Source organism: Vulpes lagopus, chromosome 6 (genome assembly GCF_018345385.1).
Source record: "Vulpes lagopus strain Blue_001 chromosome 6, ASM1834538v1, whole genome shotgun sequence".
NCBI lineage: Eukaryota > Metazoa > Chordata > Mammalia > Carnivora > Canidae > Vulpes > Vulpes lagopus.
In genome coordinates this window covers 8,159,551-8,447,908 of record NC_054829.1, presented here as the reverse complement: position 1 = coordinate 8,447,908, position 288,358 = coordinate 8,159,551, and the positions used below count along the sequence as shown (strand labels likewise).

Below are 288,358 nucleotides of genomic sequence, written 5' to 3'. Positions count from 1 at the left end.
GACAACTTGACAACGGTGCAGTGGGAAGATCACGGGCACAGTCACAGGGGGCCAGAGGACAAATGCTGGCCCACTCTTCAGATGAGGGACCTTATTTGTGGAGAAGACAATGTCCTCCTAACTCGTAAGGGCTGGCCAGAGCTTTCTGGCCACATAAAGGTGGGAAGAGGGCCTGAACAGAGCAAAGCAAGAGAGGCAGAAAACAATACAGCAGATCTGGGGGAGCCACGTCATTAGGGGGAAGGTAAAGACCAGCCTCCTGTGCTGGCCTCACACCTGTATCTGTCCTGGCTGCTGATGAGGGCAGGTCAGGTTGTATGAGTCTCTCTCTCTAGGATGGGGGTCAGTGGTGCACTGGACACCTGAGTCACCTCTGGGACACACAGGTGGAAGGACAGAGGCTCTGGGGGTCTGGGGCTGGTTCAATAGCACCCTTTCATCCAGGGGTGAGCCTGAGCACAAAGCTGGAAACATTTCTTCCCAGTGTACCTGAGGGTCCGTTGAGGTGGATACCGCAGGTGCTGTTTGCGCGGGGCACCTGGTTCTGGGGAAACCATCAGGCCACAAGTGTAGTTATCCTGGCTGTGGACAGCTGGATGGGAAGGAGGGAAGGAAGAAAGGGATGTTTCTGAGCACCTACCAGGGCCTGGCACTTTGCTAATTGCTTTCAGATGTACCAGCTGGCTTACTCCTAATAATTTAATAAGGCAGATATGATCGCCTTTGCTTCGAGGTTGGAAAACCAAGGCTCAGAGAGGTCAGGGAGCTTGCTTGAAGTCACACAGCTTGTAAACGGGAGAACCAGGCTGTCTACCTCTCCAGTCTGGACTTTCGCCACCACCCCACACTGCCTGGAGGTAGGGGACGGCATTCATAAGCCCCAAGGCTGCCAGAGCACCGAGCATGGAGTTTTCTTTACATGCAGGAACTGCCCCACAACTGAGCACTAATCCAGATTCCTCGGCCAGGCGCTTTGGCATCGAAAGTGCTGGGCATGACAGCTCTCTTTCTGGACAAACCATTTCCACTTTTATTTTTAATTTTTTTTCTTAAAGATTTTATTTATTTATTCATGAGAGACATACACAGAGAGAGAAGCAGAGACACAGGCAGAGGGAGAAGCAGGCTCCATGCAGGAAGCCCGATGTGGGACTCGATCCCGGGACTCCAGGATCACGCCCTGGGCCTAAGGCAGGTGCCAAACCGCTGAGCCACCCAGGGATCCCCATTTCCACTTTTAATTGCTCCTCCCAGGCCCCATCTTCTGAGGAGGGAAAGAATGGGGCAACATGATGAAAATTTGCCTGCATTGCTGATGTCAGACCCGTGACCCCTGGGACATCATCTCTCAGGCATGGCACAAAATTCCAGAAACCTCCATCTCTAGAAAGCCCCTTGTTCTTTCCTACAGTTTAGAGGTGAACTTCATGTGTTAGCAAAGCAACATTTAGCCCTTCTAAAGGACAAATGGTGGGGGAACAAGCCCCTGTGGGAGGCAGCCAGATATGATGGGTAAACCATGTGGCAGGTGGCCTTTTTTAAAAAAGATTTTATTTATTTATTTGAGAGACAGAGAAAGAGAGAGAGAGGGAGCAAGCATGAGTAGTGGGGGGCAGAGGCAGAGGGAGAAGCAGGCTCCCCGCTGAGCAGGGATCCCAGGACCCCGGGATCATGACCTGAGCTGAAGGCAGACGCTCAACTGACTGAGCCCCCCAGGTGTCCTGGCAGGTGGCCTTTAAATGGCCTATGGCTTTGGGCAAATTGTGGCCTCTTTGGGCCTTAAGGACTAGACCTGAATTGAGCTAAAGCTTTCGAGCTGGAGGGGAAGAAGTCATTCTGTGGCACTTGCTTAAACGTGCCGAGTCCCTGGCCCTCTCCAGAATGCACACTGCAGACTCTTCCTGGGATTCTCGGAGAGGCTGGCTCGCAGGGAATAGCTGCTCCTCTGCCCCGGACCTGCACACTTGTCCATGTGCAGAGTCCTGCACTTTTATTTTCGCCCCCACATCTCCCACTTGACACAGTGCACCGTCTACCCCCAGCCTCCCTCCCTCCCACGAGCGTTCCAGGAACCTAGAATCCACCGCTTTCCTTCCCTCACCTTCTCTGTCGCTCATTCTGGTTTCCATCCCCAGGACTAACACAATGACCTCATCCTCGTCTCCCAGATTCCACTCTTGTTCCCTGAAGTCCATCCGTCACACAGCAGCCAAGCTGGTTGCACCAGGTCAAGTCACTCCCCTGCTTGAAGCCTACCACCACCCCCACTCTGTGATTTCCCAGGGATGCAGTGGCTGGGTGATGTTAGGGCCTTCGTTTCTGTAACAATCTTGGCTTTTTCCTCATGGTTGCAAAAAGGTTACCTTATCCAGGAGGAAATGCTTCGGATTTGTGCTTTCCAGCTTCTAGGAATCTCCATACCCACAGGGACACTTCTGTGATCTACATGAGCCCAGTGAGGGGAAGGACCACCCTTCCAGCTCTCTGACGAGGCTGGGCACCTTCTGTGCACCAGCTACTCTTCCAGGCACTTGACATTAGCAGGATTCTAGGGATGGCCCCAGATTCCCATCCCAACCCCTGGTTATTCAATCACACTAACCGACGTACTGCTGTGGAGGGGCTTTGCAGGGGTCATCTGGGATGAGGTGGGAAGGAAGCCTGGCCCTGAGTGCTTTCGAGAGAGTTTTCTCTAGTTGGAGGCAAAAGAAGAAATCAGAGATGTGCGAAGCACAAGAAGGAGTCCCTGCAGCATTGCTCCTAAGAGAACGAGGGACATGTGCCAAGACATGTGGTGGCCCCTGGAAGCTGATGGTGGCCACTGGCTCCTAGCATGCAAGGCAATGGCGACCTTGGTCCCATAACTGCAGGGAACTTGGTTCAGCCAACAATGAGAATAAGTCTGGAAGCAAATTCTTCCCCAGAGCCTCCAGCCAAGAACCCAACCTGGCCAACACGTTGGTCCTAGTCTTAGGAGAACCAAAGCAGAGAGCCAGCTGGCCGGCCTGGGCTTCTGACCTACAGGACTTTGAGGTCACAAACAGGTTTTGCTTTGAGCCGCCACGTTTGGCATATTTTCTTATGTAACGATTGGAAACCGGTGCCCTTGTCCTTGCTCCACTAATCCTACTGGATGGACATTCTCATCCCATTACAGGGAGGCTGGGAGAGGCTCCTCACTCGCCAGGGTCCCCCAGAGGCCACAGGGCTACAGGCCCACCATCTAATACCACCCACACCTGCTGGATCTCTGGAGCTTTTGCTGGAGGCTGGCCCAAAGCTGGGTGCTCTAAACTTCGAGATGAGCCCTGCAAAGCTTCTGGCCCTGACGAGCCCTTGGATTTGTGAGGGACAATTAGAAATGAGATGGGACTAAGGAAGGAGGGAATTAGTTGGAGGGAGTCACTGAACTCAATCATGCAGCACAGTCTCCTTGTTTTGAGACCATAAAGGGGAGCTGGCTCAAACCCACCTCTCCTGACCCCTCGCGTCTCCTCCCTCAGTTCGAGGGGGCAATAGTGGGCCCTGCGTCCCTTGGGAAGCAAGGAAGGAATAAAGACCAGTTGCCATGTTACTGATTCCAGCTCTTCAAATCCACACCTTGTCCTTGGGGAAAAGCAGAAGGGACATCGCATGCATCCCCAAGGCCAAGAGGGACAGCAGGAAGGCAGGGCAGATTGCCAGCCATCTGCTTTCTCTGCTCTCCCTACCAGGGCCTCCTGCCTGCCCCCAGCGCCACCCCGGGGGCCAGGACAATTGTAGGGGTCAGCAGGGGTGCATGCTATGAGTGACAAAGGCTTCGGGACAGACTCATTCACTTCTCTGCCTGTGGGGACTCAAAGGCAGACTCCCAGGGGGATGGAAGCCTCCAGCATTTCCAAGCTCCCCCTCTGACCCGAGTGGTAAGCAACTGCCTGTCACAGGAAGGGAGAAGGAAATACAAGCCCAATCACAGGCCCTCTCGAGAAATGCCCTCTGACCGTGCAAAATTTTCCCTTTCACATCAAATCTGGCCACAAGAGAATAGTCCAAAACCCCTGACCACAGAGGCGACACAGACAAATCCCTTTGCACCTTGGACTGTAGGCCCAGGTGGGACAATCCGTAAGCATGAAGAGTTAAGTTTTGATTGAAAATGTTTAAAAAAATAAGTCATCCCAAGGCCATGAAAAGGCTAAGAAGCTCTTTCTAATAAAAATATTCTGAAGTTATGTTGACCTGGACATGTCCTGCTGAACAGTTACGGCAGAGAGGGGGAGCCTCCTAATGCAAATATCATTTCTCTTGATTTTTCTCAATTTAGAAAATATATTCAGTAGGCTGTGCAAATGTCTGAAATGAGCAAAAATATACACACACACACACACGCACAAACCCAAGCACACGATTTATTGGGCACTTAGTATGAGTCTGAGAAGCAAGTGCCCTCGTAGTCAACGACGGGAAGTGGCTAGCACAGAGAAACGCTGGCACAGAGCGAGGACGTGATGCCGGCCCAGCCCTCTGCTCAGGAAAGGACGGGACACGCTGGTTTTATGTGGCCCAGGGGACAGATGCTGCAATGCACGCCCACCCCTCCTCACAGAGCTTCAGGGGAGTCTCGCACCTGTGCTCGTGCACACGTGGCTCAAGCTTCGTGTCCGCTGACTCATCCGCAGAAACCGAGGGAGCCGGGGTCCACGTCAGGTTCAACACACAGGTGAGATGTGGGGCAGGGAGATAAGCCAGGAACCGAATATGATGGAATCAAGGACTTGGGGCCAGAGGCATCCATGGGATCCAATTGAATCCCCAAGAAATATTGGAAAAAGCTTTGAATTCCCCCAGGGTGAGAAGTGGGGGCTCCAGCCTATCCGATCCCGATGCTGAGAGTCAGAGAAATCTCTGCTAACCTCAGCCTCCACATGCTGCCCCCACTCACAATGCCAGGTGAGAGCACAGTGCCCCCTGCGGGAGTGCCTGTGCAGCAATTATACTGCACGACCCCCTTGGTGGCACCCATCGCACTATATTGCCGCCACCTGCTTGCCATCTTTCTCCCTCCCTAGATGCTGGGACCCTCAGGCCGGGGCTGGGATTTCTTCATCTCAGACCCTCTGGCTTAGCTCCGTTGAGCCTTAGTAAAGGCTGGTGTTGGGTGGAAGAGAATGGGATGGATGATTCTGGAGTCTGACACTGTGCCGGACTCTGAGGGTAAGAGATGGATAAGACCTGCACCCTGTTCCCAGGGTCCTGGGGAATGGGCGTCCTTGGGGAGGTGGGGTCCCCATCTCTGGGGGCATCGGGGCAGAGGTTGAACAACATCTTGGCAGAGAAGGGGCCAGGCACTCCACTCCAGTGGGCAGATGGCTTCCGGTGCCCCTCTGACCCTTGGATCCCCTGACCCCCTGAGATCGTGGTCCTGCAAGACCTTGGTGCTCAGACCTCTGCTGCCCACGGCCTTCCCGGGTCCAGCAAGCGGCCTGAGTGGAGGGGCTGAATGAGAGCTGAGTCACCCCATGGAATGCCTGAATAAGTGTCACCTCCCTCCCCAACAACTATTATAAACACATTGCTGGTCAGCTCCATGTGTTTGCTCCTTGGAGTTTATGTTGCTGCACGAAATGTGATATCAAAGATGAGCCCGCAAACATCTGACCACCCCATAGTTAGTCATCTCTGTGTCTGGTCTGTACGTCATTCTGCCCTCAGCATACTTGTGTTGGACAAGAGGAGGGGGCTTACCCCTCAGGAATCACACTGGCCTCACAGCTGGCTTGGGGTCATCCTCATCTGGTGAGAGGCTGAGAGGTGGTCCTCTAGGCTGGGACACACAGGCCAGAGTTCCCAGCGCCCTCCTTGTGCTGGCTTCTCTGATCTCGACTTTAAATCCCTAGCAAGGCTGGCATTCTCTTTCCCGACACCCCAAAAACAAATCCATAAGTTACTGGGAACCCAAAGCATGTATCAGATACCTTATATAATAGACCTGTTATTTCTGGTCTTCTTGATAAATTCAGCTTTAAAATCCCAATTCATAACTGGGGATCCAGGAGTTGAGCCAGATAAGAGATTCACCCTGGACCCCACTTGGCCACAGGCTGGCCTGGCTCTGGGTGGGGGGGCTCTTTTCCTAACACACTGATCCTTCCAAATCAGCTCTCAGTCATAGCTAATGACATCAATTCTCCACCTGGTTCTTCAAGTTTCCAAAGTCATTCCTAACATTAAGATTGGCTTGAGCCGGGGATCCGTGGGTGGCTCGGCGGGTTAGCGCCTGCCTTTGGCCCAGGGCACAGTCCTGGAGTCCCAGGATCGGGTCCCGCGTCGGGGTCCTCTCTCTCTATGTCTATCATGAATGAATGAATAAATAAATAAATAAATAAATAAATAAATAAATAAATAAATCTTTAAAAAAAAAAAAAAGATTGGCTTGAACCGTAATGTGTCATGATCCAAGTACAGTGACTTAATCAAAGAAGCATCTATTTGTGTCATGTAACATGAAATCTGGAGGCAGGCAGTGTGGGGCTGGTGCACCCACTCCCTGCCTGCTCTACCGGCCGGAAATGCCTCATTAAGCTGCAGCTCAAAGAAGTCATCAAGGATCCAGATTCCTAAAAAAGGGGGGGATAGCATGAGAAAACTTGGGAGGGTGATAGAATTGTTCTATATCCTAGGTTTGGCGGTTTACACAGACCTATGTACATGAACCTGTGCATGTGATAAAACTCGTGTACTTGTGCACAAAAAAATGAGAATTGTACTGTATATAACATTTTAAAAAGTAGCTTAAAATCAAGAGAAAAAGAATCCAGATTCCTGGTAGGCTCCTGCTCCACTGTTCTTACCCTGATGCTCTCATCCTCATGGTCGCAAGAGGGCTGCCCTACCTCCAAGCATTGCAACTACATCCCAAGCGGGAAGAATGGGGAAGATGCGGGGCAAAGGTTCATGTCACTGAGCGTGTTCCTCTTCTTCCAGGGAGCAATAGCTTCGCCTGTAGACTCCGTGTCCCCGGCATTGGCACAGCTGGGTCACATGACCACCTTTCCCCGCAAGGCATTGGTAAGGCGAGCAGTCCCTAGGGCATTGTGCTGCCCTGAACGAAACTCAATTTCTGTGGGCAAGAAAGAGGAGAATGGACGGATATTCGATAAGGACTCGGCTGCCCGCCACACGGCTCCCACATTTAGCCAGTCCCTGCGTCCTGCGGGGTCTAACTTCTTGGCTTCCTGGGCCAGCGTTTCCACCTGGGCTAACTCCGCCAACCGTGCTCTCTGCCAGGCCGCCCTCCACGCCTGTCTGCAATCCATGCTGCCTCGAGCAGACTTTCCAGAGCAGAGAACAAACACATCGTCTCCCTGTCCTCAAGCCTCCGGTTGCCCTGCATCGCTTAGAAGAGGAAGCCCAAGCAGACCCGACAGGCCTCGACAGTCCGGCCCCAGCTGATTTCTTCTCTTCCCTCCTAAGCCCCCTGATGCTCCAGCCACACGCTGGCTCCCAATCCCCATGCGGTGGGCCACCCCCACCCCCACCCCTCTGCCCCTTGGCTCGCACCACCCTGGGCTAGCACACCCCTCTCCCTGCCTGCTCTACCTGGCCGGAAACGCCCCATTAAGCTGCAGCTCAAACACTACCTTCCTGCGACCATTTGCTGACCGTGCAGGCAGAATCAATCTCTCCCTCCCCAACAGACTCTTGGGTGATATCTGCAATTAGGCTTGGAGTCCAGCTGACCGTTGCAGTTTCTTTGATGGCTTGCAGACACCTGGCACCCATTTTTCTCTTTCCAGTCACAGCTTCTTGGGGATCCACCCCTCCCCATAATAGTCCCCAAGGTCCTGGGGTTCTGGTGCCATCCTGTGAGCATCTCTCGAAGTGAGACATACCCCTGGACTCTGGTGACATCGGACCCTAAAATTCCTTCTCACTTGAATCTGAGTCTGCTGGATTTTCTGTTACTTATGCTCAAAAGAGTATTCCCAGGGAGCATTGTGCATCTCTTCCTGGCTGGGTTGAAACGCTTTCACGGGTAAGGTCTGTAGCTTCTTCCATTTTGTTCCCCTTGCCTGGCACAGAGCACCATCCCTGTGAGGAGCCGGTGGGCTAAGATACTGGTGACATGTGGGGTGCCTGCCTTACTTCATCCTGGATCCCTCGGGTCACTGCCTGGATCTGCCGAACTGCATTGGCCACATGTATCCTCAGCCTGTCCCTGACCCCTGGCATCTGCTTAGTAAAGTTATGGTTAATAATACCCATGAAATGAAGTTTCCCTGCCAGTAGCTCTGGTTCTGAGCCATGTGCTACTCAAGCTGGCAGTGGCTGGCACATAGTGGCATTTAATAAATGTCAGTTGTTTTCATCGCCAGATTCTGCGGGCGAGCTGATGGAATGCAAGCACCTGCTACACATCAGTCCAGTGGGCAGCTACTATCTTAGCTACGCTACGAGGCTGGCATGTACCATTGGCTGAGCTCAACTTTGGTTATCGCAAGCAATCCCTGTAGATCTGGTGACCTTCCACCTCAAGCCACCATCATCTCTCCCCTGAGTTGTGGCAAAATGTTCATAACTGTTCTCCGCCATTCGCACTTGGCTTACGTCCATCTGTTATTAACCCAGCAGCCAGAGTGATCCTTTGAGAGGATAGTTAGAGCTGCTGCTCCTCAGCGCTGAACCCTCCAGAGGTCTCCTTCTGTCCAGCCAAGAATAAAAGATTAAGTGTATCACTTGCCTGGCTACTCTGATCCTACCCCACTGCCTGCTGGGTGCTGAACATTCCAGGCCCTCCAGGAGAGGAGGTTCCCTCTCCTCCTCTAGGCGCTCCTCAAATGTCCCTCCCACCCTAAGACTCCCCATCTGCCCTAAACTCTCCTATTTTCTAGCCTGGCATGCTGTCACCAGGCACCTGGCAAAGCACAAATCCACCTGCTAATCGACTTAGCACAGGTGTAGACCACCCCCCTACCGTCTCCAGGACAAGCACTTTGTTCATAGCCGGATCTCCTAGCTGACGACCATGCACATGAGTTCCAGGGATGCAGAACACAGAGGATGTGGCTCTTGTCTTGAGAACAATGTCACAGAACCCCCAGGCAAGGAGTCAGCTTGGTGAAGTCTCTCTGGCTCACCCCCGAGAAGGTAGGACAGATGGGAAAGAGGGGCATTTATTGAGCACCTACTATGTGTCCGTCAAAGTGCTACAAGTTAGCCTTAAAATAAGCACAAGGGAGCGTAAGAAAGTCTCACCTGTCCCTGCTGGCTGTCTGCACCACTATTTGAAATATTAAAGTCTCTGCCCCCCTACTTGGCATGTTTGAATATCCCTGCTCTGCGGGTGCCTGAAGCCCGCAGCTTTGTCTGCCTGTCGGGCATTCTGAGAGTAGCTAACCCCACCTCACAGATGACAAAACTGAGGCTCACAGAGGTCCAGAAGCTTGCTCAGTGACCCAACTCGGGTCCGACCCCCGACCACTCTCCATCCGATTCTAGATGGGGCGTCTCCTGTGACATCCCCACGTGCCTGTCCTCAGACTCCCCTGTCCTTGCCTGATGGCCTGATGGCCTGACCCAGGAAGCCTGTGACCTGACTCCAGATAAGGCTCAGCGGGCCACGTCTGTGAGGCGATTCTGCTGGATTCGGGCCCAGCTCCTAACCCAGCCACTCCCATGTTGATCTCCAATTAGCTGCAGACACACACCGTGGGCACCCAGGAGTGTTGACTTCTTGGAGTCAGTTCGCTGCATCTAATGAAGAGCAGATTATCCAGACTATGCCTCACGGTACTGATCCTCCTTTTCTAGAATGTCATCAGACATAGTCCTGAATGCGAAGGTGGGTTAGTGTTTGCTCAAACATTTTAGCATCGGGGCGCCGCAGGAGACAGGCCCTTACAAATGCATTTCCTCCAGCTCTGAGTGGCTGCCCTCATTCTCGGCCCTGAAGGAAAGCACCTTGGCAGGGCCCAGAGACCTCTGGCAGCACTCCTGTCCCTTGTTAACCTCTGTGACCCCGTCCTGTGTCCTGTCCCGTCCTGTGCCAGCCCCCTACAACGTGCTCCGTGGGGTCTGTCCCAGCAGCCTCTTCCCTCCCGTGTGGACACAATCTGACTCATGGCTCGTAGCTCCAAAACAAACCCATTAACCCCTAATTTTTCTGCTCACCCTGTGAGGCTGGTCATCGCCTCTGGGCACCTCTCTGCTAGACAAGAAACCCTTCTTGAGATGTGCTGTGTGTGGGCACCTTCCTCCAAACTGGGCTTTGGCTGCAGACACCTCAGAGCTCTGTCCCCAAGGAGCTCACGTTCTTCTGGGGGCGCAGAGCCAAACGTTTAAGTAAGACCCTGCAAAGCAAACCAGATGTAGGTTCGTGGGGAGAGTGCCTGGCAGCCTGGGGAGTCAGGGTGGCTTTTGATGAGAAGGCAGCTACACCACCATCTCAGGAAGAACATTCCAGAACTTAAAGATGAAGGGTGTAAAGGTCCTGAGAGGCCCTGAGAGCATCACAGGATGAGGGGCAGAAAGAAGGTCTGTGTGTGATCCTGGGGTCCTAGGATCAAGTCCCGCATTGGGATCCCCTCAGGGAGCCTGCTTCTCCCTCTGCCTGTGTCTCTGCCTCTCTCTGTGTGTCTCTCATGAATAAGTAAATAAAATCTTTTTTTTTTAAAGAAGAAGTCTCGAGTGAAGAAGGGACTTCAAGGTCAGCACATGGGCTGCCTGAGTGTAGACGGGGGCAGCAGGACTGAGGGCTGGCCCTGGGCGCTCCGACCCTACGGCCTCTGCTGCAGGAGGAGGACCCCGTAAAGTGGCCACAGCCCTTGGACTGGGCAGCCTAGACAGAGGGTTCTAGAAGGACAACGTGACCAGTCACATCAAATGGCATTAGGAGGCTGAGGGAGGAGAGCATTAGTTTTGGTGCCATGGCAGGTCACCTAGAACCATCTCAGGGGGAATCGTGGGGACAGCAGCCCCATTGGGAAGGCTTAGAGGAGGAGGTGACAAAGTGGAGCTGACCAGTCAGGACAACTCTGTGGTGCTGGGAAGGGAGCAGAAGAGTGGGTGGTGGATGGACGAGGGCGTGGGGTCCAGGGAGTTTCCCAGGCCGCCACTGGGCGTCCCGTGGTGGCCGCAGAATGGGTGATGGGAGAGAGACAGGTGACAGTTTACTGAAGCCGTATCATCCCCGAGCAGGTGGGGGCAGGGGGTGAAATCCTGAGCCACGTAGACAGAAACCAGGGCATGGCTCCCATTGTGGGGCCTGCGGAGACCAACGTGGGGGCTGGGACCTGGCGACAGGGCGTTCTCATCTAGATACATCTACGGTCTCTATAAAATCTGAGATCAGATCATCAGCCAAGAGGGAGGGAAGGAAGCCACATGGAAGACGTAGGGAACGAAGGAGCGATAAACTAGGGAGGTTTCTGGGAAAGTGCACATGGATTTAATGCAACTGTCCATTGCTCCTGAATGTGAAAGGAGGACAGCCGCTCCGTCGTACGAGTCTGCGCAGCTCTGATCAGCTTCCAGGTGCAGGAAGAGGGGGGCAGACGGTGGAGGCAGAGAAGTTTCAGAAGGAGGTGAGCTGGAACAGGAGATGGTGGTCAGAGCCGGAGGCCTGAAGCCAAGATCAGAATGGGTGGCTGAGATGGGTGGCGGGATAGGTCACGGGCCGCCCCTTGAGATCAGACGACTGGGAGGTTCTCGGGGTGGAGGTGGGGAGGCTGCCCAGGCTCCAGTGCTCTGCAGATCTCAGCCTGTGGGAGACAGATGGCGGGCGCGGAGCCTGTGCCCCTGGAGCATGGAAGTAGCCTCCACGCAGCAAATGCCCCAGAGCTCCCCTGGGGTCGGGCTGACGCTGGTCTCCAGCAGAGATGGCCTTATCACTTCGCCTTTTTTCCCACCTGCCCGTCCTGCCTACCTCGCTCCCCTTTTCCTGGGAGTGCTCTCCAAGCAATCGGCTGAACAAGGGCCCAGTCTCAGGCTCTGCTTCTAGAACAGATGGGTAGTCACATGCCAAGAGCGCTGAAGGGCACAGGGCTGGGGAGTCAGTGAGCCACATACTGACATTGCTGGCAACTAAAGGGGCAATCGGAGAGTGGCGGCCACGAGGAGGAGCAAGTGTCCTGAAGACAGGTGGTGCGCTTGGAAGGACCTGGGGGCTCTGTGCAGGAAGGAGACCCTGAGATTGTGGCACGTGATAGGAAAAATCCACCTCTGGGGGCGCTTGGGTGGCTCACCTGGTTAAGCACAGGAAGGAGAGGCAGGTGCTGCCGGGGTGAGAGTAGGAGGTGGGCAGAGCGTCTGTGGAGGTGGCTGGTCCTGGGGGACCCAGGAGGCTCAGGTCCTGCCAGAGGCCGAGGGGATGGGGCATTGAGCGTTGGTGGGATTGGTCCCGGAACCCAGAGCTCAGGGAGCTGCGTCAGGGCAGGTGACGGCGAATTTCTCAGGGCTGTTTCTCCGGGTTTATGGAAAACCAACTAACTGCTTGAGACCCACAAAACGTAGTGGTCAACCAGGCCTCCTTGCCCTTCAGGGATTTGGGGAAATTTTACTGAAACCCTCAGTTTACAAGCTCAGAGTCTCCAGAAGCCCCTTCTGCCCCGAAACCCCAACCTCGCACCCCCAAGATGATTTTCATGGCATCTCAACAGCCTGCTTTCTAGCTCTATGCTCCTGGATCCTGGAGTGCTGGCTCCGTGCTGGCCTCCTCGTCCTGCTCGTGGGGACTGAGACCACTTTGGTTGCCACATCTTATGACTCTAGCAATTTAAGGTCCAGGTGGCCAAGGTCAGGGTCTCATTCTGGGTCCATCTCCCAGTTGCTTCTGCCCTCACGCAGGCCCCTGGGGGCCCGGCTTGTTCCCTATGGGCTTGCCCAGGGACCTCTGTCTCTCTGAGACATGTGACACTCCTGCCGAAAGGAGCTAGAGGTGCATCCTCTTTGTCCCTGTGCACAAATAGCGCATGTGGGGACACGGACTCCGGAGCCACACCGAGCAAGAAGCCCAAACTTTCTGAGCCTCGATTTCCTTATTTGGACATTGGGGCAATACTTGTAGAGTTAATGTTTTTCCAGCACTTTCTTTATTTTTTTGGCACTGGGCTGAGTACTTTATACTCATCATCTTATTTAATCCCAACATCAGCCTTATGAACTAGAGATCACCCGATATGTCAAAGGACAATACTAAGATTTGCCAATTTTAAATAACGTGCCCGCCGTCTGAGACGTTTAGTTGGCTGAACTGGATTCCCTGAAGGGGATGCACAGACACAAAGTCAGGAGTCCTGGGTCCTGCCACTGGCGCTGCCACTAGCCTGACCCTCCTACCCCCGCAGCCTGGGCCTCAGTTTCTCCATCTGTAAGAGGAAAGGTTGCTATGGCAGCGGAATCATGGGAAATGACTATGACGGACCTGGAAGAGTTAACACAGTCGCACGTAAACTCAAAATTCCCTTCTTACCAGGAGCTGCCCCAAGTTTTCAAACCAGCTTTGAAGATAAAAAGCACATCATGGCTTCAATTTGCTTTAAGGCAGGAATTAGGAAGCAGTGAGTGAGAACAGCCCCTGTGCTTCTCCTGGAAGGTTTCTAAATGATCCCCAAGCATCGTTTACGTTTTTGCAAACATGATATTTTATCCATAACGGGATTCCCCTGTGGAATCGCAACACTGGAAATGAACTCAGAGGGCCCTGGCCTTCCCAGTAGGGTAAGTGGCTGGCCACGAGAAGATCAGGGCACAGCCAGGACACAGAGCAGATCTTCGAGTCCAGTACGCATATGTGTGTGTGTGCGTGTATCTGCACGTGTGTCTGTATGTGCGTGAGTGTGTGCATGTATCCGTGTGTGTGTGTGTGTCTGTATGTGTGTGTCTGTATGTGTATGTGCATATATCTGTATGTGGGTGTGTACATATCTGTGTGAGTGTGTGTAGTGCGTGTGTGCATGTATCTGTGTGTGTCTGTGCATGTGTGAGTGTGTGCATGTATCTGTGTGTGTCTGTGCATGTGTGAGTGTGTGCATGTATCTGTATCATCTTATTTAATCCCAACATCAGTGTGTCTGTGCATGTGTGAGTGTGTGCATGTATCTGTGTGTGTCTGTATTGTGGGAATGTGTGTGTGTATCTGTATGAGTCTGTGTGTGTGCATGTGTCTGTGTGTGTGTACATGTACCTGTGTGTCCGTGTGCATGTATCTGTGTGTATGTGCGTGAGTGTGGGCATGTGTCTGTGTGTGTGCATACGTGCATGCACCCCACCTACTCACAGAAAGTCCCGCGTGGGCAGGCCAGTCACAGGACCTCTTGACTCACCCCTGAGAGGCGACCACAGCTGACAAACATGGCTTTGTTGATGTTTGAGATACACAAAGAAGAATCCGAAACACGTTTGCCTGCAGAGCTTCAGGGCTGCTTCCTGAAGGGTTGCATCGGGGGAGATCCCCAGCGCTTCTGAGGGCTTGAAGATGACACAGCAGGAACATCTGAACAGCCCAACCGACCGGAAGCTAAGGGATGAGGTTCTAGAAGGAGCCTTGGGTGGGCTCTTTGTCCCCAGGTCTCCCAGAACCCCCACGTCCGTGTTCACCCAGCTCCGACCAGCAGTCACAGCAGTGAGCTCCATAAGCAAGGCTGATGGCCATAGGCTGTTGCTTCGGTGCCCTGGGGCCGACAGGAGACCGGCCAAACCCCAAACCCCACCACATGGCACCTGAGGCCCTTTGTGATCTGGGGCGCCCCCGGAAAGGAACTCATTAAATTTATTCATGACTTTATTCCTGAACTTACTAATGCACATTCGAATGTCCAATCAACCCAACCGCCCCTGGGTGAATGGCTGCTCTCTGCCACCTAGAATCTTACCAGGACCCCATGGACAGTGGGTGGGACCAGAGTTTCCTGAGGGAGTAAGTGAAATGGGAACCAAAATATGCAAACTGTGAAACTGTAAAGAACTGGGATCACGAATGTGAGAAATTGTTTCTACTAATAAGAAGGCTGTTGTCAAGGGTCCCACTGGGTGGGCATCTTTTTTGTTATTGTGATATGTCTTAATGGAAATAAATCTAAGGAAAATCAATTAACTAATTTTTAAAAACACTGCCACTTATTTTCTCACTATAGAAAACATTGAAAGCGTACAGAAAAAAAGACACCGCATGTATAGTCCAAGCCACGGCCACCGGCTGAGTGCAAGGATCCAGGGGAGGCTCCCGGACACTAGGCTCTGGGGGCAGGCAGGTCACATGGCAGCCAGGGCCTGGTTCCTCAAAGACTGGGGGAGCAGGACCTCCCCTACCCCTGCATTGCGCTATTAAGTGAGCTAGAAGCAGACCCTCGTTGCATCAGGCCTGGGCTCTGAGAATGATTTGTTGCCACAGCTGACATTGCCTGACCCTGGCTCGTCAGACCCTGAGGATCACTCTTTCTAGTGTACACTTACCTTTTAAAAAAGAAGAAGAAGAAGAAGAAGAAGAAGAAGAAGAAGAAGAAGAAAGATTATTTATTTATTTATTTATTTATTTATTTATTTATTTATTTATTTTAGTGAAAAGGAGAGAAAGAGAGAACGAGCGAGGGCGGAGGGGCAGAGGGAGAGGGAGAAGCAGACTCCCCGCTGAACAGGGAGGCCGACTCGGGACTCGATCCCAGGTCCCTGAGATCAGGACCTGAGCCAAAGGCCCACACTTAACCCAGTGAGCCTCCAAGGCGTCCCCAGTGTGCCCTTAGCTTGTATTACTCTTATTTATTCTTAGCCTCGTCCCTGTGAAAGATAAACATCATGAGGTCAGGGGCTTGGCCTGTTTTGTTCACTGCAATCTCTCAGTGCTTTGAGCTTAGGTGCTTTTAAAACACCAGTTAGGAAAAACAACAACAACAACAACAACAACAACAACAAAAAACACCGGTTAGGGCAGCCCGGCGGCCCAGGGGTTTAGTGCCGTCTTTGGCCTGGGGTGGGATCCTGGAGACCCGGGATCGAGTCCCATGTCGGCCTCCCTGCAGGGAGCCTGCTTCTCCTTCTGCCTGTGTCTCTGCCTCTCTCTCTCTCTCTGTCTCTGTGTCTGCCATGAATAAATAAATAAAATCTTAAAATAAATAAATAAATAAATAAATAACACCAGTTAAATGAATGAGTAGGGAATGAAGGCATGAGCAAACCTCAGTCTCGTGACACTCAGGCTGAAACCCAGATAGTCACACCACATGATTCTCTGTCACCAGACATTATAGGGCAGAGGGATCTTTTTTTTCAGCAGTTTAACCCGAGAAGGGTGAGCCTGGTCTAAGTTCTTTTGTTTTGTTTTGTTTTGTTTTGTTTTGTTTTGTTTTGTTTTGTTTTTTCCTGGTCTAAGGCTTGAGTTTGGCTTGTCTATTGGGCCAATTAAAGAAAGTCTCACCTATGGCAGTAGCCCTCCTGAGCAGAGAGGTTTGCGCCCTTGGCTCTGCGGGCCCTGTGGCTGCTGGCGGCCACTGGCTTCGGCACGTGGTTCTGTAATAAGTCAGAAGTATAATTCGGTCCCACTGTGGGAGGTTGGAAAGGGCAACAGAAGAGCCCAGGCCAGCACCTGGGGAGTACAGCCAGTGGCCACTCAGGCTTGCCATGCCTCACAGAGACTGGCCTTCCAGAACTTTCTCCAGGGACAGCTCTGCCTTCACGCAAGGGCACAAAGAGCACAGGGCAAGTGGCCCTGCTTGCCGCCTCCCGGTGAGCATGCCGGGTCCTACGCAGCAGGCAGACAGGCATACTGAGGCCTTACGAGGTCAGGAAGGACTCACTGGCTTTTTCTCGAAGTTTCAGAGAAGCACGCAGCTTCTTCACCTGTCTGGCTCTCGGATTTCCCTCAGTAAAATGGAGAGCTGAGGTTTCACAAGCCTCACCCCGATCGTGAGGTGGGTGCTCACAGGATCGCCCCTTCCTTACAGATGAGTAAACTGAGGCACAAGCAGTTTAGATACGCAGCCACGTGGGGTGCAGAATTGGGGTTCGGACCCGGCAGCCCATGCCCTTGACCACTACGCTGCTCACAGTTTGATAATAGACTTCCTGGAACCAGCCTCACGGGACATTGGGGATCAAATGGGTGATGGATGCAGCCAGGGCTGCGCGGGTCCATGCAGAAGTAAAAGAGGAGAAAGTGGTCCTGGAAGGGGAATAAAGAGAGATCTGGATTGGTCGGGGTTCTTCAAAGAAATAGAATCAAGGGGTGCTTGGGTGGCTCAGTGGATTAAGTACCTGCTTTCGGCTCAGGTCATGATCTTAGGGTCCTGGGATCGAGCCCCACCTTGGGCTCCCTGCTCAGTGGGTGGGTCTACTTCTCCACCTTCCACTACCTCTCCCCCTGCTTGTTGTCTCTCTCTCTCTCTCTCTCTCTCTCTCTCTCTCTGTCAAATAAATTAATTAAAAATCTTTTTTAAAAAAGAAACAAAATCAATAAGATATATAGAAACTGACTAACACACACACACGTACACACCCATACACTGAACTGCTAGTGTCTTCCCTTGACCCGTGGACAAACTCCAAACCCCTTTCCATGGCCTACAAGGCCTTTCCCCACCTGTCCCCTTCATCGACCCCCAGAATCAGCCCTGAGGCCCTCCATCCCCCAAACACCCCGACGAGGCCCCATCAAGGTCACCTTCACTCCTCACAAAAAACCTTCTTCCTCCCGTCCTACCAGTGAGATACATTCTCTCAGCCCCCGGACCTTTGCACATGCTATTCCCAACACCTGGAATCTCTGCTGCCCACTCTCCCTGCCAAACCTCCTTCTCCCAGCAGCAGCTTACAACGTCACCTCCACGGGGACTGATTGTGACATGGGCGTGGCCGCCCATGTCACGTTTCCTTTGTTTCAGGCCGGGCTTTTTGGTTCTAAGCCACAGAAACCAGTTGTGGCATCTGTAAGGAGCAGAGGGAGGCCGAGGACAAGGAAAAGGAGAGATATTGGGAGAGCTCCCAGAATGCCAGCTGAGTCTGGGGAAGGACGCGCAGCAGCCAGGGGAGGCCTCCAGCACCAAGGACCGGCCAGGGCTCCCTCCAGAGTTCCCTAAGCAGGACAAGTCAGCCCACTGCTGCTGCTGCCTGGTTTTTGTGACCAAAAACATATGAAACGTGACATTTGTTTGCAACATATGTAAATCAAACCATTGGCCTGCATGCCTTAAGCCCCTACAGGGATGTTTATCAATTATTTCTCAATAAAGCTGGGAAGCGGAGATTACATTCCTAATATATCAGTATGGTGTCAGGAACATAATAGGGACACCTGGGTGGCTCAGTGGTTGAGCATCTGCCTTTGGCTCAGGTCATGATCCTGGGGTCCTGGGATGGAGCCCTGCATCAGGCTCCCTGCTCAGTGGGGAACCTGCTTCTCCCTCTCCCTCTGCCCCTGCCCCTGCTTGTCTCTCTCTCTGTGTCAAATAAATAAAATATATATTTTTTAAAAGAATATAATATAAACCAGCCTCCCATGAACCCACCATTTGGGTTAAGAAACAGAACATCACCAACAGGTTAGATGCCCTCACGTGCCCTTCAGCACCAGAGCACCCTGACCATGCTCCATCCTCACATCCACCCACTCAAAGGTCAAGTTCCTGGAAAGGATCCTCTGATCCTCCCAACTCAGCCACACACCTACTGCTTGATTTACAGACCCCTGGAAACTGCACATGCTGCGGACCATGGGAGCCCCTCAGAGGGAATCAGAGGGGCTGTTCTTGGAAGACGTGGGTGTGAGTGCTGGGCGGGAACAGCAAGACTGCGCCTCAGAGGGCTTGTTCCAAAGCTGCTCCCTTCTCCTGTGTCCAGGGGCGAGTCTTTAGGTTTTGACCCCCCTTGCCCTTGCACATCCTCTCTGGCTTGAGCGTGTTCTGCGGGTTGACTCTGAGGGACAGACAGCAGGCTGTGCCTAGAATTGCTCTGCCCCTTATCCTGGCTATTTTTGCCTTGAACCCAGTGAGAACAGATTCTTCCCATGGGGTGAGTGACTTCCCAAGGAGTTCCTGAGCCCTTCATACAAAGAAGCCACCGACTGGGGATCCCTGGGTGGTGCAGCGGTTTGGCGCCTGCCTTTGGCCCAGGGCGCGATCCTGGAGACCCGGGATCAAATCCCACGTAGGGCTCCTGGTGCATGGAGCCTGCTTCTCTCTCTGCCTGTGTCTCTGCCTCTCTCTCTCTCTGTGTGACTACCATAAATAAATACAAATTAAAAAAAAAAAAAAAAACAAAGAAGCCACCGACTGGACTAGCCTATGGCTGGAATCATGAGCTCCCCACCCCAGTAAAAAAGGCAGAGGATGGGGATGGAGTCAGAGCCATAGCTTCTCTGTTGTCCTGTGTGACCGAGATCACTAGCTCTCCACCTGGATCGATTCCTCTTATCTCTTAGTGATGGACAGGTGTCGCTGGGGCAAGATGCCTGGGTAGACTTCATTCCCCAGGCTGTCGTGGATGTGACGTATATGTTATATAGGATGTGATGTATGTTATTGGGTCTGGACTTTAAGTGGCAAGGAGTGCTTCCTCCACATTCTCTTTCCTCTTCCCATGAGATGGAACCCAGACTTGGCAGTGACCCAGCTCCAACCATGCAGGTGACAAATATGACCGAGCGAGTATGGGGTAGCTCGTACTAGGAACCCAGGTCCCTGAATGACTGTGTGGAGTACAGCCACTCCCTGCGGCGCTCCTCGGGACTATTCCCCGAGTGCATGACAGGTAGACTTCTATGTGCTCAGTCGCTCTCGGGGAGGGAGAGGCTCCTCTGCTCAGGTCAGTCCTCCCTCTAACCAACACACCTGCCACCTGGAAGGTGCCAACCTGGAAGGTTGTCATCTCAATCCCCAGAAGAGAAGACCCCTGAGGGCACACCATAGGCCCAGAAGAATCTCACTGCTCAGCAGGCCTCCACCCAGCTCACCTGCCAGGTGCTGTAGGACTTGGGCTTCGGGTGAAAACAGTGTTTCCCCCTCCCCCGGTGACGTACCTAAGAATCATGCAGGAGTCCTGAACGGAGCTATTAATTCCTAGCTAAGATTTGGGGCTCCAAGGGAATGAAACACAGCTCTGATGGGACTGGGGGGTGGGGGAGGAAGGTCAAGATAAAGATCTGAGATTGTCTGAGGATGGTTAAGAAGGGCAAGTGTGCTCCTCGGGATACGGGGATTGACTTCTAAGTTAGAACAGCGAGGAGCAAAATGAAAAGCAAAAGAAGGGGATGAGGAGGAGACAGTGAGACGTAGGGACAGACCAAACACGTGTGAAATCGAGTTGAAGGGGAGATCTCAGATTCAAAGGGGGAGAGAAAGACAGAGGAGAAAAGGAGGGAGGGAGGGAGAATAGGAACACAGGGTTAGTGGCAGGGATCATGGTTCCCATCAGAGCCTTGGGCTCCCATCTGCTCCCTGGTGTCCCAAGTTCCATCCTCACCAAGACGGAAACTGTCTGGCCACCCAGGCTGCCCTGCCGCGTGGGGATCCTGTGCAGAGAGGAGCTGCCAGCAGGGCCTCAGTCGTCTCCCCTGCTGGCCTCCTTTTCAGATGGAAGAGCTGGGCTCCCAGACCTTGGCGGGCCAGGGCCTCTTTCCAAAAGGTAACCTTGCCACCTGTGTGGCATTCGACCTTGACCAAATCCTCCCACAGCATAGTCCGTTTGAGCTCCGCGGTGGGATGATCGGGCCCTGGGTGAAGAGGGGAAGGGGCTCAGAACAGGGATGGGGGTAGTAAAGTGACCCGGCCCCCAAGAAGACTGGCCTCACACTCCGTCCAGGGTCCTGCCACATGCAAGATGCCATCCCCAACGGGGCATCCCTCCCACCCGGCTGTGGAGACGGCAGTGGGCATCAGACCTCGTCACTGACAACCAGCCGCCAGCCTCGCTTTCTGCTGCCAACCTGTGGGCACGGGGCTCTGCGGGTGCCCAGTGCACTGGCCCAGGCACGGAGAGCCACATTGGCGGGCTGCTCTGGTGGCTTCTATGCCTGACCTACAGGGACAAGCCAGCCCCAAGCTTGGCCGAGGCACGGTCAGGGGAGCTTGGCTCACCCCGGCCCCACAAAAGAAGAAGGCAGAGAGTGTCTCATTATCCTCCTCCTCCAGGGCCCCTGGCCCCTGGATCACCATCTTAATTCTCTTGCCTTTCCCAGATTCTAGAGGCTTCCCGCATCCCTGGGCTCGAAGCCCTTCCATCTCCAAGACCAGCAACGGCCGGTCGAGTCTTTCACACTGCATGCCCCTGACACAGACTCTTCCGCCCCCTTCTTCCACATGTAAGGACCCGGGGGCTTACACTGGGCCTAGAGAATCTAGGAAAACCTCTTTATTTTAAGGTCTTAAGGTCAATTGATGAGCAGCCTTAACTCCATCTGCAAGTCAGTTCGCCTTGCCATGTAATGTGACATAGGAGGTGGACACCTTTGAGGGAGGGGTGTCCTGTCTATATGGTCACCCTCAGGAGTGACGGGTCCAGTTGTTGGAGCACCCATGAGTTTGGGTCACTGCGAGCCCCACAACAGACTTCAGCCAAAGGCTTCCCCTCTCTTTCTCTTCTCGGATCAGAAAGCAGAAGAGAGGACTGAGCAGAAGGCCCAGTCCTCACCCCCTGGTGCACAACCCAATAGGATGGAGGAGCTGACACCTCGGGAAGCCCTCCACCCATGGGAGAGGTGCTTCTCCGTGGTGGAGATGCTTCTCCCTTTTGTCCCTGTGGCAGATACTTTGGAGACACAATCCAACTCTCGTTAGAAGGTCCTCCAGGTGACAGGCACCCGGTACCCGGTGGCCAGTTGAGCTCCACACACTCACACCGTCCTTCCTGCTTCCTTGTTTCCCTCCCGCCAGCTCCTCCTCCTGCTGCACGTGGTCCCCTCCCAAGTCAATGCCCTGCACAGAAGCCTTTGTCTCTGCCTCTACTCTGGAAGGGGTTTCTTCTAGCATCTGCCCAGAGCTGCAGTCAGACACCGGGTATCCTAGGCTAAGGACCAGCAGGGCATTGAGACCCCCGCCCCGGGTGCTTTGAAACTGGACCTGGCATCCGAGTGCTGAGCACACCCCCGTCTCTTAGTTCTGTGGCCAGGAGCACGTTACTGCTTCTCTCTGAGCCTAGTCCTGTCCAAAGAGAGGTTCCAAATAACAGCTTAGGATCATTTCTTATTTTTGGTGGGGGGTGGGAAGGTGAACACCTCCTGAATGGCTCGATGATTTTCTTCAAGGTGCATCACCTGGTCTGCGCCTTCAGGTGGGCCCTGGTCCAGGTGGAAACTTCCAGAGCAGATGGCCAAAGTCCCCGGGCTGTGCATGAGCTCCCACGACCTCGTACGGCAAAGAATGAGAGGCCTCGAGCTGTCCTGATGTTGCCCTCTCAAGTAAATGAGCATGTAATTAAATGAGCAATAAATCGAGGAAGCGAGCCCCAGAGTGACCCCAGGGAGGGAGTAGGGAAGGGAGCACGGCGACTGGACCCGGCCTCTCTGCACGGGGCACGGAGCTGCCTCCACTGGCTGAGCAAGCAGGATGCATCCCCCTACCACCCTCCCAACAGGTGCTGGAGGGCGCTTCCGGGAGCTGCCCGCTGCTGCTGTGGCCATGGAACATTTAATCTCGGACTTGGGATAATAGTAAATGACAGGAGTGTGCCAGGCGCAATGTGTGCAATAGCCTTTAGGTCCTTACCCAAGCCACCGGCTATTTCCATTTGCATCTGGCAGATAAGGAAGGGCTGCCAGGACAAGCAGGGCCTTGCTTGAGCCAGAACGTGGGCCAGGCAGCCCACCTCCTCTGCCACCACTCAGGGTGCCTGCCAGCACTGAGTCCCAGGGGGTTTGCCGAGACAGGCCCCAGGGCAGGAGCCCACCTCAAGTTTGGCCAACCCCCCCCGCAGGGGTCAGGGGGGCACCTCCTCCTCGGTTTGCAGCCTCTGAGATGGATGAGGTGGATGCTCAGTGCCTCTGAGACCACAGTGCAGATACCTGACCTTAGCACCCCTTGTGTCCGAGAGGGGAGCTGGGAAATCCATGCACACCGAGGGGGCTTCCCTGAACCTCTCAGGGCCTCCACTTGCAATGTAAGCCTTTTTTCTGAGCTGGGAGCAGACTGGTCCGTCTGTTATGAGAGATGCCAGGGCAGCAGTGAGCACAGTGGTGAAGTGTGGGGGGCAGGGGCTGCCCGGAGACCCCACCTCCCCTGGGGAGGCAGCCCAACCTCTCAGCAACTGTTAACTGAGCACCAACTACGTGCCTGTTGTAAGGGCTCAGCATCCACTGGTGAACAGGGCAAGAAATGTCCCTGATGCCCTGTAGCTCACATTCTAGAAGGGAGAGACTCGCAGCATGCTAGTAAACAATGGGTGTTCAGTAGAATGGCAGAGAGTAAGAGAGTCAGTCACAAGGAATATAAGGGAAAGTAAGGGACAGAGTGTGTTGTGTATGTGTGGTATGTGCACATGTGACACGAGTGTTGTGTGTCCATGTAAGTGTGCTGTGTGTATATGTAGTATGCAGGGGGGGTGTTGTGTGAGTGATATGTGTGTAGTAAGTATTAGGGGGTATGTATGGTGTGAAGCATGTGTAGTAAGTACTGGGGTGCACGTATGGTGTGATGTGTGTAGTATGTACTGGGGTGTGTGGTGTGATGTGAGTGCTGTGTGCTTGTGTGGGTGTGTGCCTATGTGTGTATTTGTGGCAGTGCATGTGTGTTGGTGTGATGAGTGTGTAGTGTGTACTGGGGTGTGTGTGTGCATGTGTGTTGGGGCTATTGCAGATGGAGTGTTCAGGCAGGTGTCTTGGAGAGGTGACATGTGAACCCGAGCGACAGGAGAGCTGGCATGGAAGACAACCAGTGTGACCACCTGTTACTTGGGGTGGCCCCTGGGGAGAGGACTGCCCCTGGGCAGGCGGCAAACAGGAATGGGCCCCCCAATTCCCTGATTCCCTAGAACCAGAACCATTAGCCAAGCCTCCAGAGGAGCCCAGAGCCCCTCTGGCCCCACGGGCTTTCCGGTCAAGCAAGCCATCGTCCTAGGCTGCCCTGCGGAGAGCGGCCCCCGGTCACGGCCCCAGCCCTCCCTGCTGCCCTCGGGACCTCCCCTTTGCCACCTGCTGAGGCCAGTCGCCCACACGGAGCTCTCGTTTCCTTCTCACTGAGGAGCACAGGAGGCCAGACTCGACTCTGCTTAGCAAAATGTCCCGACCCCCCAAATTTTCAAGCTGCACACCTGCTGGTCCGTGGGTTCCGTTTTGCCTATCAGCACAGACAGCAAAGCGAAGTCACTAACCCGGCCCGAGGCTGGTTGACCGGGTAAAGACCCACTGGTGAAAGCAGCCGTTCATCCATCTGCCCACAGCCCTGGAGCTGCCAATACATGAAAGTGTCCATGGCCGGGGAACAAAGATATGCAAAGAATCGTGGGGCACCTGCTTGCCTCCAGATGCCAAAGGAAGGGGAAGGATCTCTCTGGACAGGCGTAACCTACAGCAGGAGGCATGGGTGCCGCGGATTGATTGGGGTCTCCAAGAAAGATTTGCGGTCCTAACGCCCTGTACCTGGGAATGTGACCTTATTTGGAAATAGTGTCTTTGCAGGTGATGGAATGAGGATGAGAGTCTTTGCAGGTGACGGAATGAGGATGAGGTGGGCCTGGTCCAATATGTTTGGGTCCTTATAAAGGGGAGAACACCATATGAATATTGGAGTGAAAATGTCACAGCCAAGAGGCTGGGAGAGAGGGCTGGACCCTCTCATCCTTCCCCAGCGCCCTCAGTGGGCCCTGCGGACACCCAGTCTCAGACTTCAGCCCCCAGAGCTGAGACAAGAGGGGCCTGCTGTGGCCTTTCTGCCAGCCAGGCTTTAGGGTGCTTTGTGACAGTGGAGCCTTTGGACTACAGGGCAGAGACTGAGGAGGGAGGGGATCCCTGAACGGAGATCCAGGCAGGAGAGGATGGTGTGGGCCTGGGTGATGGGAAAGAAATGGGGAAGCCCCATCCAGTGGGTGACACGGCTTTTCTCTGTAAAGTGGCAGGGGGGTCATTTCGCTTGAGGTGAGAGGGAAGAGGGAAGTTTGGAAGTTGGAGGGAAAGTAGAAGGACCAGTGGATGGGACTGTGGGAGGCTCAGGACAGTGTCTGGAGCCCCGCTGGGACTGGCAATGCTGAGTTGACAGTGGCATCGGGGCACTGGGCTGTGGGGGACCCACTGGCCTGGTTGAGAGGAGACAAAAGGCAGTGAGGGAGAAGGGGTACGGGGAGGGACAACGGACAATGACTCCGGGCGGGTAGACAAGCAGCAGGAGCAGGCAAATAGGTCGTATGGAGAGAAGGGAGGTTATAGGGAAAAAGGGAAATATTGGCCCCTGGGTGGCTCAGAGGTTGAGCACCTGCCTTCGGCTCAGGGCACGACCCCGGCGTCCTGGGATCAAGTTCTTCATCGGGCTCCCCACAGGGAGCCTGCTTCCTCCTCTGCCTGTGTCTCTGCCTCTGTGTGTGTCTCAGGAATAAATAAATAAATAAGTCTAAAAAGAGAGAGAGAGAGAAGTATTGGTTTTAGTCATAGTGGCACTGGGCCATCCATGGGTCTCCTCCCTCTCCCAAACCCCTTTAAAATGTTAGTAGAAGTATTACCAAAAAAAAAAAAAAGATATTAACCTACAAAACCATAAAACCAGCAGAGGCTGCCATAGCAGCTGAGTTAGGAGATACTTAGTCAACAGAAAGCAGAAGAAAGATCTGGCAAAATGGAGGTGGTTCCCATCTAACGGCTTGAAAAGGGGAACCCAAGGAAAACACACCATGTGATCGCAGAACCCTCAGGGGCTCAGTAATTGAGGCGCCAGGTGCCATGGAAAGAAGGTGTTGGATTCACAAAAGAGGAGGGGTAGAGACAGGGAGAAAGCTTCTCTCCAAAACGGCCGGGGCGCCAGTCTCCTATGCGATGCCAGCATCAATGTCTCCTTCTTTCCTTCCATTGCTCTTCCAGCTCCAAGACATGAGGTTTATCCTCTGAAAAAAATAAAGTAAGAGAGGGTAGAGATGAGGCATGAAGCTGAACAGCATAGGATTCAGTGAAAATCTGCCCACTGAGCTCTGGCACCCATAGATCCCTCCCTGTCCTGTCCCCAGAAGGCCAGTGGCCAGGCTCTGGCCTCCCCAGGCAGGGGACCAAGGGTTCTGCTCTGGGAAGCTGAGTGGGTCTAAAGGAAATTGTGTAGCACTGACATTTCAAGGTTCCCCGGCAGCATTCCTGGCTTGCTGGTGGATAATTTCTCCATGAGGCACACTTGTCACTGAGGCCAACCCAGGTATGCAGAACCCAGGACCAGCTCACTCTTCAGTATAAAAAGACAGCCAGGGATCCCTGGGTGGCTCAGTGGTTTAGCGCCTGCCTTTGGCCCAGGGCATGATCCCTGGGGTCCTGGGATTGAATCCCGCATCGGGCTCCCTGCATGGAGCCTGCTTCTCCCTCTGCCTGTGTCTCTGCCTCTCTTTCTCTCTCTCTCTCATGAATAAATAAATAAAATCTTTAAAAAAAAAAAAAAAAGACAGCCAGGAGCACTGGCTCTTGGAGGAAACCTGCTAACCTAAAAGCAAAGAGGAAAAGATGCCAAGGATAAGCAGTGCAGAAAATAGAAGAGACAATGCAGAAATTTTTTAAGTTATAATTAATATTTTCACAAAAATAAAATATTGCATCCGCTAAACAAGAATAAAATATAAAAATTAATAAGAATATGTTAGAACTAAAAAAATTTAAAAATAGGATATGTTATATCCTCTTATAAGAACTCTTATACATTAAAAATGTCATAACTAAAAAAATAAAAAAAATAAAAAAAAATAAAAATGTCATAACTGAACTGGAAGAAAAATCTCTGCGAGGTACATATCTATCTGATAAAAGGCTTGCATCCAGAATATATAAAGAGCTATCCAAATCCAACAATAAAGAAATCTACAATCCAGTTAAAAAGCAAAGATTTGAACAGACGTTTCGCCAAAAAAGGTAATGTGATAACAAATAAGGAGATGAAAACCTGCTCGACATCGTTAGTCGCTGGTGAAATACAAATTAAACCATAATGAGGTACCACTACACACCTATTAGAGTGGCTAAAATTATGGAGCACCTGGGTAGCTCAGTAGGTGGGCATCTGACTCTTTACTTCAGCTCGGGTCATGATCTTGGGGTCATGAGATCGAGCCCCATGTCAGGCTCTGCATCGAGTGTGGAGTCTGCTTGAGATTCTCTCTCCCTCTGCTCCTGCCCCCACCCTGCACACACACTCTCTCACTCTCTAAAAAAATGAAGATTGAGGGCAGCCCAGGTGGCTCAGCGGTTTAGCGCCGCCTTCAGCCCAGGGCATGATCCTGGAGACCCTGGATCGAGTCCCGCATTGGGCTTCCTGCATGGAGCCTGCTTCTCCCTCTGCCTGTGTCTCTGCCTCTCTCTCTGTGTGTGTCTCTATGAATAAATAAATAAAATCTTTAAAAAAATAAAAATAAAAATAAAGATTGGCTGCAAGTAAGAAGACTGACCTTACCACCTGCCAATATAACTAGGTGCTAACTGGGACTGCCATACATCGCTGGTGGAAATGTAAAATGACGCATGCGGTTTGGAAAACAGGCAGTTTGCAAAACAAGTTGAACAGATACTTATCACAGAACCCAGCCATTCCACTCCCAGGTATTTATTTACCCAAGAGCAAAGGAAATCTATGTCCTAAAAAGCCTTGCACGTGAATCTTCATAGCAGCTTATTCATAATAGCCCTCGAGCCAGAAACAGCCCAGATGTGATCAACAGGTCCATGGATATGCAAATTGTGGACCGTCCATCTACACAACAGTAAAAAGTGATGAGCGATTGGTACGTGCACGATGTAGGTGAATTTTGAAATCATCATGTTGAGTAAAAGCCAGACAAAAAAAAAGAGGGCACCCTGCATGCTCTCATCTTTTTTTTTTTTGAAACTTATTTATAAATCTCCAATCTCTTTATAAATCTCCAAGTGATATAAACTAATCCGCATGACACAAGGTGGAGAAGGCAGCCGGCAAGGGAGGGATCCCTAAGGGGCTCCATGGCGGGACGTATGTGATTGTTGTTTTGACTGTGGTGATGGCTTCGAGCTGTATGTGTACGTAAAAACTTACCGAACTGCACACGCTAAATAGGCACGGTTTATTGTGTCCATTACACCTCCATGAAGCTGTTTCAAAATATAATAACTAATCTTCGAAAGAAGGGTTCAAAAATAACACCAAAGGAATTCCCAAAAAAAGAGGAACAATAATAAGTGTAGGGCCAGGGCATGATCCTGGAGACCAGGGATCGAGTCCCACATCAGCTCCCTGCATGGAGCCTGCTTCTGCCTCTGCCTGAGTCTCCGCCTCTCTCTCTCTCTGTGTCCCTCAAGAATAAGTAAATAAAAATCTTTAAAAAAAAAAAAAAAAGAAGAAGAAGCTGGTGAGCACCCGGGAAGCCATCCCAGGAAGGTGGCGGCAGCTGTGTCCAGTCCCCCGGTGCACCAGGGACAGCGAGGCGTCCGCCGCCAGCCTGGGCACGTCAGCAGCTCTGTGTGGGGGCAGCAGCAGTGTCTGCAGAAGCAGCAGCTCCGAGGGGCTCCCGGGGACCCTCCTGGGGTGGCTGCACGGCCCCCACCCCATCCCCAGAGACCTGAGTGTTAATCTCGGCCTTGCCCTGGTGCCTCTGTCTGGGTCTGAGGCTCTGCGTCCTCAGGGGCCAGGGCAGATCTGTCTCTCCAGCGAGGAGGTGCTGATTATGCACCCCCCTGTGCCGGCACCTTGGCATTCTGGGCAACTCTGCATAATCCGCTCCGGCTTCCCTTTGATTGCTGAAATGTCCTCCCTCTTCAAGTAAACCCTGCAAGCAAAAAAGTGACCCTCGGGGAAGGAAGAGGTCACCTCCTCACTTTCTGAATCATTCCGGTCTGGGAAGGGAATCCAGCTCAGTGCCCGGAAGGGTGGCCAGCCACCACCACCCACACAATCCCAGCCTCGTAGGGGGCCCCCTCGCCTATTTCTGGCAACAGGGAACGCTGGATCCTGCTTCCAGCTTAACCGACACCCTCAGGGTTCGTGACAGGGTGGCATTTAGGAAAGTGGTGCTTATTTATGGGGACAGGAACAACAGGACATGCTTGCTGTTGTCATGACGTCGGGGCTGGTTCCTTCCTCGGCCCCAGAGCACCCCTCCCCTGGACCCCTGGCGTCGCTCACATCACAGAGCTGCGACCAGGTGGCCAGGTGAGGAAATGGAGGGGAGGGTCCTCTCCCACCTCTGAAGTGCTTGGGGAGGGGGCTGTTCATCCAGACCCCGAGGAAGCAGGGACCAGTCTCACCGGGTTCTGTGAGCCCTGGGTGGGCACACGGGAACAAATCTGGCCCCGGGGCCCGGGGGTGTTTGATGGGTGGATGGATAGACAGATGGACAGATGTGTGAGAATTCTGGGGAGGCCACAGGGTATCGTGGAAAAGGTGCAGGTGGGAATCAGAAAGCAACTGGGTTCGCAGCATCTACAGCCTTCCTTAAGCAGGTATTGAGCACCTACTGTGTGCCTGCCTGTGGGTGGACTGGCGTATCGTGCAGGTTCGGCTCTTGCCCTCGTGGAGCTACGAGCTCATGGCAGGAATGGGACACACAGGCGAACAAGCTCACACCACTGCGCACGGCAGGTGTCCTGCAGACACACAGATGAGCCCCCGGTGACACAGAATAACAGGCAGGGGCGGAAGGCACCTTCTTAGCCTGGATGGCAGGGGAAGCTCCCTGGGGAAGAGCTGAGGAGGCCTGTCTTAAGACTCAGGAGAACAGAGCTCGGCCAGGGACATTCCCAGGGGATGGGCCTGCCAGCAGGTGTCCTAAACAGGAAAGTGCCTCCTGGACCATGGGGCCGGGGCTGGATTTTATTTTAAAAATATAAAAGGAGGGTGATTTACCTCCTCGCAAATCCTCCTGGACAGGACACACAGATGGCTGGTGGCCAGAGAGTGGGGGAGGCGTTTATACCCAGGGGCCCGCGTTAGGGGATTGCACTGTCCTGGAGGCGCCGGGGCACTGGGTGCATGAGTCTGCACTTGCCAAAACCCGCAGACCTAGACACTCCACAAAGAGTGAACTTTACTGCATGCACACTTCTTTTTTAAGTTTTTTAATTGCAAAACAACCCTCCAGCCGCTGTGAGGAGGAAGGGTGTGTGTGGGGGGGGGTGAGCTGAGAGACCAGCGGGGGGGCCCCTGCAGTGACCTTGGTGAGAGTGGCTGGGTCACATACCTGAGCTCAGCTTATTGACCTCTGGGAACCCTGGATTCCTCACTGAGGACGTGGTACAGAGATTCCCACCTGGAGACTGACCCTGTGGGTTGGAGGTGACACCCAGAACCCGCCTGGTGGGACCTGCTTAGAGCAAGGTGCTCAAGCACCTAAGGGCCTGGCTGACTATGCTTTGCCAGGGGGTGGCTGCAACTGACCTCAGGGCGCCCCTAGGTGATCCATCCAGCCGGGTAGCTGCCGGGGGCCGGGAAGGTGCGTTCAGAAAACAGACCTGAAGGTAAACCCAAGGGGAACTACTCAAGGGTGAAGGACACCCGGCTGCAGGCCCCAGCGTGTGGCTCAAGCCACCCTGGGCAGAGGAATGTGGCCCAGAATGTTATGTATTTAGCGTGTTTCTCTCCCAGGGAGGCTGGAGCATTGGTGTCGGGGTGGAAGGGCAGATAGCTCCCAGGGACAGCCTGGCTTGTGGGGCAACCCCCTGGGAAGTGGAGACTCTGAGCGGGCACCCCGCCTCGTGCAGACCGTGCAGACCGGGGCACCAGGGTCAGGAGGCCTGGATTCCTGCTCCACCTCAGCCTCTCTTGAGCTGGGCGACTTTGCGCCAAATACTCAACCTCTCTGCACCAACGTAAGACTCCAATGAGGAGCACATGGGAACTCACCTCAGTAAACTGAGGATGTTCTAACCAATACTGGGGGTGAAGAGGGTACAGACGATGGTAGGGACAACCTGTAGGTTGGCCATGAATCAGTAGGAACTTAGAGGCCCAGGTGGGTCAAAGCATCCCTCGCTCCCCAGTGGCATCAGAGGCGGAGCGTGTGGACTTGAGTGGGGAGCACAGGGGAGAGCACGGCTGGTGCAACTGCTATGGATAGCAGTCTGGCCATTCCTCAAAAAGGTAAACATAAGGGACGCCTGGGTGGCCCAGTGGTTGAGCGTCTGCCTTTGGCCCAGGGCATGATCCTGAAGACCTGGGATCGAGTCCCGCATCGGGCTCCCCGCAGGGAGCCTGCTTCTCCCTCTGCCTGTGTCTCTGCCTCCCTCTCTGGGTTTCTCATGAATAAACAAATAAAATCTTAAAAAAAAAAAAAAAAAGAGGTAAACATAGGGCTACCTCGTGACCCAGCAATTCCACTCCTGGCAGGTGCCCTAAAGAACTTAAAACAGAAACTTAAGATACTTTTACGTGGGTGTTCATAGCTTCATGGTTCACATCAGTCAAAACATCCATCAATGGTGAATGGACGAACAACATGGAATACTACTCGGCTGGAAACAGGATCGAAGCACAGACCCCTGCCACGTGTGTGAAGCTCAGAAACAGGAGGCGGAGTGAAAGGAGTCACCAAAAGGTCACAAATTGTGTGATTCTGCTCGTAGGAAAATACCCAGAATAAGTAAATCCCAACAACAGAGCAAATGGATGGCTGCCAGGGGTTGGGGAGCTGGGGGTGGGGTCCGGAGAGTGGCTTTCAGTGGGTGCAGGGTTTCCTTTGGGGGGAATGGAAATGTTTTGGACTAGACAGATGTGATGGTACCACATGGTGAATCTGCTCAATGACAATGAACTTTTTTTTTTAAGATTTTTTATTTATTTATTCATGAGACACAGAGAGAGAAGCAGAGACACAGGCAGAGGGAGAAGCAGGCTCCATGCAGGGAGCCCGATGCGGGACTCGATCCCAGGACCCCGGGATCATGACCTGAGCCGAAGGCAGACACTCCACCACTGAGCCACCCAGGGGCCCTGACAATGAACTTTTAAATGGCTAGTTTATGTTACGTTTTTTTGTCAAGGCAGGTAAGGGAGAGCGCTTGTGGTCCATCCTGCCGGGAAGAGAGGACTAATCCGGGGAGGGCCAGGCTACCCAGATCCCCACTCGGCTGCCAGCAGCCCTGCAGCAGACCTGACGTCCCTGTGTACCGTGAGCAGCCGGGGGACCCTGCCCAAGCTAGAGCACCTGTGAAGGTGCGGGGTTCAAGTCAGGTCTGCACCCGTTAGAGCCCCCTGCCTCCGCCTGCTGCTCTGCCGGTGCCACACACCCAGCGCCACCTCACCTGAGTCTCACGCCCCACCAGGCGGGAGTATGACCTCTGCGGTAAAAGGGGAAACGGATGCACAGAGCAGTTAGACTCTAAACTCATGTGCACGAGCCACCCCAGTGACAGGTGTCGGGGTTCGGGAGGCCCTGAGGGAAGGCGGGTCTGGGACATTGGAGAGCGCAGACAGAAAGTGAGGGGCTGCAGAGCCCCGAGCTCAGGGATAAGGAGGGTCCTGGAGCAGGTGCACGGCGCTGGCTAGAGAGGGATGGCCCAGGTGAGGGAGGGTCAGCTAGGGGGGTGCAGACTGAGCCCCTAGGCAGTGAAGGAGCCACTGGTAGGCACGTGGGACAGGAGTTGGCATCCTGGACAAGGAGCCCTCCCTACTAAGTCTCCCCTGAGCAGGGGCCCGCAGTGCCACCTCTGATGGCCAAGGAAGGGGGGATGGAACCCAAATTTCGAATTTGGGAAGGTAGATGGGGGTGGGGAGGGCAATACAATATCCCTCCACTCCCCACCCCCTGCACATCCCCAAAATTTTCAGCCAATCACCCCAGCCTTCCCCACCCCAGTCCCCTCACGTCCTTGGAGGAGAAGCTACAGCACATGCCACCAAAGCCCACCTCCACCCCTGGCTGGACTCCCCCTCCACATGTCAGTTTCCTGATGAAGGGGAGGAGGAGTGAGGGGGAGGGAGGGGGGAGTGGAGAGGACTCAGTACTGTGTCAGCCTAGGGGACTCCAGGGGGCTAACCAGCCAGGTGCCCCGGCGGGGGCTGTGCTAGGGGATCCCAGGTTTCATGGGACATAGAGGAGCCTGCACAGAGATGGCCCCCTGGGGATCATGGCTCAGCGGTCATCCCAGGAGAAGAGGGTCCGAGGGATGCCAGGAACCGGCCTCCCCTCGTCACCCTGAGGATTTCCCAGCCCCAGCAGCAGGAAGTGAGTAACCACCTCTCAAGACCTGCTGGCGACAGCTGCAGCGCCAAGGACAGAGTTAGGAAGTGCGGCCAGGCTGACAGGCAGACCGGGGGCTCCTTTCTACCAAACCTGGGGTGCTCGACAGTGTGCCAGGCCCAAGGGGACCAGGCCCCACCGCCCACCTCCCAGAGCAGCAAGGCGATGGACAGGGGGACGGAGGAGGGACTGGCCTCCTCACACTGCCTCCACCAACCCCTGGAACACCTCTCCCAGCCCACCTCCTAATGTCTGCATACCAGGAATAGCAGGGACCTCACTCACCCCCGCCCCAAATCTGGGGTGGGGAGATACTACGGGAAAGCCCAGTCAAACAGAAACTGTGGGGGGAAACTCCCATAGCCCAAAGTTAAACAAAAACAGATGAGTTTATATTCTGCAATGTTTCCCAGTGTCTGATAAGAATAAAACACGTATGCGCACACAAGCTATGAAGCATGAATTATGTCATTTTGGTGATTCCACCTATGACTTAAACGTACCGATATTCGTATTTAAAATCGGCATTGAGTAATATGAAGATAAATGGTAAAAGAGGAAAAATAATGGTAAAAGAGGCTAATAATTTAAACACTTAAACTTTCTTTCCTTAGAACGACGTTAAACAGCCAACGGCGTTATAATAGGAAGCGGGCGGCCACAGGGTCGGGAGCGGGGCCTATGCCCAAGGACAATGCCTCCAGCAGGGCCACGTAAGGGCCACTGGGAGTGGGGACCAGAGGCGGGATGGAAGTGCACAGGGCTGGGATGTGCCCTCTGGGGCTCACAGGTGTGCCTGCTGGTGCCAACCAGTCGAAATCACAGGCTTTGCATGTGTTTTGCCATGCATCAAAGTCAGAGCTTACCTTTCAGTTCTGCCTACCAGTTTTCCAGGACTGGTTTGTCTGGGGTGTGCGTGACAAGTCAGCCCTTCGCCCAGAGAACAGGGGTTGGCTTTCTGGCCAGGCCTGTGGGGTGCTGTAGAAAAGCACAGCTCACTCCTGGGGGCTAATGACAGGGGTCTTCCTAGGTAGGGGGGTGCGGAGTGGAAGTGACAACCCCAGCCTCACACACGGATGTTGGAGAGAATGTTCCAGAACACTGGCTGAAGGGGCAGACAATTAGAAACAAGTGTATGTACATACATGCTGTTCTATTTTGCATGATCTTTTCTCTACCCCCAAAGAGGTTGGATTTGGGGGCTTTTCCCCGTAGACTGGGTTGTGTATGAGCATGTATTCGTTGGGTGCCTGCTATGTGCTGGATGATAAATAGACAGGCAATAAGTGAAACAGGAGTCCCTGCCTCGTGGAGTTTACGTGCAGGGGTCACAGAGGAAACCCACAGGGCTGTGGTGGGAACGCGGTCAGGCTGCTGAGAGCAGATGGGCCCCAGACCAAACCAGACACATCAAGAAGAGCTCCTGAGGGGCCCCCTTAGGGAAGGGCAAGGCTTACCAAGTGAGGGCCAAGCCCCGGGCAGAGATCACAGCGTATGCAAAGGTCCAGAGTTAGGTATGATCCTGCTGCATTCAGAAAGTTTAGGTAATTTCACAGGGCTAAAGCTTGGGGGCAGGACTTGAGCCCGGAGAGGCCAGAGGCCCCAGGCACATTCTTACCATGCCTCACAAAGGAGCCCTGGCTTAATGGGGAGGCCACCAGGGTTATGTAGAAACAACTTGATTCCCCTCCTGCTTCTCTCTGAACGCAGGTGCACTGGCTGGAGCAGGACAGGGCCCCCCTGCGGGCCCCAGCCAGGCAGACCCGATGGGGAAGAAGCCAGGGGCTGTGGTCATTTGGCAGGAAAGGTTTAGCCAAATTTCCTCTTAGCAAAAAAGAGGGACAAAAAAACAAGCTAACACATAAAAATTAGAGAGGGTTGTTTCTGAGTCCACATGGAGCTCCTTTGGAAGTGGTTCCTCGTCTAGGTCCTGGCCCTAAGCAGGGAGCTGGCCTCAGTGGCAGGCTCCTCCCAGGCAAGGGTGCGTCTGATGCATTCACTGCTGTCTAACAATGCACAGCCTAGCTATGTGGATGTCTGATTTAGGAGTAGGTGAGTAGCTGGATAAGTGGGTGGGTGAGTGGATGGATGGATGGATGCATGCATGCATGCATGGGCTAGTGAATGAATGGGTGGATGGATGGATGGATGGATGGATGGATGGATGGATGGACTAGTGAATGAATGGGTGGGTGAATGGGTGGATGGATGGATGGATGGATGGATGGATGGATGGATGGATGGACTAGTGAATGAATGGGTGGGTGAATTGGATGGATGGATGGATGGATGGATGGATGGATGGATGGATGGATGGGCTAGTGTATGAATGGGTGGGTGAATTGGTGGATGGATGGATGGATGGATGGATGGATGGATGGATGGATGGATAGTTGGTTAAATGGGTAGATACAGCTGTAGGCAAAAGAAAGAGTGAAACAAATTTAAAGTTTGTTTGATGGCAAGACACAACACAATGCTAATTGTATGGATGAAAGACAGAACTTTTTGTTACTTTAGTTCCAAATGTGAGGAGGCTCCCAGGCAGGTCCACACAAGGGGTTGTCCCCAAGGACAGGGTAACAGCAAGCTGGAGCCACAGGGAGCAGCACGGCAGGGTTAACTAGGATTCCCAGGCTCCCTTGGACTGGGTAATAAGGTTTGAATAAGGTTTGGAGTTCCAGGATATGGGGGGTGTCCACAGTTACTGGGTATGTGGCCCCAGAGTGGTTAGATACACGGTAGCCCAGAGTGTGAGAACCCGGCAAGGCAAGTGTCAGTGTGAACCTAGAACTAACAAAAACTGACCAGCCTCCAAGCAGAACTTCAAAACTGGATCGAAACGTTATTGTTCAAATCCTACATTACCGCGGTGTATGGAACACTATGTAGATGGACGGATGCTTTTTTGGAACTCTCAGTCAACAGAAGCGTCCACATTGGATTCAGATCATTGAGGATTTTCATCTCATAGACATGGAACCCGAGAATGTACCAGCAGGGGACTTCCCGAGGGCTCTGTTCTGATGGAGCTCAACGTGCTTTGGTCTTCTGGAATTGAGGAAGGCAACGGATCCTCTCACCTGGACAAGGCATGCACGTACAATTCTGGAAACCATATTAGAGGGCTCAGGGGCTACGTGCAGCCTCTCCCTAGAGCCTTGTCCCCTCTTGGGAAGTCAAGGAGTCCTAATGTGGTAGGACAGGCCAGTACTCTGGGGAGTCACCCAAGGCATCCAGGCTGGGAAGAGACTTGACTCAAGTTTATGAAACCAGTCCACAGCCATACCAGGCCCAGATCCCGATACGCCTTTGTGGGACTCAGTTTCCCTACCTCTGTGATGACCGAGTGGAACTTGACCACTGTCTGTAGGCTTGCTTCAGAAGACAGGGAAAGAGGAGACAGCGGGGAGGGTTCTGACCCTCCTATTTATTCCCCAGCTCCCTGCACCCTCCCACCACCACCACCCCCGGCCCGCTTTATCTGGTCTTTTTGGAAGGAAAGGTTTTAAGACTTTAAAAACATGTACATTTGAAAGGCTCTGCACTTTCCAGCTTTGGATTGTCGGATTGCCTCTAAGTCTCCAGAGCAAAGCCAAGAAAACCAATCAGTGTTGAAGCAGGAGGAAACCGTTGCCAAACGTGCCCAGATGTGGCAGGGGCAGGAGGGGTGGAGCCCACAAACCTCACGTGGGGCCGGGAAACAAGACAGGGAAAGGTGCTCATTCTGCAAAGGTGTTTCCACATTTCTGCCACTTGGGAGGCAGCTCACTGTTTACACTGAACCTCAGACGTAAAAACAATCACGTGAGGGAAATAATGATAAGAGAGAAATGTTGTGTTAGACGAACTTACTCACTTACACTTACAGAGTGTGCCAGTCGCCTAGCACAATGCCAGGAGGGGGAATGCTAGTTTTTAGAGGTAACCTGCTACACACCTTCTTTTCAATCCCTGATTGCATTCCACTGGGGATTGCATTCTCCCCTGCTTGTGCTCGCTCTCTCTGCCAAATGAATAAATAAAAATCTTAAAAAAAAAAAAAAAAAAAACAGAACACAAATTTTGGAGCCAGGTTGCCTGGGTTCTTGAGAGGATTAGCTGAGTCCATCCATTTATGTGCTTAGAAAAGTGCCTGACACAGAGCACGAGTTATATATGTGATGTGTCAGGGCTGTTATTAATCCTCACCACACCCCTCTGACACTTGTCACGATCTCGGGTCCATCTCCCAGCCCAGAGAGGTTAAGCCACTCTCCAGAGGCCCTTAGGCAGGGAAGCGAGTGCAGGGATGGGGATCCGGGACCTGCTGATTTTGAGTCCTGGACACATTTGCCACCCTGTGGCTCTGAAAGGCAGCCAGGCTACACAATAGAACATTCCTTGGGCTCACTTGGAAATCTTCCATGTGGCTCATTGAGCTCTCAAGGCTCGCGGGGCAGACACAGCCTTGGGTTCCTGAAACAATCCCAGCCCGGGCTCCGCGGGCGGGCGTAGGTTCTGGAAACCAACCGTAGCAGGGCTGGCTGGGCCGCTGGGCAGGAGCGCTGGGCTGGGCTGGAGGTGGAGGGAGGAAGTGCCCAGGAGGGCGGTGACATCACCACCCAGCCCTTGAAAGATGAGCTGTTCCCTCCACCACTTCAGCTAGGCTCTGGCGGCTCCTAGGAGGACTGAGGACATCAGGCAGTCCTGCAGGACCGAGGGAGCTCTCGAGGTGCCCACGTGGCTTGCTCTGGGCAAGAGGGGTCCCAGGAGGACAGGAGGTCCCAGGACAAAGAGAGAGCCAGCAGGTGAGTGTCACAGGGACTGATTCCCCGGGGGTTGGGAGTAAAGTTCTCTTGGGTCCTGGGGCAAAGTTCCTTTCCTTTTCTAGCCCTGATGAGTAACAAGAAAGGCTCCCAGCAGCAGGAATTATTACCTTGTTTGTTCTAGGTTCGTCTTCTTCTTGAGCAGAGACAGGCATGTGTGTATCTGTGTGAACAGTTTAGCGATTTGATTTGTATAGACTCTGGGTAGCTGCCTTGGACTTCAGCTACAAGGAGCGAGGACGGATGGGTGTGGGGTTTAGACTCCGGAATCCGGCTTCTAACTCACAGCTGTGGTGCTCGTGGGCCCTGTACACAGACCCTGTGTCCCCAAGTTTCTTAACCTCTCCGAGCCTCAGTCTCTCTGTCTGCAAAGTGCCCTGCTTGCTGGCTCCTGGGGTGGCAGGAGTGAAATCAGAGGGCGGGTGGGAAGGGTCTGTAAGTGCTGCTGGTGTGCGCCGAGGGGTGGTAACTCAGCTGAAAGCCCCTCGGGTCGTGGTCCTGGCTGTCCAGGCCAGAGGGCTCAAACCAGACACCGGTTCAGAGCACAGGCTTTGCGTGGGTTGGAGTTCCAGCTCTGCTCTCCTTCCCCGGGTAACGTTTTTGAGCAAATTATGCCCACCCCCTTCTCCCCATTGCCTGAGCTGACTTGGCAGGGTGGTGACAAAGGTAGAAATGGGCTTGTGCCTGCCTGGGAAGGCCCACATATGCAGTCAGTGCCCCATGAGGGCCGCTGAGGGCAGGTCGTTGCACGAGCCTGGGCTGGGGTGGCCAGTGGGCGTCGCTCCGGCAGGGCAGGTTAGGATGCGCCTTCCTGAGTCACAGGCCCGCTGTGGCTCCCAGCAGCGTGGGTGCACAGGAAGCAGGAGCTCGGGCCCAGGTGTGGGGCAGCGGGGAGCCCCGAGCCAACCCTGCCTTTTATTCCTTCTAGAAAAGAGGGAAGGCCCGGGGCCGGGGCCAGGGTGAGCGACCCCAGAGGACGGTGCCTGCTCCCTCTTCTCTGGAGGAAATCCATTCCCTGTCCTGCTAGATGGTGGCAGCAGTGGGGTGATGGGGAGCCCCACGAGCCCGAGGAAAGAGTTTGCTGCTTCCCCTTGCGTGAGGTGGAAGGCAGGCAGATCTGGGCAACAGCCAGGGGGAGAGGTTTGGGAAAGCATGGGAAACAAGACGGCTCCCATGCCTTCCCCACAGGCGAAACCCTAGGGCCCCATTCCAGCCCTGCCCTACACTCACAGAATCCCTGCAATCCCGTGCTCCAAGCCTGGGAAGGAGGTGAAGAAGGAGTCTCAGAGCCGGGGGAGAACCAACCTGAGCCCTTCTCTGGGGGTTGGGGGTGGGGGCGGTGCCTCGGCCTCTTTGGGACCCTGGCTCTGTCGCAGATACACAGGGGAAGGTTCAGGTGATGGGCTGAGTCTACACTGGGGAATCTAAGGACTGTGGGTGAGAACAAACTTCAGAGACATTGGCCAAGTAGGGACGGAGCAGGGGAAAGAGCTGCCACGTGGTCCCTGCTAACCCAGTGAACGTGGCTGGCCCGCAAGGGCAGAGGGGGGCAGAGGGAGCGGTCCTCAGAATAAAAGCAGGGCTCCCCTGCCCCCCTCTCGCTGCTGCGTCCCCTGCACTGAGAACCCACTCTGCTTGACAGCACGCAGGCTCTGCTCACGATCAATGATCGGATGGGAGGGTGGGTGGGTGGGTGGGTGAAGTCCTGAGTGACGGACGCCCGGCTGCAAAGGCTACCTGCCCAGGTATTTTCAATTATGGGACATTCTGCAAAAGGCAAAACTATGGAGGTTGTAGAAAGATCAGTAGCCGCTGGGGGTCAGGGGGAGGGGGCGATGACTCTGCAGACCACAGAGGCTCTTTAGGGCAGCGCAACTGCTCTTGTGAGGCTGTCATGATGGACACGCGTCATTGTACATCTGTCCAAACCCCTGAAGGCACAAGGGAACGCCGTGGACTTTGCGTGACAATGACGTGTCATTGTAGGTATTCACTGTCGTAAACGCACCCTTCTGGTGGGTGCTGCTCATGGGGGAGGCTGGGTGTCTGTGGGGGCAGAAGCCATATGGGAAATCTCTGTACTTTCTACTCAATTTTTCTGTGAACCCAAAATTGCCCCCCAAAAAAAATCAAGCCTAAAAAAAAAAAAGCACAAAAAAGCAGATCTATATGTTGCTTTAAGGATTCAGAATGGAATTAGAGTATCAGAACTTACTAAGATTTGACACCCTGAGTGCATCACCTCCACCACCCCCCAGTCTAGGAATCTCCTGACCTGTGAGTATCTTTCTTAGTGCGCATGCTTCCAAGGACAGGGAGCTCACTACTTTGCCACCAGCCCACTCCATCTCAGGAAAGTTCTACTGTTTAAAAGTTCTTCCTTAGGGATCCCTGGGTGGCTCAGCGGTTTAGCACCTGCCTTTGGCCCAGGTCTTGATCCTGGAGTCCTGGGATCAAGTCCCACATCGGGCTCCCTGCATGGAGCCTGCTTCTCCCCCTGCCTGTGTCTCTGCCTCTCTCTCTCTCTCTCTGTGTCTCTCATGAATAGATAAATAAAATCTTTATAAAAAAAATAAAAGTTCTTCCTTAGACTGGAGCTAAACTCCTGTCCCACTGAGCAATGGTCCCCTTTCTAGCTCTTGGGGCTGGGGTGTACAATTCTAGTCCTCGTAGGTCCTCTCTGAGCTAAACATCCACAACTCCTTAATCACGACACACTTTCTACTGCAAACCCAAAGAGTCAGCTACCTCTTTGACTCTGTGGTGGAGCCTGTAGGGTATTAGAGGCTAGAAAAACATGAGCAAACTACCCCACCCCACCAAAATCATCATGCAGGGTGGAACACACATGAGCTCTGGGTTCAAATCCTGGCTCTTTACCGGTTAGGGATGCTCTCTGAGCCTGCTTTCTCAACTGTGCAATGGGGAGAATCGTTTCCTTTTCTGAGGGCCACGGGGAGGTGTAACACAGATGGTGTCGGGGTGGTGCTAGCAGGCACCAGGCTCACTGCAGGGCCCCACCTAGCGGAAGGATGGCCTCCAGGGGCAAGAACCGGGCCTGGGACTATCAGAGGTGCTGTCTTCACCGCACATGAGGCCACCACGTCTCGGGGATTCCCGGGAACAAGGGCCCCCCAGGACGCACAGGCTCGTGTTCCCAGGCAACACATTCCTGAGTGGTGACGCCAGGAGTCCTGTCCTACTTCCCTTCAGGGCTCAAACTTTAGGCCCCAATGCCTGTGGGCCTCCTGACCTCTGGGGCTTGTGGAGCACTTTCCCGCAAGGCACAGATAAGTGGTTCCAGATCCCAATCCAAACCCCCTAGAAGGCAGAGAGACCGCATGCAAGTCACTTCACCTCTCTGGGCCTCACGGGTCCACATTTGAAAATCAGCTCTATCTGTACCGGACATCTCACAGGATGTTGTAAACTGTAGAGCGCCTGCCACTTTGGTGGTGGTGGTTGTGCTGATTTGCACCCGTGACTCCACGACGCCTCTTCCCTAGGGGACCCCTGAGTGAGCGCGCTCCAGCGTGGGCATTGCCTGATGGGGAAAGACTAGCCATTTGCCAATGCGGCTCCCCCTCCCACCACCTGCGGACACCGAGCCCTCTCCTGGACTCACTCCTACCAGCTCCCAGGATTCTGATGCAAGTGGGCCGCTCTGTCCACATTTGAGAGATCAACTGCCTTAGCCAAAGGTTTTCTGAGGCAAACACACTTGAGGAGGAATCAGACCCTGTCCCTACCCTGGAGCCCAAAGCCATCCTCCCCAGTAGACGTTGTTAAATGCCAGTGAGGCAAGTAGGGGGTGGGAGAAGGGGCCTCTGGGCTCTCTTCTGACCAGAAATGTCCAGAAATGAATGGCCAGAATGAAAGAACAAGGTGGGGAGATGAAAAGCCGGAGGAGGCGGGAACGGGGGTGTCCACCTGGCACAGGTGTGCTCAGCAGTGGCAAAGGCCTGCGGACAAGGCGATCTGCACAGCTCATGGGTGGAAGCCAAGACAGTGGGAAGCAGGAGACTCAAACGAATTGGGGCCCACGGGGCAACAGACTCCCATGGCATCGAGGCCTCGCCCCCTCCCTGTTGCTGCCCTGCTCCTCCTGCTAAGCTCTGAAGCCAGCTCCAGGGGACTGAATCCCACCCCTGCTCCTCCCCAGCTCCCAGCCGTGTGACCTAGGACAACCACTTAGCCTCTCTAGGCCTTGGTCCCTCCATCTGCAGAGCATCATAGAACTGCGAGCCTCCTGAAAGGAACGGGGAACGGCCTGCAGTGTCTGGCGCCTTCCAAGTGGGTGGCTGGCTTGTTCAATGCAATGGGGCAACTGTGCATCCTGGATGCTCCCGTTCCCCTCCTCAAACCGTGGGTACAGACGCAGTGCTGACCCACTTAGGGGGTGCCTGGAAGGAGCTGGGGAAACCAGGGCGGGGAGCGCCTGCCTCCAGGAGGGTGCTGGGGATGGGACCAGAGGGGAGGCAGCCTTCCTTTGAATTTCCTTTGAAATTCTTATCATGATATGCCTTGGCAGAATTTCAATATATAAATTTAAAAAAAAAAAAAAAAGAAATTTAAGTGGAAATAAGGAGACAAAATTCTCCAAAACACCCACTCTCCACAGCCTGAGTCTGTCCTGCAGATGAAGGATTCACACATCTGTGCCCACACCCAGGAACCAGCACAGGGAAGAGGCAGTGAGGAAACAGTAGGGACTCCAGAGTGGGGGACGGTCCTGCCCTCGGGTGCATTCTGTGAGTTTTTGAGGAGGTGCTTTTGCTGAGCACCTACTATGTGTGGGCTCTGTGTTGGGCATGTAGGTGCTGCTGGGAACCCCAAAACTGCTCATCCCGGTCAGACTCTGGGGATGAGTTTTTTTTTTTTTTTTGAAAAAAATTTTTTTTACTTGTATGTACATTCCAGCCAAAAGAGAAATTAATCCCAACAAATAATCCCAAAAAGGGGAAGGTGTTATAGAAAAAAATTAGTGTGACTAATGAATTAGTGTGATCAATGAAATCCACTAAAGTCTAAGGTATGGCTAACAAATTTGGTCGTAATGTGATTTTGAAGCTTATTCGCTGTTTTGTTTTTTAAATTTTTCTTTTTCTTAAAGATTTTATTTATTTATTTATTCCTGAGAGACACAGAGGGAGAGGCAGAGACATAGGCAGAGGGAGAAGCAGGTTCCCAGTGGGGAGGCCAGTGCGGGACTCGATCCTAGGACCCCGGGAACGTGCCCTGAGCTGAAGGCAGACGCTCAGCCGCTGAGCCACCCAGGCGTCCATAATCACTATCTTAAAAGGATGCTTAAAATTTTTTAAATGATAATTATCGGCAGAACTGAGCTGGTCACATCTGGGAGAAGGAACTTTCTTAGGCCAGCACGGAGCAGGGCTGCAGGGTGCAAGGTGACCCAGTGCCAGCCCCCACACCCTACAGGTGGGGCACGGACCCCCCAGCCCTGAGCCTCAGACTCCGCTCGTCCCTGCCTTCCTGAGCCACTTACGGACACTGTGCTGGGCCCCCCAGCTCGAGACCTGCCCCCAAGGTACAGGGAGCCTGGTGGGAGAGACAGTCGAGAGCCCCAGAAACTCTCACACAGCACTTTGCCTCCGTGACCCCCGGTGTCAGCCCCAGAGGAGCCGGGACAGTCACAGGCATGGCTTGTTCCCAAGCATCCTGAATCCAGAGCCCCATGGCAGGGTCTCCGCCCTGTCCTTCCTGGGCTTCTGTCACCACCAGCAGATGCACAGACACACAGACACACAAACAGAAGCCTACAGACACACACACACAGGCATACACACACACTACACACACACACACCCCACATACACTACAAAACGTACACACACAACACCACACACAGACACACACAGCCCACCAGCATACATATCACACAGAGACCACACACACACCACAGACACAGCAAACACACACCTCCCATGTCACACCCAGATGCACACATCACACACACGTACTCACCACACACCACACACCACACACACATACTGCCTCTTTGCTGCCTACATGTCCCCACATCCAGCTGGTGACAGGTCTATAATGTCCGAATTGCCTTTGTGGGCAAGTTTCTTTTTTTTTTTTTTTAAGATTTTATTTATTTATTTGAATGAGAGAGTGAGAGAGCCCAAGTTGGGGGAGTGGGGCAGAGGGAGAGGGAGAAGCAGGCTCCCCGCTGAGCAGGGAGCCCGACACAGGGCTCCATCCCAGGTCCCTGAGATCCTGACCCGAGCCTAAGGCAGATGCTTCACCAACTGAGCCACCCAGGTGCCCCGTGGGCAGGTTTCAATCCTTTCCCATAAGGGTCCTAGACCCGAGTAAAGTGGAGGGGGCGCCTACACGGGGGAGAGACAAGGCACAGGAGACTGCCCGGCGTCACCTGAGGTGCATCTCAGCCCCACCTCTGGGCTCCCTTGCCGCTCAACACCATCACGAGTATTCCTTCTGATAAACCCACTCAGCAGGGATGCTAGCCCCACCTGAGAGTCGAGAAACGTCTCCAGAGCTAAAACGGAGCTAGGTTGGGACCTGGTCTGGTTCTTCCCATCATGCCTCCCTGGATAGGAAAGGGTATCAAGACAGGGACCCCTCAGCCTGGGGGCTTCCCACAGTGGGATGTAACCTGGAAGCCCCAGCTGGGCGCTAACAGCTCTGATGGGGACACCTCACATGTCCCTGGCCATGGACACACGTTTACAATAAGAATAAGTATCAGCCCCAGGGCTTTTCCTTGCAAATGGCCTGGGAACTCCTTCCAAGGGTCTATTTGGACTGTGGTAGCTGTAGCTGAGGGGGCAGAGGTGAGGCCCCCCGAGGGCAGTCACCACACATAATACCCTTGGATCTGGGGGACAAAGGAGGTGACTATTATTCCTAAGGCAGGAAAGGGAGCTGAGGCTTCATGAGGTCCCAGGTGCCAGGGGTGATCTGCTGGATCCTCGCCACAACTTGGACCCTGGAGATCAAGCTCCTTGTCCTACAAGAGGGGGGACCCAGGCTCAGAGAGGGGGCCCCTCATTTGATGTCACATCATTAATAAACGTCAGAGCAGAGAATCGAAGGCCACCAGTGAGACTCTATCGTCCAGAGTCTTCCGTTACACGGTAAATTTGCTTCACAGGTCACAGCTGACCTGACCTAGGGCAATGACTATGGGAGGCAGTTGAATAAACCAGGGACAGGGGGCCAGAGGGAAGGGGCAGGCAACACACAAAGGAAGGAAAACCAGGCTGGCCTCAGGTTTTCAGAGGCAACAAATACACCAGACCCCAACAGAAGAGCAGCTGCAGACTCAGGGGGCAAACAGGCTGTGACACTGAATGATCCTCCAGGAGCGCAGGCCGCAGAAGGACATGCTTGACTCTGAAAGGCTCCCAAAACACACCATCCCTGCAAGTGTCATGGAAAAAATCATACAAAGACCTAAGAGGCATGAGTCAAGATCTAGAACAGAGGTTGGGGAAGGCTTTGCTTTTGCTCTTTACTTTTGTTTCACGGGGACCCCAAACTCAGGAAATCAGAGCCCTCAGACGCTGCTCGATAAAAAAAAAAAAAAAAAAAAAAAAAAATCATCCCAGAACCTCCCACAAGCAGCAACTCATCTGGGTACTTTTCCCTGGGATTTAGAAGCCTGCTGAATCCACCTGCTCAGAACAAGCGGCTGGGCAAACAGGAAGCCACTAAAGAAAGGGTTCATAAATACTTTAGACATTTCAAGTTAAATGAAAACATGATTGCGTATTCATCAGTTTTTATGTAAGCCAGGCTTTTCCTTTGAACACAAGTTGGCTGATGATCTTCATTACATAGAGCTAACCCATAATGCATTCCCTGTGCTTTTAAAAATTGGAGAAAACACTTGGCTTACTTAAATCTCTCCGTTACAAAAGTAACACCTATCCTTCATAGAAAAATTGGAGGCTACTACAAAGAATAAAGAAAACTCGAAAGCAACTCAGGATCCCAGGCTGGAAGGCAAACACTGTCAGTTGATAATTTGGTATTTTGCCTACCATGCTCTATATACAATTTAGCCCCCTGCTTTTTTTTTTCTGCTTGATAAAATATCAGAAATACATATTTTTTTCACAAACAGCAGTTTTTAAAAAGATTTATTTATTTATTTTAGAGAGAGCGTGAGCAGAAGGAGCAGAGGGAGAGGGAGAGAGAGAATCTCAAGCAGACTCCGAGCTGACTGGGAACCTTGATGTAGGGCTCGATCTCGTGACCCTGAGATCACAACCTGAGCTGAAACCAAGAGTCAGACACTAAACCGACTAAGCCACCCAGGCATCTCTGAAACATCATTTTTATTTATTTATTTTTTTTTTTTTTTAAAAGGAGCTCTTCTTTATTTATTTATGATAGTCACAGAGAGAGAGAGGCAGAGACACAGGCAGAGGGAGAAGCAGGCTCCATGCACCGGGAGCCCGACGTGGGATTCGATCCCCGGTCTCCAGGATCGCGCCCTGAGCCAAAGGCAGGCGCTAAGCCGCTGCGCCACCCAGGGATCCCTGAAACATCACTTTTAATATATTTAACCGATTTCCTGGTCCTAAATATTTCGGGTTTTCCTATTTTCCTCTTCTAAATGCTGATCAACATTCCTATGCATAAAGCGTTTCCTGTCCTTTTGATTCATTTCAGAAATACCAAGCAGAAAGGAGAGGGAATTTTTCTAGGCTCTTGATTTTCTTCACTGAATTATCCAATTTGAATTTTCTGGAGACAAGTTTGGGAGCCACTCAACCCTCTCCTGCCCGCCTATATTCAGACACGCTATCCAAGCCGCATCCGCCTGTCTTTCTTAGTCTGAGACTGGCCCATTAAATGCTTGCAAATCAGATTGTTTTTAAGTTGTAGTGACCACGGTGGGTGCCTCCAGGAATTGGAGCCAGGCAGCCAGAGAGGAGATGGGGCATCTGGCATCTCAACAGATGCAAACTCTTACGAATAGCAATCCTTACTGAGAATCTATTCAAAACCAGTCCCACTTCCCCAGTAAGAAATTGAGGCTTGCAGAGGCCAAGGGGCCTGGCAGTAAGCAGGGACACAAGGCCAAGGCCCCCGTTTCCCCTGTGGCAAGCTTCAGGGCAGAGTGCGTGAGACGGTGAGCAAGTTGGAAACGGTATCTGCCTGGCACAGATTCGCAGTGGGCCAGGCGGGGCATCTCAGAGGCTTTGGTTCTTGCCTCCAAACTGGGAAACACAAGGGACGAGGCAAGTTTGTGCACGTGAGAAATTCTTCTCAATCCTGGCTCAGGAGGTGAGAATTTTCCACCTGCTTTAGCAACAGAAATGGTCCTGCGCCCCAACCCCCAGCAGGGTCCGCAAAGTTCTCAGAGCCCTGGGCATGGTTGCAAGACCCCTCGTGCCAGCTGAGTTGCACCATGGTTGCTGAGCTGGGTTTCATGAAGAGATGACAGTGCTCTTCTCTTCTCCAGCGCACCCCAGCGCACCCCCACAAGAAGAAGGCAGCCTGGTGGGGTACAGTAAGTGCAGACATTGGTCTAAGGCCGTACTCTGCACATCTTAGCTGGGTGGTTTCTGAAGTTCATTCTTGACCCAGAAATCAGATGGTGTCACACCCGGTGTAAATCCCTCCCAGCGTTGCTCTGAGAATTAAGGGAGGGCAGGTCTGTGAATCACCTGACAGAGAGTTGACAGCTCCAGTACCTTCCCATCATATGAATTTAATGCATGTCTCAACCCAGAAAGCCAAAGACTGACAGGGCCTTGGCGTGGGATTAGGCAGCTGTACGTAGTCATAGGGCTTCAACCTGAAGAGTTTAAGGAATCTTGGTCCAAATACACCAAAAACACTGCCCAGACTTTACTTGAACATCTCCAGTGACAGGAAACTCACTACTGCAGAAAGCAATGCAGCTTGGCAAAGATTCAGTCAGCTGTTACTGAATCCAGGACCAGGCACCCAGAGAAGCAAGGACCCTGCCCTATGCTCAAGGGACTGACAGTGTGGCAGTCAGGACGGGCGTAAAGTGAGAGAAGAGCATGTGTGTGTATGTGTGTGCCTGTGTGTAATCTGAGCCTATTTTGTTGTTTATTAAGATGAGGACAACACTAGGAGTCCCATGCTTCTTATAGGACCCAGGGAGTACACGGGAACACTTTGACACAGCGTCCCAGGCCTAGCTCTGCCCCTGAACCACTGAGGCTCAGTTTCCTCATCTGTAAAATGGGCCTATTATACCACTTAGAGCTGTTGTGAGGGTTAAATGAGTTATTATGTGTTACGTGCTCAGAGTAGGGTGGGCACCCGGCAGATGGCACATGCGTTATCCATCCTTCCAACAAATATGTCCTGAGCACCTGCTGTGGGCCAGGGTCAGTGCCAGGAGGTGGGGTCCAGTGGAGGGGGAAGTAGAGCCACCTCCTGTGTTTCCAGCCCCACTGCCCCCAGCCTGGCAAGGAGAGAGAGAGTTAAGGGAGCTGTGTACACAAAGTATGTTCAGACATAAAGGGAGGGAGCACAGGGGCTGGGAGCCTCTCTGCAGGGACAGCTCAGCCAGGTCCTGAAGGCCTCCTGGAGGAGGTGGCTTGAAGCTGGATCTGAAGGATGACTAGGGGTTGGAAGAGCTCCTTGTAGAGGGGAAAGCGGGCGGGAGGCAGAGAGGCAGCCCCCTGACCAAGGCATGCTGGGGCCCAGGAGGCCCAGAGCCAATGACCACCCTGTCAGGAACCCCGTGAGCTCACTGACATCACATCAGCTTGAAATCAGCCATAGCAGGAATATTTTCACCACGAAAATCTGCAAGGGCTACGGATTAGGCCTCCCCCACTCCTGCCTCCGAGAGAGAGCCCCTTGTTAGCATTCACTGGCTCGGCACACCACTGCCTCTGGCTCCTCGCAGTTGGCTCAACCAGCCCTCCACCCTCATGGGGACACCCCGACCCAAGGCCTGAGGACAGGGCAGCAGGACCCCTCGTCCTCCTGTGAGCGGTCCTGGACCAGAGGGAAGGGCCAGAGCATGGAAAAGTGCCACTGGGAGTCTACCCCGTGCCAGCGGGTGTCCCGTGAAGCGGTCCCTGGGGCAGCTCAGGATGCGTTGGGGGGGGTTGGTTCTCAGGCCCAAGCTTTCCTGGGCGAGACAGACGGACCCTGGACGGATGGCTGTGAATTGGCTACAGAAGGCAGACATGGCAGGAAGCTGATAGGACTCTTCATCAGGGGGAGCAGAGGCAGGAACAAAAGGAGCCATGAGGGTTTAGCTCACACCTGCCTTCTGAGCAGGTACGGGATCACCTGCGGGTGGCGGAGACCTGGCCTCCCCGCCAACCTCTACAGACCCCTTCAGGGCCACTGACCCACACTGCTCATCCACCCTTCACCCCCGCTTCCCCGGACTCCATCCCGTCCTCCTGCCTCTCCCTCTTCCTCTCCCGCCCCTGCATGGCCTCCTCCACCTCTGTTGCCACCTGTCTCTCTCCCACCTGGCTGCCTAGGTGGGAGGCCGCCTGCCTCCTAATTAAGGGAAGCCCTCAAGCCCTGCCACTCACACCCCGACCACACCGAGCTTTGACTACTCAGGCATCCTAGTGGAAACACCACGAAGACGAGATCTACACGTGAAAGCTATTTGGTGGAGGTCACCTGGTCAAGGCCTCAGACGACCATGGCCTCCTGGAAGCCTCCTGTGCTTCTCACCCTTAGGCCTCCCCAGCCACCTGCGAGATCCTGAGGGTACTGCTGGCTCCAGTTTACTGTGGTTTACCATGACAGTGACACTATAAAGTGAGACCGTGCAGTGAGGTGCCAGTGTTCGAATCCCAGCTCCACTAGCCATTCACTGTGTGACTCTGGCCTCTCTTTTCTCATCCATGAACGGGATTTCTTTTTTTTCCTCCCTCCCTCCTTCCTTCCTGCCTTCCTTCCTTCCTTCCTTCCTTCCTTCCTTCCTTCCTGCCTTCCTTCCTTTCTTTCTTCCTTTCTTCGTTTCTTCCTTCTTCGTCTTCGTCATCGTCTTTTCTTTTCTTTTCTTTTTGTAAATGTGGCTGCTAAAAAATTTAAAATTACTTTGTGGCTCACATTAGATCTCTACTTGACAGCGCTGCTCTGGGCTGTGGGAAGCCATAGAACCAACACCCAGGATTCATGCACAAGTGAATTGAAAGGAAGAGAAAACAGAGTGAGAGATGTCAGGAAAACCTATAAATTAAAAGAAACATAACAGACATATCAACCAATCCGATATGTAAAGTAGTTTGGGTTCTGATTTAGAAAATAACTACGGGACACCAGCCTGGTTCAGTGGGTAAAATGTGTGACTCTTGATCTCAGGGTGGTGAGTTTGAACTCCACGTTGGGGCTGAGCCCACAGAAAAGAAAAGAAAAGGAAAGAAAAGAAAAGAAAAGAAAAGAAAAGGAAAAGGAAAAGGAAAAGGAAAAGGAAAAGGAAAGGAAAGGGAAAAAATAATTTGGAAAAAATATGAAATCATGAGACCATCAGAAATCGTAACACCACCTAGAGAGTTGATGCTAGTAAAATATTGTTGATTTCTTGTAGACGTGATAATGGGTAAGCAGTTACGCTTCTTGAAAAGAGTCCTTATCTATTAGTGATGCACCCTAAAACATTTATAGAATAAAGGGTAGGCATGTGAAATTTGCTTTAAATCTTACAGGAGAGGTGGGACGGGTTTTGGTGTGAAAAAAACAAGATTGTGAGTTGGCGCTCACGGAAGCTGGGTGATAGGTACCTAGACTTCCGTGATGGTAGCCTGTCAGCTTGTGTATATTTTCAGACCTTTCCATAACAACAAGCTAAAAAACAAAAAGACAAATCTGGGGCTCTGGCGGGCTTCAAATCTCAGCTCTACGCTACTGGTTATGCCTCAATTTGCTCATCCATGAGACAGGGAAGTAACAATACTCCCTACACTGCAGAGGATTTTCTGTAACGTGCTTCGAAATGTGCAAAGAAAATAAATTTATTTTGCAGGTGCTTTACACATTGTCACCAGTCTTCACAACAGCCTTTGTATGGGAGGTTATCCCCATTTACTCGATGGGCTAGGACTGCTGCCCAACTCGCGTCCCTGGTTTGACTGTCTCCTGAGTCCCAGTCTGGGATCAATACCTGTGTTGGGGACTCAGGGTCAACTTTTCCCCATCTTCTCTGCTTCTCTGGCTTTGGGAGACTCCAGGCCCATTCCTTAGCAGGTTAATAGGAAGAAACATGCTCCCCTTCCACTCCCTTCTAGAAAAGGTATAACAGAGGCAGAACCTGGAACTCTGGAATTTTAATTCTAAAAGAGAATTTTCATTGCCTGTAATGGAACCAGGCAGAGGGCCATAGTCCTAGCACTGGGGCCAGGCTTGGGCTGGACTGTGGCTTTGTCTTGGGCAGGCCTGGCAGGTAGAGCCGGGTCCTGGGATCCTCAGAGGCAGACAGGCAGGCTCCTGGTGAACGGGAGCATGCTAAGCTGACTCATTCCATCTGTCTCCATGAAAGTCTTCGGATGCCCCCAAGTGAAAGATGGGCCCCTGACAGTGCACTGTGGCTGATCCCCCTGCCTCTGCTTATATGTGTCCCCGCGGCAGCTTGTTTCCTCTTTAGGGACGTGGTTGTGTCGAGGTCTCCAGAATTATCTATTATAACAGCTAATAGGTGGAAATGAGGTCCCAGAGGTAGCAAGGCATTTATCCACGGTCACAGAGCGACAGAGTACTGGTACTCAGCGACAGAGACAAGAGACGGTCCTTGAAGGATGGCACCAGGATGTGGCTTGATGTCCAAGTTCTTTTAGGCCCGCCCATCATGTCTGCACTCTTCCCCACCATATCTCACACTGAACATGATAAGCAAATAGAGCATAGGAGTTTGTTGAATGAATAAATGAGCAGGAGGTGTAATGTGCAATAGAATAGGTCCCTTCAGAGCCAAGTTCTCAAGCCTTACCGTGCGCGGGAAGGCACAAAACTCCACCTGCCTTAAAGTGTTCCTCTTGCACGCACCTTCAGCAGGACTTGAACCACTTCGTGCCATGAAGGGTTGTTTTCGCTCTCCAGCAGGCTCCAAATCTCTGTTTATTATGTCTTCCTCCTCCTAATTTTGTAAACCAGCTGCGTACACATTTGCGTGTGGTAGAGGACCCAGGCCAGCAGCCAATTTGGCAAAGGCCCCTGGCCACCTGCCCTCTCCTCCCCCCTCCCCCAGCAGGGTTACTGCCACCCTTGGGCCCCCAGGACCCTCAGGGAGCTAGACTGTCTGCAGGAGGAATGAGCACTCTTCAGCACACCCAAACCTGAGCCTCGCCTGAGGAATTGCTTTTCTAGAAAATACACTCCCTCTGGACCCACAGCCTTCCTTTCTTGCAAGGCTCTCTTACAAAGATTTCTTTTTCCTCCCATTATAAATTATTTACTTGCTCATGACAGAAATCCTGGAATATATGAGAGAGTGGAAATTACATCATTATAATCACACAAAGGCAGCTGCTGTTAGGTTTGGTGCATGCCCGCCACACCACTGCACAGGCTAGGGGTATGAGGTTGGGGTTTTTAAACTTGTTCACAATCAGACAAATTAGCACCCAGTGATTTCTTCCACGTGGGCTGGGGTCAGCTGTGGGATGATAAAAAAGAACATGGGGTCTAGGTACCAGGATTCCAGGACGTGGCTTCAAGTTGACTCTGCCACTAGCTGCCTGTGTGTCCTAGGAGAATGTCCACCATCTCTGGGCCTCCATGTGCACTTCAGTGACATGAGGGAGTCTGATGAAATGCTTGAAAGCCCTTCCCACCCTAATTTTCTGGGATCCTGTTAGGTTAATTGAGGAAGAGCTTCCAGGGGTGGATGGAAGAAGGAAGGAGGAATAGGCTTGGCACCAGAATCCCATGTTTCAATTAAGACAGGTCCTCGGACTCTGTCCCCAATGGCCCCAGTCCTGTGAGGGGCTCCAGACCCCTGATCGCCTCTGGCCTGCACCACACCCCTAAAACGCCACTGTAGCAGGAGACAGGCAAGGCCTCAGTTCTTGTCACAGTCTGGCACTTACATGCTGTGTGGCTTTAGACAACTCATCACCTCTCTGGGCCTTGTTTTCCCTTCTGTAAAAGAAGGTGGGGGTAGATTGAACATTTTCTTTTAAGGAAAATTCTTTCCTCCAATAAAATTGTTTGCAGTAGCCTGATACAGGCAGAGAGGAAGGGGATGCTGACATTTATGGAGCGTTGAACATATATCAAGCATTGTTCTAAGCGCTTTGCAATCATTAACCTCCTTATACTCCCAGCAACCCTACACAGTAGGTGCTATTAGCATCCCCTCTTGACAGATGAAAAAACTGAGGCCTGGAAGGGGTTCCGCTGCTTGTCCAAGGTTATACACAGCTAGTACGTGCTGCAGCTGGGATTCTGGCCTGGTTCAATCTCAGTCATGAAACTCCCAAGCCTTGGGGACATCTCCAGATATGCAGCCCATGCTCTTCCATATTTACATGTGTGCATGGGTGCGCAGACCCATACATACACACACTATGGCTGTTCCTCTGTAGCCCACCCACCAAGCTTGCTACTCAAGCCCCAAACCAAAGGCCCAGAGACTGCCAATCCCCCAGTCCCCATACAGCCAGCTGGGCTGCCCTTGTCATCTGCACAGGCTGCAGCCACCCGCATAGGGCATTGAGACGGAGGAGCAAAAGCAAAGAGGTAGGAGCATAGGGAATGTCCTTGGGGAACAGGCGAAGGGCAACCTGTCTGGGGCAGGTGCATCTTAAAAATAACAGTGTCTCTGGCTTTACCCGCAAAATGGTTTATTTGAGAATAGCAGAGAATTGCAATTTGGGACACACAAGATACATCAAAACCCTGGACAAGTCACGAGACCAGAGAAAAGAAATGCCCCCCCCCTTTTTAAGATTTTATTTATTCATTCTTGAGAGAGAGAAGGAGAGAGAGAGTCAGAGACACAGGCAGAGGGAGAAGCAGGCTCCACGCTGGAAGCCTGACATGGGTCCCGATCTGCAGAGAGAAGAGCCAACTGGGGGGGAGGGGGGCGCTGTTCTAAACAAAAAGCCTTTTAGACTAAATTGGGAGATGGAAGCATGATTGGTTCTCATTGGCTGAGCTGTGACTGTCTCTCATTGGCTGGGCTGTTGCTGGGCGGGAAAACAATCTTCCTGCTTTCTGCTGGGGTCCTAAAGCAAAATCCCCCACCCTTTTTTTTTGGTATATTTTTTTATTGGAGTTCGATTTGCCGATATATAGTATAACACCCAGTGCTCATCCCGTCAAGTGCCCTAAAACAAAATATTTCTGCTCAGTGTTCTTATTTACTGCAGTGGGGCTGGGAGGAGAGGCCTGATGTGAGTGCTCCCCCTGCTGGCCTCCCGACCCCATTTTATTTTATTTTTATTTTTTTATTTTCTTTTATTTGAGAAAATATTTATTTTCTTTTTTTTCCAAGTTTTTATCTAAATTCTAGTTCATTAACATATATGGAAAATGGGTTTCAGGTGTAGAATTTGATGATCCATCACTTCCGTATAATACCCAGGGCTAATCCTAACAAGTGCCCTCCTTACTGCCCATCCCCTATCTAACCATCCCCCATCCCCTTCCCCTCTAGCAACACTCATTTTATTCTCTATTGTTAAAAAAAGTCTCTTATGATTTCCTTCTCTCTCTCTCTTTTTACCTTCCCATATGTTCATATTTTTTATTTCCTAAATTCCACAAATGAGTGAAATTATACAGTATTTGTCTCTGACTTATTTTGCTTAGCATAATACCCTCTGATTCCATATACTAGAATGCAAATGGCAAGATATCCTTCTTTTGATGGCTGAGTAATATTCCATTATATATATGTCATATATATGTCATATATGTGCTATATATCATAAATATATATCATCATCATACCACATCTTCTTCACCCATTCATCAGTCAATGGACATTTGGGCTCTTTCCATAGTTTGGTTATAATTGATAATGCTGCTATAAACATCAGGGTGCATGCACACCTTCGAATCTGTATTTTTGTATCCTTTTGGTAAATCCGTCCCATTCTATGTTTTTATTTTTTATTTTTTTACAGAGGGAGGTGGAGAGGGGCAGAGGGAGAGGGAGAAAGTGAATCTTAAGTAGGCTCCACCCTAGCATGGAGCTGGATGCAGGGGTCAATCTCACAACCCTGAGATCATGGCCTGAGACAAAAGCCAGAGTCAGATGCTTAACCGACTCAGCCACCCAGGTACCCCAAACCAATCTCATTTTTTTTTAAAGATTTTATTTATCTGACGGAGAGAGAACACAAGCAGGGGGAGCAGCAGAGGGAGAAGGAGAAGCAGGCTCCCCACTGAGCAAGGATTCCCCAGGAGGAACTCCATCCCAGGACTCTGGGATCATGACCTGAGCCAAAGGCAGATGCTTAGCCGACTAAGCAGATGGCCCTAAACCGACCCCATTTTAAATGAGGTTTGTCTTTATTCAGTTGCACAGGCACTAGGAAAATGTATTATATGAAGATGGATGGGGGTAAGGGATGGCTTCATAAACAGCAATAAAAAACTGCAATGCTTTTCTTAAAGGTATCATTATGACAACCATGGAACAACACAGGAAAAATTTCCTTCTGCGTAAAACCCCAGGGGATGAAAGGACGCTGCATGCAGATATGTGCAGGGCTAGAACTCTGGGAGATTTGAGCGTGTTTAAATGCTATGGTTATATTATCTTATAAAACAAAACGAGTGGGTTTTTTGTTTCTTTGTTTGTTTGCTTGCTTTAGAGGAAGGCTTGGTGATAGGATGTCAGACGAGGTTGCCCAATCATTAAAACTTCAAAACCCAGTGTGGGAGAAAGAAGTAAAACATGCTGAACAGCAGAACCTGCCATAATAAGCAGGAAAAAGACAAAGGCCGAGCCGGGCTCCGGGGGCATCTGAGGGCGAGCAGAGTCCAGTAAGTGCGCGCCACCCTCTGCTGCAGAGAGCAGTGTGGGAGAGGGCCTCTGCTTCTCTTGCCTTCTCTGCAAATGTTTCCAGAACATTCCAGGCCCATAAAGTATCCAAATGCCAGAAGGGCCCATGTGATTGGGTTGGAGCTTCTAATTCTGCTCTCTAGGAGTTCCTAGAGTGGGGGTTGACTTCCCGGAACCCCACCCTTCCCCAGAGACGGCTCTGACATTTTTTTCAGAGAAAGGGAGGAAAATGTCCCTTGGAAACTGTGTGCCTGGGCCACGCTTCTTCCTGCTGCTGAGGCCAGTGAGGCTCAGGAGCCTATCTGCTCCCTCTGCGCCCCCGGTGTTTACGCGGCCTGAAGTCCTCCTTGGTGACCAGCTGTAAACAGCATCCTCACTGGTACTCAGGGCCACCAGATTTTAGAGGAAGGCATCCGTTCTGGGGAGGCGTCCAGGAGAGGGTCTGCGAGGTGATGCAAGCGACCTCGGTTCTCTCTGGGCCGGGCCTTGACTCCAAGTGGCTGGGTGGTCTGAGAGGCTCCACTTACTGGATGGAACGAGTGTTTCAGGAGATTGGGGAATGCACACCAGTGCGGGCACAGGGGGGACCGGAAAGCTGAAGGGGGCAGGGCTCTTCCCTGTGGGGCTACTGAATATAGTGGGAGAGACAGCCACACAATCGCACCACACACACACACCACACCCCCTCATACACACACCACACACACAACACACTCACACCATACACATGCCATGCACACACACCATACACATACACCCCATACACACAGCACATCACACACATACCACACACACATATCACATACACACATCACACACATATCATACACACACCACACCCGTACACATACACACCATACACATGTGTATACACATACACATCACATACACATCACACACATATACATCATACACACACAAAAAAGGCAAGAGAACACCCACAATCACAGGGAAGCTAGACCTGAAGTCTCAAGGTCTCCCTGGAGCCACAGACCAGTCACATCCCAACGACACACTCATCTTCCATCCAGCTGAGGAATCGGTGTCTGAAAGCCGAGTCTGGGTCTGTGCCGGGGAGAGCAGGCCACGGGCAAGGGTCCCCTCCTCCACCCTACGCCCCGGGGTGTGGCTGAAGCAGACCAGCCTGTTGCTGGGGCAGGACGGTCAGCTCACCTTCTCCACACGTTGCCCGCAGGCTGTGTGCATTTATCTACACGTATTGACTCATGCAGGCGTCACCACGGCTCTAGGAGATAAGGCTGTAGTTATGCTAACCCCCAAATGACAAGCCCAGCAGAGGAGGACCTGCTTCTGATCCTGCCAGCCTAGCTGCCAGGCCGGGGTCCCCAGTTGGTGCCACAAGTCTCTAACGAAGTGCTTTCGGGTTGTTTGCCTGGTTCGGTCATTCTGCATGCAGTCTCCGTCACAGCTATGCCACCTCCACAGCTGCTTCTTTAATAGACTTACTTTTGAACTGTGACTTCCTATCACCGACTATTTTTTTTTAAGATTTTATTTATTTATTCATGAGACACAGAGAGAGAAAGGCAGAGACACAGGCAGAGGGAGAAGCAGGCTCCCTGCAGGGAGCCCAATGCAGGACTGGATCCTGGGACCCCGGGGTCACGCCCTGAGCCGAAGGCAGATGCTCCACCTCTGAGCCACCCAGGTGCCCCCTAATACCAACCAAGTGGCAACCGAGTATCATCCGTCATAAAAAACCACTGAGGGGGGCACTTGATGGGATGAGCAATGGGTGTCATTCTATATGTTGGCAAATTGAACACCAATAAAAAATAAATTTACAAAAAAAGAAAAAAAAACACCTGTAGAAACGAAATACGATGGGCTGTCTACACTGCCATTCGGGTCTGGCTAGATTCGGGCACTGGGCCTGCCGTCTTTGTTGAAAGCAGGGTACGAATCCCAGACAGGTGTGGATGACACCCCAGCACCGCTGGGACTGTCCTCGGCCCCGCGGGGAGGAGTGACCGCGTGCTACCTGGTTACTTACCAGCCTGTCCACACCGCCTGCTGCGGGGAAATACCCCCCACCGGCTCTAGCTGTCCGGCCGGCTCCGGGGTAGGAGGCTCCACACAGGGGGGAGGCTGGCCCTCGAGAAAGTGACCCTGTGCGTTTTGTGGCGGCCGCAGCCCCGGAGCCCCGCCGACACGGATTCCTGGGAAACCAGAATCGGCTCCCCCTGAGGCCTCAAGAGGCCTTTTGCTCTTGGCGGCGTGGACGGCCAGTGTTTATGGGATTCGGCGGAGGGGAATATTTTTAAAGCGAGTCTTCTTGGTCAGGATTCGGAGGCCGATGGAGAACAAGTGGATCAGGATGTTGGGTGTTCCTGCTGAAGCATCAGTTCGAGGCACGAGGGGGAAGCCCAGCTGCAGAGGAGTCACCCCCTCTCCCGGGGGCCCCGCTCCAAGCCCCGAGGCTCAGGGTCTGCGGGGGACTGACCCAGGGGGATGAGGAGGCTCGTTCAGGGTGACGCCGAGGGTGCCACACTCCGGGCCACCACCTCCCCTCCCCGCCCTGTGCCACTGTGTCCCCCCATGCTCCCTCCCACATTCCTCCCAATCCCTCTCCGACATGGGATGTTATAATCCCAGGATGTATTCCACAGGGTCCCGGGAGCAAAGAGGAGAGACATTCACATGGGGGAATATGGAGGGATCTTTTGACAGAGGATCTATTTACAGAGTGTGCACAGCATGTGGGGGCACCCCGGGGGCCTCAGGGCTAGCACAGCTGAGGCTCAAAGTGGAGGTTCCCCTCCCTGCCGCCGCTGCTCCCTCCCTGAGAACTGACCAAGACGAGGCAGCTGTCTCCAGAATCCTGGCCAGGAAGGTGGAAAGGGCCCCTGGCAGGAGCTGTGAACTCGGCCCCTGGAGGCCCCGAGGCAGGGAAATGGGAGCTGGTGCCCCATCTTCACCGTCTCCATCGCCCTGTGCCCTGCTGGTCCTCCGGCTGGCCAAGTCCATGGGAAGCCAGTGTGCAGAGCTCCTGGCGAGGTCCCCCGGGGGGCTGCAGGGAGAGTGGCTCACACACACACACACACACACACACACACACACACACAGTCCTCCCCAGGGCGCCTCCAAAGCATAGCCGGAGAAGCACCACCGCTCACACCACTCCCTCCACCCCATCAACTTCTCTGGACTTGAAACCTCTGTCTCAGGATTGCCAGGGAGAGAGAAGCCCTTGGCCTTGTTTGGGAAATGAGAGCAATGTTTACAGGCCTTGGCCAGCAGTTAGGATCAGCCGGCCAGATCCGGGAACACCCGCGCAGGTAGGTCCCTAAGGGAGGGCAGTGAGGCAAGGCCCGGGCACTCCCCAGGGTGACAGAGGCCGAGCCACCTGTGCACCTGGTAAAGGGAGGCCTATGAGCAGGAGAGGTGGCCCCACGGGGCGGAGGAAGCTCCCCCTGCTGTTCCCCCTGAGTCTCAATAAGCAGCATGGAGGAATGAAGGATTCAAACCCACGATCTCTGACCTCCGGCTGAATTTTCTTTCTGGGGCCGGGGAAGGCCTCCCAAAAAGGCAATCGACTAGATCTTTCTTCCATTCCCCAGCCCCCCCCTCCTTTCTGAAGGATCAGCTGGGCTTTGCTGCCTTTGCTCCTCTGGCAAGTCTCAAATCCTGACCTCAGCTCCACTGAGGGGTTCAGCTAAACCTTTTCCAGATGTTAAGTAAATATCTTCTGCTTCTGCTTCACGTCCTGCTTACCGACTCAGTCTCTTCTTTTTCTAATGCGCTTGTAATTTCTAAACTGCCCACTGCCTTACCCCCACCCCCACAACTGAATTCAGACAGCTGGCTTCTGGAAGCCCATGTGCCCGCTGTTTGCACAGGCTGCTTTAGCTGAGAAGTGGCTGGAGCCTGCGGCAGGGCGGATGGCTACACGCGTCCACACGCACGTGCACCCAGGCACCCGGAGATTCACACTCTTCCTGGACAGGAGCAAGAGGTCCCGTGAGATCGGGGAGCAAGCTGGGGTCCTAAGCCCCACCCCCAGGTCTCATCAGCAATGGCACGTGGACGAGTCACCCCATGTCTCTACACCCCACCTGCTCTGCAAGGCAAGCCTACAGCTGGTGCCTGCCTCTCTGGATGGGAAAACAGAAGATCCTTGAACAAAGTGGGGGGGTTAGGGGTGCCGACACCCCTCCCTGTCAAAAATCTGCATCTACTTGTCGACTTCCCCAAAACTGAACTGCCTGATAGTCTGCTGTTGACCAGAAGCTTCACCGATAACGTGAACAGCCGATTAATTATGTAGTATCTCCTTACAACAAAGTGAGCTAGAGAAAAGCAAAGGTTATTAAGAAAAGTGTAAGGAAGAGGAACTAGTGTCACAGGCTGTACCGTATTTACTGGAAAACACCCTCCACCGTGGACCCTCACAGTTGGAAGCTGTGCTGTGCATGGGTGGGCCGTGCACTGAAGTGCAAAGAGGGTTAGAGAGAGGCTCTGCCTGCAGAAGCCCCGCTGGGCAGAGAGGGTCACATCTCTCAGAACCTGAGGGCACCCTGGAGGAGCCGCCCCCACGATGGGCTGGACCTGCTCCCCCTACCTGCCTTTCTCATTACCCAATTTCCTCCTGTTTATCCTCAGGTCTCAAAATAAATATCCACTCGCCCCCCCCCACAGCAGGCTGGTGTAGGACTCCGTGTTAGATGCTGTCATGGGACCTTTATTTCCTAGCACTTATGCCAGTTTTCAATTAATTAGTGACTGTTTCAGTAACATCTAGCTTCTCCACTGGACTGTACGCTCCTGGAGGACACGACATGGTGCCATTGTGTCCCTAGCACCTGGTATGCAGTAGCTGCTTAATAAACATTTACTGAGTGAAGGACTCTGTTTCCCTCTCCTGGTGGAGATTATGTGTGTTTTATGGTCCCCAGCCTCCCCCATCTAACTGTCTTTTCTCCGCCCCAGTCAGCCCAGGAGCCTCACTTACATCCCACCCTGAGTCCAAATGTTCTCTGCCTGGAAGAGACCCATGTTCCTGTCTTTTCATGAGGACCCTGTGCCCACTACAGCCTCTCTCAGGTAAGTCAAGAGAGTTCTGGGATTTACAATTTATATGGGAAGGGAAGATAGCCAGAAATCCTGGAGATCATGACCCTCATCTCCTGGACAACAGTTGAAGCAACAGGTGTTGTTGACTCCACAGACAAAAGCTGATGGGGCTGGAGTTCAAATCCCCATGGGCCTGGTGGGAGCAGAGGGAGAGGAGTATTCTGTGGGGTTCAGTGGGATTCGGGGACATAGGAGGAGGACACAGTACCGGTGGTCATGTGCAAGCTGTCCCAAATGAACTTGGAAATGAACAGAGTCAACACCCAAGGAACCAGCTAGAGACGTGCCAGGTCACCACCAACACTTGTCTGGCGTCTGGTAGAAGGCCAAGTCACTCTAAAGAGAGATCGTGGGGAGAATGATCCTGAGTGGAAGCAAAGGGGAGAGAAGGTTGGTCCTGAGGGGGTAGTGTTGGCACAAGAAAGGGGAGAGGGCCCAGCCTGGCCTCTCAGCCCTGTGCGGGGTGCAGCCTACTATGCAGAGGACCGGACCACCTTGGGGTACGTAACGCCCAGTTACACACTCCACAGGCCACCTCGGACCATCCCCTGGCTTCTCAGGACCCCGGGGCCAGGGCCATCCCACTGGCAAGGGGCCGTATTGCTGGGAAATCACCAAGCAGCACCTGGTGCCATACTTCAGTCTGGAGAGAGCCACACTCTGAGAGACACAAATCTCCATGCCCAGGGCACTGAGGAAGGGGCTTTTCTGTAGCTGCAGAAATGGAGCCAAAGGCTGGACCAAGGAGGCTGCCCTGGTGGGCCTTACTTCAGTGCCTGCCAGGTTGCACAGGTCAGAAAGTTAGGGCCTCATGGGGACGGCTCGCCTCTGTGCCATGGTGTCTGGGGCCTCCACTGGAATCCTCAAAGGCTAGGGTGCCAGGATCAACCAGAGGCTTACCTGGGACCAGGGGATCCACTTCCAAGGGACCAGTTGGCTCCACGAGCACCCTCATAACATGGAGCCAGCCTCCCCCACAGCCAGCAACCCTAAGTCTGGTCACATTCACTGTTAGCTGGTCACATTCACCTACCTTTTGAAGGGAAGGGTAGCACAGAATTGCTGGACATGCTAAAACCACCACTCCACCAGCAGGATCTTTCTAGAGTGTTTTTCCTATTCCATTGCTCCTTCCTTAAAGCCCTCGAGGACAAAGCCTCAGGTTCTCAGCAGCCAGCGTCCTTTTTCCCTTATGCATCCCATCTCTAACCACTTCCTGTCTCCCTGTCCAACATCTAGTCTGCCTTCCACAACATGCCAGAGGCTTCCCCACTTCTTCAGCTCCGCTCAAGCTGCTCCCTCTGCCCGGTCTGTCCCATCTCCTCTGTTGTTTGTTTTGTTTTTCAGTTTTCTTATTTGAGTACAGGTGACCCACAATGCTACCTTGGTTGCAGTGCACAACACAGTGATCCAACTTCTCTATACATTACGTGGCTCACCACAAGCGCGTCCACCATCTGTCACCACACAACGCTAGCCCTTCTTACTCTCCATTGACATGTCCCTCATCCTTTGAGACCCAGCTCCAGAGCCACCTCTAACCTTCCCCACCCACGCCCCAGTTCTGTGCCCCCAGGCCCTTCCTTCCACCCCACGGCACTCACCACACCTGGGAGCTTGGGCAGGGCAGGGGACACGTGGTCCTCACCTCTGGGTCCTTACAGCCAGGGCAGGAGTTCAGCTCAGAGAAGATGCTCAAGGCACATTTAAAGGATAAATGCACTGATGAATAAGTTAGTCACCGGTGCCCAGTCTGGCCGCTGAAAGCCAGCCAGCTGCTCCTGGAAGTAGAGGAGCTTTACCTAGGAAATCCCAGAGATGAACAGCAGACTCTTTCCCATAAGTTGTGGCTCTCCTCCTCCCCCATGAGCCTGCCCAGGAAGGAATCACCTCCCTTCCCCAGGAAGAGCCCCTCTACCGCCATCGTCCCTCACCCACCCCACAGGATGTTGAAAATGTCCACTTGGTCCTGCCCTCTGGGCTGTGCTCTCCGCTTTCAATGTGTTTTCAGACCCACTCTTAGATTCGAACCTTGCAACAGCCATGCAAAGCAAGTCAAGAAGACAGTAATACTCTACCCCAAAAGAAACTAAAAGGAAGGTCAGAGAAGTCAAGCAATTTGCCCAAGACCACACAGCTAGGATTGGAGCCCATATCTGTCCAAGCCCCATGCCTCTTTGCTGAAGGTAGAGATGAATTAGCCTTAACAGCGACGCTTCTAGAAAATGAACTGCTCCATGACCTCAGTCTCGCCCAAGAGTGAAAGAGGAGCCAGTGGGTTAATGATAAAGTCACTAACATGGGAGCAAGCACTGCGAAGAGAGGTGCTGGTTGTAGTTGCTTAATAGGTGCACAAAAATACTTATTCAGGCTTATTGAATCAGGTGCAGAGGTTGGGGCTTTTTGCGCATTGTCATGGTTTCCCACCACAACCCCAAGAAGTAGATTTTGTTATTCCCATTTTACGAGGTAGGTCATCGAGGTTCAGAGAGGCTCATTAATTTACCCAATGTCACACAGCTAATGAATGAGCCAGGACTTTGAACCCAGGAGGACTGCCTGATTCCAAAGCCCCTGCCCCTCCCCGTCCATCATGCGACCTCTGATTATCATCAACACTTTGCTGATGCAGGTTCTGGAAGCACAATGCTGCCCTCTGCCAGAAGGAGACAGGGTGTGGGTAGATAGACTGTGGTCTCAGAGCCAGGCTGGAACCTCCCTGTCTGGCATGATACCATTTTTCTCCTCTAATCAATTAGTCACCACGACCAGGCCATGAGAGGCTGAAAGATGACCAGCTCCCTTGGGAGGTGCCCGTGTGATAAGGAAGGAATGTGCCGTGGATCCTCCCATCGTGGGAGCTTCGAGGGTCCAAGACTCAGATTGTTAGTGCTGATGATGGACGCTGGCCAAGGAGACGTCCCAGTGGAGCCACGAGGTGAAGACCACGAGCTCTCCACCTAGCCCAAGGAGACGGGGTACCTCTCAAAGACCCCGGGGAGTCAGGGGTGCCCGAACCCGAGTCTCTGAGTGTGCAGCAGAAAGGGCCTGAGTGCCATCCCGACCTCGCTTCTGGAAGCTGCTTGCAGATCCCCAACTCCTTCCGCGTCAGCTGTTTCTCTTCCTTCTTGTGACCCGAGGTGTAAACAGCCTCTTTTCCACTTTCTTTCAGCACTGAAATGTTCAACAGCACCTCGCAAGACCTCATGCCCACTCTCAATGGGACCCTGCCCAGTCCCTGCGTCTACCCCGAGTGGTGGAACTGGCTTAACACCATCCAGGCCCCCTTCCTCTGGGTCCTGTTCATACTGGCGGCCCTCGAGAACCTCTTCGTCCTCAGCATCTTCTGCCTCCACAAGAGCAGCTGCACGGTGGCTGAGATCTACCTGGGCAACCTGGCCCTGGCAGACCTGATCCTGGCCTTCGGGCTGCCCTTCTGGGCCATCACCATCGCCAACAACTTCGACTGGCTCTTCGGGGAGGTGCTGTGCCGCGTGGTGAACACCATGCTCTACATGAACCTCTACAGCAGCATCTGCTTCCTGATGCTGGTGAGCATCGACCGCTACCTGGCCCTGGTGAAAACCATGTCCATGGGCCGGATGCGCGGGGTACGCTGGGCCAAGCTCTACAGCCTGGTGATCTGGGGGTGCACGCTGCTCCTGAGCTCGCCCATGCTGGCCTTCCGGACCATGAAGGAGTACAGAGACGAGGGCTACAACGTCACCGCCTGCATCATCATCTACCCGTCCCGCATCTGGGAAGTGTTCACCAACGTCCTCCTGAACTTCGTGGGCTTCCTGCTGCCCCTGACCGTCATCACCTTCTGCACGGTGCAGATTATGCAGGTGCTGCGGAACAACGAGATGCAGAAGTTCAAGGAGATCCAGACGGAGAGGAAGGCCACGGTGCTGGTCCTGGCCGTGCTGCTGCTCTTCGTCATCTGCTGGCTGCCCTTCCAGATCAGCACCTTCCTGGACACGCTGCTGCGCCTCGACATCCTGTCCGGCTGCCGGGATGAGCACCTGGTGGATGTCTTCACGCAGATCGCCTCCTACGTGGCCTACAGCAACAGCTGCCTCAACCCGCTGGTGTACGTGATCGTGGGCAAGCGCTTCCGCAAGAAGTCCCGGGAGGTGTTCCGGGGACTGTGCCAGAAAGGGGGCTGCGTCCTGGAGTCCAACAAGATGGACAACTCCATGGGCACCCTGCGGACCTCCGTCTCGGTGGAGCGCCAGATTCACAAACTGCCCGAGTGGGCAGAGAACAGCCAGTGAGGGGCCGCGGCCACCAGGACCACAGTTCGTGTGTGCGAGGACCAAGGGACAGCAGAGCCTGACAAGGAATGGCAGGCAGGCCACATGTGTGGCCTCGGCCAATAAGTCAATGTCTCTGGTAAAACCCAGGAGCTTGGCTCCTGTCCCACGCAAGCTGCAGGGGGGCCAGGCCGGGAGGGTGGGGTGGCCTCACACCCAGCCAAGGGGCCCCATAAACACGACAGTATTATTGTCCTCATTTGCCACTGCCTCTGGGCCAGTCTGCATCTTTCCAGGAGTGGAAGGGGCCTGGGGACAGGGATAGGAGTGACTGAGCTTCCCTCCCACGTGCTGTCCCACCCTGCCCCAGCGGGTCAGCTCAGACCTCCAGAAGTGCCACCCCCGACTTCGGAGCTGCGGCTGAGTAAACAGACCAGGCCTGGCTGGCGTTTGGCCTCAGGTCTCTTCGATCTACTCAGCTGGGACTGTGGAGGATGGTTTCTCAGATTACTGAAGGTTTAACTCTGAGGGATCCCTGGTAAGAACCCAGAGGCCAGGATTCCATCACTTCCCCCGCCCGTGGACCAGACAGCAGGTGCCAAGGAACTTGGTAAGCACCTACCTGGCACCTGCTGCTCATGCAGCATCAAGCACCACAGGCATGAGGGAAGGAAAACAGATTATAATCCCTGTCTTGAAGGAACCTGAAAACTCCAACGGGGATGATGGGGATCTTACAACCACCAGAAGGCTGTTCTGTGACCGACTCGGTCAAGCAAGGCACTGCGGGCGGTGCAGAGGAGAGGGGAGAGGAGCCTGATGCCTGCAGCCCATAACTAGGGGCGCCTCGCTTTGTCCCCGCCTGTTTCGTCCTCTGTACCTCCAGGGTGTTGTGAGGATTGAGAGAGGTAATAACAGACAAAGCGGTACTTTGAAGGAAGGAGAGGTGCTCTATAAATGTGTGGCTTTATTACACAGAACGGAGGTAAACTGTAAAGCCACAGCTTTGTAGCTAATGGTTGTGTAAAGCACCCATCCGTGTCTGCCATATAATAGGTGCTCAATAACTGCCTCCCACCCTCCCTTCCCACACTGTCTCCCCCCGCCCCGCCCCCACATACACACGCAAGCAATCTGGGGGCAGGCCACCCCTTCAGTGTTTGCTTTGTGATGACCCGGAGAGACTTCTGATGGAGCTTATCCAGGGATCACCTGCTCAGACCCTCACTGGGGGTGGAAGGGAATCAGAAGGAGGCCTGCCTGCGCACCATTGTTCCTATGTCACCAGTCAAGGGCACCAACCAATGGTTTGTTTGAAGGTGGCTCAGTGGGGGCCACTTGAGGGCAGCAGGCAGATGATTTGGCCCCAAGGTCACTGACCCCAAAGCACTGGGCCTGGGGACCCACCTCCCCTAGGGGGCTGAACACCCCATGGGTGTCGGCGGCAGCCCTGGCTCAGGAAGGCAGCCTGGGTGCAGGCAGGTGTGGCAGTGAGGAAGCTCTGGGGAGGGCCCCACATCCTGAACAACAGAACTGACAGGTACAAAGCTGAACAAAGGGAGAATGCGGTCCCCAGGGGGCCAGCAGCCAGCACTGCGGGGGGCGGGGCTTTGTCAGCTGTGGGCGGGGCGATGGGGGCGGAGCGGCTGCCAGGTGTCAGGCAGCAGGAAGGGACCCTCATCCTGGCCCAGAGCTCTAAGAGACAGCCCTATGCCCCACCCCCAGTTCCTCCAGGGAGGATTCATTTCTTTTTTCCTACCTGTTTCACAATCAGTCTCCTGGGCCAGCCCCAAGCCCCAAGCCCCAAGGGGAGAATGGAGAAGGCACCAGCCAGGCTCCGGCATCAGGTGGTGTAGAGGCAAGGCAGGGAGCTCAGTAGCAGAGGAGTTCAGCAGCTCCCAGGCTGGTAAGGTAGGCAGCACCCAGCTGCTCATTCGCTCAATAAAAAAATAAAATAAATAAAAAGGTTATTTCCTAGCAGACTGTCCCTGGAGAAGACGGAAACCCAAAGGACCAGGAAATTTTGGATGGCAAACAGCCTAGAAATCCTCATCAAGCCAGCTCTAGGTTTTAAAACAAAAAGGATTCCCAGCTTTTGTAACCCCCCCCCACCCTCACCCCACCACACACCCCTCTAGGTCCCAGTAAACATCCATACTCGTAGCTGGAGGAAGAAAACAGTTGAGTACGAAGTAGCAATGGTTTAGTACTTGAAGTCACCCGAAGTTACTCGCGCCCATACTGCCAGGGTGGAATAAAAAGGAGGCTGCGCTTTGCCCCTTTGCAAATGTGTGGCGCTCATCCACCAGCTGGTGTGTGGCCGCGTGTAAAGGCCTTCCCAGAGCAGAGCTGCCTCACAGCTCTGGGCACCTAGTGGTCCCCTAGGGGTCCTCTCGGGGTCTGCAGGAGGGCAGCCGCCCTGTGGGTTGTGTTGACACTGTGATAAAGAACATCCGTCCTGTGAGAAAACTCGGAGAGCCGTTACATTGTAAAGAGGGAGCATTTCGCAAACAGTGAGAAATGGGTGAAATGTGGAAACGTGTCTTTGCCATACAGCTTAATAAATGGATGAGGAGTTTTTTGCAGAGCTTTTTCATTTGTTGTAACTCTGGAAACCCTGAGTTTTGTGAGGACACTGCAATAGGCAGTCAGGAGCCTTGGTAGGGGGTGGGGGTGGTCATTATTTCCACTCTACCTATCTTGGGGCTTCTGTCCTGCAGAACAGTGGTGCCCAAGCTCCTGTGATTGTGCATCCTTATAAGTAAAGGAATTTTGATCATTTATACCCAATATGTAAACTTCCTAATATGTATTAAGATGTAGACTCTAAGATACACTGAAGTAGAAATGTAAGAAAATTTAATAGAGTTTGATACCTTCCCCTTCCTATATCCCCGCAGGAGTAACCCATCACCAAGCTCCCGTCAGGTGCCAGTGGGGCCCCATGAGGACCTAGAATCATAGGGTTGGCAGCGATTCAATCACTCATGCATGCAATATATTTATTGAGTACTTTGCGTTTGATCTCCCCTTCAAATCAGGAGTGTCTTCTACAATGTCTAGATTAAACAGTTGTCTACCCACTACTTGCATAATCTCAGCGATGGGGAACTCATTATCCACTTCATTTTGGGGGGACCTCTTCATTATTCATGTATTCATTCATTCCCTCATCCATTAAAGAAAATTTGTATTCTGTGTCAATAAAAAGGGCCCTGCTCCATCTACACCTCCGCCCGGATGCCCGTGCCAGAAACCAGGCTCACCGGTAAAAGTACCCTCTCCCTCATTCCTTCCGCCTAACGGATCAGCACCTCTTTTTAGATTCCACCTAAGTGTTTCCTGGACCTATCTACTTCGTTCCGTGTCTAACCGCCATCTCGTCACTCTCGCCATCTCTGATTCTGATCCCACCATCTGCTAATTCTGATTCTTTGCTCTGCACCCAATGACATGTGTTGATGCAGATATGATTGTAGAGGGGCTATAAACCCACAGACCAGTGTTTGGGAGCCAAAGCTTTAAAATCAGGTAGACCTGGATTCTAGTTCTTGTTCTGGTCAGGACTCTTTTTCTTATATGATTTTAATTTTAAAGATTTTATATATTTATTCATGAGAGACACAGAGAGAGGCAGAGACACAGGCAGAGGGAGAAGCAGGCTCCCCATAGGGAGCCCAATACAGGACTCAATCCCAGGACCCCGGGATCACACCCTGAGCCAAAGGCAGGTGCTCAACCACTGAGCCACCCAGGGGCCCCTATTACATGATCTTGAACATCTCACCTATCCTTTTGAGTCTCATCTGGGGAAATGGAGATAACGATGGCATCCACCTTGTAGACCTGTTAACAGGATTCACTTAGAAAGTGTTTAGCACAGTGCTCTGGACACATGTGAGCCTCCATGATGATAATGATGACCGTGAGAGAGATTGGGGAGGGGGGGGGCGTGATGAACACAGTCTCTAATGAGAAATCCTGCAATAGTGTCCCACCACTCTTGGGATAAAGTTCCACATCCATAATGTGGTCTGCAAGACCCATCATGAGCTGGCTCTGCCTTGTTTCTTTCCCCCTCTCTACCTCCTGGCTCATTCTTTACCCTCTGATCCTAGTGTCCACAGCTGGACAGAGTCCGGCACATTTTCCAGTCCCTCCAGTACCTACCCTTCCCACTGAGCCTGCACCCCTCCCCAGCAGCTCTCAGCTTGGGGAAAGTGGCCCACAGTTGCCTGAGGGAGCTCACTCACCCAAGGGACTTTGTTCCCAGATAGGAGCCTGACTCAAGGAAGTCTGCACACCAGAGGAAGCCAACTGGCTGGAACAGGGAGAAGGCCTCTTGGCAGGTGGAAACAGGCTAGCAGAGCCTCTCTTCCACCTCCCCCCACCCAGCCAGGCAACCTGAGCGGCCTCTCCCCTCCCAACTCTCCGTGCCCCCAACAAGCTGGCATGATGGGGAGAAGCCCAGGGTGGGCTGCTCACCCCCTGAGTCCGCCCCAGGGCCGAGTGGGTGAGGACCTGGTGCAGAGGTGCAAAGTGATTGCCAGTGAGCCGAGGGCTAGTGATGGTGGCTACCATGGATTTAGGAAGCCGCTAACGCAGTCTTCGTTATTTGGAAGGTGAAGCCCCAAGGACTTTGGATTTGCAGCCCCAAGGACTGTGCTCTGCTGTCTCCTTGTCACTCAGCTCCTGAGCCCATTAGAGAGCCTCACCTAGTTCTGACCTCTCGCCAGGCCCTGGGGGAGATGGGGGTCAAGGCTGAGCAAGGAGGTCACCATGGGGCAATGGCACTAGCTGGAGCCTAGTGGTCTATTGTTGGTTTTTGGCTGAGGTCGGATGGCCCCATGATAACATGTCCCACTCTCTGCTGACCCCGATTCAGACTTAATCCTCAGGACCACTCAGGGAGGCAGGTGCTTGTGTTGTCACCAGCCTCTGATGTGGAACTGAGACCCAGAGAGGGAAGGCCACACAGTTCCTCAGGAGGGGGTTCTGGAAGCCCACCAGGCCTTGGCATGCTTGGGCCTTAACAGGGCTTAGGAATCTTGTCCCTGGGAAAGCCCTCAAGGTGCCTCCCTGGGTGAAGAGCTTCTGAGCCAGCGCTGGGGCCGTGTCTGCCCTCGTAAACACACTTTGCATCTTATCGGCCTCGTGAGTCCTTGTCTTCTGCAGAACCGCCTCCCCGGGGGCTGGTGGCTGACGCCTCACCCCGAGATATTCTCAGCAGCTTTACTGAGGTAGGATTCACATGCCAGACAACTCGCCCATTCCAGTGGCTTTTACTACATTCCCAGCATTGTGCGATGGCCAGGGTTCTCTGATTCCAGAACACACTCATCACTGCAAAGTGAAATCCCCCATCTCACCCTCCCTGCAGCCTTGGGAGCCACTAACCTTTCTGTCTCCAGACTTGCATCTTCTGGACATTTCATATGGATGGAATCCTACACCGTGTGCCTCTTGTGGCTGCTCCTTTCATCAGGCTTACACTGAGATATAATATTTCATTGTAGGGGAAGGACTCTGGAGGCCAAGGCTGAGTCCCTCTCATGCCACTTGCTCACTATGTGATCTCAGCAAACCACTCGACTCATTCCCCAGCCTCCCCCATGGCCTTTGGCCTCCATTTCCTCATCTGTAAAATGAGCAGATAACACAAGAAGAACGCCTATCTCACCCAGAGCTAATGACTCTGATAAGGGGGCTCCGTAAACCATAAAGGGCCTCATAACATGACAGGGACTGCCCTGGGCTTGGAGCCAGGATCCTGGTTCACATCCCAGCTCTGCCCCTCTGGGCTTTGGGAATTCGGACGAAGCCAGTTAAGTTCTCCGAGTTTCTGTTTTCTTGCCTATAAAATGAGGATCCAGGTGCTGTGAGGAGCAAGACAGATCAAAGTGTTTTCGTGGGCTAAATAGGTTCTCTCCCCCCTCAAACTCCTATCCACACGGGACCTCAGAACAAGATCTTTCCTGGGACTAGGTCTTCACAGAAGTCATTACGTTAGGATAATGTTCACGCTGGATTACGGTGGGCCCTGTGTCCAATGAGTGGGGTCCTCCTAAGAAGAGGAGAGACGCACAGGGACACAGAGGCCATAAGGGGATGAAGACAGAGTTTGGAGTGATGCTTCCACAAGCCAGGGAACACCAATTCCCTGGAACCGCCAGGAGCCAGGAAAGAGGCACAGAGGAGACTCTCCCTCAGACCCAGCAGGAGGACCCAACCCTGCTGATACCGTGGCCTTAGACTTCTGGCCTCCTGTACTGGGAAAGAATAAATTTCCATGATTTTAAGTTACCCTGTCTGTGGTGCTCTGCTGCGGCAGCCCAAGTTGATGGATAGGGGTGTTTTAAGAGTTCTGAGGTGGGGGATCCCTGGGTGGCTCAGCGGTTTAGCACCTGATTTTGGCCCAGGACGTGGTCTTGGAGTCCTGGGATCGAGTCCTGCATCAGGCTCCCTGCGTGGAGCCTGCTTCTCCCTCTACCTGTCTCTCTCTTTCTCTCTCTCTCTCTCTCTCTCTCTCTGCATCTCTCATGAATAAATAAAGAAATTTTTTTTTATTTAAAAAAAAAAAAGAGTTCTGAGGGTGTGCTCCCTCACCCTTGCCCATCATAGTCCACACAGACCCCATCCCCAGCAATGCAGGAGTCAACCACATGCTTTCTTCAGGTCTCCTGAGGCCTGGTGATGCTAGTTGGTGACAGAAGTTTCCTAAAGAGGGCAGCTCGGGTGGCCCAGTGGTTTAGCTCCACCTTTAGCCCAGGGTGTGATCCTGGAGACCCGGGATCAAGTCCCACGTCGGGCTCCCTGCTTGGAGCCTGCTTCCCCCTCTGCCTGTGTCTTTGCCTCTCTCTCTCTCTCTCTCTCTATCTCTGCCCCTCATGAATAAATAAATTTTAAAAATTAGAAAGGAAAGAAATAAGAAAGAAAGAAAGAAAGAAAGAAAGAAAGAAGAAAGAAAGAAAGAAAGAAAGAAAGAAAAGAACAGGATGTACCATCGTACAGAGTTTAGAGAATTAGAGAATTTAGAATTAGTTTAGAGAATTTAGAGAAGTTTAGAATTAGTTTAGAGAATTTTTCAAAAGGAGGATCCTGAGGCTTTTCCCAAGATCCCAAGATGTCAAGGGCCAACCCGGACCCCCAGAGGGTGTGCACCACAGATCTGCTGGTGCTGGGCTTAAACACCCCAGTCCTCAGTCTCCTGACCCAGAACCAGGACTGCTCTCTTCTCCTCTTCCTTCCCTGGGGCCCAAAAGCAGGCTCATTCGGGGCATCTCAAGCCAGGCAAAGGAGAGGCCCCAGGTCCTGGCTCCCGGCTTCCGGGCAGCCGGGCCACCAAGCCCACACTGGTGAGAGGTTGTTTTTGGACAATCCCACAAGATGACCCATGACAGGGCTCCGCGGCTCCTCTGGACGCCCCCTCCACGCTGAGTCATCTTCAGAGCCCACCCTGTGGGCCAGTCATGTCTGTCTGCCTGTTTACTCTCTGGGGTCCTGGCCAAGACGGAGGCCAGCTTACGTAACCTCTCCTTGTGCAAGCGCAAAGCCGTGAGCCAGGACAGCTCCCACTGGTGGCTGAGCAATGGCCAGCTGCGTCACCAAGGTGGCTCACCTGACCCCACACCCTGAGAAAGTGCCCACCTCACAGACCAAGAAACTGAGGCTTCAGAAGCTGACCTAGAAACTAGTCCAAGGGGCGCCTGGCTGGACAGTGATGGAGGCAGGATTCAAACCCTGAGGCCCAACCCAGGCCGCCCTGAATTCCAGATCAGACCCAAAGACCCAGGCCTTGCTTCTGAATCAGACTTTTCCCCAAAGCCCCTTTCTACCTGGAGGAAGCCAAAGGAGGGAGACCCTAGACTCCTGACTGCTGATTGGCTTTTCGGGACAGTCTGATCCCCATCCTCAGGGTCCACCAGGAAGAAGAGCTCTGGTCACTGTGACAACTAGTTGTCTCCCCTCGGCACCCCCACCCCATCTGCTGCCTGAATTCTTTCTCTTCAATTTAGTTCTAATATCAGTTTCTCCTAGAATGATAGGGCTCACCTTCTAAGCAGGAAGCTATTTCCATGCCATTATTTACTTTTACAGATTTTCCCCAAAGTTTCTCAAACAAAACAAGAAAAACAAACCCAAACCCAAAACCAAAACCTAGCTCCTGATTGGTCAAAAAAGTTTGAGAACTGCAACTTCTATACCTTCCTCATGAGGCTTCCCATTGCATGGATCTGTATTAAAGGTCCCTTAGGGGATCCCTGGGTGGCGCAGCGGTTTGGCGCCTGCCTTTGGCCCAGGGCGCGATCCTGGAGACCCGGGATCGAATCCCATGTCGGGCTCCCGGTGCATGGAGCCTGCTTCTCCCTCTGCCTGTGTCTCTGCCTCTCTCTCTCTCTCTCTGTGACTATCATAAATAAATAAAGATTTAAAAAAAAAAAAAAAAAAAAGATCCCTTAGAGGGACACCTGAGAGGGTCACCTGGGGGGCTCAGCGGTTGAGTATCTGCCTTCAGCTCAGGCCGTGATCCCCGGGTCCTGGGTTCGAGTCTCACATTGGGCTCTCCACAGGGAGCCTACTTCTCTGCCTTCTCTTCTTCTGCCTCTCTCTACTTCTTCTGCCTATGTCTCTGCCTTCTCTCTGTGTCTCTTGTGAGTAAATAAGTAAAAATATTTTTTAAAAAAAGAGATTCTGAGAAGTCTTGCAGGAAAGAGGAACACTCCTCTCTGCTTGGTCTAAGCCAGGGCTCCCAGACTTGATCGGCACAGAACCTGTCTTCCACTGGCTGCTCTTCCTACTGTCCTTGCCCCACACCTCCTTCTTCACCTGCTGTTGAAATGTTAGAGCTCCTCATGCTACAACTCTAAGGCCTCCTTCCATCTCTCTACATGGGCCCCTTTACTAGTCCCAGTCAGGATCCTGGCTCTAAATGCCATCTGTGATACGGGAGGCGGGGGGGTCTTACCTGTCAGCAGGGCTGGGCTCCAGCACACGCTTAGTTATTCAGACATGAATCCGGGTTGCTGCTGCAAGGGTCTCTTGTACATGTGATGAACATCCACCATAAGACTTTAAGTAAAGGAGATGGCCTTCTACAACGTCGGTGGGCCTTGTCTGAGCAGTTGAAGGCCTTAAGAACAAAAACCGAGGCTTCCAGAGAAGAAATTCTGTCTCAAGACTGCAGTACAAGCTCCTGCTTGAGTTTCTAGTCCTCTGGTCTGTCCTAAGGGTTTTGACTAGGCAGCCCCTGTAAGCACATGAACTAACTTCTTAAAATAAGTATTTTGATAGATGATGATGGTGATGAAGATAGATAGATAGATGATAGATACATGATGATGAAGATAGATAGATGATGATAGATAGATAGATAGATAGATAGATAGATAGATAGATAGATGATGATAGATGGATGATTGATAGACAGATGATGATGATAAATAGATGATAGATGATCGATCGATCAATAGATAGATGATGCTGATAGATGATAGATAGAAGATAGATGATAGATAATGATGATAGATGATAGATGATCGATCAATCGATAGAGATGATAAATGATGATGATAGATGATAGATTAGATAGATAGATAGATAGATAGATAGATAGATAGATAGATAGAAATAGGTAGAAATTCTATTGGTTCAGTTTCTCTGGAGAGCCCTAAGACACATCTATACCAACAAGTCTCAAATGTTAGCTGTCTTCTGAGGCATCGTTTCTGATCCCAGTGCCCAGTGGAAAGCCCCATTTAGGTCTTTCACATGGACCTTGAACTTCTATGTCTCTGTCACATGTGTGTAGCCATCATGAGGACTGGGACAGTCAAGGGTGGCCCCAAGGGGCACCTGGATGGCTCAGTGGTTGAGCGTCTGCCTTCAGCTCAGGGCGTGATCCCGCAGTCCTGGGATCGAGTTCTGCACTGGGCTCCCTGTGGGGAAGCCTGCTTCTCCCTCTGCCTGTGTCTCTCTCTCTCTCTCTCTCTCTCTGTCTCTCATGAATAAATGGATAAAATCTTTCAAAGAAAAAAAGGAAGGGTGACCCCAAGTCTTCAAAAAGAGGTGAAAGTCACCTTCAGCACGTCAGTTCCCTGGTACCAGGACACGGAAGCATTTCCGATCAGAGGACAGGCCTGATTTATGTGAAAGATACGTGCCTACAGCATCAAGCCCGTCTGTCTTAAAGACATATGAGCATTACGGGTTCCCCAGGAAAACTGATTTGATTTCATGCCCCCATTTTTGGCCGTACACATGGGCCCTTTAGGCATCAGGGTTGATTGGAAAACAATCGAAGAGGTTATTCCATATGGGCAGTTTCTGCCAGATAACCCAGAGAAAGATCATAAAACTGGGAAAATACATACACACCTCTGTCTTCCCTGTGAGCATCCATATGGCCCAATATCAATATTTTCCATGGATCTATTTGATCTTCACAACAGCTCACAAAGTAGGCAAGGCACGTTGACTCCCAGATGAAAGAAACTGGGTCAGAGGCTTCCCAGGCCGGCCAGGGTCCCGCAGCTCTCCCCCCCTCAACGGGGCTAGGTGGGGGAAGAGGGGGTCTGTCTCTCAGAGAACTCCTCATTCTGATTGGAACTGTTTTATCCTCTTTGCTGCACCAAAACAAGAGTGTTGGGGGGCAAACCCGCATTGGGCCTGCCCACGGGTAGGGGCTGAGTCGTACTCAGAGAGAATGAGTAAATGCTTTCTGAGGCTTGGGCCTGGGCTTTCCCACTCCAAGTTCCAAGCTAGCCTGCCGCAGACACGTCTGTGCACTTATGCATGCTGAGCCTTCCCCCTACAATGCCTTTCTCAGCTTGCCTGCCTTCCAAACTCCTATTCATCTCTCAAAACCCAGCTCAGATAGCCCTCTGCCATGATTCTTCCCAGACTCGGTCACAAGCACAATTAAATTCTTTAGGTCTTCACACTTGGACAGACCCCTGACTCTTCACTGCCACTCTGCATTCCACAGCGTATAGTCACCATATGTCTTTGTCCTCAGCTGGGCCTAGAGCCTCATGAGGGGACGGGAAATGGGCTTTGTTCATCTCTATCTTCCCAGCACCCACAAGGGACCCAGTACCCTCAAGGGCTTCAGGACTATGTGTTGACATAGAGACAAACGATTGATATTCTGATATATAAATAAATAGGGTTATGAATTCATTCAGCAAATATTTGTTGAGCATGTGAACTCTGCGGTAGGAGTTTGGAATAAGACTGTTATCAAAAGAGATAAACCCCTTGCCTGGGGGAGCTCGTGCTCTCCTGGGAGAGACAGGAAGTAAAAACTAAACCATGTATCCAAGTGATGATATCGGTTATGACCAATGATGAGGCTGGGCGAGGGGAGGCGAGGCTATTTCAGGGAATGGCCAGTGCAAAGGTCCTGAGGTGAGAGAGGATGTGGCATGTTCAAAACAGAGCAAGGAGGCCACGAGAGCCAATGGATGAGCAGGTGGGGACCATAAAGACACTCAGAAGGCAGCAGGGTGTGTCACGGTCAAGTCAGTGTTCTCCTGTGGCCGAGACAGGGGCAGTGGAGGGTTTCCAGCAGAGACACGACATGGTCAGACTTGGGCTCTAGAACACAGAGGAAGGTGGCTGAGCATCCCTGGTCACAGGTCCTTTCCCAGTGGTACCCCTGGAGAGGCTTCCAGAACACCAGTGTGTTAGCTCACGGGATTCTCTGACTCCCCTCCAAGGAGGTCTGCTGAGAGCCCTTGTCCAGGTGAGACAGCAAGGCAAACACGGAGACAGAGATATGAGAGAGCACGAGTGGAGAGAGGAGGGAGAAGCAGGCTCCCCACTCAGCAGCAAACCCAACTCGGGGCTTGACCCCAGGGCTCCGGGATCATGACCTGAACCAAAGGCAGATGCTCAGCTGTCTGAGCCACCCAGGCACCCCGAGCCCTTCACTTTTAAACGGCCATCAGGGGATCCCTGGGTGGCTCAGCGGTTTGGCACCTGCCTTTGGCCCAGGGCATGATCCTGGAGTCCCGGGATCGAGTCCCGCGTCAGGCTCCCGGCATGGAGCCTGCTTCTCCCTCCTCCTGTATCTCTGCCTCTCTTTCTCTCTATGTCTATCACAAATAAATAAATAAATCTTTAAAAAAATAAATAAACAGCCATCAGTTCAGGCCAGGGCAGTGCGTATAGCTGCCTGAATGTCCGGGACACACTCAAGCCGGCAATCGTCACCCTGTCCATGTCCAGGTGTTTGCTATTTGTTAAATCTACAAAGCTTAGGATTTGGTTTTTACTCCCCCCCTTCCATCTTGACACCTTACTCTGGCCCCATCTGTTCCCGCCCACCTCGTGCAGCACGCTGGGTGCTCTTGCACAGTGGCATTTGCACACCTGGCTGCAAACGCTGGCTTGATCGCCTGCCGGGTCCACCAGGACATGAGCAGTCCCAGGGGGACACCAAGGCTTCTTCTCTCTGCCCGAGGGCACCCAGCACTCACCCAGCACCATGCAGGGGCTCCGCTCATATTTGCAGGACAGGACGATGAGCACTCAGGCCTGCGCTCACACAGGTGCAAAGGGTCACAATGGGCCTTGAAGGATGGAGGGACATTAAGCAGAAAGGGAGGGGAGGGGAGGCTGTTTCCAGCAAATGTTCACGGGAAGACAAGTCCAGGTGCATTAGGAGCCGGAGATCGCCCCTCAGCCAGAACAGAAGACTCAGGGTGGTGGGTGGCTCTGGGTGGTGCTACAGCAGGACCGTGGAGGCGCTGGGTGTTGTCCTGTGAAATGGCAAAACCGGCGCTCTAGAATATTAATCTAGCACAAGCATAGGCAGAAGGACAAGAACCAGAAAGCAAGGAGGTTTGTGCGGAGTTCTTTGCCGTAGACGTGTCTGCTGCCCGAGTGTCTGGCAGCTACGACAGGAAGGGACGCCTGGGCAGAGCGGTGGGCGCGCTAGCTGGGCCCTCAGTTCGGGCCACAGGGCGCCCAGCCTGTTTCTTTCCTGTGTCTACGAGCAAAGTTAATAGTAGGGACAGTGCGTGTAATTGTGGGGCCTGAGCAAGAGCCCTGAAGGTGCTTGGAGTCCAGACGTTGCCTGTACAGAACCTGCTGGACATGACTAGGAGAGGACACAGGGGTGGCTCCGGGGTTTAGCGACTGAAGAACTGTGTACGTCACTGTGGGGACTGTGGCCCGCGTGTCCCCAACCCCTCAGACTCCAGCCCACCTTCCCTGAATGGCATAAGCAGAGCCAGAGCCCACCCGCAGCTCAGAGACCCAGCTGCCCAGAGGCTCCGGCATTAGTCTCGGGGACAACCCCACGGAAGGCTGACCTGTCCCACCGGGCTGACAGGCTGTCCTCTGTTTGTAGATGCCAGTCCTGGGGTCACTGCTAGCTGCCTTTCATGCCTCTTTGCTGCCCTGTTCTCCCTACACACACACCCCACATGCCTGGGGACCCAGAGGACCCTCATTCCACTCCCAGTCTCCCCCCAGATGTGGGGTTCCATCATCCTGCCCTCAGCCCCCCAAATTCAGGCCTCCTCCCCCCACAGACTTGGGATTCCCTCATCCTGTCCTCAATGCCCCCCCCCCCAGAATTCAGGCCTTCGTCTCCCCACAGCCCTAGAAGCAGAGAGAGACTCCCTCCTCCCTGGAACCAAGGCCTGCTTCCCATTTCCCACCCCAAGTGAGCAACAGTGGGAACATTCATTTTCTTCAAAGAACTTTCCATCTCACCCACGGGTGGGGCCCCACGGCTTTGGCAAGGCTGCCATGGGGTCATCTCCCAGCTCCCTCGGCCAGCCCATGGCAAGTGGGCCGTCCCCCACCCCCTGTGAGCAGGGCCAGGATCAGACCCGCAGACCCCACCTCCCCCAGCATCCCCCCAGAACCGGTCTCAGGGCCTGGGCAGGAAGGGATCCCATAAGAACAGATACTCGTGAGAAGCAGTCCAAGTCTAAACTCACATGGAAGGGAGAAAAGCTGCTTTCTGGAAACGGTTTCCTCTGGCGAGACCCCAGTCTTCATTACTAATTAGGAAGGACTGAGACTTGGAGCCTCTCTCTGATGAACAACTACCCCAGGGGCGCCTGGGTGGCTCAGCGGTTGAGCGTCTGCCTTCAGCTCAGGGAGTGATCCCAGGGTCCTGGGATCGAGTCCCGCATTGGGCTCCCCGCAGGGGGCCTGCTTCTCCCTCTGCCTGTGTCTCTGCCTCTCTCTGTGTCTCTCATGAATAAATAAATAAAATCTTAAAAAAAAAAAAAATCTACCCCAAACCATGCCTGACACCTAACATCTGTGTTTACTAAAAATTTCTCAGCTCTCCCTTGATGGGAAAGGAACCTTCCCAAAGACAAATTCTAGTTCCTCTCCTTAAAACATTCATGAGCTACTGAGTCTTGGAGTCTTCTTTTCTGCTCCCATAGTTTTAATATGTCTAGCAAGGAGAAAATTGCTAGAAAATTCTAAAGCGCAGTTTGTCCTCACCAAGGTGTCCCTACAGAGAGAGGAAATAGAGAAGACCAGATTCTGAAGCTAAAGGGGACGTTGTCTGATCCAGACATGTTGGGTTCGAGGCGACGTCCAGAGGGGACATGGAGCATCCAAGGGGCAGACGAAGCTGTGGGGAGGGCTGGGGCCTTGAGATTTGGGGATCACCTTTCCAGAAACCAGAATTCAAGCCCTGGCCTGGATGCGTTCTCCTGCATCTAGGGAGGGAGTTTGAAACCCTTAACTTTCTAAGAGGGAGGATAAGGAGCGTTTCAGGTAAAGGACCTTGAGGCTTGACTCTCAGAGCAAGCTAGAAATTTCTGTCTGAACACAAGGTCTTGAGTAGTTCAACTTGATATTTGCAGATGAACATTGAATAATGGGCTTTGGCACTTCCAGGGAAGATTAGGAAAAGTGCATCTAATCTTACTCAACTCTGGACATTGCATGAGTCAAATTTTTCCTAGCTCACTGTTTATTTAGTCGGGGTCCATGCTGATGGATTGTTGGCCATGGACCCTTCAGTGCCAAGACTCTAGGGAGGCATTTCAGCCAGCTCCCATGAAAGCTACTGCAAAATCTTAGGCATGAGGACCCCGTGGCAAGTGGGGCTGTCATCATTCAGTGTCCTCGGAGGCTCCTGGGGCCTCAGAAGGAAGTGGAATGCATTTTAAGCACATGTTGGCCAACATCTGGTTCTTGGGCAGAGTCGCGGGCCTCTGGAGATGTCACCAAAGTAAGGAGGGGGTTGGGAGGTGAATAATCTCTCGCCAGCCCCAAAATGCAGAGCATTTTAAACCCCATCTTGCTTCTTCCATCGGAAGACTCACTTTTTCGGCAATCCCCCCAGTGACCTCATCGGAGAGGCGGTTGTGTAATCCAGGGCCACAGCATTTCACGGGGCGCCCAGCGCAGAACACACCTCCGAAGGCCGCTCTCGCCATCCGAAAACGCTCTGAGGTTGTGAGCTCTTTACCGTCCCAAGTAAGTATACGATCATCCTTTTTTTTTTTTCCCTCTTGTGAGAGTGAGATATAAGAGGAGATTCACATCTCTTAGGAAAAAACAAACAAAGCTCCCTTTTACAGCTAACTATTGGCAGACTTTTCAGTTTTCTTTAAGTGCATGTTTTTTCTGAAACAGAATTCTCAATCAGTTTAAGAGACTATATTCCGTGCCTGCTTTGGGGTTTACTTGTTTTTCCAGAAAAGGAGGAAAGTCACTTGATGGGATGAGCACTGGGTGTTATTCTGTATGTTGGTAAATTGAACACCAATAAAAAATTAATTTATTAAAATAAAAAAAAAAAAGAAAAGGAGGAAAGTGTCTAGACTAGCCTGTGAAGTTTCCAGAAGCTCTTTCTTTATATCAAGGCTATAAGAGACATGTAGAGGCTGCTACTGTCTCTCATGGGCTCCATGTGGACTCTAACCAGTTTCCATCTACAAATTCTGATTCTGATTTTAAAAAACCAGACTGGGGCACCCAGGTGGCTAAGGTCATGATCCTGGGGTCCTGGGATCGAGTCCCACATTGGGCTCCCCACATGGAGCCTGCTTCTCCCTCTGCTTATGTCTCTGCCTCTCTGGGTCTCTCATAAATAAATGAATAAAATCTTATATATAACAGACTTATCTCCCCAAGACGCCTTACCAGATTTCAGAAGGCCAATAACCAGTTGGGTTATTTGTGGCTTGACAACAGCTTCTTATGATTGGACTGAGTTGAGATTCTTTTGTCTCCGTGTCTGTATTTCAAATGCTTTTATCATCACCTCACTGTCGGAATTGGAATGAATTCGAAGAAGCCCTTCTTGTTGAAGGAAGTTTTAACATAGCAATGCCAATGGTAAAAAGCGCAGAACTCAGAAAATATCACATGGAAATTACAGACTCACCTTCTCTAGTAGATCTGCCCGACGTCGCCTCTGAGTTTTTAATAAATGAGATCAAGTATTACTAAAAATTCCAATAGTGCTGTTTATTGAGCACCTGCTATGTACCGGGCATGTATCAGAGCTAACACAAAGAGCTGGTGAAGGAAGGCTTCTCCTTTCTGTTCAATTTTATATAAACACAGACAGCGGCTGGTAAAGGCAACCCCTTTAAAAATAAGCCCAGCTTGGGGCGAGCCTGGGTGGTGCAGTTGGTTTAGCCTCTGACTCCTGGCTGAGGTTGTGGTCGTGATCTCAGGGTCGTGAGATTGAGCCCCGCCTGTGAGATTCTCTCTCTCCCTCTGCCCTCTGCCCCTCCCGCTTATGCTCTCAAATAAGTAAGTAAATCTTTTTTAAAAAAATAAACAAATAAGCCCAGCTTGAGCAGACCCACGCCGTGGGATGGAGGCCCGTGTGTGCTGAACCAATCAGATTGGAGCTAAAGTCAGAGGTCTCTCTGGGTGGCTTGGGAAGCAGTCCCCGATTTTCTGGGTAGGGTGAAGCCTGGATGAGGTTCCTATGACCGCTTAATAAATAAGCACAAATCTACCAACACAATTTTATTGTCGTACAGTTGTATGAGAGAAGTCGGATGTTCAAAATCAATCCCACCGGGCTAAAATCAGGTTGTCCGCAGGGCTGTGTTCCTTCTGGGGGCTCCAGAGGAGAGTCCATTCCTTGCTTTCTACCCTCGTCTGGAGGCTGCTGTGCCTCTTGGCTCACGGCCCCTTCCTCTGTCTTCAAAGGGCCCAGTGTCGTATCTTTGCCTCAGTTTGTTCATCTGTACCACGGGCACGGCTCCATGACTGCTCCTGCAGCCAGTTGTCAGGATCAAATGTCCCGGAGCCCAGTGGAGTCTCGGACCCTCTGCAGATGACAGGTGTGGCTGATGCTGAAAGCTCAGACCTGGGCATCCAGGTGTCCCTCCACCCCCGGCATCGGGAAGGACAGGGGCCGAGACAAAGCTAACGTGCGGCTTTTCCTTGGTGGCTAGAACTTGGTCAGCATGTGCAGAGAAGGGCACAGGAAGGCCTGGCGTGAGGCCCCCTTGGTCTCAGGACGCAGCTCTGCAGACAGGTATGCAGTACAGCAGGGTGCTGGGGGGCCCCCCACCATGCATCCGAGATCAGGTTTACTGGGTGCACCTGCTACCTGCGGCTGCTGAAACGAATGCCCACAAACCAGGTAGCTTTAAACCAACTGACCATATTTTAGCGGTGGAGAGATAAAGCAGTTCTCGTCCAAAGCTGTTTTCCAAAAAAATGGTGTATTTATTAACTCTATGTACACACCCCAACAGAGTGGCCATAGTGTAGTGATGGAGTCATAGTGAAGTAGCTCCAGTTAAAAGATTGTTTTCAGGGAGGCCAGGGGGGCTCAGTGGTTGAGCATCTGCCTTTGGCTCACGGTGTGATCCCGGGGTCCTGGGATCGAGTCCCCCATCGGGCTCCTGCATGGAGCCTGCTTCTCCCTCTGCCTGTGTCTCTGCCTCTCTCTGTGCGTCTCATGGATAAATAAATAAAATCTTTTTTAAAAATTGTTTTCAAAAAGCTACGACTTTAAGTACACATATACACTTACATACATTAAGGCAAAATAATACAGTTTTTGTGTTACCGAGCTGAACATTGAAAAAAGAACGTAAGTGAAATAAACTGGTTTGGGTACATATCCACGTGCTATGTAATCTGTGCCTGACTCAGTTATGTCCTTGGCATTTTCTTGGAGAAAGAATTTTTCTTTCCGCGGGGTCTATTTTTCATTGTCCCGTGTAACTGCTGAATTCTTTCCCTTTCAATTTTACAGTTGATAAATTGAAATTAGCACCTTCAGTTGACCCTTCTCTTAGACTAGAACGTATTTAATTAAGAAAATGTGTCCGGGACAGGTGCTCAGGTGCCTAACACACTCCGAGCAAGTTCTGAAAAAGTGGGGGACTATTCTCAAGTCCAAGTCTCTGCATATAAAATGATGTAAACATTTTAGCCCAGATATTTTCAAAGGTGGTGCTTTCATGCCTTTGAAAGTTCAGAGTGGCTTTTTTTCAACAAATATTTTTACGAGATTCAACTCTACAAATAAGTCGTAGTTACTTAAAATTTGTTAACACCGTGTCAAACTTAGCTGCTGTGAATCATAGATTTTTCTCAACTTCATCGCATTTCTGTGCAGAATATGAATTTGTCCCATTGAAAAGATTCTTCCCATAAACTGAGGTATTCTAAAGCTCACTACAGAATCTCAAAATTAGGTCTTGTGAGCCACGGAGCTCTTATTCTTTGATTTAATCATTTCTTCCCTTTCCCAACAGATTTCTTTATTTTCTGCATAATAGCTTCGTTCTCTAGAATTACAATCTGCTAGACATGCAAAAGCAGATGTTTTGGCGCTCTGTTCTTTGAATATCTTGATTAAAGATTTCCAATTGCTTTCGAACAAAATTCAAAAACAGAGCTCTGCTTCAACAAACAGCTTAGTAATATTTTCGGGCATTTAGGATTAGTTGTAAAACTGGTGACAGGCAGCAAAGAAAAGAAATACGTGCTGAAGGTTTTTTTTGTTTGTTTTTTTAAAAAATTTGTTTATTTATTTGACAGAGAGAGAGAAAGCACAAGCAGGGGCAATAGCAGGCAGAGGAGAGGGAGAAGCAGGCTCCCCACTGAGCAGGGAACGCCCCCCCCATACAGGACTTGATCCCAAGACCCCAAGATCATGACCCGAGCTGAAGGCAGGCGCTTAACCAACTGAGCCACCCAGGCACCCAGGGTTTTTTTTTTTTAATTCACTGTTAACCTCAATATAAAAAGCTTGTGGCTTGGTAACTCTGTGTCTGTGTGTGTCTTTAGATTTTCTAAATTTTGTCAGCTATAATCTCCCTTTCAATTGGTATAACATTGATACTTATTTGTGTGGCATTATGAACTGTGCGCGCACCATGGCCGGTTCTAAGCACATTTCTGCTTCATTGGTCTTTTATTTAGTAAGATCCTAGCTGTTCCCATGACGCTGTGCCCCAGTAAACTCTGTATCTGCATTACCATCACAAAAATATAACACCATTTCCAATGGAAACAATTTAAACCGAATTTAAAATAGCATTCCCCAGAAATCTGTTGTTCCGTTCAGCCGGACTGAACTTCCAGAAGCTTCGCTTCGAGTCCATGCGTTGGACGATGATTGGAACGGACTGATTTTTCTAGTGGAAGGATTGCAGATTTGATAGCAAACTGGCACCCAGAACTCCCTGTCTGTGGAGTTCTTAGAAGCTGACCCAGAATCAGCCACCGCTTCCCCTGGTGTATGTGCAGGAGAAAGACTAGCACCCAAAGTGAGCTGGATTAATTTGCAGAGCGGTTGCTTGGTGGGAGCTGAAAAGCCGGGCTTCCAGAACAACCTACGGCAGCATCTTTCTGCCGCCATATGGGTGAGATCAGTGTCTCGGGGCAGATCTCTTAAAAGTACTAACTGCTGAAGTGGCTTTTGTGTCTTAGGTATTCCTATGGTCAGTGTAAACATCACTGCGCAACTTGCACGTCCGTCATCGACTTCCTTGAGAAACAGAAGCTCGCTACTTACATTTTCATTAAGCTTTCAATTTTTATTTTAGCTCATCACTGCCAGAAGGGCGTATTGCAGAATTTAAAAGTATTTGCGGGGAATGAGGCACTTGGCTGGCTCAGTCCGTAGAGTATGCAACTCTTGATCTCGGGGTCGTGAGTTCCAGCCCCATGTTGGGTGTGGAGCCTACTTAACAAAGAATTTTTGAGAAAAAAAAGTATTTCCAAATAACCCAATAAATATTTACTTGTGGATTTATGCCCTGCAAGACTTGATAATGCAAGAATTTCCGGACTCTTCCACACACTCCGGGTCAGAGCTCTACATGCCACAGATACTCCACGGCCTCCCAACTCATAATTCCCTGTGTTCCCAACTGGCCTGCCCACTGTCTACACTCTACCTGAGTGATTTCATCCAGTCTCGTGGCTTTAAACACCATCTAGGTAATCATAATTCCCATTTACGTATCACTATGTCAGACCTCGCCACTGAATACCAAACTTGAATATCTAGGTGCCCCTTGGAAATCCCCACTTGACGTTCAACAGACATCTCAACCTTGGCATGTCCAAGAGTGAACTCCTGATCCCCCCCATTCAAAAAAACCCTTCCCCATCTTCACTCTGTGACATCTGTGTCTCAGTTGATGGCAACTTCCTGTCTCCAGGTGCTCAGGCCAAAAATCTTGGCAACATCCAATCCTTCCTTTCTCACAACCTGTATCAGATTGAAAATCATGGCGGTACTACGTTCAGCATAAATCTAGAAACTGATCCCATCTTACCATCCCCACTGCCACCACTCCTCAGCTAACACAGTTATTCAGTATGTCCATTGTTGTGGGCTCTCTCCTCCCACTAGGCTAGAAGCCCCCTGAGGGTATGGGGTTTTCACCAGTTTGATTCACGGCTCTGTCCCAAATACCTAGAACAGCACCAGGTACACAGTGGGTGCTCAATAAATACTAGCTCCGAAGATAAATGCTTGGAGGAACTGGTGAATTATACCTCGGTGTGAATGGCGCAGTGTGTGAGCTACCAACAGTGTCAAAACCTGACGGTCATCGTGTCCTCAGATACGGAAGGTCAGGCTCAGAGACACCAAGCGATCACGCAAGGTCACGCAGCCAAATAGGCTCTTCCGAGATTGGTTCTCTCGTACACGGTATCTTCTGTTAGATACCGTGCGGCCGTGCCCCGTTGAAGGAATCTCAAGCATCACTAAGTAATAACAATAATGATAACAAGAGTTAACATTTATCGAGCGCTTATGAGAAGCCAGGAACCATGTTAAGCACTCGGCATTTATCAAGTCATCCAGGTGGGGGTAAGACTTTTAGGTGGGAAGCTCCAGAAATCCCAGTGCCGACAGCTGCTCACTGAGTGAATGGAACCACGTGGGTCCCCTGAGCCGGCTGCGGCCCACTCTGCTGGCGGGTGCCCACAAACCCCAACTCCAGGATGTGGTCCCTTCTTTCCATGGGGCTCCAGAGGGCTGGGAGGCACGATCCGCTCCCTTCCCACCACATCCCCCTCCCCTAGAAACTCCGAGTGGGCTCGTGGGAGGCAGGCCAGCTGTGGCCTTCAGGGTCAGCACAGACCGAGGTCTCCCAGGACAGGTCGTTAACTTCCGAGCCTGGCTTCCTCGTCTACCAAGTGGGGACAAAATGCGCAGCAGAATCAAGTACACAGAGACCGGGGCCCTGGTATCAGGACGTCCAGGTCTGTGTGACTGCGGAGGAGTGGTCGGGGCGTCGGCAAGGTTTTCTGAGCAGCCCAGTGGAGATGACAATGCCCCTCCCCGCACAGAGCTGTTGAGAAAATTACATGAAAAAATATTTCAATGTGAAAGTCTTAGATGGTAAAAAAAAAGAAAAAAAAAAAAGAAAGTCTTAGATGGTGCCTGGAGACTGTGATGATCTCATCAGCGTGAGCTGCTTATTCTTTTACTACTTGTGTTTTCCTTTTTTTTTTTTTTAGTATTTTATTTATTTATTCATCAGAGAGAAAGAGTCAGAGACACAGGCAGAGGGAGAAGCAGGCTCCATGCAGGGAGCCCGACGTGGGACTCGATCCTGGGTCTCCAGGATCACGCCCTGGGCCAAAGGCGGCGCCAAACTGCCGAGCCGCCCAGGGATACCCACTACTTGTGTTTTTCAAGCCCAGCTTGTGAACCCGCTTGTTCTGGAAACCTCTCACCAGTGCCCCCACTCCGTCCCCCTCTTCTGGTCTCGGGCCCCAAGGGACAGGCATCCCCGCTGGCTGTACCGCTTCCTAGCTCTCCTGGACTCTTTCTTAGGTCATCGGCCACTGTCTCCGTGTCTGCATCCCCCCTAGGCAGGCGGTGAGCACCTGTGGGGTGGGGGCAGGGTCCTGGTGTCTCTCTAGCACCTGGCAAAGTGCCGGCACAGAGTGGGTGATTGTGACATGTTTGCCAAGACTGATAACAATAATAGTGTGGTTGTTAATAAGACTAATCAGCACCTTCCACTGAGCGCTTCCTCCACACCAGGCCACCACAGCAAGCAAGCCATGGATCCCAGCCCCAGTCCTCACCACAAACCCACAAGGAATAGGATTAGCTCCCACTTCCTTTTTTTTTCTTTTTTTTTTTTTTAAGATCTTACTTATTTATTCATGAGAGACACAGAGAGAGAGAGAGAGAGAGGCAGAGACACAGGCAGAGGGAGAAGCAGGCTCCATGCAGGGAGCCCGACGGGGACTCGATCCCGGGTCTCCAGGATCACACCCCAGGCTGAAGGTGGCGCAAGCTCCCACTTTCAAAAAGGAAAATGAGTTAGTGGGTCTAAGTGGCCCACACTCCAAGTGGTCGCCCCAGGATTTGGACTCGGCTTTCAGAGCCCCCAACTTGTCCTTTATGCCAGGGGTCGGCAAACGTATCCTCAAAGGGAACGGATGGCAAATCTTTTCGGCTCCACAAGCCACACAGTGTTTGTCGCTGCCCATCCACTCCCGACCGCTGTGACACAAAAGCAGCCTTGGACAAGATGTAAATGAATAGGTGTGGCCGTGTGCCCATAAAACCTTATTTTCCCGAACTGGGAGCGGGCTGGAGGCGGCCGGCGGGTCGTAGTTGGCTGCCTCCCGCGTCACGCTGCGTGCTGTTCGATGCAGGTCCCGTGGATGGCATCGCGGGCCCCCCTGGAGCTCCTGCCCCTGAACTGGAGCCAGCTGTCGCCTCCAAACGCCACGAGCTGTGACGATGCTCCAGAAGCCTGGGACCTGCTGCACAGAGTCTTACCATCAGTCATCATCATCATCTGCGTCTGCGGGCTGCTGGGAAACCTTCTGGTGCTGGCGGTCTTGCTCCGGCCCCGGCGGCGTCTGAACGTGGCCCAAATGTACCTGGCCAACCTGGCTGCCTCCGACCTGGTGTTTGTCCTGGGCTTGCCCTTCTGGGCGGCGAACATCTCGAACCAGTTCCGCTGGCCCTTCGGGGGCCTCCTCTGCCGCCTCGTCAACGGAGTCATCAAGGCCAATTTGTTCATCAGCATCTTCCTGGTGGTGGCCATCAGCCGGGACCGCTACCGCGCGCTGGTGCACCCCATGGCCACCCGGCGGCGGCGACAGGCCCGGGCCACCTGCGTGCTCATCTGGGTGGCGGGCAGCCTCCTGAGCGTCCCCACCTTCCTGTTCCGCTCCATCGAAGCTGTGCCCGAGCTGAACAACGACAGCGCCTGCGTCCTGCTGCACCCCCCCGGGGCCTGGCACGTCGCGCGGATGGTGGAGCTGAACGTGCTGGGGTTCCTGCTGCCGCTGGCTGCCATCGTCTTCTTCAACTGCCACATCCTGGCCTCCCTGCGCGGGCGGCCCGAGGTGCGCGGGGCGCGGTGCGGGGGGCCCCCCGACGGCAGGACCACCGCGCTCATCCTCACCTTCGTGGCCGCCTTCCTGGTGTGCTGGACCCCCTACCACTTCTTCGCCTTCCTGGAATTCCTGACGCAGGTGCAGGTCGTCCGCGGCTGCTTCTGGGAGAATTTCAAAGACCTGGGCCTGCAGTACGCCAGCTTCTTCGCCTTCATCAACAGCTGCCTGAACCCCGTCATCTACGTCTTCGTGGGCCGGCTTTTCAGGACCAGGGTGTGGGACCTTTTTAAGCAGTGCGCCCCCAGAAGGCCGCCTGCCGTGTCCTGGTCCCACAGGAAACGGGTCCTCCAGCTCCTTTGGCAGAATTAAGACAGCCGTGGGTCCCGAAGCTCGGCTTCCTCATCGGTGATTTGGGACAGAAGAAATACTGCTGTGGTCGAGCCCCCCCTGCCCCCCGCCTCCTGCCCCCAGGGACCGGGATCCAGGCCCTGGAAACCGTGGGGGGGGTTTGGTTCTAGGACTTGGCAGGTGTGATCAAGCTAAGGATCTTGAGGTGGAGAGATGATCCCGGATTATCTGAGAGGGCCCAGCGTAATAATCCCAGAGGTTTTAGGAAAGACCAGCAGCCAAGTGGAGGCTGGAGAGACCTGGGGAGCCCCCAGCCAGGGGTTGCTGGTGCCCCCCAGAGGCTGGGAAGGGGACAGAGTCGGAGTGTCCCCTCAGGCCTCCAGAAGGAGTCAGCCCTGCAGACGTTTGGACTTTAGCTCACTGAGTCCAGCCTCCAGAAACATAAGACAATAAAGTCGTGTCGTTTAAAGTCACCACATTTGGGCTAATGCATTAGAGTAGCCACAGGACACTCCCGGCAAGGGTCTCTGAGCGCATTGCCACGTGCCCATCCAAAATGTTCTAGGCCAACTGCGAGGCATAGAGATGCTAGAGCTAGGGAGCCTACCTGCAAGGAACTGGCACAAATACTTAGAGTATTAAAGAGGAAAACAAGAAATCACAGAAGCAGGCCTCGGATCCAGCACCCCGAGCATTCCGAGGGAAGAGGATGGGTTCCTGGCAGGGGTGTCAGGAGAAGCCCTCGGAAGGGAGCCCGCCCTTCCAAAGTAGGGCGCCCAGAAACTGGGTGCCTGGGGAGCAGGAAGGAGGCCTGGTCGATGCGTAACCGGGACCCACAGGTGGAAATTGTGCACTCGCAGGAGAGGTGGTTATGGAACCATTAATGCTTCAGGATTCTTCTTGCGATGGGGGACCCAGTTGCCTTCAAGGAGCTCACAGGACAGGGACAGTAATTAGGAGAGTGTCACGGAGCAGGTAACGGCCCCCATCATGGGAGAGGAGGTGCTCTGAGCACAGAGAAGCAGTGCGCAGGGTGGGCGGCGGGGAACAGAGGGGTCTGGAGGCTTCCTGCAGGAAGGGACTCAACCGATGAGTGGAATCCAAACAAGCAGTTGGCCAAACCAGATAGGAGACAAGGTGTGTTCCAGATAGAGGAAGCAAGCTGGAGCCAGGCACAGGTGGGGAGGGAGAAGGATGAAGGAGGGTGAGGCACAAGGCAGTCCCAGGAGGGTTGGAGGCTTGAGGAAAAGACTAATATTTGGCAAGAATCTGCAGTGTGCACTGCTCTAGCGATGCTCCTCAGGCACCAAACAGGCAGGCAGTCAGGTTTCTCCAGGGTTGGGGTTTTGCCAGGTGACGGCTATCATTTAAGGTCTGAACTATGGAGAATGGTTGGATTAGGGAAGGAATGAACATAGGAGGTGAGGGAGAGAGTGACATCGATGTGGTTACAGAGCAGGGGTAGTGGGATCATCTAGGTGATGGAGCGGAAGCACCGGAGGTGTGGCCGCCCAGGAAGGGGGTCTGCATGGAATATTCCATCTCCCGTGTGGCCGTGGCATCGGGTGGCTGGAACAGAGGGAAGGAGAAGGTCATTGGAGACAAAGCAGTCAAGGAATGGAGAGGCAGGGGATGGACAGCCCCACGGGGGTCCCTGCAGGCAGGCAGGTGCTGGGGGGCCTGGGGAGGAGACAGCCCGTAGGCCAGGTGCCAAGGCCAGTGTCCACGCATGGGTGGGAATGCAGGGCAGGACAGCCTCCACTGCTGCCCCAGAAGGGCCAGACCTCACGGGGCATCAGCAAAGACCCAAATGCATTCAAAAAAGGGAAAGAAAGCCCGTGCTCCTGGAGCCCGGTGATGCGCTCTCAGAGGCCGGCAGAGGCTGGGCCACCAGGCCCTCGTGGGCATTGGGGGTCACCCCACAGTCCGTGCTCCAGCCCCCGGAGGTTTCCTGGAGAGCAGAGATTGAAGTCAGCAAGCAAGGATCCAGCTGGTACATGTGTTTAATGTAAATCACATGGTGTTTAAATATATATTTTTGAGTTAACTGCCAATATATAAATTCTACGTAAGAATCCAGATTCCGAGGGCATGTGGGTGGCTCAGTGGTTGCGGCCCAGGGCGTGATTCCGGGGTCCCGGGATCGAGTCCCACATCGGGCTCCACACATGGAGCCTGCTTCTCCCTCTGCCTGTGCCTCTGCCTTTCTGTGTGTCTCTCATGAATGAATAAATAAAAATCTTAAAAAAAAAAAATCTAGAGTTCAGACTTCCCTTGAACAGTTGGCAGATCTAGCAACACGGAACCTGCATTCTTTCCTTGAGCTGATATGTGCCAGGCCTCTAGTTCATGCCAGATGCTGCCGAGAGAGAGAGGACCATGAGCAGGGTCCTCCTGGCGTGGACCTCCAGGGGGCCTCCCCGGGACACCAGTGCTCGGGGCACCCCTCCCTCTGCCGCGGCCCCTCCCCCGGAGCAGAGGCGGGAGTCGCCAGGGTGCTTGCCAGCACCAGCACGGTGTGTGAGGCCCCGGCAGCAGTCACGGGAGCAGAGGTCCTGTCTAAAGTGGCCAGAACGGGCAGAAGTTAGAGAGCTGGAAAGGAAAGATAACGCCCCGGTCTCTCCTCTGCTCTGAGCAAAGTGACCCGAGTGTGTCCTCCTTGCTGGTTTCTCGGCACCTGCATTAAAGTCGTGGCTTCTCAGAATGTTCTCTAGGGCTTGTCGAAGCAACCGCACAGCCCAGAAGAGCGTGCTGGCTTGTGACATCAGGACGTTGCTTGCAGGCCCATGTTCAGCAATAGACTCCCGGCAGGGTCCCTGATGAGCCAGACACCTGACTTCTGGAATGTGTGTATCATTCCCTGAAGCCTGGGCCACAGCCCCGCAGGCCGAGACACCGGCAGCCCCACAGTGAGGACTCTGCAGCCCTTTTCTTGTTGGAAAGGCCAAGTGTTTACCTGCAGAGGGAGGAATCCCTGCCTTGGTTAAAAGGATCGGTGCTAAAAAAAAAATAAAAAAGAAATTAAAAAGAAAGAAAGGATCGGTGCTGTGGGAGAAATTAGTATTTTTGGATTTGCACAGGTCCGGTCGCTGTGCTCCCCTGGAGGGTTTCCAACGTGGGTCCAGCCCCAAGCCTCCCCTTGTAGGGCTAACAACTGGCAAGGAGGGACGAGTGAGCACGTGGGCTCCTAGCGTCCCTGGCTCCGGCAGCCAGGTGGGCCCCCGCTGGGGGTGCGAGAAGGGCCCAGGACAGACGCAGAGCTTTGTCCACCCCCAGCGGCAGGCCTGTCCTGCAGGTCCACAGCCAACCCCGCACCCGTCCATCACCCCGTCCATCATGGGCACCGGATAGCACTAAGCACTCCCGAAGCCCAGCCTGGGGAGACTCCCGGGTGTTGCAATGGACTCAAGCAGGCTCTTGTCCTCCAGAGATGAGTCACGAGCTTGAGGAGGAGCAAGCAGGAAGTTTTCCCCTGCATGCCAGAAAAGGCTTTAAATTAAATTAAAAATGAGTGCATGTCAAACTGGTGCAATCTGGATAAAGTCTGGACATTTTCCTGCCTCTGACATTGTACCGTGCTGACACATGGCATCACCGTGGGGGAAACTGAGCAAAGAGTACAAGGGACCTCTCTGTGAATCTAGTAGAAAGTTTAAAAATATGTGTATCACCACGTTGAACCCTTCCATTTCACAGATAAGGAAGCTGAGGCCCAGACGTAGGCAGAGGCTTTCCCAAGGTTACCCGGTGAGCTGGACTCCTGGGGAAGGCTCTGACCAGCCCCAGGGATGCCCACCAGACTGTGAGGTCAGAAACGGGCCTGAGTTCTGGGGATCTCTGCTTTCCTGGTGGCAGACCGCCTGTGCCTGGCGCTGGATTTAGGACCATGAGCAGGAAGACAGGCCCACTTTTCAGGAGCTTCGGGAGACAACAAGGTATTAGAAGGGTCAGTTGGGGCTCAGCAAGTATGAGGGGAAGATACTTCAAAGTTTTCCTTGACAGAGAGCTTAGTGGCTGCTGAAATAGCTGCCAGCTCTTGAGCTATCATAATAGGAGTATAGCGTCTAATATGTGGGAGGTGATAGTCCATTTAGCTTAGCATTGGACAGAGTACATGAAGAGTGTTGTGTCCAGCTCCTGGAGAATTCAGAAGAAAGGGATCAGACTGGCAAAGGGACTCAATATCATAACACAGCAAGAGCCTGAGAGGGCTTTTTTTAAAGAAGCAAAGACCTGTGGAGAAAGGGGAACAAATGTATGTAGTGTGACCCCAGCAAGACCAAAGAGAAACAAATCTGAGAAACACATTCTGGCGTATTTTGAGGAAAGAGCTTTCTGATAGGCAGAGCTGTCCCATGATAGAACCTGGCTAGGGGTGGGTTCCCTGTTCCCAAGGCACACCCACCCTCCAGGAGCTCACTGCGAGCAGGGATAGGAAAAAAAAAAAAAAGTCGTTTCTCAGGATGAGATCTATAATCCCGGGGTGATAGAGTCCGTCTGGAAGGAATTCCAGAAACAAGCGGAGGGGGGGTGGGGGTGACAGGAGGTGAAAGGTCTTGAAGTTAAGTAGGACCAGCCTTTGCCTCGCCCAAGATGTCAGCCCGTGAGACCAAGGGCTGGAAGAATTATGATAAGGCTCAAAAGTCACAAGAGTCCACGGAGACTCTAAAAGGGGGGCATCACGGTCAGACCACACTTCAGAGCAATCACACCACTAGAACACGTGGGTATGGATGATGGCCTGCGGGTTGTATAAGCTATGTATTGCTGCATAACAAACCACTCCCCCCAAACCTACAGGTGTAGGACCACCCGAGCTCACAGTTCCGTAGTCGACCACGTGGGCTGGGTTCTGCTGATGGTTCTTCTGCTGGTCTTGGCTGCATTCACAGAAGCATCTGTGATCAGCAGCCACCCAGCCAGCTCTGCTCCTGGGGGTTGAGTGGGAGGGAGCAGCAGGCACAGAACGAGCCCCAGATAATTTAAGAATCACTGTAGATTAGGTGTAGGCCGGGGAGCACCCCAATTCTGATTTCCCCGATCTGAGACAGAATCAGAGCAACTGAATCGTCCACAGCTTTGACTGCACTTATTGCATGTTTGATACAGGAGAGGAATGGTGTGAGGCTCGGATGCAGAGCACAGTGAGGCCCCGTCCTCTCGGAGAGCTCACAGGGCATGGAAGAGATCACCTCATGCCGGCTGCCCAGTTTACAGATGGAAAACCTGAGGCCCTAAATGCTTGGCCCCGTCACGAAATGACACCACTGATGTGAAGTCTGGATGAGGCACCAGCTTTCCTACCCTGTCCAGCCCTCTCCCCCTGTACAGTGGCTCCCCAGAAAATGCTTCCTAAGATCACCTTGTCTTTCGTCTTTTTTTAAAAAGATTTATTTATTTATTTATTTATTTATTTATTTATTTATTTATTTATTTGAGAGAGAGAAAGAGAGAGAGAGAGAGTCTCAAGCAGACTCCCTGCTAAGCACAGAGCCCGATTCAGGGCTCGATCTCATGACTCTAAGATCACAACCTGAGCTGAAACCAAGAGTCTGACCCTTAAGTGACTGAGCCCCGCCGGGGGCCTTAAACACCAGGTCTTTCAAACAGAACAGCCCAGTGCTGACCAGGTGAGGGCAGGGGTGGGCCATTCTCATCCTTGGTCTGCTGTCCAGTGACAGTTCCAGTCCTCCCGTCCTTCTGGGAAGCAGGGATTGAACTACCTCATGCTGTGGAGGCCAAGAGCGGTTTTCTCAACTCCTTTGGCCAATGCAAGAGGATCTGGATTCACTTCTAGGCAGAAGCGATCCTCTCTTCCTCTGCTAGAGCAAACCCCAAAGGCTTGTATCGAGACGGTGGTGTCACTAAGATGTGGAGACCCAAGAGCCTGGGCCCCTCAGTTAGTAGAAGAGCAGACCTCTGACCCCAGCTGCATTAAGTCTGCAGTATGAGCAGGAAATCAACCTTGGAGGTTTCAGAGCTGCAGAGCATTGGGGGGTGTTTGTTACACAGCAGAACCCCTTCCATCCTGACTGATCCACCAGGCTTCGCTGGGGAGGGATAGCTCCCTACTCCCTACACCCCTTGCCCACCCCTTGCTTCTCTCTCTGACAGGTCTCAAAACAAGAACTGAGCCTATAGCGCTCACTGCCTTTCTCCCATTCTCCCTCTTTGGGAAGTGTCTGTCTGCAGAGTCGTGAGGTGAACTTAGCGCTAGAGGCTCTGCCTCAGTGGGGGAGGTTGCCGGCACTGCCAGGGCCTCCTGGGTAAGTGGGCCTGCCTCTGCGGTTCAGAGTTAAGAGGCTGTTTGATGCCACACATCTAAGTGACATCACCCAGCCAAGCCCTCCTTGGTCATGAAGGTGACATTGTGGCCCCCAGCTGCTGACCCCTGTCTGCCTCACTTAGTTCCAAACTCAGGCAGGCAAATCGTGTCCTCGAACCCCAGCTCCTATTATCTTGCCCATCTCTGAGTCCAAGGGACTCAAAATCCAAACGTCCGTCACTCGTAGGCAAAAACACGAAAGCCCAGTGGCAAAACGCAAACCTGATTCCCGAGAGACCTTTCACAAAACCCACAGTAATACCTTAGCCAGTTTTGATTCCGGGTTTCTTGGCACTGGGGACACTTTGGGCCACACGGCTCTGTGGCGTGGGGGGCTGTCTGCGGCATCCATCGTAGGACGTCCAGCAGCATCTCAGACCCCTCCCCGCTGCCACTAGATTCCAGAAGCCTCCCCACCCCCCCAGCACGACAACCCAAATGTCCTCCATCCTCCGGGAGCAAGATGACCCTCCACCCCCAAGTGAGAACCACATTTCAGCTCATGTGACCTAGTTATCCAGCCACGGCCTCTGGGAGAGGCTGGTGGTCTGGGGGGACTTCTTGGAGGTGGCGGGACGTCAGCCCTCGAAGGACTGAAGGGCCACGGAGAAGCCACGGTGCCAGGACGGCAGGACAGAGGGGGACATGGAGGCGGGCACCCCCGGGGATGGCAGCAGAGCGGCAAGTCTGCACAAAGGCGGGTCGGCAGGACCCAGGACCCGGTGGCCAAACAGGGTAGCGCACAGAACCACCGCGCAGCTAACGTTTGCTGCTGTCACTACCGCCCGTCCTCGCGCCCAGCCCAAATAGTGACAGTGTTTGCAGCAACTCGTCACTATTGATTTTGGCGTCATTCCCTGGCCTTTAACAAGAAATTGCTCCCGTCAGCAGCTGTGCCTTCTCCCAGTTAGATTCCCTCCATCATCCTGTTGCCAACCTTGGGGCGGGCGGAGGGGTGAGGCGCGGGAAGAGGGGGCGAAGGGAGGGCAGGATGAGACTCGGTCACAACGGCCAGATGTGCCCTTGTAAGTCAAGGCAGGGCCCAACGGGTGGCCAGCGGTGAGGTGTTAGGAGCTGGGGGGCAGGCTCAGGTCTTTACTCACAATGCTGAGGTTTGGGGCTCCGTCCGGAGGCGCCTGCCATCCGCTCAGGTCACGACCCGGGGTCCTGGGGTAGAGCCCCACATGGGGCTCCCTGCTCAGCGGGGAGTCTGCTCCTCCCTCCCACGTGTGATCTCTCAAATAAATAAAGAAAATCTTTTTTAAAAATGCTGATGTTTTTGGTGCCTGGGTCCGCTGCAGATGCTCTCTCTCCCTCTCCCTCTGCGCCCCCCACCATGCTCTCTCTCTCTCTCTTGCAAATGAATCTCCTTTTTTTAAATAAATCAATAAATAATAAATAAAATGCTACTGTTTTGGATGCTTGAGTGGCTCTGTCAGTGGAGGATGCAGCTCTTGGTCTCACGGTTACTGCCCATATTGGGCAGGAGCTTATTGTTAAAAAATTAAGGTATTACCTATTTTTAAAAAAATAAAAATAAAAATAGGGGCGCCTTAGGTGGCCAAGTGGGTTGAGCGACTGCCTTGGGCTCAGGTCATGACCCCAGCGTCACCCCCACCCCCACCCTCGCTCAGCGGGGAGTCCGGGGAGTCCGGGGAGTCCGCTCCTCTCTCTCCCTCTGTCCCTCCCCTGCTCATTCTTTGTCAAATAAATGGATAAAATTTCTAAAAACAAACAAAAGCAAAAAATGAAATGCGACGTTCTGTGCATCATGGATGTTTGTGTATTCATATGGGGTTAAATCAATGCTAATCTTGATTGCAGATGCGCTGGGCGGTGCGCCCCGAGGGCCCCCCCCCCCCCGCCCTCCCGCACCCTCCTGCCGGGGGGTTGTGGGGGGGTTGTGGGGGGGGGCGCCCACACCTGCTGCAGAGCAGCTACTGCAGCACAGAGGCCTACTGGGCTCGGGCTCAGGCTCACCTTCAGCGCCCCCTGCAAGAAAAGCCCCCCCCAGCCTTCCTCTGAATATAAAGCGCACTTCGATGACCTGATGCCCCAAACTGCCCCCTAGCCTGCAGCGACACCCCCCAGGGGACTCTGTGGGGCGAGGTCAGTCGTGAAGCTCAACGGACATCTCTGCAATTCGAGCAGAGCCGCCGACCTCGAGGGCACGGCCGGGGCACAGCCGGGCTCCCCTCGGACGCCACACACGTTCCCGGGGCCCCAGTAGGTTCCCAGCCACCCAGTTCCAGAGCTTCTTGGGATGTAGAAATGGGAAAAGGCAACAATTTCTCTGGAACACGGTTGTTTAAAGAGCTCTTCAAAATAAAATGTTTGAATGATTGGTTTTGGGTTTTTTTGGGGGGGGTTGTTAGTAGGTACCACTTGTGCAAGAGCAAAACGGTCAACAGACTCGCACATCTAAGCGGGTGTATCACGGACTCGATGTTTCCCCTGGGCAGGATCTATCGGGCAGGTGAATCACGGGGAAACCGGGATGCAGCAAAGGAAAGTGACTTACTCAGTCTTTGGGATGGAGAGTGGCTAAAACTCCAAAATAGGGCATAAAAGGCTAAGAAAAGCCTTTAGAACCAAAAAGCATTTTTTTTTAAGATTTTATTTATTTATTTATAGAGACACAGAGAGAGAGGCAGAGACACAGGCAGAGGGAGAAGCAGGCTCCCCGTGGGAACCCGATGCAGGACTCGATCCCAGTACCCCGGGATCACACCCTGGGCCCAAGGCAGATGTTCAACCACTGAGCCACACAGAGATCCTTAAAAGGGTTTTGAAGACAATAGTGTATTATAAAGGGGAAATTTTTTAAAATAAAACTTCAAGCTGAGATGGAGAAGAGAGGCGTTGATTTGGCGTTAGAGGAGTGTCCGTCATAAATGCAAGGGGGGATCGTATGGAACTGTGCCATCGGTACTGACGTTAAAAGCAGAGTGGAGCAGGGAGAGGGGCTGCACTTAACTTTTGCTAAGCGTTAAACGCATTTTGGAGGTAGAGCCTATAAATAACTGGGCCCCGTCTGGGTGGACAAATGCTCACATTAGGGTTTTGGAAGCGGAATTAGTACCTTGCACCAAGCAGCCATGCTTTCCTTTATTCCTCAGTGGAATCTGAATCTAATTTTTTTTTCTTTTTTTTTTTATGATAGTCACACAGAGAGAGAGAGAGAGGCAGAGACACAGGCAGAGGGAGAAGCAGGCTCCATGCACCGGGAGCCTGATGTGGGATTCGATCCCGGGTCTCCAGGATCGCGCCCTGGGCCAAAGGCAGGCGCCAAACCGCTGCGCCACCCAGGGATCCCTGGAATCTGAATCTAACAGATTGGTTTGCCCTCTGCAGATAGTCTAGAAATTGTTACGGTAAGGACATGGCAGGGTTGGTTCTCAGCCGCCCCTGAACCCAAACGACTGTGCCACCAGCACCTTCTTTGGCCTTCATTTCCAAATGCTACCCCAGATGGACCCTCCATGTCAAATTTCCCTGTAACCAGGGAATCCTGGACATCAGGTTGAAAGGGAGCCGGTTCCCCCCACAATCCCAAGGCTTCCCCAGATCTGTGTTTAATGCCAGGGAAGCAAGACTTCTGAATGGCTGGGGGAAAAGGGAGACCAGGTGGTGTCTTAGAAGCAGGAATTCCAAGTCTACAGCGCCCCTGTGTGGTTTCTGTCTCGGCTTTGCAAAATATCACTTGCTTTCTCATTTCCATTTTATAAGGGACAAATGGCTGGAATGATTAGCTGGGTCTAACTGATGTCCTCCCACTGGGTTCTGAGCTCCCCAAGAGCAAGGGGGCACCTTTCAACTCTAGGACATGGCACATAGTAGGCATTCAGCAAACAGTAACTCTAATGCTCACACGATACTTCAAGCATAGGAGACCCTATTCTAAGCACTTTGCACGTATTAAGTCACAGGATCCTCATGCCAATCGTATCATCTGTTTCATAGAAGAAACTGAAGCACAGAGAGTTTAAGCAACTTCCCCAAGGCCACACGGCTAACAAGTACTGAAGCCTGGGTTCAGCCCTAGACAGTCTCTAAAATCTGTATGTTTAGCCATTATACCAGTGGTACCCAAAGTTGCCTGTGCACAAATCACTTGGGGGACCTCTGAAAATAAGTCCCAGGTATTGTGATTTAATTGATCTCGGGTGTGGCCTGAATTTTGGAACTGTTAAAAGATCGCCCCGCGCCTCCAATATGCAGACAAGTTGTGAGGACTACTGCATTATACTCTCCTGCCTCACGACTCAGCAGATTTGTTTGCTGAATCTAATTTGCTCTATGTGGAACTGCTTTCAGGAATATAAACAAGTCCAGGAGGAAAAAAAAAAAAAATCCAACTCCAATAGTGGCAAATGATCTACAAGTGCAACTACTTATAATTCCAGTAGGGTACTGCTAAGTGTGGGGCTGCAGTCAGACATCCCCGGACTCAAATTTTCAATTACAAGCTACATGTTAGCAGTCAGGCCAGGTGCTCGTCAACCCCAATTTCCTTCCTTCCTAGACCAACGGGACCCAGCTGCCAGGTTCCCTTCATGCTGGGTGCCGTGACGTGCCAGGATTCTGACCAACAGTACGTGGGCATGGGATACCTGGGTGGCACAGTGGTTTAGCGCCTGCCTTTGGCCCAGGGTGTGATGCTGGAGACCTGGGATCGAGTCCCACGTCGGGCTCCCTGCATGGAGCCTGCTTCTGCCTCTGCCTATGTCTCTGCCTCTCTCTCTCTCTCTCTCTCTCTCTGACTATCATAAATAAATAAAAATTAAAAAAAAAAAACAGTACGTGGGCGGACGTCTCTAGCTTGGAGCTGCCTTCTCCCTCTCGCCAGCCCCCCCATCCTATTCCGGGGGAGGCAGAGCCACAAGGTAGGGGGAGCCTGGGCTCCCCCATCACCACCTGAGGAGAACTACCAGATACTTAGGAGCAGCGGCTGGACTTTACGTGAATGAAACGCGGCTGGGATTGGGGGGTTCCTCTGTCGTTAGTGACGAGGGTTCCTTGGCTGGTAGACTGTGTGGCTTTGGGCAGGTCACTTGCAGGATGAATAGCACAGACACAAGATGATGCCCGAGTGCTGGGAGGCTCTGATCTGCTGCTCCCGAGGCTCCAGCGGCAGATGGGAGGGTAGGAGCCTGAGGGTGGCATTTATTCCTTTGGCCCCTCTGGTTACTTCCCTGCATGCAAGGTCATCATTGCCACCAGACCACCCCTCCTTCAGCTGCAGGTTCTGGAGTCTCTCGCACTTTGTCCCTTCCAAGCCTGCCAGGAGGCTTTAGTGTTGCTCCACTTGCTTCTCGGGAGGAGAGAAATCACCTTGGACTCCTGGCTGAGGCCCAGGACAGACCCAGAGCTGAGAGTCAAAGAGGCTCCCAGGGGCCATGTCCACCTATGCTAGGCCAGCCAGTCCCTTACAGCCTCCTTATAGTTGTCCGTGTGGCCGCCTGCAAGGCCCTTGTTGACGCGGAGTGTGCAGGCCACACGGATGGATGCTGAGCACATCAGTCGCAGAGTCAATACTGAACACACGCAGAGTCGTCACCTACTTCGTCTATGCGTATTTGTACGAATTCTCATTGCTAAAGCCAAGGAACAGTAAAACTGCACTGAATAGAGGGCATCTTCGAGCACTAACCATGTGATCTTGGGCACATAACTTTGCCTCTCTGGACTTCATCCTCGACTGCAAAGTGACCGTGCAGGACTTAGGACCGCTAAGTTCATTCGTTCCTTCATTCACTCACTAGGCCCCGAAGCCTTGATTCTGGGCAAGGCCCTGTGCCAGGTGTGTGCCCTGCCCTCCCGGAGGGTGTCAGACAATAAACCCTGAGGCAAGTCAGTGTGGCCTGATGAGAGGAGGGCCACAAAGGTTTGTTATGTTTAAAGGAACATGTGCTACAATGGAGAATAAAGAGGTAGGGTGGCTGGCCCTGTCTGAAAAGGACGAGGAAGCAGGCAGAGGGAGCATTCTAGAAAGGAATGTTAGGAAGGCTCTCAGGCAAGGTTCTAGCTCCAGGAGGCACATTATTCCCCCCAGAGGAGGCACTGTGAGCCCAGTGGTTGCTCCAGGTGGATTTTGCACCCAGGGAATGTTTGGCCCTATCCGTGGACATTTTGGTTTTCACAGTTGGGGAGGGGTGCTACTTGCACCTACTGGGTAAGGCCAAGGGTGCACCTAGACATCCTGCAGTGCACAACATGTCCCCCCTCCCTGATGGAGGATTATCCAGCCCCAACGTCAAGATTGCTAAGGTGGAGAGACCATGACTTAGCCCTGTCTGTAGATTATTTAACTGATGCTGAGTGGGGCCTGAGAAGAGAGAAAAGGAAGAAAGAGAAAAAAGAAAAAGAAAGAAAGAAAAAACCTCCAAGTGGCTCTAATCCCTTCATACAGGAATGTGGGCAGAACCAGCAACTAGAGCAGCTGGTCCAAGCCAGGAGAGCGGAGCAGGGCTGGAGATGCAGGTGAGAGATGGAGAAACAAGTTTGTTGTTGCCTTTGGCTCGAGTGTTCTAGGAATCGTGAATCTTAATCTTCTAGCAAAATTCCTTTCTCAGTTTCCTAATTAGTGAGGAGTTTTCACTAATTCAGACAACTGTGCAGGCTCCCCTTAAATGAAGTCCTAGGAGGAGCGTGGGGTTTGGGGGTCACACCACGTGACCACAGCAAGGTTCCTGACCTCTCTGAACCGGCCTCCTCCTCTGGAAAACAGTGACTACACCAACTGCCCCTCAGAGGGGCCCTGAGGTTACGGAAGGAGCCCGGGCACAACACCCACAGAGGTCCCCATCCCACCTTCAGGAGCCACGTGTGAAGCGGTGTTTCCCTGATAGCTCAGAGCGGTTTTACATAGTGACACCTGTCCTATCAAAACCTGTCTTAAAGCACTGCCTTTGTAAGTATTTAAAATTTCTCTTTTACAAGTAAGAACATTCCCCCATATAGAATGGATTAATCAAGTATTTACCTAGGTCCCTCAGATCAACACTACAAGGTACGTCTGCCCTGCGTCCACCCTGTAGGGCTGAGATAACAGAGTGATTAATACGTGGCGTGGGGTGGCGAACTTTAACACCACATGCCCTAGGTATCGCAGAAACGGGCAGCAGGACACATGATTTGCCATCACAAGCACCGGGGTCATAGGAACAGTTTCTCAGTAACAGGATCTGACACAGACCTACGTCCCGCCCCGAGAAGGGTTTCACACAGGCTCTGGGAACAGTTCTTGGCGAAAGACAATAGTGTGTAAACCAAACTCCAAAGAGTAAATATTTTAATTTTCTTCCAAGGTACTCATTTCATAATATTTCCAATAGTCACACTGACAAGTTACATTTCCACAAAAATACTCGTACAGCAGCAGTATTCTTAAATTCTCACATCCAAAATTATCTTAAGCAGGGAAATTAGGAAACTTAGCAACGAGGATACAACACCGTGGAGAGGTTAAGTTCAGTCTCTAAAGTAACTCAGGATGGATTCGCAGAAGAGCCGAACTCGGGGCCCCTCCCAAATTCCACAGTGAAAGAGCGACCAGTCCCGTGTGACCGGCGACCTCTACAATGTAAGACCAATCCAACTGGAAGCTGGAAGCTGCCATATGTCATACATACGGAATACATGTGAAACGGCAAAGTAAACATATTTCTTAAAGGAGGGGCCGCTATTTCCACCGCCCGCAGCACTAGAGGGGTCACGGGGCCCGCCGACGACACATCTGCCAATCTCGTGACACACAGCGGCGAGCACTCTGGCACCTGCTACAAAGTCACCCGCTTGGGACCACAGTGCCCACGGTTGGTACGGGAGGCAAAAATCCCTAACACCGTGTTTTTTGAAAACCACCGACATCTCAAAGTGTGAATTGTTGAAACTCAAATTTCCCACCCCCAAAGCAGCCCGTTCTGACGGTGCGTTAGAAAACCTTTTCTGTGTCTGACATACAGTAACAGGATCTAAGGAAGGTGTACTACCCAGGGAAGGTGGGGACTTACGGCAGCTCTGCTTTACGAGGTCTATTAAAGGGGGTGGTGTGCCATCAAGGTCCTGGAAATATGGAGATAAAATTAAATTGGCATTAAAGCACTCAACTAGGCTTCTCTGGAAAGACTGACTATACCTTCCAGTAAACAGAAGTAAGATTGCTTGATAAAAGATTCCCCCCCAACCCCACGTGAACTATACGCTATACGAATAACCTTCCTAGTTAAACCTAAGATTCACAAATTTCTAATTGATTTATTCTACTTGACACTAACTGGTACATCCAATGGATGCATCTGCAGGTACAAAAGAGTATCACTTTGTTTTTGATGGTCCCTTACTCTCAAGCTCAAAGAACTTTATGGACACCGGCCCTAATGTCTTAGGTAGGTCAAGACGACGTGAGGGGACACAGACTAACTGCTCACCATGAACACCAGCCCTGCCACACGCCTCCCCATCTCTCTCTGAGGGATACGATCCGATGCAAGTATAAGACAATGGAAGCAAAGGCCACTGATTTCTCTGAAGTCACGATGCTTTTCACATCTACAGAATTTAATGTTACGACAGTTGTTAACCCTGAAACCACGAAGTGGAGGGTGCTCATTTACAACTGCTGGAAGTCAGCACTGCCTGCTGACTGTCCTCTCTGGCCCGGGTACACACAGTGCCCAGAACCCAATCCCAAACCCACCCGTGGGACGCAGTACACCTCTGGACCAGCGGCCCCTGCACCAGAGCAGGCACAGTGGTCTAGGCGGTTCTGAAACTGAACAAAGGAACCGACCCTACAGAACACCCTTTTTTAAATGAGAGGACTAGAAATATTCCTCCTGGAAATATTTAATACCATTTAAAAGTGACACAGGAAACACTGGTTTTTAATATTTATGCTATTCTAGGCACACTGCGACTTGGCAAGATTTCCTAAAGTGAGTCTTGCATTATAAAAATATTGATGCTAAATACATGTGCTTAAAGTGGGAATCCAAAGTGGACCCAAACTTCACTAAAATGAAAGTTTATTGCTACGCCCAGAAGAAATGCTGTATTATGTCTATCCTAAAAGGCAAGTATTACAAGATGTTCTACTCATAATAGCGATCTGGGGACAGACAGGAAGGGACACTGGGGGTGCACGCCATTCAAGAGGAGGGACTGCCAGGGCCTTCACTGCCTTTATAAAGTGGTCTTCACAAGTCTCTGTAACACTGTGCTGTTCTAAACCTCGCTTCACCTGGACTCCTGGGGGAGACACCTGTACGGCCTCCATGCAGTGACAAGTGGACACACGCAGTCTACTCCATGCAGAAGAGCACATCAAAAGTCAACCACACAGGTACTGTGGGCACTCAGACACGCAGTACTCTGGGAGATCCAAGAGCTCTTTGGGGCCGTGGCAATCGTGTGTGGTGTGACCTCAGTGCTCCCCTTCAGCGCCACCGCCTGAGGTGTCACCAGTCTGGGACACTCTACTGAGCACTACATCTCACACCATCATTCTCTCTCTCTCTCTCTCTCTCTCTCTCTCTCACACACACACACACACACACACACACACACACACACACGCACGCACACACCCTGAACATCCAAAACCCTCTGCTGGGCCTTATCATACAAAACCCCTTAGTTTACAGACAGACCCTAAGGCATAGAGAAATGTAACGTCTTGGCCAAATTATCTACTGAGTGAGTGCCGACCTGGCAGCCCAAGGGTCCTCCCTGACCCTCTTCTTACTATGTCACTGTGACATAAAGTTGGAAAAGACATTTTTAAAAAAGAAAAAAAACTGAGGATACTTAATAATGCAGAAGTGTTCAAACATAGTCTACATCAACACCTCAAAACAAGAGCATCTTGGTTAAACTGGCAACACACGGAGCCTTGATACTGAGCCTTTCTGAGGCAGGTTTCTGGTTCCCAAACCCAGATTCTGTGGCTAGCAGGTACAGGAGCACAGACAGCGAAAGGACCGTGGAGATTACATTGTGAAGATATATGTTAAAATAGGATTTATAAACCGAATCTGTCAAAAGACAGGTCTGTTTGCAACTCCAAGTGCAAAGATGAGGAGGGCTCTTTCCCCCTGTGCTATATCTAACTGAACTTAAATAACTAGTAAAACTATAGAAAATACATTTAAAAATCAAAGAGATTTTGTACTTTAAGTTTGATCAAGGGCTGTTCAGTTTGATATCTCTGAACCATCAGAGATAACATACCTACTATGCTGTTTTATGGAAACATGGAGAATCACGGGGTCAGTGAGCAAGGTGGTCAAAACATGCCCCCAAGCAGGCTGAGCCTTCGTGATAGTGAACAGGCGTGGCTACTGTTTACTCAGGATCACATTCTACATGGGTTCCATTTAATTGGAGAGTACTAGATGGTTCCATGACACCTGAACACATGGTTGTCTGAGCAATCCCTTTTTAAAGTTTTTCAGCAGTAAAAAGGAAACAAAAATTAAATGCTGTTTAACGCAATTTTTATAAATTTTAAATGTCCAGATGTCTGCTTTACATTGCTTTCTTATTCAGAAAAATCTAGAGAATGGAATCGATTCTGGATCATTTTTTAAACTCCAAACTGAAATGTAGTTTTGAAATCCAAACTGATGTTGATGGCATTCTCCCCACTTCAGAAAATGAGAATTCACATCATTCAACTTTAAACAGTGGATGAACACAAAGCCTTGCACTTCTTTCTGCTAGATTAACCTAAAGCAAAAAGTGAGTTCTTAACAATTTCCCTCTCGCTCCTAGGTAATGATTTACTTGATATTAGCCAAAATCAGTTCGGAGAAAGTATTCCCAAGTGTCTTGGGAGGGGTCCTAGTATTGCATCTATGAATATGCTCTAAGAGAAGCAAAATATTCATGGAAGCATAAAACAATTTTACCTTTAAATAAAAATACTTTATTCATTCCTGACAGGTTATCAAAACGTACATTGTTAACCAAGTAAAAACGGTACTTTGAAATAGCTGACTAGGGCATATTTGGAGGATTTTTGGTTAATTTCAGAAAAGTAAAAATCATTTCCAATCTCCCTTTCCACACATTCCTAACAAGCTTGCACTCTATATGCTCAAAAGTGAACGCATAAACAATCATATGGGCCCCAGTTCATTATAGAACGCATATTTTCATTTACACTTAAAATAAACGGAAGTTACATTTGAGTTAGCTTCCTTTGCCAAAAACATTCAGTCTTACTCTATATTGTGAAGATTTGTAAATTACATAACGAATATATCACGACTTGTATTAATCTAAACGCGCACGCGTGCGCGCGCGCGCGCACACACACACACACACACACACACGATAAAGTGCAACACAACAGAACAAGTCTGCGACATTCACGTCCTCAAGTGCCCACAGAAAGATTTTCTGAGGGAATGGAAATAATGTTCTCAAGTGCACGGACACTAAATCCAGCAGACTAGGTTATTTATTCCTCAGTGATATTTATATTAAAATCCTATTTGCTGTGCTTTCCCTGTGGCTTCTGTCTCTCATTCTCAATGAGAGTTTTGAAGCTGTGATTCTTTTTTAAACCTTGAGAAATAAATCAACTCCTCAGGGCAACATAAATAGTGCTTTCAAAGTACGCAAATGTTTCTGAGCACTCTGTACTGTAACAGGCTTCCAATGATCTCTTATCTATACCAAGGAGAAGTACAGCCATTTTAATAAAAGCAAGGATTCCACTCACTTGGCAGCAAACACTGAAGGACTTTTGACACTAGCCACCAAACATTTCTCTAGGCAAGTACCAAACTAGCCCTAAAATGTCACAAGTTTTTGGTTGCATGTTGCTTTGATATTAAATTATTTAGCTAAGAAATGCTTTTGTTCCTGAGATGAGCACAATAAAGTTAAATGAATAACCTCTAAAGCTGCCAATGGGACACCACTCCTTATTTCCACCCTCATAATATCTTCATAAAGAATTGTGTCGGAAATATCAGTCTTCCCCATGGCGCCATTTCTGTGACTCGTCTTGCCGAACATCTGGTCTAATCTGGTTTCTCATGCCACCTAATACATTTGATGTCGCTTCTGTGGCCACAATCAGAGGTTTCACCACTGCGGGAGGAATCTGGCGCAGGACCTCGCCCACAGCACCAGTGACCCCTCTGCTCTCATGTTCTCGTGCTGCAGTTTCATAAATCGTCTGAGCTGTGTCTGTAAGTCCCTAAAGGGGGGAGAGGAAAGAAGGTCAGAAAAATCTCTAAATTATCTTATTGTATACAACTTTAGCAGAGTTCATCAACATTATGCTTGTAACAAGACAAAAAAAAACAAAAAAAAAAAAAACAAAACCCACTGTGCTTTTGAGATAACCCCGGATAATTATGACAAAATTATAATCATAAGGGAAGATAAGAGGCAATTATTATGACTTAGCATTTTGTTGTGACATGTGCATGTAGAAAATGTAGCTAAGCTACCAGTTCATGTAGGGAAGTGCAAAGAAATATTTAATGATCCAAGAGTAGCTTTCCTGGCACTATTAATCACTCTAGTTAAACTTAGCAAACAAAGCTTCTAGAATAAATATAATCACAAAAGGAACACGATGATAGTTCCTTTGATTCAACTGTAACAGAAAAATCGAATCCGAAGAAGCTCCAGAAAATTGTTTTTAAATTACTGGCTATGTACTAGAAAAAATTATTGTGGAATATTCAATTAAGATAAAAGGCTAAATAGAACATCTTAATAAATTAAATAGAAAAAATTCTAAGAACATAAAGCAGGGACATGTTTAAAAATTTAAAAGTTTCTGTAGCATTTTTCATTTTCTTATAACTGTGTAACGTTAAAATAATCATGACCGCTAAAATGCTTTAAAGCTGAATATATAAGTGTGTCAATCAAGCCAAAGTGGTAAAACTTCACGTGACTTTTGAATCTCCCATTGGTCTAACTCAATTCCTCAGGGTACACGAGGGACTTTGTGACCGTTTCAGTGAGTGGCACAAGGAACTCTGGGCTGTCCAGGGAAACCGAGGAACCCTGTCTGAACCCAGAGCCCAGCCATCGTTCCGACAAGCTAACAAGAGTATCATTTCTTCCTGACACGGCAGCAAAAATATGTAATACCAAGAAAAAGTACAGAACTAAAAACAAACAAACAAACAAAAAAAGAAACTGTTATTTTTAAAACTATCTACAATAAGAGAAACCAAAACAATAAAGAAAATGCTCATGGTTGGATCCACTCATCCCCATCATCATTCTCCCTCCTCTCTCAGCTCCCCTCCCTAGTCCACAAATAATAAACAGGTACTAGTTGATTATAATATAATGAGAGTGAGTACCATACTGAGTCTGGAGACAACACAAGTGAATTAATATCTCAGCTCCATCACTTAAGTGTGTTACCTTAGCAGAGTCCTTTCTTTCATTCTTTTGTTAGTCAAGTCCTTTCGATGGGGAATTAAAATTCTGTGGTAAGTGTCAGACTTCAATGACACAATGCAGCCAGAGACACTTGCACAACACAGCAGGCATGTAGTGCTCGGGAAGCATGCCTGGACCACTGCCACCCTCACCACAGCTACCTGTCTGCCACCAAGGGGAATGATGTAAAGCAGGGATCAGCCAACTTTCTCTGGAAAGGATGGCAAATATTTGTGGGCGTACAGTTTCTATCGTATATGCTTTTTCTTTCTTTTTTTACAATCCTTTAAAATTGTTAAGATAATTCTGAGCTAATAGGGCCACACAAAAACAAGTATGGGCCAGATGTGACCTATAATCTATTGGTGTGCCGAGCGCCCAGGTTTAAAGGACGAGAGTATCTGTGAAACATCTGGAATGTTTTCTCTCAATCTTTTGAATTACTAACATCTAGAAGGGAAAAGACAAATTATTGCCATGTAGGAAGCCTCTATTTTAAAAAGTTTTTAACACAGAAGTCAGATTCCATCTAATCAAGCACACCCTACTATCTCAATCCCGCTCACTGTTCTCACCTTCCGTTCTCACCCCATTCTTCACATTGACAGTTTTAGAGAAAGAACCACATGGCAGATCCGATTTCCCAGGGTCCAATCGTGGCCCAAGAGTGATTCACCCGACTACATTGGGGAGCCATTCCTGCTGAGCCGGTGTCCTCATGGGCAAGTGCGGAACACCACCTACCTTTAACAGTTGCTGTTACTTTGCTGGCACAAAGTAAGCGCATAAATATTTTTTTCAAATGAATGTAGATTAAATCAGGCAGGCATTGTGCTAACTTTAAAGTGCTAAAAGCCAGGAAGCAGGCCAGCTGGCTCTGGCCCGCCCACTCAGGTAAGCACTCACCTCTTTCACAACACTGTAGGCCTTGGCCACACCTTCTCGCAGGTCCACTGGCTGGTGGGCTAAGCGGTGATGAGGAAACCTTTTGATCTTCTTGGGCTCAATAGAAAGGGTCCCAGGAGATACCATGTCATAAGCAGTCTCTGCTGCTGCCTGGATCATTTTATCATAAAGTAAGAAACGAATCAGAAGGAAGTCTGCAGAGTTATGCTTCAATAATGCACTTCTCATCAGGAGTGAGAAAGAACAGAGGGACTTGCAGGCCCTAACACAGGCACTTCTGCAATATCAGGAGTTGTTCACAATAAAAACTTAGCACTTTTAGAACAAGAATATAGAAGTGCATGCTGAGAACTAGTACATGGATTGAGGGGCCTTTCTCAGTCGCTCCTCTGTCCTTCTGAGAACACTCTCCATGTTACCAGGTGAATCAGAATGCCCTGTCTGTGAACAACTGGATAAGGTCAACCAGAGCCTCATACTTAACATAAAAACCTTAATTCGTCTACTGTTTGATCTGTAATGCTTTCTTCACATTTGGCTATGATCTATTCATATAAATGAGGCAAGATCAATCCTCGACTAACTTAATGATTACAATTTAAGTGAAATACACAAATCTGACATCGTATTCCACTGCTGTATTCTACGAATTACTTAACACTGAACAGCTGAGCAATAAAACAAAAACATTAAATCATAAATAAAACCTCTATTCTCAACATTTGTATATTTAAAAATACTTTTTTAATCAAAATATCTTTTTATAAACAAACAAAAAAAAATCATTTTACAGTAGCTATTCCTCTCTGTACAGTAGTAAGGCAGTCTGTGGAGAATACCTGTATAGTCTGAACCATTCTGTTTGTGAGCTCGAGAGCAGCCATCGCTGTTGAGGTGCCAAAGGAGGCAGCGCCTCTCTGGAACCCTCTGACAATACGACCGTCCTTCCGGTATTGCTCTATCGGTAACCAGACCAAGTCCTTTAGGCCTTGCACTAGAACAACAGTCAATACAGAGAGATCAGCAGGAGTGCTGGAGATCAGAACCCTGCCATCATTTTAACTCTGGGGTTTTTAACCTCAAATGGGATGCCAAGTGCTCTTACATGTGTGGTCATGCACACATGTCCTCACAGAGACTATCCCAAAGGCACTCATAACTCCAAATGGGTTAAGAATCACAGATCAGGCAATAAATCATCTTTTGATTAAAAAAGAAAACTCACCTAATTGTACTAGTGAATGCATAGGCCCCACACCTCCCAAGATTCCTGGTAGCTGATTCTTCTTAATGTCAGTAAGCCATTCGGTGATTGCATATGAAAACAATTTGTCAACACCTAGCAAGCTAGAGCAAATGACTATTAGTATACAGAAAAAAGAAAGAAATTTGTAGTTTCAGGTAAGTTGGGGTTTTTTGTTTTTTGTTTTTTTTTTTAAGTTTCAGGGGTAGAACTTAGTGATTCATCACTGGCATGTAACACGCAGTGCTCCTTCTATCATGTGCCCTCCTTAATGCCCATCATCCAGTTACCCCATCCCCCCAGCCCCTGCCTCCCCTCCAAAGACCCTTAGTTTGTTTCCTGGAGTTGAGTCTCTTATGGTTTGTCTCCCTCTCTGTTATTTTATTTTTCCTTCTGTTCCCATATGTTCATCTTCATCACATGAGTGAAATCATACAGTATTTGTCTCTCTGACTGACTTATTTCGCTTAGCATAATAATATGTTGGGGGGAAAAATAATATGTTGGGGGGATTTTTTAACTTAAAATAAAATTTACCAGTTACAAAGACAAAATATTATAGATGTTTGACCTAAATATATATATACACACACACACACACACACACACACATATATGTACACATATATATAATCCAGCTTAATGTTATTAATTTCTACAAGGCTTCAGTAACATGTATAAATGTGTTCTTCCACTGTTCCTATTTCTTGAACATCTAAAGCTCTAGCATAGGGGGCACTTGGGTGGCTCAGTCGGTTGAGCAGCAGACTCTTGGTTTCAGCTCAGGTCATGATCCCAGAGTCCTAAGATCGAGCCCCATGTCAGGCTCCATACTCAATGCAAAGTCTGCTTGAGATTCTCTGTCTCCCTTCCTCCCCCCTCCGCCCTTCCCCCCACTTGCATGTACGCACGTGTGCACACTCACTCTCTCAAAACAATAAAATCTTTAAAGCTCTAGCACAGGATTAACTCAATGTCTACAAATTGCTACATGGTTCTCACCTATTAACAGTCATTATATTGTGAACTTCCAGCCTTTTCACTAAATGAATGAATTTTTATGACTCTGGGAAATTATTAAAAAATAACTATAGCTATTTTTGAAAAATACTACTCTGTTATTAGTAGCTCCTAATCAGTAAGCCTCCTCTGAAAACGAGCTCTCTGCACACAATACTGTAAAATAATGATTTATGTTTGCTAAGAAAAATCAATGTTTGATCTGTTGTAAACTAATTGTAGTCACTATACCGTAAAGCCTTATAGGATTTAAACTGACCTACCCATGCCGGTAGAAAAGCCTCTTTAGCTTCAGTTCTGAGCAGTTTAACTGGGCCAGACCAATCAGAATCCCAGCTAGTGTACCCTTAAAAATTTTAAAAAGCCATATTAATGTGTAATTAAGAGCTAACATTTAAAATAGTTATTTGGGCAAGTCAAAGTAATATTCATTCACTAATGCAGCTAAAACAAAATATTTACAGCAAAAAAAAATACATAATAATATACATAACCCAATTTATACTAAATTTTACTCACAGGTTAAGTAAATTATTACTTTAAAAAGTTAAAAGTTTTTCATTAGACTATTTAAAATAGCTTATGGATTTGTTTCTACTCTCGAAAGCTCCTAGAAGGCCTAGGATGCAGGAGTGGCAGTCAGTGGCAGTCAGAAAAATTTTTACTTTAAAAAGTTAAATTTTAAAATCTTGCATGTCATTTCAAACATATAAACCATGACAGAAAAGTTTAAAAATTAACTCCATTAGAGAAAACAAGGGAGATAATCTTATAGAGTATATTTATATAAAGTTTCCAAACCTGATCCATTGATACGTGTTTGCCATGATAATCAAGTCGAATAGGAACTTCTGATGTGAATCTAAATTCTCTGAAGATAAAAAAAAAAGGAGGAGAGTTATTTATATTCAAAAGTACTAACAGTTGAGATTAGATATAATTTGTTCAAATGGATAATAAAAACAAAGCCACAAGATTGATAATGTGAAGATCTCAAAGCCTAAACAAAGGGCAATGTCTTTTAGCTCTACTTTTTTCTTAAAGTAATATTACTAAACTAATGTTAATCATCTTATACGTTGTATTTATTTTATTTAAATCTTCTCACAAAAAACATCTAGCTTACTAGATGTTTACCCTAGAAGAATTTATTCTGGCAGATATTCTCAATTTATATGGAGAAATAATAAAAGCAACCTTCAAGATTAAACCAAATAATATAATTACCAAGAAGTTTAAAAAAAGGCGGGGGGGGATTTATTTCAGCTCCATCACGAAGCAGAAAGTGCTAGAAAAGCCAGCCACAAATCTCAGTTTTACCAGGTATATGTGATGTACCATGAGAAAGAACTTAAACTCTGAGCCTACCACACATCTTAGTAAATCTTTAATATGCCACCTATGTTGGTAAGTTTTAGTGAGCATTCTTGAAATTAATGTTTGACACTCAAACATCGGGAATTCTGTGAGAATGAAATCATAATTATATACCAATGGTATACAACAAACAAAAGGAGCTGGCTTCCCAAAACTGGACTGTTAAATTAGACTCAAAACACAATTTTTCTACAGAATTAATGTCTGCATTTATATCCTAAGCCATTCCACAGAAGTCTAATTTAGCCCACAGTAAAATGGAAGTGCTGTATTTAGACATTAGTCACTAAAGAAGCCTGAGACCCCAGGTAATTCATCTTCCAAATACCCATCTCCATTTGGTTCTCTGGGCATTTTGGTTCTCTTCCTTTCTTATTCTTTGTTTTCTTCATGGTACATAATATGACAGATCAGATAATTATTTGTAAGCTCAATAACATAGGGATTTTTCTTGATTTTGTTCACTGTGCCAAAACCTGGCATACACAGAGTAAGAAGGGCTCAAGGAATATTTGTGGAATGGTTGGACCATCACTTAGAAAATGCACTAGACTGGGGATTATGATCAATGTTTTGGTCCTGACTCGGCCACTAGCTGTGTGGTCTTGAGCAAGTCAACTTACTTCTCTGGAGATTAAAGTTCCTTGTCTGTGAAGTGAGTAATCTGGATTATACCACTGACTGCCACTCCTGCATCCTACGCCTTCTAGGAGCTTTCGAGAGTAGAAACAAATCCATAAGCTATTTTAAATAGTCTAATGAAAAAAAAAAAAAAAACCCACAACATTTACCTAAGACTACACCAACTGACAAAAAAGTGTCAAATTTCTTTGCTTTCAGGCCCCAACTGTTAACAATTCAATTTCCTTTGGACTGGTTATCCAGTGTTCACAAAAAACCAAACTAAGAGTTCAGGTGTGATTAATATAAAATGAGAATTCAAATTCCTACTTCTGATACACAATTTTTTGGTAGCAAAAAAACTTTTAAAGATCAATGTGGGAAAGTAATAAAAGAGATTCTTCTTTCCTGGTAAAAGGTTTAGAACTGCCAGAGACCCTCTATCCCAGGATCTTTCCAATTCTCATAGTTCTTTTTTTCTCTTTTCTACAGTATACAAGATATATAAAACATGAAAGCACTTTAAATAGTCAAATTGAGCTTTGGGCCATACCTAATGTCTAACCTAAAGTCGGCTTGAAAAGACAGAATTTGGGGCCCATGGAGAGTACAGGAAATGAGGGGAAGTAACTAACTGCCCCTCACAATACTGGTGGCATGGGTCTTCTTCCTTACTCCTTCCGACAGAGCCAAGACTCCATGCCGCCCATGAAAGGCCAGGAAAGAATGAAGATGGGAAACGTGAATGGGTCTGGGAATAAGAGTAAATGCCAGCATGCAAGCAGCTAGCTGAGTTGTGGGGCAATAGTGAGAGCACACAGCACCAGCACAGCAGACCTGTCTCTGCTAAGAGTGCCCACTGAGCCAGAGACTGAAGCGTCAGGAAAGACAACAGTGATGGGGAAGAACAGATGGAAAACCAGACAGAAAATTCCCACACGGGAGAAGGGGAGCCCAGGGAAGCCCAGGTGTGTAAAGGAAAAGAGGAAAGGACATCAGGAGCTACAAATAAGCTGTAACAGCAACTGGGAAGAGGGACAGGAGGGAAAATGAAGCAGCAAGAGGAAAAGAATATTTCTGCTCCAGAATCAAGAGAAAGGACTCCTGAACCAAGGTTACTATGTGCATCAAGGGGTGCATGATGCATGGAGCCCACACGTAGATACCAGTTACTGTTTGACAGCACAAAGAAAACCTGTTGTAACCTCATGATTAGTGGTACACGAACACATTAAATAACCAACTACAAAGCTCTAAAATACTCCATTTGTTATCAAAATCAAGTGACTTACCTAAAAAACACGGGCTGATCACTAAATGATGTTTCTTCAGCTGAGAAGTCCTTCTCTTCTTCCCCATTAACCACTTCCGCTGAATTGGCACTATCATCTTGGGAAGGCTGCTTTGGCCCAGGGAAAGACAGAACTAGATTTGGCTCCTTGGAGGCGCTTAAGTGCCTTGGCAAACTGCAGGTAACATCAGCTCCAGGAGACTTTTTAACTGAAAAAGTAATATGCATATTTGAAAAATGAGGAACCCTTCTACAGAGCAACTATTTAAAATTAATGTGGATTTAACTTGTTTTGCTACATTTCATTTAATAAACATAATTACTGCTACACAGAAAATTGACTTCTGCCTTTTAAATTATTACTCTGACATAAACTGCATTTGTAAAATATTAAAAAAAATAAATACAAAACATTTATATAAATGAGAATAAAGACTGTAAGTACACTCTCAAAAAGGCCTCATAACAATCAAAATCAATCCAAGTACTTGTTACAGACTTTATCAAACTATACACATTTAATACCTTCTGGATCTGGAGCCATTAGAAGCTCTACTTCCGTGGAAAGACTTGTGAAGAAATCCTTCAGGAAGAACAAGGCATCCTAAAATGAAAAGATGTAATTATAAGCAAAAGGCAGAGGTGGAGAGGGGAGACATTTCTAAAACTACAAAGTATCTTAAGGTCCCATATTTTACTCATTATTCATCCAGCACTATAATTTGTTGAGTTCTTACTCTGTGTGAGGCACTGTTCCTAGTCCCATCGCTCGCTTGCTCTCTCTCTCACACACACACACACACACACACACACACTTGTTAATTCTCACAACTCTGAGAAAATTATAGATGTGAAATTAAGACACAGAGAAATTAAAAATTACATAGCTATTTCTAAATCAAAGTACACTTCAGTTTTCTTAGAAATACAATGTTCTTCTTCTTTAACATCACTTCTCACTTGAACTGATAGTGGGGATATTACCAACACAAGTAATAGCAGCTGGCAGACTAGATACTTGCATGTACCTTGCAAGATCTATCTTATTTCCACCTTTACCACTGTTATATTGCGTTAATACATTTTCTTCATTGGATGTGATATTCAAAATTAAAATCAGTAAAAATCACCCAGTGTGTGGTCTCTTTTGAAATTATATAAGGACAAAACTGCATGGACTTGTCTTAATGTTGTCCAAGCAAGCCACATTGTCCCAATACTAGCAGCTTCATTTTATCTACCTCATTCATACTAACAAATCCCTCTTGGAAAATACAAAAATTAAATACCTGAGCCTCTTCTTATATTTCCCTTTCATTTAAAAAAATTCTCAATTAATATAAAACATTAATATTGTACCATAATGCAGTGTGGTGGGGAATTACAGGGTCATGTTATTTCACAGTATGCCATAAGTTTGGTAATTCCAAAGGATCTGATCAACTATCAATCACATTGGTCAGAAGCATAAATGATGAAAATCAGAAAGGTACTTTTCTAGCCACCATGGCATATGGGAGCCTGAGGGATGAAACTGAAAAACAAGCAAGTAGTTTCAACAGTACCAAAAATATTTTGGTTCTACAGTAAGGTAGTGAGTTCACAGAATTGCTCATTACATTATGCTTTACATGTATATATGTATATATTTTGCTATTCACATTACACACATATTACTATATAGATACATGTGTGTACATATACCTATACATTTTATATATATTTATATCAAATATTAGATGTTTACAAGGTTAGTACCTAAAATGTTACTCTTTGACCACTAGATGGTGATATTTTAATGCAATAAATGCTTTGACTGTAACTGCCTTCAAAAAAAAATTTTTTAAACCCACAAGAAAATTCCAAGTATAAATTGCTCTTGAAAAAAAGGAAGACTACAGAGACAGTGGCTTTGTGTGTGTGTGCGCGCGCACTTTCACTACAAATGCACAAAACAACAGAAGAGGAGATACTAATCATCAGCGTTTCAATATGCTCTCAGAAGTTTTGATCTGGTATTTCTGCTAAACTCTTTACAACTCAATAAAACAATCTAATTTTAAAACTAGCAAGACACAGACACTTTACAGAAGGGTATACAATTGTCAAGCATATAAAAAGATGCATATAGCATCACTAGTCATCAAGGAAATCCAAATTAAAACCACAATGAACACCAAATAAAATCATTAAAATTAAAAATATCAGGTTTGGTGAGAATGTGAAGTAGCAGCAGCTCTCATGGGGGGAATCCACAAGGGTATGACCACGGTGGGAAACTGGCAGTTTCTTACAATGCTCAAAACACCTATCTACCTTATGGCCTGGAAACTGTTTATAATACTGAAAACATAGGTCCATAAAAAACTTGTACACAAACTTCATAACAGCTTTATTTGTAACAGCCCCAAACAAGAAAACCACCCAAATGGATATACAAATTGGGGCACAGCCATACAATGAAATGTGTACTCAGCACAATGAACAGACTGAAAGAAATGAAGAGATACGCCTCAGATGATCACACAAAGATGAAGCTCCTGGCACAGGAAGCCAAATACATTTCCATTTAGCTAACCTATGGTGATAGGAAGGTCAATGGTGGCTTTAGGAGGTGTGGAGACCACCCACAATGGAGGGGGAGGGGATGACTCTGAGGGGACCAGAAGATGCTCTCTATTTTCAACTGATGCGTGGTTACTCAAGTGCGTGTACCTGTCAAGCTCAAACCTTACACCGAAAATCCTGGCACTTTATTATATGCAAATTACACCTCCATACAATCAACTTCTTAAAACTTTAAAAAATTTGATTTTTACAAACTTCAACTATAGCTATTTCTAGTTTATTTAAGGTCTATGATAGAAGATACTAACAGTACAGTAAGACTTAAAGTGTTAAAATAATTAAAATGCCATATTGAGGCAATCAAGTAATGATGCTTAAAAAAACCCACAAATGTGCAAACTAGTACTGCTACGTATTCACCATCTCCAGCCACAGCCAAGCACATAACTTACCAGAACAGCTTCACATCTCTTCTCACAACCTGAATTAGGCCTCAGTGCCTGTACAAAAATCTTAATGCAACTAACTCCACCACATTCCATAAGACTCACTTCGAGTGTCATCTCCTTCAGAAAGCCCTTCCTGATTACCCCTTTTTCTTCTGAATTCCCTGCCTGGCTTTGGAGCCCCCTCTACTGGGACATACTATAGACTATCTATCTTTATCACTGATCCTCACCACAGGGTGTTAAAGTAATCTGTTTTATGTCAGTATCTACCCCGTACATAGATATTTTAGGATGGGGATGTTCACTTATCTTTGTATCCTCAGCATCCTACTATAGGACCTGGAAAGAGGCTGGCATTCCACAAATCATTTGGTATTAACAAGCATATCTTCCCTACACATATTTCCAGACAGTACAACACTGAAATAGATACCAGACTAGAAGAGTCAGGAAAACTGGCCTCTTCACAGTTCAGATCTCAAACTGCCCAGTTACATGACCTTCATCATCTACTTGCCCTTCCCTAGATGAAAATCACTCCGTTTCTTATTTAAATAACAAGTCAACATTATGAATCTACACCACTTAAGCAAAGAGTGCTATCCCACATATACTCTACTTTTCACACCAACATAAGGTGCAACAGGGCAATTCTGTTATTTCAAAAGCAGGCTATTTTCCATTTATTTTCGTCAGTTACGTGCTTCAGTTAATAAGAACAACAGCTAACAACTTCTGATTTTTAACACTGTGTGCCAGGCACCAAGCTAAATATTTAATAAATGCTAGTCTCATTCGATCCTCATTTTTTTAAAAAAATGAAGCTGTATATACTGCTATTACTTTGATTTTGTCAGTGAAGAAAGTGAGGCTTAGAGAAGTAACTTCCCCAAAGCCACCTAACTAGGGAAAGACAACAGCGGGTATAAACCCCAGTCTGACTCCCCAGCCCATACGCCTCACTGCTATAGTACACGACAGCAGAGCATCACAGCAGAGCATCATGACCCTGAGTCATGTCTGCATAAGAGGCACCAACTAGGTTTTAAGCAGCTGAGTCAAAGCAAAACCCAGAATAATTTGATGGAATATTTGCTAGAACATGGCAAAGTGGATTTATGCCTTTCCACAAATCTCTGTTGTGACCTGTTTAAGTACCAAATTTACTCATTTGTCATCTTACCCAGGGCAGAAGGGCAGCCCTGGTGGCTCGGCGGTTTAGCGCCGCCTTCAGCCCAGGGTGTGATCTTGGAGACCTGGGATGGAGTCCCACGTCAGGCTCCCTGCATGGAGCCTGCTTCTCCCTCTGCCTGTGTTTTTGCCCCTCTCTGTGTGTTTCTCATGAATAAATAAATAAAATCTTAAAAAAAAAAAAAAAGAGAGAGAGAGAGAGAGAGAGAGAGAGACAAACCCTCTGATCTTTCCATCACAGATGTCAGGGAGTCATTTCCTACTCTCTGAAAATACCTGAGTACCTTCACGAGTGTGCATATGTGAGCATGGGAAAATGGGAAGTATGTAGTGAGTGCTAGGTCATGTAGAAAATGAGAAGACCGGAGCACAACACCTACTGTTTACTCTCCAACAGTTCAGATCCCAAACGCCTGATGAATTGGCCCTGTTTCTTACCAGCAGAACTCTGCTTTAATTATGTAACTTTCCTAACAGTTAAGTAACAATAAACATTTTAATTCAATGAAATTACACCTCTCCTTCTGAATCTGGGACATATAAGCGTAACTTCATAGACGATGCATGCAATACAAACCTGGTCAATATTGAGGCGAAGTGGCATTAGGGATACTCTCAAGCAGCATTCCTGTGGTGACCTGCCAGACTCCGGTCGCACATGTAATGCTTTCACTGTGAGCTACAAGATAAGAAGAATATTTTTTCCCCAATGAAATTACAACCTTGTTTTGAAGAAGAAGAAAGAAGAAGAAGGAAGAAGAAGGAAGAAGAAGGAAGAAGAAGGAAGAAGAAGGAAGAAGAAGGAAGAAGAAGGAAGAAGAAGGAAGAAGAAGGAAGAAGAAGGAAGAAGAAGAAGGAAGAGGAAGAAGGAAGAAGGAAGAAGAAGAAGAAGAAGAAGAAGAAGAAGAAGAAACAACAAACAAAAAAATCCCAATGTTACTCCTTAGAGGAGAACCAAAAGTGGAATGGTTTCCCCCCTTTTCCTTAAAAGCCTGAATCACACTTTTCTGGGTCACACACTCCCTGAAAAACCTCATGAGAGAGATGGATTCTCTTTAGTGGGAAAGATGCAAATGACAGTGCTGTACACATAGTGTCCTGGGAGCCCGCTGGGCCCCTGAAGCGAACCTGTAGAGCCACCCTCCAAAGATGGCTTTCTAGGACATTTTCTTCCAGCAATCCCGAATCATTCCTATTCCACTAAAATTGAGAAAGTGTTAGAAATCCGGAAAACTTCCAGCAATACTAAATATTTTGTGTAGATCACTATGGACTTCTGGTTTTCCTCATGTATCATCAGCAATAATAATTAATGGACCCTAAAAGTGACATGTAAAATAATTTTTAAATAAAACATTAAGTGGCATATTTAAAAGGGATTTTCATATTAGCATGAAAAAAAAAAAACCCTTCAATTTTCTCCAATCTAAATCTTCTGCAGTTAGATACAATAAACATACTTTTTGAAAAATACACAACAGAAAACATGAGGTCTTAAATCTTACCATGTTGGAATGAGCTTTTCGAGGCATTTCTTTACTACAATACAGGTACAAAAACTTATTCATTTGTGATGTTGCCAGACGATCTCGAATTTCAAGATCCTGCACAATGAACACCTGCCGGGAGACTGGGTGCTCTACGAGGCCAGAATCACACTCTGGCTTGCAAGGCGGGTAGACCTCGTGCTGAAACTTCACCTTCACGGACAAAAAAAAACACACAACAATTTTTACCTTTTATTTAAATTAGTTTTCCTCTTTAAAATGCAAAGTATCACCCATCATTTTCTTTGAATTCTCAGCTTCCACTCCACTTTCAGAGAACAGAACATTCCTTCATTTGTTCACTATATTGATCTACGTATGCCCCACCACATGAGGATAAGCTCAAATGACATTTCTTATTCAATCTTGGCAAAATCCTTATCCTTTTCAAGCAAAACCCTCCATAGGAATAATACACAAAATTATCATCTTGCATGCCTATGAAACCACTTGAGAAAGAACCAGTGGAGGCAGGGCTCAAGTTCCAAAGGGGGGCAAGGATACAAGCAAATGCATGGAATCTTCATCACTGCAATATCTCCATGTTAAGTACCCTAATATATATATATATATGACACTTGGCACAATCCCAGATAAGCTGGAAGAATTGAATGCATATAATGTCATTGGTGACCTGAACATACTGGTCTCTAGACATTCACGAAGGATCTGATCACACAGGTCTTATCCAATAGCAGGCCCTTCCAGACATATCCCAAGGCAGTGGTTTCCCAAGTGTAGTCCTGGGAAAGGTATTATCAGAATCACCTGGGAACTCATTAAAAATGCAAATTCATGAGCCCCACCTCAGACCTACTGATTCAGAAATTCTGGGGCCCAGCAACTTGTTTTAATAAGCCCTCAAGAGGATTCTGATGCTTGCTCAACTCTGAAAGACACTCCTCTAGGGACAGCCTGGGAAAACAAAAATGAAACAAAACCCCTCAAACTTCTCAGAACACCTGAGAAAGAAAAAGTAAAAGTTCTACAAACCCCCTGCACTTTTCCAATCCAAAGGGCTGGGACTTATGACTCAAAACCACAAGGTTGGGGAGTAACCAAAGAACCGCTATTAATGCTCTTACTTCAGTGGCTTTTTCCTTTCAAAATGCCATCTTACCTTGCTTAATTGTATTTCCATTAAAAAGTCATGGTTTCTTCCTTTTCCCCCACATACCATGTTGCGTCCATGCCTTGTGGGTGTGTGAGAAGGTGAGCTGTGAGGACTGCTATAAATGGAAAAATAAAAATAAAAAATAAGAATAAATAAACCTTTTGTTAAAGGAAATATTTAAAGAAAGGTAATGAATAACCTCAGGAAAAACAGCAAGATAAAAAGGGAAAATAAGATTATAGAACTATAAAACACATGGCCACAAACTGTATTTCTCTATATCAAATCTACATCTTTATGCTTTAGAGACACTGAGAATGTGAATTTTATTACTGCTGTTGTGGCAATCATCTGCCTGCTAAATATTTATGACTCTGGAAAAACTAACTATGGTGTTGGCATTCATATAACAGGACATGTAAAAATGAGAACTCTTGAGAAATTCTTTAGTACATCACAAACTTCTTACAGTCAGAGTACAAATACTAAATATCCCAATCAATACAGAAGAGAATTGAAGTTGTAAGTTCTTAAAAATCACTTTTAAATAGAAAGTCTATACACTGTTGTGCTAGAGGTTATCATTCCCTGAAGCCTTCTCTGATCCTCCCACCCTGATAAGAATGTTCACCCCACTGCACCTAGTCTCTGTAGACCTCTTCTAGACCCACCGAACAATGCACTCATTTAACAAGTACTTCAGGAGCATCGCCTCTTGCCTGGCAGTCTACTGGATGCAGGAGATTCAGGGCCAGGCGTGGTCCCTGCCTCTTGAGGCATACACTTCACTTCATTGCCCTCATCTGCTTACATAATGGTCCTTTTGAACAGAGGGCAGATTCTGAGTCTTACTCATTTTAGTGAATGTGCCTCTAACACAAGCTCTGGCACTTGGTAAATATCCAAAATATTTTGCTGAATGGCAATCACTTAAGTCACGTTTTAGTAAATATACAAACAATGCAACGATGTTTAGAAATGAAAAGCTTTAACATTAAAAGAGTAACATTTAAATTAGTTTTCTTTGTAAAGATTTTATTTATTTATTCATGAGAGAGAGGCAGAGACACAGGCAGAGGGAGAAGCAGGCTCCCCACATGTGGGACTCGATCCCAGGACCCCAGGATCACAACCTAAGCCAAAGGCAGAAGCTCCATCACTGAGCCACCAGGGTGCCCCTAAATTACAGTTTTCAATACTACTTTGTTAAAAAGTTTTGTAAAGATTTTATTTGAGAGAGAGAGCGCTCATGAGCAGAGGGAGTAGCAGACTCCCTGCTGAGCAGAGAGCCCAATGCAGGGATCCATCCCAGGACCCTAAGATCATGACCTGAGCCAGAGGCAGATGCTTAACCAATGAAGCCACCCAGGGGCCCCTTAATTCTCAAAATGACTAATTCTATGTATTTCTCTATGAAAAGAATATAGTGTCGCTAAAAAAATAAATAAGCTTCTGTAGAATTCAACTTACATGTAACTTTTAGCAGGAGAAGTAGGAGGGGCGGTTCCAAAATCCTTTCCTCCATAAAGATGCCAAACAAGAGAGACTTCTTTAACAACATAGCGGACGACAGGGACCGGAAAATGCAATGGGGCTTTGCTCGTATCAGTCTTCTTAACAGGCTGACTAAAGTAATTCTCTCTTATTACAATTGCATCATCAACCATTACTTTTACAACGGGCTCTTCTTCCTTCTCCTAAAATAAACATGGAACACACAGTCTTGTCTCAGTAGAAATTACTGATTATTATACTGCATAACTCAAATTTCTTGATTCTGGCATTCTTTCTAATATCAATATATGAATTGGGCAAGTACTGACATTAATACCACACTGCATACCCTGCATTATTCAGCATCAAATGGACTTACTGTTCTATGTAAATCACTCCACAAGGAGTCTTCATATCCTTCAATTTGGCCTTTACTATTTAATAAAAAGGCACAAATTTAGTGGGTGTGTATTGTGGATGTGTGTCTGTGTGTATAGTTCTTTAATTCAAAATCAGTACTACATTCCAAATTGAACATACTTCAATATACTGACCAAATTACCATGTTTAATTGCTTTTTATGTTTTTAATTTCCTAGGATGAAGTAAACAAATACATTCACCAAGTTATTAGTAAGCAGTTTAATATGTATATAGACTAAATGGTGACTCATGAAGTTCAACTCCAGCATTAATGCTTAACTATTCTAGTTGAACTCTGTATTCATTACATCTAGATCATACTTTTTAAATGTGAGCATGACTCTCACATGGCAATTACACTCATCAACCATCCATCAGTCATCACACAAACCACGTCTTACCTTTCCCAATTCTTGGACTAGCAACTCTGGATAGCACTCCTTTCGCCATTTCCTTGCCCTAAAAGCTATCTTAACTACATTCAACATCTGTAGTTTAATAATCTATGTAGAAAATTTTGCCCTCAAACTAATACACTATATGTTAACTAACTTGAAGTTAAATCTAAAAAAATTTTTAAATAAATTTTTTTTAAATTTTGCAAATATAGAGCATCTTGGAGTTTTGGAGCAATGTGTCACAGAAATAAATAGTGAAGTACAGCAAACATTTGCAAAGCCTCAATAATAAGTTACAAAATGAAGTCACTGTAAAGTGCCAAGAATTCTAAAAAAAAAAAAAAAATCTAGAGACTCCTTCTCAGGTACCCTTTGGTCAATTCAATTTGTAACACTACCTAAAGGCCTCAATTTTATTATCCATTTATTACCTGACTGTTTGCTCTTGGTGCAAAAAGAATGCAAAAGTCGTCATTCTCAGTAGGCACACCTGCCATTGCATCACTAATCAAGTGGGGTGTGAATGAGGTATAAGGAGGGCCAGGCTCCTGGGACACATTCCCACTCTCATCTGGAAACAGGAAGAGGTCTGAACAACAAGGCTCCTGAATTTGAGATTTTTCATCCAAAACACCTAGGTAAAAAAGAATACAACACTCAACTTGGCACATTCTGAAACATCAACAATAACACTTAAACATTTTAGCTACATGTCAGATACAGTTTTCACCTACATCTCATTTCTTATAATAACCTTCTGACTACTAATAAAAAGAGTGATAATAAGTTTGCAGTTCTCTATGAGAACAGTAAATGACGGTCTCAAAGTCATAGCAAGTCTTCTCTTCGTTATTTCGCACTAGAGCAGCTCAGAAATTGAGCAGCAGCTGGTTAGTGTTGACTAGAGTTTTGTTTAAACCAGAATTGCATACTGACAACTCTGTCCTGTGGGCAGAGATCTGGAAACCTCTGGAACAACACCGCAAGGGGAGGAACAACTGGTTACATTTGGCAGAGCCTCCCCTTAAACTATAGGAAATCTCTGCTTATAGAGGGGAGGTGGCAGAAACAGTGTCCAAGTGGGTCCTTGGCCAGGGAGTGGTGCCCTACAATAAACAGACTACTCAACAGGGCGCTTGATACCCAAACAGGCCACCTGTTCTCAGGGAGCTCTTAATGTGGTTCACAAAAGACTGCACATGTGCCAAAATCTGGAATGTGAATATACATTTTTATTACATATTAGAGGGATCCCTGGGTGGCACAGCGGTTTGGCGCCTGCCTTTGGCCCAGGGCGCGATCCTGGAGACCCGGGATCGAATCCCACATCGGGCTCCCAGTTCATGGAGCCTGCTTCTCCCTCTGCCTGTGTCTCTGCCTCTCTCTCTCTCTCTCTATCATAAATAAATAGAAATTAAAAAAAAATTATTACATATTAGATCCACTAATTCTTTCACCATTCGGTCATTCCAAACCACTGTAATATGGACTCGGAATGTGAAGATGAATAAAGTGATATCTTAGCCTCAAGAGGCTCATAGATCAGATTTTTAAATTCTTCTATGGCAGCACCTTGGAGTTACTCATCCTTTATAAGTGCCCAGTGCTGGGGGATCCCTGGGTGGCTCAGTGGTTTAGCACTTGCCTTTGGCCCAGAGTGTGATCCTGGAGTCCTAGGATCAAGTCCCACATCAGGATCCCTGCATGAAGCCTGCTTCTCCCTCTGCCTGTATCTCTACCCCTCCCCCCCCCTCTCTCTCTCTCTCTCTCTCTCTCTCTCTCTCTCGAATAAACAAATAAAATCTTTAAAAAAAAAAAAAAAAGTGCCCAGTGCACCTGAATTGAAGCTGCTCAGTAAATATTCATGAAATATTCTTTCCCACAGAAGTAGGTAGCTGCTAAAAGTTCCTATTTGTTCCTGAGTTCTAATTTATGCTAAATTAGAATGAAATCAACAATTTAACCATAAATTTTATGATACCAGGAGATAATTTTTAAAAATTACGATTTCATAACATATAGAAATGACTTTTCAACCAATTAGAAAAGAAATATTTTTAGATAGATGCTTCAAAGTACTTAGATGCTTCCAGTTGGTTTTGAAGGCTCTCCCACTGGCTGGTCCCCCCCTTTGCTGGCCAATTCTTTCCAATGAGAAGGGACTTGTTGTTCCAATAAGAGCCAAAGCTGTAAGATAAGGCTTCTGCGCCTCTTTCAACATTCATGACCTTGCCAAGACTACCTTCTCTCCCCACTTCCCCACTCCATATACTACTTTTTTTTTTTTTCCACATACCACTCTTTAAAAGCCAACTCCTCTCACTTTTACTGAAATCTAATGAGACAATTCCAATAGTTGAGATCGTTACCCACTCCCCCAAGCACTTTCTCATGTCATTTCTCAATCATTCTAAGTAAGAGCATCAGTCTGGCTTGGTGCCAATCTGTTTTACGAAACTCTAAGCTAACAGAAAAGATAAGCTTTGTCTTTCATTTAATCTGTATCCCCCACAACACCCTGGCCAGTGGTTATTTATCTACTAGTCGCTTGATCACACAAGTGGATTGACTAATAAATATCTACCAAAACTTGGACTTTTAATAAGTTGTTCACTGCAGAATTTATAAGCAGACAAATAACATAAGCTTCAAGTGTGGCCCCAGTGCTCCCAGGGAGGAAGACCTGGCCTGTCCTACCGTTAGCCTGGGCTTGTGTAGACGCAGCCGCCTGCTGCAGATCAACCTCTTCCATAGCGTCACTCATCAAATCACGTAACATCTGCTGGTCGGCTTCAGGAAGGACTGGACCTCGTGAGGATGAACGACCACTGGAATCTACCTACAGCCAAAACACCTAATTAAAAATAACTGAAAATGCTCTAAGAAGTAAACTACTTAGCATGATTTTGTCCTAGAAACACACTATAGTTTACAGCAGAAACAGAACACAGCTGTTGTTCTACCTTCTGCCTGGAAGCTATTACATTTTAAGCTGTTAGCATCATCACCACCCCAACAACTACTGGCAAACAAATAAATGTGCCATCGTCTCAAAGCCAGGATGGTAAGCTGGGATGGTGGAGAGAAAGCACCCTAGAAGATTCAGAAGCTAAGAACACTACAGTGAGGCCTGGGGAGAGGCAGTCTTTCTCTGCAGAGTAGGAACTGCTCAAATCTGGCAGCTACACCAACTACTTCATGGCACAAAGCAGCTGGAGGTCAGAGCCTTGTGGCTTGGAGTGAATAGACACCCAAGGACATCAGGGGCCATACACAGCAGGGGAAATCTACTAAGTGAAGATTGATGGGCTTCAACTCCAGCACTGGTGCTTAATCATTTTGGTGAACTGTGCATTCATGAAATCCAGACCATGCTTTTTAAATGGGAGCATGACTCTAACATGGAAAGATCCAATTTGAAAGGGATAATTCAAAATAACTTTTAATAAACCGGAGAATGTTTTTTAAAAGAGAATAAACAGTAGAGAGAGGGAGTCTCATAAATTGCCTTAACAGTGAGAAGACAACAGGAGCAAGAAGTCCAGACCTGAAGCATAACACGAATGAAGTGCCAGAGCATCTAAACCAGAGACAATGCATGACCAGTCAGACCCATACTAGAGGCTCTGTTACCTCAGAGACTGAATCCTGTTCACGGAGCAGTTCATGAAAGACAATGAAGTAGCACTAACAAGTTAAAAATGCTAAGCAAACCAGACATTGCTCAATCTATACGTAAGAAAGCACATGAGAGTATAAGAAAGCACTGACCCAGAAATCAAAGTATCTGAGTTTTGTTGCTGTTTTTGCTAATTTGGGCAAATCGCCTAATTCTCGGGGTTTTAACTTATTCATCTCTAAAACAGAAGTGACCCTCTTTAACCTATCACACAGAGCTAAAGAAAATCAGAAACGAGAAATATACCGAAAATCTAACAGAACCATATGTAAAAAAATGGTAGCATTAGTCGTCTGGTAATAATACCAACCCTTATATCTATCTTCTCAGAAGCATTTTTACATATAAGACTAGCAGAGAATAAGCTCTTGCTAAGTGTTTTCTTTCTTCCAGAGGGGAGATGAAAATAACTCAAGTCTGGAAGAAAGTACTGCATTGGCCCAGAAGACGAATGTTCCGAAACAAAGAATATCAAACAATAAAATGGTTTTCCAAAAAGGCCCATGGAGTCACCTTTCCGGACCCTATCACTCTGAAGGTAAATAACAACTAGGTGATTTCTCAAAGTTTCTTTTCTACCTCATGACTGTCATGAGGACCTCACTGGCACACACACATCACTCAGGTGGCTGCAAGGTGTCAGGGGTGAGTTAGCTCTAATGAACGATGCTGCCAGCTCTACCTTCATCTTTCGGTGAGGGGCTCCAGGCTTCATCTCTACCTTGCTCGCTGCATGTAAGTCCCCATAGCTTGCAATGTATTGAATGAGGTTCATTAACGCAGCACAAGAGTCTGAGCATGTTCGGATATGAACGATGTCACTAGAACAGTGTAGCTCAAAGCGTGGCTCAGTCTGGATGGACACAAGGGAAAAGGAATAAACAGGTTTTCCAAACAAGAGATAAAAATTTCCTGTTTTGCATAGGTTTACATTAAATAAAATAGAATTTTACTTGCCACAGGAAATGTATAACTAAATCTTAAAACATTTTATCTACTTTTAACCAAAATAATTTTACAGTAAATTCAATTCTTTAGTCACTCCTATAAAAAATAGGAGTTACATAAAAATTTCCATTTATTTTAATAGCTTACTTGCTCTCCATCAGAATCAGATTTCATTGCAGTTATGGTTAATTCCAAAAGCCCCATATCCATCACACGAACGTAATCTAGAATTTTTTTAATTAACAAAATAATCTGAGTAAAGGTTCCACAAAATACTTATCCAACCAACATGTAATAAAACTAGCATCTCTTTAAAATTCATGGCAGTTAGTGGTACAAATATTTAGAATGCAACAGAAATACAGCTTCACCTTATGAAAGTCCTATAATTCCTTTTATTTAGGAACAAAATTAATCTTATATTAAATAGAGTATATGTAACTTGATGCACTTAACTAACGTTCTAAGGACATTACAATTTCAAACTGGTATTTAATAAGATTCTTAGTTCAATGGCATTATTCCAGAGTTCAAACACTTTAAAATAGTCACATAAAAAAAAAGAGCATTCATCCATCCCAGACTTTGTTTTTTAACTCTTACCTCTACTCAAATTAATAGTGACAGTATTACATTTGTCAGACAGATGTAAAGCAGCTTCATCCAAGATTATCCTGAGGAAACAATATAAAAACAATATCCAAAATATTAACTTTGAATACATGACATGTGACCACAACATCTTTAGTTGTATCATTCTTCTGATTTACAAGCTATGAAAGTCACTGGTGATTTCTTACAAGTGGCATCTAACATCCCTAAAACTCATGATTTCTGAGTGCTAGAAATATTTAAATGGTGTTAAGGAGACTGAATTATTTGCTAAATTAATTTCAAATTTTCAGCATTTTTTAATAGATGCCCACATTCATAAATCTAAATTATGAAAATAAAGTGTTATCAGGTAGTATGGGAAGTTTAGATTTCTGTTTTTAAAAGTAAACTATCAATCTTAATAATTCATTTCCTCCCTAAAAGTGAGAAACAGTGATAAATGGAAGAGATGAGACAAATCCCATTTTTTCAAATGAAAAACTGAAAACCTAGATAAAGGGACAATGACTACAAGTAAAAGAATGCTGATTTTAGCAATGCCTGGGTGGCTCAGCAGTTGAGCATCTGCCTTCAGCTTAGGGTACGATCCCACAGGGAGCCTATTTCTCCCTCTGCCTGTGTCTCTGCCTCTCTGTCTCTCATAAATAATCTTAAAAAAAAAAAAAAAAAAAGAATGCTGATTTTAACAAAAGGTTGGGACTTTAGTCAAAGACTTCAGCTAAATATCAGTTAGCATGTTTAGAACAGCTGCATTTAGCAGACATTAAAGTTTACCCAGGCACCTGAGAGTAGACGAGGATTTGTCCAAGGCCACGCTACTTGAAACGCTGAAGGTTTCCACAGTGAGAAGAGATCGGATCGGCAAATAAAGAGGCCTGATATCAAAAGGAAACAAAGAATATCAGTCTGCTGCCAACAACAGAAACTCCCTTAAAAGATCATTTTGAACCTTAACCCTAAATTTGAATTATGTATTTTTTCAAAACTTAGTATATACTTCAAATAAAGCTTTATTTTGCTCCGTGAACTGACCTATAATCAAGTGCGCAGCTCCAGAGATGAACATGAAAAGTTGTAAACGAAGTTGGAGGATTATATCCCAGAACAGGTTCATCAGCAATATTCAAGAAGTATAAAATCTATAATCACAAAAATATAAAATGCCCTGCTTTAGAAGGAAAAAAAAAGTTTTGATATGATATCCCTAATACCAACATAAAACATCTCACAGAAAAAGCAACTGTTTATTGACAAAATTAATGCTAAAAGAAAAAAAAATCATTTTGAAGCAATTCATCTCAAAAAGTATTTGCAAAACTGGGGAGCCCCGGTGGCTCAGTGGTTTAGTGCCACCTTCAGCCCCGGGCATGATCCTGGAGACCCGGGATCGAGTCCCACGCTGGGCTCCCTGCATGGAGCCTGCTTCTCCCTCTGCCTGTGTCTCTGCCTTTATGTCTCTCATCAATAAATGAATAAAATCTTTTAAAAAAATGTTTAAAAAAAAAAGTATTTGCAAGACTACTTTTGAAGTATTTCTGAAATGAAGAGAGAGCCCCATTTGACAATTGCAGTGTTACAAAAGTCTTAGAAAAATCCTATCTTCTCAAAGATACAATTTATATGAAAATCATTATAAATTCCTTCTATTCCATCTGCTTTTCTATGTAATCCACTTTTGGGAAAAGTTACTTTTCCTTAAACTATACCTAGCTCAGTCTAAAACCAGATCCTCTTACAAACATCCACTCTCCTCTATTTCTATCTCTATGAGGTTAGACTAAATCTCCCCTTTACAGCAGAGCTCAGGGTTCGCACCAACCATCTCTCGACCCTCACTACACAGATCTAGGTCTTCTCAGGTTTCCTAAATGCTTTTATGAAAGCTCTCTGAAAACTTTAAGGTATAAAATATTTTATTATTTTCTCAACACAAAGAAAAAGTTCCTCTAAGGAAAATAAACAAGAATCACAGTGCATTAATTTTCACTCTCAATAGAAAAGAATTAACCAACTGCACTTCATTAATCAAAAACCAACTGCATTTCACTAATCCTTAGAAATGTCTCAAAGCATGTTACTGGCCTAGGGAATAACTCTGAAATTCTGGCACCTACAAGAGTAAGTGCAAGTCAATACATCATTTATTGTTCCTCTACACCAGGGACTCAATAGAATCCCTTCCCTTAAATGACATAAAAGATAACGGTTTTGAGATGTTCAGGGTCGAAACTTAAAGGTAAAAAAAAATCAATTTCATTCTGGAGTGGTGATAACGTTCTATTACTAACCTAAGAGGTGGCTAGTTATACAGGAGTGTTTACTTCAATGATAATTCAATGCACACTGATTATTTACGATTTGTGACTTTACAGTATTACATATCTGTATAAAGTAAAAAGTAAAATCAATATGTACCTAACAACTCTCTTACCTGCTCGTGCCAGCTAAGCCCAGAAGGAAGTATTCTGTGCTGGAGTGTGGCTCCTTTCAACCCCACAGCAATGAGAAATTCCTATACAGAATAACACAAAAAGTTACATTGATCACCTGTATATCACTAGGTGAAAACCTGAAAAGTTTTCCTAAGAAAATAAATGTGCTGCCTTTTACGCAATCACGTTTAGCTAGTAATCAAATGAACAGCAAGTATTTAATGGTATAAAAGTGTAAAAACACAAACCTTTGTATTGGACTCTGATTTATCAGAAAGTATTTTAACTGCAACAGAGAGCATATTCAAAGTGTCTCCTCCAACACCATCTGAAGAAGCTCTACTGAGGCCATCTTCTTCAGAGGAATAAATAGTAGGTTCCAACCAGTGTGGGCGGGTTGAACTGGGCAGTCGTGTTTCTGTAGGAAGGATCACTCCATCTACTACACCTACATTGACAAGGAGGTGACAATATAACAAAATGATAATCTGAATTAGTTCACAGATTTTGACAACTCAAAACAAAAATCTATAGGCTTCCACTGAATATAATTCTGGAGGCAAAATGATCAAAAACCAGCTTGACGTTATTAATCTGTATCCTCTCTGCTAATGTTGGTACAACTGACCATACCCTACCTAAAAAAAATTAAGATATGAAACGCTAGGAAATTAAATAGAAAATTGTGAAATACTAAGACTGTGCAAGTATTGTTTTCTAGACTTTGGGGGTAAAAAAAAGAACGTGTATCTTCCATTCACAAGATAATAGGGAATGTGCTCAAAAGATAGTAAATTCTGTTTTTTTTTACCAAAAGGAAATGCTGCTTAAGTAACAAATGTAAAGTCCTATCAATTCATCAGAGGATAATAAGATACAGTACATCCCATAAAATGGAATATTATCTGGCAATAAAAGGAATAAAATACTGTTACACTTGGATGACCCTTGAAAACATCATGCCAAACAAAAGATGCCAGTCACAAAAGACCATATATCATATGATTCCATAAATATCCAGAATACACAATCCACAGAGACAAAGTAGATTAGAGGTTATTTAGTGCTGGAGGGTGGGAGGTGGAAGGCCACGGCAGGGTTACACCTAAAAGGGTACATAGCTTCTTCTACGGGTGATAGAAAGGTTCTAATGTTGTGATGATGCCTCCAATTCTGTAAAATTTTGAAAACCAGTGAAATGTATAGTTTGAATGGGTGAATTATATGGAATACGAACTACTATATCTCAAAGTATAGAAGTTATTGCCCAGAAAAACCATAAAGTCTACTCCTAATTTACAGTATTATTTTGCCAATGAATCAGAACAACCCACAGAAAATAATTTCTATTATCAGAGTTTTGTTCTCAAAATAGATTTTCCTTATTAGGGGGCAGTTAAGTGTCTTCAGCTCAGATCATGATCTCGGAGTTTTGTTTTTTTTAAGATTTATTTATTTATTTATGATAGACACACAGAGTGAGAGTGAGAGAGAGAGAGAAAGAGAGAGAGAGAGAGAGGCAGAGACAAAGGCAGAGGGAGAAGCAGGCTCCATGCCGGGAGCCCAACACAGGACTCAATCCCAGGACTCCAGGATTGCGCCCCAGGCCAAAGGCAGGCACCAAACCACTGAACCATCCAGGGATCCCCTGATTCCGGAGTTCTGAGATCGAGCCCCACAACAGGCTCCCTGCTCAGCGGGGAGTCTTCTTTCTTTCCCTCTGCCGCTGTCTACACTTGTGAGCTGTTTCTCACTCTCTCTCAAATAAATGAATAATCTTTTTAAAAACTTTATTAAAATTTAAATGGGTCTAAACAGAGGTGAACAGAACACACATTCAACATGTGTCCTACCTTTGTGGTATAGACTGAGACTGCTGGCATGAAGGCAGATGTAGTGCTTGTCATCACAGCCTTCATACTTGGTCACACAAAACAAGGAACCACTGTTGAACTCTAACCAGAACTCGCCATGCTTATTTTCCAACAGCTCTCCATTATCTTGCTAATAAAAAGACCAAAAAACGCAGAAGTCATTACTTAAATGCGGAAAAGTCAAAATGCCTCTTGAATTGCTCCTTCCTGATTCAGCCAACAGGACTCGCCCATGTGGCAGCAAAGCACTTTGATTCTCAAACCACCCAACATGAGGTGGCATGAAATGCTGTGTAGGGTCTCCTCTGCCGAATGAACCCCTGCACTTCACTCTCCTTTATAATACGTAAATTGCTAGTGATCACCTCAGCAGCAGAACCAGTACATTTGCCAAAAGAAGGTCCATACTAGGTTTGTCTTCTGATCCACAGTGAAACGCTCTCGGAAGCTGCTGTCACTGCAGACCTTCCTCAGGCAGTGAAACAACCTCCCACTACCTCAATGACAGCATGTGTAAATCATGGCACATTTAAAATAAAATATACCTGAAACAATACTTTGGCTTTGCAAATCCTTACCCTGACATCTGTAAACACTGCCATTAATCCATGATTGATACTCAGAAGAACAGAAAGAAAACTCTGTGAGTTCTTGTTCTGAGAGTCTAATTTTTTTTTCCTACGGGAACGATAGTTGGGATCCACTGTAGAAAAATACTGCAACGTCTCCTCCTCAGATCCACTTTCCTCATCTGTGAGAAACAAAGGTCACAGGAAATATGGTGCTGACAGCTATGGAAATAAAATAGCAGCTAAAACAATATCACAAAAATATTTTACAAAAAAATTTTTAAAAATATTTTACAACCTGTTTTTTTTTTTTTTACCAAGAATCTGGCATGACAATAAAAATGTACTTTCTATTTATTTTCTCCTCCCCACTGAACTTAATATATATATACTACCACTATAAAGATAACATATATAATTGACAATATTCAATGTGTAGATAAAAGGGGGGAAATACTGTTATTAGAAGACATTATAAAATATAGTTACCAGGGGAAATACCCAAGAAACATTTTAAAATCAATTGAAAAGGTTACTACTCTGTTTATTGATAAACCCAGCATTTTAAAGTCAAAACAAAGTTAAATACATTACCATAGTGAACTGTGGATTTAAATGGACTAAAACTCTCTTTGTTGAAGGTGTTAATCAGCTGACTGGCTACAGAAAGACCAAGACCATAAGAAATATTTTCAAATGTCTCCACTGGTGAAGGAGCTGTTGGTTCCCACAGCAGCAAGTCATTAAAGATCCTACAGAAGACAGAAGTTGAAAAATACATAACTCCTACTTCAGCTAAAAGTAATCTCAAGAACATAACCTTTAAGAAGCCACATGAATAATAGTTTTTCTAAATGGAAAACAGAAATTAGATCCCACAAAGGATTTTTTTTTTAAAGCATCAAATACATTTCTTTCAATAGGAAAAGTACTGATACGGCTCAACTACAAGGCAATGAGAAAGGAATCTGTACAAATAGGTACTTAATGAGCTATCAGCCTAGTTTTAGCTGTGTTGTGTGCATCAATTACATACGCCTAAATGCACCTTAAAGGAGGAAGTTAAAAACTTATTTAAAAAAAAAAAATGAAACACTGTTCACATAGGAGAGCTCTCTGTAAACTGGAACACACCATGCACCCTCATCTGACCCACCCACCCACCCATGGGACAGCCCATGGAAGAATCATTACTCTCACTTCACAACTTGGGAGAAACTGCTTCATAAAGGTTAAGTGCCCTGCCCAAAGTCACAGAGCTAATTTGGGGGAGGACCAGACCATAGCCCAGATCTTGTCCAGCTCCCAGTTCAGCTCTCCTCATTACTCACTGTTCCTAGGGATAACTGCTTTTTGTCTCGCTCCCACAGAAAGCACAGCTTCCCTGGGAAATGTGCATGGGAGAAGAATGCATAAGAAACAGGGAATAAAGGCAGGAAATCCTCTAACTGGCTGCACGACCAAGTCAATACTCGTGATTAATGGGTGATACACATCAATCTAGGTTTCTAGCACATCCTACTCTGTCATGACTCAGATGTCTTGCTGCTCCTATGTTCCCCACTGCAATTAGCTCTGCTTCACATTTTCATAGAAATTCAGACTTTACAATGTCCTCTCTGAAGGCTGCTGTTAGATTTGGACCCACAGTGAATCCTTCATCACAAACCTAACTCAATCACGAGCCTGTAACAGTATTTTCTCGCTTCCCCTTCCTAGACCATAGCCTCTCAGAGAGACGGCCTTAGGTCTTGGTCATATTTATATGTGCCTAGCACAGTGGCTGTCATTAAGCAGGCATTTGATGATGAGACAACCAGTGGATGACTCACATGGCAGGACTGCCAAAGGCACAGCCTCGTCGTAAAGCCTAGTGTGAATACCAATCAAGGTGCCAAGCAATGAGGCAGGCTGGCCCTTCCTGTGAGAAGCCACTTGTCTAGGAACTTCCTGGGCCAATTCCTAAGCTTCTGAAGCCCTAGAAAGTATAAACCAGGACTGAGTGCCAAGACTCTCAGTAGACTGAAATACCCACTCCAAAAGCTCTCCATTTGGAACTATCAATAGGTGAAGAATACCAGAGATACAGGGCAGAAACAAGTCTCCTCTCAGAACCAATGACAACTATGCCCCCAAACTGTGTGATACTTATTGGGTCACTGCTTCTTGGGTATATTGCTCACAGGACAAAGAAACAAGAGTGTAAGCCCAGATCTTACTCTAAACTCCTTTGTAAATAAATAATGAAGATATAAAAATGAATTTTCTCAGGAAATGCCCTTCCTATACGTTATTCCCTATAACAATTCTCTTAACTTCACAGGTTAAAGAGAAACTACTACTTTATGTAAAATCTGACCTGTAAATATGTTTCATATGACTTTGCATTTTCCTTATTTACATTTTGATCTAAACATGGTCTTGATATCATTAATACTGTAAAATATTAGATGTTTCTAATACCAAGAAAACATTTGAGATATTTAAGGACAGAGCGGGTGCTTGGATGGCTCAATCAATTAAGCCGCCAACTCCTGATTTCGGCTCAGGTCAGGATCATGGAAGTGAGCCCTGTGTCAGGCTCCTCACTCAGCAGGGAGTCTGCTTGAGGATTCTTGCTCTCCCTCTCTATTTGCCCTTTCCCCTGCTCTTGCTCTCTCTAAAATATCTTTTAAAAGAAGATATTTAAGGACGTATCACCATGATTCTGTGGTTATGAGCCTGAAATATAACAGGTAATAAATACTCATTTAAGAAAGCTAGTAAAAATTCTTTTATATTCTAAAGAAATTTTGAAATAGAAAAAAGTTCTCCTGTACCTAAGACCATCTAAAAAGAGCCAGTTGACCAAGGCACTAAAGGAATAAACCAAGATCTTAAAGTATATGAAGTTAAGGCAGAGTGGTTATAACCCTGCTCAGAAAGTTACTTTCTTTAATGTATGAAAATAAAAATAAATAAAAATTATATGGATAAAGAGGCAACACTAAAACATTTAGCAAAACTCAAATGGGGTGTGATGATTAGGTAACAATATTAATTTTCTCATTTTGAGGGCTGAATTATGATTATGTAGAAGAATGTCTATGGGAAATACTCAAGTGCTCAGGAAGGGCATTAGGTCAGCAGCTCACTCTCAAATGGTTCAGGGTTTGGTTAAAAAAAAAAAAAAAAAAAAAAGCTCTTTGTGCTATACTTGCAACTTCTCTAAGTTTGAGAATATTCAAATACTTTAAAAAATATTAACTCCATAATACATATTCAAAGCCAAATAAGGGGCCAAGAATTGACACCAAGAACTTAGATACATCATTTATAAGATCCACAGGGTGAAGGAGAACTTCAGCCTTTATGTAAGTGTAGGCACCTGAGAGCCGGAGATACAGAGTAGAACAGTAACGCTTTCCAGCAACCACTATGTAACCAACTCCCCAAAAGAACACTTTCCTGTTCCCTCCTCTGAGCAATCAACAGCCCCACCAGCCATCCCAACTGACCTCCCCATGTGCTCTCCCCATGTGCTAACTGCTGGCTCCTTGGGACTGCTCTCTAGCACACCTAAGAAGTCAGCTCCCATAGCATGAGCTCTATGTTCTGTATATTCACCAAATGCCAATTGTATTTGGCCTCTACTATGCTCATCTCTATTGTTTTAAGTAGAGTTTTAATTCTAAATTGTACTAATAGGTGACTTTTAAATATATAGACTGAAAAAATTTTTTTAATTATATATATAAATATATATAAATAATAAATTATATATACACATATATAGAGAGACTGAAGTGGAAAAAATCTTAAAAATCGAAGATTTTGCACTCAAATTCCTTTGAAACTATTTTTTCAGGGACACCTGGGTGGCTCAGCGGTTGGGCATCTGCCTTTGGCTCAGGCAGGATCCCACGGTCCTGGGATCGAGTCCCATATTGGGCTCCCTGCATGGAGCCTGCTTCTCCCTCTGCCCTTGTCTCCGCCTCTGTGTCTTTCATGAGTAAATAAATAAAATCTTTAAAAAAACAAAAACACTTTTTTCAGAAACTGAAGATTGTAGAAAAAAGGAGATAAAATCAGACAGGGTGACAAAACATGAGACACCTAACTCTGGGAAATGAACAAGGGGTGCTAGTGGAAGGGGAGGTGGGCGGGGGGATGGGGTGACTGGGTGATGGGCACAGAGGGGAGCACTTGATGGGATGAGCACTGGGTGTTATGCTAGATGCTGGCAAATTGAACTCCAAAAAAAAACTATGCAAAAATAAATGTCTTTAAAAAATAAATAAGACTTTTCAAAAAGTTAAATAGAAGAACATTTTCTTCCTACACCTCAATGGACTATCCTGTAAATCTCATCATCAAGACAACTGAACCACCCCCCCCCCCCTGCAGCACCTGCTGGCCCTCCATACAGGCGTCTCTCAACTCTCTTCATGTCTCTGCACACACAGGAGACATATTTGCTCAGTACTCTATGGAAATGTGATGGAGAGCAACCAGTCACCAAAGGTGGATGGAATAAACATCTCACGTACAAGTAACTCAGTTACCAGACACACTGATTAGGAAATTCCACTATGACAACAGCCCCACATAACAGTTAACGGTTTTGTAATCAACACCACACAAAGTACCCAGGGGTTGTAGATACTATTAAAGCAAGGACAGAAAAAGGGGAAGTGGGGAAACAGGGAAGCAGTTAGGCAGAAAAGTACAATCCCAAAAACTCAACTAAATGTACTTAAACTCACCTATTATAAAGCTTCTCATAAAAACTTTTACTAGGTAGTGTTATGTGAATGTTGGGTAACGTAAGTTCCAGCACATAGTGAGAATTGCTGATTGCTTTATCCTGAAACTCTGTCATTTCTACAGGGTCTCCAGGCATCACCATCTAAAATAGAATAGTTTAGTGGGAAAAAAAAAAAAAAAAGCACCAAATAACCATTTCATGTTTAAAATAACAGTAGCACCTTCTGCCTTATCCATGGACTCGATATTGTAAACAGAGAAGAGTGTAACTTTTTTTTTTTTTTTTTTTTTTTTTTTTTTTTTTTATGATAGTCACAGAGAGAGAGAGAGAGAGAGACAGAGACAGAGAGACACAGGCAGAGAGACACAGGCAGAGGGAGAAGCAGGCTCCATGCACCGGGAGCCCGACATGGGATTCGATCCCGGGTCTCCAGGATCGCGCCCTGGGCCAAAGGCAGGCGCCAAACCGCTGCGCCACCCAGGGATCCCCGAAGAGTGTAACTTTTAAAGAAAGAAAAATACTATTCAGTCTTAGAGCTAAATGCCTAACAAAAACAGCAAAGTACTTCAAAAACAAAGAATGAAAACGACTGCTGTATGGAACAGGTAATTCTTTGGTTGCACGCTGGCATTTTACCTGCTCATTTTCAAACATGACTCTCCGAGAGGAGAAGGGAGATGGGGCCGGTCTTCGCAGATCACAAACATCCTTCAGGGAATGAGCACCCCCTTCCTCCTCTTCCTGGTAGCGGCCATCACTCTCTTCTTCCTCCGCAGCTATTCGCTCCAAAATGGAATGCACAGCTGGCGGATTTAATTTGAGTACAATTCTGACAGCAAAGACAATTTAAAAAAATCAAGGTCTCAGTGCAACCAGCACAGCTGTAACTTTTCCGCACTCTACTACAAAGACCACTGATGATAGGATTCAGCTTCTCCACAAAATCTAGTTATGTCTCATGTAACCACTTCTGAGTGTACTCCAAACTTGAAAATGTTGAATGGATGAAACAAATAAAGGAAGGGCATCACCACTGCATACTTGGCTAACTGAAAATCTGATCTTGTGACAAAAGGACAAAAGGTTATCTTTCAATTTCATTAACAGCTGGCAAATTTTGCCTAAGAATTCTATTTGTTTTCATGAAACCAAACCCTTCTGGGGTCTGTTCTGCTATTAAAGAAGATCTGCACACCTAAGAGACCTTGTATCATAGAAATTGTTCAAGTAGAAAAGACAGACGGATAAGAGATTAACTGCAACAACAAAGTAGCATTTTCCTTCAGGAATTTCAGTAACAAAAAGGCTTGTTGGTGCACTGAAGCTACAAACCACAAGTAAAGGAATTCTGGGCCCCTGCTATCCTACTACTACCCGCACATCAGGAGCAAAGGCTTTGCTGTCTCCTTCCCAACACCATTGTGAGAAGCCTGGTGCCCTCAAACCAAACAGCTGTGAGGCATCTGTAACGGGTTATTCCCCTAAGTAGACGGTACATAATGGTTCCCATTTTGAACGATCATGACTGCTTCCTGATTTATGGACACCCTAATGCAAACTGTGCTACAAAATTAACTCCAGTAGATCCATTTCTTATGATGAAAACCCATGTACTAAACCGCTCATTATCAGGCATGTACTGGTCACACCTAAGAGCCTGCTAGGTCTGATACACAGGGGTGGATGTAAAAAAGGCCGGAGGGAAAATAGCACCCCCCCCCCCAAAAAAAGTCACTTTAATTCTCAGTTGTCAAATATTGTTTTCAATGTACAAAAAAAAAAAAAAAAATCATTATTTCAAGTGAACAAAGTCCTTTTAAATATATCCAAGCCTACTATCAAGCTATTAGTTTAATTAATGTTTTAATATACAATGAGTAATTAAATATGTTAATGAACAATAATCTATAATGAATAATTACTTTATTAATTCTAAGAAATCCTGAAGCAGTGGTTCTTAACATCCACCTGCACATCAGATCACCTGGTGTAATTTTTAGACTATCCTGATGCCGGCTCTATCCCAAAATCTCAGGGTGGGGCCAGTAAATCAGAATTTTGTAAAAGCTCCCCACATCTGAAAAAGTGTCCTAAAGCAATCACAGACTATAAAATTCATTTGACAACTAATCAAATGGTGCCATATAACTCTTCCACTGTAGCACTGAACTATTTTTTTTTAAATGGTTAATGATCCTTTTGTCCCTCTAATTAAACAAGGTAACTTTGGACCAGGGAATACATTTTATACTTTCATCTCTCACAATATAGACAGACATCTTTCATATGTTAGTACACTTAATATGGATTTTTGAATTTAATTTGTCCATCTTTCTCTGCCTTCTCTCATCAGGGCTGAATATTTTTAGTTTAAATTAATAGCCAAAATGTCAAAAGTACTACAGCAGGGGCACTTGGGTGGTACAATCAGTTAAGCATGCTACTCTTGGTTTAGGCTCAGGTCATGACCTCAGGGTCCTGAGATGGAGCCCCATGTGGGGCTCCACACTCAGCTCAGAGTCTGCTTATGATTCGCTCTCCCCATCTCCTTCTGCACCTCCTCCCACCCACACGTTCTCTCTCAAAATTAATAAAAAAATAATAAAGTACCACAGCAATTTATTTTTGCAAGGATAATCTCATTAAAATCTATCATGTATACCTGCTTACTCACCGTGGCCAGTCAAAGTCATCGGATGATGCTGTATCTCCATCTACTCCACTAGACACATGGAAAAACTTAATAGATGGTTCTCCTCTATCTTCCTGGAATGATCCTAATAAAACAAGACTGGTTAACTAAACTACATTTCTTCTCAAGTGCTGAAAGAAAAGATAGTTTCCTCCTTACATAATAAGCAAAGATCTTCTACATCTGGGACACAGTGTAATAATACTAAGTTGTATAGCACTTATTCCTTTGTTCCTATTTCTTGGGTACATATGGGGAGATAGCATATAAAGATGATGTTTTCTGTTCAAACTCAAATTCTTAGGTACCAAGTTTAATCTATAAGGTACATCATCATAACATAAATAGAGCAGCTGTCACTTGCTGCCACTGAATAGTTATTCTACATAGAAGTTTATGCAGTTAATCTAGGAACACACAGATAATAACTCTATTTCTTAAATGTTTTGTACCAAGCACTGTAAAAATTACTTCCATTCACAAAAATTGAATGCATGGTTTTTCAGTCCATTTTACAAAGAATGACTTTCCTCCAGAATAATAGTTTTTTCCCCACTATAGATAAGATCAGAACCCTTAACGGCTCTTTCATGAAGTCCTAATCAGCAAGTCCATTGTAAATATCTCTGAAGATGTGTAAAACTCAGAACAAAGGAAAAAAAAATGTGCAGCCTATTTCCTGAGATGGAGGAGCAGGATATGGTGACAGGGGGAGGTGTGGTTAGAGGAGGTGTGGTGGCAGAGGTTATGTCGTTTAGGAACCACAGAATAAAGCATCAGAATCTTCTAGGGTTCCTCATAGACTTGGTTCACCCTACATTAATATATATTCTGTTATATGACAAAAGCAAATACAGAAAAACTGTTAAACAGGTTTTACAAAGAAAAGTCGCCAGAGATTAGTCTGATAAGTGACAGTTCAAGTGTGAGACTTAGGTTTGAATCTGATTCTGTCATTTACATGGTCTTAGAAGGTACCTCTTCTTAAGTCTGTGGATTCCCCACTTATAAATTATAAATGATACAAAGAATTGGAAATAATAAGCCTACTATAACCATGATGACGAAAGGAAACCAGGAGAACATAGGAGAAGTGCTCAGCACAGTACCTAACAGATTGGCACTCAAAAAATTCCAGTTACTTTTAGCTATACAAGTCAGTCATGTGGCATTAAAAACGTAAGCTAGAGTACTATAGTACCCCGTAGAAAAGAAGTATTTTAATAAAGTGAATAATCATGCTTAGTAATTTTTTAAAAGTTAATTATAATCACATATTCCTATACAATACTGGAAAAAGGCCATTACTCTTGTTTTCTAACAGTGTCTAATGTTACTATATTGGGGATTGCCGTATGCTTTTTCATGATGTTTGCTTGAGTAGTAGTTGGTGGTTTCTGGTCTAGCTCTTATAGGCATATTCAATCTTACCAACTAGTTCTCTAAAGGTAAGTTCCAATTTAATTTGCTCTGGGGTTGATCCTCCTATAAATTCAGTCTTAAATTCTAGGTCTGTGAATGCTAAATGAAGCATCTCCTTCTGAAGTGACTTCTTAAACCATGGTCCTCTTTCTTGATCTGACCGAAGATCAGGTATTGGGAAGCGAATAGAAAGGTTTAAAGCTGGTGTGGCAACTTGTACGGATATCCGACAATTTGCAGGATTATGTGAATCATCCAGAAATACTTCAGTGAAAGCCTTGTGCTAAAACACAAATCAAAAATATGCCAGAATATCAAAGTAAAGAAACATAAATGATATTAGTATTGAACATTACAATATATATAATCACTACTTCCTCATTCAGTATAATGTACTAAAATACAATTCAAATTACCTACTACCATATTAATTTAGTGTAATGAAATTTTATAATGCAGTAGCAGCTACTGACAAAACTTCAAATAACCGGCAAAAGTTAAACCAAATAAATCAAAATCAATCAAAACAAACACTGAACTAAAATGAAGACACAGGTGCTAGAGATGTATAAACATATTACTATAGACTAAAAGACAATAGCATGTACATTAGGTTATCAGTAAATCCAATAGAGTTAAAAATCAATTCAGCATTCAATTTGAAGGATTTATCTACCAATATGCTACTTTAAAGACTTGGTGTGAAATAAGATTATGCCAAATGCAAGGTCCATCTCTGACTTAACTTTGTATTTCCAGGACTAAGCCTAGAGCCTGGCACAGCATAAGTTCTAAATATTCACCAAATGACTCACTCTGAGCTCCCAAAGGCTATGAGTCCATCAAATGGCTCTTAAAAACCAAGACACATATGCACCCTCTGCTCAAAAGAACATGCCCTTCAGATAAAAGTCATTTATGTTTTGTTTTTCCCTAAAATGTGCTGAAGCTTATAAGGCTTTAGCCCAGAGAACACTGCAGGTATTAACACTCCTCCACTCTATGAATCAGCGTCTAACCTCCTGGATTTAGGAGTACCCCTCTTCCCCTAGACTGGGATTTTTAGCACTATTCTTTTTCTCCCCTATTGGACTCTGTAATACTAACCCCTACCTCAGCAAGAAATTAAACCATCATCCCAGTACATCAATGGCTAATAGCAAATATGCATACTAGTCCCAGAGAACTTGAAATAACTAGTAATTGGTGGCAACAAAAAATAAAGAATGCTGATTTAACGTAAATATCCACCACTAATTAAGGAACAAACAAGTAAGTAGAAAAACAGTGAATCTCCCTTTTCTTTTTAACCGAAGGGGTCAAAGAGCCCCCAAATTCCAGCCCAGAATTTCTAACAGATTTCTTGCAAATCTAACTTATTTGAAATGCTTAGAAAAAAAAAAAAAAAACACCATGCACCAGACAGAACTAAGTATAAGTTACCTAATGTGATGCTTGGTAACAATGCCATAAATTATGTTCCCACTTTCAAAAGTGTACTTTACATTATCTGGACTACATTTTATAGGCAGATCAGGTTGTTTACTAAATGTGTGAATAAATTTTGGGCAGATATTACAATTGCAGTTTATAAAATTCAGAAAACACAGAGAGGGAAAGGAAATCTCATTCTACACTTTAACATAATCAAAGCTACCAACTGGTGTATTTCTACCCATTCTTTTTCAATACTTCAATTTCTTTTTAAGATTTTATTGTTTAAGAGAGGGAGAGAGAGGAAGGGAGGGAGAGAGAGAGAGAAAGACAGAGAGAGCGAGCATGGGGGTGGAGGGGGGAGAAGCAGATGGAGAGGGAAAGGCAGACTTCCTACTAAGCAGGGAACCCAATGTGAAGCTCCAACCCAGGACCCTGGGATCATGACCTGAGCCAAAGGTATGCACTTAACCAACTGAACCAGCCAGGTGCCCCTATACCTCAATTTTATTTACACAGCTGTGATAAAAATTTAGAGTAGTATGTTTCACTTTTTCTCTTAATACTCCTTCATGAGCTTTCCTCATGTTGCTTCACCATTTTTATAACTATCATTTAAAATGGCCACATAAAATTTCACTTGATATATTAGCAAAACTTACTCAGCTAGTCTATGATCTAGACATAAGTTTCTCCATAACCTATTAAGAACACTTAAGCTCAGAAATGATTCCAATAAGCCCATTAGTTAGCTATAATTAGGATTAGTATTTGTAACATTCTGAATACTTACCAGACTAATATGTTTATTGTATGAAGTATACATGTGAGATGCCATCATCTCTACTGTGGTAAGCTTTTGTGGTTGGAGCAAGGAATTTAACCTGTCCACAATACTGATATCCAGCTCACAAAACACAGGATTCAACTTAATTTGTAATTCTGCCTTCTGAGGAACAGAACTAAGTCTTGCTTGATTGCCCTTTAAAAGCAAAAAAAAAAAAAAAAGGAAAACATTAACATGATCACTAAGAGTACTACAAAATTAAGTGAAAACTAGGAATATGACTAAATAAAAACTGTATAACTATGACAAAATACGTATCAAATGAAAATTTACAGGTGGTAATCACACAATATGGCTTCTTACCTGGGGTCCTTTATTCTCAGAATGCTTATAATGAAGCTGAAGACACACAGGTGGATGGGAATCAGTTCGTTCCTTGGAATGGAACATTAAAAGCTTACAAAGACAAAAATAAATGTAAGATTTTAAACTATAACTCATCACATGAATTAATAGAGGGGCTAATAGTCGAAAGACCTTTTCAAAGCCAGGAAAGCTGATTTTACATTTCATTTTGGTCACTTACAAACCATGTCAATCTTAAGTTAATTTCTGTGATTCTTAGTATCTCAACTGCAGAATGTGCATGAGAATTCAAGTAAATTAATGCCCAAGAAACTACTTTGAAAATAAAATAATGAACAAGGGCAAAGTAACAGCAATATAGGTTATCTTGATAACTTTGGAAAGTTTCTCTAGCACACACTTTTAGAATTGGAAAAAAAAAATTAGACTAATAAATGAACAAAAGACATTTTGCTTGTCTTAAACAGTGCAGTATTTAACAGACTTCTTCTAAAATTAATAGTGCTTGGAAAATCAGTGAAATGAAGTCATCTATTCCATAACCTATCTGCCACTCTAAAACAAGTCAACTCTAAAAATTCTACCAGACTCTTAGAATGACCTTGAATGCCACTTTAAAATGTTTCAACAAAATACAAATGTGTGTGCACGCATGTGAGCGTGCACGCACACACACTTCCTATGACTTTCTCTTTTTTTTTTTTTTTTAAGAAAAATCACTGCTGTTAATATAACTCTTTAAAAGCAAAGCCGAAAAAAAAATAAATAAATAAAATAAAATAAAAAAAAAGCAAAGCCGATTTAAAGAAAAATCCTAAAGGAAAAATATCTAGTATAATTTACCTCTGTGTAGTGAGGAGGAACAGAATGAAAATCCGTGGGAAATAGGCACTCCAAAAGTTCCATTTGCCCGATGGACATGTCAGTACTAAAATATCGGGAAGCTGATCTTTGTCTTTGTTCATAGGACACTTTGATGCCAGTACCTATAAATCTATTACAAAAAAATGAAGCATTTAAGAGAACTCATTTTTTCTAGGTTAACCAATGTCAAAGAATAGTACACAAGTGTTAATAGCACAATTGTCCACCTATTCTGACAAGTTCAAGTTGTTAGTAATAACTAATATTCCAAAGAGTATTAACCAGAAAGACTGCTTCAAATTTCCCACTCCCTGACATAAGACAGCAGCTCTGTTGATAAGAAATTATCCAGGATATATGTATTTCCCAATACTGCCCTCCCTTGACATTTTAAAATTTACACTGCAGTGGACAAAAATCTTTCAAATCTGTAAAATATATGTAATAGATTCTTAACATTTTAAAACCTTCAATCATTGGATCCCAAGTGAAGTTGTCCTCCTGTTTTTGCTGTTTTTGTTATATTTTCTACTAGCAGACATTTGAAACCTTGTCAAAAATGTTTTTACATTTTAATTATAAATACTACAGTCCACAGGACGCCTAGGTGGCTCAGTCCGTTAAGCATCTGCCTTTGGTTCAGGTCATGATCCCAGGGTCCTGGGATTGAGCACCAAGCACATTAGGCTGTTTGCTCAGCAGATTCCCTCTCCTCCCTCTACTTCTGCCTACCACTCCCCCTGCTTGTGTTCTCTCTCTCTAGGTCAAATAAATAAAATCTTTAAAAGAAAAAAATTTTTAATAAGGTAAATACTATGATCCTAACCTGTACAGTTTCTTTAGCTACATATAAAAACTACCCTGTATACTAATTTTAATACTTCAAAAAACAATAAAAGGCCAAAACTGTTTTATCAAAATATTAATTTACTTTTTATATTTTTTATATATGCCTAAACCACTGTATAAAATATGATCAATCACTTTCATGTTAAAATTAGCAATGTTTATTAAAAAAAAAAAATCTTAAAAAAATATTGTTAATTCATGAGAGACACACAGAGAAGGCAGACACATAGGCAGAGGAGAAGCAGACTCCCTGCAGGGAGCCTGATGTGGGACCTGACCCCAGAATTCCAGGATCATGCCCTGAGCTAAAGGCAGATGCTCAACCACCAAGCCACCCAAGCGTCCCTACTTATTAACAATATTATATCTTCAAATTTAATTATCTCCTCACCTACCAGGACTCAACTCATGAAAAAGTCTTTGGCTATCTGGACGACTTAACTTTTTTAATAAAATTTTGTTGTTGTTGTTAATTCACTCACAACAGTGAGAGCAAGACCTGAACTGAGATCAAGGGTTGGACATTTAATGGACTAGCCACCCAGGTGCCCCCGGACAGCTTTACTTTTTTAAAGCAGAAGTTGAAAGTACAGCATCCGTGCTTAGGATCAGCCTTGGTGCCGTTCCCCACCTCAAAGACCATGTCACAGGGTTCATGTTGTGCCCACGGCCCCTCTCATTAGCTCACTCCACTCTCCCCGCACCACTGTCATCTCTGCTGAGCAAGTAGTGATAGTAAGAACTATTTTTAGATAGTAAGAACTATTTTTATGATTGTAACGGTGTCAATATTTTAAACGGCAAGATGTGGTCAAAAACACTGGTCATGAGCAGAGAAAACTCCTGATTATCTCAGTGTCCTAGTTTCACGTGCCAACTAACCTAAATTCGAAATGGTAAGCATTTCTGTAGCATTGCAAGAAAACCTTGTTCATTTCCTCATTTACAAATAAAATGTGAATCAGAAAACCAGAGATAGGTAGATACAAAAGTCCACATCTGATTCTTTTTCAAGCATCATTAATAAACATGAGAGAATTTACCGAAGGTGATCGTGTTTGCAAGCTTCCGCAAATACTGCTCGGAGAGACTTAAAATCATCTGCTGAAAATCTTGCTGGGTCAATATTTTCTATGCAGGTAAAGAAAGCTATCGCCAAAGGTGTCAATGGATTGAGGTTGAGTGATGTTTCAGGTGGTGATAAAGGATCGATGTGAAGCACAGAGATGGACAAGGTTCCCACAGCTAGTCTAAAAATAAGTTCAGGCCTGGATTCATCCACTGAAACAGATCTAGATGGGAGAGCTGAAACACATGGGTTAAAATTATGCATATAATTTGATATTTAAAAACAATCCATTATATCAAAATTATAAGACATTTACTCGTACATTAGTTTTAAAAAGCAGGTGATCAATCACACAACAATTTGAAGGATATTTGATATTAGACAAGTAAGATAAACTGTTATCTTTCTACATCTGACATCCAGGATCCTTGATACTTGAAGCATCAAAAAGAAACATATGAACAAAAGTTTTGCATTAATGAAACTATATTGGAAAAGTAGCAGATTAACCAAAAGCTGCTCACCACATTTTCCTCTAAGCCTTGTGTCTATTTCAATTAAATTTTGCAGAGAAGAGACTGGAGGTTCTCTTTCAAGTAGTGTAAACAATGGGACAAACTGCAATAATATGAAACTTACAGTGTACTTTTTACTAAAATTATTTAAATATGTAAAGATTACAACAAATCGGCAACTATTTTAAATTACTTCAGTGAGCTATTAAACCTTGCTTCACATTTTCTTCCTAAACTTTTGTTAAATGGCCCAGATCAAAAAAAATATGGAGAGAAAAGCAGCAGTACAATGGCATTTTCTAGAAACCATTTGTTTTAATTTTTTATTTTCTTAAAATTCCAATGGGAAACTATCAAAAAACGTCTTACACTACTTACAAGTCTTCTGTAAATTTGGTGGGTGAACTAGGTTGGATGGCAAGGTGGACGCTCTTACTGGTTGTTCTTTATGATGATCAAGGAAATCTCCCCACGTTGGCTGAAGCTGTAAACAATTTTTTTAAATCACATGAATAAAGTGTAGAATTTCAGAAGCCACTTTAAAGAATCAAACAAAACTTAAATAATACTTTACCACAGTAGCACTTAATGGAGATCCTGCTGGAGTATTTGTGTATGTACTAGTTAATGATAACTCAAGGTCCATAGTTGGAGGGTCTCCCAGAGGTGGAAGAGAAGAGAGACTATGAGACATGTCCATATCAGCCATGGAGAAGAAAACTTCTTCTTCTAGAGAGAATTAACCTTGTCAATTGTATAATTCACATCTTTTTTTTTTGCACATCTTTAAAGTAAGTTAACATACATTAATATACTTCCTTCAAATTATCTGAAGTAGAGTGATGCCCTAAATTTTACATTACTTCTGAAGGGGTAATCTGTGAGGATCCAAGATATAAAAGGTATAGTAAAAACTCAACCAAATACAAGTTAACAAAAAAGGTTATGCTATCCTATTGGTGAACTTGTTTTTTTCCCTTAAATATAGGATCTGCAGGACTACATGGTGTATTTTTAAGTGTCATATGACAATTTAGAAGTTAAAATCCAATTTTAAAATAGTATAAAGATCTTGTAATCTCTGGTTTCATATGGATACAACTCTTTCTTTAAAAAAAAAAAAAAAAAAACCTGAATATATTATTTCGAATTCTATTTACATTTCACTTCTTTCTGGAGGTTGTTTTACCCTCAAGCAAATGAGGTTTATTATGGCCAAAATTTCTTATAGACTTTAATTTTTTAGTTCTTAATTTATTGAGTTCAACATTCTATACTTCATTATTATTTAAGGTATTAGTGCTTAAAGAGTTTTAGACACCTATAAATGCAAAGTAAACTGGGTAAAGACTGTATACAATTGACAGAAGAAAAGATTTATATTTAATGGCATCTAACCATATATTATACAAGCATGTAAGAATTTGACAAAAATGAATTAATTATCCCTATTTATCTTTTGTGTAAATCTGCATTTTTGTAAATTGTCCTTAGAATAAAATTTTTTTAAAAATCCTGATTTACAAAACATGAGATACATAATCAGAAAGATATTTGTGCCAGTGCCTCCCTGTAATGCTGTGGTTACATCAACTTAGAAATGTTCTTCTGAGAGCATGGAACTTGTTCTTTCATTACTAAACTCCATTTCGCAACAGCCAAATTAAGTTTACTTTGCTCTAGGATGACACTGTAGAAATCTAGTGTCAATTGTTTTAGTTGCTTACCACGGCTAGAAGGTGTACGAGCAGATTCTGTCTCATAAAAACTTTGCTCTGAAGACACACCCACCGAAAGGGAATCTTTTCTCAAATAATACCGGTTTAATTCCATCTGAATTCGATATTCGTCTTCCTGCTGCATCGGTCGGTTTTTTCTATCTTTATTAGCTAACCCTATTTTGCTAGAATTTTCTACAAGTATAGAAAGGAAAGCAAAACAGTAATTAAATTTGGAGTTAATCATCTCTCTCCCAAAACCCACTTGTCCAATACCAACAGCAACTTCGTGCCACAGTTAACGCAGAACTACCACTATTTAATATTAATAAGGGCTATGCAGTAGCTTTAAGCAGCTAGCTAGGAATCACAGAATCTAAAAAGTTTTAAATAATTAAAAACAATAACAATAGAGTTGCCTATTGCCATACTTGCCTGGTCCAGCAATAGCTGCTAACATATCCAAAAGCAAGTGCACCTGCCTTGGTGACAGGAATAGATGAATAGAGTCTATCTGTCCATCAATATCCAACTTCAAAAAAAAAAAAAAAAAAAAAAGCCATTCAGGATAAACACTCTTTAAAACCTCATCACCACAAATCCCAGTATACTTTAATGTACTGAGATGAATACTGATTAGTCTCGGATTCCTTCACCTAAGATTCCCTCCATTAATTCAATCTAAATGAAAAGACTTGAAGGTCACCAAACTGTTATTCTAAGAGGGAAAATCCTCCTGAGAAATTTCACGTTGGCAAGTCCAACGTCTTTTTGTCTGAGTTTTCTGAGTATTTCAGGTATTTGAGGAGGCCCTGTGTCAGTCAGTGGAAGACACTAAAGATAGTAGCACAGAATACATTCCCATCAGGATCTCAAGACCCAACTCATAATCCTCAAAGTGGGATTCAAACCAGAGCAAATAAAGTTGGCTTTCCCAAGTCTGCCCATGGATAAAACTCCCTAGCAGAACATGTGAGGCCCTCCCCTACCAACAGTGTGCCATTGCACATGCCCAGTGTCCCACAAAGCCTACTCTCTGCTGGGCAGGACAGTGCAGGCCACAGCAGAAATGCCCACGAAATGAGCGCCATGTGGACTTCCTTGCTCATTTCCAAATCGTTGTCCACTTATCCTCCTAGAAATAAAAGCTCCAGCAAGTCTCATATCTATTCCTATGGAGTATATATTCTGACAGAATTACTCTATTTTCTACATCACATTCTAACAAGTTGAGTATGCCTACCTTACTTTTCACTCTCCTCCTCTTAGTTCTAATGCTAACACTCCTATTATCCTTATGCTATTTTGCAATTTAAAAAGAATTAATACATTTATATTTGGAAAATGGTATCTTCCTGGTGGGGGGAGAGGGATTTCTTCTGATTGTAAAAACAAAATATTACATGATAATGCCAAGAAGCTTCCTTGACCTGAGAATATAATACATTTTCCAGTAATAATCATCACTATCACCTTTTTCTGAGTGTTGGGGCACTATGTTTTTATTACATTTCCATTTGTTCTAATAAAGTTCCTGTTCTATAGACAAGGACACAGGCTCACAAAGATTTACAACACAAGGCCATCTACAGACCCAGAGCCAGGATTTTAACCTCGGCTGACCCAGATGGGAAGTCCTCATCCTCTCAGGGTATGGCTATCTAGCTGCCCATGGAAGATTTCTTTTATGGGGCCCCTTACTGACGGCTGCCATCCCAGACCATGAATTAGCAAAGAGTTTAGTCTGAGGACAGTGGGAAAATCTCTTTCTGATTAACACACCAAATTTTTTTTTTTAAGATTTTATTTATCTATTCATGAAAGACAGAGAGGCAGAGACACAGGCAGAGGGAGAAGCAGGCTCCCCACAGGGAGCATGATGTGGGACTCGAACCCAGGAGCCCGGAATTATGACCTGAGCCCTATTATGCTCAACCACTGAGCCACCCAGGCATCCCTTAAATGCCAAATTTAAAATCTGATTTTTAATTTCTTAGTATTTAAAACATAATCTCTGACCTTTATTAGGATGAATGATCAAGAGTTTCACTTCTAATGTTCATGAATATTATTTGCACATTCTAAGTTTGGCATACAAAGAACAAAGTACCTATTACTTTCCTCTGGAAATAGAAAAGATAGGACATAACTAAAAAAATGAATTTCAAATTCAATATGACATAGTAACTAAACAAGAGGTCTATAAATTCAGTCCATACAGTTCCTCTATTTTCTTACATCATGCATTCCTGAAAGTATATGCTAAAACTGAACATGTGAACCATCAGGCTGACACATCATTTGGGATAGGTACCATCTCAGAGAACTAAAAAAAAAAAAAAAAATTTTTTTTAAAGATTGATTTATTGAAGAGGGAAAGAGTACATGTGCACACACATGCAAGGGGTGGGGAGGGAGAGGGAGAGAATCTCAAGCAGGCTCCATGCCAAGTGTAGAGCCTGACCCGGGGCTGGATCTCATGACCCTGAGATCATGACCTGGGCTGAGATCAAGAGTCCAACGCTTAACTGACTCAGTCACCCAGGAGCCACTCCCCAAATCTTTCATAACATTTTGATCCCACAGTTAAGATTTGTGGATCTAATGAACCCCAGAGAGACTAAAGATCTAACACCTGAGCATCCCTAACCAATGCCACCTTTAACTACACAGTATTTATGTGATTTACGTTTCTCAAAGCTAGTATCTAGAACTTTTATTTTTCTATTTAGCCTTCATTTTCCTTAAATAAGAACAAAAGGTACTCAAACTCAAGTTACTATACAAATGTTACCATGTAGGCAAAAAATGCCATGCTAGAATTCCAGATGTTCATTTGTCACCTAATACACATATGTCCAAAAGTAACATCTAAAAGGTACTTACACAAATCAACATATAATGTGCAAAAGTTCAGGTTTGTACAAAGATCAAACATACAAAATCTAAAACAGAACTATAAAAGTCACTGCTGTGGTTCTTCCTTCTTAGAGAAATAGCTAATGCATTCCCCAGAGACATGGGTGTGGTTAGGTTCCGAAGGATGTTATTAGCCCATCACGGGATTCCCTGTAGTGTTTAAACATACTTATATGGCTTTCATGTTATTCTATGAACAGGCTTAAGACCTGGTGAAAAGATTTCATACTGCCTGAGGTAGGAGACAGCAGTAAACAAAGGAGAGGGAGTCCTCAGCAAGAGGAAGGTTGGCATTCTGATCACCACCATCCTCTGACTCCAACTATAGCCAGGCATGCCAATCCAAGGATGGATGGCTGGAGATCCTCAATCCTCTGTACTCAGCTGCTCCCTCTTCCAGGTCCCCATAGCAATTTCTATACCCCTTACTATACATTGTGTTAAGGCAAAGATAGTATTCCACTCTTCTCTATATCAGAGCCTGGCATACAGTAGTCCCTCAAACACCTACAGCTAGTTAGCCCAGTGGGTAAACAAATGAAATCCTGATATTTTCTTAAACTACATTTTACAGAGATTATATAAAAAATTAGTTTTCAAAGTGTGAAAATAACACTTCACACAGTTTTAACAGACTAAATATAGGCTTCCTGATTCTCCAGCAGATTATTCAATACTTTTCTGTGAGAAATAAGTGCAGTTGTCTTTACAGTGTCTTCGAAAAGCCATTAAACATGAAAAAATAATACATCTCTTTTCATAAATATTATACAACTATAAAAACGGTCATTCTGCTCAAAACCCACCTAGGTGGGTGGGCATTTTTACATGCATACAAATTAAACACCTTCTATGGTCAACTTCTTACTTTCCAAATCTCTTCTCCTTTAAACTGAATGTTATGAAAGAGTCTTTAATAAATTCCTTATTAACTCACAAATGTTTCTGAACTGCTAGAATGGGGGAAAGTGAGTGCAGGACACAGTGCTAATAACACCTGAGCCTAAGCAGAAGTGTGAGAGATAGTCCTCACATGAGGTCCTAAGACCTAAGGTCAGAGACAGCAGAGAGTAAGAACACAGACTTCAGGACAGAGGGTGCCATAGTTACAGGACAACACACAGTAGTCAATCCGCGGGTCACTGCACACATTACAGAATACTTATACTTTTGTTTTTAACTATAGAAAATAAAACAAATACTGACCTTAGCTCCAGGAAGTACTTCATTCTGTTTCAATGTGAGACTCAACTCCAGCCTACCAATTAGCCCTCCAATCTGCACTGGGTCAGAGGGTGCTACCTCTGGTAAATTTCTAGTTAGTTGTGGGTGTGGCTCATAAACAATTTTGGGATTCCAGCTAGGTGACAGCTTTGGCTCAGTTTCCTACAATGAGGCAGTAAGAATAAAGCAATTCTTTAAAACACCTTAGTTTAAATATCCTGAAATGCAAAATACAAATGTCAAGAAGAGTAAAATACAGGACATGAAAAATGTTATTATGTGACAATGAATAAACCAGTGTCTTATAGCTAGCATGGAACATAGTAGTAATAAAGGAAAATCACGGAAAAGGATTTTATGAAAAAAAGCACAATATCTATTCAAATTACAACAATAAGAAAACAACATTCTATAATAATGAAAATCCGAAATAATGTAAAAGATAAATTATGGAAGGACTGATTTATAAAAGGACTCTCTACTCTTAGAAAGGATTAATAAAAAGTTCCTTAATTACAAAATTTTAAGATAGGATTCATAAGTTTTCAATAATACATTCATTCTGTAAGGTAAATATGAACATTGCTTTTGTTTTTATAATAAAAGAGTATTAGTTGTTAATATACCATTTCCCCTCAAGACACAGTACCCAATGTTATACCCAGCACTGGTAGGAAAGGCACTGATCATAAATATGAGTATTTTAAAAACTCTGAAATGTGGGTCTCCACTACTGAATATTTTAGTTAACTTCAGATCAGCCGGAAACTCACTAACACATATTTTATATCCTAACACAATTTAATAGTCCTCCTTTAAACATTTATTTATTTACTTTGTTTTCTTTGTTTTTTGAAGAGGGAGAAATAGACTCTTAAGCAGGCTCCATTCCCAGTGCAGAGCCTGATAACGGGCTTGATCTCACAACCCTGAGATCACGACCTAAGCCAAAATCAAGTCAGATGCTCAACTGACTGAGCCACCCAAATACCCCTAATTTTAAAGATTTATCATTTAGTGTTTGGTGTTTTTGTTTTTCTCACCACTGGTGCAGTTGAACACACTGGGGAAGATTTTGCTGACGCAGAAAACTCCTCCCAGAAGAGAGATACTCCGGAGAGCTGAAGTAACTTGTGAGCAAAGGCTGTGGGCTGATGCACATTAATTCCTGAGGACTCGTCAGCAGCTTCATCACAGTAGACAGTTCTAAAAGTTCAAGACAAAAAAGCACTGGCATAAAACTTTTCTTTTTTAAGATTGTATTTATTTATTCATGACGGGGGGTTGGGCAGAGACATGGGCAGAGGGAGAGGGAGAGGGAGAGGGAGAAGGAGAAGCAGGCTCCCCTCAGGGACCTGATGTGGGACTCGATCCCTGAACTCCAAGATCACATCCTGAGCCGAAAGCAGAGCTCGCTGAGCCATCCAGGCATCCCATAAACTCCTAAGAAAATCTACTTGCAAATATAAAGAAATACGTAACTTTTAAAGTAAGTTTTTTCAAGCGTTGGCACTCCTTAGAAATGTCTAGAATGTGGTCAGCATCACTGTGCTTTACTACAGGAAATGTTTTGACCAAGAGACCTCACCCTCAAGAAAGATAATTTTATGGGGCTCCTATTGGGGGAAAAAAATTAATAACTTCCTAAAGTTAGCCTCAAGGAAAACAATTCCTGTGCTCCCTTACGAATATCTCCTGGTAAAGTGAGACAGCATTTGGCTCTAAGTCATTAAGTCTGACATGAATGACATTTCTTGAATTCTTATGGCCACTCTGAGTTTTTATGACTACACTTCAGTTTCAACAAAAAACAGAATGTAGTTCTACAAGAAATTTTATATACTTTTTAATATACCATTTCAGGGAATGCAACCTAATTTTAAAAATCTGTTAACAATAACCATTTCACTAATAGGTAATTTTATGATGATAGAAAGACGGAAACCATAGCATATCTGTTTAAAATTTGGTAAAAGCCCCCAACAGATCCCTATACAGAGTGTCGTTAGTGCTCAGTACACACACTTCATTCCATGCATTTCTGTTGGCATTCATATCACATTAAGACACAGATGAACAGTGACTGCCTCAAGGGCAACCCTCTTGAGTCCCCTCCCACTCTGCGTGCTTAGTACTATCCGTATGTTACCGTACTCTAAATAAACTTTGGGCCCACCAAAAATGAAAACAAAAAAACAGTGACTACCTCAGATTGACACTCAGGAGCATGTATGTGAATCAATCTCTGTTTTGGAGATAACATAGGGTTCCAAGTGAGCATACACAAAAAACTAAGTGCTGGTTTCTTTTTAAGTAAATCACTATCATACATATTGACCTTAAGATACTCTCATAGAATCCTCTCAAAGAAAACCAGTCAGCCTTTCTCATGTAAGCAGCACTTAAATCAAGCACAGGAAAGCAAAGAAGCCCTTCGAGTTAATGAGACATGCCGAAACAGGGTGTCACTCATATGAAAAAAACTCCAACAGAAGTGCTTTAAATTTAGCAGTACTCATATATTCATGATTTTTACTTGATATTACTAAAAGAAAATCATATGCTCTGAATTCCACACAGTATTATATACTTCTACCCCGAATGGTACCTTAAGTTTTCAATTATAGGATTAAAATGTATCTTGGAAAGCCGCGCTTTACCCAGAAACCACACAACATGGTAACTGAATAGCATCATTTCTAATCTCTAAAAGCATCTGATGAAAGTCAGATCTTACTATTTATAAAAGGAAATAGGGCCACTTATTCTCAGATATAAGAAATCTTACCTTTCTATTCGAATCTCAAGTGCAGTTCCAGTTTTGGAATTGTCTGGCACGTGCTCAATTCTCAAGACTGTGTCTATAAAAGTGACTGTTACTCTTCTTAGTACTAGAACAAACAGGTAACTGTCAACATGATACCGCACATATACTCAATAAAAACTTCTAATGAAAGGAATAAATGCTACCTTACACAGAACTTAGAAAATACAAAAGTTGTATTTTTTTCCTTCAAAATTCCAAAATCTTAAGTTTGGTAAAAAAACATTGTGTCTTACTGAGCACCCACGCCAACACACCTCAACAGACACCTTGGCAAGGCCTAACACTGCTGAAATCTAAACCCTTCATTACACAAGTAAAATAAACAGTAGAAACTAAGGAACAAAAGAACATGAAATTAAATTGGATATATTTAAAATAACCTCAATCTCAAAGTTCTGGAGAACAGTAACTTCTTTAAAAAAAAAAAAAAAAGTCACTCCAATGGATTTTCCTTATACAAGGCTTATTAAATAACAGTACTAATTCACACACGCGCACGCACACACCTACACACACACACACACACACACTAAATTTTTGAAAATACTCAATAATGCCAAACCTGTTTCAATGGTTTCAGCAAACTTTTCAAGTCCTTCAAAAGGCTGAGATCCTTCTCCTTGTTCATCTGTTAATTTCTGGCTAAGACATTCTTTTGCCAATTGCATACTGCTGGTCATGAAACTTGACCAATACATAGGCTCAGAACCAGTTGCTGCAGAAAATATAGATTAATCCTAGATAACTTCTCATAGTTACAACAAAGTTATTTCTTAAAATGCCACATTTGAAATAAAACTCTTAACCCTCCAAGAGACATTTAACATCACAGTATTACCTAGGCATACGATACTCTAAAAATTATTCTTGAGATTTAAATATCACCTTATAATAACTGAGAAGAAACAACGAAAAAATCACAGGAATAAGTACAGAGACATGTGCTCTCATTAAATGATATGTATGTCTAATATTAATTCATGAATTCATTCAAGAAGTATTTAATGCATGCATGGTACTATTCAAAATACTATAGAATGGGGTCAACAGATTTTTTGGCGAGCATCAGATGGTCAACAGTTTAGACCCCGTGGTTCCTACAGTCTACTCTGACTACTCTCTCACTCTAGTGCAAAAGCAGGCAGAGAGAACAAGGAAATGAATGAGTACGGTAGTGTTCCAATACAAATTTATTTACAAAAAATGTCAGATCAAAGTTGGCCTGCAGGCCATTGTTAGCTGACCCTGCTGTAGGGACAGAAAAATCATTAATTCTGCCCTCTGAGAGCCTACAATATAGTGAAAGAAAGGAGATGTTTAAGAAGGATTAGTAAACAACTATGCAATGTCAACAGAAAATACTGGCAGCTAAATTAGGAGGTTAATTCTTCCCACAAACTGAAGTTAACAGGAAATCTGGTTAAGGTGGCATCTGACCTAGGCTGTAGAAGGTCAGTATAAATGTAGATAAAACAGAAGAACATCCTGGGAGGGATACATGAACTGGGAAAAATCCTTTCCAGATATTCCCTCATCAGAGAATTGAACTTACTTCCTTACATTATTCAAGACAAACAGATTGTTAGAATTACTGTCTTCCAAAATGGAATTTAAAACCCCTTCCTTTTCACAGAGTATTTTTCAAGTAAGGGAGAATATTTGATTTTCCATAAGAAAGTATTATTCTTTCTACTCATCATGGTTAAAAATAATAAAATATTCTTGTTAATTAAATGCCATTATCAAGGAGGATTTCCACGCACAGACTACCAATTTTCAAAGTACAGGGGCTATTAATTCGAGTAAGCATAATTTAAACTCTGGTGTTTCAGACAACACTTAGGATTATAATTCCTCAAGTATGTCTTGACCAATTTCACTTGCCACTCAAAGAATTTAAATTCAGAAGATGATTTACATCATGACTCTTACTGGCTTATAAAACACACACACACACACACACACACACACTCACTCACTCACATGTAGAAAATCTGAACTACAACAGGGCACAGTGGTTAAGAAGGGACTCCAGAACTAGACTGCCCGGGTTGAGATCCCAAATTTCCACTTAATGAGCAATGACTGTGGACAAGTTACTGAATCTACCCGTGCTTCAATGTCTGGCTCCATAAAATGGAGAGAATAGTATCCATTTCAAAGAGCTACGGTAAAATAATATTGGCAAAGCATTCACAACAGCATCTGGCATGCAAGAAGCACTGTATATGTGTTTGGTAAGTCAGAAAACAGCATATATGTGAGTAAAGCTACCACATGGATATACCTATAAATAATGACTTGCTACTACTTTAAAGCTTTTCCCTCCTAAACTGTCCTTCTAAATGTTTTCAATCCTAAGGAAGAGGTGAAAAAACAGTACAATGAACACCTGCATAGCTTTCACTTAGATTCGTCAAAACTATACACACACTCACAAATACACATCCATTCTCATTCTTTTGCTGAACTATCTGAAGGCAAACTGCAGGCATCCTAACACCCACTCACTCACTCCTAAATACTTCAGCAGCTAACTCCTAGGAATATGAACATTCCCCTGCAAATGCTCAATAACATGAACACACCCAACAAACCTAGCACTGACAAAATACTATTTGCTATACATTCCACATCCAAATTTCCCAGCTGCCCCAATAACATCCTTCATAACAAAAACACAGGATTATCTACTGCAGTTTCTCATGTCTTACTCTTCTTTAATCTGGCACAATTACTCTATTTTCTTGTCTTTCATGAACTGAAACTTCTAAAGAGTATCACCCAGTTAATCTAGAGAATTTCCCTTATTTTGGATTTGCTTGAAGTCTTATGATTTGATTCAGATTAAGCACTTTTAGCAAGAACAGTATATAATATGATGTGTCCTTTTCAGCCATCACATCAGGACATACTTCATGGCAGTTTGGCCCACTATTGATGAGATTAAGTTTGATCACTAGGTTGTTGTGGGGACTATCAATTTCCTCCACCGTCAAAGAAACATTTTTCTCTCTGTAAATAACACGTAATCAATGAAGTATGTTGATATATCTCAATATCAAGTTCCTCAACAACTTTTGACCAAATGAGATTAGCATTCATTGATGATTACCACCTGTACCAATTTTTTTTTTTTTTTTACCAAGGTGGCCAAAACATGGTGATGATCTATCAATTTTTCTACTCTAATAAGTAGATATTCTACTGCATACAGAGCTTTCCCTTCTTCCTGCCTCCCTTACATACAGATTACTTATTTGTAACAATATGGACTTAGAGTTGTTTTTTAATTTATAATCCACTTATTGTCATTCCAGATTTGGCCAACAAGAGCACCTATAAGCCCAATCCTCAGTCCTTTTAACATTTCTCCATTAATCTTTAAGCATTTCCCTTGTTTCTGGCATAATACTTTGAAATTTTAGAACACAGTCACTTTATATGATCGGTAACAAATAATTAAACCAAATCATCAGTATACTAAAGTTACCATGGGTAAGTAAGACAAGAAGTAACTCTAAATATAAAATCACACACCCCCAAGTCCTAATATTTTATCTGCTGAAAATCTCACAAATATAATGTTAAGTAATACCGGGTTTAATGCAATTAGGTTACTTTCCCAATCTGTGAAGAATACAAATAGAAACAGAACAGAAACACATAACACACCTACCTAGGCGGGGTCTAGGCCGGAAGACCATTTCTAGCCCTTTCACTTCCAGTGCACAATTATCCTGCAGCAAGGAGCCCCATGGAACTGACAGAGAAATTGACTGTATGAATCCTTCAGTGACTTCTAAAGGTGCATCTGCCGACTCCAGGATCTCATTGAGACACTAAAGAGAAAAACCAAATGCATTTTGAAATCACAGAAACAAGAACTCAAAATTGTTAACTTATTCAAAGATGCTGAATATGCTCATATGTAAGTCAGACACTAGGGATAAGGAAAGCAGAGTCCATAGTAAAGACTCCCCATCCTTATGAAGTTTACAAAATAGCTTTACTGTGACAGACACATGCATCAAGGTGTGATGAAGCTACATGAAAAAGGAAATACAATACTATTTGAGCATGTAAAAGAACCTAATCTAGAGATCCAAGATAGGCCACATTGAGGAAGTGCTATTTAAAGGTGAGACCAGAGAAGGCTGAGGAGTTAACCAAGCAAAGGAGTCCACACAGAGATAATAACATGTGGAGGATTCAAAGAAAGCAGAGGTCAGAGAGTGCAAGCCCACATATTTGAAACACAAAACTTTTTGAGAGGGAAATTAGGCTCTGGCTAGTGTGCTAGTGTTAGTGTTACGGTGATGAGCCAGAGATAAGACTACATAGATAAGGGACAATGAAATCCAAATGGCCTTATAATTCATGTTAAGAAGTCTGTCATTTACCTCAAGAGCAAAGTGAAGCCACTGAAAGATTTTAAGCAAGGGCACCATGATGAGATTAGAACTTTTGGTGAACCACTTCTGCAAACACACTGAGTTGCATGCATGGGAAGAAAGTAAAACTCAGGCACAAAACCGTTCTGAGCCAGGGAAGCCAGGAAAATTGGTTGGGTGAGGACAGTGACACTGAGGATAGTCAAAAGTGCACAGATTTTTGTAGAATATTAGGAAGTAGAATTAATTGGCGTCATGAGAAATAAAGGAGGAATGAAGAATGACTTCTGGGTTGGAGGCTTAGACAACAGGTTATTAGCTAGTAGTGCCATTTACTGGGGAAAAAACCTGGAGAAGCAGGTTAGGGGAAGCTCAAGAGCTCAGTTCCAAAGAGTACATGTGAGGAGACATTTGGGCGGAGATGTCCATAAGGCAGCCAGATATTCTGATCTAGATGTCAGGAGAGTCATCTGGGTTGATGATATGGAAGGGCATTATGAATCCAGGGGGTCAATGAAGCCCTAGGATGAGGAGAGACAACGTTTTTAGAATTAAGAGTCGGTTGGTCATCTGACTCTCTATTTCAGCTCAGGTCATGATCAGGTTGGGGGTAGAGCCTGCTTGGGGAACCTGCGAAATAAACTAGAAAAAAGCAAATGGAGAGCAAGAAGGAAAATCAAGAAAGTCTTACATCCCAGAAAATCATGGAAAGACAATTATAAAAAGAGTGGTCCAGTGCAATAAAAGGTAACAAGAGGCCAAAGATTTCTAAATGTCCACTGGATTTTGTGATATTTAGGGTATGGGTGATCCCACTGAGAGCAGTTTCCATGGCGTGGTAAGGCAAACCAGACTACAGCAGAAGACAGAATGGATGTAAATATAGTTAATAGAATAAATATATTTCTTGACAATGTATTTTTTTTTAAGATTTTAATTATTCATGAGACACGGAAAAAGAGGCAGAGACACAGGCTGAGGGAGGAGATGCAGGCTCCATGCAAGGAGCCCGATGTGGGACTTAATCCCGAGACTCCAGGATCACACCCTGAGCCAAAGGCAGACGCTCAACCGCCGAGCCACCCAGGTGTCCCAGACAAGGTACTTTTTAAAATTAAATAACAAATGTTTATTAAATGACAGTTTATATGTAAGGTACCTCCTGCATACTATGATGAATAGCAGTGTCAGAACTCTTGGCCTACAACTTAATGTTGAATGTTGACATTAAACCAACTCACATTTTATCACTGGAAGTTACTACTTTAAAAGGCTCTCTTCATGCTGGTGTTTGTGTAATCCTACACTTTCTGCAAAGCACACGGGCATGGGTGGTTTTAAGGTAACACATCCAGATCCTCAATCCAAAAATATATTCTGTTCTACAACTGACCTTCCTGAGAAGAGTATTTAACAATGGCACTATGTTGGATCTCCATTCCCATATTCCCTTGTACAATTTCCCATCTTCTACTTATCCAACAAGACCTATCATTTCCCTTCCCGAATCCTCCTTTGTGCACTGCCTAGGTATGAAAATCTCCAGGCAGCACAAGCAATACGTTTGCTAGAATGTATTTTGGTCAGAACACTACAAGTCAAAGAACTAAGTGAAGTTGCTACTACAAAATTCCTTCAATTCTCATCTACTTATTTATGCCTCAAGCTTATAGTTATTTAAAAAATTTAGAATGAAATTTATGGTAAGCCCTATCAAATTCTAGTAAGTATATTCATTTATGGGCACACGAACTAATCAGGAAAAGGCAGAAACCACCTACCTACATCATTTAAAAAAATGTATTTCCAATAGAAGTTTTTATGTTCAATTTTTCAAACATATATTTATATGGTTTTGATCAACGGCACACTTGTTACAACACAATCCAGAGAAAAAAAATGTTAACACTTAAAGCCTAATGATTATCTGAAGGAAACACTGATAAGATCAATATGGTAGGCCCTTAGAGGAATTAAGGAAATTACTTAAAAAACTTAAAAGACATCAAGTGAAGAAATCATTAAAGGAATTAAAATGAGAATTAAAAGGAATTAAATTTTAAAAGGGAATTAAAAGGAAATATTTACTTAAATACAAAATAAAGCTGGACACTAACAGTAAATTTTTAAATATGATCAATTTCAACTTAGTTACATGTTTTTATTGAAGAGAAATCATAGCATGATCAATAAAAGACTTAAGCATAAAATATATAAATTAAGATAAAGTTCTGCAAAGAAAGATGGACATAGGAGTTCAACGCGAAAAGTTACAATGTTGTCTCCAACTACTGATGAAGAGCTTGTTCAAGCATTTTTAAATTATAATAGTGGGTATTTAGATCCTACTGGGTGAAAGCATGTATTTTTTATATCAATATTTACAACACAATAAGAATTATTCTTTACAACTATTTAAACTGTTAAAAAGAAAACTAAAGGCCAAGGTAGAGTCACTTGTCCCCCAGGACAGCAAATCAAGATTTAATTGCAGTCTCAACCTCTCCAGGAGTGAAATTTTAAGCCAAACAAACTGGATTTTCTGGTTGGCACCAACAAGGTAACCTGGGGTCTCTCCCCCAAAGAAAAGATGAGGTAATCCACCTATGACTCCATGTTCTTCCCCCTAAGGAAAGAAGTCCAGGGCTGAAATAATCTTTTCTTTCAGTAATAACCTTTTGCCCTACTCTCCCTCCTTCCAATAAAAACCTTCCCTTTTGCACAACTTTGGAGCTCCCCTCTACCTGCTAGGTGGACGTTACCCAATTCACCCAATTAGATTTTCAAATGCTCTTGGGTGAATTTTCTTTTTTTAACAAAATTTCATTACGAAAAATTTTTAATTTTAAAATACACAAAGAATGCAGTAATTTTTTAAACATTTTAAGACTGGGCAAACATGTTTGAAGAACAATCCTTTAAAATATCATGTAGTCAGGTCCTAGCTCAGTCACTTTATTAGCTGAGTGGCTTTGGACAAGTTCTTGAGTCCCAATTTCCTCATCCATAAAATAGGATAGTATCTATTTCATAGGGTTATTGTGAGCGTAAATGAGATAATAACATGTAAAGATGCCAACATAGTTCCTGATACCAAGGATGCACTTTATAAATGCTGACTATTGTTCTTTATCTTGCACAGTGCCTACCTAGTGCAATGATGAGCACTATTAGGAATTCAAGGTGTGTCTGACATTATGAAGAAAAACATGAAGTTATGTTTCTCTTTAATATGTACCGTAAGAGTAACTAGGAAAATACAGCTTATTAGTTTAAACCAAGGCATCAGAATTCAAAAAGAGCTAAAACACAGCATAAAAATTAGCAAGACCAAACTTAAACCAATTAACATTTCATCAGCACTTAATACATACAGGACACTGCACTACACTATTTAAACCTATGTTACTACACTAAATCATCACAATAGCCCTCTGAACTAGGTATTTTTGTGCCCATTTTACAGATAAGGTAACTGAGTAAGCCTAAGTTACTTAATCTCATAAAATGGAAATGTAGCACCCAACTTAGAGCAAGAAAATGTATATAAAAGCACCCAGTACAGTATACAGAGATGGAACATGCTTAAAAAAAAAAAGATGCTATTATGCTCAAAAGCAAACTAAAATCCCTTACCTTGACTCTGTGTCCCCTCAAGTCATCAACCTCTTCTCTCATAGCCAAGGCAGAGATTCACTGGAACCACCAACTACTACCTGCCTTCTAACTGCAGCTCCTAAGACATTCCTCTTAACTTCCAAAAAGAACTACCAAACGCAAAGAACAATGTTCAGGGATCCCTGGGTGGCGCAGCGGTTTGGCGCCTGCCTTTGGCCCGGGGCGCGATCCTGGAGACCCGGGATCGAATCCCACGTCGGGCTCCCGGTGCATGGAGCCTGCTTCTCCCTCTGCCTATGTCTCTGCTTCTCTCTCACTGTGTGCCTATCATAAATAAATAAAATTAAAAAAAAGAACAATGTTCAGTCCTCACCTTCCTTGAATTTTCATCTCTAATTCCTATGGCAGCTTCCCTGTCTGAAATTCTAACTTCCTTCGGCTTCCATAACACTCTTCATGCTCTCACTCTCCCTTCCGGTCCTTTACCACTTAAATGGTGGTATTCACCTCAGCCCCATGCACATACTACCCATGAACTTTGTGCGGTTCTGGTTTCAGTCAGTACTGACACTGATAACTTCCAAATTTTATCTTCAGCTCTTCCTCAACTCCCATACTATGTATGTTGTGAGAATTAATACAAGGAAACCTCACCTATAATGGAGGGGTGGGGGTGGGCAATGGTGGCTTAGCTGACTGAGCATCTGAATCCTGATTTAGGCTCAGGTTGTGATCTTTAGGTCATGAGATAGGACTCCACACTCATCAGGGAGTCAGCTGGGATTCCATCTATCGCCCTCTGCCCCTCCTCCCACAGGCATTCTCACTAGTGGGCTCAGGCACTCTCTCACTCTCTTAAGTAAATAAAAAATAAATGTTAAAAAATAAAACGGGATCCCTGGTGGCTCAGTGGTTTAGCACCTGCCTTTGTCCCAGGGGGCGATCCTGGAGTCCCGAGATCGAGTCCCGCGTCAGGCTGCCTGCATGGAGCCTGCTTCTGCTTCTGCCTGTGTCTCTGCCTCTATCATGAATAAATATTTAAAAATAAAAAATAAAAAAAATAAAACAAAGTGGAGTCAGGAAGACAGCAGGGAGAGACCTCAGGCCCTACCACTGGCGGTCAATTGCAGACCTAACAAGGAGATACCTAACTTGCAAGTCCATCCTACTTCAGCTACTATCTTCCTATCCCAGCAAGAGGGAGGAAAGTTTCCTCCGCACCCGCCCCCACCCTGGACCCCACAACCACCCAGAGGGGGAAAGACAGTAACAGCTCAGCCAATGAAGAGCCACGCTACTGCAAACTCCCAGTTTACTCCAATGGACTTTTTGTCTCTAACAGCCCTTCCAACTTCTCCCTTTCCTCTATAAAAGAGCTTACTTCTTTGTTCTATGGGTTTTGCTGTAGCTTACTTGTCCCAGATTGCAATTCTCTGCTATTCCCAAATAAACCAATTTTTGCTAGGAAAGCAACCGGCAGTTTTATTTTTAAGGTTAACAATATATAGCTCTCACTGCCTCCTGAGCATCTCTGTCTGGAAGTTCCAAAGTCCCCTTAAAAAAAAAAAAATCCATGTTGAAACTTAAGCCGCCCCCCCCCCCCATCTCAATCCTCTCCTTTCCTCTCCTAGAGGGATGGGGAGGGAAACAACAAATACAACCTTCTCCATTTCTAGTATTTCATACTAAACCAACTAACTAGAACAAGTGCAGTAAGCTACAGCCATTCAAGATTCATCCCTCTACTCCTGTTTTTCATATTTTCAAGTCAATTTCAAAGGAAAAAATTAGAATGTTTGACTCTTAAAAAGGAAAGGATGCATCATATAAGAGGGGAAAAAAAGTTCAGAACAGTTTATTTCATGGGTTATTTCTTAAATTTTTGTACCATATTGATATCTTTGGAACAGAAGGGATTAAGGGCTATTACTTCATATTCAATACATTTCTTTTTATATGTTTGTGTGTGTATATTGTGTTTCCTCTTTACCATTTGAAATTTTTGCAATGAGTATGTTGATCATATAATAAAAGTAACTAAAACATACCAAAGTTTTAAACTGTATATAGGCAATGACAGCTTCTGTACCATGGGGATTGTCAATATTAGACAACTATCTAGGAAAATGGATTTGATAAAATTCCCTTCTCAATAAATATCAACTTTTCATTTGTCTCAATTTTGTGGCTACCTTAAACCTGTAACAGTTCAGAAAGTTTTATTATGGCATTGAAGAACAGTATTAAAAGAACTAATACAAAAAAAAAAGAAATAATATGGTAATGTTAAGGAAATAGTTCTGGAGAGAATCAACAGTTCGAGAATTTACACTGTGCCACTAAGGTACAAAATAATGGCTCTATATAAGATGTTTAAACACGTCATGCTTACATATAGTCCTATATGCACTTGGGTAAAATTCCCTATACCCAGTATCATAAAGTATTTAGAAATTCCCTTATTCTGAGAAATCCCAAGATCTACTACAGCCAGTATATGAATAGGACAAAATCTCAGCCTACTTGGCTAAATTGATACCCTGTTATCTACTTAGGCAACATTTTCCTCATTAGCCTGAAGTATATCCTTGTGATTGAGTACTTCTTAACCTAAAAGCAGAGCCACCTGAAGTGCTCAGCAAGTGTCCTATTTTAGATTACCTTAGAATTTTAATGTTGAAGGCCATTTTGCTTTCAGTTATCAATGAGTTTCACATATACACAGAAAAAGGTAACTCTAGTCTAATACACCATCTGGCAAAGAATTAGTAAGCAATATTCCTTAAACTGAAGATTTTTACTATATATACCAGTAAGCAAGAAAGCAGTAGAAAGATTATTAAGTAAAAATTAAAAGACTTCAATGTCTTAATGTCTATCCTCCTGGACATACTGAACCTCTGTGAGGAAAGGGTCTTCACCCATTGCTATATCCCCGCAGCCCCTCATAGTGGCACATGCTAAGAACTCAATAAATGTAACAAACCAACTGATGAAAAAACTTCAATTAAAAAAATAAGAATAAAGCCATAGTCTTAGAAAGCTAGAAAAGGTAAGTCATCAAATGCAACCTCCTACCCAGTAGAACTTCCTTCTTTCAACATTTTGCATTTTCAAACATTTCCTTGGGAAAAGAATTCATGAATGTATGAACCCACTACAGTTGTGGAATAGTTTCAAGCCCCTTGCTTCTATTCCTCCCACCCACTTCAAGCCCCTCAAGGTAGTAATCTCCAAAGTGAGGTGTATGCATCCCAGAGAGTTCTGGCAGATGATCTATAGGTATGTGAGAAGTTAGACATTCTATATTCAATTTTTCTCACTTTTAGCTTTAAAAGTTCTACTAACATTTAGAAGACAAATGGGCATTGGCACGGTCACTCAGGCCATGCATCAGATTAGAACAAAGGGAAGAACAGTAGTTCCACGTTGGGGAAATGTTAAGAGTTAAATATACTCGGATATTCCATTTCAGAATACTGAAACTTATTTGAGCACAGATTATAATAAAAATAGACCTTTAAACAGTAGAACCTTTGTAAAGAGACAGAATGTGACAATAACTTCCTGATTTCCTGGTTTTCTTATGGCCAAATATTTAAGAGTTGAATTTAAAGATAAACAGTTTTCTTCTACACACAGAGTTCCAAATATACTAATGATTTATGTGATGATCCAGGGCTATCAGTAGCATATGCTACCTAGCAGGGAGAGTCCAAAAAACATTTCACTTTTCTAAAGTAAAGATATCACTTTAGGGGCGCCTGGGTGGCTCAGCTGGTTAAATATCTGACTCTTGATATCAGGTCCTGATCTCAGGGTCATGAAATTGAGCCCTTTGTTGGACTCCACGCTCAGCATGGAGTCTCCCTGGGATGGTCCCTCTCCCTTTCCCTTTGCCCTCCCCTGACCTAGTTAAAGGTATCACTTTAATAATGAGAAAATAACTGCTTTTCAGTGCACCTGGCTGACTCAATCGGCAGAGCATCTGACTTTTGATCTCAGGGTTCTGAATTTGAACCCCATGTTGGGTGTAGAAAATACTTAAAAATAAAATCTTAAAAAAAAAAAAAAAAGGAAAAACTGTTTTCTAAAGGATATTTGCATTATAGAGTAGACATTTTGGAAAATTATATTTAGAAATGTTTCCATTCATACATGATTTTGTTACTGAAACATGTTAAAAATATTGTCTATTTTTTAAAGTCATCTACATACATTATAAAAGATCTGAAAACATGAAAAGATTATCCAAGTGAATCTAAAAGTCTTAGTTTTTTTAAAAAAGGTTTTATTTTTTTTTTAAACATTTTTTTTTAATTTTTTTTTTTTTTTTTAATTTATGATAGTCACAAAGAGAGAGAGAGAGAGGCAGAGACACAGGCTGAGGAAGAAGCAGGCTCCATGCACCGGGAGCCTGATGTGGGATTCGATCCCGGGTCTCCAGGATCGCGCCCTGGGCCAAAGGCAGGCACCAAACCGTTGCGCCACCCAGGGATCCCTAAAAAAGGTTTTAAAGTTAATTAATATATAAAAATGCAACAACTTCTAATTAAATAGCAAGAAAACTGAATGAGATCAAGGAAGAAGGGAATTTCAACACAATCTTGTGCATAACTGATGGCTGAGAATTGAACCGTTACTAACATCGCCAATGATGTGATTCTTCCATTTGGACCTATGAATCATCTTGAGGTATCTTTTTTTTCCCACTCATGAAAATCATTAAAATCAAGAGTCAAAAGCAACTGAATTTGGAATCAGAGCTTTGAAGAGTTATAGCTAAGTGTCACATCAAAATTTAGACTAGTTCAAACACAGCACACTATAATAGATAATCAGCAACAGCAAATATTTACTGAATGCTTTGACATTTGGTCATATTCTTTGCCTTCGAGGAACAGAACCATAATCTTCAGATTAGGTCTAACCATAAATTGTTTTCTTAACAATCCTGAAGTTGTAAATTCAATCACCACCACCTGAGGCACCTACGTGGCTCAGTCAGGCACCTGACTCTTGATTTCGGCTCAAGTTATGATCTCAGGGTCCTCAGATGGAGGTCGGGCTCCACATTAGGCTCTGTGCTGTGTGGAGTTCGCTTAAGTTTCTCTCTCCCCGTCTCCCTCTGCCCTTCCCCTCTCCTGCACACACATGTGTGCATACGCACGTGCTCGCTCTAAAAAAAAAAAAAAAAAAAAATTGAGAAAACAAAACAGAACATTAAAAAAAAAAATCGCTGCCTGATTTCCCATGAAGATTAAATTAAAAACACAAATAAGAATGCCTAGTGTGCACAGTACCTGAAATAGATGCCCAATAAACAGTAACAACCATTTCCCTGGCTTGCAGCCATGTGATTAATGAAGAAACAAGGGGCTTAAAAACTAGGTCTGATTTCTCACAGTACCATTTGCTGTGTGACTTGGGGCATATTTAACTTCAACTTTAAAAGAGAAATAGTAGTCGTTACAGGGTTAATGTGAAAAGTCATTTAGAAATAATGCGTAAGGGATCCCTGGGTGGCGCAGCAGTTTGGCGCCTGCCTTTGGTCCAGGGCGTGATCCTGGAGACCCGGGATCGAATCCCACATCAGGCTCCCGGTGCATGGAGCCTGCTTCTCCCTCTGCCTGTATCTCTGCCTCTCTCTCTCTCTGTGTGTGTGACTATCATAAATAAATAAAAATTAAAAAAAAAAACTTAAAAAAAAAAAGAAATAATGCATAAGATCATTCAACCCACAAAAGACAATGAATAGGTCTCCAATCCTCCTCCTCTAAGATCGCTTTTTCATACCTATACTAAAAGTATAGACTCATGGGACACTGAACTGAAAAATATCCATCAGAATCCTTATCTTCAGCAAAGAATTACAGCACACACTGTCCTGACACAGTGCCTGGCGTGGAATGTATACTCCATTAAGGTTTATTAATCTCAGGTGAATTACTATGCCTGCCCACTGTCACTTAGCTAACTGGCAGCCTGGGCTAGTGTGATCTAGCCTCATGTGGGACTGGATCTACTCAAACTACGGCTCTTTCCACTATGTGTACTCTCCCTAGTTAAGTCATCTACGTATTTAAAAAAAAAAAATGTTTACTCATACAAGTGCAATTAATTGAAGGGTCATAATAAGATGTTACCATAATTTGAGCTTTCCAGGTTTCTGTGGCTAAGAAGTCATTACTCTGTTAACAAACACTTTTATATATATATAAAAAAAAAAATAGTTTAGCTTTTCACACAGCACCTCCCCATGGTGCGTGGGGAGGTTTCCTTTTGTTTTGCTCAACTATCACTACCGGGAAAGTCACCTATGTTTATAACGTCCTAAACGTAACCTGTGTACGAATGCATTTAGGATAGTAAAACTCTAAAATGCCACAAACCAATCCAAACTGCCAGCAGCAAACTCCAGCGCAAAAACTGAAGGGTTGGGGGCAGGAGAAAAGCTGGTCGGGGGGGATCCCTGAGTGGCCCAGCGGTTTAGCGCTGCCTGCAGCCCACGATGTGGCCCTGGAGACCGGGGATCGAGTCCCACATCAGGCTCCCCGCATGGAGCCTGCTTCTCCCTCTGCCTGTGTCTCTCATGAATAAATAAAATCTTAAAAAATAAAAAAATAAAAAAAGGAAATGTCAAAAAAAAAAAAAAAAAAAAGCCGGTCGGTTCTTGTTCAACTCCCGGCTGAATACAGTTTAAGTGAAGCGCTCCGCGTCGCACCTACAAATGCAGGTACAACCGTCCGGGCCGAAGCACCTGTAAGACACCCCGAGGCCGCGCACAGCCTCCCGCTGACAAGTAGAAAGCAGGTTTTCCAACGCCGCAGCTTCAGTGCTTTTGCAACACCTGCTTTCACGCTCGGTCACGTGAGGCCAATAAGCAAAACCCAAGCGCCCTACTAGGGCCACACACAGGCGCTCACAGGTTGGCCTCGTAGGCGTCTCATTAAGCCAAAACAGGCAGAGCGGCCGGCGGCCTTCGCCTCCTTCCTTCCAGATGGCAGGCGCTGCACGGGCAGCCCCCCCAAACCAAGTGAGGGGATGACGAGGAAGCCTGACATCCCCAAACGTCCTCCCCCACCCTTAATCTTCCCGGACTGTCATGTCATGAAACAGGACGTGTTCGCCGCGGAACCCTGCGACCCTCGCTACCCAAGGGGCAGCCGGGTCACCTCCTCGCAGGCCCCCCCCAACCCCCGACGCAACCGCTCCCCGCAGTGTAGACTCCAACCCCTCCGTTAAGTTTCCGAAGCACGTGATGGGGGGGGGGGCGCAACACGCTAGAACAGACTATAAACACTAGAACACATTTCCGTGAGCCCTGCCACGCTGGGATCCAAACAATCCCCGGGGAGCGGGAGGCGGACGGGGACGGGGGGTGGACGTCACCCAGCGCGGGGGACGGGTGACACCCGCTCGCCGGCCCCCGAGGAGGGGGAGCGAGGCCCTCCCGGCCGGCCGCCGGCGGCTCTTACCCATTTGTCCAAGGGGACTTGGGCGAGGGAGCCGGTGCCCTGGTACAGGTCCAGGCTGAGCTGCTCCAGGCTGAGCTTCTCCTGCAGGAAGTGGCCCAGGTATCTCTGCAGGAGGTACCGACATGCCCTCTTCTTGATGGACTCCGAGAACGGCCACGGCATGGTGAGCGCCGGCCACGGGGCCCGCGGGGGCTGCAGGCGGCGACTCCGGCCCTGGGGCCCAGGCTCCGGCTCCGGCTCCGGCTCCAGGCCGCGGCGGCGGCGGCGGCAGCGGCGGATCGAGTCCTGGCGGCGGGGCCTAAGCCCGGGACGGCCCCTCCATGCCCACTGGGCGCCGGGAGTCCCTCAGGGCGACCCCATGGCCCGCGCCGCGCGGCTCGCGCTAGGCCCGGCGGGGACCCGTCGCCCCAGGCCCGGGGGGGTGTGAGGGCGTGGGGAGGCCTCCGCGGGGGCCCCAGTCGTCACGCAGGCAGGATGCACGGCCCGCGGCAGGTACCGAGGCGGACTCCTCCACCGCCGCCGCCGCGCGACGAATTTGTTGTCATCCGCGGGGCGCGCTCCCGACTCTGGGGCGCTCCCGGCGCGTGCGCGACGCCCACGCCCGCGGCGCGCGGCCGGGCGCTGGCGGAAGTGACGCCACACTAGGGGCCGGGGGGGCGGGGAGAAGCGCCCGGAAGCCCGCGGTTCCGGCTCCGAGGGGGCGGGGCGGGCGCGGGAGGCGGGACGGCGCCGCGGGTCGGCTCCAGACGCCTCCCGAGGGGGGAAGCGGAGGACGCCGGGCGCGCGCAGGTGAGCCGGCGGGGGCTGCCCGGGGGGCGGAGGGAGGGGGGGCTGCGGCGGGCGACGGCGGGAGGGGCCCGGGGCCCGGGCCGGCAGGGGTCGCGGGCGCGGCTGGCCTGGGCCGTGCGGCCACCTGGGACCCCGACCCCGGAAACGGGCTGTCGGAGCGCGCCGGCCGCGGGGGGGGGGGGGGGGCGCTGCAGCAGCGCCTGGCCCTTCCCGCCACCGCGCCCCCCCCACCCCCCACCCGGTCCCCCGGCAGCGGCCGGCGCCCGTTGCCGGCAAGTTCTTGCCCCCCCGCCTCCCGGAGGTATTGTTTCCGAAGCTCCGGTTTGCCCAGCGGCTTGGCAGTTTGCAGGGCGCTTTCTTCCTGCGGGGCGTGCTGCACCCCCCCCCACCCCGGCTCCGGGAAACTTGAGCCTTGGAGGCATCTGCGGGCAGAACTGCTTTCTGTGCTCAACGCCAGAGGCTCCGGACCCCGCGGAAACCTGAGCCAAGCGCTCGTGCCGCTCCGGGAAGCTGCGCGATCCTAGTGCTGCCTTTTTTTTGGGGGGGGGGGGGGGCGCATCTCCGGCGGAGGCCGAGCCGCCCTCTAGCTCCGCCAGCCCTGAGAGGCCTGCGAGCCGGGCTTCGGCGCCCCGAGACTTGCCGAGCTGCGGTGGGGGACGAAGCCAAACCGAGCCCCGAGCACAGACGGTTGCATCCAGGGATACACAGTGAAGACGGCGGGTTACTGGCAGGTCGGTAACTCGCACCAAGACCGCCCGGAAATGTTGACCCAGGAAGGCTCCGGGGTCCCCTTTCCACAGCCACACTCTTTTGAGAGCCAGTGCGCTCTCTCGCGCGTGTGTGTATGTAGTCGCTTGGACTGTTGTGTCCTCCCCCCTCTCCCCACCCCGCCCCCCCCCCCCCCCGTTCTTTGTAGGCTTGTCCGAAGCATTGTCGGTAACCTCAGTTCCCGTGCTCTTCGCTCATTCAGAAATATTCGTTAAGGGCCCGTGAAAGGAAAGCCTCCGCGGTTGGAGAGGTGGAAGAGGTAGAAAAGAACTCGGGAGTTTATGTTCTCTGGCGAAAGGGCTACGCCTTTATTCAGTAAGCATTTGTGTTGTTGCCTGCTGGGGTGCTGGGGATACAGCAGGGAGCAGAGTTAAGTTTCTGGCCTCATGGAGCTTACATCTTGTTGAAGGGAAGGGAAACCAACAGTAATTAAATATATCATAGGCCGTGGGCTGGTACGTGCTGTTGAAAAAAGTAAAGTGATATAAAGCGAATGGAGAGGGAAGTTACTTGCCGCTTGTATACAGAGGGGTAAGAGAAGGCCTCTCTCATTTAACAAGGTGATGTTTTTGCAGAGTCTTGGAGAAAGCCAGGGAGCAAGGCATGTTGACTTCCGTGGCAGGGGAACAGCAAGGGCAGGATTGATGAGTTGCAGAGTGAACTAAGGAGGAGGAGAAGCTGGGGGCTTGGGGGCACAGGCCCTGTAGGGCCCTGTGAGGACTTTGGGCTCTTACTTGGGTAGGTGACTGGGTTCGAGGAGAGGAGTGACATAATCTGGCCTGAGTTTCTACAGAATCATGCTAACTGCGGTGTGGAGGTGGGAGGACCAAAGGAGAAAAAGCCAGAACAGTTAGAGATTATTGTAGGAATCCAGGCGGCAGAAGGCAGTAGCTTGGACTTAGAGTAGTCGTGGTCGAGGAGGTGCGAAGCAGTTAGGTTCTGGATATATTTTGAAGATATAAGTAAGACATGTTTGTGAATAGTGATTACAGTTATCAATAAAAGGAATATAAACAAAGCGACGAAAAGGCGGAATTTCATCTGGGCGGGGAATTAGCATAGGCCTTGGAAGGTTCCAACTGGACTTTTGACAAATGGATACAGTCAACTTCTTTCAAGGGCAAATGTTGAATGATTTCCTTTGGAATAGAGAATTGCACAGGATGTCCACGAAATGCCTGAAATTTCAACCATCGGGAAAGGAAAATAAAAATCAGAAGATTTTGTTGTGATAACAGGCATGCTCCCTTCGAATGTTGCCTCGTATGTGTTATGCTTTCAGGCTTGGGACCTAGCATTTTTATACCTGGAGCTCGATTAGAATATGATACTCATTTTAACTCACAGTGCTATTTTTATGTTTTATCAAAGACAGAGTACTATCACAAAATGTTAACACCTAGTGTTAATTAAATGAGGAAGGTGAAGAAACATTGTCAACTTTTTAAGAATTCCGTAAAAGGCTTTGAAGTGACGGGTTAGAAGCTACATAGCAGAGCTGTATACATCCTTCAAAGAAATCCATGCTAATGTGTGAAACAAAAGAAAAGTGCGTGACATACTTTTGGCTTTTTAAGACTTGCACTCGTAACTGGAATATGATGTTAGGGCTCCCTTAGGGCTCCCGTATATCATGATTCTGGGAGCTGTAAAAGACAGCAGCAGCCACAGCACTTCACGTGATGTTAAAAGCACCAAACTCGAAGTTAAATGGCTTGAGTTTCAGGGTCAGCTCTTCCTTAACCATCTTTTCAGTATATAATAATAAACATACTATTTTCTGAGCTTAGCACCGTGCTGAGCACTTTCCATATGTATTGTGGTACCTTTATGTGATGCTATGGTTAGCTTCATTTTAAAGAAGAGGAATGTGTGACCAGAGAGATTCAAGTATCCTGCCCCAAGTCCCAGAATAGCTAGAGCAGAGATTCTTGCTGTGTTCAAGACCCTTTAACCAACTGCAGCCTACTGGCCATTTGTTCATCATATTGAGAGGATTTTTCAGGCTCTGAGATATGATACAAATAAAAAGTCATCCTGATTAAGATACCGTGTTCTAGCCCTCTGCTGACTGTTGGGATGTCACTTGTCAGATTCTCAAAGTGAAAATTGGAAATCTGTATACTGCTCTTGAAATCATTCTGCCTCTATTATTTTTTTTTAAGGGTTTATGTATTTGAGAGAGAGTGCGGGCAGGGGGAAGCAGAGAAAGAGGAAGAAGCAGACTCCGCGCTGAGCAGGAAGCTGGATGAGGGCTCAACCCAGAACCCTGAGATCATGACCTGAGCCAAAGGCAGACACTTAACCACTGAGCCACTGTGCTTCTATTATTTTGTCATGCTATATATATATATATATATATGACTGTTGTCATTAAGGACAAATCTACAGTCTTTTTTCAGCTCTTTGATGCTGTAAATCTGTGATGAAACTCAACAAAGTCCATTAAATTAAGTAGAGAATAAAGAACTTAGTGATAAATCCCTTGATAACCAGTTTATCAAGACTCCAGATCACTAACATAGCACAAAAATTATACCCACAGATGAAGTTAGAGCTGGTTCCTAAATAATTGATGTATGATGTTATAAGGAATCATTTTGGAAACTTTCTACCAGATGACACAGTCATCTGACCAGAATAACTAATAGCACCCGTAAGGTATTCCAGTTTTTTGAAGGTACTGGCAACGGAATATTACTCAGAACCTGGTAAGGAGCCAATTTAGAGTCAAAATGGAAAGCAGAGAGGTTTTCTATTTTGTATTCTTCAGATATTGATTTGTCTTATTTTGCTCGTAATGTACTTTATATTTAAATATAGTACCCAATCCTCTGTGTAACCTAGAGGATTACTTGGAAACAAAAAATTAATGCCTGGATGGTTTTTTTTAAGCATTCAAATTTTGAGTCTTTTCTTAAAATCTCATTTATAGTTTCTGGTTTTGAAGGAAAGGGTGTTTACAGGGATGTGGTGTTGCTGCTTATTTACAGTTTACAAGGCTTGTTAAATTAACACTATCTGTATATTTCCTCACTGTTAGCTCCCCCTATAATTGATTTGTTGTTAGTCATCTATATGTGTCTCTGTCATTGCAAGTAGGGTGCAGAATAATTTTATACATCAGTGTATAAACGGAAAAATTATGCAATTTTATTTGAATTACAAATACTGTAATATATGATGATTCTGATTTTAAATTTTAAAATTTGGGGTGACTCAGTTGGTTAAGCATCTGCCTTTGGCTCAGGTAATAACCTCCAGGTCTTGGGATGGAACCCTGAGTCAGGCTTCCTGCTCGGCAGGGAGCCTGCTTCTCCCTCTACCTCTGCCTCTGACTCTCCCCACCCCAGCTCATGCTCTCCCTCTCTTCTCTCTCTCTCAAATAAATAAAGTATTTTTTAAAAAATTTTTTTAATTTCAAAATTCATACTTCATAGAGCTATTGAAAACATTAAATGTTACGTGTTAACAGCAAATAAAGATTAAACTAGCTTTAGCTTTGGATAATTTCTAAATGTTGCTAATTATAATTAATCAACTTGATTCATCTTTACTTTCAAAACTCTTGTTTGAAATGCAGATAAATTCAAACCTCTCATTCCACTTGGAACTGAAGCTACCAGTTATTTTAACTATCTCAATAACTTGGCTTCTTTTAGAAGAACGTTTCTGCTTCTATCCCTCGTACTTTCTAATATATCACATTTCAAAAGACTTTTGTTTTCCTGCAAACAATACATTTTCTTTTTGCCATAGAAAAATTAGAAGATAAAAAATAAAGAGACAAGGAATAAAGGACTTAGTAATCAATATCTTGATAACCAGTTTCATGAATCTTCCAAAAACACTTACCACAGCCGCTAAATCATACCAACAGATGGAATAAGAGCTATTGAATTTCCTTAACTTTTTACAAAAAACAATACCCTAACTGAAGTGGGAAGAAGTATAAAGACTTAGTCTAACTCAGTATGAATCTGCCGCGCTTCTACTAGCTTCCACCTCTGCTCATTAACCTCATACCCCCAGGCCCAATGCCTAGAATTTTAAGCTTTCTGAGTTAAATTTCTTAGGTAAGTGCAGTACTCTTTTTACTTCTCACTCAAATTTTTTATTGGAGGCAAAGGAAATCCTAGGAGTGTAGAGGCATAACCTGAAGAAGGCATAGCTAAAGACCTCTATTTGTTTTTAAAAAGTTCTAGACAATTTTACATTTTACATCACACTTTCATAATATTGTTACTATAACAGTGATGTGTATTTGGGGGAGAATGTCTACAGTGTATATTCTTATTTATCCAGTTGTATGCCCATTGTCACAAGGCCAAGTATCACAGCTTGAGAAGCAGTGAGTTAGAATTTTTTCTTTGATTTATTCATTCAGAAAGTATTTGGTGAAGGAGCACCTGGCTGGCTCAGTCGGTAGAGCTCATGCGACTCTTGATCTCGTAGTGGAATTCTAGCTCCACATTGGGTGTATAGATTATAAACAAATAAACTTTAAAACATATATTCAGTGAAGACCTGCCTTAGGTGGGACCCTGTGCTGGTGATGTAGACATCACAGGCCCTGATTTCCAAAGAAGTATGAAAATCTACAGCAATACTAATGCAAAGGAAGAAGGATGTAGTGATTAACTCTTTCTTGAGATCAGATATCGAATCCAGAAATAAATGTGTCAAGCTGAATTTTGAAGAACTGAAAGTCTAAAATACAGCTGAGCTTTGGACATTCCAGTCACCAACTCCCGTGTAGTTGAAAATCCAAGTATAAATTTTGATTCCCCAAACTCTTAACTAATAGCCTACTGTTGACCAGAAGCCTTACCACTTATATAAACAGGTAATTAACAGATATTGTGTATATTATATGCATTATGTACTGTATTCTTAACAATAAAGAAAAGAAGATATTCGGAAAATTATAAGGAGGAGGGGCGCCAGGGTGTCACAGTCTGTTAAGCCTCCTGCTCTTGGTTTCAGCTCAGGGTGTGATCTCTGGGTTATGGGATTGGGAGCTATGTGGGGCTCTGCACTCAGGCTCTACTTAAGACTCTGCCTCTCCTCCCTTCCCCTGTCTATGCTGTCTCTAAGATAAATCTTTTTTTTTTTTTAAGAGAATCATAAGGAAGAGAAAATACATTTACAGTACAATACTGTATGTATTGAAAAAAATCTACATATAGGGATAGCTAGGTGGCTCAATGGTTGAACATCTGCCTTTGGCTCAGGTCGTGATCCCTGGGTCCTTGGATGGAGTCCCGCATTGGGCTCCCCATGAGGAGCCTGCTTCTCCCTCTGCCTGTGTCTCTGCCTCTCTCTCTCTCTGTGTCTCTCATGAATAAATGAAATCTTTAAAAAAAAAAAAAAATCTACATATAAATGGAACCATGCAGTTCAAACCCATGTTGTTCAAGGGTCACCTGTAATGTCAAAGTACAATTTTTTTTTTAAGTTAGAAACATAGGTCTTATACAAACATAGTAAGCATGTGTAAAAAATGTATTTAACTCTATGGAATGAATAAGTCATGAGAATAAAAGGCAGAGCCTAAGGAATGTAGTTAATGGTATTGTTTTAGTGGTGTAACAGGATAGATGGTAGCTACACTTGTGGTAAAAACAGCCTAGTGTATGAACTTGTCAAATCACTAATTTGTACACCTGAAACTAATTAAATTTTGTGTGTTGACTATACTCAACTTTTTAAGAAACGTATTTAACCCATTAATGAAGGAATTGGCAAGGTGGTAAAGTTTTTCCTAAGTAATATGTACTTTTTCTTTTTCCAAAAAAAGTACAGGACCAGGGATGTTCCTGTTCCTATCACCAAAAATGGAAAATCCTCATAATCCTTAGGATATCAGAATATTCAGAAAGGAGAGGGGCACCCTGGCTGGCTTGGCCAGTGGAATGTGTGACTCTTGATCTCAGGATTGTGAATTTGAGCCCCATGTTGGGCGTAGAGATTACTTAAAATCTTAAAAAAAAAAAAAAAAAAGTAATATGAGAGAGACCAAAATTTCTGAAAGACAAATTTATGAAATAAGATCACAAGGTTTGCTCAAAACTGGAATGCACTCGGTTGTGCATTCCTGGCAAAGACAGAGGGACAGGGCCCAGATTACCTTTCCACCTGAAACAATAAGGAAGTGGGCAAAAACATCTGGGGAGAAAAGGCTTTTAAAATGTTGGGGATTAGACAATGAAGGACGCTGATCACTGGGACGTTGAACGATCAGCGTTCTTCATTGTTTAATGCTGTGATATACAAATGAGGTGAGCCCGTTGCCCCAGTTTATTGCCTGGAGAGAATTTCTAGGCATGACACTGGGAAAAGAAACCCAGGTAGAGCCCAGTAGTCTCCCTGAATTAAGGATATGGAGCTTCAAGTTCAGAAAGGCCAAGTCAACTAGGACAGAGTACTAGAAATTAGAGAGCTTCACAGAAAGCAAGAGCTGTGGAAATGTACAGAGGATCCCCCTCCAGCCTGCAGCTGAATAAATACTGATCAACACATAGGTGTGAAGAAACTACCCAAAAAAAGTACAGGACCAGGGATGTTCCTGTTCCTATCACCAAAAATGGAAAATCCTCATAATCCTTAGGATATCAGAATATTCAGAAAGGTTATTGACTCCATAGTGGGTCAGAATTAACCAGAAACTAAATGGAGGTTTGATACTGCCTTAAAAAGTCTAAAAGCAAAACTCAAAAGGATCAGGTGGGGTGCCTGGGTAGCCCAGTGGTTGACCATTTGCCTTCAGCTCAGGTCCTGATCCTGGGGTCCTGGGATCAAGTCCTGTATCAGGCTTCCCACAGTGAGCCTGTTTTTCCCTCTGCATATGTCTCTGCCTCTCTCTGTGTATCTCTCATGAATAAATAGATAAATAAAACCTTTAAAAAATAAATAAACCAAAAGGATCAAGCTATTTCCAATAACTATATCCCAAAAGAATGCTCAATAATATTTATAGGCATATTAAAATAGGACTGTATAAGGTAAAATACACATTGTTTGGCATCCAATTAAAAATTACCATGCATACAAAGCAGCAGTATACAACCAATAGTAAGAAAAATCTGTAATTTGAAATTTACCCATAAATAACAGTGAAATTAGTAGACAAGGACATTAAAAACCCGTATGTTTAAAAAGCTAGAGGGGAAAAACTGAGCAAATTAAGTAGAGACATGGAAAATGTTTTTTAAAAAGACTAGAGATAAGACACTGCAGAAGAAAAGATTAGTGAATTCAAAGACAGCAATAGAAGCTATTCAAAGTGAAACAGAGAAGAAACTAAGAAGATGAAAAAAGAAGAGTAGGACAACTTCACTTAAACCTAATATTCATGAAATTGGAGTCCCCAAAAAGAAGAGGGACAAATTAATGTTTGAAAAGCCCCAAGCAAAAGAAATCAGGAAAACTACACCCAGAGGAACAAAGACAGCAATGACATTAGATTTTTCACAGGAAATAATGTAAGCAAAATAATAGTAGAGAGAGAGTTTTAAAATCTTAGAGTGGGGAGACTGTCAACCCAGGATTCTATACCCAGCAAAAATATCTTTCAAAACTGAAGGTGAAAAGAAGACTTGTTTAGATATACAGAAGCCAAAAGAGACACCTGAGTGGCTCAGTTGTTAAGCATATGCCTTTGACGCAGGTCCCGCATCAGGCTCCCTGCTGAGGAAGGAGCCTGCTTCTCCCTCTCCCTCTACCCCATCATGCGCACGTGCATTCTCTCTCTCATAAATAAAACTGAAAGAATTCATTAACAGCAGGTCTGCACTACAGGAAATGTTATAGGAAATCCATCAGGCAGAGGATGTGATACAGATCATAGATGTGAGTATAAGTAAACACAAAGGAACACAGAGCACCAGAAATAGTAATTATGTGGTTGAATATAAAACACTTTCTTATCTAAATTGCTGAAAAATTATACTGTTTAAAACAAAAGTAATGTATGTATTATGAAGTTTGTAGCACGTAGAAGTAAAATATGACAAAAATATTAAAAAGGCAATATAGTATACTCTTGTAAAGTTCTTATGCTCTACATGAAGTACATATCACTTCAAGGTTAAAGGTAGACTGTGATAATTACAGATGTATAGTGTAATTACAGATGTATCGTGTAAACTAACCACTAAAAACAGAGTTCGTAAGCCACCAAAGGATGTAAAATAGAATCCTAAAAAGTGGTCAGTCCAAAAGTAGGCAGAAAAATAAGGAAAAGCGAAGAGAATACAGATGGTACAAATAGATAATAGCAAAATAGATAGGAACCACATCAGTAATTATAGCAGTCATGTTAAATATAAAAGGCCTAAACACTACAATTAAAAAGGTAGAAATTGCCAGATTGCATATAAAAGCAGGACCAAACCATATGCTGCCTGAAAGAAACCCACTTGAAATGTAGACTGTTGCTGTTAACCATTCTCAAAGGGTTTAAAAGAGGCTATTATACCAAAATCAAATTCTTCTCTCTGGGTATCAGCACACTTTAAATTGGGCTATTACTCTCCTTTTAAAAAAAAAAAAATTATTAATTCATGAGAGACACAGAGACAGAAGCAGAGGGAGAAGCAGGCTCCCCACAGGGAGCCTGATAAGGGACCCAATCCCCATCGCAACCTGAGTTGAAAGCAGGCACTCAACCACTGAGCCACCCAGGCACCCCTCGATTACTCTCCTAACATTGTCCTTGTATTAGACTAGTTAGGCTAGTCTCCTTAGAATTCCTGCCACACCCCATGCAGGTTATTGCTTATGCTTTGTTCCCTGTGAAGAATTCTTTACAACTCTCAAGTCCTTTCTGCTTCATCCATAATTTCACCTGTGCTCATTCAAGACCAGTTTTGACTGACTTCTTCCATGAGTCAAAGTCAAGCCCCATCATAACTAACAATTATGTCATAGATCACAAAATATCAGAGCTCTCAAGAACAGTAAAGAGTTTCTTGTCTGTTCCCCTTATTTCATAGCTGAGAAAATCATGAGTCCAGTGAGGTTACGTGGCCAGCCCAGGCTCATACAACTTTAGTGGTAAGTTTGTAATAAGACCAAACATACCATTGCTTTCTCTAACTACCTGTCACCCAAAATTAAGTACACTTCTTAGGTTATAATTATGATGCATGTGTGTAGCATTAATATTTATGTACATATTTCATGAGCTTGTCTTCCCAAATTAAGCTATAATACCAATAGACACCTTTTTTTTTTTTTAAGATTCATTTATATTAGAGTGCCACCAAGGGTGGGGGAGAGAAAGAGAGCATCTCAAGCAGACTCCCCACTGGGTGCAGAACCCAACTCAGGACTCAGTCTCAGGCTCCCAAGATAATGACTTGAGCTGAATTCAAGAGTTGGACATCCAACCAGCTGAGCCACCCAGGCGCCCCACCAGTAGACCTCTTTAATTAGTATTCTGATGCTTAGAGAAATGCTGGATATGTAGATGTACAGTGGATTATTTTTAATAATTACAATATATGATAAACTTAGAGTATAAATTGACAAGATCACAAAACATAAGTAATTCATTACCTTTTGCCATTTGAAACAAGATGGTTAATTCCTCTCCATAGAGTACTGAGATTCAGATTTTTTTTTAACATGTATTTCCAAATCTTGCTACTCATATATAAAATAAGTTTAATTTAGTTCCTTTATATCTACTGATTTTTTTTCCAACTGTAATGTAAACGGAGTTGATTACCGTGTATCCAAAAGTATTCCCAAAGGTCTATACCCATGCTGATACAAGAGCCATTACCTATTTAAACTTAGATGAATGAAAATTAACTGAAATTTGAGATTGAGTTCCTCAGTCACTTTAACCAGTAGCTGTAGCTACTGTCTTTGACAGCGCTGATAAAGAATGTTTCTTTCATTGCACAAAGTTCTGTTGGTCTAGAATTTCCTGTACAATGATAAATTATTTTGCCTGCAGAAAGAGAGAAATCAAGGATTTTTACCAGATTCCTACTGATGAGAGAGTCATTCCAGTAACCAGACAGCAGCTCTAATGTGTGAGTAGTAATTTTAGTAATTTCTCTTCCCTGAAATGGGCACCCATCTCCTCCTCTGTGGTGCTGGCCTCCACACGCAAGTACATGAGATAATCCGTTGAGAAGTAAGAGAAAATAAGCTTATAGTTCATATTTTAGCTTCTCCTGTTTAAATTCATATTTATGTGTTTTTAATATTTTAATTATAGTAGAATGTGTATGTAAATACATATACATATAACAAGTATCTGTTTAAAGTATTTTTAGTTAATGAGATGCATAATCAGAAATGTAGATGCCACTTCTTTAGTGTCCCATTGATCAAGCCATCCTGACTGCCGTAGTTCTAGCACCATCACCACCAACTGCCTTCATGTTGGTGAGACCGTCATGGCTCTGTGTTCAGTCTCCTCAAGAGAGGATCTAATTGGATAGGCCAGTCACCATCTAGAATCAAGTAGCTGGGGATCCCTGGGTGGCGCAGCAGTTTAGCGCCTGCCTTTGGCCCAGGGCGTGATCCTGGAGACCGGGGATTGAATCCCACATCGGGCTTCTGGTGCATGGAGCCTGCTTCTCCCTCTGCCTGTGTCTCTGCCTCTCTCTCTCTCTCTCTCTCTCTCTCTCTGTGACTATCATAAATAAAAAAATAAAAATAAAAATAAAATTTAGAATCAAGTAGCTGGACAGAGCTCTTAATTCAGGATCCTTAATAAACCCCTTGTCAGCCTTGAGATGCTACCTTTAATTGAAACACTACCCCGGGTACATTTTGTGGTGATCATGGTACTGGAGTTACAGAATACAAAGCATGAAACTATTGTTAAGGAATCTTTGCAAAGAAGGCACTAAACTTGGCAAGTACTCTGGGCCTTCTTTTAAGAGAGCACTGTAAACTGTCTAGTACTTTACACTGCCCGTGCAATGTGTTTATTAAAAATAAACTACAGCTTCCTTAAAGCAAGGTCAGAAAACGAAGTCTCTTTGACTACCTTTGTATTCCTTATCTAATAGGCTACAGACACTGTGGTAGACAGAAGAGGCCCCCAAAGATGTCTGTATTTTAATCCCAGAAACTGAATGCATTACCTTATATGATAAAAGGAACTTTGCCTATTGATTAACTTTAGGACCTCAGACAGGGACATATCCCAATGTAAGCACGAGACTCCTTGTAAAAGGGGTGCCCGTGTCAAGATTCAGAAAAAGGAGGTGTTAACCACCGATCCAGAGGATGTAGTGATGTGTTTTGAAGGTGGCGGAGGGGACCATGAGGCAAGAAATGCAGTCAGTGTCTAGAAGCAGAAAAGGCAAGGAAACATCATCCACTGAAGGCTCCAGAAGTAATACATCCCTGCTGCTACCTGGATTTTAGATTTCTCACGTCTAGAATTAAAAGAAAATTCACTTGTGTTGTGGTAATTTGTTACAGCAGCAAGAGGAAACTAATACAGACACATACTGATAATTATTCACATTCTACAGAGCTTTTATTAAGCATTTTCTGAATGACCGGCACAAAAATACAATGAGTTCCATTTTTTAAAATCTCTTTACTTTTATAAAGCTGTTGAAGAGCTAGATCAATCACTGCTTTTCATTTTGAGTAGGCTTCTAAATCAATTGGGATGCTTTTAGTTGCCAGTCAAAGAATGGGAATTTGTTGGATTCAGTAACTGAAAAATGTGAAGATTGGTCAGGTGTCAAGACCGTGGCTCCATTTCCCTGTGAATCTCTCGGCTCTCTTCTTTCCCACCGTTAGCCGCATCCTTGGGCTAGTTTCCCCATCCGGAATGGCTACCAGGAACAACTGGGCTGTGTACTGAAGCTGCTCTGGATTGGAGCGACTGGGAGGAATTCATATGGTGATTATCAGCATAGTCTCTAGCCAGGATTGGAGTCAGTCTCCCTCACGTTGCTTGGTTGCTTTACTCAGTAAGGCAAGAAGGTGTTATGATTCCCCTAAGAAAATCAGGGTGCAATTAGGAATGGAAAAGGATATTGGTAATAATCAGGAGCTTGTTACAATGCATAAAAGATAAATTATAGTATCTTGAAGTAATACTAGTGTAAAATATTAGCTTACATAATGCTTCAGTACTAAAATGTATCATTTTCATGTATATGTATCATTACCTGAAGTTCTGAATGTGTCTTTTATATGCATCATGTAAAGTCATTTATTTGAGAGAGAGAGAGCAAGCGAGTGAGCATGGCAGCGGGCAGGAGGGGGTAAAGAGGGAGGAGGAGAGAGAGAATCCCAAGCAGCTCCCATGCCCAGCATAGAGCCTGACACAGTGCTCAATTTTATGACCCTGAGATCATAAAATCTAGAGTCAGACGCTCAACTAACTGTGCCATCCAGGGTGCCCCAAGACATTTTAGAAAAAATCTTCTAAAACTTTGCAGTTAGGAAAGTTGTCTCTCTTTTATGCCCGTTGGTGCTAATTATTACACAGCAGCAACTTGATGACATACTTCATGGACCTGTAAGGGTTTCTTCCATTTTGATGTTGGATTCTTCATCTTTCTCCATCATTAAGGTCCTAATTGCAGTGAATTAGACTCTTGCTTTAAAAGCTTGTCAAGCTTTCTCATCATCTTTTTAATGTAGTGATTATTATTCCTGACATCCATAATTGAGGTACTTGATCACTTAAGCAAAACAAAGATATTTGGTATTCATGATAGTAAGAGACAATAATGGACAGTTCCATTTCAAAATCTTCAACACTGACTCTGTAAAACAATAAAATGGATTATTTTCTTACACATGAAACCAATTATTATAATGAGTAGAATGATTATTTTTAGGATAAGGTAGAAAGTTTTAGAAAAACAAATGTTGGGCAGCCCCGGTGGCGCAGCGGTTTGGCGCCGCCTGCAGCCTGGGGTGTGATCCTGGGGACCCAGGATCGAGTCCCACATCGGGCTCCCTGCATGGAGCCTCCTTCTCCCTCTGCCTGTGTCTCTGCCTCTTTCTCTCTGTGTCTATGAATAAATAAATAAAATCTTTAAAAAAATAAAAGGAAAAGAAAAATGTTTTCACTTTCATATATATAAGTCAATATTAGATTCCAGTTATCTGACAAATTGCCCCAGCAATAATTGATAAAATTAACTTGCTAGGAATGAGGGACTAATTCTGTAGAGTGCTATAGGACTCAAGGTAAAGGAACCATAAACATCATTAGTTGGAACAGGATTGGAAGAATATGTTACTAGTACATTTGCTATGCAGTTTTTTAAATGGTTAGACATAGTTTGCCATAAACTGCCTTTAGCAACTAGTTTGCCTTTTATGATGGCAAACTATGTACAGCTACAGAAACTCTTTAACTCCTTAAGATTTTTGCGAATAATTTTAGAGCAGTGGCCATACAGTAGAATCTCTAAACTCTAAAAAATATGCAGAAAAATCTCCCAGAGATTTTTATTCAGTTTCTCTGAGGTAGGGTCAGTGGCCATGGTAAAAACCACTAACTTAGAGGATTTTGAAAATTACAAATAGGGCACAAGTCAGTACTATAGAAAAAGAGATGGAATTTTTAAGGTACTAAAAGAATTATATAAATGCTCATAACAAGTTGAAGGGTCCTACTACATTCAGGACAATGAATGCTTAATCCAGTTCAGAGAAATGAAATCTGAATTTACTTTTAAAGCCTGCAGCTAAAAAGAAAGCATGTTTTCTTCTGAAAATTCCTGCATTCCAGTGCATTTTGACATTCATTAACTTTTCTCATTCATACATTTTGAATTTTAACAATACTCACTGCTACCGCATCACAGAAGAGAAGCTAGAACTCCATAGCAACCTGGCAGTAGCGTTGGATTGAGTTAGCCTGAGAAATGATATTTTTCCAATTATAGTATTTGGATCAGTTCAAAGAAGTGGTGAAAACATGAGTCATTTAATAAATGGTGTTGGGACAGTAAGCCATCCATTTCAAAAACAAAGCTATACAAAATAAATTCTAGGTGGATCAGAAAGTTAACCATCCGTGTAGAGAATGGGAACTCAGAAGACAACCTAAGAGGTTTTTAAAATGTAATCATGGGGTGGAAAAGACCCTTGTATGCAAAACCTCAAATCCAGAAGTCCTAAAAAGAGCCATTGAGAAGTCGTGCACTATAGTAGGTGAAGATTTCAATTCTGATTTAACAATCTGAGTTCATTTCCATTTCTGCTTTTTACAGCTGTATGATCTTGGAACTAAGAATATCCTATAAATATCAAAAAGATGTTTAATCAAAGAAATACATATTCAGACAGTGAGGCATCATTCTTTGCCTCTCAGATTGACAAATATTAACAAGGATTGTAAAGAGGGTAATGAAAAAGAATATAGTCTCTCATTCTATTTGTGGAGGATAAATCAGTACAGCCCTTTTTTTGAAGGTGAATCAGCAGTATCTGTTGAAAGTTAAAATGAGCATACACTTTGACTCAGCAATTCCAATTTTAAATATCTACCCTAGAAAAATAATTACACATTAAAAAGAGTTATGTACCAGGATTTTTACTAACGCATTATTGGAAAAAAGTGAAAGCTAATATTCTGAATTATATCACTATGGGAATTAACCTTTAGGGGAAGAGTAGAAAACCTCTTTTTTTGAAAATCTATACATGTCTGTGAAAAACAACTTGGAAATGGTTTGGGGGTTTTTTGTTTTTTTGTTTTTTGTTTTTTAATTTATGATAGACATAGAGAGAGGCAGAGACACAGGCAGAGGAATAAGCAGGCTCCATGCCGGGAGCCCAGCACGGGACCTGATCCCAGGACTCCAGGATCGCGCCCTGGGCCAAAGGCAGGCGCCAAACTGCTGAGCCACCCAGGGATCCCCCTGGAAATGGTTTTAGACAGTATTTTCCTTAAAAGTTGTTAGCTAGTTAATGTTTTCTATTAAGGCATAGCTCCTCTTAATCAAACAACAGTATTTGGAATGTCTCTCTGTAAACATGTTTTATATCTACTCCTTTGCAGAATGGAAACAGACTGTAATCCCATGGAGCTGAGCAGCATGTCAGGGTTTGAAGAAGATGCGGAGCTTAATGGTTTTGAAGAAGCTGATATGAAAGACATGAAGCTAGAAGCTGAAGCAGTTGTAAATGACGTTCTCTTTGCTGTTAATAACATGTTTGTCTCCAAAAACCTGCGCTGTGCTGATGATGTTGCCTATATCAATGTGGAAACAAGAGAGAGGAACAGATACTGCCTCGAGCTCACTGAAGCAGGGCTAAGGGTAAGTCACTTTTATTTATAGAAAAAAAAACAAAAACTTTTTATTGTTATCTTTACCACTTTAGGGGGCAGGGGTCGGGGGGCAAGAAGATTATTAACTGAGAACACAACATCCAAAAAAGTTTTTTAAGATTTATTTATTTTTAAAGAGAGCAGAGGTTTGGGGGGAGAGGGAGAGAGAGAACATCTCAAGGAGACTCCCTGCTGAGCCTGGAGCCCAGCAGGGGAGCTCCATCTCACAACTCTGAGATCACAACCTGAGCCAAAACCAAGAAGGAGGCACTCAACCAACTGCACCACCCAAGTGCCTCAGGTCCAAGACCTTTGTAAGAAAAGCTCTTTTTCTCTAGTTATTCTTATTAATTCTAAAGTCTTTGGGTTTTTTGAAAAAGAAAAACATTTGATTTACAGTGTTACTTTGTTTTGAACATAACCCCCCAAATTAATTTATTTCTTGCCTATAGCTAAATATATCCACCAGAAGTAGGCATTCTGTGCTTAGGTGAGCTTTGCAATCATCATGTTGAGAGGATCTTTTCCCACTTTTTATAAAATGTCTCTTCTACTAAAACAACATACCTGATTGCTCTGTCCTCCAGCTGTTAGGTCAGAATTAAGTCACAGCAGAATATCTGCCTCCAGATTTGCAAGAGTGTCTTTTCCTGTGTGTGAGCTTTTCTAGACAGAGTGACACCTCTGCAACCTTTGAAACAGAATCTTGAATTTAGAAGAGTAGAAATCCCTGGCCAAGAGCAACTTATCATTTAAAACAACAAAACTCACTGGGGCACCTTGATCTCCTGGTTGTAGGTTGGAGCCCCACATTGGGTATAGTGATTGCTTGAGAATAAAATCCTTCAAAAATAGTAAATAAATAAATAAACAACCCAAAACTCGCTGTTAGGAAAATTTCTGACCTGAACAAAGGAATAGATATTAGAAATTCCAAAATTTAGTTTGACTTTAATAATTGTCAGCCTTAGCCAAAAGATCTCTGACTTTTGTTAGTATACCTAAGGGTAGTCCTACAAAGTTGCAGAGTATCCTTAGGTACAGGGCAAGGCCTGAGTAGGTAAAATGTCAGACAGTGTTAAGCACACAAATATCTTTTTATTTCACTAGATTCAGTTTGCTCAAACTATGTGTTCTATGTATCCATTGACTGGCAGTCACCTCCACTGAAATAAATTGCCAATCTGGCATCTTCACTACTTCCAGTTCCTCATAACTGCCGCACCGGTAGCTCCTTTGCTTTGGGAGTAGTACCTAGATTAACCAGTCTTTGTGCTCTCCCTCCTAAATCCCTGACCTTGTGCTAAAAGCAGGTAGTCTTAGAAGTGGGTACATCTTAAATAGAAATAGGCAAATCCAAAGTAGAGATCAATCATCCTGTGTATATTCATTCAGTCTTACACTGATTAGTTCTGAGGTGACTGTGGAAGGTAGGAAGCATTCTGATCAGAGTCAGAAGCCGAACATGTGAATTTGAGGGATCTTGGGTGAGTCATTCAACCTGTCTGCACCCTGCTTCTTTATCTATAGCCTAGAGATCAGGAAAAAAAACTAAAAAGGATTTGAAGGATGCTTATATGAATAGTTTGCAGAAAGGTCTAGAGCCCTTAGAAACCAGGCACGTAGATATTCCAATATTTGTCTTTGCAGTCTTACTCAGTTAGCTTTTACTGAGCAACTATCCTGTGTTGGAAATTAGAAATAGACTGTAGGCTAGCAGGGAAAGGAGGGGCAAACAGTGGTATGTGGTGTAGAAAGTGCTACAACACAGCATGGTTCCAAAGAGCTGTGATTCATCATCCTGACACATCTGCCTCTGCTTTCATTTAAAACAACAACAAAGCCACTTGTAACTTAAAGGTGAGTCTTCTTGGATAGATGTCTTAAAAAATTAGTTTATATAGGGAATTCACCAGCTTTGGTCAACAAAAGCTAAGTTGATTTTGCCCAACACTGCTGGTGAACCAAGATAGATCTTGTTTGGGACAAAAGCTTTCACGGTGTTTAGAGAAAACACACACAGAATAGCATTCCCTTTGATCTCACAGAGTTGAGCATTTGTTTCCCTGTCAGATAAGTGATGTGTTAGTAATGTTGAATTAGTAATGTAACTAATTGTAAAGCAGGATTCAAACTATCAGCAGTTTTTAGGACTCTATAAAAGAGTTTAAATAAATAGTAAAAATATGGACTGATAATACAGCATCTGTTCTGGTGCCTTTGTATGGTTGATCCTCAGTAGATGTGGGAATAAATAGAAGCACGTTTCAGTCTATGAAAATGAAATACCTGTTCTGTGTAGGCTTTTACATTCCTTCTGACATTTCTTCTACATCCCTTTTTAGGTTCAGGAGTAGATAAATTAAACCTTTTACATTTTGAGAAAAAGATGATAAAGAGGGCATTTTGTTTGTGATGTTCCTTTAAGTTTCAGACTGCGTAGAAATACACTTAGGGTGCCTGGGTGGCTCAGTGGGTTGAGCATCTGCCTTTGGCTCAGGTCATGAGCCCCACATCAGGCTTCCTGCTCAGATGGGGGCCTGCCTCTCCCTCTGCCACTCCCCCTGCTTGTGATAGCTCTCTCTCTTTCTCTCTCTCTATCAAATAAATAAATAAATAAATAAATCTTTTAAAAAATGAAAGAAATATGCATATTCTATTGATTGAGAAATTGAGTCATTGAAGAATGGCCCCAGTAAACACATTTTTGCTTTCTGTACCAAGTTAAATCTAGTTATTTGATCCACTGTTGCATTTCTCTTGTAGGTGGTAGGTTATGCTTTTGACCAAGTGGATGATCACTTACACACTCCCTATCATGAAACTGTCTACTCGTTGCTGGATACACTCAGCCCTGCCTACCGGGAAGCATTTGGAAACGCACTCCTTCAAAGACTGGAAGCTTTGAAGAGGGATGGATAGTCGTGACCAAGCTTTTTCCTTCTAGAGGGGGCTGCTGCTGGTACAAAATGTTGACATAAAGCTTGAAATACTTGCATATGGTCATAGTAGAAAACGCATTTTTGGTTTTATGTCCATTCCTTGCTTCAAATTTAGACTTCTGCCTCAGAACATTACTGACTAATGAATTGTCTTTCTGAGTTTTGGATTCGTTAAGGGAATCCTGAGGCCATTGCTGTGATACTGTCATTAAGACATTCAGATTTCTTCATATAGTAGCTCTGCCTTTCAAAACCTAATCAGTATTTCATTCTGTTATTACAGGATTTTGATGCTACCAGCACTCTCTTTTACATAGGAAATTCTAGATTTGCACAGTAATATACAGGAATTAAAATGACCTAACTTCAAACATGGATTCAGCTTGCTAAATCAGGGGTTTACTACTAGCTTGGACTGACTTTGTAGTAATTATTTTGCTACTAGCCTTATTGGAAACAAATTATCAACTAGTTTCCCCTGCACAAATTTTGAAATTCACTGCTTCACTTAATCTATTTATATTACTAATATGGACTGATAAAGATGAATTAATTATATATATTACTTAGCTAGTATTAAATGGAAAACAGGTACTGAAATAATAGTTCTGTATTCCTTGTTTGCAACAGCCAGCCAACTAAGAGGACAAACCGTTAGCAAATGAATGTAATAATTGTTTCCAAGATATTTAAGCACATAAGCAAATATAGGAACAGGCTCCATTTTTCTTAACAAAAATCATCTTCAGTGTGTGTGTGTGATTCAAAAGGAAGAAGATTCTGAATTCCCAGAAAACAATATTTTGGCCTGTGTTGATTCTTATTATGAATGTTTGTTTACATGATGTACAGTATATATTCAGAAAGTATTTTTGCTTCAATGTTTCCTTTCTATACTGTAGTGCTTTGGTATTCCCTAGCACCCCTCCCTCCCCAACAGATGCACAGTATTCTTTCTCAAAGCTAAATCTACAATGTAATATGCCTGCATTGTATGGGTTTGAAACCAAAGGATGAATGAAGCATTCAGAGACTTGATATTTGAAAAAGGGAGACTCTCTTTTTATATTTTATTACAGGTACTAATATTTATAAAAATGAATCGTACCATGCTGCTACATGTTTTCAAGTACATATTGAATACTAAGGATTGGGGAGTCGATTTTTTAGTAGTACTACTAAAGCAGCAGCTGTAGAAATGTTGAAGTAAAATTCTGCATTGGGACACACCTTCATAATTTGTCATTTGCAGACTTTTTTTTTTTTTAATCATTATTTAGTAATAGACACTTTTGGGCTCCGAAGATCATGTAGAACCACACTGAAGTTCGGTTTGGGTCAGTATTCATTGTCAGAGTCCATCAGGATGTTTTATTTGTGTTTGGTAAATGCATGTCCATTTGCAGCTTTATTTTCAGATGCTAACTGTTTGGGCAGTGATATCTAACTGCAGGTCAGATTTTCTCACGCTTAATCTCAGGCTAAATAAATGTAAAGGATATTTGTAAAGTTCGAATAAAATTCTGTTTACTCATTTCGAGTTAAGTATGAAGAAAAGTGATTGTACATTCAAAAATTGACTTTGTTCATTTTGTGATAAATGACTGGTTCCAGGAGCTTCCATGTCCATTTTTGAATTCTGTATGGTTACATTTTGCTGTGAAGTGATTTGCTCTTTTTATCGTTATGAAAGAGGAACAGAGTGAAAAGACATTAATAAAACTATACAGATACTGAAACTTCCATTTCATCTAGCTTGTTTAAAGAATTTAATCAGATAAATTAATCCTTGATGTCACTTCCAAAAGGGGAAAAAAAGAAAAAGCCTCTAAATAAGTAACTCTTACAAGTCAACAAGAAAACAAGAACAGTGGGCATGTAGTATAATCAAACAACTTGAAAAAAAATGTATGGATGTCCAGTAACCACTTGAAAGATATTCAACCTGACCAGTAATTCAAGAAAGGAAAAGAGTTTAGCTCTGTATTTGACCTAATAACTTAATAATCTCCATTATTTAAATATAATGATATCAATAAGGATTTAGTGAGGGGCATTCAATGAAACCTTTCCAGAAAATATTAGTAATAGAGCCTTTACAAAGCTTGTAACTTCTGTACTGGTAATATCCTAGCAATCTAGCATGGAGAAAAGATTCAGCAGAAGATACACTACAAGAATATTCATTTTCTCTAATGGAAAGTTGGAAAGGCTCTAAAAAAGCACATCATGTGCTTTTGATGGAAAAATATGCAGCCATTAAAAAATGAAAAAATGGCAATAGGAAAATACACTGCATGATTTAGAAAAGGATATAAAACTATTATCTATTCCTGGAAAATCTACAATGTTGGTAGTAGCTCTCATTAGGTGATGAGATCCCAAAGGTCATTTTCATCCCCTTCATACTCTCAATTTCTGCGTTAGCCTGTATGCACTAATTGAAGGGGAAATACAACAGATCCAGGGTTTCAACCAGCTAAAGAACCTTTCTCTAGCAAAAGCACCAAGCTGGGTTGAGTGCTCACTCCCAGGATCCTTGAAGAGACAAAGAATGCCCACCTCCTTTCCCACGACGACACCCTCTCCACCTTTACTCCAGGTCACCAACAGCAAATCAGCCACCAATGGTGTCCTGATGGTTAGCTTCCTCCCCTCGCTCACTGCAGTTCTGTACAGGGTTCAGAAACAATGTACTGTTTGGCTGTCGAGGGGAGCAGGATAGAAATACAGTTTCTGACGTGTGCGCGTCGACTTCAGAACTCTACCTTCAACCCGTTTATCTTGTGGATGACAGCTGACTCTTGGACAGACCGCAGTTGGGTCAGAACCCAGTCTTCTGTCTCCACCAACTATATAACCATCGTGTGTGTGTGTGTGTGTGTGTGTGTGTGTGTGTGTGTGTGTGTTGATAAAAGCATCACCTGAACTTTGTGGTTATAGGCACACCTCATTTTACTGCACTTTACAGATAATGCAGGATTTTTTGTCACAAAGGTCTATTTGCTACATTAATCAGTATCTTTGATGTTGCTATAATTTTAGGCAGTGTCACAAACCACGCCCATAAAGGGTAATGAACCTAACTGATAAATTGCGTCCTGGTGCTCCACCAATGGGCCATTGTCCTCTTTCTTTCTCTCTTTGCACCTCTGTATTCCCTGAGAGACAACAATATTGAAATTAGGCCAATTAATAACCCTACAGTGGCCTCTTAAGTATTCAAGTGAGAGGAAGGATTGCACATCTCTCCCTTTATATCACAAGCTAAAAATGATTAAATTTAGTGAAGGAAAAGTGGGAAGCCAAGAAAGGCTGAAAGTTCTGCCTCTTGCACCAGTTAGCCCATATGTGAATGCAAAGGAAAAGTTTTTTTTTTAATAATAAATTTATTTTTTATTGGTGTTCAATTTGCCAACATACAGAATAACACCCAGTGCTCATCCGGTCAAGTGCCCCCCTCAGTGCCTGTCACCCAGTCACCCCCACCCCCCACCCTCCTCCCCTTCCACCACCCCTAGTTTGTTTCCCAGAGTTAGGAGTCTTCCATGTTCTGTCTCCCTTTCTGATATTTCCTACCCATTTCTTCTCCCTTCCCCTCTATTCCCTTTCACTATTATATTCCCCAAATGAATGAGACCATATAATGTTTGTCCTTCTCCGATTGACTTACTTCACTCAGCATAATACCCTCCAGTTCCATCCACATCGAAGCAAATGGTGGGTATTTGTCATTTCTAATGGCTGAGGAATATCCCATTGTATACATAGACCACATCTTCTTTATCCATTCATCTTTCGATGGACACCGAGGCTCCTCCACAGTTTAGCTATTGTGGACATTGCTGCTAGAAACATCGGGGTGCAGGTGTCCCGGCGTTTCACTGCATCTGTATCTTTGGGGTAATCCCCAGCAGTGCAATTGCTGGGTCGTAGGGCAGGTCTATTTTTAACTCTTTGAGGAACCTCCACACAGTTTTCCAGAGTGGCTGCACCAGTTCACATTCCCACCAACAGTGTAAGAGGGTTCCCTTTTCTCCACATCCTTTCCAACATTTGTGGTTTCCTGCCTTGCTAATTTTCCCCATTCTCACCGGTGTGAGGTGGGATCTCGTTGTGGTTTTGATTTGTATTTCCCTGATGGCAAGGGAAGCAGAACATTTTCTCATGTGCATGTTGGCCATGTCCATGTCTTCCTCTGTGAGATTTCTCTTCATGTCTTTTGCCCATTTCATGATTGGATTGTTTGTTTCTTTGCTGTTGAGTTTAATAAGTTCTTTATAGATCTTGGAAACTAGCCCTTTATCTGATACGTCATTTGCAAATACCTTCTCCCATTCTGTAGGTTGTCTTGTAGTTTTGTTGACTGTATCCTTTAGGAAAAGTTCTTGAAGGAAAAAATGCTACTCCAGTGAATACACAAGGATAAAGCAAAACAGCCTGATTGCTGTTGGGGAGAAAGTGTTAGTGTTAGTGTAGACAGAGGACCAACCAACCACATTACCTTATGCTAAAACCTAATCCAGAGCAAAGCCTTAACTCTTCAATTCTATGAAGATTGAAAGAGGTGAAGAAGCTGCAGAAGAAAAGTTCAGAGCTGGTAGAGGTTGGCCAGGAGCTTTAAGGAAAGACAATGTCTCCATAACATAAAGTACAAATCAAAGCAGCCAGCTATCCAGAAGACCTAGCTAAGATGATGAATGAAGGTGGCTACACTAAATATTTTCAATGTAGATGAAACAGCCTTCTATTGGAAGAAGATACCTTCTAGGACTATGATAGCTAGAGAGAAGTCAATCTCTGGCTTCAAAGAACGGGCTGACTAGTCAGGAGCTAATGCTCCAGTGACTTTAAGAGGAAGCCAATACTCATTTTCATTCCAACATCATAGGGCACTAAAGAATTATGCTAGAGACGCCTAGGTGGCTCAGGTCATGATCCCGGGGTCCTGGGATTGAGCTCTGCATGGGGCTCCGGGCTCACCACGGAGTCTGCTTATCCCTCTGCCCCTCCTCATGCTCACTTGTTCTCTTTCAAATAAATAAAAATCTTTTTAAAAAAGAATTACACTGTCTGCTCTATAAATGGAACAACTAAGCCTGAGTGGCAGCACATCTGTTTACAGCATGGTTTGCTAAGTATTTTAAGCCCCTGTTGAGACCTACTGTTCAGAAAAGCACAATTCATTTCAAAATATTACTGCTCATTGACAATGTACGTGGTCACCCAAGAATTCGGATGGAGATCTGCAGTCAGATGAATGTTACTCTCGTGCCTGCTACCGTATCTCTTCTGCAGCCCTTGGATCAAGAAGTCATTTCGACTTTCAAATCTTACTTAAGAAACATTTCAAAAAGGTGTAGCTGCCTTATGATACCTCTGATGGATCTGGACAAAGTAAACTGAAAACCTAAAAAGGATTCACCATTCTAGATGCCATGAAAAACATCCGTGACTCACGAGAAGAGGTCAAAAGGCCAACATTAATAGGAGTTTGGAAGAAGTTCATTCTAACCCTCATGGAGGACTGAGGGGTTCAAGACTTCAGGAGAGGAAGAAACTGCAGATGGGGGTGGAAACAGCAAGGAGCATGAAGATGGGACTGAATTGCTTCAGTCTCACAACAAAACTTGAACAAATGTGTTGCTTCTTATGGATGAGCTAAGAAAGTGGGTTTCTTCAGATGGAATCTACTGGTGAAGATTGTTGAAATGACAACAAAAGGTTTAGTATATTTCATAAACTTAGTTGATAGAGCAGCAGCAGGGTTTGAGAGGATTGACTCCAATTTTGAAAGAAGTTCTACTGTGGGCAAAACACTATATCAAATGGCATCACATGCTAGAGAAATCATTCTGGAAGTGTCCATTGAGCTGCAAACTTAATTGTCTTATTTTAAGATATCGCCCCAGCCTCCCCAGCCTTCAGCACCCACCATCCGGATCAGTCAACAGCCATCAACATTGAGGCAAGACCCTTGCTGAGAGCTCAAATGGTAGCATTTTTTTTTAGAAATAAAGTATTATTTAATTATGGTATGGACATTAGTTTTTTAGACATACTCCTACAGAACACTTAACTACAGTGTAAGGCAAACATAATTTTTATATGCACTAGAAAACCAAAAAATTCATTTCCCTAGCTTTGTTGCAATATTCACTTTATTGTGGTGGTCTGGAAACCAAAATTCTCCAAGGTATGCCTGTATATGAAAGCTGGCTTTGAAAAAAGAAGGGAGTAATAGTAAAAGAAAGGTACATTACTTGTTGATATAATTGAATCTCCTTTTTTCACCTACCAATATGATAGATGTAAAATTCGTTCGAAGCCATCCACTTAAAAAACTATGGTGCTAGCTCTTTTAGCTGTTACTAGGAGTAAAAACAAGAATGAAACAAGGTGGGATCCCAGGGTGGCGCAGCGGTTTGGCGCCTGCCTTTGGCCCAGGGCACGATCCTGGAGACCCGGGATCGAATCCCACATCGGGCTCCCGGTGCATGGAGCCTGCTTCTCCCTCTGCCTGTGTCTCTGCCTCTCTCTCTCTCTCTCTCTGTGACTATCATAAATAAATAAAAATTTTAAAAAAAAGAATGAAACAAGGTGAAGTATTTTCTAGTAACGCATACAGTTGAAGAGCTTTCAGAATACTTACCTGTTGAGCCGCATATCAACAAGGACAAACTAAAAATCAAAAGGAAGCATCCAGTGAATTCTAGAGAATTTGAACTAACAAGTTATTTGAAAGAATGTTAAACAATACCCACTCCATCAAGTTTTGCACAGGTCCTGCATGAATATTTTTACATCTTGTTGATGATTTTAAAAATAGAATGTTGCTATGAGCAAGCTGTTCCCAGATTGAATGCAAAATTTCAAAGTGTTAATTATTTTACCAAAACAAGTTTTATGAGACCTGTATAAAAAAGAAGGAGGGGGGGTGCCTGGGTGGCTCAGTCAGTTAAGCATCCAACTCTTGATTTTGGCTCAAGTCATGATCTCAGGGTTGTGATCCAGCCCAGCATCAGGCTCTGTACTGGATCCTCTGTGGATCCTGCCTAAGATTCTCTCTCCCTCTCCTCCACCATTAATTAATGAACTAATAATAAATTAATAACCAATTAATTGAAAAGGGGTGGAGACAAAAAAAAAAAAAAGCATGAAAGTCTCCCATTTGCAGAAACAGGCCTTAGTGTTGCAGGAAAAAGAAAGGCAAGTTCGCCTTTGGACACCCCTTCAGCAAAGGCTGTCATGTATTTCTTATTTAATCCTAATAGGCCTGTGAGGCTGGTGATTTCACTCCTGTTTTACAGCCGATTTATCCCAACCTCCCACAAATGGCTGCAGAGCTGGAATTCAAGGCCAGATCTGCTGAACGCCCAGAGCCTCCAAGCTGGCTGGAACTCCTGGGGCACATTTTTTTTTTTTTGAGGCAATCAGTTAAAGAAAAAAAATTTTTTTTTCTAATTGGCATATGTGTTAAATATTTACATTTAACAAGTTATTGTTCAGAGCACGAAGTATTTCAATAGAACCTGACTATTCCGAGCCACGGGCAGGAGGATGTGCACCAGGACGCCTGTGGCCCGGTGACAGGACAAACGACGTCATCTTTTAATGTGTCGCTTAGCCGAGCACCTGCGTGTATAATCTCACCGGGAAAGGTCAAAAGCCTAGATCCCAGCCGGTCGTGAACGTGGGTGACCCTCTGGCCGCCCCCCCGCCCCCCGCCCCGCCCCCCCGCGCACCCCGAGGTCTCCGGAGCGGCCCCAGCGCCCGCGGGGTCGCAGCCCCAGGACAGGCGCGGGGGGCGGCGCACGCAGTCCCTCGGGCATCCTGCACCCGCGAGGCGGCGCCGCAGCTGCTCCCGCGGGGGGACGGAGGACGCGCCCCCCTCCGGTCGGGCTCCCCTCGTTCAGCAGAGTCGGCAGCATTTTCGGTCCTGCGGGTTCTGCCAGGGTCGGAACGAAAGCGATGAAAGGGGGTGGGGGTCACGTGGCCCCGTGGCCGGGCCCCAAGAGGCTCGGAAGGAGGACTCGGCGCGCGGGGGAGCAGCGGGCGGGAGCCAAGCCCGCGGGGAGCGGGGCGGGGAGACCCCCGCGCGGGAAACCGGAGGCCCCGCCCCTAGAGGCCCCGCCCCTAGAGGCCCCGCCCCTAGAGGCCCCGCCCCTAGAGGCCCCGCCCCTAGAGGCCCCGCCCCTAGAGGCCCCGCCCCTAGAGGCCCCGCCCCTAGAGGCCCCGCCCCTAGAGGCCCCGCCCCTAGAGGCCCCGCCCCTAGAGGCCCCGCCCCGCGCCTTGAGCCCGCCCTCGGAGGCCCCGCCCCGCGCCGAGGCCCCGCCCCTAGGCCCCGCCCCCTGAGGCCCCGCCCCGCGCCGAGGCCCCGCCCCTACAGGCCCCGCCCCCGCCCTGCCTCCTTGCCAACCAGACGGACGCTTCCTCCTTAGCAACCAGTGAGGCTCCGGCCATGGCTGAAGAGGAGGAAGTTACTGCAGCCACCGAGAAAGTTATCCGCGTCCAGAGGGTGTTTGTAAACCACCTGGATTCATACAGCAGCGGGAACATCGGGAAGGTGAGCGGCGGCGGGTCAGAGCCGAGCCCCAGCTCCCGAGCCCCCGTCCCCAGCCCCGGCCCCCAACACCCCCCCAGCTCCCGAGCCCCCCTCCCGCAGCCCCCAGCCCCAGCTCCCGAGCCCCCCTCCCGCAGCCCCCAGCCCCAGCTCCCGAGCCCCCCTCCCCCAGCACCCCCGCCCGCAGCTCCCGAGCCCCCCCTCCCGCAGCCCCCAGCCCTAGCTCCTGAGCCCCCCGTCCCAGCCCCCTGCCCCCAGCTCCAAGCCCCGAGCCCCCATCCTGCAGCCCCCCGCCCGCAGCTCCCGAGCCCCCGAACCCAGGGAGAGTCTGCGCCACAGCCTCCCCGAAAGGAGGGTCCCTCGTGGTCCCGGGTACCAGTCCTCACGCAGAGCCCCAGCTGGAAGCCCAGGAGTCTGGAGATGGCCAGTCCAGCGCTGGCTCCTCCCCCGTTAATGAAAGGAAACTGAGGCTCAGAGGGAGGAAGGAACTTGCCTCAGTTCACATAGGAAGTTGGGGGCCTGACCTGGACCCAGAGCCCAGGCCTCCGGTTCTCTTTCCCCACGCACCGCATCTAGGCAGGCAACCGGCAGGTAAGTCCAGTGGTTATGTGGTCCAACCAAGCGTATTCATTCGTCCATCCCCTCAACATACAGTTTGAGGGTCTATTATGTGCCAGACGCTGTTTGGGCCCTGAGTCCCACTAAACTCCCCACCCTTCATCTTTAGCCCTGAGAAGTGAGGATATTATTCTAGGAGAGGATCCGGAGGCCCTTCATCTTAAAAAAGTAATCAGAAGAAGCCATAATTTTATCACTTGCCTGCAGGACTCCTTCATCTCAACCCTACCCTCCAGAGCTACACAGCAGTGCAACTTCCCCGGGGCAGACTTCTCTGAGGCTAGTGATCGCATTTTCAGACAACATAGGCTTCCTAAAATAGGACGTGGCCACAGCCCATACCACCTGTACTGGTTTCCTAGGGCTGTGATCACAAATTACCTTACACTGGGTGACTTAAAACAACACACTTTATTCTGTCTTGGTTCTGGAGGCCAGAAGCCTGGAGTCAAAGTGTTGGCAAAGTGTTGGTTCCTTATAAAATCTGTGAGGAAGATTCAGGTGCTTGCCGGCGATTCTCACACCTCTTGGCTTGTAGACTCATCACTCCAACCTCGGCCTCTGCCTTCCATGGTGTTCTCCTCAAGGGTCTCTCTGGCCAAATTTCCCCCTTGTGTCATTAGATTAGAGCCCACTCTAATCCAATATGACCCCATTTTAACTTGATTACATCTGCAAAGACCCAATTTCCAAATGGGGGATGGGAAGGGAGTAGGGGACCACTATTCAACCCAGTACACCATCTAAAGTTGATCAGTCCAAAAAAAAATAGAGATTTAGGTAGATAATTTATATGTAAAAATAGGATATTGTATATATGGCATGCAATAGCATGTATTTATACGTGATGGTGATGTTTAAAGGGAAGCCACGAGGGCCCATGGTGGAGTCATTTGCCCTCAGGACAGCAAACCTAGACTCCACTGTAGTTTCAACCTCTCCAGGAGTGGAATTTTAACACAGTCTGGAATTCCCTGGTTGGCACCCAGGAGTTATCTGTCACAAGGCTCTCTCCATTCCCCGAAGGAAGATGAAGTGACCTGCGTTAGACTCCCCTCTTCCCTAAGGCAAGGTGACCTAGCTAAAACAATCCTTTCTTTTTGTGCTAATAACTCCTCACCCCACCCTCCTTCCTATAAAAACTTTCCATTTTGAGCAGCTTCTCAGAGCTCCCTAGCTTGCTAGATGGAATGGCTGCTCAATTCATGACTTAGTAAAGGCAATTATATCTTCAAGTGTTCTCAGTGGAATTTTGGTTTTTTAACAGTATGTCCATCGTATATAATATGTATCTACTACAAGAGACTAAAAATACATGCTCTATCTTCTACATTACTGGAAAAGTAAGGGGGGCTGAGAAAGAACCAGGAGACAAAATGAAAAAATACAGTAAAAAAAAAAAATTATTTAAAGAAAGGAAGCAAAAAATAAAGAAAGAAAGAAAGAAAGAAAGAAAGAAAGAAAGAAAGAAAGAAAAAATAAAGAAAGGAAGCATTAAAAAGACAGATGTAGTATGAAGTGATTCATGTCTTTCAAAAAGATAGATACAAATAGAATATAGGTAGGTAGATAGATAAATAAATAGAGATGATCAAAAAATAAAAATAAATAGAGATGATCTATACACAGAAAATGTCTCAAAATAGAGACACCTGGATGGCTCAGTAGATTGAGCTTCCAACCCTTGGTTTCAGCTCAGCTCATGATCTCAGGATAGTGAGCTCCACACCCTACGGGGAGTCTGTTTGAAGATTCTCTCTCTGCCCCTCCCTCCATTCTCTCTCTCTCAAATAAATAAATCTTTTTTAAAAACTAAAGTAAAAAAAAAAGTCTCAAAATATAGACAAGACACATCACTGTTACTGCCTCGTACCTTCATGACACCTGCTGAGTAGCAGGCATAGAGAACTACACAGTGGATAAGGAAGCAGGTGCTGCCTTTGATGACCTTGCCTCTGGAAGGAGTCACGATTTTTTGAGCAAATGCAGCATTTCTATTGTGATAGGTACTTTGAAAGAAAGGGAGAAGAAGATTGGCTGGTGCGAGAGGGCAGCTGCTTTCAAGTCTCAGAAAGGGCTCTCTTTAAAGCTGGCCTTAACCTCAACCCTTAGATGATGATCGAGCCAGAGGAGCCAGGGCTCAGGGCACAGCAGAGGCAGAGGTTCTGAGGTGGGAGTCGGAGGACAGGGAGGTGAGGGTGCAGGAAATCGGGGCCCCCGGCCAGCAGGCACAGTGCCCAGGGCCCACAAGACTTGGAGGCCCACAAAAATGTCTTAATATCTTTTAAAATCAGGGACGCCCTGGTGGCTCAGCAGTCAAGTGTCTGCGTTCAGCCCAGGGCGTGATCCTGGAGTCCCAGGATCGAGTCCTGCATTGGGCTCCCTGCAGGGAGCCTGCTTCTCCCTCTGCCTGTGTCTCTGCCTCTCTCTGTGTCTCTCATGAATAAATAAATAAAATCTTAAAAAAGAAGAAGGAGAAAGAAGAATGCTTTAAATTTTTTTTTCTTTTAAAATCAGGAGGAAGCAAATGAAATTTTAGAGCCAAAGATTATGGGTCTTCAGGGCAATACAGTCATGAAATACAATTTTTATTTATTTTTTAGATTTTTTATTTGTTTATTTGACAGAGAGAACACAAGTAGGGGACTGGGGGGGAGGAGCAGAGAAAGAGGGAGTGGGTGTGGAGGGCTCCCCGCTGAGCAGGGAGTCCAATGCAGGACTTGATCCCAGGATCCTAAGATCATGACCTGAGCCGAAGGCAGATGCTTAACCAACTGAGCTACCCAGATGCCCCAAAATAAAATTTTTAATATTTTTTTTCTTGGAGAAAAGGGCCCATGAAAGTCAGAAGGTGGCCCTGCCTAGCAGCTAACTGCTGCCCCACGTGTGATCAGAACTCCAGTGATTTCTGTTGCATAAATTAACAAAGCAGGATCCAGAATGGGGGTGAGGAGGAGGGTCAGGAGTTTGGTTTATATTCTAGATCCAATGAAAACTATTGGATTTTTTTAAAAAGGTTATATTTGTTTAAGGGGGTGGGGGGACTGGGAGGAGCAAAGGGAGAGGAACAAGCCAACACCGTGCAGAGCATAAGGCCCACGTGGGACTGGATCCCACGACTCTGAGATCATGACCTGAGCTGAAATCAAGAGTTGGGTGCTTAGTGCTTAACGGACTGAGCCACCCAGGTCCCCCCTGGATTATTTTAAAAAGGGAGGTGGCCTGATTGAGATTAGGAGGGTGGGAGGCAAGAGAATTTACCTTTTCCTTTACCCTCTTTTGAGCTCTGATTATTTTTTTACAACATAGTATTTTTAGAACAAACCATTTTCTTTTAGTTTGTAGAGATCTTGTCCAAAAGCTTATCAATAACAGAATTTTTCAGTTATTCCTTGACTAGTTCCAAAATTTTGGATCTCTAGTTCCAAAATTTTAGGGAATTGTTCTCCATAGCAAGCAACAGGGGAGTGGGGATATGGAGCATTTGAAAGAAATGGAGGCTGGGTCTCTAGTCTTCAGGCCCCCCACCCAGCTGTGCACCACCACCAGGTCCCCTGCCCCCGGTCCCTCTCCCCCACTCGTCCCTGGGAGAGAATAGGGTGGCAGTTGTGGCACACATGCTGCCTTGGGGATCAGAAGGTCTAGTTGCACCCCACCCTGCCCGTGCAATCTCTGGTAAGTTCCTTACAGCCGGACATCAGTGTCTTTGTCTGGGAAGTGGGATAATAAAATTGAATATGTATGTTTGAGCGAGAAATGAAAATATATGACATACTTGGAAGAAATATATTCCCATAAGTGGTCGAACCTGATAATCTTGCATTACGAATTCAAACTGATTTTTATCGAAATAAATGAGGTGGGACTTCTGGTTTGTTTGGTTTTGGTATTTTTTTTTCCTCCCAACATGTGATAATGTCATGATTACTTACATATGCTTAAATTGCAAATTAAAATGAAATCATTCTTTTTTATATATAAATAATGATATATGTATAAATATATATGCATATAATATATATGCACATATGTATATATGAAACTTTTAAATGTTACATGAATCATTCCCAAGGACAACTTTTGTAAATAAGAAACAGAACTGGGATCCCTGGGTGGTGCAGCGGTTTAGCGCCTGCCTTTGGCCCAGGGCGCGATCCTGGAGACCCGGGATCGAGTCCCACGTCGGGCTCCCAGTGCATGGAGCCTGCTTCTTCTCCCTCTGCCTGTGTCTCAGCCTCTCTCTCTCCCTCTCTCTCTCTGTGACTTTCATAAATAAATTTTAAAAAAATTTAAAAAAAAAGAAACAGAACTTTGCCAACTTGATTCTTTTTTTTTTTTTTCCTTTTGAGAGAGAGAAATCACATTTTAGCAAGGTGAGGGGGAAGGGGCAGAGGGGCAGAGAGAGAGAGAGAATCTTAAGCAGGCTCCATGTCCAGCACAGAGGCCAGTGGTGGAAGCTCGATTGATCTCATGATCCTGAGATCATGACCTGAGCTGAAATCAGGAGTCACACACTTAACTGACTGAACCACCCAGGCGCCCCTCTTTGGTTTTGGGGTTTTGTCTTTGTTTTTTGCCAGCTTGATTCTATTTCATTAGTCATTAAGGTAGGCCACTGAGGACCACATGTGGCTATTGAATCTTCCAATGTGGCAAGTCCAAAGGGAACCGTGCCTGAGCTCAGTGTAAAGTGCACACTGCATTTCAAAGACTTAGTATAGGGATCCCTGGGTGGCGCAGCGGTTTGGCGCCTGCCTTTGGCCCAGGCACAGTCCTGGAGACCCGGGATCAAATCCCACGTCGGGCTCACGGTGCATGGAGCCTGCTTCTCCCTCTGCCTATGTCTCTGCCTATGTCTCTGCCTTGTGTCTGCCTCTCTCTCTCTGTATGACTATCATAAATAAATAATATTAAAAAAAAAAAAACAAAGACTTAGTATAAACAAAAGGAACCTAAAGGTTCTCATTAATCATTTTTGTATCGATTACATGTCAAATTAGTAATATTTCAAATCTGTTGGGCTAAATGAAACATTATTTAAATTCATTTCACTGGTTTCTTTTTACTTCTGTTACTGTGGCTACGAGCCAATTTAATTGACCTGAGTGGATAGTATTTCCATTTCTACATTTCTATGAGACAAGACCAATATAGTGACTGCAGCCCTGCCCAGCCTGTTGCCAGAGCAGGGAATGTCCTTACCACATTCTTTTTTTTTTTTTTAAGACTCTATCCATCTATTCATGAGAGACAGAGAGAGAGGCAGAGACAGGCAGAGGAAGAAGCAGGCTCCATGCAGGGATCCAGATGCGGGACTCGATCCCGGGACCCTGAGATCACGACCTGAGCCAAAGGCAGACCCTCAACCACTGAGCCTCCCAGGTGCCCCCTTACCATATTCTTTAAGCTCTCTGAGCCTGGGTTCCTCATCCGTAAAAATAGAGCATCCTAACAGTACCCACTTCACCATGTCACTGTGGTTATTGTTAATTTTAGCAAGAGAACCACGTACAACACACTGGCTCTTGCTAACCCTCAAGAGAAGTCAGTTTTTAGAATCATTTCACCGACTGCCCTCACTTTAAGTTGTTCTTAGCATTTTCTTAGTCACTGTGTGTTTTCTTGCAGTTTCTGTCTAACTGTGTAGTTGGGGCTTCTCTCGAAGAAATTACAGAAGAGGAGGAGGAAGAAGATGAAAATAAGTCAACCATGCCTGAAGCCTCATCAGCCAAACTGAAGGAAGGCATGTTCCAGATCGTGGGCACGCTCTCCAAGCTCGAAAGCGTTCGGCCCGACTTTGCCGTGGAGACATACGATGTAAGTCCTGGTGGCTTTTGCTAAGAGGAGACCCAAGGGCAGAGTCACCCGGGCTCCTACACCTTCACACTGTGCTCTTATTCTTTGCTTCTCCCTCTCTCTTCCACAAACATGGGGGTGGGAGTGGGTGAGGGACAGGTGGAGACAGGTGTTTCTCCTCTGACGGAGGACCACCACCGTCTCTACTTTAAATGTTTGCCTTGCCTGGAGCAAAGAATTTAAATTAGATATTCTTGGAAGGGATGGATCTAATCTGGACTTTTAGACTCATAAAATTTCTAATCTTAGGGCGCCGGGGTGGCTCAGTCTGTTAAGCATCAGATTCTTAATTTCGGCTCAGGTCATGATCTCAGGGTTGAGAGATTGAGCCCTGTGTCAGGCTCTGTGCTGTGTGCAGAACCTGCTTAAGATTCTCTCTCTCCCTCTACTTCTTCCCAAAATTTCTAAACTGTGTTTAAAATGCATCTGACCCTTGGGACGCCTGGGCGGCCCAGTGATTGAGCATCTGCCTTCAACCCTGGGCATGATCCTGGGGTCCCGGGATCGAGTCCCACATCAGGCTCCCAGCATGGAGCCTGCTTCTCTCTCTGCCTGTGTCTCTGCCTCTCTCTCTCTCTCTCTCTCTCTCTCTCTGTGTGTGTGTCTCTTATGAATAAATAAATAAAGTCTTTAAAAAATAAAATAAAATGTATATGATTCTACATTACCCAACTACCCTGGGCCCAGTGGGTACTTTCTGTGAAAGAAAAGCCTCCTTCGGTAATAAACCACTCAATAGTAATAGATATTACTGGCTTATTGAGCAACAGTGCTACTGTTGTTGAAAACCTACCTCTGTGCTCTGGAGGTGAGATATAACATGAAGACAGAATTTGGGGATAAAGAGGAACAATAGCTTTATTACTTTGCCAGGCAAAGGAGGCTGCAGCAGGCTAATGCCTTCAAAACTGCAGACCCAGTTTAAAAACGAGAAGATGTGAACCGACGTCTTTCCAAAGACATCCAGATGGCTAACAGGCACATGAAAAGATGCTCAACATCGCTCATCATGAGGGCGATACAAGTCAAAACCACAATAAGATACCTCCAATAAAAAAAAAATTAAAAAAAAATTAAAAACAAAAAGATACCTCCGATATGTCTCCGATATGACTAAAATCCACAGCGCAGGAAATACCAGATGTTGGTGAGGATGCAGAGAAGAGGGAACCCTCATGCGCTGTTAGTGGGGATGCAAAGAGGTGCAGCCACTCTGGAAAACACTACAGAGTTTGCTCAAAAACTTAAAAATAGAATTACTCTACAAGCCAGCAAGTGCACTACTAGGCATTTACCCATAGGATGCAAAAATACAGATTCCAAGAGATATATGCATCCAGTGTTCATAGCAGCATTATCTACGAGAGCCAAATTATGGAGAGGGCCCAAATGTCCATCGACAGGTGAATGCATAAAGAAGATGTGGTATATAAATACCCTGGAATATTACTCAGTCATCAAAAAGAATGAAATCTTGCCATTTGCAACAACGTGGTTGGAGCTAGAGAGTATCATGCTAAGCGAAATAAGTCTGTCAGAGAAAAACAAATACCATATGAGCTCACTCACATGTGGAATTTAAGAAACAAAACGGATGAACCTGGGGTGGGGTGGAGAAAGAGAAGCAAACCAGAAAACAGACTGTTAACTACAGAAGAGAAACTGAGGGTTGCTGGAGGGGAGGTGGGTGGAGGGATGGGGCAACTGGGTGACGGGCGTTAAGGGGAGGCACTTGCCATGATGTGCACTGGGTGTCACACGTAAGTGATGAATCACGAAATCCTGCACCTGAAACTGATTTTACAGTGTATGTCAACCAACTGGAGTTTAAATAAAAACTTGAAAAATGGAAAAAACCCTGCAGACCCACTGGGGGCAAAAGGCTGAGAGGTTTTACAGGAAAACAGAGCATGTGAAGGGTCGGGTCGGGGCTGCCAGCCTGCCTCCTCCCGTCAAGGTGGCCTCCTGACAGCACTGGCGCCAGTCTCGGTGCTAAGTACACGTTGAGGTCAGCAGGTTATCAATATCGATACCAAGTTCCTGGAACAAAGGATTCTATAGAAAAGCAAGTAAAGAGGAGGGGGGGGCCTGCAAGAATGAAGAAGAGAAAAATGTTGTTCAGTCTAAAGCCAAGCCTTAAAAAAAAAAAAAAAAAAAAGGTCACCTGGGTGGCTCAGTGGTTGAGCATCTGCCTTCAGTCCAGGGCGTGACCCTGGAGTCCTGGGGTCGAGTCCCGCGTTGGGCTCCCTGCAAAGAGCCTGCTTCTCCCTCTGCCTGTGTCTCTGCCTCTCTCTCTGTGTGTGTCTCCCATGAATAAATAAATAAATAAATACATAAATAAATAAATAAATAAATAAATAAAATATTGAAAAAAAAAAAAAACAAGCCTTGCTGAAGCACTAGCATGTCCATCTAAATTTCGACCCATCTTTACATTTCTCCAGCAGTTTCACTGCTTCCCCGTGACAGATGCAACACAATCCTCCTCGTGAGACATTTAAATATCCCTGAGAGGATGAGAAGAGACACCTCTCATCACCCTGCCTGCCGCTCTTCAGACCCTACTGTCCGGCTTTGCACGCACCACATCCTGCAACAGCCTGTCCTCTTCCAATCCCACCCCAGGCCTATTCATCGAGATTGCATGCAGGATGTCACCTCCTCCAGGAAGCCCTCAGTGTTTCCTGCTTCTTCCCCATGCCTTGTTTGGCTACCGAGCTCTTTTCTTGTACCCCCATAGCAGCTTTACCCGCCTACATCATCACACGTGTCACCCTTCATGGTTATTGTCTATTGGGGTCGCACAGAGTATAACCATCAGCCCTTTGAGAATAGCATTTGGCCTCCCCGCTGGCTACAGGCCTCTTCCTCTGCCCCCGGCCCTTGCCACTGCTGCCCCGTTGCCAGGCTCACTCCTGCACGCCCCGGCCATTTGTCAGCCCAGTGCCATCAGGCTCTGTCCCTACCACATCACAGGAAACGCCCTGGCCAGTGTCACCAGTGAGCTCCTAATTCCCAAAGTCCTGTCTTCCCTGGCTTCCAGGAGAAAGTCTCCTTCCCCTTTCTGCTGCCTTCGCACCCTGACTTCCCTTGTGCATCTGAGGCTGCTTTAAAAAAAAAAAAAAGAAAGAAAGAAAAAGATTTTATTTATTCATGAGAGACACAGAGAAAGAGGCAGAGACCCAGGCAGAGGGAGAAGCAGGCTCCCTGCAGGGAGTCCAGTGCGGGACTTGATCCCAGGACCCTGGAATCACATCCTTAGTCAAAGGCTTACGCTCAACCACTGAGCCACCCAGGCATCCCAGGAGGCCCCCTTTAAATTCAGTTTTCCCCACAGCGCTCTCCTTTCTCCTAATGGACAACCCTCCTAAATCTTATCCAGTCCTATGGCTTCAGCGCCCCTATAGGAGGCAATGCCATTCAAATCTGTCGCCAGCCTGTTGACCTCCAAACCCAGCTGCCCTCTGGCGCCCTCCCCCAGGAGTCCTGCCGGCACTTCTGAATCAGCGTACCCCAAATTAAATTTATTATACTCCTCTGCAAGACCACTCTGTCTTTTAGCCTCCTTGTTCTTATTTAGTTTTTTAAAAAAGATTTTATTTATTTATTTGAGAGCATGAAAAACAGCATGAGCAGGGGCTAGGGACAGAAGGAGAAGCAGACTCTCCACTGGGCAGGGAGCCCAATGCAGGACTCGATCCCAGGACCTCAGGATCATGACCTGAGCCGAAGGCAGACGCTTAATCGACTGAGCCATGCGGGTGCCTTCCTCCTCATTTTTATTCAAGACCTTGTTCTCTGTAACAGTTTGGGCTGTTTGGGGTTGCAAATCCTAGTGGAAAAAGGCAACATAAACTGGCTTAGTAAATAAGGAAATTCTTCAGTTTATGTGGCTGGTGGTCTAAAGAAAGATACAGCTTCAGGGCTGGCATGATCCAGGGGCGGCTGCTGCTTTTCCTGCCCCATCCTGGGCTCTGCCTTCCTCTAAGGGTGACTTCATTCGCAGCCTGGCAGCAAGGCTGCAGCAGTCCGGAGCCTTACAATCACAAACAGCAACACTTGCAGCCTCCAGACTGTGGGACATGGATTTCTGTTGTTTAAGCCGCTCCGTTTGTGACACTACGTGCCAGCAGCCCTCAGGAGTGAGCACAGCTAGATGCAAAAGGCCTTAGGGAACCGGGCTGGGGAACCTGGCTGTCTGCAGCAGTGGGTTTAGCAGGGATGCATTAACCCTGCCAGGGTGGTCCTCCCTTTATATGGGAAGGCATTCACTTTGCTTTTGTTCTCTAACCAAGGTATGTGGTGAGAGACCACGTCTGATCTGAAATGTTCTGCTTTAATGCAACTGGTCAAGAAACTGTGGGGAATCTCTGATCCTCTCGGTATCTGAAATAATAGCAAATGCAAATCCTGATTTGGAAATGCAGGATCCTCTTAACGGTTCCGGTTCCGGTAATACCTGCCCATGGTGCAGGAGCCCTAGGGACCGTGCTGGCATCCACGGAGGAAGGAGTGACTACTCAAAACACAAATGATCACCAAAGTTACTTTTGCCTAATGTAAGAACTTTATATTTTTACCCATTAAAAGTTTCCATATTTTTAAAATATTCCCCACTGTCAACTGTCATAAGGCACCTTACCTCTACTAAGAGGGACGGATTAATTCCATCTTGAGGATTGTGCAACGATCCACATTAATCACTCATCAGCACTTCCGAATGATTCAGGATACATAACGGCTCAGCCCATCTTGCCTAGAGTTGGAGTTAGTTTGAAATGCCTCACACATTTTCTTCCAGTGTGTTGTAATCCTTCCCTTCGGAATTGGAGCTTCAACAGCCCGCAGAAATAGTACCTAAGATCGTCGTGCAATTTTTTTTAATCATCTGTTCCCAGCTATTTTCATAGACTTATTTGTTACTTGGAAACTACATACAGCAGAGAGCCAACATTTCATTTGAAATAGAAATCCTGCGAATGTTTCCTGTAGGACACTTCCATCTGCAGTGAATCTAATTTGAAAGTTGTCATTCTCACTAAATATTAAGATCGGCTCCTCGCGACAAACGACTGTCAATTCTCTTTTTCAGATCATCTCTCGGGAAGACCTCCTCATGCGCCTCCTGGAGTGTGACGTCATTGTGTATAACATCACTGAGAACCCACAGCAAGCCGAGGAGGCCATCTGGGCAGTCTCTGGTCAGTGAACCACTCCCTTCTGTCACCAGGGACCCTGCTTTGCGGCAACTTATTTAACCTAAGAGCCATCTAATGACCACGAGGCAAATTAGGAGCATGAGAAAACCGATCTGAGACTTATCTAAAATGTGAAATGAAATTAGGCTAATGAAGATGCCTTTGGATGGCGTAAAAAGAGAACCTCGGGATCCCTGGGTGGCTCAGCGGTTTGGCACCTGCCTTTGGCCCAGGGTGTGATCCTGGAGTCCCGGGATCGAGTCCCACATCAGGCTCCCTGCTGGGAGCCTGCTTCTCCCTCTGCCTGTGTCTCTGCCTCTCTCTGTGTGTCTCTCGTGAATAAATAAATAAAATATTTAGGAAAAAAAAAAGAGAAGCTGAGGCATATGAAAGTCTTCAATAGTTTATTTATTTGAGCACAAATCGATTCATGAGGGCACGTCCCTCTGGAAGTGGTTAGGAGCGCTCCAGCAGGAGCCGGGGGAAACACTGGCAGAGCAATGGCATTGCAAAGCAAGGGAATTATTTGGGTATAGCTTAAGCATTTGCCCCACCTGGAAGAGCCTAGTTGGCTATCATGGTTAGTGGTCCTCAAGTTTTGATTTTCTAACCTTGCAGCATTTACACTCTTGGGTTCTGGTTTGCTTACCCGGACTGCCACAGCCTCAGAGCCACCCGAGACTTCATGGCCCCTTGTTGAATTAATGAAACGATGCGTGCTTCCCAAGAACGGAATCATTTTGATCCTAAAAAAAAGAAATAGGGGATCCCTGGGTGGCTCAGCAGTTTGGCGCCTGCCTTTGGCCCAGGGCGCGATCCCGGAGTCCCGGGATCGAGTCCCACATCAGGCTCCCTGCATGGAACCTGCTTCTCTCTTTGCCTGTGTCTCTGCCTCTCTCTCTCTCTCTCTGTCTCAAATAAATAAATAAATAAATAAATAAATAAATAAATAAATAAATAAAATCTTAAAAAAATAAAATAAAATAAATTTAAATAAAAAGAAATGAAACCATAACTTTCAAAATTCACCCTTTGTTCATTCTGCGGCCCTTGCTTAAGGCGGTGGGGTTGAATGCATTGGGAAGACACCAGGACAAATGAGACAGCTTCCACCCTCCAAGTGCCTGCAGTCCCGTGGGAGAGCTGAGGCACACGCCACGGACTGTAATGCAGGACAGAGAACTGCAGGTTCTCGAGAAACAGATCCACGACGGATGTGCCTTTAACAAGACAGGATTTGATTCAATTCAGCGGGGGTCCCCTGGTAGCAAGGGCCAGGAGAGGGCCCAGGGCGAGTGTGTGCATTTCTAGAATGCTTTCAAAACTGTCATGACCTCTGAGGCCCGCAGGTCTAAGACAGCAAGGTGACATTTGGCCATTTGTTGCTGTGACGATTCATCTCCTGATTAAGTCGGGAGCAAAGGAGAAAGAAAGCAAAGTGGCTTATCTGGATCACCCTTCTAGACCGGCGGGCCAGCCAAAAAGACACAGGGCCACCTTACATTTCAGTGTTTTATGCACATCAGCATTTTTGTTCCAGGCGGATTAGATCAGAGATCAGCAAACGCTTTCTGTCAAGGGCCAGAGAGTAAATCAATATTTTCGGCCCTTCGAGCCAAGTACGGTGCCGTTGTAGCAACGCAGCCATCGAGGATATGCAGCTAGGTTCCAATAAAACTTTATATTATAAAAAGAGGCAGGACTTTGCCACCCCTTGAATGAGATCAACAGGGAAGCAATATTTTGGCTTAAATTCAAAGAAATGGAGGAGCCTCAGGAATACGTGTACTGCACTCAGGGAAATGATGGAAAAGTGCTGTCTTGTGGGTGCGGAGGTGTGGGATTCCTCAGGAGCTGAGAATGCTTGATGTCCCTTTTGTGACTTTGTGCCTAGATTTCATCCAGTGAGAAGCAAATCAAAAATGTGAGCATTGTATCATCTTTTGAAGCAGAGGGTTTTTTTTTGAAAGCCTACTTTCTGCATTTTGTCCCTTTGCAGATATTTACAGATGATTATAATTGCACCTTCTAAAAGAATTGCACCATTGAAAATCATAATCAGAGCTCACGTGTATTGAGTTCCGATGTTGTGTCAGGCTTCGAAAATTGATTTTTCCATATAATATATTCTTGCAATTAAAAAAATGTTTTTTTCTGGAATAAAAGCTGGACATGTTTTGAAAATTAAAAAGCACAGTAGGGCTGGGGTGCCTGGGTGGTGCAGTCAGTTAAGCATCTGAGTCTTAGTTTCAGCTCAGGTCGTGATCTCAGGGTTGTGAGATTGAGCCCCATGTGGGCTCCATGCTCAGGGAGAGAAGTCTGCTACAGATTCTCTCTCTCCCTCTCTCCTCCCTCTGCCCTTCCCACTCGTGCTCTTTCTCTGTGTCTCTCAAAAAAATATTTAAATAAAATAAAAATAAATAAAAAGCACAATAGGGCTTAGACTAAAAAGGTACGACTCCTTGTATTTCCCTTTCACCCCATCCCTATGCCCCAAAAGGAACCTCATTTAACCCACATGTACCTTTTAATGCATAAAAATGCCTGCACTGCTGTCCTCTGATTATGTATTTTAGACATTAGCCCCTGCCCTCCTGCTGTGACAGATGAGCCGCAGCTCCTCATAGGACCCCCACTGCTCCTCGAGGGAACATAATGGTTTCCCAGACTTTGACGCTGCATCTCCTTTCATGAGCTTTAAAATGGAGACTGTGTTTTACTGCCTCCTTCTTCATTCTAATAAAGAGCTTTAAATAATTAAGAAAATTTTGCTTCTCTATTTGGTGGAGAGGTTTTAACTGTCTTACCTCATTTCTGAGATACAGAGTGTTGGTGTCTCCAAGAAAGGACAGTCAGAGGCCTTCAGTCTGCCATCAGGGTCACCTGGGGGGTTGGGTTTGGTGGTGCTTTGGGAATTTTGTCGTTTGACCTAGTGTGCACATTCTTAGATTTGGGGTTTGTTTTTTGTTTGGGGTTTCTTTGTTTGTGTGTTGTGGGTTGTTGTTGCTGTTGTTGTTGTGGTTATTTGCAAAGGATATGTATTACTTCTTCATAATGTTTTATTAAGTAATTCTAAAATGTTTTAATATAAAAGGATTCTCCGACCTTGCCTTTCACCGATGCTATTAAAGGAAGACAAAATGACACGGGAGAAGGGAATAAAGTATTAGAAATAAGAGCAAACATTTGCATATAAGGATAAAATGTGCTTGCTCACAAGTGAACAAGGAGATTATTTTAGGCCCATTAAAATGATCATAAAGGAAAGGATAACCCATTTTGAGGACCTCTAAGTGTGCCAAGCAGTCACAAAATAGGCCAGGCTGGAGCACAGTAGAGCAGAAAGGGTAAAAGGGCAAAATGAAATTGAAGAGGCCATTTTGGTTAATGAGATGAAACTGGAACTAAAATTAACATTTGAGTCAGAGATGAATCTGTGGACGTGGTGTTCTCGCGCTTTAGCCAGTAACGTATTCTCAACTTAGGGTCAGCATCCACGTGCTTATTAGATTCAAGATATCAGCACTTTATTGTTTTGATTCTATAGGGAATCAGCTCATGAGAATACAATTGTGCCATGACAACCGTGTCCCTCAGCTCCTCTGACAATTTAATTAGACCTCCCTTTTAGATCTTTTCTTCTGGAAAATCATATGTCATAAAAAATATTGTAATGGAATCACATGCCGAAAGTATTTAAGGAGACTTAGTGGTTCCGTGTGTGGAGAGCCACCCCCAGCCCCACCCCTGGGAGGTGATAAACCTTCTAGAAATCAAGTGCTCGTCCTTCTGTCCACCACTGTTCTACAGAACACTGTTCTACAGAATGCTCATCATCACCCATCCCCATCCTACCAAAGGCCCTCCGGCCCCAGTCCACAGGGCCCGTTGATGGGCTCCCTTCCCCAGGCCAAGTGGAGTGGGAAGGCCAATTGTGGGCGCACCCACAATTCCTTCCTTCTGCAACATCACAAGCTACACAGGACTGCTTTCTGTGAAATCGTAAGGGAGGGGGTCTTATCTTCTGAGTTGGGGCCTTTGCATCCCCACGCCCCTAGAGCCTCCTGGTCCATTCTCCACGCAGCTGGCTGACTGTTGGGCTTAGTGGGGAGAGCACCGCCCTTGCCACCAGGCTGCCTGGACCAGACTGTGCCCCTACCTTTCCTCCATAGATCTGGGCAAACTGCACCCCAGGTCCCTCATCTGTAAAACAGACGTAATAGTAGCACCTATCTCATGACGGTAAGGATGCAGTCAAGCCCGAGAAGTGTTCCGGTCCACACCAGCTAGGATCCATACTCCCACTGGCACCCCGTAGAAGTAGAAGCACACTGCTACCGGCCAGGAGGCAGAAAGGAGGGCTACACGTGTGAGCTGGGTGCAGAAGAGTTCGGCTGGCCGGGAAGAGAATGCCGAGAACAGGAGGGCAGACGAGGACTTTGTAGATCCAAGTAACTGCTCCATTTTTTGGCCCTACAGCACTGAACGAAGAAGTCAACCACTTTGAGAAGCGGAAGGTGTTTATCTTAGTATCCACGGTGATGACCTGGGCACGATCCAAACCCCTGGACCCTGTAAGTAATGCCCCAGCTTTTCCTTTTTTTTTTTTTTTTTAAGATGTGTGTATTTATTTGAGAGAGAGAGAGAGAGAGTAAATGAGGAGAGGGGCAGAGGGAGAGGGAAAGAGCATCCCAAGTAGACTCCCCGCTGAGCTCGGATCCTGACACAGGGCTCCATCACAGGACCCCAAGATCATGACATGAGCTGAAATCAAGAGTGGGACGCTCAGGCAGCTGAGCCGTCCAGGCACCCATATGGTAGCTCTTCCTTTATACAATATTTCGCCCTTAATACCTTGTGATCTGTGTATGGAGAGAACTTTCGACAGTGCACCTGTATGCTTGCCCTCCTGAACCCCATCCCGTAATAAGCATTCAGCAGAAATCAGCGACTCTGAGCACACTCAATTCTAGGGGGCCTCACTGTGTTACGTGAGGAGAGGAAAGGAAAGGAAAAGATAAATGATGCCTTTTAAATCATAACCATCCTTACTTACCACTTATACTTCTTATCCAAAAAAGCTCTTCTTTAGATGTATTTAGACCTTGATTCCTGTCATACACTTTCTTGTGTAGAAATGAAAAGGGAAATGGAAGCCACATACAGTTGTCGTAGGAACCCTCTAACCCCTTCCTCTTCGGGGGCCAGGTGTCTGCTCCACACCTGCCTTCTGTCTTTGTCCACACAATAACACAGTCTGAAAGCTGCCTCGTGTCATTTGCTTCCTTTTCCATAAAGCACGTGGTTATTCCTCTGCAGGAAGATGTGGACTGACTTGCAGTCGGACTTCTGGGGTTGCTTATTATATGTACTGATGTCAGATTTCCATTTGCCGTTCTGCCCCAGGCCCTTTGTGCCCGGGAACCACCTTTTCACTCCAGTGCTGAATCACAGTGTAATCTTGCAAAAAGACATTTCGAAGGGCAGTTCCGTGAGCATGCCTGGTACCTAATTGCATTTGAAGGCATGGCAGTAGAGCAGCTGTGCTCAAGGTCACCCGGGGAACCGACAAGGACGGTCTCAATGCTTCCTGGCGGAGCACCACCTTAAGGAGCCACTGATGGCAAGGCATATTCGACCTTCAGAGATGTCAGAATGTGGGGAGGGAAATGCACACGTTAGAATCAAGGGAACGCGTTACTTAGAATGAGGAGATGTTTAGGGATTTATCACACATTGTGTCAAAGGCCATTTGTTTGTTTAATTGTCTCTCATCTTGGTGAACCGGGAGATCCTTGAGATCAGAGACCCGAGGCTTTCTGTCCTTTTCTTGCCAAATGCACTCACCTGCTCTATCTGGTTGCCATCACCTCAAGGACCAGGCCAGGCGTTTGACTCCCATTCTGGTTCCTTCCTTCAGACTGCCTAGCAAAGTGCCTGCTGGAAAACAATCCCTGGTCACTTGACTGGCTGCTGGCCTGACTGATTGTGCTCACTCCTTCAGTGATAAATTAACTCAGGCTGAATTAAGCAAAACGGGAATGTATGACTCATAACTGGTAATTCCAAAGGTGGACTTTAGGCACAGCTGGAGCTAGAAGCTTAAAACATGCCCTCAGAGCTCACTGCTCTCTTTCTCTCTTCTGTTGCTTCTTACGTCCTGAGTAGGCTTCATTCTCAGCTAGGCTCCCCCTCCTGCTGGCCCCCAGCAGCTCCTGGGCTTCCATCCCACAGCTTCAATTCCATTTTCCACTTTGGTCGTGTGTCATCCCAGGACTGGAACATGCTGTTTGTGTAAGTCTTGGACCTAAACTTGAGCCAATCACTGTGGCCAGGGAGCATGGAGCACAGGAGGTGTGGCCAGACCAGAGGTGGGATGATTAGCCCCTAACCTACATGGGCTGAGAGTGGAGAAGAGATGGGTCCCCCCTAAGGAAATACAGGGAAATGGCTGCCGAGTCAGCTCCTATGTCCTATGGCACGTCCATATCCTCTCACTGTGGTTTTAACTTCTTTTTCCTCATGATGGCTTGAAGTGAGGCTTATGAAGGTATAACTTACATGGAGTACGGGTCACCCTCTTTCTTGGACAGTTCTATGAGCTTTGACAAATGCACACAGTTGTGTAACCCACCACAGCAATCAAGATAGAGAACCAATTTTGGGGGGTTTTAATCACTCTGCCCCCAAAATTCTCTACCCCACACCACACAGGTACTCAGTTCCAGTGAGCTCTTCTATTAATTTTTTTAGAGAAAAATTAACAGAACTTATAGGGCTTTTAAACAGGATCTAGTAATGCTAAGACCCCAAAATGAATAAATCCAACTGCAGTGCAACGAATGAGGTATTTATGGATGAAATGATACTGTGTGAGATTTGCTCGGAAATCTCCCTGGGATGAGGAAATAGATGCGGGGCAGAGAGGAAACCAGGTTTGCTATGTCAGAATCTGAATCGAATCATGTGGAACCATCACACAACCCAAATCGAAGGATGTTCTGTTAAAGAGTTAGTTGGCCCATATGCTTTAAAAATGGCAATAATAAAATAAATAAATAAATAAATAAATAAAAATGGCAATAAAAAATGGCAATAAAAGACAGAAAACAGAAGTACTGCTCCAAATAAAGATGAACAAGACATGACATTCAGGGCCAGATGTGATCCTGGACTGGACCCTACGCTGGAGGAAAAGTGCTGTAAAGGGCATGATTGGGACAACTGACAAAATTGGAGCATGAACTGTAGATTAGATAAAAGTACTTATATCAATATTGAATTTCCTTAATTTTGTCAGGAAAATTCTATGGTTTCTTGGGAGAATGTTCTTAGGAGATATGCACTGAAAATTTAAGAGAAAGGGGGCATGGTGTATGCAGCTTGCTCTCAAATGGTTCAGAAAAAAGAAATAACGTGTCTGCTGCGGGGAAATATAATTAAAAACAAAATCTTCACCCAACCCAGAAAATCCCTACACATGGTAGTAGAGAAAGAAAACAGCTTTATTACTGAACAAGCATTAAAATGGAATGTCATGCATGTCATGGGCTATCCAGTAAGAGATTGCAGAGGTAGAAGGAAATCTCACCTTTTTCTATAGCCAAACAGATTCGGTCCATTACATACATGTTTCCTGATGAACAATAACTAGTTCTTGGGTAGGAGGACTTGACAGGGCCATCTGTCACAGATTCGTCCTCGATTCACCTCGTAATTCGGGTGGCCATCTGTATTAGCTAATTGTCTTTATCCAGAGGAAAAACAAATCTTTCATATCTTTATGGCAGGAGGTCGTTGTGTAGTTGAGAGCAAGGTGCGCAGCGAAGTTAGGCCCCTACATTCCTACAGAAACTGGAAGACAGAGGTGCTCTCTCCCTCAAGGTGTCCATTTATTTTTTTTTAAAGATTTTATTTATTTATTCATGAGAGACACATACACAGAGAGAGAGAAGAGAGAGAGAGAGAGAGAGAGAGGCAGAGACACAGCCAGAGGGAGAAGCAGGCCCCATGCAGGGAGCCCGACGTGGGACTCGATCCCGGGACTCCAGGATCACGCCCTGGGCCAAAGGCAGGCGCCAAACCACTGAGCCACTCAGGGATCCCCGATGTGTCCATTTCAAAGAGATATCTTCCAGTTCTTCGAGAAAAATGTTTATTGATAATAAAGCTGGCAAGAGGTTGATTTTGCTTCTAAAAAACTCATACTCTTGGTGCACCTGAGTAGCTCAGTCAGTTAAGCATCCAACCTGTGATTTTGGCTCAGGTCATGATCTCAAGGTCTTGGGATCCCACCCCACGAGGGGCTCCGAGGCCAGCGTCGAGTCTGCTTAAGATTTTATCTCTCGGGGCAGCCCAGGTGGCTCAGTGGTTTAGCGCCGCCTTCAGCCCAGGGCCTGATCCTGGAGACCCGGGATCGAGTCCCACGTCGGGCTCCCTGCATGGAGCCTGCTTCTCCCTCTGCCTGTGTCTCTGCCACTCTCTCTGTGTCTTTCATGAATAAATAAATAAAATCTTTAAAAAAAAAAAAAAAAAAGATTTTATCTCTCCTTCTCCCTCTGCTGCTCCCCATGCTTGTGCACTCTCTCTCTCTCTGGCTCTCTTTCTCAAATAAACAAAATCTTAAAAAAGAAAGACCTTACACACATTTCAAAGAGACAGAGAAACAACTTACAAACGTCTTAAAGCATAATGCTCTAAGAAAAAGGATGGGAGAGAAATCTCTTCCATTGCTGTCAACAGGGAAAATTAAGTTTCTTGTTTTTTATTTGTATTTGTCCTTAAAATATACATACAAGGGATGCCTGGGTGGCTCAGTAGTTGAGCATCGGCCTTCGGCTCAGGTTGTGATCCCAGGGTCCTGGAATTGGGTCCTGCATCGAGCTCCCTGCAGGGAGCCTGCCTCTCCCTCTGCCTATGTCTCTGCCTCTCTCTGTGTCTCTCAGGAATAAATAGAATCTTTAAAAAATATATACATACAAATAGGAAAAAACAATATGATAAAATTTTAAACATTAGTGGATCTGAGGGGGGAAAACGTATAGGAGTTCTCCATACTGCTTTTTGCAAACTTTCTGTAAATGTGAAATTATGTCAGTGTAGAAATTCACAAATAAGTAAAATGTAGTAGAAGCATTGTGGGAGCAGAAGAAAGCCCAGTGGGATTTCATTTTTCCCTGTTTTTCTTTTTTAAAGATTTATTTATTAGAGAGAGAGAGAGAGAGAGTGTGTGTGTGTGCGCACGCGTGTGCACACACAGCGGCAGGGGTTGGGGAGGGGCAGAGGGAGAGGGTTAGAGAAACTCAAGCAGACTCCTCACTGATCACAAAGCCCGATGCAGGGCTCGATCCCACGACCCTGAGATCAGGAACTGAGCTGAAACCAAGAGTCCGAAGCTCAGGGCCACCTGTGCCACCCAGGCGCCCCTGAGTTTTCCCTGTTTGAGGCACAGTTGCACTGATAGTCTAGGGGTCTATGCATGTCACAGGTGACTTGTAATTGTGCGTTGGGCTCAGCTAAATCGGTAAGGGCAGGACATCTGGCGGGTCTATTAGACGTGAGGCCCTGCAGATGTGCCTGTCTTTGTCGCCCGGCCCCGCACAAGCCTTGAATAAGACCATTTGAGTGCAACCACTTCTTGACTTCCCTTAAGGCCCGTGACTGCTTCCTTGCCCAGAGATGGTCACTATCCCAGTTACGGTTATGGTTGGAATAGGGATTTTGAGTATCTGTCCTCAGTGTCTGGCCATAGAGATTAGAAAAGTTTCCCCCTTTTCTAGGGAAAATGAAGCAATCTGAGCCCAAGCTGATCTGAAGGCCAGCTTGTCCCCCAAAAATCTAATTGAAGATGTGGGGCAGAGGAAGACTTCAGCATCCATGTTTGGTTGAGGAAGTCAGGGTGCGATTATGGAAATCCGAGCCTTTGGGTTGCAAGTATCGGAATCCAGCTAGAGCTAGCTGACACAGGAGGGCGTTGTTATAGAGATATAAGCAATGTCTTACAAAAATCCACAGACTGAGATGCCGTTGGGCGTCAGAGATTGGGGAGCTGGGCACGCCCTGTGCACCTGTCCCCCTGCTCTTCTCGGCTTGTCTTTTTGGCATCATCCCAGGAAATCTGAACAGCCAGTGGAACCAGGTCCAAGTGAAGTAGGGGTCTTTAACAAGATATGTTAAGTTAGAATAAATCATTGCCAACTCACGACTTCAAGGAAAACAGATCTTCAGCTCTGTCAGGAAAAAGGGCCCACCAGCAGCCCTCCTGGGCCTCTCTAAGACATAAATGTTCATCTCTAAAGCTGCTTTTTGGCAAAACTAGCTCCAGGACACCATAGAAGGTAGTGGATTCCATGTTTTGGGTGGGTAAAAACCTGGGTAGGCCTGGAACATATTTTTGGTGCTAGAAAGCTGAGACATTTTCAGAGATGCCACGGGCAGTGCCGAGAGGACATAGAGGGCTCCCCGTAGCCCCGTTGTGAAGGGTGGTGTCATGAAAATAGTCACGCGTGCTGAGCATTTCCCATCTGCATCTTCAGATCCAGTCTCCACTTTTCTCCACCCTGCTCTGGCCTCACGGGCTAGAACAGTGAGCAGCTTTACCCTCCTTTGCCCACTGGGTTTGTCCAATGGGAGCAGCGTGAGAGGATGAGAGAAAGGAGAAGAAAGAGGTCAGGGTATTTATTCTGCAAACTCCCTTCAATAGACATGCTGTTGGCAGGTCGAGCTCCTCAGTCGAAGTCACTGTGCCTGTATGGCAGCCTGTCCGCTCCTCTCTAGGCCCTAATTGTTGCTGTCTTCCTCTTGACTTAGGGACCTAGGAGTGGTCCAGAGCACCCCATTACTGACTCCAGGGTATCTGACTCCCCTACACCCTGTCCACATTTTTGTAAATAGTCTTGTTTTTAAACTCTCCTCAGATTGCCCACTTCGAGTGCGCTTTCTCTCCTGCTAAGACCCTGCCCAACATATTGTGGTTAACTAAAATCCACTGAGTTAATGAAAGTTAATGACTTTGTTATGCAACTCAAAAGGGAAAGGTGAACATGGATTGGTATAAACACTGCTGGTCCTCTGGCAGTCACCCCCCTGCCCCATCTTCCTTGCCAGCAGAGTCTTGATTTGTTCAGGTGGCCACACTGCCCATGAGATAGGGAAGGGAGATGCTATCCCCAGCTCCTGGGGGAAATCCTTATTAATCCAAATGAACCGTGATGGTCCCATTCCTCTTGCCAACGATGGGTCAAGGGCAGGCATACAATCTAATCCCAGGATGCCAGGGAGTAACAGCCAGACCCCAAACCCATAGAATGTCTTAGCCATGGGGAAGGTTTATTCCTCACTCATGTGAAACATATGACAGGTGTTCCTGATGAATGAGAAAGTATCCTTCCAACTCTGAATCCAGACCCAGGCTCCTTCCATTGGATGGCTTGACCATCTTCCAGATTGGCTTCCAGAGCCATTATGCAAATCTACTCCAAACCTAGGGACCCAAGGATAGAAGGCACAAAAGATCATGTGCAGTAAGCTTTCCAAGCCAGATGTGACAAGACATGTGCATCCCTTCTCTAAATCCCCTTGATGAATCGCCAGTCACATGACCACACCCACCTGAAGAGAGCCTGGGAGATGTCATCCAACTCTGTGCCCAGGAAATCAGTGTGGTCCAGGCTCTGGCACAGAGAGAAGTCTGCTGGGAGACCTCTGGGAAGGGTTCATCCCTGATTAAGAGAGACTTTGAGGAAGATGCAACCTTCTTCCCACTGGAGATATTGTCCACTCTGGATATGACACTCAGGACTGCCGCTGCCAGTCAGTCTTGCTATGCGTCTGAAGGGCACACCTGAAGGAGGTGGAGCTAAGAGGGCATCAGAAGAGCAGAGAAGCCCAGCATGTGGCACCTGGAGCCACCCTGGCTTTTGTGTTGTTTAGTTTTAAGTAGGCTCCACATCCAGCATTGGGAGCCCAATGTGGGACTTGAACTCACAACCATGAGATTGAGAATTGAGCCAAGATCAAGAATTAGATATTTATTTAACTGAGCCACCCAGGAACCCCTGGGGCCAACCCAGTTTTGAATGGTTTTTTTGGAAGATGATGAATCCCAGCAGTGTTGAGGCCACTTTGAATTTGGCTTTCTGTTCCTTGTAGCCAAAGCATCCAAATGGATACAAAACTGTGTACAGAGCATGTTTTAATACAAAAGAAGGGTAAATAGAATATTTTCGTTTGTATTTATTTCAATAAGTGAGAGAATCTTAATATTTATGGGGCTTTTTTTCTATAGATAGATAGTAACCTGTTTTCAAACTCTGTCTTAAAAGTTTATGTGTGAGTAAAGAGGGGTGACTGTTAATCAACCAAATAGCCCAAAGGAAAAAGGGCAGATGTGCTCTGATGTCACTTGGAATAACCAGGTAGGAAGCGTTCAACAGGTGATCCACACAAGCAGTCGAACACAATGACCAATCAAAAAGCAGGTCTAACACTATATTACAAGACAACGGATTTTACCCAATGTCCTAAACAAAAAGGAGGAGATCACTCTGCAGAGTTGGTTCTTCACCTCAGGAAGATTGAAGACTCTAAACAAGCTTATTGAGGGGCTCCTGAGTGGCTCAGTGGTGGAGCATCTGCCTTTGACTCAGGTTGTGATCCCAGAACCCTGGGATCGAGTCCCACATCAGGCTCCCTGAGAGGAGCCTGCTTCTCCCTCTGCCTGTGTCTCTGCCTCCCTCTCTGTGTCTCTCATGAATAAATAAATAAATCTTTTTTAAAAAAGCTTATTGATTGTACTGAGATGTTAACGAGACAGGCCAAGCTTCCAGGAATGCTACCAGAAACCACTGTGTAACAACCAAAGGATAATGGATATAATGCCAACAAAAAGTCGACTCATCACTTCTTGGAAAAGCAGAGATGCAAACAGTTGCAAGGAACCAAAACTTCTATGAAAGACCCAGAATTAAAATATACTTTATTTGTCATCTATTTGTAACAAGTGACTATTAAGGACAAGAGGGAACACAGTCCAATGAGCAGTGGCGAAGGTTCATGGTGTGCAAGGCAGGTCTCTGTCCCGACCAGGAATCTGGATGATAGCTCAGAAACTGCAGCCCAGCCTGGTGCACACTGATGGGCAACGGTGTAGCTGGCCAGGGAGACGGTGATCTTCTCACCCTCAGAATGCCACAGAAGAGGTTGACTGGTCATCAAAACCTGTGGCCAGAGAACCAGAGCACCGGGGATATAACTGCCTCTTCTGCAGCCAAGAGGACAGAAGCTGAAGCAAATCATAGAAGAAGAGTGCTAGGCACCCAGGGAGCCCAGGAGGGCCAGGCAGGCAGGCAGGCTGGCCACCCCGTCATGACAGCCAGGGCTCTGGAGATGCCAAGACTCAATTCCTCTTGAAGGCAAGGCTGATTCCACTGTTTCCAGACCCCACGTGAGTAGGATTGCCAGATTTAGCAAATGCAAATACAGGATGTCCAGTTAAATTAGAATTTTAGATAAACCACGAATAATGTTTAGCATAAGTACATCCTGTGGGGTATTTAAGACATACTTAACACTAAAAAATAATTTGTTTGTTTATCTGAAATTCAAGTTTAGCTAAGTATCCTGTATTTTTCTCTGGCAACCCTGTGTCTGAGCCACTGGACATACTCTAGAGGTCAGCTAATCAGGTAACATGGACTCATTGAGTGTCTACCATGGACCCAGAATTGAGTTGGGTTAGCTTGATCTTCCCCACCAACACTGGCTCTCTCCTGGTCTTCCTCCCCACGGCAATACCACCATTCCAGCTGCTCCAGCCTCACTCCCTTCCACCCACCAGCCAACCCATCGGTACATCTTGTTAACTCATCACCCAGAATGTGTCCTAATCCATCTTTCTCTCTTTGTATCCATGGCGACGTTCTAGCCTGAGCCTCAGCCTTTACCCCTCCTGCTACAAAAGCAGCCTGGTAACTGGTGCCTGCCATCACTTCCTTCCAATCCCATCTTCAAGGAACAGCCTAAGTGATCCTATTAAATTATAATTCAGATCATGCTTCTGTTCTGTTTAAAACACTCAGAATCCTTCAATACTTTTTTATGCTCCTAGAATAAATCTAAATTCCTCAACATGATCTACAAGCCCTGATCAACGGGCTGGTGACTGCCTCATCTTCTACCAATTCCCAGCTTGGCCCTGGAAATTTGGGCCATCCCTGCCAACAGTTGTGCCACCTCTGGGATCCTCACCCTTGTGTTTCTGCTGTCTCCCTGATTCACTCACGGAAACTAAGGACTCAAGTGCTTTGGATTGATTATCTAACTTGGATCACTGTGATGAGGTTGAAAGGCTCCTTATCGAAGGACAATCATTAAATGGTTTCACTCATATGGGGAATATAAGAAATAGTGAAACAGATTATAGGGGAAAGGAGGGAAAATGAGTGAGAAAAATCAGAGAGGGTGACAAACCATGAGAGACTCCTAACTCTGGGAAATGAACGAGGGGTAGTGGAAGGGGAGGTGGGCAGGGGGATGGGGTGATTGGGTGATGGGCACTGAGGAGGACACTTGACGGGATGAGCACTGGGTGTTATGCTATATGTTGGCAAATTGAACTCCAGTAAAAAAAAAATACACATATAAAAAAATGAAAGGCTCCTTATCTAAAACTGTTTTAAAAATCCTTCTCCAATTACTAGGACCTCTGCATCTACATGGATCTGGGGAAGTCACTCTATACCATGAGTTTCAGTTTCCTTCTTTGAGTTTCAGAAAGTTTTCATTTTATTGTTCTAGAAGGATCCTTCTAGGGGTCTGCACCGGAGGGTAGGCCATGAAAGGAATTAACATGATGGGCCACCAATGGGTTGTCAAGAAATATTTTTCATCCCTGATTCTCAAAGCAAGTTGATATTGCACTTTATCTTATAGAAATTTGTACGTGGACTGCTCTTATTTACATGAGGTTGATGGCAGGGGAAAGGGCAAAGTGACAGAGAAGAAGAACCCACCGGTGAGATTAAAACAGGAAACTCTAGCCCTGGGAGTTATACCATATGTTGCCAAATTGAATTTAGATAATTTTTTTTTTAAAAAAAGGAAACTCTAAGGGATGCCTGGGTGGCTCAGCGGTTGAGCATCTGCCTTCGGCTCAAGGCATGATCCTGGAGTCCCAGGATCGAGCCCCACATCGGGCTCCTTGCAGGGAGTCTGCTTCTCCCTCTGCCTGTGTCTCTGCCTCTCTCTCTCTCTCTCTCTCTCTCTGTGTCTCTCATGAAAGAAAAAAATCTTTAAAAAATAATAAATAAAAATAAATAAAGAAGCTCTATACATTGCAAGAACTATTGAGAAAGGGGTTACTTTATTTACCCAAAGAATACAAACATAGTGATCCGAAGGGGCACCTGCACCCCAATGTTCATAGCAGCAGTGTCCACAATAGCCAAACTGTGGTAAGAGCCTCGGTGTCCATTGACAGATGAATGGATAAAGATGATGTGGGGTGTATATACAATGGAATATTACTCAGCCATCAAAAAAAGAAATCTTACCATTTCCAACAATATGAATGGAACTAGAGAGTATGATGCTAAGCAAAGTAAGTCAATCAGAGAAAGACGATTATGATCTCACTTATATGTGGAATTTAAGAAGAAACATATGAACATGAGGGGAAGGAAAAATCAAATCAGATGAAAACAGAGAAGGAGGCAAACCGTAAGAGACTCTTAACTCTGGGAAACACACAGAGGGTCGCTGGAGGAGTGGAGGTGGGGGGATGGGGTAACTGAGTGATGGGCATGAAGGAGGGCATGGGATGTGATGAGCACAGGGTTATATGCACCTGATGAATCACTGATGTCTACCTCTGAAACTAATAATATACCATATGTTAATCAATTGAATTAAAACAAAATTTTGAAAAAGAAATGGGTTATTTAATGTCTTTAAAAGAAAGACATTTAAATTTTTTATTTTGCTTGAAGTCAGGATAAATAATAAAATTTGACCAGCTAAAACGTTTTCAAGGGAGGTGAATCACTGTAAAAGTAAGCAGTAGCTTTTCAAATGTTTTCTTTGAGCTCTCTGGAATGCAGGCGAGCCAGCCTGTGGGGCTTAGGGGTGTTATGTAACTCTAAGCTTTATGTATCCAGGTCTGGCTTTTTGTCTTTCATAGGATGATTCTGAGATTCCATTCACTGAAGAGGATTATCGAAGAAGAAAACACCATCCAAATTTTTTGGACCACATAAATGCTGAAAAAATGGTTCTCAAATTTGGAAAAAATGTAAGTACAGAGTAGTAAAGCATTTGGGGTAAGGGAAGTTCTTTCTTCTTTCTTTCTTCCTTTCTTTCTTATGATTTTATTTATTTTTTCATGAGAGACACAGAGAGAGAGGCAGAGACACAGGCAGAGGGAGAAGCAGGCTCCCTTCAGGGAGATTGAGGTGGAACTTGATCCCAGGACCCTGGGATCATGACCTGAGCCGAAGGCAGATTCTCAAGTGCTGAGCCCCCCAGGTGCCCTGGGAAGCTCTTTCGAAGGCAGCGCAGTGTGCACGGCCAGGGCAGCCGCGCATGTACGTTACATCATCTCAACTCATTACATGCCTCTGTGTCTAGTCCCCTCGTCCTCACCCACGGATCTTTGAGCTTCAGGCTCACCCCAAGATGCGCTGTCCTTAGGTTCTGGTCCTGATGCAGGTGTAGCTCACTCAGTTGAGAGCCTTGTGTTAGGTCCCAGCGGAGCTCAAGCCCTCACCCACTAAGGTATGGGTCCAAGAAGTCCCTTGGCTCAGAAGAAACAAATAACTCAGAGTTCGAGTGGGGAGGAGGGGGAGCCACATTTCTCCTTTTTCCAGAATCTCTCTCCTTTGTTTCTTATAGTGGAAAAGTGTGTATAACTAGCTCAAGGTCACATAACTAGGGATCTGCTGAGCACCTTTCTGAGCACTTCCTGGCCTTGTCTGATTCACTCTGTACAACAACGGTGTCATATATATGTACATAATTATCCCCATTTTACAGATGTGGGCATTGGGGGAAAGAGGTGTCAAGTGTTAGAGCTGTGGTTCTTTTTTTTTTTTTAATTTTTATTTATTTATGATAGTCACACAGAGAGAGAGAGAGGCAGAGACATAGGCAGAGGGAGAAGCAGGCTCCATGCACCAGGAGCCCGATGTGGGACTTGATCCCAGGTCTCCAGGATCACGCCCTGGGCCAAAGGCAGGCGCTAAACCACTGCGCCACCCAGGGATCCCTAGAGCTGTGGTTCTAACCCAAATCCACCAGACCACAAAGACGACAGGGCTTATTTTTATTTTTTCTTGATTCCAAAGCTCCATCATTCAATCGAGTTGATCTGGACACAGGCACAGTCACCAGTTATTAAGATACACCTACAGGGACACCTGGGTGACTCAGCATTGAGCATCTGCCTTTGACTCAGGTCATGATCCTGGGGTCCCAGGATCAAGTCCTACATTGGGCTCCCCATAGGGAGCCTGCTTCTCCCTCTGTGTGTCTCTGCCTCTCTCTGTGTGTCTCTCATGAATAAATAAGTAAATCTTAAAAAAAAAAAAAAGATATACCTACAGCTTGGGAACCTAGGTGGCTCAGTCAGTTAAGCATCTGCCTCGGTCTCAGATCATGATCCCTTGATCCCAGGGTCCTGGTATTGAGTCCCACATGAGACTCCCTACTCAGTGAGGAGTCTGCTTCTCCCCTCTCCCCGCCCCTCTTCTGCTCTGTCTCACTCGCACTCTCTCTCTCAAATACATAAAATAAAAATTTTAAAAGACATACCTACAGCTGAAAAACTTTTGTAAACACTAACAGCTTCTCAGCCTTCTGTTGCAGCAAAATTTATCATTTATATATATATAATGCCTCTATACATATATATACTATATATAGTATTTCCTATCTTTAGTCAAGATAGATGATAGGAATGCCCTGGTGATGATGAATAAGTGTATTACACCTAAGAATTATTGAGGGTTTGCTCACTACATGCCAGGCACTGCACTAAACGTTTTACTTATGGTAGTTCATGTAATCCTCGTGTATCTCCTATAAAACCATCAAAATTCTATCAAGGGTTATTATCATCATCCTCATTTAACTTCTGTAGAACTTACATAGAACACCCAAACCTCTAAAGGTTCCATCCACCAGGCTTTTCCCATGAGCAGAGAACCCACAGCGGTGATATGGAATAACGGCTTTAAGGTGACACCTACTGGTCTCAGAAGATATTACGGTAGGAACTTTGTCCCCACCTGTCCTATTAAAAACTTTCTCCTTTCTTTCTTTCTTTCTTTCTTTCTTTCTTTCTTTCTTTCTTTCTTTCTTCCTTCCTTCCTTCCTTCCTTCCTTCCTTCCTTCCTTCCTTCCTTTGGTGATACAAATACTGCAAATATAAAATATTTGAAGGACCAGTGGGATTCAGAGTTCTAGCCCCTTTTCTACTCATTAATTTATGACCTTTGCTAAGTCATTAAAATTTTGGAGTTAAAATAAATGAATAAAGGCTCTAGACTAGATAGGTCTAAATGTCTTCCAATGCCAAATCTTTTTTTTTTTAGATTTTTGATTTATTTATTTATTTATTCATGAGAGAGAGAGAGAGAGAGAGAGAGAGGGAGAAGCAGGCTTCATGCAGGGAGCCTGATGAGGGACTGGATCCTGGGACCCCGGGGTCACAACCTGAGAGGAAAGTAGATGCTCAACCTCCGAGCTACCCAGGCATCCCTAAAATCTTGTATTTAAAAATACAATTATATTGACTTTAGTATTTTGAATTAGCCGGAATTGCCTGTTTGTCTTGCAAGTTACTTAAATCATTAAGTGGGTCCCTGAGCACCTATTGTGTGCATCGCTGCTGGAAAAAGAAAAACTATCAAAACAGCAATGTATGAAATTTATTTTAATAATTTATTGTAAGAATGACCACACGGACTTGATCAACCCAAGTTGCTCGTGATAATTTTTTTTTTTAATACAAAACGTTTCTGGATTGGCTTTAATAATGTCATGTTGGGAGATTTTCGCACAACTATTCAAATCTACAAGTGAAAATGGCCTATAATCTGCCTTTGACATACTGTATTTTTCGGGGTTTAGTGTCCTGGTTTAACTATTCTCATACAACAATGGAATATTCCCCAGCCATTAGAAGCGACAAATACCCACCATTTGCTTCGAGGTGGATGGAGCTGGAGGGTATTATGCTGAGTGAAATAAGTCAATCGGAGAAGGACAAACATTATATGGTCTCATTCATTTGGGGAATATAAAAATTAGTGAAAGGGAATAAAGGGAAAGGAGAGAAAATGAGTGAAAACATCAGTGAGGGAGACAGAATATGAGAGACTCCTAACTCTGGGAAATGAACAAAGGGTGGTGGAAGGGGAGGTGGGTGGGGGGTGGGGGTGACTGGGTGATGGGCACTGGGGGGGCCTTGACGGGATGAGCACTGAGTGATATGCTATATGTTGGCAAATTAAACTCCAATAAAAAAAAAATTTTTTTAAAAACTATTCTCATACAACTAACTGAGAACAGAATCTGCCTGTAAAACGATCTTGGGGTGTATGAAAGCAGTGGGGGGCTTGGAGGGAGGGGGTGCCAAGAAATTAGCCCTTTAGGCTGTTTTCAAATTAACCGGCAAAAATTGCCCGTAAGACTTTCTTTAGACCTTTAACAAATTTCTCTTTGTGGTTAGGCTGCCCCTTTTCGGGGTCACTGTTTCCCAGGCGCCCCCCCTCCCCCGCCCGCCCCTCCGCGGTCCGGGAGGAGGAGCCCAGGTGTCCCTGCAGGCCGCGGCCCCCTCGCCGCACCTGTTGCCCCGCCTCCCTCCGCTCAAGCGAGCTCCGTGATTGGCGGCTGCGGCGGGGGGCGTGGCCCCCGCGCTGGCCCCGCCTCCCGGCCCCTGCGCGGGGCTCCCCGGGTCGAGGCGGTCCTGCCTTGGGCGGTGCCCTGGGTCGCGGGCGCAGGCCCCCCACGGGCGAGCCACCCCGTGGCTCTCGGGGGCTGCCTGTGGCTGGTTGGGCGAGCTTGTCTTGTTCTGGGGTTCAGGGACGGATGCCCCGCATCACCGCTCACTCGAGGCCTGTCCTGCAGCCGGAACCACGCCTTTAGCAAACCGGAGAGGCTTGGGGCTCCGCCTGCCTTCTTTGAATCTTGAGAACTCTTGACTCTTTTTGTAAATCTTCCAAACCCCAAAAAGGAAAAGAGTGTCCGTTTCAGCGCCTCAAATGCCAATGTTTAGGGCCGCTCCGGTAGCTCAGCGGTTTAGCAGTTACCTTCAGCTCAGGTCGTGACCCAGGGTCCTGGGATCGAGTCCTGCTCGGGCTCCCTGCAGGGAGCCTGCTTCTCTCTCTGCCTGTGTCTCTCATGAATAAATAAATAGGATATATTTTAAAATTCCAATGTTTTCTTGTGTCCCATCCCTTTTCTTCATCACTCTGAATCCTTTTTCCAGTTTTACTATTATTATTATTATTATTCCAGAAGTGGCTTTTGCTGTGTGTGTTCTCTCTGTATCTTTGTTTTCTAATAAACCAATGTCTCTGTCTTTATTCTTCTTCCTTCTAATTCGGGTTTATGCTGCTTGGGGTTAGACCCTAAGATCATTAATATTCAAGTCTTTGTTTTTCTGATATAACCACTTCATGCCACAAATTTGCCAAGTATGGTTTTGGCAGCATTCCCCAAGTTTTGAAGTGCCCTAAATGCTACTTGAGTTGTTATTAATTTCTACAAATTTTCTAGTGGCTCTTAGAATTTTTTTTTTTGGCCGCGAATTATTGAGAAATTTTTTTTTTTTAATTTCCAAACATCTGGAAAAGGTGTTACCTTTTTGTTCTTTTTTATATTTGTAATTGTTTTATATTTACCTAAAGTAATATAACTAAATTAAATTCCTATGAAAGTAGAAATCCAAAGCTCAGCTCTATACTAATTACTCTTTAGTGAGCTAATGGCTATAAGGTATGTCTATACTGTTTGGTTCTAGAGTGTTTATATTGTGTAAAACACAGAAAACCCTTATAAAGCAATTGTGATATTGTAGAAAGAGCATTGTATATGGTGTGGAGTGATCTGGGTTCAAGTCCACATTGAGCCACTTATGATTTTTTTTTTTTTTTACATTAGGCTGGTGATTTAACCATTCTAAGACTCCTTTTTCTAACCCATAAAGTGAAGATAGTAATGCCTTCTGCTTCTCTTTCTTCTTTTTGGTCTCAGGTGTAGAATTTAGTGATTCATCACTTAAATATAACACCCAGTGCTCATCACAAGTGCCTTCCTTTATTTCTTTTCTCCTCCTCCTCCTCCTCCTCCTCTTCCTCCTCCTCCTCCTCCTCCTCCTCCTCATACTCCTCCTCCTCCTCCTCCTCCTTCTTCTTCTTCTTTCTCAATACAGGACTTTATTTGAAATCTTTATCTGTTCCATGTCTACTAACATGAAAATTTGTTTTTTTTTCTTTTTTAAATTATTTTTTAATTTAAATTTTAGGTGATTAACATACAGTGCAATATTGGTTTCTGGAGTAGGATTCAGTGATTCTTCACTTACATACAACGGCCAGTGCTCATCATAACAAGTGCCCTCCTTAATACCCATCATGTCCATTGCACACCCACTTCCCTCCGTCAATCCTTGGTTTGTTCTCTGTCATTAAGAGTTTCTTGTGGCTTGTTTCCCTCTCTGCTTTTTCTCTTTTCCTTATTCCCATATGTTCATCTGTTTTGTTTCTTAAATTCCACATATGAGTGAAATCATATGGTACTTGTCTTTCTCTGACTTATTTCTCTGTTATTTCACTTAACATTTTACACTCTAGCCCCATCTATATCTTTGCAAAAGGCAAGATTTCATTCTTTTTGATGCCTGAGTAATATTCCATTATGTATATATATATATATACACATACATATATGTATATATATATATGTATATGTATATGTATATGTATATGTATATGTATATGTATATGTAGGTACCATGTCTTCTTTATCCATTCATCAGTCTGTGGAAATTTAGGCTTTCTATAATTTGGCTATTATTGATAATGCTGCTATACATATTGGGGTGCATTTGCCCCTTTGAATTAGTATTTTTGTATCCTTTCAGTAAATACCTAGCAGTGCAATTGCTGGGTCATAGGATAGTTCTATTTTTTTAGGGTAATTATATTTTTGACTTTTGAGGAACCTCCATGATGTTTTCTAGGGCGGCTGTACCAGTTGGCATTCCCACCAACAGTACAAGAGGGTTCCCCTTTCTCCACATCTTTGTCAACATCTGTTGTTTCCTGCGCTGTTCATTTTAGCCATTCTGACAAGTGTGAGGTGATAACCTCATTGTGGTTTTGATTTGTATTTCCCTGATGATGAGGGATGTTGAGCATCTTTTCACGTGTCTACTAGCCATATGTATGTCCTCTTTGGAAAAATGTCTGCTAATATCTTCTGCCCTTTTTTTTAACTGGATTACTTATTTTGGGGGTGTTGAATCTGATGAGTTCTTTATAGATCTTGGAGACTAGCCCTTAATCCAATGTGCCATTTGCAAATATCTTCTCCCATTCCATAGGCTGTCCTTTAGTTTTGTTGACTGTTTCCTTCACTGTGCAGCAGCTTTTTATCTATTATCCCAATAGTTCATTTTTGCTTCTGTTTCCCTTGCCTCCAGAGGTGTGTCTAATAAGAAGTTGCTACAGGCAAAGTCAAAGAGTTTGCTGCTTGTCTTCTCTACAATTTTGATGAATTCCTGTCTCACATTTAGGTCCTTTGTCCATTTTGAATTTATTTTTGTGGTGTAAGCATGTGGTCCAGTTTCCTTCTTCTGCATGTCCACTGTCCAGTTTTCCCAACACCATTTGTTGAAGAAACTGTCTTGTTTCCATTGGATATTCTCTCCTCCTTTGTTGAAGATTAGTTGACCATTTAGCAGTGGCTCCATTTCTGGGTTTTCTTTTCAATTTTATTAGTTTATGGTCTGTTTTTGTGCCAGTACCATGCTGTCTTGATGACTATGACTATAGCTTTATAATAGAGCTTGAAACCCAGAATTTGAAAAGCCAGAAAGCCTCCAGTTTTGCTTTCCTTTTTCAACATTCCTTTGGCTATTTGGGGTCTTTGTAGTTCCATACAAATTTTAGGATTGTTTGTTCCAGCTCTGTGAAAAGTGCTGGTGGTATTTTGGTAGAGATTGCATTAAATATATAGTTGCTTTGGGTAGTATGGACGCTTTAACAATATTTGTTGTTCTAATCCATGAGCATAAGATGTTTTTCCATTTCTTTGTGTCCTCCTCAATGTCTTTTATAAGCATTCTATACTTTTCAGAGTACAGATCTTTTACCTCTTTGGCTAAGTTTACTCCTAGGTAGCGTATGGTTTTTGATACAATTTGAGTGGGATCAATTCCTTGATTTCTCTTTCTACTGCTTCATTATTGGTGTATAGAAATGCAACAGGAGCTTCTGGGTGACTCAGTCATTTAAGCATCCAACTCTTGATTTTGTCTCATGTCATGATCTCGGGGTCATGAGATCAAGCCTGTGTCGGGCTTCATGCTCAGTGCAGAGTTGGCTTGTCCCTCTCTCTCTGCTTCTCTGCTCTCTCTCTCTCTCTCTCTCTCTCAAATAATAATAAAGGAATGCAACAGATTTTTGTACATTGACTTTATATTTTGCAACTTTGCTGAATTTGTCTATCTGTTCTAGTAATTTTTTGGTGGAGTCTTTCAGGTTTTCTGAAATGACATGATATTTTTTTTTTAAAGATTTTATTTATTTATTCTTGAGAGATAGAAGGAGAGACAGAGCCTAAAACACAGGCAGAGACAGAGCCAGAGACACAGGCAGAGGGAGAAGCAGGCTCCATGCACCGGGAGCCCGACGTGGGATTCGATCCCGGGTCTCCAGGATCACGCCCTGGGCCAAAGGCAGGCGCCAAACCGCTGCGCCACCCAGGGATCCCATGAAATGACATGATATTCATGTCATCTGTGAATAGCGAAAGTTTGACCCCTTCCTTGCTGATTGGGATGGCTTTTATTTCTTTTTGTTGTCTGATTGCTGAGGCTAAGACTTCCAGTACTATCCTACATAACTATGGTGAGAGTGAATATCCTTGTCTTGTTCCTGAGCAGAGAGGAAAAGTTCTCAGTTTTTCCCCGTTGACGATATTTGCTGTGGGTCTTTCTTATATAGGCTTTATGATGTTGAAGTATGTTCCTTCTATCCCTACTTTGTCCAGAGTTTTTATCAAGAATGGATGCTGTATTTTGTCAAATGCTTTTTCTGTATCTATTAAGAGGATCATATAATTCTTATCCTTTCTTTTATTGATGTGGTGTGTCACGCTGATTGATTTGCAAATACTGAATTGCCTCTGCAGCCCAGGAATAAATCCCGCTTGATCATGGTGAATAATTCTTTTGGTGTACTGTTGGATTTTATTTGCTGGTATATTGTTGAGACTTTTTGCATCCATGTTCATCAGGGATATTGGCCTTTAATTCTTTTTAATGGAGTCTTTGGCTTTGGAATCAAGGTAATACTGGCTTTGTAGAATGGGTTTGGAAGTTTTCCTTCCATTTCTATTTTTCGGAACAGTTTGAGAAGAATTAGTATCATCTCTTCTTTAAATGCTTGGTAAAATTCCCCTGGGAAGCCATCTGGCCCTGGACTTTTGTTTGTTGGGAGATTTTTGATTACTGATTCAATTTCTTTGCTGATTATGGGTCTATTCAAATTTTCTATTTCTCCCTGTTTCAGTTGTAGTAGTTTTCATGTTTCTAGGAATTTATCCATTTCTTCCAGACTGCTTAGTTTGTTGGCATATAATTTTTCACAATATTCTCATAATCGGGGATGCCTGGATGGCTCAGTGCTTGAGCATCTGCTTTCAGCTCAGGGCGTGATCCCAGGGTCCTGGGATGGAGTCCTGCATTGGGCTCCCTGCAGGGAGCCTGCTTCTCCCACTTCCTGTGTCTTTGCTTCTCTCTCTATGTCTCTCATGAATAAATAAATAAACTCTTTTAAAAAATAATATTCTCATAATTGCATTTCTGTGATGTTGGTTGTGATCTATTTATTTGAGAGAGAGTGAGTGAGCAAGAGAGAGAGAGCACAGAGGTAGAGGGAGAAACAGACTTCCTGCTGAGCAGGGAGCCTGACTTGGGGCTCGATCCCAGGACCTGGGATCATGACCTGAGCCGAAGGCAGACGCTTAACTGACTGAGCCACCCAGGCACCCCACAATCTCTCTTTTTTCACTCATGATTTTATTTATTTGGGTCCTTTCTCTTTTCTTTTTGATAAATCTGGCTAGGGGTTTATCAATTTTAGTAATTCTTTCAAAGCTCTTAGTTTTGTCGATCTGTTCTACTGGTTTTGTTTCTATTTCATTTATTTCTGCTCTAATTTTTATTTCCCTTCTAATGCTGGCTCCAGGCTTTATTTGCAGTTTCATTTCTAGTTCCCTTAGGTGTAAAGTTAGGTTGTATATTTGAGACGTTTTGTGCTTCTTGAGGTAGACCTATATTGCTATATACTTCCCTCTTAGGACTGCCTTTGCTGCATCACAAAGGTTTTGGACTGTTATGTTTTCGTTTTCATTTGATTCCATGTATTTTTTAAATTTCTTTTTTGATTTGATGGTTAACCCATTCATTTTTTAATTTTTTTTGTTTATTTTTAAAAGATTTGGTTTATTAATTCATGAAAGACACACAGAGAGAGGCAGAGACACATGCAGAGGGAGAAGCAGGCTTCTTGCAGGGAGCCCAATGTGGGACTCGATCCTGGGACCTCAGGATCATACCCTGTGCCAAGGGCAGATGCTCAACCACCGAGCCACCCAGGCATCCCAAATTTTTTGTTTATTTGAGAGAGAGTGAGAGAGGGAGAGAGAGAGAGAGAGAGAGTGCATGAACAGGGAGGAGGAACAGAGGGAGAGGGGGAAGCAAATTCTCTGCTGAGCAGGCAGCTGGACATGGAATCCTAGGATCCTGGGATCTCAGAGATCATGACCTGAGCTGAAAGCAGATGCTTAACTGACTGAGCCAGGTCCCCTAACCCATTTATTCTTTAGTTGGATGTCCTTTACCCTCCATGTATTTGTGGTCTTTCCAAATTTTTTCTTGTGATTGACTTCAAATTTCATAGCATTGTGGTTTGAAAATATGCATGGTATAAGCTCAGTCTTTTTGTGCTTGTTGAGGGCTGATTTGTGACCCAGAATGTGATCTATTCTGGAGAATGTTCCATATGCACTCAAAAAGAATGTGTATTCTGCTGCTTTAGGATGAAATGCTTTGAATATATCTGTTAAGTCCATCTGCTCCAGTGTATCATTCAAAGCCATTGTTCCCTTGTTAATTTTCTTCTTCCATGATCTGTCTTTTGCTGTGAGTGGGGTAAAGTCCCCTACTACTATGGTATTATTATCAATGAGTTCTTTATGTTTGTTATTAGTTGATTTGTAATTTTGACTGCTTCCAAGCTGAGGGCATAAATATTTACAATTGTTAGATCTTCTTGTTGGATAGACCCCTTAATGATGATATAGTGTCCTTCTTCATCTCTCATTACAATCTTTGATTTATTTTTTTTAAGATTTTATTTATTAAAAAAAAGATTTTATTTATTTATTCATCAGAGACACAACGAGAGAGAGGCAGAGACACAGGCAGAGAGAGAAGCAGGCTCCCTGTGGAAAGCCCAATGTGGGACTCGATCCCAGGACCCCGGGATCACGCCCTGAGCTGAAGGCAGACACACAACCACTGAGCCACCCAGGTGCCCCTCTCCTTGAAATCATGTTAGATTTTTGCCTTGTTCATCTGGAGGCACAGTCCTGTAACCCCTTCACAGTGTTAGACATTGCTAGAATGAAACTAGAAAATCTTTTTTTTTTTTTTTTTTTTAATAATTGAAAGCAGGACCATACCTGTAAGCCAAGTCCAGAGCTTTACAGACCATTCCCAGGGATTAACAGAGTCTTATCTAGTTCTTAAGGCTCAGACAAGTTTAATACTAAAGCCACTAGTCTTTCATTTAATTTTCAACTTCTCTCCAGCCAGCCCAGCCTGACTCAGGCTCAAATGAATGCAGGATGGAAGAAGGCTAAGATGTGGTCAGCTCTCCTTCTTCTGCCACCTTTAGTCAGGTCCCTTCTCTCCTGTTCTCTATCCCATGCTCTACCACCTGCCTGTTCTTCATCATCATCACCATCCTGATCATCTTGTTCTTTTTCTTCGTTTCCTATTTCTTAATTTTTCATTATTATAAACCTATTCATTTCATAATCTCTACTATCTTTTTCTTCTGAAGGTAATGTGAGTCTGATTTCACTCACGGCAGCTTGTGCCCTCAAAAATTTTGTAATTTTGGTTTGTGAGCTCATCTGTAGTAAGGTCTTTTGGTACAGTTTCTATGAGTGTGCATATTTTCTTGTGATTTCTGGAACTCCACTTGTAAAAATAATCCTGTAATTTGACATGGATTTTTAAAAATAGCATCTCTTTAAATTTTCAATATCCATTTCTTTACACTCATCACCCCTAAAAACCTCACGTAAATGAATTCTCAGGGAAAAATGAGCTAGTGCAATGTGTATCTTCCAAAAGGGCTGCTATAAGAGTCTCAAGTGTATTCATGAATCGGTTGCCTTCAAAATTCATGATGGTCAGTGTGAAATGGGAATTCACAATGAGAATATGTCTTACAGGGCCACCTGGGTGGCTCAGTGGTTGAACAAACAGTGCTTTTGGCTCAGGTTGTGAACCCTGGGTTTTGGGACCTAGTCCTGCATCAGGCTCCCCACAGGAAGCCTGCTTCTCCCTCTGCCTGTGTCTCTGCCTCTCTCTGTGTCTCTCATGAATAAATAAATAAAATCTTAAAAAAAAAAAAAAAAACATTCCTTACAGTTTGTAATTGGCTTAACAGCCCATGCTGTACCCTCAGACCAGCACCCCATCTGCTGCTGCAATGAGGTCACCATCCTTGCCCCAGCTGTCATCCCTTTACTGGGGCTTTTAAGGAAAGGGGAGGTCCCTAGGTGGGGGGACAGGGGGCTTTGTATTTGCCTCCCTGAAATGCCCCAAGAATCTCACTGCCTGAAATGCTTTTAATGTTAATTTTTGGTTCTGGAATCCCTGGACTAAGCAGGTAATTTCAATGTGAAAGACAAACCATTGAGCAGTACAAGGCCAAGGATAAAATTCTTAAGGAAGCCTTGGCTAGGTTTGACACAATTCCTTGCCACCTTCTTCCGCCACAGGGTGGACTTCTTTCTAGTTCAAGCTTTTGTGGTAGATGAATCCTTTCATATAGTGACCCAACTCCTCATCTCACCAGACGGAGTGCTTTGTCTCCTCTACTCACATGGATTTTAAAATGCATACTCCTAAAAAAAAAATAAAATAAATAAAATAAAATAAAATGCATACTCCTAGATTGAGACCCTCAACCTCCCAGGGTGCCCACACTGTCCACTCTCACCACTCTTGTTTTCACTTCTGTTTCTGGCCCCTAAGGATAGCTCTTATGCCCTTGAGAATTATGCCATCCTAGAAGGACATTAATGATGTTTTATTTGGAATTTCTAAGTATTTACACTAGGTTTTGGATTTTTTTAATCCGCCATGGATTACCTGGAGCAGAAGAGAGACTCACATTCCTGATAAAGGCTTTGGACCCAATTCCATCATGTGTGCGCATCTACTCTGGGAGGGGTTTCCCATAACACCAAGCAATTCTTGGGCACCTGCCCGGTGTCCTACATTTCAAGTCAATTCTGACACTATCTTCTTAGAAAGAAGATTTAACCCATTAAATCCCATGGGTTTAAGACTCAGTCCTACAAGACTGTCCCCTGCTTCAGACACATGTGGAGTTGCTGAGCACAACAGTCAAGAAAGAATTCTTGAGACATTGTATGATATAACTTAGTTTTTTTTTAAGTAGCATGAAGACAGGACTTATGGGAAGAAAGGGCTGCTTTTTTGCTGTATGAAGCTGGTAGTTATACACTTCGTGTTCAAGAGGAAGGGAATGTGCAGAGGGTATGAGATCATAAATGTTTCTTTGAATTTCTAATTGTAAAACTACTTTTGCAAGATTTCTCTGGTGTTTTTCATACAGTTCAATATTAACCATCAGTGAAATATATGAGCAGTCATGAGACCCCTTAAAAATGTAGCAACCAGGGGGCATCTGGGTGGCTCAATTGAATAAGCTCTCATGTCAGGCCTTGATCTCAGGATTGTAAATACAAGCCCCACCTTGAGCTTCATGTTGAACATGGAGCCTACTTAAAAAAAAAAAAAAAAAAAAAAGAATGTAGCAACCAGATCATATTTGATCTTTACCGAAACTATGCAGGCTAGGACAGCCTCTTGGGCTAAAGGTGGACATTTTTTTTTGCTTCTATCCTTCATCAGTTGCAAGCTCAGGCCATCACCTGTGGCTTCTGACCAACCCTTATAGATTGAAGGTTCCAATGACCCCTCCCACCTCCCTGAGCCTTAGGTTTAATTAGTTTGCTAAGAGTGACTCACAGAATTCAGAGAAACATTTTACTTATTAGATGACCAGTGTGTTATAAAAGAATATAGCTCATCAATAGCCAGATGGAAGCAATGCACAGGGCAAGGTTCAGAGAAAGGCATGGAGCTTCTCTGCTCTCCCCAAACCTCCACATGTTCACCAACCCAGAAGCTCTCCACACCTTCTCCTTTTGGGTTTTTATGGAGGCTTCATCATGTTTAAATAAATCATTGGCTGTTGGTGGTTGAACTCGATCTCCACCATCGCCCCCCACCCCCATCACTCCCTGGAGATAGTGGAGGGAACTGGAAACTGGCAATTAACCCACATCTTCAGGCTGGATCCAAAAATCACCTGGTTAACATAAAAGGCACCGTTATCACTCCATTTTCTTGGAAATTGCCATGGTTTTAGGATCTCAGTGCCAGATATGGAGATGAAGACCAAATATATATTTCTTATTATGAATCACAATATCACACCTCGTATTGAGGCCCATTACTAAAAACTCCCTATGTATGTCTGCCTCCCCTACTGGGTAAGTAAACGTCATCGTGAAAAGACTCATTTTTATATCTCATAGACACCAGTGTGGAGCACGCAGGTGTTAAGTCTTTACAAATTATTATCTCTGGCTTTCATTTAATTAAAAGTCCCAAATAAATTTTGGTAGTGGTCAGAGGCATTCATTCATTTTAACCACTAAATAATCTGGTTCAGTATGAGTAATAATATTATATTTAGCTTTTTTCCTCTACTTTGTCTAATAGGCCAAAAAACTCACGACTTATGTGGTTGCTGCTGGACTTCAATATGGAGTGGAAGAAGGCATCTTACATTATTTTTTTAAGGTATGACTTTTCAGTGACTATGAGGGTTTTTTAAAGTGTTTTTTTTTTTAATTTTTATTTATGATAGTCACACACAGAGAGAGAGAGAGAGAGAGAGAGAGAGAGGCAGAGACACAGGCAGAGGCAGAAGCAGGCTCCATGCACCGGGAACCGACGTCGGATTCGATCCCGGGTCTCCAGGATCGCGCCCTGGGCCAAAGGCAGGCGCCAAACCACTGCGCCACCCAGGGATCCCTTTTTTAAAGTGTTTTAGAGTAAGGTTATACAATTTGAAGATTTTTTTTCTTTTTCTATTTTTCTTTCTAATTATTAGCAACTTGTATATACTGCTCTCCGGATAATAAGGAGAAAGTTGGATTTCCTTTCATTCATGAGACAGACATTGATGCCCATCGTGTGCCAGAAAACATTGTAGATTCTGGGAATCGGATACCATAATAATAAAGTCCTCACATTTGTGAGGTTGCATTCCAGTGGCGTAGAGGAGGAGAGCCAGAGATAAGAACCCCATTAACCCGCACACATAGAGTATTTCAGATGTTGAAAAATAAGATGGAAAGCAACAAAACAGAGAAAGATAGAAACAGAGCCAGTAGTAGGCTCTCAAGTTGTATCTTGATTATGATGGTCAGGGAAGGCCTTTCCCATGATATGACATTTGAGCAGAAAGTTACAAGGGAGCTGGCTACTTTGCTTTCTAGAGGAAAGGTGGTAGGAACTATAAATGCAAAGACCTGAGGCAGAAATGTGTGAGTTGTGTTAAGGAACAGCAAATAGATGAGTGTAGCCAAATTACAGGAGACTGGTAGGTGATGAAGTCAATTTGTCCTTAACCATTCTCAGCTGCTCCTCACCTACCTGACCACTGAATGTTGGCTTTCTCAGGTTCCTGCCTGAGATCCTCTTGTCTTTTTTTTCCCTAAGATGTATTTATGTATTTGAGAGAGAGAGAGAGAGAGAGCACAAGTAGGAGGGACAGAAGAAGAGAGAGAATCTGAAGCAGATTCCCTGCCAAGAGGAGAGCAGGATGCGGGGCTCCATCTCACAATCCTAAGATCACCACCTGAGCTGAAATTAAGAGCTGGACACTCAACTGACTTCACCACACAGACACCTCTCTCCTGTCTTCTCTATCTACATACGCTCTTTCCTGGGTTGGTCTGTCCATTCCCATGACTGGTACCAATGACTCTCAAACATCAGTTTCTACAGCAGGGCTCTCTCCTGAATCCGAGCTCTGTGAATCTAGCTATCTAGTGCCTCACTTTGGATGTTCCATAAACCCAAATTCTACCTACAGTCATCCCCAAACCTGCTCCAGGACTCCATCTCAGAAAATGGGACCTTCTTCTATCCAGCTGCACCAACCAACTCCTCCTTCTTTCTCATCCAACACAAAATCCCCCAGAACTATACAGCCAACCTCCTCAGTATCTCCTCCTCTCCAACCCCACTCCCCCAACCCCCCAACCACAGGCTAGGTAGGGCAGACAACTCTTGTCCACACAACTATCCTGGCCTCCAGCTGCCCATTTAGATTCTTACTTCCCATCATTCCTTCACGAGGCAACAAAAGCAAATCTAATGATGTCACTTCACTGCTTAGAACCGTTCAATGCCCTATCAAAATACCATCAACTTATTTCACAGAGCTGGAACAAATAATCCTGAAGTTTGTATGGAACCCAAAAAGATCCCAAATAGCCAAAGGAATGTTTAAAAAGAAAACCAAAACTGGTAGCATCACGATTCTGGACTTAAGTTCTATTACAGAGCTGTAATCATCAAGACAGTATGGTACTGGACAAAAACAAACCTATAAACCAATAGAACAGAATAGAAAACCCAGAAATGGACCCACCACTAAATGGTTAACTGATCTTCAACAAAGCAGGAAGGAATATCCAATGGAAAAAAGACAATCTCTTCAACAAATTGTGTTAGGAGTCAGGCAGCCATAAGCAGAAGAATGAAACTGGACCGTTTCCTCACACCATTCACAGAAATAAACTCAAAATGGTTGAAACACCTAAATGTGAGATAGAAGTCCATCAAAATCCTAGAGGAGAACACAGGCAGCAACCCCGCAACAACTTCTTATTTAGACATGTCCCCAAAGGCAAGTGAAACAAAGGCAAAAATGAACTATTGGGACTTCATCAAGATAAAAACCTTTTGTATAACAAGGGAAAACCATTGACAAAACCAAAGGACAACCAACAGAATGGGAGAAGATATTTGCAAATGACACGTCAGATAAAGGATTAATATCCAAAATCTATAAAGAACTGATCAAACTCAACACCCAAAGAACAAATTATCCAACCAAGAAATGAGCAGAAGACAGGAACAGACATTTCTCCAAAGATGAGATACAAATGGCCAATAGACACATGAAAAAATGCTTGTCACTCAGCGTCAGGCAAATACAAGTCAAAACCACAATGAGATACCACCTCACACTGGTCAGTATGGCTAAAATTAACAAGTCAAGAAATGACAGATATTGGTGCAGAAAAAGGGGAACCCTCATATGCTATTGGTAGGTATGCAAGCTGGTGCAACCACTCTGGAAAACAGTGTGGAGGTTCCTCAAAAAGTTGAAAGTAGAGCTACCTTATGACCTAGCAATTGTATTACTGGGCATTTATGCCAAAGATACAAATGTAATGATCTGAAGGGGAACGTACACCCTGATGTTTATGGCAGCAATGTCCACATAGCCACACTATGGGAAGAGCCCAAATGTCCACTGACAGATGAACGGATAAAGATGTGCTGTATGTATACCATGGAATACTACTTTGCCATCAAAAAAATTTGAAATCTTGCCCGTTTGCGATGACATGTGTGGAAATAGAGGGTATTATGGTAAGTGAAATGTCAATCAGAGAAAGACTATTATGTGATTTCACTCACATGTGGAATTTAAGAAACACAACAGAAGATCGTAGGGGAAGAGGAAAAAATAAGACAAGATAAAATCAGAGAAGGAGACAAACTATAAGAGACTCTTAATCACAGACTCTTACACAAACTGAGGGTCGCTGGAGGGGAGGGGGGCTGGGGGATGGGTCATGGGCATTAAGGAGGGCACATGATGTGATGAGCACTGAGTGTTGTTATACACAACTGATAAATCACTGACCTCTACCTCTGAAACCAATAATACATTAAATGTTGATTAATTGATTGTATTTATTTTTTAAGATTTTATTTATTTATTCATGAGAGACACACAGAGAGAGGCAGAGACAGAGGGAGAAGCAGGTTTCTCACGGAGAGCCGAATACAGGACCCAATCCCCAGACCTGGGATCACGACCTGAGCGGAATGGAGACGCTCAACCACTGAGCCACCCAGGAATCCTAATTAATTGAATTTAAGTTAATAAAAACCCCTTAAATGGTTTCCCAAAATCCAAAATATCTTACAATATTCATCTGCTATGGCCCCCACTCCTACCTCTTTCGCTCTGGAAAAGCAATTTAAAATCATCTAGTACCTGACAGCTTAACAGTATCCAGACTGTTTCTTTACTGAAATACGTAAATGCAGGGAAAAGACAAGGATTTGGACTCTGAAGATCAGGGTTCAAATCCAGGCTCAGTGAATCATTATCTGTACAACCTCTTGCCTTTATCTACTAAGCATTTCATCTATGAACTGATAATAATTACCCCTGACCCGTGGAGTAATTTTAGACTATCAATCTCATTTTTTTTGTAATAATGGAACGTGTCATGCATTTGAAAGCATTTCATTTCTCTGTAGACACCATTCAGATGACCACTGGAGATCACCAATGAGATTGTAGATTTCTTGAAAAGTATTTCAGTCCTGAGGTTACACTATTTCTCTTAATAGGATTTTTTAAAATTTAAATTCAACTTGCCAACATACAGTATAACACGCAGTGTTCATCCCATCAAGTAACCTTCTAAGTGCCCGTCACCCAGTTACCCCATCCCCCAACCCACCTCCCCTTCCTCAACTCTTTTTTTTTCCTTCCTCAACTCTTAATAGGATTTGATCAGCAACGTAATCTCATCAGAACTGATTCTCAAAAATCCCCTTTAGGCGATGACTTCACAGACAGCTGGGTCTTTTGAACGCCCCTGACTATAGCTGTGTGTAAGGTGTAACAGACAATTAATATATAATTAACATACAACCAGAGAAAAATATGCTTTTGCTTTTCTTTCAGATAGCTTGGTTGGGTGAGGTCCCTGCATTACCAGTGTTTGGAGATGGAACAAATGTAATTCCAGCAATTCATGTTCTTGATCTAGCAGGGTAAGTGTTTTCCTAGAGCTAGGACTTCCCGGAAAGTAATTGACTGATCTGTTTGTGTTTAAGTGAACACTTAGAGAGCACCTACCAAGCTCCAAGACCCTTACGTGTGTCACTGTATTTGTTCTTCATGACAACCCTACGCACAATGTCTGGTTATTATCTCTGTTTTGCAGCTGGTGGAATAGTATCCACCATCTAAAAGTACCATGCTTCGGATGACAAGTTCAAGTTCATCTTTTAGAAAGTTTATCAGCAGAATAGCATGTCTTCCAATTTTGGAAAAGAAAGAATTTGTTACATGCATTCTGGGGGCCTTTGTCCTGGGTAAGCTTGGTGTATCCAGCCTACTGACTTAAATTCCAGAAATCAGACAGTGACCTCTATCTAAACCGAAGCGGTTTTTTGTTTGTTTGTTTGGCAATTGTGGGTGAACTTGAACTCCTGTTTTTTTACACTCAGAGTATCCCAGCAAAAGGCCCCAGGTAGGTCTGAAGACCCTCCTTCCTTGTAGACGTTGACTTGGACACTGTGTCAAAGAGAGGGTTTGCTATATTTGTGGTTTGTCAGTTCCACACTTCAGGTTCCAGGGACTTTATTCTAACACCCCCATGACTCCCCTGCAAGGAGTGAGCAGTATTGGCACTTCCCTCAGATTCTGGCTTCTAGATTCTGGTGCCTAGTAAATTAGTCATCCCCAGGTGGGTTTACAAATTTGCTGGGAAATAATAAAATTTAAGCTTCAAGACCCACCCCTGCATAAGTCTCTTCCAAGGCCCCAAATTGAATTTTTATGATTTTTCTTAAAGAAGCGTCCTCTAAATAATGTAAGCTTCAAACTTGGTTTAAAACCTGGATCCAGCCAGCATTTAACACCAGACATGGAGGAACTGAAATGTACCCTTCTTTCCCGCAGAGATTTTGCATTACCTTTTCAGGTTTTAAAGATGTAAAGAATCTTTTACATGAGTAAAACAAAATATTTAGCATTATTTCTTAACATCTTTCTTTCAAAGAGATAAATCAGAGTTCAGGGGTACCTGGCTGGCTCATTGGAAGAGCATGTGACTCTTGATCTTGGGGTGTCAGTTTGAGCCCCACGTTGAGTAGAGATTACTTACATAAATAAAACTTTTAAAAAACCAGAGTTCAATTGTTCCTATTACAGAGGGACCCAAGCTCCTTTCGGGCGGATTTTTTCTAATAGGTTGCTTTAAAAAAAATTATTTATCTCTACAGCCAACATGGGGGCTTGAACTTTCCCAGCTTCTCCATCAGCAGAGATCATTGTCCCAACCCTAACCGTGTTGGAAATGAAGTGAGATGCTGTCTGGCCCCTGGCAGTGGTGATCAGTGGATTGTACTTGACTCCGTCCCTTTTGCTTTTTCCCTCGGTGATGGTTTTTCCTGGTGGGCTGCAGAGTGATACAAAACATAATAGACCACGTGCCGAAGCTTCATTACCTGGTTGCCGTGGACGAGTCTGTACATACCCTGGAAGACTTGGTCAAGGTACTGCCGTTCCATCCCATATTTGATGGCTTTTCGTAAACTGTGTTCATCTCTAAAATATTGCTCTGGGATTGGGTGTGCTAACAAGACTGGGGACTCCCCAAATGGAATATTCTTAAAACCAAAGTCACTGTCTGCATTTGCAGTGCATGTGTTGGGATATTTACAATCAAGATGGCCTTTCTGCAGTCTGTGCCTGGAAGGGAACAGGAGGGACCGCTGTGGGACCAAGACACACGAATCACATGGAAGGGTTACTAAAATGTGTACTGGACACTTGCTCCAAAATCCTGATACGGTCAGGTTCCCCAAACCTACTGGCAGATTCCAGGGCCTCTAGGTCTGTGGGAGCTGTCTCTCCAATACAGGCCACTTGTTATCTTGTAGCCCTGCTGGTCCATCAAGTGTGGCCTTGCCCTGACTGCCCCCTACTCATCTTTAACATTCAGCTCAGATTTCATCCTCGGAAAACCTCCCTGCCTCCTTCCCACGTCCCGCACAGGCCAGGCGCCTCTCTTCCCAGGGTCCCCTCTGCAAACTGCGAGGGATCCAGCATAATCATCTGTGTACTCAGGCTGACTCCCTCCCTTTCAGACTGAGAGTCCCTTGAGGGCAGGGATCGCCCCTGACTCATCTCTGTTTCCAGTCCCTCCCTGACTCGTGGTGGTGAACTTGAATATTTGCAAAAGAAATGAATCAACATATACCCTCAGGGTATTCCTCCTCTGTTCAGCCAAAAGAAAAAAAAAAAGAAAAAAAAAAGATTATTTACTTATATTGTCATTCATTCGAGAAATTGTGTATCAAAATCTTACAGGCAAACTATAGTATTTCAATTTTTTCTCCAACAGTGCATCAGTAAAAACACTGGCCCTGGGAAAATCCAGAAAACACCCAAAGAAAATGCTTTCCTAACCAAGGACTTAACGGTAAGTAGATAAGAGATTCTTTTCCCTAATGTATTGGTTCTTGAGGGATTTGGAGTCAGAATATCTGGCTTCCAGGTTCATCTTTGCTCCTCCTGCACAGCTAAACATTTTCCCCCAAAGCAATTTCCCCTTCTCTTCTGAGAGCTTGTTTCTTTTCTGAAAAACCCTCAGAGGTGCTGGTCAGAAGATGTATTCGAAAACTGTTTGATACGTAAATGCTTTACAGACAGACACTGGTTGTCCTTCTCTTTGGCCTCTTTGTATAATTCACACAGGAACCTGGGATTTCTGATCCCGTTACAACAGAAACCTACGCAGCTTTTGTCAGCGGTGTGCCCTTTGAACTTGCTTTAGGACATAATTTTTTTTTTTCTTTCTAGAAATTGCATCAAAACACTACCTTTGAGCATGCTTCTGAAAGGACTAGTATCACTGGTTGCCTCCGGGGAGCAGAGCTGGGTGGGTGGTGATGGGGGTCACAGAGAATGCTTTCCTTTATATTTTTTTCTTTTGGATTTTGAGCCATGAGATTGCACTATTCAAAGAATAGATACAATTACAATTTGTTTAAAAAAAAAAAAAGAAGAAGAAGAAGAAGCCTTACACTGGGGCTTCCAGCATCTTCTAGCTCTTTGAACTGCTTGTCTGAGAGCCAAGATGCTGCCCATCCTGACACAGACGTGGGGTGAGTTTGGAAGTGTCACAGATGCCCACAGGGGGTGCTCGGTCAACACCATTGTGGGTGCCACCATTGACTGGCTTCCATGTTTTGTGAATGTATGTATTTTTCTTTAATAGCAGCGATTTGGGTCTGTTATAACCTTCAAGATGAAAGAAAATCTCAAGATGATTCTCCAATCTCTAATATTCCTTTATCTCTTAGCAAGAATGCCTTGACCATTTACTGGTCAACTTGAGAATGGAAGCAATTTTTGTGAAGGAGAATTTTAACATTCGCTGGGTTGCCCAAACAGGATTCGTGGAAAATATCAACAGTATCCTCAAAGAGTACAAGCAAAGCAGAAGATTATTGGTAACTATGACGATTTCCTGTTTCAATTCAACTTAACGATTTCGTTTCTTGTTTTAAATTCTGACTTAAGCAATGTGGATGAAACTTTTAGTATAACCACACCAATGAAAATATTTTCTTTTTCAAATGTGCCAATTTCTAAAATCAAGTTCTTTTTAAAATATGACCCACTTGTCCCTGTCTAACCATCTGTAAGTATATTATATTGATTCTGTCAATCAAAGATTAAACATTTTAAAGGTAACACAGATAATGACTGTTATGCTTGACACAAATTGAACATAATCGTAAGCTCAAGGCTGACTGCCACAGCACTGTCTATATACAGAAAAATAGCAGGTGCCTCCTGGCCTGTCTGTTTTAGCCTGGGTTACCTATGGGTCCCGGGATCGAGTCCCACATCGGGGTCCCCGCAGGGAGCCTGCTTCTCCCTCTGCCTATGTCTCTGCCTCTCTCTCCATGTCTCTCATGAATAAAATCTTTTTTTTTTTAAACATCAAACTCTTAGATGTGCTTATCTCCACATCAAAAGTAGATGTGCTTATCTCCACATTATAGATGACGAAACTGAGGCTCAGAGAGATTGAGCAATTTCTTCAAGGTCCCACAGCTAATCAGAGATTCAAACTGGCTGGCATGCAAACTTAGCTAGAAGAGCCTAACTGCAGCGTCTTCACACCTCCCTACCTGAAATCAGGTATATGTAGCCCTTGCCCAGGCCCATGATTTATCCCAGGGAAGTATCCCAAAGATAAGAGTGGTTCACACGTGAGAACATGTGTTGAAAACTAGGGGAGACCTTATGAGGAACAGATGCCATCCTAACCATAGCTACCACTGCGCATGGGAGGCTCCATATGAGCAAGAACAGTATCACCATTGTGTCCTAAGAACCATATTCTCCTGAAAAACATGCCTCGTTAAAAGTAAGTAGAAGATGTGCCTCTCAGCAAAAGAACAATGATTTCTTTAAGCATCTGAGATAGCCATGGTGGCTGTACCTGGAGCCTATCCTGAGACGCACAAGACCCAACTCAAATGGTGAAACTAGTGTTGTCTTCTGTGGGTCAAATGTAAATCAGCACAGTTAAAGTATAAGAACAAGACGCCTTAAAGAGATCTCATGGTTCCCAATTAACAAGACTGGGTAGACCATGATAGAGGGAATAAGCACATCTAAAAAAATTTTTTTAAAGATTTTATTTATTTATTTGAGACAGAGAGAGAGAAAGAATGTGAGGGAGAGAGAGATACCATAAGAGGGGGGTGGAGAGGGAGGGGCAAAGGGCGAGGGAGACTCCCCGCCAAGCAGGGAGCCTCATGCGAGGCTAGATCCCAGGAGCCTGGGATCATGACCTGAGCTGAAGGCAGACACAACCAACTGAGCCACCCTGGTGCCCCAAGCATCTCTGATAATTAAACAGTCTAACACCCCTGGGGGCATTGGTCATGTAAAAGCATAGGACAGGAATCTATACCATAGCGCATGGTAGACAGTGCCATACCAGTGACATCCCAAAACATGGAGCCTTAAGCCAAGGGCTTCCACGATTCCGGGCCCTTTAGCAAGGCAAGCTGGTCCCTGCTGAAGACTGATGATGCATCAAGCTAATGTGACTGGATGCCATTATGTAGCCTGTACGTCTAACTCTTCATGTTCCACATGATGCTCATCAACAACCCTCCATGCCTGTTTTCTCCGAGGGAGCATATGTACCAGACAAGTGCACTTGGAGTTCTGAGTTCAGTGGGAGTCATACTTCTATTTTTTAAAAGATTTTATTTATTTATTTGAGAGAAAGAAAGAGAGAGAAAGAAAGCATGAGCAAGGGAGAAGGGCAGAGGGAGAAGCAGATTCCCCCCTGAGCAGGGAGCCAGCCCCATGTGGGGCTCGATCCCAGGACCCTGCGATCATGACCTGAGCCAAATGCAAATGCTTAAGCAATTGAGCCACCCAGGTGCCCCAGTAGTTCTCACTATTAAGTGGATCCACTGTCATTCTGTTTTTTTACCTGGCTGAGGTGCGCCCATCCCAGGAGACAGATCTGCCATCGGTGTGTGGACAAAATGGTGCTAGTGAACATGTTCAGTAGACAGGGGACCTCAGGCTGTGGTGAACGCACCAGGTCCACCAAGGAGCACAGCCCTGCCTATTGGGACTCAAGTAGTTTGAGCTGCTTTCTCAGACACCTGCCCTCCCCTGCCCGCCATCTTGGTCATCATCATCACCCCAAAAGTGTCCCTCACCGGTTAAGATCAGTCATGTTCACCATTGTCATCCAGCACCACCTGCAGTGGTATTTCCTTCACAGCCTTGGTCCCTTCATCTGTCAAGTGGTGGTCATAATAACTACAACCAACTTTGTGGCTCAAATTAGATAACTTTTAAGTGCATGGACACTCTGCCAATGGGAATTCTTCCCATCAGCCTGATTTTTGTTATTAATTTCCCTTACAAAGTACGAGGCCTCAGTTCAACTATTGGGACCACACTGAAAGAAATGACCACTACCAATTTTTTAAATTCAGTATTATACATTTACTCCCTGGTTATGAATGTCACAGAGCTTCTGGAACATTCAAACAAGTTTCAGCAGAAGAAATGGTGGGGCTGTTTTTTTGTTTTGTTTTATTTTAATGAGTATATTTTTTTAAAACTAGAAAGAAAAATAACTGTGCTAAATAGTAAAGTATGATTAAAGATCCAGTTAGCCCAGAAACAAGATTCATGAGGCAATAATCTAAGCCGCCACACACTGGACCAGAAATTCTATGTCTTTGTTGTCTTTATGAGAGTACTATGACTCATATGTGGAATTTAAGAAACAAAACAGATGAACAGAGGAGGAAAGGAAAAATAAAATAAGATGAAATCAGAGAGGGAGACAAACCATAAGAGACTCTTAACTCTAGGAAACAAACTGAGGGTTGCTGGAGGGGAGGACGGTGGGGAGATGGGGTTACTGAGTGATGAGCATTAAGGAGGGCACGTGATGGAATGAACACTGGGTGTTATATAAGACTGATGGATAACTGACCTCCACCTCTGAAATGTTAACCTCTGTATGTTAATTAAACTGAATTTTAAATTAAACATTTTTTTAAAAGACTAATATGGTAGTATATAGCACTTGAGTACATTTTTTTAAAGAATATATTTATTTATTCATGAAAGACATAGAGAGAGAGGCAGAGACACAGGCAGAGGGAGAAGCAGGCTCCCGGCAGGGAGATTGATGCAGGACTCGATCCCTGGACCCCGGGATCACACCCTGAGCCGAAGGCAGATGCTCAACCCCTGAGCCACACAGGTATCCCTACACTTGAGTACTTTGTTTTTTAGTACTTTTGGGGCTGTTCCTAAGCACATCTTGTTGAGTGTTGTGTCCCCCATGGTTGGTCAGTGCACATAGTAGGTGCTCACTAAGTACCTGCTGAATGAATGGACATGAATAGCCACTCCCTGATGATGGGACAGCAGCGCTGTTGGGACAATGTGCCAGTGACCACAGAGGCTGGCAGTGGAAGAATGACTCTGGAGACTTGACAGAGGAGCATTAACCCACAGGATCCAGAGACATTCAGAAAAGACACCCCTTCCCCTGAAATAAAAAACACTATCGAGCCACAGATTGTTCATGACTCACTGTATGGTCCTTGTGCTCCTTCTGCAGCCGATCAAGATTTGCATTCTTGGTCCTCCTGCTGTGGGAAAATCCAGTATTGCTGAAGCCTTGTCAAAGCACTACAAGCTGCATCACATTAAATTGAAGGATGTTATTTCCGAAGCCATAGCAAAACTGGTAACGTTCCTAACTACTTCACTGGGAATTTTTGTATCTTAAAAATACTCTCCTTGGTCTTGTAATAAGGAAGCCACTAATTTTAAGTGGCATCCTGCAAAGAGATTTGTTATTTTAATTGGATTTTGTTCTTGGCCCCAGTTATGAAAAGAGAACATCCCACAGGACTTTCCTCTGGGAGATGGAAGCATCTTTCATGGGGTGCCCTTGAAATTTAGTCTGTCTCCAGCTGTTGCTAAAAAATACATCTAGTATTCTCTCTGTTGACTGCACATTTTTAGTTAGTTTTTTTTTTTAAGTAGGCTCCACACCCAGAGTGGAGTCCAACTTGGGGTCTGAATCCCCGGATCAACACCTGAGCTGAGATCAAGAGTAGGATGCTTAACCGACTGCACCACCCAGGCACCCCAATTTTTAGGTTTTTTTTTTAAATTCTTGATGTACATTTCTCAGAATATTATCAGACTATTTATTAACTACTTTTTAAAAAAGGAAACTATTGGGGCCCACCTGCATGGGTTAGGCGATTAAGCTTCTGACTGTTAATTTTGGCTCAGGTCATGATCTCGGGGGTCATGAGATTGAGCCTCAAGTTGGGCTCTGTGCTGGATGTGGAGCCTGCTTAAGTTTCTCTCTTTCTTTTCCTCTCACTCACTCGCTTGCTCTGGCCCATCCCCTGCCCATTGCATACACATGCACACTTTCTCTTAAAAAAGAGAAAGAGAGAGAGACTATTTTCTTAGAGAAGCTTTCGGTTCAGAGCAAGACTGAGAGGTAGGTACGGGGATTTTCCATATACCCCCTGCCGTTTGCATGCATAACCTTTTGTATTATCAACCTCCCCACCAGAGTGGTTACATTAGTTACAACTGATAGATCTACACTGACACTTGGTTATCATCCAAGCCCATTGTTTACTTTAGGGTTTTTTATTGGTGTTATACATTCCTCTGGGTTTGGACAAATGTATGACATGTATTTACCATTATAGTATCATACAGACTAGTTTCACTGCCCTAAAAATCCTCTGTGCTCTGCCTATTTATCCCCCTCTCCATCAACTAACTGCTTTTTATAATTTTATTGGAAACGGTAGCTACTCTGATACATTTCCTTCAATGGTTACTGATAGTCTTAATTTCTACAAAATGTGTTTTCTTCAAGTAAGATAAAACCTGCCAACTAGAAAAGTGTTGATTCTTAAGCAGTCCTGGTGTTAAAACAGAAATGGATTCTTCTAAAATAGAGTAAGAAAAACCTCGAGGCTCTCATCCATCTTTGTAGATACACGCATCCTGACAACTTGCGCAATGACTGGGTGAGCGTATTCCCTATTCAGGCACCAGCCTTTTTAGGATCACTGGCTAGGTAGTTTGCGAGTAGCAGATCCATGGAGGATTGGATCCATCATCTAATTTAAATATTCCTGGGGTATGTAGGAGGCGATTGTCACACCTAAGGATGAAGGGGAAGAAGAAGAGGAAGGTGAAGAGGAAGAAGAGGAGAATGTGGAAGATGCGCAGGAGCTCTTGGATGGCATCAAGGAAAACATGGAGCAGAACGCAGGTAGCACACATGGCACAGGCTCAGTGGTTGAGCATGTGCCTTTGGCTCAGGTCATGATCCTGGGGTCCTAGGATTGAGCCCTGCATGGGGCTCCCTGCTCAGCGGGGAGTCCGCTTCTCCCTCTCCCTCTGCTGCTCCCCCCTTTTACTCTCTCTTTCTGTCAAATAAATTAAAATATTTAAAGTCATAATAGTAAAAGATCAAATGTGTAGTCATAAATAGTTTATAAACATCAAAACTCATTAATTAAAAGGCAAAGGATAAACCAGGAAAAGATATTTGCCACTAATATGATAAAGATTTAATATCCTTCATATATAAAATGCTCAGGCAAGCTAATAAGAAAATCATTCAATCCTTAATAGAAAAAAAATGGGCGAATAATGTGGAGCCATAATTTCTGCAGGAAGAAATACAAATAAATGGAAAAATATCCTTATTCATTTGGTAACTTCAACCAGTTTGTTGAACAAACTCATCAGAGTGAGATGTCACTTTAAACACAAACCCTGGACTCATTCTTTCCCTACCCATGGACAGAGTTTCAGGCTGGTTCCATTGCAACTCCTAGATAATAAATAAGTAGTCTTTTTGTTTAGAAGAAGTCCATTCCAATCAAATAATTGCAAGCTGGGTTGTAAACTTAGATATTTCCAAGGGACCTTGCCACTTTGCAGAAAAACAGTCAGGAGCAATTATTCAGAAACTAAAACCATTTCATTCTGATAGTTAGACAGTTGAGATCCTCCATCAAACTGGTTTTACTGGTATCGTCTATAGAGTAGTCCAACATGTTACTTATCCAACGTAGTTTCTCCCCTTGCCACCCTCTCAAGCACATTCGGCTTCTTTCCTCTTACCTCCTCTTCTCATCTTTGCTGGTGGCTGTTTCTGATCTTCCAGGGATGGGCTGGGCAGGTGGGAATCAGGGAAGAAGGACAGAGGTATAAGCCAGCCCTGGGTGACAGAGGGCCCCTTCCTAGTGTTGTCTTTCACAGACCCTGCCCCAGAGGACCCCCCACTGCATTCCTTGGACCACAGCTCTTGACTGCCCTCCCCATCTCTGGTCTTCTGGCCTCAGCCCTTCGTTCCTACAGGTGTCCTCTCCCCAGCCACTCACCTTCGAGAATTCTAGTCCCTCTACACCTTCCTCTGAAGTCAGGGTACCTCTTCCCCTCTTCTTGCCCAGGACACTCTAGTCTGGTTTTTAGGGGTAGAGAACATAGGCTTGCATCACACCCTGGATGTCCACTTAAAGCAGGTGGCTGATTATCTGTGGCTTGGTTTCTGCTTTGGTAAGGGCTGGGCCGGGAGGAAATGGAGTTGAGAATCCCAGAAATGTCCCAGAGGAAAAGGAAGGTACTGAGAAAACCAAGTTTATCGTTTTAAATTTTTTTAATTAAAATTATTTATTCATTTATTTTAACTAAGTAGGCTCCACACCCAATGTAGGGCTTGAATTCATGGCCCTGAGATCGAGTGTTGCATGCTCTACTGACTGAATCAGCCAGGTGACCCTTTTGTTTTTTAATTTTTTAAATGTATCTTTTAAAGATTTTATTTATTTGACAGAGAGAGAGAGAGCACAAGTAGGCAGAGCAGCAGGCAGAGGGAGATGGAGAAGCGATTCCCTGCTAAGCAGAAAGCCCAGTGAGGGACTAGATCCCAGGGTCCTGAGATCATGATCTGAGCCAAAGGCAGATGCCCAACTGACTGAGCCACCCAGAAGCCCTTAATTTTTTTTTTTTAAAGTAATCTCCACATCTAACATGGAGCTTGAACTCACGAACTTGAGATCAAGAGTAGCATGTTCTACTGACTCTAGAAAACCCAGTTTATTTATTTTTTTTTTAATTTTTTTTTTATGATAGTCACAGAGAGAGAGAGAGAGAGAGAGGCAGAGACACAGGCAGAGGGAGAAGCAGGCTCCATGCACCAGGAGCCCGACGTGGGATTCGATCCCGGGTCTCCAGGATCGCGCCCTGGGCCAAAGGCAGGCGCCAAACCGCTGCGCCACCCAGGGATCCCCGAAAACCCAGTTTAATATTTTGAGATAAAACATTGCCTCTGCCTCACCTATGAGATACTTGGGAGCTGTTATGCTGGTTTTTTGTTTTGTTTTTAAAGATTTTACTTATTTATTCATGAGAGACACAGAGAGGCAGAGACACAGGCAGAGCCTCCCTGCAGGGAGCCTGATGTGGGACTTGACCCCAGGACCCCAGGGATCACGACCTGAGCCAAAGGCAGATGCTCAAGGTGGCTCAAGGGCTGAGCCACCCAGGTGCTGGGTGCTGGATTTTGAGATACTAACAGCATCCTGGGTCCCACCCCTCGGGGGAGGGGAAACAACCCGAGATAAGACATCCTGCTGTGGGGACACCCATGGAAGGAAATCTGACGAGGCCACATTAGAAGGCGGAAGGCTGGGGTTTTCAGAAATCTATAGGTATACACAGCCATGTGTGTATATACCACAGGCCTGAGGTGTAAGGCCAGAGCAGGGCCCTGGGAACCGTGAACAACGCCACCCCAAGGGAACAGCGGGGAACATCTAGGATCCAGACTAACGGGATGAGACAAACACTGGACAATATTTATTGGACCGAGACTTATGTAATTGGTCTTTGCAAGAACTGCAAAATTGTATGCAAAGTGTCCAAGTGTGGAACAGGACGGTGTGAAGTGCCAACGGGGCTTTCTGTGCCCACCCGACAAGGATTCCAGAGCCCAGCCGAGAAGGGCCTGTCCCTGGCAGGGGGACTCTGTTCTCCCCCACCCCCTCACCCCCCCACCCCCAATGTAAAGAGAGGCCCCTGGGTCAGAAGTGTCTGCCTCTAGGGGCCATGGAAGAAGGGCAGAGGAGGTGGCCTTTGGCCACCCACCTGCTTCCTATAACATTGGAAGAGTTCATTCCATTCCCTTTGACCTTAGGAAGGTCTTTCTTTCTTTCTTTCTTTCTTTCTTTCTTTCTTTCTTTCTTCTTTCTTTCTTTCTTTCTTTCTTTCTTTCTTTCTTTCTTTCTTTCTTTCTTTCTTTTCTTTCTTTCTTTCTTTCTTTCTTTCTTTCTTTCTTTCTTTCTTTCTTTCTTTCTTTCTTTCTTTCTTTCTTTCTTTTTCTTTCTTTCTTTCCTTCTTCCTCTTTCTTTCTTCCCCAAGTTTGTCCTCAAATCCTTCTCATTCATATTTACCTGAAACTAGAACATGGATCTTGATTATTGTGTTTGGACAAAACCAGACCTTTGAACTCACAGCACAGACCTCCATAGGAATGTCACCGCCCAAGCAAGGACACAGAGGGTAGCTCACTCTCCCCTCCCGTGACCCGATTTGTTACTAAACAACCCTAACAATTCCAGCGGGACACATTTCACAATCCCGCAGTGGGCACCTCCGTGCCCTGACAATCCACTCCGGCCCAGCCCCTGACCATGCAGCCAAAGCAGGGGCTCGCCTAACCTGGAACACACCGGTTGCAGGTTCCTTGTGCTCACTTTATGTGTTTCAGAAGCATTGTGGGATGAATGAAACTTGTTGGTTGGCTTCCGGGTGGTCATTGGACTGGTCTTTCAACCTTTCTGTGAGTTTGAAAATAAAAATCGGTGGGGAGAAGAGGGAGGATATATGTAAATGTGCCAAGTTCCTTGTGTTTATCCTGTGCATGGACTTTTTTTTTAAGATTTTATTTATTTGAGAGAGAGCAAGAGAGAGAGGATAGCAAGGGGAGCGGCAGAGGCAGAAGGAGAAGCAGGCTCCCCGCTGAGCAGGGAGCTCAAGATGTAGGGGTTTGACCCCAGGACTCTGGGATTAGCACCTGAGCCAAAGGCAGACACACATGACCTACCCAGCCACCCAGGTATCCCTCCTCTGCATGGATTCTTTTAAAACCTTGGATACACCTATCTATTTTTGAACCGTGTTTTCATAATTACGAATATGGATTAAGATGAGCATTTTAAATATTACTTGAATGTGAAAGATAGACTTAGAATAAAAAAAAAAAAGCAGGTGGTGTTTCAAAGGTTCTGTGTTCATTCATTTCAAAGCAGAAGTGACAGTTCCCTTCCAAGGAGCTCCACGGTACCAAGGTCATGGGTGCATGTCTCGGAGGTCACACTTCTCTAGAGAGAGCCACTTGGGCTAGGCCCTTTGTGTACTCACATTCCATAATTATCAGAAGCTGCTGCTAGAGGTCCCTTCTTGCATCCTGAACGCGTCAGCTCTGGAACAAACAGGAACAGATAGCAGAGCTCGCTGCCTGAAATAAACCGAGGGATGCATGGAGGTGCCTGAAGCTTGATTTCTGAGTATGTATGTGCCTTTGCCTCAGCAACAGAGCCTTGGAAAATCGGAAATAGACTGCTTAGATAACACTGGTCTTTGAATTTTGCTGAATCCGACTTTTTTTTTTTTTTTTTTTGCCTTTATTTCTTTGCACCACTGTGAACCCTACTGGGAAAGAATGTCAAATCATTTCGAGGAATTTCATGATGTGAGATAACCCCTTTGATTTTCTTTTCTTTTCTTTTCTTTTCTTTCTTTTTTTTTTTTTTGTCTCAGCCCTCACATTTAAATTTCTGGAAGACACAAATAGTTTTGAATCAGTGACTGTCTAACGAGTGGTGTGGCAATGAAAGGTAGAAGAAAGAAGGGGTGTTATAATTACATCATTTTATTGAATTAATACAGTGATTAAAAGACACCAAAAACCTGGGCTCCTGCTTGGGTGGCTCCGTCAGTTAAGCATCTGACTCTTGATTTCGACTCAGGTCATGATCTCAGGGTCAGGAGATCGAGCCCTGTGTTGGGCTGTGTGCTGGCTGTGGAGCCTGCTGGGGATTCTCTCCCTCTGCTTCTCTCTCTCTCTCTCTCAAAAAAAATTTTTTTTAGAAGAGACCAAAACTATTTTACATTGTAGACACACTGAAAAACTAAAGTATGTTATGAAACTAAAACGAAATTTGTAGCTCAATTACCCAAACTTGCTAAACTCACGTGCTGTAATGCATTTGTTAAACCATGTGAGGGCGGGCCGTGTCTCAGAAACTGTAGTTGTTTGATGATTATGATAGAACAATAAATGAGTATCGTAGTGAAGCTGCGTCCTATTGTCCTTTAGCCATTGTGCCAGTTTAAGAACAGACTCCTCCCTCCTCCATGATGTCACCCCATCGCAGAAACCCAGCATCCAAGGCTGGAGAGGGAACTATGTAGTAGGGCCAAGGTCGAGAATGCAGATTTGGAGAGATGGGGGTGGAGAGGGTGTTCTTTCCTGCAGCTTTAAAGAGAATAGTGCCTTCGACAGATCAAGCTTGACTTTTATTTTTACTTAATGTTTTAGATTTTTATTTTTAAGTCATCTCCACCCAACATGGAGCTTGAACTCACAACCCTGAGATCAAGAGTTGCATGCTCTACCCACTGAGCCAGTCAGGCACCCCAATTGTGATTTTTATTCCAATGCAGCAAATATTTATTGCTATTATTACACTATTAATAGGTCATGGGTTGACAACACATGAATACTATCTCACTTAAATCTTATAATAGAAACATTTATTGCTATGTATTGAGGCTATTATTACTCTGTCTTAAGGCTATAAGCCTATGTATTAAGCATAATATCAAAACAGAATTTAGTGAACCCTGCTGAGAAGTGGGAGCACTCGGATGTCTCCACTTGCTCCTTGTTCAGCCTCACCGGGAGGTTGTGACTGCAGAAGAACCTTCAGGAACTGCAGACATCAGTAATTGCTTCTGTTCTTTATTGCAGATGAGCTCATTGGATTCTCCTATTTTGCTGTCACATTAGAATTCACAGGTCTTGTTTAAAATACAAAACCACATATTTTTAACTTTAAGGGAAAATAAAGGATTTTCAGTAGTAACTTTGCACAACAATTTTCTTTTTAATTTTTTAAAAAACATTTTATTTATTTGACAGAGAAAGAGAGAGCCCAAGTTGGCGGGGGGGGGGGGGGGGGGGGGGGCAGCAGGCAGAGGCTTCTGTCTCTGCAGGGAGCCCAATGTGGGGCTTGATCCCAGGACTCTGAGATCATGACCTGAGCCAAAGGCAGAGGCTTAACTAACTGAGCCACCCAGGTGCCCCCCACAAAACAATTTTTGGGATGACTTTGAATGTAGCCCCCATGTAGAATGTGACTTCCTAATAATATATTTTTTTCTTTTTGCCAGGCCGACTAGAAGATCAATATATAATTAGATTTATTAAAGAAAAAGTGAAATCTATGCCTTGCAGAATCAAGGTTATATTTTGGATGGATTCCCAAAGACCTATGATCAAGCTAAAGACCTGTTCAATCGTAAGTTTAAGTGTTCTCTTTATTTTTATTTTTTAAGATTTTATTTATTTATTCACAATAGACATAGAGAGAGAGAGAGAGGCAGAGACACAGGCAGAGGGAGAAGCAGGCTCCATGCAGGGAGCCTGACGTAGGACTCGATCCCGGGACTTCAGGATCGCGCCCTGGGCCAAAGGCAGGCGCTAAACTGCTGAGCCACCCAGGGATCCCCCTGTTCTCTTTATTTTTGTTAAACTTTTCTTTCTTTCTTTGTGTAAACTCTACCCCCAACATGGGGCTTGAACTCACTACCCCAAGATTAAGAGCCGCATGCTCTGCGGACTGAGCCAACCAGGTGTCCCTCCTTCATTTGAGTGTTTACATTCAGATTAGTTGCAATGTATCATCGTAATACTCAGTTAAAAATTTAAAATCAGAGAGAGACTGTGTCTGAAATACATGCTTTTCTATTTATGGTTAGTTTTCATCAGTGACTTCTAGTTAAAATGTTTAAATTTTTTTGCCATGCTGTCTGTACTGATAACATGTAATAAACACAACGATGTAAATTTTGTTTTGTTAGAAGAAGATGAGGAAGAAGAAGAAGAAGTCAGAGGCAAAATGTTGCCCTTTGATAAATTAATCATACCTGGTAAGTTTAGAGTATTTCTTGAAGGTCATATTTAAAAGAATGCTATTGTATACCTGAACCATCTTTTAGCAGATCTCTCTCTCTTTTAAAGAAAAAAGGTACAGCGATACTCTTAAACAAAATTCTCAAACTAGAGAATGTATGGAGGGCACACATCAGGAATACCAAATTCTGAAACGGACAGAAGCCCCTTTGAGAATGTTCTTTTCTGCTGCTGCCTCCAGGAACAAAGCACAGGGTGGCCGGTCCCCTGCTATCTTGACTTCAGAGTCAGTTGGCAAGACCACCAGGGACTAGACCCTTCCTACCGTTTTAGGTGCTAGCCATGCCATCATCTGCCCCCTCTTTCCCAAATGCAGGATTGAGACTGGGCAGGTGCAGAGCTTCTAGGTTCACTATTCTCGTAAATAGACATTGCACAATGTCCTCTTGGAAGTAAAGTGTAAACAATTTATTCCATGAAAAAAGATTTGCTGAGTACCCGGCAGTCATTTCTTGTGACCTTGCCTTGAACTTTTAAAGTTTTTTTTTTTTTTTTAAGATTTTATTTATTTATTCATTAGCGACACAGAGAGAGAGAGAGAGAGGCAGAAGCAGGCTCCCTGCAGGGAGCCTGATGCAGGAGTCGATCCCAGGATCCTGGAATCACAACCTGAGCCAAAGGCAGACACATTCAACTACTGAGCCACCCAGGGACCCTAAAGGTTGTTTTTTTTTAATCTTTATTTTAATCTTTAAAAAATTTTTATTTTATTTTTAATCTTTATTTTAATCTTATTTATTTATTTATTTATTTATTTATTTATTTATTTATTTATTTATTGTTTTGGGAGAGAGAGAGAGCATGAGCAGGGGAGGAGCAGAGGGAGAGGGAGAAGCAGATTCCCTACTGAGCAGGGAGCTGGATACGGGGGCTCAATCCTGGGACTCTGGATCATGACCTGAGCTGAAGGCAGATGCCCAACTGACTGAGCCACCCAGGTGTCCCTAAAGTTGTTGGTTTGTTTTTTTTTTAATCAGTTTGCATGCAGTATCATCATAGGAAACACAAAAACAGTTTTTTTCAGCAACTGAGCCCAAGGTGATCACTTGGGCAGTGGGGATGACTGCTCACCTACGTCAGAGTCCCCACAGGAGTGAGTGTATGGCTGTTATCCTCTCCCCTTGGTCCAGGAACAGTTTTCCATGGAGCTTCTGGCAGCACTGGGGCCACCAGAAAGCAGTCATCCTCAGGGATGGACACTTAGGGTTTGCCTGGGGGCCCTGAAGCCTGGAGTGGGAACTTGCAATACCAAAGGGGTGGGTTGTTTGGGAGTTCCATTAATGTATGCATTGGGCTCAGAGAAAGTTAAAAAGTAAAATCGATTAAATAACACGGTCTGTCTAGTTTATAAGCATCTATCACTTCTGGGCAACATTCATTCATTGCAAATCCCGTCGTAAATCCTCACACCCTCACTGGGGCAGTGAACCTGACCATTCATTGGTCCTGTGCTGGGAATTGCACAAAATAGGAACTAGTTGAACCTTTGCATGGTCCTGCCAGGCCGGAGTTACTCCCATGGTTACCTGATCCAGAAGCCAAAGCCCAGAGACTTACCCAACGCCACTGCCCTGGTAAATGGATGGCTTAAATTCAAACTCGGTTTTCTCTTTGCACTGCCTCCAAAACACAGAATTAACGAAACCCCTCCAGGAAATGGAATCACAAGTGTGAAACGGTAAGATTCTTAACCTTGATCCACTGGGCTGCCCTCTCTCTGTTGGATGTGGTCCAAACGTGTTGAACGTGTCATCTGTTTGGAATGTTTAGTTTGTTCCTTTTAAATTATCCTCTTTCTGGAAATTGTCATTATTTTCTGTCTTCCTGGAAGAAATTAGAGGATTGCCTCATTTATAACTGTGGGATTTTAATATAGGGATGTGGCTAAGTGAGGACACAAGAGGTTAATGCCACTGAAAGGAGGGTTCCCAGAGCAGGGGGTGTCCACACCATGCTGTCGCGTGCGGGAAGTGCCAGGCTTGCTCAGGAGGCAGGAAGAAGCAGGAGGGAAGTCTAGGCCATTGCCTTAATTGGAGTTTCTGTGGGAAAGGCAAGGTGGGGGCCAAGTAAACACTGTTTTTTAGAGGATTGGCTAGTTTGGCCAAAAGCCAATTAGCTTTTGCTCTCTAGTTGTCTGGTACCTGGCTCTGGGATGATTTGAGGCAGGGTAAATATTGGCTTGGTATGTGCAAGTTATAAATATGGAGTGAAATCTTTAAAAAAAAAAAAAAAGAAAAAAGAAAGAAATATGGGGTAGTCGTCCTGTATATGAGGGGCATGATCCTGAGTAAGTAGTGGAGTATCTTTCGGAATTAGCCAGTCCTGAAAAGGGCAGTCTCCCTCCAGGTCTGTAAGGCTCCTCTGAAATCAGAACATCATTAGATATAGAAAATAACATAATTAATACAAGTCTCCATGCTTGACTTGAGTGACAAAACATTTGAATCTATGGTGATCCAGTTATAGGTGGTATTATCTCTCCTTGATAAACCATTGCATTTTACAACTGCTGCTAGCCTGCATCCAGCTCAGTTATTTTCAAATCTCCTCATTGAAGTAGACAAGATTAAAGTTATACCTGCTTGGGGTGCCTGGGTTGGGAGAGCACGCCACTCTTGATCTCAGGGTCATGAGTTGGATTTCCACATTGGAGATGGAGCCTACTTTAAGTAGAAATAAATAAATACATTTGTGCCTGCTTGATGAATATGGAAAAAATGTTTTAAAACACAGATTTTTGGGGCACCTGGGTTGCTCAGTTGCTGAGCATCCGCCTTCAACTCAGGTCGTGATCCCAGGGTCCTGGGATCGAGTTCCACATCAGGCTCCCTACAGGGAGCCTGCTTCTCCTTCTGCCTGTAACTCTGCCTCTCTCTGTATGTCTCTCATGAATAAATAAATAAAATATTTAAAAAACAAAAACAAAACCCCACCAATTTTCAGGGGCACCTGGGTGGCTCAGTTGGTTAAGTGTCCAAATCATAATTTTGGCTCAGGTCATTGATCTCATGGGTCATTAAGTCAAGCCCTGTGTCAAGCTCAGTGGGGAGTTTGCTTGAGATGCTTTCTCTTCCTTTCAAGTAAATAAATAAATCTTAAAAAAAAAAGTACAGATTTTCATATCACTCTAGATAGTCAAACACAGTGACCTCCTTGTTAAGTACAATCTTACCAAGCAAAAATCTGTTACTTGCTATTTGTAGTTAGCCAGTACAAAGACAATAGATGTTCCTATATTTTAAAGACTTATTTATTTATTTGTTTGAGAGAGAGAGCACATGAGCAGGGGGAGGGGCAGAGAGAAAAAGAGAATCCCAAGCACACTCTGAGCTAAGTGGGAAGTCTGACATGCGGTTCAGTCTCACAATCCTGAGATCATGACCTGAGTCAAAATCAAGAATTGGATGCTCAACTGACTGAGCCAGCCAGTCTCACCAGGATCGTAGATGTTCTGAATAATTATCTTGAGATACTGCAAAATCCTGAAGTTCTGTCTGAATCATAAGAGACAAAGGACTTGGGGATCCCTGGGTGGCGCAGCGGTTTGGCGCCTGCCTTTGGCCCAGGGCACGATCCTGGAGACCCGGGATCGAATCCCACATTGGGATCCCGGTGCATGGAGTCTGCTTCTCCCTCTGCCCGCGTCTCTGCCTCTCTCTCTCTCTCTCTGTGACTATCAAAAGTAAATAAAAATTAAAAAAAAAAAAGAGACAAAGGACTTTTAATATCATCTGGGGGCACCTGGCTGGCTCAGTCAGTACAGCACACAACTCTTGATCTTGGGGTCATGAGGTCAAGCCCCACCTTGGGTGTAGAGCTTATCAATCAATCAATCAATCATCCATTGGGAAATATATTTCATCAAGCTAAAATTCTCTGAAAGTTGGAAGCAAAGTACATCACTCAGTGTTCATAGTTATTTGATTATTTGGAATCTTCCAATCACTGGGGAAAAGAAATACAGCATTGTATTTTTTTTTTTTTTAAGATTTATTTGAGAGAGGACACAAGCACACAGAGGCAGAGGGAGAAGGAGAAGCAGACTCCCCACTGAGCAGGGAGGCCGACAAGGGGCTCAATTCCAGGACCCCAAGATCATGACCCAAACCGAAGGCAGATGCTTACCCTACTGAGCCACCCAGGGACCCCCAGCATCATATTTTAAAATTCTTAGATTACAAACAGAATTATTAATTTTTCTTTGTTAAAAAAAGATTTATTTATTTATTTATTTATTTATTCATGATAGAGAGAGAGAGAGAGGCAGAGACACAGGCAGAGGGAGAAGCAGGCTCCATGCCAGGAGCCCGATGTGGGACTCGATCCTGGGACTCCAGGATCGCGCCCCGGGCCGAAGGCAGGCGCTAAACCGCTGAGCCACCCAGGGATCCCCCAGAGTTATTAATTTTTCATCTAAATGCCTGGCATCAGGGAGCTTAACTACATTCAAATTCCAGTAATTTTATGAACATAATTTCTTCTTAAATATTTTTTTAGGGATCCCTGGGTGGCGCAGCGGTTTGGCGCCTGCCTTTGGCCCAGGGCGCGATCCTGGAGACCCGGGATCGAATCCCACGTCGGGCTCCCGGTGCATGGAGCCTGCTTCTTCCTCTGCCTGTGTCTCTGCCTCTCTCTCTCTCTCTGTGACTATCATAAATAAAAAAATAATAATAATAATAAAAAATAAAAAAAATATTTATTTATTTGAGAGAGAGAGACAGAGATCACGACAGAGATAGTGAGAGAAAGATTGAGTGGGGAGGAGCGGGAGAAGCAGGCTCACCGCTGAGCAGGGAGCAGGACTCTGGGTTCGATCCCAGGACCCTGGGATCATGGCCTGAGCCAAAGGCAGACGCTTAACCGACTGAGCCACCCTGGCATCCCCATTGACATAATTTCAATCTAAATACTATACCAGCATTTTGGAGGTCCAGCTATCTCCTCTCCTTTTAAAAATATAGCCATTCATGAAAATCAAATGATCAAAGACGAGCATCTAAACTAAATGAAAATAGGTCAGAATAGTGGCAGGATCAGACTACAATTATGAATTTATTGGATCTGTTTCCACCAGTTCTGTCCTCAACCTTTATTTTCATTGTTCACATGAAGCAGATGGTACCAAGGGGTGTCCACTTGCCCCACGGGCACATTCTACTCTGGGATCTGCTCAGTAATACACTTCTTTTCTCACTCAAAAAATCTTGTTAGAATGCATTTGAGTGAAAGTGGCATTTATTAGGTGGCAAACTAATACAATTTAATTTATTAACTTATTTATCTTTAAATGTTCCAATAAAACTTGATTAACAAAATCAGATGATGGGCCAGATTTGGCCCACGGGGAACCAATACAATTCTAGGATAAAAATGAAAACAGTCCCATGCTTTGCGACTCTTACAGGTAGCAAGTTATTTGGGATACACGTGGTCAATGATCGGGGCACCCACGTACTCTGACCATGTTGAGAACACCTGAGAATAGGAACTCACCTGGAAAGTCTTTCACTGATGTGCACTTTAATCATTCGTTCACTCAACAAATGTTCACTGAACTTATACTAGAAGCTGGAGGAACAGCTGCTTTCATAATTTATTTTTTTAATATTTTATTTATTTGTTCATGAGAGACATAGAGAGAGAGGCAGAGACACAGGCAGAGGGGGAGCAGGCTCCATGCAGGGAGCCCAACATGGGACTCGATCCCGGGTCTCCAGGATCATGCCCTGGGCTGAAGGCTGCGCTAAACCACTGAGCCACCGGGGCTCCCCTTTCGTAGTTTAAAAGAAAATCATAGGTGGGTGAAATGATCCCCATCATTAACCTGAGTCCCGCGTCAAACATCAGATAAGCGCTGTGTTAAATGGAAGGCAGGTGCTTCCTAGCCAATTGCAGAAAGTGAGAAGAGAGCTGGATCCTTGGGGGATTAAATTCCCAAGGGGAGTCCTTGTTTTTATGAATTTGCCAAATCGGCCATCAGTTCACCCAGCTGCTGGTCTCTGGGAGCCTCTGGTGCTGTGCTGGCAAAGAGGTGGGGTGGGTGTTGACGAGGAGGTGGTTGATGTCACAGGGTTATCAGAGATGCACTAATTCTGATTTCTGCTGCTTTTAGTTACTGGATTTGTTTGTATTCAATGATTAGATTTGCTACTAATTGTCATTAGATATTTGCTATTTCTAGTTTCTGCTGCTTTTGTTAAAAGGAGGGAAGGAAGGAAAGATAGAGGAAGGAAGAAAGGCGGGGAATAGAAAAATAACAGATCTCATAAAATACTATGGCCAATGGTTGGGCCTCATAGGGGATGGTGTCTGGAAATGTCAGTGATTTTTATCTATTTATCCTCCATGAAAGGCAGCAAGAAGGCCAATTTGTCATGAGGTCCAGGCTGGTTACCAGACATTTCGGGTACGCACTGGCCCAGCCATGAGCACCTGCTAGTCAGCCCCTTCATCTGTGGGTTAACTCAGGAGCCTCTCTCCCTTAGAGTTCGTTTGTGCGCTGGACGCCTCGGATGAGTTCCTGAAGGAGCGGGTGATGAACCTTCCCGAAAGCATCGTGGCGGGGACCCACTACAGCCAGGACCGCTTCCTCCGGGCTCTGAGCAACTATCGGGATCTCAATACTGAAGATGAGACGGTCTTGAACTATTTCGATGAAATTGAAATCCACCCGATACATATTGGTATGAAATGAACCCAAGACTAAGGTGAATGTGAAGAACCACTGCCGAGTGTCAGGACCCCCAGGCACCCCCTGGTGCATGCCTATCATAGGGCTGACAGGGTTGGGGGGTGATGGGGAAGCATAACTATGTCCCCAGGGCCAGGAGGTCACAGGATCAGCAGGGCATTCCTCCTGGAGAATCCTTCTCCTTGGGTGTGTGTGGAGGGGAGCAGGTATTGTTATATGAAAATGTATTGGATATGTTATGAAACCAAATGCCAAATTGGCATTTTTTTAAAAGGACACTTCAGAGATACGTGTATTTGCTGTTGACTGCTTTGGGGCAGCATTTTGTCCCCATAGCACTGTAGGGCACTGGTGTTCATCACAGAGTGCCTCCTGGCCTTTACACTGGCCATCTGATCCCCACAGCTACTCTGAACACAAATTGTTTTTCAGGGCATTCCTCTTTGTTTCCAGTAGACACTTAACTCAGATCTTAGCACCCAGCAGGCACTCAGTAAATAGGAGGACATGTCATCGACCTCATGGTGGTCATCATTGTTCCTAGCTCCAAATCTCAGCTGTCATAGGTGTTTCTATCCCCTTGGCTTGGTGAACCACTGAACTTCCTTTCTGGTTTCCTGGATCTTGACATTTCTTCCTCCCCTGGGTTTGGTAGGAAACCCCTAGCCTGGTGGAAGCCTAGTGGCCAGACTGATTCCTTGGGGCTCTCAGGGTCTCTCTTTACCCTCAAGAGCCAGATGGGACGGCATTTTGACCCTAGAGTACTGGGAGGTGTAAAGCCAAGGAGACAGGAGAGCTGATTTCAGATCTGGTTCTGCTTCAGTGTTCTTATCTGTGGAACAGGGAAATAATCCCTGGCCTGTAGAGTTGTTACAAATGTCGAGCTCAGAGATAGGAATTGTCTGGCACACCGGAAAATTCAACAATTCAAATTCACTGGTAACTAACTTTGTTATTTACTACCAACACTAAGGCATAAAATAATGTGCTATTTAAAAAAATATTTATTTATTCATGAGAGACACAGAAAGAGAGGCAGAGACACAGGCAGAGGGAGAAGCAGGCTCCCCACAAGGAACCCGATGTGGGACTCAATCCTGGGAATCCAGGATCAGGCCCTGAGCCAAAGGCAGATGCTCAACTGCTGAGCCACCCAGGCATCCCAAAATAATGTGCTATTAAGCAATGAAAAGATAACACAATTTATAAATCTGCTTCACACCTGTGGAAGTGAGTGGGTTTTGTCCTCATCTGGATGTGTCTGTGCACATTGGACATGTGTTTTATTTTTATTTTTTTAAGATTTTATTTATTTGAGATACAGTGAGCGAGAGAGAGCATGAGAGGAGGTGGTGGTGGGAGCAACGGAGAGGGAGAAGCAGGCTCCTCGCTGAGCAGGGAGCCTGATGGGCTCGATTCCAGGACCCCGAGTTGAAGGTGGATGCTTCAACCACTGAGGTGCCCCTGGACACACATTTTACACATAAAACCTTAGGATTTGAATCTACCAGTATGGAAAGTAGCTCACCTTGTTTGCTTAGAGAACTGGGAGAGAATGGTGAGCAAATTTTACAAAAACAGTGATTGCCATCTTTTCAGTAAAGCTCAAAAAGTTATTTACGGAGAATCAAGAGACTCCACCCACCCACCTCCCCACCCCCGCCCCCGGGAGAAATGTTGAGAAAGAACTGATGGGGAGGAATGGATGAGTGGTCATTATATTCCTGTCTCATTCTGTGCCTGTCACATTTGGCCTCGTCTCCACCCTGACACTCAGGAGAGGACATAAAAGGGGAGGGAGAAATGGATCTTAGGGATGGATGTGGGGGAAGGTGTCAAGGTCAGGAATGCAGACAAGCCTCAGAAGGATCAGGAACGGGGCTGGCATCTGCATTCTCCCTCTGCACCTCTGGACTCCTCTTCTCCCTTGGGAGTCTCTTTCCCTGCTCTTTGGACCAGCAACTACACTCACCCATGTAGTGGACGGGGGCCACCCCACAACCCAAGGGTTTCCACATCACCCTAGGAGCCAAGCCTAAAGCTTCCAGACTTTCTGCCCTAATAACACATCCCTAGAAGGACAAATCCGAGATCGTGGTTTGAGCAGATTCCCACCCCCAACCAGGGTCAGGGCAGAGGAAGTACTGGTTTGGGCAGCACTATTCTCCAAAAGTGAGCCTCTTCAAAAGTGTTTGAGAGCAATTTCAAGGACATCAAGTTGTATTACTCTGTTAGAGAAATCGGGAGAAACACACTTAAATGTCATAGTGCAGGAGACAGGTGTAATATGAGTTTTATTTTGTTTGCTTTTGGTGGCTTGCTTCCTCAAGCAACCACCTGATACACTGGCTCAGTTCTTCACCTCTTCCCCCACAGAAGCTTGAGGTGCCTCTAGTCTGGGTCAAGGTCCTACTGTAGGAACATAGGAAGGGGGCATGGCAGTAGGTGTGCCTGGGGGCAGGATGACAAGAAGGTCCTTTCCTGTAGGAAGGTCTGAGGTGCTGAAAACCAAAATCTTCCACCGCAAAACCTTCTTTGCAGGCACCTTCCAAGCAAACCCAAGAGGGTGATGTAGGATTTCCTGTACCTACTTGGTGGAGAAACTCATTGTTTACCAACAACTGCTTTCTTTTTCTTTTTTTTTTTTTGGTCTTGATATTGACATTACTCAGACATTCTGGAATTTGGACTTTTGCCTATTCAAGTAGGCTAACTGAAATGGCTTGTTTTTCTTATGAATTAAAAATGTGTCCCAGAATCATTGATTCTTAGAAACAAAAGAAACATGGGGGAAAGCCTGCTTGGCTTCCAGCAAGTACAGGACTTCCTCCTGTGGAAACCCCCACAGAAGCATCCCAATCTGTTTGGATGCTTCCAGGGATGGAGAAGTTTGTTTGTTTTGAGGAGGTCCATTCCCTCCCTGATCCCCATTCAAAATCAACACTGTCACAGCTCAGAGACTGAGCCTCAGCCTTCCCCCACCCCATGACTCCCAGACACAGGGCTGATATTCACCAGTAAGATAAGAAATTCTGAATTGTGCTGGCCACTGGGACAAGAAAGCCCAATGTGGTAATTTCCATAACTTACCATGGGATGTTTATATTAACAAAGAATTTTCCCGAATGTGGTCTCAGAGGATGTTGCAGAATCTAAGTATGTGGTGACCTCCTTCCTCTCTCCTGGTCTTTGAAGATGTAGGAAAACTTGAAGACTCTCAGAACAGACTTGCCATCAAACAGCTCATCAAAGAGATTGGGGAGCCTCGAAATTATGGTTTAACAGATGAAGAAAAGGCAGAAGAGGAGCGGAGGGCTGCTGAGGAACGGCTGGCCAGGGAGATGATGGAGGAAGCAGAGCGTGAGCACAAGGAAGCCATGGAAATGGCCGAGAAGATGGCTCGCTGGGAGGAGTGGGTGAGTGAGCGTGTGCGGGGGTCTGGGGTGGGGGCGCCCAGCCACTTAGGCCAGCTGCACTTGCCATCCTGCTCGTAGTGAAAGATCATGGAAATACCCCAACACATTTTGGTTTATTTTTGGTTTTGGTTTGTTTTGTGATATGACCATTTCCTAAAAGATGCCCATGGTCTTTTGCTTGGTGTGAGTGATCACAGTAATAGTAACTAGCCATCGCCGGGAATATTGATTTCCCAGATCCTAGTAAATGGGTCACATTGTGCTTCATGCCCACCTCAGGATTACATCTGATTTTCCTCCATTGACTCATCTCACCTGGGTGGTCAGCCTCATTGACCCTCTCGATTCACCCAATCACTGAGTCTTATCTATTCTGCTTCCAAAAATTGCACTCGGATCCACCCACAGCTCCTCACTTCTGATCAGGGGCAGGGGTTCTCACCAGAATTACGGTGCCTACTCATTGGTCTTCCCACGGCGCCACTCGTGCTCCTGTCCCTCCCCAGCCTGTTCCCAGCAGTCCTTCTAACATACAGATCCACGCGGGCCATGCCCTGTTGAAAACACTTTATAGGCTTCCATCACCGTGAAACCAAAGTCCAAACTCATCATCACGGCTCTCAAGGTTCTTGGTGACCTGGCTGCTTCTAACGTTTCACAATGCGTTTGAACAATACACCATCTGCCTAACTTGCTTACTTGCTTTAAGTCTTTGGTACAGTCACCTTTCCAATGAAGCCTTTCCTGGACACCATATTTAAGATTTCAACCCCTGCCACTCCCCACAGTACGTTATACTTCCTTTTATACTCTGCAGTTTCCCTCTTAGCACGTATTCTAAAGGACTAAATATTTTATATATTTATCTTGTCGTCTTTTCTCTGCACAGAATTTAAATTACATGAGGACAAGGACTTTTGTCTATGTTGTTCGTGGCTGTATTTCCAATGCCAAGGACGGTACCTGGCACATAAACAGACACTCAACAAATATTTGTGGAAGGAAGGGGAGATGAAGGAAAGATGTCCTTATGCACACATCTTGGGGTGCCTTGTTATCTCCTTAGCATGGATTCCTAAATTTTGTTAGATCAGACTATACATGGCTTAATTTTTGATACCTATTTCAAAAGTCCCTTCCAGCAAGGGTAAAGCAGTTCACACCTTGTCTACCAGTGGCTCTCTCTACTCCTCCTCCAACCCTGCTTGGTCAGTTGTGCTCATGAATATCAACCTGATAAAGAAAACCCCATCCCACTGCTTTAATGTTCATCTCTCTGGTCAGGACGTTCAACTCTTCCTATGTTAGTTGGCATTTATACTTCCTCTGTTGCAAGTTTTCTCTGCTCACTTTGGGCTGGGTCTCCTTTCCTTAGTATTTGGCAAGAACAGCTTCTGATCAGGCAAAGTAATAGAAACAGGAATGGCCTAGGGAGATAACAGTTTCCCAAGCTGTGCTGCTTGGACTCCAAGTCCCACTCCTCCTCCTTGTCAGTTATTCTCTCTCAGTTTTGCCATTTGTAAAATGAAGCTGATAGCACCTGCCTCATACAGCAACAGGGGTGGTGAGTCAGTCTGTGCAGAAGTATGTGATCAATGCCTGGCAAATTGTGTGTATCTCGTAATAGCCTCGCTTCTTATAATATGTTGCAAAGAGTGTTTCTCGGCTCACCACTTATCTTTTGACAGCATTTATGGTGTCTCTTCTGGACATAAAGAAGTTTTATGTTTGTATGTAGTCAAATCCATCAATCTTTCTCCCATGTTGATTTCTGGATTTGCTGTCTTTGTATGTAGTCAAATCTATCAATCTTTCTCCCATGTTGATTTCTGGGTTTGCTGTCTTGCTGGAAGACTCTTTCTGAACAAATAATATTGGTTAGGACTCTTTATCTTGCAAGTGACAGAAAGGCAAGCTCAAAATGGCATAGAAATAAAGAAAACTTACGGATTTACATTGAAGTCCAGTGGGTAGGGCTGGCTTCAGGCAAGGCTTGATATAGTGGCTCAAATGTCACCAAGACCTGGGGTCCCTGTCTCTGCTCTGCCCTCCACGTTGGCATCATCCTTAGGTTCCACCTGATGTGCTTATCCTTTACTAACATCCACAGTTGGGAGGCAGGCTGGACTGTTGGGCTTAAGTCCCACCTAAACCACCAGACTAAAAAGGGAGACTGCTCCAAGGAAACCTGGAATTACTATTTCCAAGAGAGAAGGGACCATATGCTGAGCAAGGAATAACATATCCACCAGAAAAATACCTTCTTAACTTTTTATTAGCACTTCTGTGATTCTTTCCTTCCTTCCCATCTTCTCACTCTTTCTTCATCTGGGCAGCTAGAAATTATCTTGATTTAAGAAATGAGTTAGGGATCCAGTTTATTATTTTCCAGATTACTGAGTTGTTTTTTTTAACACCATTTACATCTTTTCTCCACTGTTTGAAATGCCATCTTTACCATAATGTGAACACACACATCGATATCTGGTTCTAATGCACTGTGGGATGAATCAGGTGAAAGTGTTCTCCCCTTTCTATCTGTTTACCCTAACCCCTAAATGTTCTGTTTGTAGAATAAGCGGCTAGAGGAAGTAAAAAGAGAAGAAAGAGAATTACTAGAGGTCCAGTCTATTCCCCTGAGAAACTATTTGATGACCCACGTTATGCCAACACTGATGCAGGGTTTGAACGAGTGTTGTAAGGTCAGACCGGATGATCCTGTTGATTTTCTGGTAAGAGATAATTTTTTTTTTATCTTTATTTATGATAGGCACACAGTGAGAGAGAGAGGCAGAGACACAGGCAGAGGGAGAAGCAGGCTCCATGCACCGGGAGCCCGACATGGGATTCGATCCCGGGTCTCCAGGATCGCGCCCTGGGCCAAAGGCAGGCGCCAAACCGCTGTGCCACCCAGGGATCCCAAGAGATAATTTTTAAAAAAATATCAATTTGAAGGGCACCTGGGTGGCTCAGTGGTTGAATGTCTGCCTTCGTCTCAGGGTGTGACACCAGGCTCCCGGGATCGAGTCCTACATCGGCTCCTTGCAGGGAGCCTGCTTCTCCCTCAGCTTGTGTCTCTGCCTCTCTCATGAATAAGTAAATAAAATCTTAAAAAAGAAAAATCAATTTGAAACGATGCCTGAATCTAAACAAAAAGCTAGTTGAGAGAGAGAAAATGTGTGTCTGGTTATTTGGGAAATAGCCTCTAAAACCTTTACAGTCTATAGTAAAATTTTATTACTCATTTAAAAGTAAAAATTTATGTACTTTTGTTTTTAAATTGTAAACATTGGTAGTAGTGTTTTCTAAATTGATTGGTCTTTTTTTCTTTCTTTCGATTATAGGCAGAGTATCTCTTCAAGAACAATCCTGAAATGCAGTGAAACTTTAAAGATCGTGTGTGATATACCTTTACAGAGTTAAAGATGAGATTAACACCGTAATTTGAAATTTTGCTTGAAAAAAAATGTTTTTCCAGTTTTTGGAAAATTCTTTGTTTTCCCCACAAGCAAATGCTTTATTATTAATTTTGCAAATATTTTATTAAGTAGAATCATTATAAAAAGCTGTATGGCAACAAGTGACTTTGTTACAGAACTTTATTTGAAAAGTAAATTGATAAAAGTATGCATAGCTCATGGGACAAATACTGATTTAATATTCTTAGTCAAAGTGTTCTATACACTTGGATTTACAGTAATTTATAGCATGAAGAAAGTCAGACTATATATTATTTGAACACATAGGCTAATGACTTTACACAATTTGCGATGGCTCCAATGCCAACGGGGTCAGGAAGAAATGAAAATGGTTTATGCTTTGTTGACTCACACTTAATCAAATGTCATTTGTTTCTGCTAGGTTAATTTTTGAGTTCAGAGTCAGTATCAAAACAATGACTCAGAGAGAGAATTGTAAACCTCTTGGTAGAAGAGTTCCAATAACAGAATGAGTCCTAATATTTGTGATAATTAAAAGTTGCTGAATATTTTCAATAAACTACAATACAGGCATAAGCCATTAATCCCTATGGTCTTTTTCAGCTTGAAAAAATCCCATAATTTCCAGAATTACACTGAATGAGAAATATATTAAAATATATTTCATCTCTTTAAATAATGTCATCTGAATATAACAGAACTTTTTTTTTATTATGGTAATATATATATAACATAAAACTTACCTTGGTGACCATTTTAAAAGTGTATAAATCAGTGGTGCAAATACATTCGCTGTTTGTTCCATGAAAGGGGGTTTATGCAAAATGACCTCTGAAGGCTGAGAAAGCAGGAAGACCGAAGAAAAAGGCTGACAAGTCCAGCTTAACAAGTAATGGTTTATTAAGAAGACTTACAGACAGAAGTGTATCCCAGGGTTGCCCCAAGACCAGTAGATCTCCCAAACCCCACCTCCCTTAAGACCTGCTTTTACTAGTCGTAGGGGCCGGGAGTCCACCCAGTGGAAGAATGGTTAAGAATAAGTGTGTGCTGGGACGCCCAGGTGGCTCAGTCAGTTGAGCATCTAACTCTTGATTTCAGCTCAGGTCATCACCTCAGGGTTGTGAGATAGAGCTCTGCACTGGGCGTGGAGCCTGCTTGAGATTCTCTCTCCCTCTCTCTCTCTGCCCCCTTCTCCCTTAAAACAACAACAACAAAAAGAATAGGTGTGTGTCATAGTCCTATTTCTAGGACAGATCACTTAAAGGCCTGGTTAAACAAAAGGAAAGAATGTGTGTGTGTGTGTGTGGGGGGCTGTGCTCAAGAAAGCTTAGGTCACACAGCTGCATCAATGGCACATTCACCCAAGATGGCACTAGTCTGCTTCACACAGTCTTGGACACTCATCATCACTACCTAGTTTTAGAACCTTTCCATCACCCAAACGGAAATCCTTACCCTGTACTATGCCTTCAACACAGATCCTGGCAACCACTAATCTGCTTCCAGTCTCTATGGGTTGGTTTGTTCTGGATATTTATATAAATAGAATCACAATACATGGCCTTTTGTGTCTCCTTTCACTGGCATATTTTCAAGGCTCATGCCATAGCATGTATCAGGGCTTCATTCCTTTGTGTGGCTGAATAATATTCTACTGTACAGATGTACCACATGCTGTTTAACCATTCGTTCATTGCTGGACAATTTGGGTCATTTTCACCTTTTAGATATTGTGAATAATGCTGCTATGAACATTTGTGTACAAGCTCTTGTTTGAACACCTGGTGTCAATTTTGGGGGGTGGATACCTAGGCGTGGAATTGCTATCACACAGTAAGTCTATGTTTAACTTGCTGAGGAATCAACAAACTTTCTCTGCGTCATTTTCCACTCCCATCAGCAATGCATGAGGATTCCAATTTCTCTGCATCCTTACTAACACTTGTTATTGTGTGCGTGTGTGTGTGTGTGCCAGTGATGCTAAATGGGTCTGATGTGGGTCGCAGTTAACTAAGCACATGCTTGCTGGCCATCTGTGTATCTTCTTTGGAGAAATGTATATTCCTGTCCTTTGCTTTGTATTTGGGTTGTTTTTTTGCTATTGAACTGAAGAGTTCTTTATATTTTCTGGATATGAACCCTTATCAGATACATGATTTGCAAATATTTTCCCCTATTCTGTGGCTTGTCTTTTCACTCTCCTGATGGGTGCCCTTGAATGCAAAAAAAGCTCTTAATTTTGATGATGTTGGATTTACCTATTTTTTCTTTTGCTCCACTGCACTATTTTGGACCTTTATACTTTAATCGAAAACACTAATGGAGAGAACACCTCCTCAGGTTTGAAGTCATTGGCCTTTATAATAGTTACCTTTCAGGCCTTCATGATGGTTACATTTCATGACCTTACTTCTTAGTTTACCAAGAAAACCTAGCAATCAAAAGAGCTGTTCTATCCTCCTACTGCAAACTAGCTCTGTTTCCTTCCTGTGCTCCCACCTGAGACCAGCCCCTGACTTCTGTCCTGGATGACATCCCGTCTCACATCATCAGATGCTGCTCCTAGAATTGTCTCTCCTTTCTCATAGTCTGCTCTCTTCCTCTCTTCTCAATTATCACCCTTTCCTTCCAACTTAATGTACTAGCTTCTAAACTTCAAAACGAAACAGGACAAAAATGATTAAAATGCAAAAATCTTCCTAGACCTCTGTATCCTCCTCCAGCCATGTTCCTCTTTGGAGGATCAAGGTTACCAGTGACCTCCGAATCCAACTGTCAAATCTTGGCCTTTGACAAGTTGACTTCTCTGAGCATTTACTTGACCTCTCCGAGCATTTTATCATTTCCTCCTTACAACCTTCTCTTCCCTCCACCTGAATGTCTAAAGCATAGCCAATCTAATTTCTAATCACTCACCCCTTCCCTCCACTGCTGCTCCCCAGGTCCCCACCTCAGGGATTGGCAATTTCATCCTTCCAGTTGCTCAGGCCTCCCACTTGGCGTCACCTTTAACTTTTTTTTTTTTTTTTAATCCATACTCAGTTCACTAGCGCATTGTACTGGCTTAATTTTGCAACATAACTCCAATCAGCCTGCTTCTCACCCCTCTAGTGCTACTGTCCTGGCCAAGTCTCCCACCTGGATTGCTGCTGTCACCTGTTACTAGGTTGCTCTTCCTGTGACAGCTCTCAACATATCAGCACGGGGATCTTTTTCAAACATGTCAGATCCCCTCAAAGCCCTCCAAGGCCTTGCCATCTCATGTAGGGTAGGAGGCAAAGTCCTGACCTAGCCTACGAGGCCCTATAGTCTGGCCCCTCATGGCTTCACTGCCCCTTCACTTCACTCTTCATTGCCAAGTGCAGGCTGCTTTGGGGCCTTTGCCTGGAGTCCTCAGCCCACATATAACCCTGTGGCTCACTCTTACTTCATCCTTGGCTTGGATCAAATATCATGCCCCAGAGGGGCCTCCTCATACCATCCTCTCAATGACATCTCACTCTGTTCCTTTTCTCTGCTTACACTGACATCATTTTATAAACCTATTAGCTCTTTCTTCCACTAAAATGTAAGCTCCACAGAAGTGGGGATTTTGTATTTTTCTGTATCTCGAGAGATGAAAAAGGTACATAGCACATAGTAGAGATGTAATAAATATTAGTGAGTGAAAGCTATTTAGCTGAAATTTATTTATTTTTTATATAACTAATTCAAATCTCCAGTCTTTTGATGAAGTCCATTATACACATTTCCATAGGCTGGGATGGGATACTTGAGTAACTCTGAGGGTCACTAAGAGGCTTCATGAAGTGGCACTGATTTTGGCAAATTCATGCTAGAGTCTAGCCTCAGCCATGTCTTAGGTCAGGTAGGACCCCGAGATGCTGATTTGTCTTAATTAATCTCCTAGGAAACCAGGAGAGAAGACGGTACCAACTGAACTTACAATGAGACACTTACAATGAGACACGTAACTGTTGAGTGGGTGGATACTTGCACCCGTTTCACCAGTACTTTCTTTTCCTAGAAGCAGGGTAAGTAGCCAGATGATCCCGAGTGCTTGGCCAGTGCAAAACCAGGACAAGGCAGTGGCTTCCACTAGCTTGATCCACCACTCCCCACCATACCTGTCCTGTGTGTTCGGGCTCTCCTGACAAGGTGCACTCACCTGGCCTTTGGATGAGCAGTGAGTTTTTATCTCCATGACTCCTCTTGACACACTGTCTCTTCGGAGATATTAATATATTCATTCTTCCAGGTCTTAGGTTAGGAGGCGTTGTCTTTAAGGTGACTTTTCATTTTTCTGGTTTAATTCATGAAGTGTCACTTTACAGTTAAGGTCTCTGAAGGCAATTTTCCTCCTAAAATCTGAGCCATCCAGCTTGTCACTGCTAAGCATCCTCTTGATAGAACTATAATTTGGATGAATGTATTATATATCCTGTAGTTTTACTATACTTATATTTGTATTATACTATATATAACATAGTTTGTTATATTATTTAAAAGACTGGTATCATTTCCAAAAAAAGATGTGTAAAGCCTCTACATTGAAAATTATAACACACTGCTGATAATGGTTAAAAATGAAAGAAATGGAGGGATAAACTATATTAATGGCTTGTAAAACTCAATATTGTTAATACTTCAATTCCTCCCCAAATAACGATCTGTAGAGTCAATGCAATCCTAAGCAAAACCCCAGTGTGTTTCCTTTCTCTCTCTTTTCTTTTTTTGCTGGGAAGTGATCATCTGATTCAGAAATGTATATGGTAATACAACAGAACTTAGGATAATCTTAGGGAACAACAAAAACCTGAAGGACTTCATTGTCCAGATAGCAAGACTTATTATAAAGCTACAGTAGTTAAGATCAATGGAAAAATAAGGAGTCTAGAAACAGATCTACACATTAACAAATCACCTGATTTACAACAAAGACACCTTTAAAATTTTTTTGACAATCCAATTTAGAAATATGAACAAGGGACGTCTGGGTGGCTCAGTGGTTGAGTGTCTGCCTTTGGCTCAGGGCATGATCCCCAGGTTTTGGGATCTAGTCCCGCATCAGGCTTCTCTCAGGGAGCCTGCTTCTCCCTCTGCCTATGTCTCTGCCTCTCTATGTCTCTCATGAACAAATAAATAAAATCCTTAAAAAAAAAAAAAGGAATAAGACTTGAGAAACTACTTCATAAAGAGGGATATCCAAATGAACAATTAGCATATTAACAGGCGCTCAAAGGCATTAAGCAGGAGAGAAATGCAAATGAAAACTGTAGGGGGATTTGGGCACAATGCTGCCAGATGGCTTAAATGGACTGTTTACATCAAGTGTTGGGGAGGATGTAGAGCAACTAGAACACACGTATGTTGCTGGTGGGACTACAGATTGGCCCTATCCCTGTGATAACCTTTGGAAGTATTACTAAAGCTAAGTATGGGTATACACATGATCCAGCAATTCCACTCTTGGGTATATACCCAAGAAGGATGAGTGCTTATGTCTACAAAAAGGCATGTACAAGAATATTCAAGTAATATTACTCATAAAAGCCCCAAACTGGAAAAAAACCTTAACGTCCCTTAATAGGAGAAAGATATACTGTGATATTTATAACAGGAGAAAGATAGTGTGACAGTAGAGAATAGTACACAGCAATGAAAAAGAATCAATCGTCACTCCCACAACGTCTCACAGACGTACCGCTGAGTGAAAGAAGTTACATACAAGGGTGAATAGCATATGATGCCATATATATGAAGTTGAGAAACAGATATAATTAGTCCATAGTGATAGAGGTAAAAATAGGGGTTACATGGCAATGGTGGTGGTGGTAATGAGTAACGAGAGTACAGGAGAGTGTACACAGGATAAAATTCATACAGGTCAATAGGCAGTGTTATGAGGCACAAGCACAAAGGACTTAATACTTGTACACATTACCATATAACTATACTTTAATAATCTTTTAAAAAAGAATTAGTGCTCTACCTTAAAAGAATGAAATATACCATGTGTCCTAAACTAAAAAAAAGACAAAACAATCCCTTAAAATGTGGACCTGTTCATACCCATACAGTTCCTTAGATACACTGCAGGAAAGAAAAATACCATTTGAATTCCCACTTTAAAACATTAGTCTTTTGTTAAAAAAATTGAAATTATAATCAATACCATTCAAATTCATTACATAGAGTGTTTTTGTGTATGACACTGTATTAGGTGTTATTTACAAAGTCAGTTTAGTTGAGAAGGAAGGCAGATTCTAAGATGGCCCTCCATGATCCCTGCCTGATGGAATTCATGCCTTTCTGGACTCTCTGAGTGTGGTGGAACCCATGATTTCCTTCTATGCCATGGAATTCAGCAAATCTTAGGTTACATAAGACTATGAAATCATGCTAGCAGAATCTTTTGCTTTTTGAGCTAATGTGTTTTGATGAAGCAAGCTGCGCTGTTGGAGACCCACATGGCTAAGAACTGAGAGGGCCCTTAGCAAGCAGCCAGCAAGACACTGACATCCTGACGCCGACATCCTCAATCCAACAGCTCCAAAGGCTGGAATTGTGCCAACAGATGCGTGTGGAAGTCAGTCCTTCCACAGTTGAGCCGTCAGATGAGACTCCCCAGCCCACCACAAAAGCAGCCTCGTTCAAGACCCTGAATCAGAGGACACAGCTAAGTCATAGCCAAATTCCTGACTCCCAGAAAATGTTCAGTAATAAATGTGTTTTTCTGTTTTTTTGAAATGTTTTAAATAGTTTGAAATTTGTGGCAAATTGTTACGAGCACTAAACTAGTATCACTGAATAGGCATCATTACTTTCTAGGAGTTAGGACACTGAGGTGATCATTGTTATGAACTTTTGAATGTCCCCAAATTCATATGTTGAAGTACTACCCCCGTTCCCCCCATTGCAGCCATGAGACTGTATTTGGAGATGGGGCCTCTAAGAAAGTAAGGTTAAATGGAGCCGTAAGGGTGGGGCCATGATCCAGTAGGATATTCTTAAAAGAGACTCCAGAGAGCTTATTCTCCCTCTCTCTTCCTTTCCCTCCCATCACCTCTCCCTGGGTCCCTCTCCCCACCATGTGAGCACAGTGAGAAAGCTGTCACCTATGAGTCAGGAAGAGTGTCCTTACCAGAAACTGGCCATGCTGGCACCTTAACCTTGGACTTCCCAGCCTCCAGAACTGTGGGAGATAAATTTCTATTGTTTAAACTACCAATTCTGTGGTATTTTTCTTATGGCAGCTCATGCTAAGATAATTACCAACTGTTTTTGTTTGTTCTAGCCAGATTAATTACAGAATTGAAAAGAACTAAATGGAAAAAAATAGAAAATAATTGAATGGAAATACCGCGCAAATCTAAGTTGTTTTTAAAGAATCAGAAACAACTTAATTCTTAAGTACCAATATGTGCCAGGCACGGTTCTGTGCTTTGGGCTTAGAATAATTTGAACAATACAGTCGGTTCATTTCTTCATAGAGCTTAGATTTTAGTGAGGATAACAGAATAAATTTTAAAAAATAGTGAGGAAGTTCTGGTTATGTGATAACGATTTTAATGCAAGTAAACAGTTTAGATATGGTGGTCTGGGATGGCATCTGGGAGGCACTGACATCTGAGCTTCGAGAGGCTGAGAACAAGCCAGCCACGGGAGGGGCTAGGACAGAAGTGCAACGGGGGTGAAGCATGGAGGCTCTGAGGCAGCAAGGAGCTGAACATGGTTAAGGAAAAGAATAAAGGCCAGTAGGGTTGAAGCACAGCGAGGAAGGGGCAGAGTTTGAGAAGAGGTTAGAGGGAAAATGAAGAGCCAAGTCACGCAAGACTTTGTAAGCCAGTCAAGTTTGGCTTTATTCTAAGAGCAATGGGAAGTCATTAAACTGCATTTTATGGGAGCGTGATAAAATCTGAGTTACGTTTTCAAAGTCCAGCTGCTGTATGGGGGGATGAGTGGAAGGAAAGCACAAGCAGAAGCAGGGGAAGGACACCGAGGCTACCCCACACTAGACAACACAGTGGCTGAGACGAGGGTGGTGGCAGAGGAGATGGAGAAGGGGGTGACTTCTGATGGATTTTGGAGGTGCAATTGACAGGAGTTGGCGACGGGTTGGCTACAGGTATCGAGAGATAGTTAGGAATCATAGGAAGGAATCGAGGAGACTGACTTGCCCTTTTGGCTTCAGTCTGGAATACTTTTTTGCCACTGACCTAAAGGCAGAGACTAGAGGAGGCAAAGGTTCGGGCTAGTTCTTATCAATGTGCTATTGCTGTTCTTCCTTTCATGCAAATGGCAGGAGACACATTCTTCATAAATAAACATCCAAGGGGAATTTAAAAAGGTACAGTACTCATTAGATGAAAATGCTACTATTTTTACTCGAGTAACTCATAGATCTAGTTAACCTTGGTTAAAAAAATTTTCCCCAAATTTTTATTTATATTCTAGTTAGTTAGCATACAGTGCTAACATTGGCTTCAGTGATTCATCACTTACATATAATACCCAGCACTCAACACAAATGCCCTCCCCTTAATGCCCATCACTCATTTAGTGCACCCCCCCCACCTCCCCTCCAGCAACCCTCTGTTCTCTAGAGTTAAGAGTCTCTAATGCTGGTTAAAAAATTTTTAAACAGATGCATCATTAGTTGCCAAACAAATCACTGTAGTTTATTATCGGGGTAAAAATCTCCATATTAACGTAGTATCTCTAATTAGCACCTCCTAAATGACACTGAAACACAATCTTGCTAGTTCCAATATATGAAGATGTTCTGTTCTCAGAAACATTTCTGTGCATTTCTTAAATCTGAATGCACTGTGGACCTATGAAAGCCAGCTTAGGAATTCTCCCCACTACTTATGACACTGCTCCATAGAAAATGAAATCTGAATGACACTTAAGATACTGGTAGAAAAATGTCTTCTTCCATCCTCACAGCCAGTAGAACACAGGCACTGTGGTAAGGAGGCGAGGGCTGCAGGGCTGGGGCAGCAGCTGGAGGGACGGGGCCGGGCTCTGAGGACGAGCAAGGCAAAGCTAACAAAAAGGGTCCTGTAACCAGCTCTCGGGGTCACTGGCTTTATCTCCTGCTCCACCTTCCTCGGCTCAAGCTATATACTTAAGTGGATTCTAAACTCTGGGGATATGTGAACATCTGGCCTGTTACTCGTGAAGTTTGGGTTGGATTACGTTGTAGTTACAGGTGTACAGAAGCCCCCACACCTCTTAAATAAGACTTCATTTATTTATTTGAGATAGAGAGAGGGCACATGCACGATGAAGGGGGGGCGGGGAGGAGGCTGACTGAGAGGGAGCAGCCGACTCCCTGCTGAGCAGGGAGCCTGACCCCGGGCTCCATCCCAGGACATGAGTGGAAGACAGACGAGAAATGGACTGAGAGCCACCCAGGCACCCCAAGAAGTTCCTATTTTATTTTTTAAAGATTTTATTTATTTATTCATGAGACACACATAGACAGAGACAGGCTGAGGGAGAAGCAGGCTCCCTGTGGGGAGCGTGACCTGTGACTCCATCCCTGGACTCTGGGATCACGCCCAACCTGAAGCTGGTGCTAAACCGCTGAGCTACTGGGGGTGCCCACAAGTTCCTATTCTTAAATTTGTGACATACATCATCAGTGCCTCTGTGCATGGGCAAATTTTAAGACCGCAGCCTTAATTTTATTTTATTGATTCCTCTTGGAGCTCAGATTTTCAGACTTTTAAGGACAGGTCTGCTCCTGGGCCCGCAACCCACACCATCTAGATGACAAGAGGGTGAGGGAACCACAGAAGAGTGGAGCGTCTAGGACCAGTCCAGCTCCCCATCAGCGCTGTTTGAGGAATGAGGGCCATGCACATAATTCAAAATTTTCTAGGGGCTACATTTTAAAAGGAAACAGATGAAGAAGACGTTATCTTTGAGGACTTCCTTTATATATCTGAAAAATACGATTTCAGCGTGCAACGAATAGAGAATGCGTATTAGGGATCTCATCATTTTGTTCCTACCGAGGTCTCTGAAATCTGTTATTTTGGCACCTAGCACTACATCGTAAAGTGCGACAGCCTCTTCTCAAGCGTCCAAAAGTCGCTTGTGACAAAGGGCTACGGTATTAGGACAGACGCAGGTTTGGGTCCCGGGTGGCCTTCCCCTGCGCCTTTAGTCCCGGACCGCTGGTCCTCCTAGGTGTTCCGTGAACACGCGGTAGCATTCCCTGAGCTCGGACAAGTCTGAATCTACTTACTTGCACAAT

At 45.4% G+C, this 288,358-nt stretch overlaps 4 protein-coding genes across 13 annotated transcripts; 3 read left to right on the top strand and 1 right to left on the bottom strand.

Annotated features, from left to right (window-relative positions):
- The first annotated feature begins 37,566 nt into the window (after window positions 1–37,566).
- BDKRB2 (bradykinin receptor B2) lies at window positions 37,567–67,981 on the top strand. Of its 3 annotated transcripts, none has more exons than XM_041759820.1 (3): window positions 37,567–38,063; window positions 61,001–61,110; window positions 64,313–67,981. In XM_041759820.1, the coding sequence occupies exons 2-3, from the start codon at window positions 61,037–61,039 to the stop codon at window positions 65,415–65,417; spliced, it is 1,179 nt and encodes a 392-aa protein (XP_041615754.1). In that variant the 5' UTR covers window positions 37,567–38,063; window positions 61,001–61,036; the 3' UTR covers window positions 65,418–67,981. The 3 variants fall into 3 exon arrangements, with proteins under 3 accessions (XP_041615754.1, XP_041615753.1, XP_041615755.1); XM_041759819.1 differs by having other exon boundaries at window positions 37,568–38,063; window positions 60,997–61,110; XM_041759821.1 differs by having other exon boundaries at window positions 38,043–38,063; window positions 60,997–61,110; window positions 63,900–67,981.
- Window positions 67,982–103,142: 35,161 nt separating this feature from the next.
- ATG2B (autophagy related 2B) lies at window positions 103,143–174,142 on the bottom strand. Of its 2 annotated transcripts, none has more exons than XM_041759817.1 (42): window positions 173,972–174,142; window positions 162,161–162,323; window positions 159,044–159,196; window positions 158,443–158,545; window positions 156,698–156,860; window positions 155,637–155,816; window positions 151,947–152,043; window positions 151,521–151,706; window positions 150,368–150,522; window positions 150,172–150,277; window positions 149,253–149,514; window positions 147,340–147,490; window positions 146,494–146,586; window positions 146,137–146,325; window positions 143,919–144,192; window positions 142,470–142,572; window positions 140,432–140,624; window positions 139,794–139,936; window positions 135,643–135,800; window positions 135,058–135,230; window positions 134,459–134,609; window positions 132,854–133,053; window positions 132,605–132,685; window positions 131,206–131,312; window positions 130,956–131,048; window positions 130,162–130,232; window positions 129,706–129,782; window positions 129,293–129,463; window positions 127,629–127,770; window positions 125,363–125,565; window positions 124,088–124,314; window positions 122,624–122,732; window positions 121,462–121,656; window positions 120,534–120,635; window positions 116,274–116,352; window positions 115,750–115,957; window positions 113,261–113,330; window positions 112,723–112,805; window positions 111,422–111,543; window positions 111,036–111,190; window positions 110,197–110,346; window positions 103,143–108,079 (listed from the first exon to the last, which is right to left on the bottom strand). In XM_041759817.1, the coding sequence occupies exons 1-42, from the start codon at window positions 174,131–174,133 to the stop codon at window positions 107,849–107,851; spliced, it is 6,234 nt and encodes a 2,077-aa protein (XP_041615751.1). In that variant the 5' UTR covers window positions 174,134–174,142; the 3' UTR covers window positions 103,143–107,848. The 2 variants fall into 2 exon arrangements, with proteins under 2 accessions (XP_041615751.1, XP_041615752.1); XM_041759818.1 differs by having other exon boundaries at window positions 150,368–150,519.
- Window positions 174,143–174,648: 506 nt separating this feature from the next.
- On the top strand, window positions 174,649–195,492 carry LOC121493698 (GSK3B interacting protein). 7 transcript variants are annotated; one of them, XM_041759824.1, is made up of 5 exons: window positions 174,681–174,760; window positions 184,525–184,585; window positions 185,496–185,574; window positions 190,542–190,800; window positions 193,578–195,492. In XM_041759824.1, the coding sequence occupies exons 4-5, from the start codon at window positions 190,543–190,545 to the stop codon at window positions 193,731–193,733; spliced, it is 414 nt and encodes a 137-aa protein (XP_041615758.1). In that variant the 5' UTR covers window positions 174,681–174,760; window positions 184,525–184,585; window positions 185,496–185,574; window position 190,542; the 3' UTR covers window positions 193,734–195,492. The 7 variants fall into 7 exon arrangements, with proteins under 7 accessions (XP_041615761.1, XP_041615757.1, XP_041615758.1 ...); XM_041759823.1 differs by lacking the exon at window positions 184,525–184,585 and having other exon boundaries at window positions 174,679–174,760; XM_041759826.1 differs by lacking the exons at window positions 174,681–174,760; window positions 184,525–184,585 and adding an exon at window positions 175,326–175,491.
- A 6,722-nt stretch (window positions 195,493–202,214) lies between these two features.
- AK7 (adenylate kinase 7) lies at window positions 202,215–278,664 on the top strand. The gene is given in 19 exon segments (XM_041759204.1): window positions 202,215–202,319; window positions 208,563–208,751; window positions 213,883–213,991; window positions 218,468–218,562; window positions 230,166–230,276; window positions 244,329–244,409; window positions 248,617–248,705; window positions 250,124–250,214; window positions 251,066–251,143; window positions 252,027–252,176; window positions 255,851–255,979; window positions 257,419–257,545; window positions 263,740–263,799; window positions 263,802–263,867; window positions 264,430–264,498; window positions 271,027–271,224; window positions 274,428–274,648; window positions 277,222–277,380; window positions 277,993–278,664. Coding segments are annotated over 19 exon segments (2,166 nt in total). The 3' UTR covers window positions 278,032–278,664.
- The last annotated feature ends 9,694 nt before the right edge of the window (window positions 278,665–288,358 follow it).

What these genes read in the sequence shown, in the direction of transcription:
- BDKRB2 (XM_041759820.1), top strand. Translation starts at nt 61,037, where the DNA reads ATGTTCTCTGCCTGGAAGAGACCCATGTTCCTGTCTTTTCATGAGGAC. An exon ending in CCCACTACAGCCTCTCTCAG is followed by an intron (nt 61,111 to 64,312) that starts GTAAGTCAAGAG and finishes ACTTTCTTTCAG; the next exon opens with CACTGAAATGTTCAACAGCA.
- ATG2B (XM_041759817.1), bottom strand. Translation starts at nt 174,133, where the DNA reads ATGCCGTGGCCGTTCTCGGAGTCCATCAAGAAGAGGGCATGTCGGTAC. An exon ending in TGCTGAAACCATTGAAACAG is followed by an intron (nt 158,546 to 159,043) that starts GTTTGGCATTAT and finishes TGTTTGTTCTAG; the next exon opens with TACTAAGAAGAGTAACAGTC. An exon ending in GGCTTAGCTGGCACGAGCAG is followed by an intron (nt 131,313 to 132,604) that starts GTAAGAGAGTTG and finishes TTGTGATTATAG; the next exon opens with ATTTTATACTTCTTGAATAT.
- LOC121493698 (XM_041759827.1), top strand. Translation starts at nt 190,543, where the DNA reads ATGGAAACAGACTGTAATCCCATGGAGCTGAGCAGCATGTCAGGGTTT. An exon ending in TCACTGAAGCAGGGCTAAGG is followed by an intron (nt 190,801 to 193,577) that starts GTAAGTCACTTT and finishes TTTCTCTTGTAG; the next exon opens with GTGGTAGGTTATGCTTTTGA.